Raw genomic sequence first — 288,358 nt, 5'->3', positions numbered from 1 at the left:
CCTTCTGGAATCCTGGCATATCCAAACCACCCCGAACAATATCAACCGCACAAAAGGAAACCTGCCCCCTGTACATGCCCAGAGAGTTCGCTCTTGAATGCAACGAAAAAAAGTCGCCTTTCAGCACCTCCCTGCAGTGTGCCAGCGTGACTAACAGCCTAAACCCCCTCCCCCTCCCCAGCGCCATTCGCGACACAGCTGTTCTTTTCACCCCCCCCCCCCTCACCTTCATACTTAAAAGACGCTAGCTACTGCCCTCAGTCACCCCTGATGAAGGAGCCGAGTCGGCTTCGAAACGTTGAGTTAAAGTTCAAATTTTGGTTGGAGATGTGCAGTTTATTATGCAAATATTTTTAACACCGCTTTCTCATCTGTCTTCACACAGGAAACTGATATGCCACTTTCTATCGCAACTGTCAACCCTAGTTTGCATATGCCTTTAATCATGTTTTTTATGCACGGCATTATATGTATTATTGAAAATATCAAGATGTCTTCTTCTGCGGGTGCTGATGAAATCACCCCCAAGTTCCTCAAAATTACTCGCCATGCTTCCGCAGCGTATATATCCAAACTTTTTGCACAATCACTTTCCACAGGAAGCATACCCAGCGATTGGATGGTGGGGAAGGTTGTTCTGGTCTTCAAATCAGGTAAGAAAGAATCACTTGTTAACTACCGCCCCACCTCTTTAACAAGTGTGCCATGTAAAATTATGGAACATGTCGTTTATTCCCACATAGTGAATTTTCTTTAAAGTGAAGTCGAGAGTTGGACGAAAACTCGTCTGGTCGGGGACGACCATAATAAAACTTAAAAGGAGGACGCCAACCAAAAGTAAAAAACAAAAAACAACAAAATAACGTTTCGGCTCCCGTACGGGAGCCTTGTTCACAATGAGAAGGATTAGAAAGTGCATCAGGATTAAATACGTTTGAAAAGAGGGCGCAGGGAGCGTGCGTATACAGGAGTTAGATTTCCAGTGTTGCGATTGAGGGTGCGATTAGTCGTTTGAATGAATAATGATTCGAGGTGAAGGCGACGGTACAGATTCTTTTCAGTTGCCAGCACGTGTGCCCTACCCCAGTCAATATCGTGGCCAGTTGATACGGAGTGTTCGGCGATAGCATTGGAGTTCACTTTTTTGTTTTTAACGTCATTACAATGTTCTTTTAGGCGTCTATTAAAATCACCAGTCTCGCCGATGTAGACGCTGTCACAATCAGAGCAGGGGACGCTGTAAACAACGCCAGGGTACTTTTCTTTGGGCAGAACGTCTTTGACGTTAACCAGCGCATGCCGAAGTTTCCTTGTGGGGACATGGGCAACGTGAACTTGGAATGTGCGCAGAATACGCGCCAAGGCTTCGCTTATTCCAGGTGTGTAGGGAACAGCGGCACGTTTCAGAGGGGACAACACTGGAGTTTCACGTGTCGGGCAAGATAACTGCTTTTCAGCGGATGCCACAAAAGCAGCTGGGTACTCGTTTCGCGCGAGTTCTTGCCGTACAGTACCAAAGTCGACTGCCCGATCTTCAGGAAAACTGCATATGCGTTCAGCGCGTTTGAACAAGGTTGTGGCAACAAATTTCTTTTGATTAGCCGGGTGCACAGATTTGAAGTTAAGGTATCTTCCGGTGTGGGAGGGTTTCCTGTAGACGCTGAATGATAGCTTTCCACTGTTTCGTTTTACCAATACGTTTAGGAAGGGCAACGCGCCATTAATTTCTTCTTCGACGGTGAAATCAATCGCTTCTTCAATGGAATTTAAATGGGACGAAAAGGCCAGCAAATCATCTTTCCGAATGAGGCAGAAGCAGTCATCTACATATCTAAGAAAGATTCTTGGCGGTGATGGGGATGTTTCAAGGGCACTCAACAAATTCCATAGATTCGCGACAGTCACTGAGATAGAGGCGCCCATTAATGTGGCCTGAAGTTGTCGGTAAAAAGAGCCTTGGAAGACGAAATAAGTGTTGTCCAGGCAGAACTGTAAGAGCCTGCGGAGATCTGGAATGTCAATGGGGGTCCTTTGTGGTAAACAATTGTCAGCTTGAAGGGCAGCAGAATACACTTGTACGGCGAGGTCAACGGGAACGCATGTGAAAAGGGACTTGACGTCAAACGAAACCATGTACTCGTCATCGTCCGGCGATACGTCGCTTACCTTCTTGATGAAGTCAGTCGAGTTGCGTACGTTTGTTGAGACGAGACCGACAAGTGGCCTGAGGATCCGGTGAAGGTAGCTGGATATCCAGCTACCTTCACCGGATCCTCAGGCCACTTGTCGGTCTCGTCTATCCACACGTACGCAACTCGACTGACTTCATCAAGAAGGTAAGCGACGTATCGCCGGACGATGACGAGTACATGGTTTCGTCCAGCTACCTTCACCGGATCCTCAGGCCACTTGTCGGTCTCGTCTCAACACACGTACGCAACTCGACTGACTTCATCAAGAAGGTAAGCGACGTATCGCCGGACGATGACGAGTACATGGTTTCGTCCAGCTACCTTCACCGGATCCTCAGGCCACTTGTCGGTCTCGTCTCAACACACGTACGCAACTCGACTGACTTCATCAAGAAGGTAAGCGACGTATCGCCGGACGATGACGAGTACATGGTTTCGTCCAGCTACCTTCACCGGATCCTCAGGCCACTTGTCGGTCTCGTCTCAACACACGTACGCAACTCGACTGACTTCATCAAGAAGGTAAGCGACGTATCGCCGGACGATGACGAGTACATGGTTTCGTCCAGCTACCTTCACCGGATCCTCAGGCCACTTGTCGGTCTCGTCTCAACACACGTACGCAACTCGACTGACTTCATCAAGAAGGTAAGCGGCGTATCGCCGGACGATGACGAGTACATGGTTTCGTCCAGCTACCTTCACCGGATCCTCAGGCCACTTGTCAGTCTCGTCTCAACACACGTACGCAACTCGACTGACTTCATCAAGAAGGTAAGCGACGTATCGCCGGACGATGACGAGTACATTTTTTTTTTATTCGAGAAGTTTGCCATGAGGCATAATTTGAAAAAGGAAAGGGGGGAAGGAATGCACGGGATTGAAAGTTAAAAGAAGGAGTGAAGAACCGTTGCGCTGAGGTATTCGCAGAGGTTGTTAATGAAACGGTTGTCCATTGTCCACTTCACGAAGTCACTTTCGCGGTTCCACCGCAGGCCAACCTCCCTGAGGAGCCGTTTTCTGATAGCAGCCGTCGCTGGGCACGTCCACAACAAGTGCCGCACATCACATATGTCCGGTGCAGCGCCACAGTGAGGGCACCTGTCAGGTAGTGGCAGATCTTTGGCACGCCACCGATGACGGACAGATGGTGTCAGAGCCGCCCCTGCCCGAATCCGGCGCACGGATACCTCCTCCTGCCGAGTAAGACTACGGGGGAGAGGGTGCGAACACGGAGGAATTAGAGCGCGTGTTCGCTGGCGCAGAACTTCGGAATCGGAAACGTGGGACAGGAACGGATCTGGGGGAAGAGGGGAAGGTGGCGGATCGTCTAATGTATGAAGATGAGTCATAGCATCCGCTTGAATGTTATGTGGATCCTGGGCATGGCCGCGAATCCAGTGTATGCGCACAGGACATGGATACTTTGCGCAGAGCACATGAATAGATTGTGAAATCTGGAACGTTCGTCGAACAGCCTTCAGCTGTTTAAGGGCGGCGCGGGAGTCGGTGTAAATGTGAGCTGTATTGAATGTTGGAACGAGCGGAAGGGAAGCAATGGCATTGTAAATGGCTTGAAGTTCCAATGCCAGGGGAGTGCACGTATCCGCAGTATACGTCGCGCGAGAGTTGAGATGCGGATGAGATGGACTATACACAGCAGTAACTCCCCTCTCTGCAGAATGAGATGCATCCGTGTATAATATGCACCCTTCAGGCAGATACGCTGCTGATACCGACGGGGAAACAGTGGGGCGATTGTCAGTGAGCTGGCAATAGGACCACGGTGGAAGTGTATTTAAACGATGAAGTTTGAGAGACTGTTTTCGAGCTCTATTTGCCACCCGTTGGTCGATGATCTCACTGAGTGTATTAAGTTGGGCGAACTCCTGTAGCACAGGTATGGGTGTTAAACGAGGCAGATATGTTATGACGCGCATAGCCTCACGATTGATAGCTTCAAGGGAGTCCCACTGTCTGCGGGTGAGACGTTGAAATTGAGCCTGATATACTATCCGTGGCTGAAGGATAGAGCGCACAAGCTGGCGGGCCGTATGAGCACGTGCGCCACCAGAGCGCATAGCTATGCGACGAATCAGACCTAGAGTAGCGTGAGCCGATTTACGGGTGGCTGTCAGCCACGGGGTGCCAGTCCCAGATGTATGGAGGAGAAGACCGAGAATACGAACAGTTTCTACCTGAGGAATCAGAGAATTATGTACCGTAAAATTTAAAGGGGGAGCTTTCCGTAAGGCGGCTTTATTTCCAATTCGAATGAAACATGACATGGTTTCGTCCAGCTACCTTCACCGGATCCTCAGGCCACTTGTCGGTCTCGTCTCAACACACGTACGCAACTCGACTGACTTCATCAAGAAGGTAAGCGACGTATCGCCGGACGATGACGAGTACATGGTTTCGTCCAGCTACCTTCACCGGATCCTCAGGCCACTTGTCGGTCTCGTCTCAACACACGTACGCAACTCGACTGACTTCATCAAGAAGGTAAGCGACGTATCGCCGGACGATGACGAGTACATGGTTTCGTCCAGCTACCTTCACCGGATCCTCAGGCCACTTGTCGGTCTCGTCTCAACACACGTACGCAACTCGACTGACTTCATCAAGAAGGTAAGCGACGTATCGCCGGACGATGACGAGTACATGGTTTCGTCCAGCTACCTTCACCGGATCCTCAGGCCACTTGTCGGTCTCGTCTCAACACACGTACGCAACTCGACTGACTTCATCAAGAAGGTAAGCGACGTATCGCCGGACGATGACGAGTACATGGTTTCGTCCAGCTACCTTCACCGGATCCTCAGGCCACTTGTCGGTCTCGTCTCAACACACGTACGCAACTCGACTGACTTCATCAAGAAGGTAAGCGACGTATCGCCGGACGATGACGAGTACATGGTTTCGTCCAGCTACCTTCACCGGATCCTCAGGCCACTTGTCGGTCTCGTCTCAACACACGTACGCAACTCGACTGACTTCATCAAGAAGGTAAGCGACGTATCGCCGGACGATGACGAGTACATGGTTTCGTCCAGCTACCTTCACCGGATCCTCAGGCCACTTGTCGGTCTCGTCTCAACACACGTACGCAACTCGACTGACTTCATCAAGAAGGTAAGCGACGTATCGCCGGACGATGACGAGTACATGGTTTCGTCCAGCTACCTTCACCGGATCCTCAGGCCACTTGTCGGTCTCGTCTCAACACACGTACGCAACTCGACTGACTTCATCAAGAAGGTAAGCGACGTATCGCCGGACGATGACGAGTACATGGTTTCGTCCAGCTACCTTCACCGGATCCTCAGGCCACTTGTCGGTCTCGTCTCAACACACGTACGCAACTCGACTGACTTCATCAAGAAGGTAAGCGACGTATCGCCGGACGATGACGAGTACATGGTTTCGTCCAGCTACCTTCACCGGATCCTCAGGCCACTTGTCGGTCTCGTCTCAACACACGTACGCAACTCGACTGACTTCATCAAGAAGGTAAGCGACGTATCGCCGGACGATGACGAGTACATGGTTTCGTCCAGCTACCTTCACCGGATCCTCAGGCCACTTGTCGGTCTCGTCTCAACACACGTACGCAACTCGACTGACTTCATCAAGAAGGTAAGCGACGTATCGCCGGACGATGACGAGTACATGGTTTCGTCCAGCTACCTTCACCGGATCCTCAGGCCACTTGTCGGTCTCGTCTCAACACACGTACGCAACTCGACTGACTTCATCAAGAAGGTAAGCGACGTATCGCCGGACGATGACGAGTACATGGTTTCGTCCAGCTACCTTCACCGGATCCTCAGGCCACTTGTCGGTCTCGTCTCAACACACGTACGCAACTCGACTGACTTCATCAAGAAGGTAAGCGACGTATCGCCGGACGATGACGAGTACATGGTTTCGTCCAGCTACCTTCACCGGATCCTCAGGCCACTTGTCGGTCTCGTCTCAACACACGTACGCAACTCGACTGACTTCATCAAGAAGGTAAGCGACGTATCGCCGGACGATGACGAGTACATGGTTTCGTCCAGCTACCTTCACCGGATCCTCAGGCCACTTGTCGGTCTCGTCTCAACACACGTACGCAACTCGACTGACTTCATCAAGAAGGTAAGCGACGTATCGCCGGACGATGACGAGTACATGGTTTCGTTTGACGTCAAGTCGCTTTTCACATGCGTTCCCGTTGACCTCGCCGTACAAGTGTGTTCTGCTGCCCTTCAAGCTGACAATTGTTTACCACAAAGGACCCCCATTGACATTCCAGATCTCCGCAGGCTCTTACAGTTCTGCCTGGACAACACTTATTTCGTCTTCCAAGGCTCTTTTTACCGACAACTTCAGGGCACACCAATGGGCGCCTCTATCTCAGTGACTGTCGCGAATCTGACTATGGAATTTGTTGAGTGCCCTTGAAACATCCCCATCACCGCCAAGAATCTTTCTTAGATATGTAGATGACTGCTTCTGCCTCATTCGGAAAGATGTTTTGCTGGCCTTTTCGTCCCATTTAAATTCCATTGAAGAAGCGATTGATTTCACCGTCGAAGAAGAAATTAATGGCGCGTTGCCCTTCCTGGACGTATTGGTAAAACGAAACAGTGGAAAGCTATCATTCAGCGTCTACAGGAAACCCACCCACACCGGAAGATACCTTAACTTCAAATCTGTGCACCCGGCTAATCAAAAAAAATCTGTTGCCACAACCTTGTTCAAACGCGCTGAACGCATATGCAGTTTTCCTGAAGATCGGGCAGTCGACTTTGGTACTGTACGGCAAGAACTCGCACGAAACGAGTACCCAGCTGCTTTTGTGGCATCCGCTGAAAAGCAGTTATCTTGCCCGACACGTGAAACTCCAGTGTTGTCACCTCTGAAACGTGCCGCTGTTCCCTACACACCTGGAATAAGCGAAGCCTTGGCGCGTATTCTGCGCACATTCCAAGTTCACGTTGCCCATGTCCCCACAAGGAAACTTCGGCATGCGCTGGTTAACGTCAAAGACGTTCTGCCCAAAGAAAAGTACCCTGGCGTTGTTTACAGCGTCCCCTGCTCTGATTGTGACAGCGTCTACATCGGCGAGACTGGTGATTTTATTAGACGCCTAAAAGAACGTTGTAATGACGTTAAAAACAAAAAAGTGAACTCTAATGCTATCGCCGAACACTCCGTATCAACTGGCCACGATATTGACTGGGGTAGGGCACACGTGCTGGCAACTGAAAAGAATCTGTACCGTCGCCTTCACCTCGAATCATTATTCATTCTAACGACTAATCGCACCCTCAATCGCAACACTGGAAATCTAACTCCTGTATACGCACGCTCCCTGCGCCCTCTTTTCAAACGTATTTAATCCTGATGCACTTTCTAATCCTTCTCATTGTGAACAAGGCTCCCGTACTGGAGCCGAGACGTCATTTTGTTGTTTTTTGTTTTTTACTTTTGGTCGGCGTCCTCCTTTTAAGTTTTATTATGAATTTTCTTTACTCTATTAATATTTTCATCCTTCTCAACATGGCTTCCGTAAGAACCTATCCTGCGATACTCAATTGGCTATTTTCATCCATGACTTGCATGTGAACCTTGGCTGTGACTTTCAAACTGACGCAATATTCCTGAAATTCGCGAAAGCTTTTGGCAAAGTACCTCACAAACGCTTGCTACTAAAACTTTCATGGTTAAACCTTCAGCCTAACATATTACACTGGATAAGCGAATTCCTGGCTAACCGCACCCAGTATATTACGTTAATAATCAAGCCTCTAGTTCTCTTCCCGTAACATCAGGTGTCCCGTAAGGATCAGTATTTGGCCCGCTAATATATTTAATATATATTATTGACCTACCAACGCATGTCTCTTTTAACGTCCGTATTTTTGCCGATGAGTGTGTCATCTATCACACAATCAATAACGCCTCTGATCAGTTCGCCCTCCAGAATCATCATACAGGACTGGTGTAACCAATGGCTCATGGAACTAAACTCCAATAAATGTAAACTCGTGTCATTTAACCGAAACCGTAATCCTCTCCTATTCCCGTATAATATCTCGCACGTCACGGTAGAATTAACTCAGACTTATAAACACCTCGGCGCTACATTGCCCAACGATCTAACCTGGAACGCGCATGTGACAAAAGTCATATCATCCGCTAACAGAAGCCTTGCATTCTTAAAACGACGTCTACGCCATGCGCCACAAAACGTAGAATTATTTGCCTACAAATCACTTGTCCCTTCTAAATTAGAATACGCCTCTGCTATTTGGAGGCCTAACCAAAATTATCTAACAAATTCCCTAGAATCTGTACAAAGTCTAAACACAAGATTCATATATTCGTGCTATTCATATAATGTTAGTATATCATCGTTAAAAGCAGAGGCAGGCAAATATCTCTAGCTTGTAGACGTCGTATTACTTGTATGTGCTTGTTTCATAAATTTTATTACAGCTCACTTCGTCATCCGCCCTACATCAATCCGCCGGCACGCATTTCCCCCCGCATTGGTCATCCCCTTCAAGTTGCCCGGCGTCGTACGCGCACTACTACATTTGCATCGTCATTCTTTCCACGTTCAGCCACGGACTGGAACAGCCTTCCACAGGGCATCGCTGCAATCACCTGTCCATCAACATTTGTGAATTGTTTAGCGACTATATTTAACAGCAAGTAATTTATGTAAGTACCTTACGCGTTTTCTTTGTTTATTAAATCTGATTTACACATGTAACACACTCCTTATGTAACACCCCCAATCCCGGGGGCCTTTGTGGTAATAAAGTGACGTGAAGTGAAATATTGCTGCTGGCACAAACCATGTGCATAAAAAAATCAAAACTACTACCAATCTTAATACTCTGAGAAATATTTCTATTGTGACAACTTGTCACCACAAAAACCCTATTTCCAATATGAAAGATGTAAAATTCGCCAGAAACAAAGATATCACACGAGTATAGTTCTAAAGAAAATTCTACGAGCTCGTGCGCAGGAAATTTCAAATTTGGAGAGACACAGGTTCGATCCCCACCATGGCAGCAGCATTTCGATGTATGGAATATACAGGAGGCCCTATTGTATAATGCCAGTGCACACTCAAAAACGCCAGGTGGTCTAAATTCAACCAAAGGCCTCCACTGTGGGGTTTTTCATAGCCTGAGTCACTTTGGGACATTAAGCGCCACTATCCACAACTGTAGGAAGCACAGGAGGGTATGACCACTGTGTTCAAAGTACCAGTGCATCATACAAGACTGCAGATCCAAGGAAAAATGTAAAAGAGCACAGGGTCGTGGAAATGAATGCAGTGGTGCCCTAAAGAGCACGGCCACGCCCCTTTTTTGTCTAAGTGTAAAACCTGCCTGTAGACATTATATGAAAGGGTTAAATTACCATCTTTGGTACCCCTGCCTTCTGTACTTACCATCAAACGTTTTATGGCTATACTGCTCACTGCAAAACACCATTAATTAGCATGAAGAAGCACGATACATTTCTAGTGAAAGCAAGTCATGCGCTGCACTTTTCTTACCTAGCACATTTTTTTTATCAAGCTGTTTGCACATCTTTTGCATACAAAATAGCACATCTAGTGCACTTGCTTTTATTGTATGTTGAAACAGTTCAAGAAAATAATTGTGAATTAATTACTTTTATCTTTGTTGTACTAGAAAGTTAGTGATAAATTCAGTTCAGATGTACAGTCTTGGTCAAAAAAGCTAAGGCCGCTGTGAACGGCCGGGGAGCCTATCGCGGCGCTGCCACCACCGGCGCGCGCCGCCGCTCGCTTGCGCCGAGGATAAAGAGGGCGAGGGAAGTATGTCTATAACTCTCAGGCATCCTTAGATAAGAGGGCTTGTGAAAAACTAGTGCGGCGTTCGTTATGCCAGCTGCCAGCTCGTCTTGCGGCCGCCGTGACAGGGCGCTTTGTGCGATTAAATTCGGTTTCCTGGGCGAAGCTACCAGCGCATAACAGTACAAAAGTTGTCCTAATCATCGCAGTTTCCAATTACAATTTTATCTTACAGATTCAAAGAGGAGAGCGTTCGCATTATACTTTTAGGTATACATTTCGAATGTGTTTCGCAGCGCGGTGAAAATAAAAGACAAAATATAAACCTGACTTCTCTGAGTGCTCCTACAGCGCTGTGTCAAGTTGCATATTGTAATATACGGGTAATTCGCTCATTGGTCTTTTAAAAAAGAACAGAAGCAGTAATGTCTACTACACAGGCTGTCTTAGGAAAGGGCCTGTGACTTCCGCCACAATATTTCAAATACGTAGACCACACTTCTTGACTAAGGAATGACCGCACGTGTGTGCTCGACGTTGAAGTTTTTTAAATAAGCCCACATTGAGATTATGAAAACTTTTTGGAACTAGAGGACGTTTGTTTGGCTTGAGTAGCCGTTTGAGTTAGAGCATTCTTCTGCAATTTGGAAAGTGCCCACTGCTTTGCCTCTTTTCATGTCTTAGTGCATGCTGCCTCCTTGTCGTTAGGGCTCACTTTCAAGCACACATGACGACAGCGTAAGTTCATCCCACTTCAATTGGACACCACGCGTACTAGACGTTTGAATCGTGCAAAATATACCACGGCCACGAGAATATAACGTGCTCATCCTGCCTTCCAATAACGAGTGCTGTCCATGCCCATGTCTTATTGATGCAGCCATCCGCAAAATTTTCGTGACGTTCTTCACAAGAAAGTGCGTGAAAGTAGATGAGCAGAATACAAAAATAAAAACGCAAAAAATTGACCCCCCCACCCCACCATTTCATTTCATGCCTTATCCCGTTTGATGAGTTTTCACGGCTGCTCAGAAAGCACCTCGTCCAGGCCACCCACATTTAGCCGCACGAAGCGCCCTGTCACGGCGGCCGCAAGACGAGCTGGCAGCTGGCATAACGAACGCCGCACTAGTTTTTCACGAGCCCTCTTATCTAAGGATGCCTGAGAGTGATAGACATGCTTCCCTCGCCCTCTTTATCCTCGGCGGTGGTGAAAGCGCCGCGATAGCGGAGCGCAGCTGCTCCGCGGCCGTTCACAGCGGCCTTAAGTTTTTGACCAAGACTGTACATTAATGCAATTCTAAGAAATGTTATAATATTGCTGCATAAATGCTATGCTTAGCAGTTATCTGAGTGATATTTGCCAACATTTTATAATATATACAACTCATTCACCTGTGGAAACACAGCATGTCCTCAGGCTGTGTGTACCAGTTGTGAAAGGTGTTTTATATATACTAATAGCAGGAATGGGTATCGTACAAAGCTGTGTGATAACATATTTTGGGCTGTGCATGCAGTCTATGGCAGGTATCATCTCAAATCTTACCTCTGAATTTCTGCTAGTTGAAAAACGTCTTTGCTATACTAACAATAGCAAAAGTATTGAGAGAAATGCTTGATAATATTGGCAATGTTGTTCTTTGGTTTAATTTGAACACTTAAATAACATTTTAAACCCATCATTAGCGCAATGTTCTGTATGAATGTTAAACTAATCTTTACCATTCAACATATAATGTTATTTGTTATTTTTGAAGATTAGTGTAAAATTGCATAATGCAACATGTAATGTTATTGCAACTTGCACAACATTTTTATAACCTTCTTATAATGTATGGTGGCACCTGAGTCGTTAATTTAAATGTACACGAAATAAAACACCATGATCACCAATGGAATAATCCATGCAGCTTCGAGGTCAATCTACCGTTCCAATAAGAATCCTCTAAAACGCCCAAAGCCGTGGTGGAACGAAGACTGTCGTCGGATGAGGAAGGCACAAACTAAGCCAGCACAGATCTTCAAACGATATACAACTGTCACGAATCTCATAACCTTAAAAAAATCTAAAGCAAATGGCTGTATGTTTCGCGGAAGGCAGATGACGGGTGCTGGAACTTTTTTTCCCGGTGCGAATATTCAGACCTTAGATACATTAGTATAAGACAAAATATACAAGGTGGATGGCAAAAATAAGGCATTTACTATTCCTCTTCTTAACACAATGATTCCGAGAGTACGTCCCTTTATGAACAGGCTTGTATCTTAGCTGAAGATTTTTTAAAGTATCGAGTTCTGCAGGACACACGGATAACTACTAGAAACATAATAAGAACGCTTAACGTAAGAAACTTCCACGCCCAAGCGCGAGCCAGGAGTACAACTGCGAGTTTACATTGCATGAATTAGAACGCATACTAGCGAGCTAGAAAGCTACCGCACTTGGTCCAGATGAAATTCATGACAGCATGCTGCAAAATCTTCCTTCTTCCTCTGAATCATTATTTTCCTTTATCGATCGTGTTAGGTTGTAAGGTAAACTTCCTAGAGAATAGAAAACAGCAATAGTGATTCCCACTACTAAGTTGGGAAATAATAGATACTGCGTAGAGAGCCTTGGCCAGTTATCTCTGCAAAAGCCTTGAGCGTCTCTTCAATACACTAATAGTACGCGTGTTACAAATAAATAAGAGCATAGAGCATTTTCAATGCAGGTTCCAACGTCATCGTGTACAGTTGACTTGTTGTTGCGTCTCCCACAAATGACAAATAATCTCTCTCGGTATTTTTTGACCTAGAAAGAGCGTATGACACAACCTGGAGATATGGGATTCTCCAGGACCTTGTCAACAATGAAACTAGTGGCAAGTTGGTTCACTGGTTGACTTTCGTTCCGTACATTTAGAGTCTGACTGGGAAACACTCTGTCTGACGTTTTCGTTCAAGAAAATGGAGTACTCCAGTGCACTGTGCTAAGTATGACTCTGTTTTCCCTCATACGCTCAAAGATTGACTATGGGTGTATTGTCGATAGTTGAGTCCGACCGTCCACTCTGAAGGCCCTAGATTCGGTTCATCATTCTGGCTTAGAGATTACTTTGGGTGCATACAGAACGTCGCCTATTCCGAGCCTGTATGTGGAATGCTATAAACCATCCTTGCAATCGCGAAGAATGTTCTTAACGCTCACATACGCGCAAAAGGTATTTTTATTGTCGAATCACCCCTGTAAGCCTATTCTAGAAAATAAACATACGATGACTCATTTCCGGAATAAGCCAAAATGCACACAGGTCATAGGAAGCTGGGTAAACCAGATTGCAGAATCATGCTAAATTCATCGTTTTGTCGTGTCGAACATCCGCTTTCATATGAAAATATCGTTGCAGCCTGGGTGAAAACGCCCGTCCAATGTAATTTTACATTGACCAAGTACAGTAAGAAGGTTGCACCTTTGAAAATGGTAAAAAGCGAGTTTTTGGAAATTGAAAAAAAAACAACTGATTTTGCATCTTTCTACACAAATGGTTTCAAAACACATGGCTGTGTTAATGCATCTGCTGTGCAGAATTGTTCAACTGTGTGACATTCCTTGTGTGCTACGAGGTACATTCCTTGTGTGTGCTACGAGGTACATTCCTTGTGTGTGCTACGAGGTACATTCCTTGTGTGTGCTACGAGGTTCCACGTTCGACGGCGCGGCGTAGACGGAGACCCAGATGACAGGCATCATCAATTACCCAGCCATGCTCGTTGAGAGTGACAACCAGAACGAAGGGGTCTAAGCCCAACCGGACCCAACCGGACCCGCCGCCGCCGCCGCGGGGAAACAGGCTTTATCCTCCTCAATTGGCGTGGCGGTTCCAGGGGCGGCCCTCCCGGGCACATTCCAGGACAAGGGAACTGTCAGCGGGCCAGAGCGCGCCATACCACAGCCGACGCTATGCGCTACCACGAAGACAACCTTCTTTCCCTCGGACTCAACACGTGAGGGGGGCGAGACAATAAGTGCGGTGGTATGTTTGTGCGCCCAAGTGAAAGCCCTAGCCCCCCCTCCTTCCCCTCCGGCGTGGGCGTCCTCACCCTAGGGAGTGTGGAGAAGAGGATATAAAAATCGAGAAGCAGTACGGAAGAACCACGCTCAGGACGACATCGTTCGCCAAGAGGGCCTTCAGCGCCGAAACCCGTCGGCGTGCAGCTTCTGCCAGCAACCGCTCGAGCCCAACTCCGGAGCCACTCCATCGCCCCCATGAAGTCGTCGGCACGTAAGCTCGGACGCCCCAGCCTCTGAATCTTAATCATGTATAACTATTGAATATATCTGTTTAAACTGAGCCATACGGTGTCTCTTTGCCTCTCCGTCCCGTGTGGACCTGCGCATTATGGGGGTCATCACACTGGTGTCAGAAGTGGGGTCTCAAAAGCAAATGTCCTCTGAATGCTGCGACATTCATGACTTCAAAATTGTAATCAAAAGGGAATCATGGGACTGATTGTGGGACTTTTACCCCCATTTGAGAGGCTTGAGGCACCGGAGGGCTTGAAAAAAAAAAGTCTTTATCTGAGGGAGCTCCCACTCCACAGCCGTCGCTCGGAGCAAGCATGCTGGCATTAGGAAGCGTCATTCCGACGTTTACGGGAGATAAGACAGGGGTTCCAATCTGCGATTTCTTTTCCATGCTAGAAGAGATTGGGAAAATGGGGGGATGGTCCGATGCTCAAATGCTGGGAATGGCGAGGTGTAAGATGGCAGGAGCTGCTCATGATTTTGCATGGCGAGACGAAAAAGTAAAATCCACAAAATCATTTGCGGAATTTAAGAAGCTCGCGTTTGAGCATTTCGACACTGAACCACGTCACGTGCGGGTACAGAGGTTCCGTGACGCCGGACAGATGGTAGGGGAGGACGTGCGAACATTTGCGTCGCGGCTTCAGCGCCTAGCACGCGATACGTTAAGCAGGGAGGAGGAAGGAGACCAGCTAAGGAAGAAATACGCGGAGGATCTACTTAAAGAGGAAATGACCGCTTTGTTCGTGGCTGGTCTGCAAGACCCCGTGCGCCGGTTCGTGCTCTCGCGCAAGCCGAGCAATTTCGACCAAACCGTGGCGGCCGCATTGGATGAGGAACGAAATGAGGCGCTAACGGCAGCCGCAGCGAGAGTACGCGTCATAGAGAGAGCGGTGCTCAACCCTGAGGTTGCTCTCTTGACAGAGCGGTTAGATCGCTTAGAAAAGCTGCTATCTCAGCAGGTGGAACGCCAGGTTGAAGCGCGCGCTCAACAGCGCCCATTCGCTGGAAACCGGAGACCGCCACAAAGCTACAGGCGCGGTATGCGAGATTTTGAAGAAATCGTATGCTTCGCTTGCCAGGGTCGCGGACACATCGCCAGGTTCTGCCAAAACGTGCGCCGTGGGGAGCCACAAAGAGAAGCAGGCGAGACACGCCCTAAGCAAGCCTACAGCGGGGCTCCAGATACCGAGACAAAAAACTAGATAGTCCTCCCCAGCCTGAGGAGCGTGGGGAGGGAGCAGTAGATGATGAGGTGGTGGTAGTTTGTGTGGCCGACGAGGCATGCCCTGTTGTGCGTTGCAAGTTAAATGGTTGTTGTATGGAATTGTTGATAGATACGGGGTCAAAGGTGACACTGCTTAAGGAGAGCAGTTTTAACACGCTTCAAAGGAAGGGGGACCGCGAGGTGTTGGAAGCGTCTGGTGGTATGACAACCAAATTTGTAGGCATAACGGGGGATCCTCTTGGCATAAGTGGACTCTACCGGTTACACTTCTCTCTCGGCGGAATTGCATTGGAGCACCCCGGCTACATATGCCCGGACACGGTGTCTCTGCCAAACGGAGTGTCAGGTATATTAGGGCAGGATTTTTTGAGAAAAGGGAAGGTAGTAGTCTCATTCTCTGACGAAGAGGTTAATGCGGGCGGATCAAAAGTTCCGTTTTTGAACAGGAGAGGGGCTGAGATTCGCATTACCGATATTGACACCCGTCAAACAGTGGGATCATTGGAGAAGGTATATTCGCGGGTTGCCGTCAGGCTGGTCGATGAGGCGGTCGTCCTTCCTTGGTCGGAGCACATTTTGTACGCGTTTGTGCCTTCAGATGTAGAGAGCGGCGCCGTGGGAGTGCTTGAGCCGGTCGACTCTCTCAGCAATGGCCTGAAGGCAGCCGCGTGCCTCGTGACAGTTAATGACGCCCACAGAGTGCCCCTACGGGTGGTTAACTGTAGCCAGCAGCCACTGAGCCTTCCCAAGAACAAAACATTGGCTTTCTTCACCTCTGCGATAGAGAAACGTGAGCCCACCGATACGGTACTTGCAACTGTAGAGCATGCTAGTCCTTCGGCTGCTCCAAAGGTGTCGTTCGATCTTTCTCACGTAAAATCCAGGGAGAGGGAGGCTCTGGCTGGTTTGCTGAACGACTACTCGGAGGTATTCGCCGCGTCCAACCTGGATTTGGGCTGCTGTGGCGTTATAAAGCACAGGATAGAAACCGGCACTTCATCGCCCGTTTACCAGCGTGCGTACAGGATTCCTTACTCCTAACGTGAGGAGATGGAGCGGCAGGTGCAGGACCTGATTGATCGCGGCATTGTCGAACACTCAAAGTCACCCTGGGGAGCACCAGCACTATTGGTGGAAAAGCCAGATGGCTCGTATCGATTGGTAGTGGTCTACCGCAAACTAAATGCCGTAACTCGCATCGATCCATACCCCATCCCCAATATACAGGAGACGCTTTCTCAGCTGGGCTCTGCCAGGTACTTCACGGTAGTGGACATGGCGGCGGGATTCTGGCAGACAGCAATGGATCCGGCAGATGCCGAGAAAACGGCATTCAACACGCCCTCAGGGCACTATGAATGGAAAAGAATGCCGATGGGTCTGGCCAACAGCCCTGCTGTCTGGCAGAGAACCGCTGATGTTATCCTGGCAGGTCTTCTGGGGAGGCTGTGCTTCGTGTATATGGATGACATTATCATATACAGTGACAGTTTTGAGAACCATTTGCGCGATATTGAGCAGGTTTTGGTGCGACTAAGAGGAGCGGGTCTCAAGCTGAAGCCCTCTAAGTGCCAATTCCTCAAAAACGAGGTGAAATACCTCGGGCACGTTGTTTCAGCTGACGGCGTGTGACCGGACCCTGAGAAACTAAGGTGTGTCTCAGATTTTCCATCCCCGACTAGCGTCCGCCAGGTCCGGCAGTTTCTCGGCCTGATCGGTTACTACCGAAGGCACATAGAGGAGTTCGCCAAGCTCGCTAAGCCGCTCACCGCCTTAACAGCCAAAATTGTCGCCTTTCGCTGGGACGAAAACGCGGAGAATGCTTTTGGGGCCCTGAAAAGGAAGCTAATGAGTGCACCGCTGTTGCGCCACCCGGATTTTAATTTGCCCTTCGTTATGGCCACAGATGCGTCAAAGTTCGCAGTTGGTGCCGTGCTCTCTCAGGTTATCGAGGGCAAAGAACATCCCGTTGCTTTTGCTAGCCGACAGCTGAGCCCCACAGAGCAAAAGTACGGAGGTACGGAAAGGGAGTGCCTCGCCGTTGTCTGGGCAGTAAAGCACTTCAGATGCTACCTTTACGGCCGCAAATTCAAGCTAGTCACAGACTGCCATCCTCTGAAATGGGTGATGAGTGTCAGGGACCCTAGTTCGCGACTCGCTAGATGGAATCTACACCTGCAGGAATACTGCTTTGAAGTTGAGCACAAGTCAGGAAAGACGCATCTGAATGCTGATGCACTCAGCCGCACAGCTGCCGTGGCAGCTATAGATGAGTTTGTCCCCGTAGTCGACCCCGCCGAATTACGCACAGAGCAGTGCAAAGATCCTGACCTGAAGCGAATAATCGAAAGCTTAGAGGGCGCACCGTCTCACCCCGAACAGCTAGGTTATTTCATTGGCAAAGACGGCACCCTGTGTCGGCGCACGAGGCCAACCAGGAAAGGGAGACCAGAGAAAACCGCTTGGGAGAGAGTCGTCATACCTCGGTCGTGGACAGAAAGGGTTCTTCGCGCGTTTCACGATGCGCCATGCGCCGGTCATTTTGGCGTAGCGAAGACACGCAGGCGTGTGGAGCGTTTGTACTTTTGGAGTGGCATGCGACAGGATGTTAGAGACTACTGTGCGAAGTGTCATTCCTGTCTCGAAAGAAAAACACCCAAGGGACGAAGACCAGCTCCAATTCAGCCGTTCCCTGAGGTTTCGGCTCCCTTCGAGCGGACAGGTATGGACATAATGGGCCCATTGCCCACGACCACTTCCGGAAACAAGTACATTTTAGTATTTGTCGACCACCTTTCAAAATACGCGGAAGCGGTAGCACTCCCAGATCAGAAGGCAGACACGGTTGCAAGAGCATTTGTCGAACAGATCGTGCTCCGACATGGACCCCCGAGGCAACTCTTGACTGATCGGGGAACGAACTTCGTGTCGCAGCTAATGAGGACAGTTTGCGAGCTGCTTAAGATCGCTAAGAAACAGACAACACCGTACCATCCGGCTTGCAACGGCGCGGTGGAGCGATTGAACCAAACCGTGGCCGGGTTCCTGTCGCATTTTGTTTCGCGCGACCAGCGGGACTGGGACTTGTGGCTCCCGTATGCAATGTTTGCCTACAATTCCGCAGCACACGAGAGCACGGGCGAATCGCCATTCTTTCTTCTCTACGGCCGAGACCCGGACCAGCCTAGTGAAGTGCCAGAGGGCCCCCGTCGTGTCCCATACGCTTCACTGGACGACTATAAGGTGGAGCTAGAATCGCGCTTGCAAGTGGCGAGGGACATAGCAAAGGAGGCCTTAAAGAAAGCGGCGAAGCGCAGGAAGGAGGTGCACGATCGCAGTGCTAGAGACGCGCCGTTTAATGTGGGGGACAGCGTGTACATTGAAAACTGCCAAAGGCAGATTGGGCTAGCTCGCAAGTTCCAGACGAAGTGGAGTTAAACCTTTCTGTCATTAAGTAACACCTTCACAGGAGAGCATGCGGAGCGCATGCAGAACCTGCCCTACTTCCTTTCGTTATCTATATTTTTGTCTGTGCCGTGATCGTGCTAGAAGTGGGAGCTCCTTTGTAACTGTGGTAAATTTATTTCGTCCAGTTTGGACTAGAAAGGAGAGGCTTGGGTGCTGAGTTTCATGTTTATCTGTAAAAGAAGATCAGTGCTGCCCCTGGAGACGCCAGTTATGACAGCGGAGGCATATGGTGTTGTGCAGTGGTGTTGAGTGCAGCGAAAAGTATTTTGTCGGACGCACTGTGCGAGGCGATTCAGAAAGACAAGGGGAGCTGTAGGGACTCAAATGTTCGGAGAACATTCTTCTGGAGGGTGAGCGAGTGTGACATTCCTTGTGTGCTACGAGGTACATTCCTTGTGTGTGCTACGAGGTACATTCCTTGTGTGTGCTACGAGGTACATTCTTTGTGTGTGCTACGAGGTTCCACGTTCGACGGCGCGGCGTAGACGGAGACCCAGATGACAGGCATCATCAATTACCCAGCCATGCTCGTTGAGAGTGACAACCAGAACGAAGGGGTCTAAGCCCAACCGGACCCAACCGGACCCGCCGCCGCCGCCGCGGGGAAACAGGCTTTATCCTCCCCAATTGGCGTGGCGGTTCCAGGGGCGGCCCTCCCGGGCACATTCCAGGACAAGGGAACTGTCAGCGGGCCAGAGCGCGCCGTACCACAGCCGACGCTATGCGCTACCGCGAAGACAACCTTCTTTCCCTCGGACTCAACACGTGAGGGGGGCGAGACAATAAGTGCGGTGGTATGTTTGTGCGCCCAAGTGAAAGCCCTAGCCCCCCCTCCTTCCCCTCCGGCGTGGGCGCCCTCACCCTAGGGAGTGTGGAGAAGAGGATATAAAAATCGAGAAGCAGTACGGAAGAACCACGCTCAGGACGACATCGTTCGCCAAGAGGGCCTTCAGCGCCGAAACCCGTCGGCGTGCAGCTTCTGCCAGCAACCGCTCGAGCCCAACTCCGGAGCCACTCCATCGCCCCCATGAAGTCGTCGGCACGTAAGCTCGGACGCCCCAGCCTCTGAATCTTAATCATGTATAACTATTGAATATATCTGTTTGTTTAAACTGAGCCATACGGTGTCTCTTTGCCTCTCCGTCCCGTGTGGACCTGCGCATTATGGGGGTCATCACAACTGGTCTTGCCAATACCGTTGACCCAAAAGGAAGTTTGTACTCTGCTGAACTATATGGCATATAACGGCGCTAGAAATAACTATTGAAAACAATAAAAAGGCGGTAAAGCTTAATGATCGAAATTATTTCAAAACAAATAAAAATCCTCTTTTACTGCACATCCCCCAACAACCTCAACTTGCGATAAGCGTTTACAGCGTGAACTTATGCTGGGTTCCAAGCCAAGTGGGTATCGCAGGGAACGAGCTTGCTGACTCCGTAGCAGAAAGCGCAACCATGAGCGATACCTGCTAGTTGAAAATTCCCTACCAGGACTATAAAGAAACAATTAAACAAGCGCTGGTGTCCGAATGACAGCTCGAATGGAACATCGAACAGAACAATAAATCGCATCTGGTTACACCAAATATAAATGAACGGAAGAATTGCCATCACAAAAACAGGTTTCACTAAGTCGTACTTTGAAGATTACGAATCGGACGCATACACATGACACACTACTTATTTTGGAGCACAGCTGCTGGAATGTCGGCACTGCAGTAGCCTGCTTTCAGTTGTTCATATTTTTTTAAGATGTCCATTTTATGAAACGGATCGTCGCATTCTGGAAAATTTTGCCAATACAATATACCTTTTCACCCTTCTCTTTTACTAGAGGATGACCTCATTCTTCACTTGACATCACACATTATTTAAATAGAATTGGAAGTTTATTGCGCATATAAATTTTTAATTTTTTGTTTGTGAAAGTAACTTGTTGAAGAGGGTACCCTGGCATTGACAAGAGGCCGCCGTAGCCAAGCACGGTAGGACGGAACTCCTCGCCCTCTTGCTCGTGGCATAGCTCGGCTATTAGTTTCCATTTAAATGTTGTGTTTTATATTTTTTTGGCCAGCTCACAACACCGCATTTTAAATTTTAAGATTCCATCTAGTGATGCCACTAGATTTTCACTCTCGTCTTTAGTACACAGCATGCCATGATTCCATCCCAGTTTAAATAGTATATCATCATCATCACCATCATCATCATCATCATCATCATCATCATCATCATCATCATCATCATCAACCTTACTACGTCCACTGCAAGGCAAAGGCCTCTCCCATGTCTCTCCAATTAACCCTATCCTTTGCCAGCTGCATCCACCCTTTGCCTGCAAACTTCTTAATCTCATCCGCCCACCTAACCTTCTGCCGCCCCCTGCTACGCTTACTTTCTCTTGGAACCCACTCCGTTACCCTTAAGGACGAGCGGTTATCTTGCCTTCGCATTACATGCCCTGCCCAAGCCCATTTCTTTCTCTTGATTTCGACTAGGATGTTATTAACCCATGTTTGTTCCCTCACCCACTGCCCGCTTCCGATATCTTAACGTTACACCTATCATTTTTCTTTCCATGGCTCGCTGCGATGTCCTTAACTTAAGCTGAACTCTTTTCGTTAGCCTCCACGTTTCTTCCCCGTAGGTGAGTACCGGTAAGATTATGCTGTTGGGCACTTTCCTCTTGAGGGAAATTGGTAAACTGCCACTCATGATCTGCGAGAATTTGCCATATGCGCTCCACCCCATTCTTATCCTTCTAGTTATCTCCCTCTCATGATCGAGATCAGCTGTCACTACCTGCCCTAAGTAGACGTATTCCGTCACAATTTCTAGGCTCTCGTTGCGAATTGTGAACTGTTGTTCCCTTGCTAGGCTGTTGAACATTACCTTGGTTTTCTGCATGTTAATTTTTAGACCCATCGATCTGCTCTGCCTGTATAACTCATTGATCATGATTTGCAGTTCACCTCCTGAGTGACTCAGCAAGGCAATGTCATCAGCAAATCGCAGATTATTTAGGTATTCTCCATTTATTCTTATTCCCAACTGTTCCCAATTCAGGCCTCGAAATACCTCCTGTAAACATGCGGTGAACAGCATTGGCGAGATCGTGTCTCCTTGCCTGACGCCCTTTCTTATTGGAATTTTATTGCTGACTTTATGGAGGACTATAGTAGCTGTGCAGTTGCTATATATATCTTCCAGTATTTTGACAGGCTCTTCTACCCCCTGATTACGCAATGCCTGTATGACTGCTGAGGTTTCCACTGAGTCGAATGCTTTCTCGTAATCAATGAAAGCTATATATATAGGTTGCTTATATTCTGCGCATTTCTCTATCACCTCATTGATAGTGTGAATATGATCCATTGTGGAATATCCTTTACGAAAGCCCGCCTGGTCATTTGGTTGATTAAAGTCTAACGTTGCCCTCACTCTATTAACGATTACCTTAGTAAATACTTTGTAGGCAACGGATAGTAAGCTGATCGGCCGGTAATTTTTCAAGTCCTTGGCGTCTCCCTTCTTATGAATTAAGATAATGTTTGCATTCTTCCAAGCTTCTGGTACCGTCGAGGTCATAAGGCTTTGCGTACACAGGGTGGCTAGTTTTTCTAGCACGATGTCCCCTCCATCCTTCAACAGATCTGCTGTTACCTGATCCTCTCCAGCTGGTTTTCCCCTTTTCATTGCTTCTAAGGCTTTCTTTACTTCATCTTTCGTTACTGGCGGGATGACGCATTGCTGTGCACTGCTGTCTTACTCATTAACGCTCTGATTACATTGGCTACTGTACAGGTCTGTGTAGAACTCTTCGGCTACGTTTACTATCTTATCCATATTGCTAATGACATTGCCCTGCTTGTCTCTTAATGCATACATCTGGTTTTTACCTATGCCTAGTTTCCTCTTCACTGTTTTTAGGCTACCTCCGTTCTTTATAGCATGCTCGATTTTCTCCATATTAAACTTCCTTATGTCGGCTACCTTGCGCTTATTTATTAACTTTGATAGCTCCGTTAGTTCTATTCTATCGGCAGCGTTTGATGCCCTCGTGTTTTGGCGCTTCTTAATCAGATCTTTCGTCACCTGAGATAGCTTCCCGGTAACCTTTCGAACTGTCCTACCGCCTACTTCTACTGCGCACTACGTAATTATTGATGTCAGATTATCGTGCATTGAATGAACATCAAGATCATCTTCCTCAGTTAAAGCCGAATATCTGTTTTGCAGCGCTATCCTAAACTCCTGTGCTTTCCCTCTTACGGCTTACTCATTAATGGTCTTCTCCTTCACTAGCTTCTTCCGATCCCTCTTCAAGTCTAAGCTAATTCTAGACCTTACCATTCTGTGGTCGCTACAACGCACTTTTCAGAGGACTGCCACATCCTGAATGATGCCAGATTTAGCGCATAGTGTGAGGTCGATTTCATTTTTAATCTCACCATTGGGGCTCTTCCAGGTCCACTTCCTGTTTTCTCGTTTGCGGAAGAAGGTATTCATGATCCGTAAATTATTTCTATCCGCGAATTCGACTAATAACTCTCCCCTGGTATTTCTAGAGCCTATCCCATAGTCACCTACCGCGTGGTCGTCAGCCTGCTTCTTGCCCACCTTCGCATTGAAGTCGCCCATCAGTACAGTGTACTGCGATTTTACTTTATTCATTGCCGATTCTACATCCTCATAGAAACTTTCAACGGTCTGGTCATCATGGCTGGATGTGGGTGCGTAGGCCTGCACCACTTTCAGCTTGTACCTCCTATTTGGCCTAATTACTATAGCTGCTACCCTCTCGTTAATACTGTAGAACTCTACGTTGCCAGCTATATCCTCATTAATGAGGAATCCCACACCTAGTTCTCGTCTATCCTCTAACCCGCGATAGCACAGTATGTGTCCGTCCTTTAGTACTGTATACGCCTCACCTGTCCTCCTAACTTCGCTAAGCCCTATCACATCCCATTTAATTCCTGCTAGTTCCTCAAACAGCACTGCTAGTGCTAGCCTCACTAGCTAAAATTCTAGCTTTAAACTTTGCCAGGTTCAGATTCCAATGGCGGCCTGTCCGGAGCCAGAGATTCTTAGCACCCTCCGTTGCGTCACAGGTCTGACCGCCGCCCTGGTTAGTTGCTCTGCAGCCGCTGGGGACTGAGGGTCGAGGGTTAATTGGTTTGATCATAAAAGGTTGTGGCCAAGTACTACACCAGGGTGGCCAAATCCTGCTCTGGTGAGAGAGTGCGTTGTCGGTTCTGGTCACCGAAATCTGGCCGCACTCCAGGCCTGGTTATGCAATTCCATCGACACGCGGATTTTTTTAAACCCGGTGGAGAATTGCGCGGTACCAGGATTTGAACCCCGGTCCTCTTGCACGCGAGGCGGATGTTCTACCTCTACGCCATCGCTGCATTGCATAGTATAACACAGAGTTAAATAAACATTGCTCTGGCGCTGTTTGGCCGTAGTCGCCCTTGCGCCAATAAACTCCCCAAATAATAGCAACCATTGTTCTTTGCTTTCTTCTGAAGGCATGTCGTCGGCAGACAGGTAAGACAAGACGGAGCTAGAGGCAGGCGGGAAGGGAACCGACGGGACATCAGGCGGCATCGGCGAGCGGGATGAAGAGTCTGCGTCAGTGTGCTTGCGTCCAGACCAGTAGCCTCCACGGATATTATATTCTTGGAGTCGGAGCGAGCAGCGGGTGATGGGTCCAGAGGGTTCTTTCAGGGAAGATAGCCAGCAAAAGGTGGCGTAGTCTGTAACAACATCGAATAGGCATTCGTACAAGTACGGACAAAATTTCTGAAACATCCAGATTGTGGCCAAGCAGTCATGCTTGGCGAACGTATAATTTTTCTCGACTTTGGTTAAAGTTCGAATACTGTAAGCCACGACGTATTCTTCAATTCCAGAATAGCGTTGCGCCAGGACAGCGCCAAGGCCGGCGTCAGTGGACTTCGGTAGGCGCAGCGTGGTGAAAAGGGCGTAATCTAGGAGGCGATGGGCAAATAGTGCGTTTTTTTGTGAACGTTGTATCGCAAGCTGGCGACCAGGCAGACATTTCGTGGTTGCCGCCGAGAAGTCGTATTAAAGGGGCAGTGATGGTCGAAAAATTGCGTACAAAACGTCAAAAATACGTCCAGAGGCCAATAAAGCTACGTAGGTGCTTAATATAAGTCGGTTTGCGAAGTGCAGTAACCGCTCTGAGCTTAGCCGGTCCAGGAAGGGCGCCATCTTTCGACACCGAATCCTTAATATAGTGAGGTGGAGAGCGGCACAACGACACTTTTTCCAATTGAGCTGCAGTCCGGCATCGGTGAGGCATTGTAAGATAATCTCAAAGCGGATAAAGCGGGTGGCAAAGTTGGAGAATAACACCACAATGTCACCCAAGTAGTAAGTCACGTGTGCAACTCCAAACCACTGAGAATAGTGTCTATCATGCGTTCAAAAGTGGCGAGCGCGTTGCCCAGGCCGAACGGCATGACGTTAAACTCATAGAGTCCACCGATAGTCCGAAAGCTGTCGTGTATATGAAGAAAGCCAGCAGTCACCGAAAGCAATGAGCAAAGGGGAATGTTTCATCTGATTTTATGATTTGTAGGCTTTATCAGTGGGATAATAGTTTAATTATTATTGCTGAAAGGTAACTGATTAGAAAGTAGACGCCGACAGTCATGTCTCGTGTTAAACTGCAACACACACTCTCGCGGTGCATTGCATATCGTCTTCACCTAATAGTGCTATTGGACTAATATACACATTCTAGCACGCCGTGCTTTGCACATCGTCGACTTCATCAACTAATGGTTCTAGCGAACTACTATCGTAGCCACACGTGCTGACGACCGAGCAAAACAAAACAATGTGGCTACACAGACTGAGAGCACTCGCTATCGCCGCAGCCGATCACGCCTCGCGTGTTAAGCTGCAACACACTCTCGCACTGTAAATTGGACATCGTTGTCGTCTTCAACTAATGCTACTATCAAACTAACACCGTCGCCAGACGTGTCGACGATCCTGCAAAACAAAACACCAAACCTACTGAGCCTGAGACGCCGAGAGAGCTGCGCTCGAATTTCGTTTTAGGGAGAATCGTAATCGTCCTGAAATTTTTTTAGATTTCGCATCCGCTTGCTCTATCCATGCAAAAGGTGTCCGAAATGGAAGCAGATGCACAGATCACAAAGGCGTATATCGTGAGCAGAACCACAAAAATATTTTACTGGGACGGGCAACTAGAGACAAGTAATTAACGGACTACTTACAGTTAAAACGATGCCAAAAATAAAACGCAGTGACCAGTGAAACTGATTTGTTCGCGGCGCCGCGGGTTCAAACATCATTCGCGGAATTGTTTATTTTATTTATTTATTTATTTTTCGGTTCAGTTACGCCGACGGGGGCGACACGGCTGAACCCAATAACGGGCGCTTAAGAGCTGCGCTCTAAAACTGTGTCCGTTCCGCAAATGTGGATTTCTCTTTAGTTGTTTCAGAGGTGATCCCGTAAAATGCAAAATATTGTACATTTTCAGTGGTGCTTACCTTATTCTTGACAGTTGGCTTCTTGCGTAACTTTTCTTGACAAGTTCATGGGACCAGGTTTGATATTTGGCAAATGAAAGAGAGTTGTACTTCATAGACACGCCAGTAAGATGCATTAAATTTCATTGCTCTTTGCAGGTTTAATCCCCTCAGTGGAAACGCTATGCGTTATCGACGCATGTACTAGTAAAGAGTCCCACCACCAAGATAAAAAAATATCACCGCGGGTACCTGCATTCCCTGAAGCATTACTGCTATATGCATATCACGCCAACTTTACGATGTGATATTGTCAAGAAGTGGTGACTGCAGTCCGGAGAGTAGAAAGGCTGTGAAAATAGCGTCTAAACCAAACTCTTTATTTGGGTTTACTTGCGCCCACAATGGACGGAATCACTCGGCGGCGGCGTAGCAGCAAGCGTGCTCGGCGGTCGTCGAACAGAATGCCCGCCGCAGCCGCCGCGGTGGCTGAGTGGTTACGGCGCTCGGCTGCTGGCTCGAAAGACGCGGGTTCGATCCCGGCCGCGGCGGTCGAATTTCGATGGAGGCGAAATTCTAGAGGCCCGTGTACTGTGCGATGCAAGTGCACGTTAAAGAACCCCAGGTGGTGGATATTTCTGGAGCCTTTCACTACAGCGTCCCTCATAGCCTTATACCCTTGTCACACGGGCAGCCTAACCGCGGTTAAGTTCGACGGCAGTTAAGGCTAACCGTAGTTACGCACATTCACACGATAAAACTAACCGCAGTTAATCTGCTAACCATGGTTGCCTCAAACTGAGGTTGGCCACCTCAGTCAAGCCTTGTAACTGGCAAAATGGCCTCCCCTATGTCCGACGCCTGCAGTTCGTTTCCCAACAAAACAGCCTCCCAAAAGCGTGTTATCTGGACCGTAGCGACGACAGAGGCGTTAATACGCATCTGGGAAGACAATTTGATGGCTCTGCGCTCAAACACACGCAACGCGCGCATATATCGCGTGATGGTCGAAACGCTGAACCAGGGCCTGCCGGCGGGCGAAGGCCCGTACACCACTAAGCAAGTTCGGCAAAACTTGAAAACCTGAACAAGCACTACCGGTGAGTGGAAGTCTTCATTCCTAGTAATGAAACGGTGAATTCTGGCGGAAGTTTGTGTGATGTTACAGCACTGGCGCGCAAGAGAGGCACGCCGCGCTTTTAGCACTGGTGCAGTTAGGCCTTGTCCGCAGTCGCGGCACCGCGCCGGCGTGTTGTAAACGACAAAAGATACGCAGCGTTTCTGGAATGTGTTGTCATGAGGTGACATCGTTCTTTTCCTTGCGCAATCATATGTCGGCCTTGACTCCGCGTCTGATTCATTGCTTTATCGACCACCTTCATTTAGCTCGCTGAAGTTAGAAGCCGCGCGAGCGCCTCGCGTACAAGTTACTACACCAGTGTACCAGACGAAAACTGTATTTCATGTATCGTAGAGTCCGTTTAAAATTTGTGGCATTTTCTTCCTTAAGTGGCAGGTGGGTGCTCCACTGCTTTCGAGTGCAACTGGTAGCCTGTTCTTTTTATGTTTGTTTGTGCCTACCATAAAGGGAGCAACACTATATTCATATTTTCATGGTGCAGAATTTCATGCATTCAACGAAACTTTCTTTGCAGGAAGCTGAGGCGTTGTGGCACCACAACAGGTGCTAAAGGGATGGAATGGCCATTCTACTGGCAGCTTCATTCTTTCCTTGGATCACTGCCAATCAATGACAAAAGCCTTGTTGAGAAAAGTGTGGAGGTAATCAGCTGTTTTCACCAGGACACTTGAGCTGTTCAGGGCGCAGTTTTTGCTGCAAGCTAGCTTTTTGTGCCTAAGCCTGCATGTTTATCAGATATCTTGTAATGTCCTTAGAGCACTATGCTGAAAGTTGTTGAAACACTACTGAGCCTTCAAGCACACCGTCTCGTTTTCTTTTTTTGTGATTTCTTGTGTGTAACACATCACGGCCTGCAAGATGGCAAGACAGGTTAAGCTGGTTATATTCACTTATACTTCTGCATGACTGCCATATATTTCATTTAAATATAGCCATATTTTTAACAAGGTGTTGTACACTACTTGCGTGTCACGTTTCATCTGATAACCTTTTTCTGAAGGGTTTTTATTTCACATGTCGATGTTGCATTTTTCGTCCACTTCTGCTCAGTGAACTCTTTTAAAATTACATGCCTTTTTTCTTGTCCTGCACAGCTGCCAGAAGTAGATTTCCCGCCAGAGGAAAGTGAAGTTGCCACATATTCAAGCGACATAGACTTTCCGACTGCAAGCGATCCTGCACAAATGGAGAGCCAAGCATCCAATGCAGACGAAGCTTCTTCATCAGTGACGAATCCTTCCAACAGCCCAAGTTCTAGCAACAGCGTTAAGAGAAGGAGCAAGAAGCGCTCTTCCAATTCGGCACTGAGCGACCTGATGGTGCTGCGTCAGCAAGCCGAAGAACGTGCGGCGAAGGCTGCCTGTGACAGCCTTGAATTAAGAAAGGAGCTCTTGCAGCTACCGAGGGAATCCAATGCGATGCAAAAAAAGTTTGCTGGAAGTTACGCAGGCATATTTTGCATCCAAACAGAAAGACAAATAAATTGTTTTTGAGACCACCTTTTGTGGCAAATGGTTTACCACAGCAGGTGGTTTCACAAACTGAATTTATTTGTCTTTATGTTTGGGTGGAAATTATGCAGGCATATTTTCAATCCGAACAGAAAGACAAATAAATTCTGTTTTTGAGATCACCTTTTGTGGTAAATGACACACTAGCAGCTACGGCCCTCAAAATGGTGATCTCAGAACCTCTATTTCACAGCAGGGCACTGAGATGTTATTTTTCCTACAGCGCCACTGTATTATGTGTCACCCTATGTGTACAGGAAATGTAACAGGGGTAGCTACAACGCAAAGTGTAACACAATGAGGACAACATGAGCATTATGTAGTGTCTTCCCACCAACTAGCCCAACCACAAGTTACAGTTAGTTCAGTTACAAATTATTTTAAAGCATACGTCAAACATATCATGTGATAAATACATATATGTAATGTTTCTTATTAAAGCAGAAAGGTGCGAGACACTTCACTTTTTGAACCTAAATGAACTGCAAATTAATTAGCTGTGCCAACAATGCGCTGTGAATGTCTCATGCTGGCAGCCAATGTAACCCTGATGCTTCCTGCATGCTGCAGCGCCGGCCACCGCTACCTGTCACGCACAAAAAGCCATGGTAATATTTGTTTTAAGTTTCTTTAAAATATCATTAGGTGAATACATACATGCAATATCTCTTATTAAAACAGAAAGACATGAGACACTTCACTTTTTGAACCTGAATGAACTGCCGTTTAGATAGCTGTACCAAGAATACACTGTGAATGTCTCGTGCTGGGCTATGAAAACGTACTGGCAGCCAAGGTAACCCTGGTGCTTCCTGCATGCTGCAGTGCCTGCCATCACTGCCTGTCAAAGAAAGAGAAAAACCATGCCAGTGCTGGAATAGACATGTTTACAACAAGGCACCACTAGAGTTTGCAAAGCTTCATCCCTCTCAAGAGGCGAGTAAATGACTGCAATATATGCCTGCTATTCAACATGTACTAGGAGAATTTGTTTTCTTCTTTTATTCTGTACACTTAATAAATTGCAACTCCTCCATGATCTTTGTAAAACAGTACAGAAAGCACAAAAAGACAAGCTGCAAAATATTTCATATGCACAAGAAATGGTGTCATTGTTTACTTTTCTGTACCAACCGTACAAAACGCGGCCAGCACATTTATTACATATGAGATCAAAAGACAGGTTTGACGATATGATTCAACCAAAGATCAGCTTGAGGCAAGGCAACTTGTAAGGGCAATTCGAACTGCAACACTTGATGGCTCAGACCGGTTGCTTGTGCAGGACGGCTGATGCCGCCCCTGGTAAATTGTAAATCACATGTTAAAACTATCATTTTTATTTCTCAAAATGAACACGAGATAAAAGCGCACAAGTATTCTCTCCGATAAGAGCACCACCTAAGCAGCTAAGACTTTTCCAAAAAGCCTGAATTATAACTACAATTATTATACACTCAATAGAGCATGACTCACAGTGAAAATTTGGCAGTGTAAGCACTCAGAGACAAGGAGCAAAATATTTCATAGCAGGGGGAGAAGCGGTAGAAGTGATTATACTGTGCATAGTAAAAATAAGAAGCACTTCCAGTACATTTTACTCAAAGAAAATAGCTGTAGTAAAAGGATTTAGACAATGTTCAGCTTGAGACAAAGTGATTCATTAGGGCATTCCGTACTGCAACACCTGATGGCTCTGCCCGGCTGCTGGTACAAGTTGGCTGAGGTCGGCCAATGTCTCGAGGTCGCGCCTCATCAAACCAACTTGCATCACAGCGGTCGGACATTTAATCACAGATGTTGTGTATCACACAACATGTGCGGATTACACGGTTGACATTGATTATGTCGCACTCAAGTCTTTGAAGTAGGATACGGAAACGAGCCTTTAACCTGCCAAATGCATTTTCAACAATGCGTCTAGCGCTGCATTAGTGGTAATTGAACACTCCAGTAGGTGAACCTAGGGGGCCTGGATTTGGAAACGGCTTCATGATGTGACACTGTAACGGGAACGCTTGATCGGCAAGTAAAAGCGATTCCACTGTCACTCCTGCCACAACATTTCCTTCAGCTTGGAAAAGAGGACTGGCCAGTATATCGGGAAGGCTTGAGCCTTCAAAGACACCGGCGTCGTGGTTTCTTCCTAGAGAACCCACATTTGTATACAAAAATCTGTAGCTGTGATCGGCGATAGCCATAAGAATGATACTGTACCATCCTTGATAGTTAATGTAATCCGCGGCATGCTCTTCTGGCGGGCACACCTCAATATGACAGCCGTCGAGGGCGCCCACACCTTGCAGAAAGCCGGTGACAGCAGTAAACTGGCGTAGGTGTTCTGCCAACTCACTTTGCTTGGGAAAGCTCACCAATTTTGCGCCTAGCTGACGTACAACAACGGCGCAGAACTCGCGAAATATAGTGTTGACAGTCGACCGACCTACGCCAAAATCGTTGGCGATTGTTCGTTCTTCTGCAGAGGACGTGAGACGATACAGGCTTATAGCCACACGCTTGTCCAGGGGGATTGCTCGTCGCATGGTCGTATCTTGCCACGTCATACACTCACACAAACTCAGGAGGTACCAGAAAGTACTGCGGGTCACTCTGAAATGCGCCCTAAACTCACTGTCTGGCAAGTGTGGCACCGCAGTCTCGTACCAAGATTGCCCTCGCGGATAAGCCCATGACCGACGTTCGGAGGAACTGAGCCGCGCCGCTTTCGCCATGATGCGGCGACACATTCTTTCAGCGTGTTTACGCTCCTCTTCTGCTGCGTCGACTACTTCCAGTAAGCGCAACTGCTGGATACGATGCTGATGAAGCGCCGCTTGCTGCATGGTGAACATAGCCATGAAATCGTCCTCATTATGCCCACGCTGTGCCATCGATTTTCACGCAGCTGCCTGCTGAGAGGTGCGGTTGTGCGATCTCACGTAAAGTCCCTTTAATCTCACCAGCTTGATAATCACCAGCGCGCTCTGTAATTTTCGCCGAGGCGCACTACGCTCACTGTGCCATTGACGCAGAACCACAAGGGTAATATCACAAGTGCAGCACGTTGCCTCGAACCACCCGTTCGGCCTACACAAACAACTGACTCCGGCTCTAGGATCTCGGGCTATTTGCGGCTAAAATTATGACTATGAAGCCAACAACTACCACTGTTTAAAGACTGCTTTTATGTTCCTCGCTAAAGTCGGAAAAATCACACTTTGATATATTTCAGACATAAGAAAACTATAGATACATTTATGTTACATCTCCAGCCGAATGCTCATATTTTTTATGTTTACAAGTTTGTAGACGTGAGAAAGAATTGTGAATACGTCAAGACCACGTGATCGTCTTTGCTGCTGTATTTGAGAGCGTGTAGCAGCGCCGCAGTTCAGTTTACGGTAACGGTGGTTAAGTCTGGTAACAGCAGTTAGGTATAACTGCGGGTAAGGTTGCTCGTGTGACAAGGGTATTAGTCGCTTTGGGACGTTAAACCCCCATAAACCAAACCAGAATGCCCGCCGCTATCGGCCATGCTGATTTTAAAGCTGATAGCGAATTTTCGAGATAAAGCGTGCACAATTACTAGAATATTCTGGAGCCACGTAGAATGAGCTTTGCCTGGATGCGATCAGTATACATCTGGCCTCGTCTTGGACCGCAGACAGAGCGATAAAGCGGCGTGGCGAATATTAGAAAGCTACCTGTAAGGCCGCGCTTCATCAACGCGTATATTTTTTATTCCTTTATCTTGCGGTCGCTGCGGGCCTCTGGTCTACGCGGTGAGCTCTCAGCGAAGCTCCGAGCTCCCGCACCCGTGCCCCCCTCCCCAACAGTAACAAAGGCGCAGGAGTCACTGTCCGCTTGACTGTACCGCTGTGACGGCCGAAGGCTCCTGGCGTTGATAAGCCCACCAAGAACGCATGCGAGGAGCACACAACGAGCACGTGGTTCCGCTTGGTCTTAGGCAGCATTCCCACGGCTGCACTTCCCTGTGCTGCGCGTCTGCGCAAATGTGCGAACCGCCTCGCATTCCGCGATGGGCCTTTTCCTTTGCTGCATTCTCGATGGCGCTGAAGCGTCGCGGTCCTCCGCTTTGTGACATTCCTGCGACGAGCCCGTGCGTTAGCGGTCCCGCCAATTAGATGAAAAAAAAACTCATCCTTCGAGAGGCGACGCGCAGGTGCGGCAAGGAAGGGGAAGCATCAAGCGATAAGGGCGAGAACTCCCCGGGAAAGAGGGTTTCCACAATGTTTTCGTTATGTGTTTCTTTTTCTCTTTGGCGAAGCCCTGGGCTCGAAGTTGGACCCAATCTTCATAATGCGATACAGCGCGAATAAAGACGGGGACGAAGCGAGACAAGACACCACAGCGCTGTGGTGTCTTGTCTCGCTTCGTCCCCGTCTTTATTCGCGCTGTATCGCATTATGGAAAATTACCAACTAGCCCGATCTGCCACTCTTCCAACCTTCATGGGCTGTGGCTACATTCATTGGTTGTTGGAGCTTAGGGCGGGCCTCGAAATATGACCGCGCTAACTTTTTTGTTTGAAACAGCTTTAAAATTGCGTGTAAAATCATTCAACAGCAGTCCTGTCTAGTTGAGCTAGAGACTCCGTGCAGTGGCAAGTAATTCTACAGACCTAGACTCTAACCTCGGGTCGATGAGTAAGGTCTTGTCTAGTTTCTCTGTGTGAGATCTTTTCTTTTAAGTTACAGTTAGTTTGACTGTCTGTGCTACTCAACTTGTAACGCAGTTTGCCCTTGTACATCCTGTAAATATATTTACTCTTTGTCTCCATCATCTGGCATCAGTCATCGTCTGCTCCTTCAACACCGTCGAATTCACGTTTGGAGAGGTCCTGTGCACCTCCGAAGAAACGCAAAGAACCATCTTGAATTGTATATACCCATCAAAACTAGCCAACGAGTAATAGGTGTGCTGTGCGATGTCAGTGCACGTTAAAGAATCACAGATGGTCAAAATTACCTGGAGCCCTCCACTACAGCGTCCCTCGTAACCTGATTCGCTTAGGGACGTTAAACCACCGTAAAAGTTAAAACCTACAATCCAAAGAGTTATACACTTAGTACTTGGCACGGCTTTGAATGTCACATGAGATGCAATAGTATCAGTGTACGATTGTACGGAAAGACAATGTGTGCAGTAATAAAGATACCATTTTCACCAGAAGAGTATCTACCCATGCATCAGCACGAGAACATGAAAGGCGCGGCGCGCTTGTACTGCCTTTCAGTGGTCTGAGCAACGCAGCAGCGATGGGCTTCGTTCACATTCATCGCCTCTTTGCCGCGCACGTAACGAAATGCTTCTCGTTATGCAATCCCTGTCCGTAAAGTTTAGAGACTGATTTATTTTCTTCTCTAGAAATGATTCCCTGATACAAATGTTGGTGGGTATGTGTAGCGCCATCTTTTCGGGCTATCCTGCGCTATTTATAATAATTGCTGTGGCAGCCGCTAGATGGCACTACATGTAAAAAAATACGTTGTCAATAGTCATCTAGGCATTCTACTGTGAGTGAATGTCAGAAGATGGGCGTCCACCACGAACAGCGTGTGAACATAAAATTCTGTGTGAAGCTTGGCAAGACAGCCGCACAGACATATAAGCTCCTTCGTGGCGCTTACGGCAACGAGGCATTAGACGTTTTTAGCAGACCGAAGACGTCCTACCGGAGACGTATACCGGTTTACCGGACCCATCTTGCTCATGCGCAGTGGCATTGTTGGGGAGAGGGGGAGCCACTGCGCGTGCGCAAGAGGGGTCCGGTAAACCGGTACACGTCTCCGGTATGCCAAAAACGTAAGTTATCGCGGGCGCGAGTTTTCGAGTGGCACAGGAGGTTCGTTTCTGGGAGAACGTCGCTGGAAGACGGCACAAGGCAGGGGCGCCCTTCAACCTCGCGGAGTGAAAACAACGTGTGGCTCGGATCAAGGAAAACCGTACAGCAGGACCGCACCATTGCAGTCCGCATGCTATCAGATGCTCTGGACATTAGTAAGACAACATGCTACCAAATTTTGCGCGAGAACTTGGGGAAACGAAAGCTGAATGCCAGAATAGTGCAGCCCTCCCTCCCACAGGACCAGAAGGACACGCGGGCATCAGTGAGGGCTCGTATGCTCTCCTAGGAAGAGAAGAATGTCGCCTTCGTCGACAGCATCATTGCTGAAGACGAAACATGGTGTTTTCAATACAATTCTCAAACAAAGAGGCAGAGCGCCGAATGGCGATCCACAAGCTCTTCGGCGTCGAGAAAGGAGCGGCGACAGATGGCCAAAACAAAGACGATGCTGATAGTTTTATTCGAGGCCAGAGGTGTTCTACACGACGAGTTTGTCCCACAAGGGCAGGCGGTGAATTAGGAGCTTTATATCCACGTGCTCCAACACATGCGTGACGCACTGTGACGCCGTCACCCTGACTTATGGGCATCGGGACAATGCAGTCTTCTCCACGATAACGTAAGGCCGCACATTGCTCTCAGCGTGACAGAACTTCTCACCAATCATAACATTATTGTACTTCCCGATCTGCGATACTCGCCTGACCTCTCCCCATGCGATTTTGTTCTGTTTCTTTTTGTGAAGAGAGCCCTAAAAGGTCACTGGATGGGGAGCGTGGAGGTCATTTAAAATGCCATGACAAAGGAGCTAACAGCCCTGCCAAATGAAGCGTTTTCCAGCTGTTTCTAAGACCTCAAGAAGCGTTGGAAGCTGTGTATAGACTGCAAGGGAGACTATTTCGAAGGGGTGCTGTTCAAATAATTTCAATGTTAAGCGCGTTTTGGACTGAGTCTAGGAACTTTACGGACAAAGGTTGTATGCTACCCGTACGCGCTACCGTAAGCTCTTGGCGTTGCCGGGGCCACGCTGTTGCTTTTCTATTGCGTATGACTGTGCCGAAGTTGCTCTATTATTGTTAGTTTTGTCGGGCGATGTCGAGTTAATTCCGGGGTCCTGATCTTCGTTCCACAGAAACTACTGGTGACATACTGTCTGCACTCGAAGAACTGAAATCAGGGCAGTTATCATTACTCAATGAAGTAAAACCAATGAACGCAAAGTTATCACAAAATGACAAAGAATTCAAAGAAGTTTGAAACCGGCTTCTATAAATTGAACAAGCTTGCTCCTCTGTTTTCGCACTGAAAGAAAAGTTGGATGACGTAGAATCTGTCGCTCAAGGAAATGCAGACAAACTTTGCCACCTGTCGTCAAAAGTGGAGGCGTTCGAGGATAGAGCCCATAGGCCAGACCTTGTCTTCTGTGGCATATGAGACAGCCAAGACGAAACTTGGAACGAAGTCGAGGGTTTAGTGATTGAATTCTGCAAAGCAAAGCTTGACACCGATTTACACACTGTCGGCATTCAACGTGCACACAGGATTGGCTCTTTTGCCGTCAATAAAACTAGACCAACAATAGGTAATATCGCACATTTCAAAGTTATAGAGCGTATTTTGGCAAATGCGGGTAAACTAAAAGATACCAATTTATGTTTGTCGCTGGAATATTCACCGAACACTCGGCTTGGCCACAAAACGCTTGTTGAATTTGCAAAATATGAAGGTAAATATTGTAAACTTTGCCAAGACAGGTTGACCATGAAGCGCACTACCTATGTTTATGATTACTCTACAGAGACAGTAGTTGAACGTCTTTCATAGCTAAGAGTTAGGCCTGAAAAGCAGCCACCAAAATGTCCTTTTTCCGTTTTATATACTAACATTAGAAGCATTCTGTCAAAGCTTGACAACGTTGCTAACCTTGTTTTCACTGCAGATAGCAACGTTGTCATTCTAACTGAAACCTAGTTAAATTCTTCCTTCGCCAATCCTGAACTTCAGATTGCTTTACCTAACTTTGATATGTTATAACTTTCGTAACTATGAGCCTGTTTCCGACCCCTAGACGCCGATTCAAGCTTTGTCGCTATTTTCACGAGACGCTTTGCACAGTGACATATTTCTTTCCTAGCACACCAATTCTTTTTTTCGGGGATTTTAACTTTCCAGCAATAGCGTGGTCGGACATAGCACTAACAGTGTTGAAGAACAACACCGAAATGTCAATTTATTAACACGTACTTTAAGTTAGGCTTATCACAGCTTTTATCTACCCAACAAGGCATAATAATCAGTCTTCCAGTCTGCTCGATCTTTTGTTCACCACACAGCCTGATAACCTTTCGGCGCTAACTTTTCTGCACGAGCTCAGCGATCATGCCGTAATTCACGCTACTTATCAATCTCGTATAGCGTACCCGAAAAAAGTGAAGAAGAAAATAACCTTCTACGACAGAGGTGATTACATCGCTTTCACTAAAGAGTTAACCCTGTCTAGTTTCTCTTTTCTTGATACGTTCTCCTCTCGTTCAGTTGAAGATAACTGGCTAATTTTTAAATAAAAATGCGAGCCCATATTTCCAAAGCCCATATTTTTCACAATTACCATAACCGAATGGCCTTCTTCCCTCTGGCTCAAAAACACCTTAAAGCACCTCAACAATAAAAACAACTCTATCGCATGACTAAACAAAGTACCACTTCACGCGCATGGGAAAACTACCGCGGCGCTGATAAAACGTTTCAGTCTCTAGCTGCACAAACTAAGCGACCTTCCTTTTCTACGTCACTTCCTGATATGTTGCGTACTAACCCAAGTCAATTCTGGAAGGTTATAAATCCATTCCCGAAGAAATCCATAACTATACTTGACCAAACGACATTCTTATTTCTGATACTTAAGTTGCAACCACTTTAAACTCTGTGTTTTGATCAGTTTTCACCAAAGAACCCGAGGACAATCTCCCGTGTTTAACTAACCTTCAACATCCTGACATGCCAGACATCACATTTGAAACTCGCGGCATTTGCAAATTAATCGAATCACTGAAGCTAACTTCATATGCTGGAATTGGCGACAGCAACGCCAAAGTACTCAAAAACACAAAAGGAATTACCAGTGTCATCCTGTCGCACATTTTTCAACAGTCTCGTCTGGAGTGGTGCAGCTGGATCGTAGAGCAGGTAAGGTCATTCCAGTTGCTGAAAAAGGATCGACATCAACCCGACCGCGGCGGCTGCGTTTTTATGGAGGAAAAACGCTAGGGCGCCCGTGTGCTGTGCGATGTCAGTGCACGTTAAAGATCCCCAGGTGGTCGAAATTATTCCGGAGCCCTCCACTACGGCACCTATTCCTTCCTTTCTTCTTTCACTCCCTCCCTTATCCCTTCCCATACGGCGCGGTTCAGGTGTCCAACGATATATGAGACAGATACTGCGCCATTTCCTTTCCCCAAAAACCAATTAAAAAAAAATCAACGTGTCTTGCTACCGGCCAATTTCTATTACTAGTGTTTGTTCCAAGTTGATGAAGCGTGCCATCTTTATTCAAATCATCAATTTTCTTATTTGTAACAACTTTTTTCATTCTAGTCAGCATGGATTCCTTAAGAATTTATCCTGCGATACACAGCTTGCATTTTTCACAAACGACATCAGCTCCCACCTCGGCATGATGGTACCTTTAGATTCATTGTTTTTATACAACGAGAAATCATTTGACAAAGGTTGCCCATAATCAACTTTTCTTGAAACTTTCACACAAAAATCTTCATCCCCTAGTCTATAACTGGTTACGTAGTTTTTTGATCGGCCGTCATTAGTTCATATTTGCAAATTACCACTATTCATGCTGTCGCCTGTGATTTTTGGAGTACCTCAGTGGTCCGTTCTGGGTCCACTTCTCTTCTTAATGTACATCAATGGCCTCCCTAATGATATACCTTGTAATGTACGTTTATTTTCTGATGATTGTGTTATATAGCGATTCATTAATGATAGTTCAGGTGTCCTCATTCTTCAGCGCGACATACAAACAGTAGAGAAATAACGTAAATCGTGGTTAATGTTTTTAAATGTCAGTAAAACGTCATTATACTCTTTCCTCCGTCGACGTTGTTACGAAGCAAACACGTATTTTTTAGAAGCTCAGTAATATCTCAGTGAGATCTTATAAATATCGAGGAACTATTTTAAGACACAATCTTTCGTGGTCCTCTCACATAGAGAAAATATCTAAAGAGGCTAACCGCGCTCTCGGCTTTCTCAGGCAAAATACTAAATTCTCCTCCCCTTCCATAAAAAACCATTGCTTACAAAACCCTTATAAGGACCAAGCTAGAATATGCATGCTCAGTTTGGGACCCTCATCAGACTAATCTTTCTAACTCCATTGAACCTATCGCAAACCGCGCAGCTAGATTTATTTTTCATGACTGTTCTTCCTATACTAGCGCCACTGTTCTAAAATCTAATGCTAATCTTCGCAATCTAGAACCTCAACGTAAAATAGCCAGGCTCGTTCTCTACCACAAGTTCTATTGTTTTCCAATTGATAACAGCGCTATATCTCCCGCTCACCGCCATTCATCCCGGACCAGTCATTCCAAGTCTCTATACCCACCACACGCGCGCACATCATCGCACCTTCACTCGTTTTCTCCACAAACAGCGAAAGACTGGAATGATCTGCCTGAAGAAGCGGTTCCCCACTCCAGTTCGACAAATTTCTGGACAGTCATTGAGAATTTCCTATTGTGAAGCCGCCCACCCTCATGTAAAACCCTTGTCCAAGGGGCACTTGAAGACTAAATAAATGATTAAATAAATAAATAAATACCCTTTACGTGAGGTCCGAAGAGTCAGCGGTGCGTTGTGTACTACATGCAGATAACTGATTCCCTGGAGACGGTGGCAAGAAACCTAAAATCAGGAACACATACAGTGTTGGCCGCATGCCGTAAGGGGATCAACGGCACCTTTCTCTTCACTCTACAAGGACGAGATACTTTCCCACGAAAATTATACAATAACGGGTATATAGTACGCCAAAAACAGTACACGCCTAGTCAGGCTCACTTCTACAAATGCTACAGAGAGGAACACCTCCAATCATTTTGTTGGAATGCAGCCAACCAAGTGTGCGTAACGGAAACATAATAATAATAATAATAATAATAATAATAATAATAATAATAATAATAATAATAATAATAATAATAATAATAATAATAATAATAATAATAATAATAATAATTTTAATAATAATAATAATAATAATAATAATAATAATAATAATAATAATAATAATAATTGGTGTTTGGGGAAAGGAAATCGCGCATTATCTGTCTCACATATCGTTGGACACCTGAACCGCGCCGTAATGGAAGGGATAAAGGAGGGAGTGAAAGAAGAAAGGAAAAGAGAGGTACCGTAGTGGAGGGCTACGGAATAATTTCGACCACCTGGGGATCTTTAACATGCACTGACATAACACAGCACACGGGCACCTTGGTGCTTTGCCTCCATAAAAACGCAGCCGCCGCGGTCGGGTTCGAACCCTGGAACTCCGGATCAGTAGCCGAGCGCTCTAACCACTGAGCCACCGCGGCGGGTATAACGGAAACGGGTGAGGCCAAATTCAGACGCGGGCTATGCAGGTCAGTGGGCAGGATATCACTTTTCTGCGTCTGATGACAAAACGAAAGCTGAGCTTAGCACGTGATCTGCAACGGAATCGAACGACTCCGTTAAGAGTTCACTGCTCTGTCGCCAGGGCTGCCGGATGAGACAACTGAAAAAGTTGAGCCGTTCATCGAGTACACGCAGCAAAAGTCATCCTATGCTTCAACCCTTAAAATTGCACGGAACAAGGTGCATGCGGCAGAAGCGCTTCCAATGAGTTCTCAGAACTGGGGAACGGCACTCGATTGGAGGGTGAAATAGACCAACAGATCGCAGTGCTGGCAGCACAGACTGAAAAGTTGCGCTAGCAGAAAGCGCGCACAGCAGAACCGGGCAAGGAAAGATCAAATCGACTGGCAGAGAAGACGGCAGGCAGCACTCCAGCAAGATTAGTGAATGCGGCGAAAGGTAAACCTGCCGCTAATACTACAGTGTGGGAGGCGGTACTAGGAACCCTTGCGCAACTGACACAACTTATTCAAAGCAGCGTACTCAGGGGCTAGACACGGCTGGAAAAAATGGCAACGGATAACGTAGTGGAGCAGTATAGAGAGCTCTCGAATGAAACTGGAGAAATAGAACAAAGTTGTTATGCTGCAAGCTACACTCCTGGTCGTTCCTGATGCAAGAATGCAATAGGTTTCGTGCCTTTATAGTATATATTGTGTAGCAGTGCCCTTCTTTTATAAACGAGAGCGAGTGGAGAGAAGGAAACGCCAGGAAAAGCTACTGTATAAAGATTATTCTTTTATTCAGACAAGTTCCCGGACGCAGGGGCAAAAGACAGACGTGCTGTGCCTGACGGGGCCCATGCACCCGATGCACTGCTAGCATGCAGCACAGGAAATATGAACATCGTACATATCGTCAAATACAGAACTCAGTGTTATACAAAGTCAACAAAAGAGCGAAGTGCATACTTTCCCAATCGTACATTATTGCAATTAATAATTACAAGGGACACGTAGATTGAACAATGCAGAAAAATTAACAGAAATAACATAAGGTAGCCTTTGGTATTCTTTCTGAAAGAGTTCTGGGACACACATTCCTTAACAATTTCTAAAGGACTAAACACCAGTTGATTTCGGCAGGTGGTGCAACAGTCAGCAGGTCTAAATAACAGTCAGCACCCAAATAAAATGCCACTAATACCAATGTCTGTTTACGCTTGACCCACAAAAACTAATCAATCTCGGGTGGGATTGATGCCAACATACTCCGGGACGCCTCCACTAATAGGTGCGGATTTAACTCTCCTAACTCGGCGTAGGGATACGACCGTGGCTCCCAAAGAGGAGATGAAATTCAGCCTATTTTAACAGAAATGGATTTGTTTAAGCTACGTGTATTGCCTCAGTGCATAAAGCTGACATGTCATGATGAAAGGAATAGATGGATGGTCAAAACCGCCGCGGTGGCCAAGGGGTTGAGCATCCGCCTCGCATGCGGAATGTGCGGGGTTCGATCTCCAGTGCCGCCGTGTATACCACCGGTGAAAAAAAATGGGTGCGAGCTTTCCTTTGCCTGGTGCTCGGCTTTTTTAGGGTGAAATGCTTAAGAAATGGGTCTTTGACACCACCCTGAGTAGTCGAAAACCTAGTGCCATGGCCCCCTTTTTGGCCACACATTCTCTTGCGCCATAAAAATTCGTCGTCGTCATCATCATCAAGGATGGTTAAATATATAAAAAAGTTGGCCGAACTGATGAAGTCGAGGAGTGAGCGGTGATGCGGTCCCTGCGTCGAAACCATATATGACGGATTGTTCGGCGCGATATCCGCTACAGCCAGATCTCGCATTCTCGTTGGCTTCGCTGCCGGGAAAACCCACAGCAAGTAGTGGATACTAGCCTCAGTATTCCGGAACTTGTAGACTTGACAGCCGAGGCGGGGACACAAGTCTCGAAATTGACAATTGAACTTGAAATTGAAGTTCGAACCGCCAACTCCACACCATGGTCGCGAGCGCTACGAAGCGCACGCTAACCACTACGGGCTGTGCTGTATGGAAATGACAACAGAAGACGTATCAGCAATTGTATTGCCATTCTTTTGTGCCTTACGTGACCTAACTGTAAACTACACGTCACAGACATCGTTCGGTTGACGAAATCGAAACAGCGATCAGAAGGATTTCAGTTATAAATTATTAAGCGGTCGTAGGCGAATACCCCGCGGTGATCCACGTATTATAATGTCTAGAGCATTGCTGGAAAGGAGTAGCTCTGTAACTGTCCCCCAAATGTTATTTTCAATCACTCCTCTCCCTCCCTCCTTTGCCTACGCCATGTTCTCCACCTAACCCTTCTTACCAGAAAAAAAAATTATCTGCCGTTTAACTACTGCAGAACCTGGTCAGAGAGCGAAAGTTGCGGTGCATCGGGCAAGTAGACGCGGCTTGGCAACTGTAACGTCGAGTGTATTCCGCACACTGGATAGGCAGCGCGCCCACCCTGCCACCCTGGCATGTGCCAGTTAAATTAGTGATTGATTCCAAAATGGTACACACGAGAATGATATGGAGGCAAAAAACAACAGAATAAAGCGTGGGCAGTGTTTCCCTGATACCCAACGCACGACAACATTACTATTTAAAAAAAAAGACCAGAGCACAAGCGCGGGGTATTGGCGCAAGGCCAAGAAAACATAATGGAAAGCTTATGTCTTTTCTATGAACAACCCAACCATACCAAAGAAAAATGTGGGAACAAGTTCGAAAACTAATTGGTAGCTACACACCATTCACAATTCCTCTTTTTACAACATTTGGCACGCAAACAAGTATAGGGGAATACGCGGACATTTTGGGGGGAGCACTTCGCTGCGGTTTAAAGTTATTCACGCTATCCCCAGTCATTTTTAAAATATAATAACATAGCCGAAAAACAAAGATTCCTAACAAGTGGACGTGGAAATGAAAAATACGCTTACACTCCAAGAAATCAATAAAGTACTGTCCGCCGGCAAGCAAAACCGTTCCAGGACCCGACCAAATTTACTATGAAATGCTCGCCCTTCTTTTCAAGCCTGCCGTAGAGGCACTTTTAAGATTCTTTAACACAGTTTGTGTATCAGCGAAAATATCCGAAGACTGAAAAAACACTAATATTGTACCGTTTAAACCTGGGAAACCACCAACCACTCCTACTAGTTATAGACCCATAGTCCTCACCAGTTTCCTCGCCAAATCCTTTGAAAGCTCGTGAATATAAGAATAAGTTTTGTCCTTGAATCCTGTGAACTTCATATAAATCAGTGTGGTTTTAAAAAGGGATGCTCCACTACAGATCATTTAGTTCGTCTTGAAAATACTGTCCGAGAAGCTCTTGTAGACAACATTGTCTTGCTGTTTTTTTTTTTCAATTTAGAGAAGGTGTATGACACTACCTGGAGGCTCGGGATTCGTCAGGACTTATCTGAGCTTGGCCTCAGCGGCCAAGTGTTGAACTTCTTAATAGACTTCTTAACCAACCACTCCTTCCATGTACGTCTAGGTTCAACCCTTCCGGAGAAATTTGTGTAGGAAAATAGAATACATATCTCAAGGGTATATTTTAAGCACAACACTATGTTGTAAAAACGAACCTCCTTAGTAAATAATCGCAAGGTCCGTTATGTAGTCAGTTTATGTAGACGACCTCTAGATATCTTGCACATCCACCAACATATCAACATGTGAAAGGCACATACACTCAAAAATAAATAAACTGACAACATGTGCAGACAGAAATGGTTTCTAATTTTCTCCACAGAAAACAGTGGCCATTCTTTACTCAATCAAACGAGGCGTACAAGCAGATCCCACCCTACACCTGAACGAAATAGAGTTGCTCATGAAAAATAAACAAATTTCTGGGCATAAAATTTGTTATAAAGCTCACTTTCCTGCCTCACGTAAACGCGTCGAAAAAGAAAGCCTCTCGATCCCTGAACATACGGTCGCGAAAATACGGGGGCTGATAGGACTTGTATGCTACAAATTAACTGTTCTGTAGTATGCTCTACCCTGAATTGTGGATGTATAGTGTACGGGTCATCTAGATCATCCTACCTTAAACGACTGGACCGAATACATAATTTATGTTTGTGTCTTTCCACTGGTGCTTACAGAACGTCGGCCATAAACAGTCTATATGAGGAAACGAACGAACCATCACTTAGAGACAGAAGAACGATGCTCACGTGTTCCTACACTCTAAAAATTCGTTCACTACCTAAACACATCTGTCACCAAATAGTCACAAAGTGCTCATTCAGAATACTCTGTAACAATAAACCACACGCTACCCAGCCGCTGCTATTGCGATTTGAAGAGATGTGCCAGCACCTCGGAGTACTAGACATATTGCGAAACATTTCTGGAAGGCGAGGTCCACTGCCGCCGTGGTACAATTTCCTTGAAATATATGATTTCACTCTTACAGAGTTTGGCAAAATAAAAATTCCAGAACAAGCTACAATACAAGAATTTCTTGCTTTCGAAGAAAAATACACTACTTCCATAGCTGGTTATACAGATGGTTCAAAAACAGATGCTAGCGTTGGAAGCGCAGTGGTACAAGGAAATTGGAATAGAATAGTAAGGCTTCTAAAGTGCGCATCAATTTTCACTGCAGATTGCTATGCCGCATGTGTAACCATTGAACAAATGGTAAACGAGAACCTCACAAGCAGTATTATTTACACAGGCTCCTTAAGTTTACTTATTGCTCTCCACTCTAGAAATGCAGTTACTCCTATACTTGGTGATATCATACGCAACATAGTAAGAGCCACAGCTCAAGGACAAAGCATAAAAATCTTTTGGGTATCGAGTCATATCAGAATTAAAACAACTAGAGAGCAGACTTCTGCTCTGCTCAAGCTCATGACAAGCAAATCAAGAAAGTAAATATATTGTTTAAAGATTGCGTTACCTTAGTTCATCGTAAAATAAGGCAGAAATGGCAGTCAGCGTAGAACACCGAAGTAAATAACAAACAACAAATTCACATATAATTCCCTACTGACAAAACAAGATAAACCTGTTTGCGAAGAACGCCGAGATTAACTTACGGTTAACCACATTTTATTCGATTGTGCGAAAGTTGAAAAGTACTTTATTGAATTTTGTAACGAATGCATTCGTTTTCATCCAACTATGCTTTTACGAGATAATGAAATTGTTGATATGCCGTGTGCTTTCAGCTTTTTTTTAGCGAAGCAGGATTCCTCGAGAAACTGTGAGTGTTTTACCCACTGGTCTGCTTGAATATTAATACACCTCACGCACTTTCTCACCCCTGAGAAGGAAGCTGAGGTCTTTAATTGGGTCTTTGGGAGCCTCGTGATCCTTGTCCAGACAAGGGTAGCTACTGAGGTTACCCAACCCCCTTTAAAGCTTTTACTTGTAGCCACATATAAATTTTGTTTTTGTATTCACTAGGTAGTGCTAACTTTCGAGTTCCTCCACACCAGGAATGATTTTTCACAATTCTATAAAATTCAGCAAAAAATTTTCGTGTACCTTGTGCTTGGTGCATGATGGCCTTAGTGGCCTATGTGTCATAAAACACAACACAAAAAAATGCCAGTTTAAATAGTTCGCAGCTTGTGATGGCGAATTGGCTACCAGGAAGCCACCGTCGAACCTTTCTGAGGATTACAACACGCTATAAGCTTTACGGCGCGAACACAGAACAAATCGTACGTACAGAGAGAGCGCGAACTGACAGCCGTTTACTAAGCCACGAAGGTTTTCCAAGAAAAACCTTCGGGGTTTTGTAAACAGGGCTTATTGTTTACTTGGCCAATTACTGTGGCGATTGGCCAAGTCACAGGCGGCAACCGAGAGATGCTCAAAAGCGTTTTTTAAGAAAAGATTTAAGTGGAAGTTGGCTCAGTAAAGCGGCTCCTGTGAGATAGGTGACGTAATATGAGATGTTAGCTTTATGTGCAGAGTATCGGGTGGTTTGATTACGGAGGAATTTTGTGCATGAGGACAAAGAACTACGAATGCGGAATTGCACATTTCTGTTGCTGTGGCCAAGCGTGAAAGCTGTGTGGGGCATCGCGTTCCCCAGATTTATAGAAAACAGGTCGATAGAGAGGGGGAATAAATTTTGTTGAGCGTTCAGCCCCTCATGCGCGGCTTGTTGAAGACACCATGAAACTTTATGAACGGGGGGGGGGGGGGGGGGGAGGCAACTGGCAGCACGTCGGCTCGGCCTGAGTGCTCTAAAACGTTCTACTTTGCGCGTGCCTGGAACCTCTTCTTCTCTTCAAGGGTAGTGTTCAACAAAGGGCTGGTCTGGAGGTCGCGGCTGAGGAGCACAAAACTCTAGCCACTTTTTGTGTGAACTCGGGCACTCAAAGCAACTCGGCGTACACAACGACACGCTAGCAGGTTGCTGTCGATAGGTCAGCATCGGCGAATACTTTCGGCTGCGCGGTGTGTCAAGATTACATAGAACTTTCCTGCTAGAAATTGGGTACAGTGCGCCACACTGAAGCACTTGCCTCACACATCCACGATCACTCGTCTCGTCGCGTTGTATGGGGAAATGTGATAAGACCGCGCGGTCGCCTGCACACGGCGATAAACAGAAAACGTGAAAAAAAAACACGTAGCAAGTATAAAAAAGAAGGAAAGTAGCATATTATACAACACCGGCGTCAAGATCTTGCTAGCTTGTCGCGTTTGCCCTTATTTCTTTCCCATCGCCTACTACGTTCTTTTCTGCAGCCACTCAGTCCTTTTTTTCTTAATTACGTTACGTGTGATATCAGGGCGGTAATTTTGAATGTCAAAGCCGTACACCACGTGGTGGCAGCTGAGTGAACTAGAAGCGATGTCTCAGATTCCTGGGTATGGGGTCGACTTCACGGTATATTCTTCATATAACATAACATTCCTATATCTTCTTGAGATCGGCGATAATCAGCGGACCTGGAGTGATCGGGGAAGCTAGCGCTTCACAGCTGATGGCAGCAACACGGAAGAAGTTGATAGTTTCGCAGTTGAAGGGACAGAATGGTGACAGGCTCCGTATTTCTGGTCTAAGTGGAAAGCCCAAGAGCGTCGTGGTGGAGTAAGAACCCCGTGTCGGAGAAAAACCACTCTCTGCGTTGCCGTCGGCCTGAACGGAAAAACTAGTACTAATCGGCACGTTCGTTACGTCACAACCACACGACCTCGCGCGGGTAATTCAAGCACGCCACTGTGTTCACACTATTCATTCCCGTATATAAAGCGGGTGTTTCAGCAAACACTTTCGAAAATTCCTTAAAATATTGGGTTTAATATAGCAAAAAAATAGGTGTATGATCACACTCTCTGCCCCGGCGGACACAATATGCTACAAAACCCCTCTAATTCTTTAGGTAATTAACACAAACCCGAAAATTAACTTTTTAATTATCGTAGCTGGTGGTTAGTCCCAATTGGGAGTTTGATGCCGTGAACAAGAAGATGTCATATCAGTTTTTTAAAAGAAGATAAACTCAATTTCGAGATCCCTGCAGCGGGAAGAAATCCGGCGCTTTTTCCCGCACGCGACCGAAACTGAGCGCACGAGGAGCGCTGGAAGTATGGCGCAAGCGAAGCGTCCGCTGGTGACGTGTCGTATTGAATGCAGCGCCCAATTCGAAACACGTGTGCTAACTCTGCTCGCTAGAGAACCTCGGCGCTCAGCTTAGACCGCGGCCGGCGTTATATCGACTGCTTCTTCGCTCGGGGTAAGAAAAATTAGAATCATCGTCTGCTACACGGCCGTCGCTTTTGGGAATACAGATAACCACATTTGACTCTCAGTCTGGTTAACTCCAGGAAGAGTTTTTTAATCTTTTTTATTTTCGTCACTAGCTTTCTGAAATCGACAAAGGTACTGTTCTCAGACAGTGTGCAGGTTACTGTTTAACGTTAAATAGTGCCGGTATATAGACATGCATTGCATTATTTGTGCCAAGCGTGTATTTCTTTTATGCAGTATCAACGTAACTGCTACAATAAATGAAAACGACTTCGTAGATGGAAAGATTTTAACTGAAAACATTGCAATTTTAGCACTAAGGTGCTCCATACCGGCTGCCTCAATACAGTTGCCGTGTGCTGGACCATACACGTCCTGTGCAGCATGAAGTGCTAGTACGTAATTAGGAAACCTTGCCCGCAGATATTTAGCACTTTCAAGTTGTATAACAAACAGGAATGAATGAAATTTGTACCTGTTACGAATTTGGTTATTCCAGCCCCACATGGACACTCTAGGGAAGAACTACTATATGGGATGAAAAGAAGCCGTTTCTACATCACGTGTTCAAATTTCTTTCTGTCTATTGCAATGCACACTAGAATGCGGTATTTGATGAAATTCACAAAAAAATGAGCATCCCTCTGGGAATATTTTCAGTCGAAATATCTTGGTACGCTCCTTCAGGTTTTCGAGGTTCGCTGGCTCCGTATTGAAAACTTCGTTCTTAACGTTTCCCCAGAGGAAGGTATCCAGTGGTGACAAATCGGGCGATCTTGGAGGCCACGCTGTTGTCCTCCCCTCCCCCCCCCCCCCTTCGCCCAATCCATTGGTTGGGGAAGGCGCTCGCCAGGCACCGCGGAACGAAAAAAATCTGGCGCGGCTCCGTCATGCTGAAACCACTTTTTTTTTCAACCTGGCCCATGGTAGATCTGAGACAAATTCAGAGACGGCGCCTTTAAGGACGCAGTCTGTGTGCTTTTCCCAGTGAGGTTTGTGTCGATGAAGTAAGGACCAATAATACGGCAGTCAAAAATGCCAAACCAAACATTTGCTGACCATCTTACTTGGTGCTTGTGCTGGCGTAGCCAATGTGTGTTCTTGTCGCACCAATAATGCGCATTGTGCATGTTGACATTGGAGCCCCTGCAAAATTGGGCCTCTCTGTCAAAAGCACTTTGTGCAGGAATTCCGGGTCTGAAACACATTTAATTAGGCACCAGTTGCAAAATTGAGCCCTTTCTGAAAGTCATTTGTTGTCAGTTCTTGGTGAAGACATATATGATAGGGGTGGTAGCTGTGTCTTGATAGTGACTTCTAAACTTATGCCGGACGGGCTCCGTATGTGTTGGCGATTTCCCTGACACTTGTTTCTGGCTTGACAGAAACGTATGTGAGGACATCAATGTCAAAATTGTCGGTTGCGCTCTCTGGTCTCTTCCTTTTCTTAACATGAACTGATCCAGTAGACTTAAATCAATTAAATATCGGTACGAAAGTGGGTTGAATCGGCACACGACCACCAGGATGTTGGCTACAGCATACAGTTTGGATGCCAGCTCCGCGTCCAATTGCGCGCTCACATAAGCGATCATAATGTCCACCTTCTCGCCATTGGAGTATTGGGGTTGCGCTTGCGCGGCCATTCCCACAATTCCCACAATACGCCGTGACGTTTCAATCCTATACGGCACTTCCACACATTCAAGTGATTTGAAACACTGACACTGCAATGACCTTGTCACACGCGCACCTCCAAGACAAGCATCTGAAATGCAAAGGTCTGCGCTCTATTGGAAAACTGTAGCTAGCACACGCTAACACAACCGCAAGAACAACTGCCCGATGCACACAGCCACTGCCGCGCAAACTCTTCTTGCCACGCTGACAAAGCTTTTCTTTTTCGGACGTGGTTCCGATGCGCAGTGATTATAAGAAAACAGGTCATCCTAGTGAGTAAATGAATTCATGATGATTTACAAAAACGAGCCCGTCGGGCAACGATAGCAGAAGTGGCGCGCACGCACGCACGCACGCACGCACGCACGCACGCACTCACACACACACACACACACACACACACACACACACACACACACACACACACACACACACACACACACACACACACACACACACACACACACACACACACACACACACACACACACACACACACACACACACACACACACACACACACACACACACACACACACACACACACACACACACACACACACACACACACACACACACACACACACACACACACACACACACACACACACACACACACACACACACACACACACACACACACACACACACACACACACACACACACACACACACACACACACACACACACACACATATATATATGTTCGAGGGTGGCGCTGGTGAACACTCTCAAGGCTCGCTTACACCCAGTAAACATAAATACCCACGAGAGCAGCAGATTGGACAGCCGTCGCCGTGGCTCAGTTGGTAAGAGCACCGGACGCGATATTCGGAGGTCATGGGTTCGGATCCCACCGGCGGCATGGTTGTTTTTTCTGCTGCTTTATAAGTAATTTTCTTTAAGCGATTTATTAATAGAAGTATTATTATCCCACTGATAAGCATAACACATTAAAAAAAAATTAACGTTCCCCTATGCACCTTGGTTTCGGTGACTGTTGGCTCCCTTCATAAATTTGACAAAAACGGGCCCCTCATTTCCTTTAACTTGTCTGCTAATATATATATATATATATATATATATATATATATATATATATATATATATATATATATATATATATATATATATATATATATATATATACATTGATTGATTGATTACAAACGTCTTTATTTCTTCAATGTTCTCCGAACATGTGGGTGGACCGCCTAGTCCGGTAGTCCACTGGCTGCTGCTGCTGCGCTGGCCCTCCCCACCAGCCAGTGCTGACGGTCAGGATCATACAGGCGCTGTCTGCGCGATATATGCTGCCACACAGCATAACAATGATAGATTGGCTTGCATCACATTCATGTCGAACATGCTTGGACAAAAATTTTCAATATTGGAAAATTGTAAGGTACTGTTATGTAAATATTGAAGGTTATGGCCTTCTGATGTGTAGCAAAATCTTTGTTTTAAAGTATTTCCATCGCTCACATCGAGGAGTTAAGACGGCCGTAGAAAAGCAATAGGGAACGCTTTTGACTCTAGCAAAAACGTGAACGGCAAAAAACGTAAGCCTGCCGACGGGGGATCTGCGTATATATTGAATATAACATTGCAATCTTACAACATATAAAAAAATTGCATTCCTAAACTCTTTCCCATTCTGACATGCTTTAGTCCAGAATTGCTGGGTATGATAGCAAAAATTTGCAATGCCTCTACAAGGTTCACCATGTTTAGGATCTACTTCGTGGTTCATAATTGAGCGGAGTTGGTGCTTTTCTACTGGCTGTTTTATAGCTTAAGAATAATTCAATAAAGCTCACCCTGAGTGTGCTAGCTGTCCTTTCTGCTGAAATTCAGATACTTGTGTTAACGGAATGTGCCACCAAAAATGATATCTGCAGTACGTGACGCAGTTGATATTTATTCCCAAATAGCTCATACACTGAGAAACGGGAGAAAACTAGGGGTCCTTGCAATCTTTGTGCTCTTTGTTATCATTTTATAATGATGAGCACTGAAAATTGAGGAGAACTTTTAATATGGTTTATAATTATAGCTCTTGCGAAGTACATAGGTGCAGGTGCTGGGATTTCCCCTCGAGAGAAGGCTGCGTTGCTGACACTGCAGGTTGCCTCAGCTGTCACGGATGGCGCTTTGCCTGAGGAGTCGACGTTGAATTAGCCACATGCGTGAGCAGGTGCCGCGAATGCTACAGATGAGCAGCAGGGGGCCGCTGCTTTGTTGGGACTGCGTGGCGAGTTGGAAAACGAGCAAACTCTTGTAGTTTCCTCAGCGAAGTATTGACCCTTAAAGAACTCGCGAATTCACAGGAAGGTGTAAATTGCCGAAGGCACGTATCTTCTCCACGTATACTGTCAACCCAGGCTCGTTTATGCTCTACTTTGAGCTGAAGAACAGAATGCACGATGATGTTTTGTATATCCATCTTGAGTGAAACGGTGCTCATATGGTTTATTGGGATTGGACCAAGGCGATCATTTAGTGCATGCAGGGAGCAGAACCGTTTCAAAAAGCGATAAGATGTTTGTAGTGCTGTATAGACAAAAATTGTGTTTTTAAACAAAAGCGGCGCTTCGGTCGGGCGTGACGCAGAATGCAGACATAAAAGTAGGTTGCCTGCACTACACCAGACTATGTCGCATTCGGAACCAACTTGCTTCAGCGCGCGCCGCCGCCGCTTCAGACCGGCCATGCCGGCTTCTACAAATGTTTGAAAACATGCACATTGTTGAGGATAGAAACATTTTTGTCTACGCCTTGGCAGGAGTTCTGCTCTTTTTTTTCTACCTGTTCGCCGGAATGAATTACCATGCAAAGAACAGCAACGTTTTTATTGACCGCTCGTCGCTTACAGCACGGCACGGGTTTGCTAAATTATTGGTCATTACTTATTAGAATCCCCATGAGTGCAGTCACATGGCTACGAAGGAAACCTATACAACTTTCTTACAAGTTTTGTACAAAAAAAATTCTCCCTGGTTCGGGGATCCATTCGGGATCATTGCCAATCTGGGATAGTCTTTCTACCAACGAAGCTAACTAGGACGTCTAGCAGTTGGTAGGGTGTCACCGAATTGATCGCCAGTTCGAAGCGGGAACGATGTTAGTCTAATGTATTAACGCGAGAGCGTTAAGGGCCCCGTGTCGCCGAAAAGCCGGTGTCGCCGGTGTCGGCGGCGTAGGCTGTGAGCGAAAAATCCCACCTCTCTCTCCTCTTCCTTCTCGCAATATACGCCACTGCCCCAACAGATAGCGCGCGACGGCAGCGCCTCCCGACCGTCTCGTTCGGGCGCAGTGGGGCCGTGCGAGCATGCAGGAATCACGTGGTGAGCGGCGAACAGCGCAGCGCACATCCAAAGCGCGTTCACCACGAAGCTTGCGGCTTGCAGCCCGTTCGCTCGGCGCGGAAGCTATGCTGGCGTTCGTGGCAACGGGTTTGTCGAGAACGATGTGCCGACGAACTACGACTGCAACTTGAGTCCCACGCGTTTCGGCACGGCGCTTGGCATCGCTTCTACGTGGTTTGCCGCTCCGCACGACCGTTTCACCGTACGTAGCATAGCGACTTTTCTAACGGGCAAGGCGTCGCGCCGAACGGGCCATGGCGTTCCGTGGACTCCTTGGCAGTGCTGCAACACACTGTCGTGTTCCACTCTTAAAGGCAAAGCTTAAGCGTCCTTCATTTTTTTTGTGGGAAACCCCCAAGGTGGAATAATTTTCAATAAGGAAGTAATTACTGACGGCCCAGGATAGGCGGTGGTCCCGGGTTCGATGTCCGCACTAGGACCAATTTTTCTTCAACTGCGAAGAATCTGCGAATGCTGTATACCTTTCCGGTATTTATGTACATAGGTTTTCTCCTAAATACAGCTGACTAGTTCAATAGACGAAACCGGGAAAGTGAAGTATGCACAGAAACTAGTCACCCACGGTTTTCATCTTTCACAAGACAACCTTGGTGTTGCGCCTCCTGTCTTCTCGCAGCTTCTCTACGCCTGAGTATACGAGGTGAATTACGAGACGCTTGGGTTCTACGATTGATTTGAATAAGACGAATGCGATCTGTCCATTCTTTGTAAATTAGTCGAGTGTGCAGTAAATGTTATGGATAAGAACTTCTGTTATTTTCCTTTCGGAAACAGACGCCTATGGAAAGAGTTTACATCTCGCTTCAGCGGTAATGTATGCAGGTCCACAGGAAGGCGTCCCCTTTTATTTGCTCCCTGATTTTTCGGAAGGTGGCACAAGCATGCATATAACTTTCTTCCAGAGCTTAAAGAGAGAGAAAGAGAATGAAAAGCAAACGCATGGAGGTTAACCAGATGTGAGTCTCCGGTTTGCTACCCTTCACTGGGGATGCGGGATAGGGGTTAGCAAGACGACAGAGAGGAAAACGCAAAAAAAAGGAACGTGCACACATGGAGACACACACACACAAGACGTTCCAGTTAAAATCTTTCACGCAGGCCGGTAGATTGTAAGAAGCGCAAAAGCGCTTGCACGGCCTTCTTCTGCGACGGTAGATCCTTTCGATGTTGTAGAATTCCTGAGCTTAAAGCGAAAATTACGTGCAGTGTGCTGCCTTAAGTACTTCAGGTCAATCCGCTTCTTACTTTGGAATTTGCATGCAAATGATCTTGAGCTTGGCCGCCGCGTTGGAAAAGTTGTTGTGGTGCTCAGCTGCTGACTCGAAAGACGCAGGTTTTATCCCGGCAGCGGCGATCGCATTTAGATGGACGCCAAATGCAAGACGCCCGTGCACTGTGCGATTTCAGAACACGTTAAAGAACCCCATAAGATCAAACTTGTCGGAGCCCTCCGCTTCTGCGTCCCTCATAGCTCGAGTCGCTTTGGAACGTTAAAGCCTGTTTGCTGTATGCGCCATTCAAATTCTGAAATTCTCAAATCTGGGAAATAATATTAATAAGCCCATACACCACAAACCATAAACTGTGTGAAGCTTGATGAAAGCGGCTTTGGTGCGTTGTTTTCTCTGTGCGCCGTGTAGTTCTGAACGACCATCTATGGGAAAGTTCTCAAATAATATTCATAAGCCCATATACCACAATCCATAAAGTGTTTGAGCTTGATGAAAGCGGCTTTGGTGCGTTGTTTGCTCTGTGCGCCGTGTGGGTTCTAACGAGCTTCTATGAGAAAGTTCTGAAGTTTGATCAATAATATTCATAAGCCCATACACCACAAACCATAAAATGTTTGAGCTTGATGAAAGAGGCTTTGGTGCGTTCTTTGCTCTGTGCGCCGTGTCGGTTCTAACGACCATCTATGGGAAAGTTCTCAAATAATATTCATAAGCCCATATACCACAAACCATAAAGTGTTTGAGCTTGATGAAAGCGGCTTTGGTGCGTTGTTTGCTCTGTGCGCCATGTGGGTTCTAACGACCTTCTATGAGAAAGTTCTGAAGTTTGATCAATAATATTCATTAGCCCATACACCACAAACCATAAAATGTTTGAGCTTGATGAAAGAGGCTTTGGTGCGTTCTTTGCTCTGTGCGCCGTGTCGGTTCTAACGACCCTCTATGGGAAATTTCTCAAGTCTGAGAAATAATATTCATAAGTCCATATACCACAAACCATAAAATGTTTGAGCTTGATGAAAGCGGTTTAGTGCGTTGTTTGCTCATTGCGCCGTGGAGGTTCTGAACAACCCTCTATGGGAAAGTTCTCGAGTCTGAGAAATAATATTAATAACCCCATACACCACAAACCATAAATTGTTTTGAGCTTGATGAAAGCGGCTTTGGTGCGTTGTTTGCTCTGTGCGCCGTGTAGGTTCTGAACAACCCTCTATGGGAAAGTTCTCGAGTCTGAGAAATAATATTAATAACCCCATACACCACAAACCATAAATTGTTTTGAGCTTGATGAAAGCGGCTTTGGTGCGTTGTTTGCTCTGTGCGCCGTGTAGTTCTGAACGACCATCTATGGGAAAGTTCTCAAATAATATTCATAAGCCCATATACCACAAACCATAAAGTGTTTGAGCTTGATGAAAGCGGCTTTGGTGCGTTGTTTGCTCTGTGCGCCGTGTGGGTTCTAACGACCTTCTATGAGAAAGTTCTGAAGTTTGATCGATAATATTCATAAGCCCATACACCACAAACCATAAAATGTTTGAGCTTGATGAAAGAGGCTTTGGTGCGTTCTTTGCTCTGTGCGCCGTGTCGGTTCTAACGACCCTCTATGGGAAATTTCTCAAGTCTGAGAAATAATATTCATAAGTCCATATACCACAAACCATAAAATGTTTGAGCTTGATGAAAGCGGTTTAGTGCGTTGTTTGCTCTGTGCGCCGTGGAGGTTCTGAACAACCCTCTATGGGAAAGTTCTCGAGTCTGAGAAATAATATTAATAACCCCATACACCACAAAATATAAATTGTTTTGAGCTTGATGAAAGCGGCTTTGAGGCGTTGTTTGCTCTGTGCGCCGTGGAGGTTCTGAACAACCCTCTATGGGAAAGTTCTCGAGTCTGAGAAATAATATAATAACCCCATACACCACAAACCATAAATTGTTTTGAGCTTGATGAAAGCGGCTTTGGTGCGTTGTTTGCTCTGTGCGCCGTGTAGGTTCTGAACGACCCTCTATGGGAAAGTTCTCAAGTCTGAGAAATAATATTCATAAGCCCATATACCACAAGCCATAAACAGTTTTGAGCTTGATGAAAGCGGCTTTGGTGCGTTGTTTGCTCTGTGCGTTGTGTAGGTTCTGAACGACCCTCTATGGGAAAATTCTCATGTCTGAGAAATAATATTCATAAGCCCATGTACCACAAACCATAAATTGTTTTGAGCTTGATGAAAGCGGCTTTGGTGCGTTGTTTGCTCTGTGCGCCGTGTAGTTCTGAACGACCCTCTACGGGAAAGTTCTCAAGTCTGAGAAATAATATTCATAAGCCATTATACCACAAACCATAAACTGTTTTGAGCTTGACGAAAGCGGCTTTGGTGCGTTGTTTGCTCTGTGCGCCGTGTAGGTTCTGAAAACACTCTATTGAAAATTTCTCAAGTCTGTGAAATAATATTCATAAGCCCATATACCACAAACCATAAACTGTTTTGAGCTCGATGAAAGCGGCTTTGGTGCGTTGTTTTCTCTCTGCGCCGTGTCGGTCCTGAACGACCCTCTATGAGAAAGTTCTCAAGTCTGAGAAATAATAAAAATAAGCCCATACACCGCAAACCATAAAATGTTTTGAGCTTGATGAAAGCGGCTTTGGTGCGTTGTTTGCTCTGTGCGCCGTGTAGGTTCTGAACGGCTCTCTATGGGAAAGTTCACAAGTCTGAGAAATAATATTCATAAGCCCATATACCACAAACCATAAACTGTTTTGAGCTTGATGAAAGCGGCTTTTGGTGCGTTTATTGCTCTGTGCGCCTTGTCGGTTCTGAGCGACCCTCTATGGGAAAGTTCTCAAGTCTGAGAAATAATATTCATAAGCCCATATACCAAAAAGCATAAACTGTTTTGAGCTTGATGAAAGCGGCTTTGGTGCGTTTATTGCTCTGTGCGCCGTGTAGGTTCTGAACGACCCTCTATGGGAAAGTTCTCAAGTCTGAGAAATAATATTCATAAGCCCATATACCACAATTCATAAACTGTTTTGAGCTTGATGAAAGCGGGTTTGGTGCGTTGTTTGCTCTGTGCGCCGTGTCGGGTCTGAACGACCCTCTATGGGAAAGTTCTCAAGTCTGAGAAATAATATTAATAAGCCCATACACCGCAAACCATAAAATGTTTTGAGCTTGATGAAAGCGGCTTTGGTGCGTTGTTTGCTCTGTGCGCCGTGTAGGCTCTGAACGACTCTCTATGGGAAAGTTCTCAAGTCTGAGAAATAATATTCATAGGCCCATATACCACAAACCATAAACTGTTTTGAGCTTGATGAAAGCGGCTTTGGTGCGTTTATTGCTCTGTGCGCCTTGTCGGTTCTGAGCGACCCTCTATGGGAAAGTTCTCAAGTCTGAGAAATAATATTCATAAGCCCATATACCAAAAAGCATAAACTGTTTTGAGCTTGATGAAAGCGGCTTTGGTGCGTTGTTTGCTCTGTGCGCCTTGTCGGGTCTGAACGAACCTCTATGGGAAAGTTCTCAAGTCTGAGAAATAATATTCATAAGCCCATACACCACAAACCATAAACTGTTTTGAGCTTGATGAAAGCGGCTTTGGTGCGTTGTTTGCTCTGTGCGCCTTGTCGGTTCTGAACGAACCTCTATGGGAAAGTTCTCAAGTCTGAGAAATAATATTCATAAGCCCATATACCACAAACCATAAATTGTTTTGAGCTTGATGAAAGCGGCTTTGGTGCGTTGTTTGCTCTGTGCGCCGTGTAGTTCTGAACGACCATCTATGGGAAAGTTCTCAAATAATATTCATAAGCCCATATACCACAAACCATAAAGTGTTTGAGCTTGATGAAAGCGGCTTTGGTGCGTTGTTTGCTCTGTGCGCCGTGTGGGTTCTAACGACCTTCTATGAGAAAGTTCTGAAGTTTGATCAATAATATTCATAAGCCCATACACCACAAACCATAAAATGTTTGAGCTTGATGAAAGAGGCTTTGGTGCGTTCTTTGCTCTGTGCGCCGTGTCGGTTCTAACGACCCTCTATGGGAAATTTCTCAAGTCTGAGAAATAATATTCATAAGTCCATATACCACAAACCATAAAATGTTTGAGCTTGATGAAAGCGGTTTAGTGCGTTGTTTGCTCTGTGCGCCATGGAGGTTCTGAACAACCCTCTATGGGAAAGTTCTCGAGTCTGAGAAATAATATTAATAACCCCATACACCACAAACCATAAATTGTTTTGAGCTTGATGAAAGCGGCTTTGAGGCGTTGTTTGCTCTGTGCGCCGTGTAGGTTCTGAACGACCCTCTATGGGAAAGTTCTCAAGTCTGAGAAATAATATTCATAAGCCCATATACCACAAGCCATAAACAGTTTTGAGCTTGATGAAAGCGGCTTTGGTGCGTTGTTTGCTCTGTGCGTTGTGTAGGTTCTGAACGACCCTCTATGGGAAAATTCTCATGTCTGAGAAATAATATTCATAAGCCCATGTACCACAAACCATAAATTGTTTTCAGCTTGATGAAAGCGGCTTTGGTGCGTTGTTTGCTCTGTGCGCCGTGTAGTTCTGAACGACCCTCTACGGGAAAGTTCTCAAGTCTGAGAAATAATATTCATAAGCCATTATACCACAAACCATAAACTGTTTTGAGCTTGACGAAAGCGGCTTTGGTGCGTTGTTTGCTCTGTGCGCCGTGTAGGTTCTGAAAACACTCTATTGAAAATTTCTCAAGTCTGTGAAATAATATTCATAAGCCCATATACCACAAACCATAAACTGTTTTGAGCTTGATGAAAGCGGCTTTGGTGCGTTGTTTGCTCTGTGCGCCGTGTAGGTTCTGAACGGCTCTCTATGGGAAAGTTCACAAGTCTGAGAAATAATATTCATAAGCCCATATACCACAAACCATAAACTGTTTTGAGCTTGAAGAAAGCGGCGTTGGTGCGTTTATTGCTCTGTGCGCCTTGTCGGTTCTGAGCGACCCTCTATGGGAAAGTTCTCAAGTCTGAGAAATAATATTCATAAGCCCATATACCAAAAAGCATAAACTGTTTTGAGCTTGATGAAAGCGGCTTTGGTGCGTTTATTGCTCTGTGCGCCGTGTAGGTTCTGAACGACCTTCTATGGGAAAGTTCTCAAGTCTGAGAAATAATATTCATAAGCCCATATACCACAATTCATAAACTGTTTTGAGCTTGATGAAAGCGGGTTTGGTGCGTTGTTTGCTCTGTGCGCCGTGTCGGGTCTGAACGACCCTCTATGGGAAAGTTCTCAAGTCTGAGAAATAATAATAATAAGCCCATACACCGCAAACCATAAAATGTTTTGAGCTTGATGAAAGCGGCTTTGGTGCGTTGTTTGCTCTGTGCGCCGTGTAGGCTCTGAACGACCCTCTATGGGAAAGTTCTCAAGTCTGAGAAATAATATTCATAAGCCCATATACCACAAACCATAAACTGTTTTGAGCTTGATGAAAGCGGCTTTGGTGCGTTTATTGCTTTGTGCGCCTTGTCGGTTCTGAGCGACCCTCTATGGGAAAGTTCTCAAGTCTGAGAAATAATATTCATAAGCCCATATACCAAAAAGCATAAACTGTTTTGAGCTTGATGAAAGCGGCTTTGGTGCGTTGTTTGCTCTGTGCGCCTTGTCGGGTCTGAACGAACCTCTATGGGAAAGTTCTCAAGTCTGAGAAATAATATTCATAAGCCCATACACCACAAACCATAAACTGTTTTGAGCTTGATGAAAGCGGCTTTGGTGCGTTGTTTGCTCTGTGCGCCTTGTCGGTTCTGAACGAACCTCTATGGGAAAGTTCTCAAGTCTGAGAAATAATATTCATAAGCCCATATACCACAAACCATAAACTGTTTTGAGCTTGATGGAAGCGGCTTTGGTGCGTTGTTTGCTCTGTGCGCCGTGTCGGTTCTGAACGACCCTCTATGGGAAAGTTCTCAAATCTGGGAAATAATATTAATAAGCCCATATACCACAATTCATAAACTGTTTTGAGCTTGATGAAAGCGGGTTTGGTGCGTTGTTTGCTCTGTGCGCCGTGTCGGGTCTGAACGACCCTCTATGGGAAAGTTCTCAAGTCTGAGAAATAATATTCATAAGCCCATACACCACAAACCATAAACTGTTTTGAGCTTGATGGAAGCGGCTTTGGTGCGTTGTTTGCTCTGTGCGCCTTGTCGGTTCTGAACGAACCTCTATGGGAAAGTTCTCAAGTCTGAGAAATAATATTCATAAGCCCATATACCACAAACCATAAACTGTTTTGAGCTTGATGGAAGCGGCTTTGGTGCGTTGTTTGCTCTGTGCGCCTTGTCGGTTCTGAACGAACCTCTATGGGAAAGTTCTCAAGTCTGAGAAATAATATTCATAAGCCCATACACCACAAACCATAAACTGTTTTGAGCTTGATGGAAGCGGCTTTGGTGCGTTGTTTGCTCTGTGCGCCGTGTAGGTTCTGAACGACCCTCTATGGGAAAGTTCTCAAGTCTGAGAAATAATATTCATAAGCCCATATACCACAATTCATAAACTGTTTTGAGCTTGATGAAAGCGGGTTTGGTGCGTTGTTTGCTCTGTGCGCCGTGTCGGGTCTGAACGACCCTCTATGGGAAAGTTCTCAAGTCTGAGAAATAATATTCATAAGCCCATACACCACAAACCATAAACTGTTTTGAGCTTGATGGAAGCGGCTTTGGTGCGTTCTTTGCTCTGTGCGCCTTGTCGGTTCTGAACGAACCTCTATGGGAAAGTTCTCAAGTCTGAGAAATAATATTCATAAGCCCATATACCACAAACCATAAACTGTTTTTAGCTTGATGGAAGCGGCTTTGGTGCGTTGTTTGCTCTGTGCGCCGTGTCGGTTCTGAACGACCCTCTATGGGAAAGTTCTCAAATCTGGGAAATAATATTAATAAGCCCATACACCACAAACCATAAACTGTTTTGAGCTTGATGGAAGCGGCTTTGGTGCGTTGTTTGCTCTGTGCGCCTTGTCGGTTCTGAACGAACCTCTATGGGAAAGTTCTCAAGTCTGAGAAATAATATAAATAAGCCCATACACCACAAACCATAAACTGTTTTGAGCTTGATGGAAGCGGCTTTGGTGCGTTGTTTGCTCTGTGCGCCGTGTAGGTTCTGAACGACCCTCTATGGGAAAGTTCTCAAGTCTGAGAAATAATATTCATAAGCCCATATACCACAATTCATAAACTGTTTTGAGCTTGATGAAAGCGGGTTTGGTGCGTTGTTTGCTCTGTGCGCCGTGTCGGGTCTGAACGACCCTCTATGGGAAAGTTCTTAAGTCTGAGAAATAATATTCATAAGCCCATACACCACAAACCATAAACTGTTTTGAGCTTGATGGAAGCAGCTTTGGTGCGTTGTTTGCTCTGTGCGCCTTGTCGGTTCTGAACGAACCTCTATGGGAAAGTTCTCAAGTCTGAGAAATAATATTCATAAGCCCATATACCACAAACCATAAACTGTTTTGAGCTTGATGGAAGCGGCTTTGGTGCGTTGTTTGCTCTGTGCGCCGTGTCGGTTCTGAACGACCCTCTATGGGAAAGTTCTCAAGTCTGAGAAATAATATTCATAAGCCCATACACCACAAACCATAAACTGTTTTGAGCTTGATGGAAGCGGCTTTGGTGCGTTGTTTGCTCTGTGCGCCTTGTCGGTTCTGAACGAACCTCTATGGGAAAGTTCTAAAGTCTGAGAAATAATATTCATAAGCCCATATACCACAATTCATAAACTGTTTTGAGCTTGATGAAAGCGGGTTTGGTGCGTTGTTTGCTCTGTGCGCCGTGTCGGGTCTGAACGACCCTCTATGGGAAAGTTCTCAAGTCTGAGAAATAATATTCATAAGCCCATACACCACAATCCATAAACTGTTTTGAGCTTAATGGAAGCGGCTTTGGTGCGTTGTTTGCTCTGTGCGCCTTGTCGGTTCTGAACGAACCTCTATGGGAAAGTTCTCAGGTCTAAGAAATAATATTCATAAGCCCATACACCACAAACCATAAACTGTTTTGAGCTTGATGGAAGCGGCTTTGGTGCGTTGTTTGCTCTGTGCGCCTTGTCGGTTCTGAACGAACCTCTATGGGAAAGTTCTCAAGTCTGAGAAATAATATTCATAAGCCCATACACCACAAACCATAAACTGTTTTGAGCTTGATGGAAGCGGCTTTGGTGCGTTGTTTGCTCTGTGCGCCGTGTAGGTTCTGAACGACCCTCTATGGGAAAGTTCTCAAGTCTGAGAAATAATATTCATAAGCCCATATACCACAATTCATAAACTGTTTTGAGCTTGATGAAAGCGGGTTTGGTGCGTTGTTTGCTCTGTGCGCCGTGTCGGGTCTGAACGACCCTCTATGGGAAAGTTCTCAAGTCTGAGAAATAATATTCATAAGACCATACACCACAAACCATTAACTGTTTTGAGCTTGATGGAAGCGGCTTTGGTGCGTTGTTTGCTCTGTGCGCCTTGTCGGTTCTGAACGAACCTCTATGGGAAAGTTCTCAAGTCTGAGAAATAATATTCATAAGCCCATATACCACAAACCATAAACTGTTTTGAGCTTGATGGAAGCGGCTTTGGTGCGTTGTTTGCTCTGTGCGCCGTGTCGGTTCTGAACGACCCTCTATGGGAAAGTTCTCAAATCTGGGAAATAATATTAATAAGCCCATACACCACAAACCATAAACTGTTTTGAGCTTGATGGAAGCGGCTTTGGTGCGTTGTTTGCTCTGTGCGCCTTGTCGGTTCTGAACGAACCTCTTTGGGAAAGTTCTCAAGTCTGAGAAATAATATTCATAAGCCCATATACCACAAACCATAAACTGTTTTGAGCTTGATGGAAGCGGCTTTGGTGCGTTGTTTGCTCTGTGCGCCTTGTCGGTTCTGAACGAACCTCTATGGGAAAGTTCTCAAGTCTGAGAAATAATATTCATAAGCCCATACACCACAAACCATAAACTGTTTTGAGCTTGATGGAAGCGGCTTTGGTGCGTTGTTTGCTCTGTGCGCCTTGTCGGTTCTGAACGAACCTCTATGGGAAAGTTCTCAAGTCTGAGAAATAATATTCATAAGCCCATACACCACAAACCATACACTGTTTTGAGCTTGATGGAAGCGGATTTGGTGCGTTGTTTGCTCTGTGCGCCGTGTAGGTTCTGAACGACACTCTATGGGAAAGTTCTCAAGTCTGAGAAATAATATTCATAAGCCCATATACCACAATTCATAAACTGTTTTGAGCTTGATGAAAGCGGGTTTGGTGCGTTGTTTGCTCTGTGCGCCGTGTCGGGTCTGAACGACCCTCTATGGGAAAGTTCTCAAGTCTGAGAAATAATATTCATAAGCCCATACACCACAAACCATAAACTGTTTTGAGCTTGATGGAAGCGGCTTTGGTGCGTTGTTTGCTCTGTGCGCCTTGTCGGTTCTGAACGAACATCTATGGGAAAGTTCTCAAGTCTGAGAAATAATATTCATAAGCCCATATACCACAAACCATAAACTGTTTTGAGCTTGATGGAAGCGGCTTTGGTGCGTTGTTTGCTCTGTGCGCCGTGTCGGTTCTGAACGACCCTCTATGGGAAAGTTCTCAAATCTGGGAAATAATATTAATAAGCCCATACACCACAAACCATAAACTGTTTTGAGCTTGATGGAAGCGGCTTTGGTGCGTTGTTTGCTCTGTGCGCCTTGTCGGTTCTGAACGAACCTCTATGGGAAAGTTCTCAAATCTGGGAAATAATATTAATAAGCCCATACACCACAAACCATAAACTGTTTTGAGCTTGATGGAAGCGGCTTTGGTGCGTTGTTTGCTCTGTGCGCCTTGTCGGTTCTGAACGAACCTCTATGGGAAAGTTCTCAAGTCTGAGAAATAATATTCATAAGCCCATATACCACAAGCCATAAACTGTTTTGAGCTTGATGGAAGCGGCTTTGGTGCGTTGTTTGCTCTGTGCGCCTTGTCGGTTCTGAACGAACCTCTATGGGAAAGTTCTCAAGTCTGAGAAATAATATTCATAAGCCCATATACCACAAGCCATAAACTGTTTTGAGCTTGATGGAGGCGGCTTTGGTGCGTTGTTTGCTCTGTGCGCCTTGTCGGTTCTGAACGAACCTCTATGGGAAAGTTCTCAAGTCTGAGAAATAATATTCATAAGCCCATATACCACAATCCATAAACTGTTTTGAGCTTGATGGAAGCGGCTTTGGTGCGTTGTTTGCTCTGTGCGCCTTGTCGGTTCTGAATGAACCTCTATGGGAAAGTTCTCAAGTCTGAGAAATAATATTCATAAGCCCATATACCACAAGCCATAAACTGTTTTGAGCTTGATGGAAGCGGCTTTGGTGCGTTGTTTGCTCTGTGCGCCTTGTCGGTTCTGAACGAACCTCTATGGGAAAGTTCTCAAGTCTGAGAAATAATATTCATAAGCCCATAAACCACAAGCCATAAACTGTTTTGAGCTTGATGGAAGCGGCTTTGGTGCGTTGTTTGCTCTGTGCGCCTTGTCGGTTCTGAACGAACCTCTATGGGAAAGTTCTCAAATCTGGGAAATAATATTAATAAGCCCATACACCACAAACCATAAACTGTTTTGAGCTTGATGGAAGCGGCTTTGGTGCGTTGTTTGCTCTGTGCGCCTGGTCGGTTCTGAACGAACTTCTATGGGAAAGTTCTCAAGTCTGAGAAATAATATTCATAAGCCCATATACCACAAACCATAAACTGTTTTGAGCTTGATGGAAGCGGCTTTGGTGCGTTGTTTGCTCTGTGCGCCGTGTCGGTTCTGAACGACCCTCTATGGGAAAGTTCTCAAATCTGGGAAATAATATTAATAAGCCCATACAACACAAACCATAAACTGTTTTGTGCTTGATGGAAGCGGCTTTGGTGCGTTGTTTGCTCTGTGCGCCTTGGCGGTTCTGAACGAACCTCTATGGGAAAGTTCTCAAATCTGAGAAATAATATTCATAAGCCCATACACCACAAACCATAAACTGTTTTGAGCTTGATGAAAGCGCCTTTGGTGCGTTGTTTGCTCTGTGCGCCGTGTCGGTTCTGAACGACCCTCTATGGGAAAGTTCTCAAGTCTGAAAAATAATATTCATAAGCCCATATACCACAAACCATAAACTGTTTTGAGCTTGATGGAAGCGGCTTTGGTGCGTTGTTTGCTCTGTGCGCCTTGTCGGTTCTCAACGAACCTCTATGGGAAAGTTCTCAAGTGTGAGAAATAATATTCATAAGCCCATATACCACAAGCCATAAACTGTTTTGAGCTTGATGGAAGCGGCTTTGGTGCGTTGTTTGCTCTGTGCGCCGTGTCGGTTCTGAACGACCCTCTATGGGAAAGTTCTCAAGTCTGAGAAATAATATTCATAAGCCCATATACCACAAACCATAAACTGTTTTGAGCTTGATGGAAGCGGCTTTGGTGCGTTGTTTGCTCTGTGCGCCTTGTCGGTTCTGAACGACCCTCTATGGGAAAGTTCTCAAGTCTGAGAAATAATATTCATAAGCCCATATACCACAAACCATAAACTGTTTTGAGCTTGATGGAAGCGGCTTTGGTGCGTTGTTTGCTCTGTGCGCCTTGTCGGTTCTGAACGAACCTCTATGGGAAAGTTCTCAAGTCTGAGAAATAATATTCATAAGCCCATATACCACAAACCATAAACTGTTTTGAGCTTGATGGAAGCGGCTTTGGTGCGTTGTTTGCTCTGTGCGCCTTGTCGGTTCTGAACGAACCTCTATGGGAAAGTTCTCAAGTCTGAGAAATAATATTCATAAGCCCATATACCACAAGCCATAAACTGTTTTGAGCTTGATGGAAGCGGCTTTGGTGCGTTGTTTGCTCTGTGCGCCTTGTCGGTTCTGAACGACCCTCTATGGGAAAGTTCTCAAGTCTGAGAAATAATATTCATAAGCCCATATACCACAAGCCATAAACTGTTTTGAGCTTGATGGAAGCGGCTTTGGAGCGTTGTTTGCTCTGTGCGCCTTGTCGGTTCTGAACGAACCTCTATGGGAAAGTTCTCAAGTCTGAGAAATAATATTCATAAGCCCATACACCACAAACCATAAACTGTTTTGAGCTTGATGGAAGCGGCTTTGGTGCGTTGTTTGCTCTGTGCGCCGTGTAGGTTCTGAACGACCCTCTATGGGAAAGTTCTCAAATCTGGGAAATAATATTAATAAGCCCATACACCACAAACCATAAACTGTTTTGAGCTTGATGGAAGCGGCTTTGGTGCGTTGTTTGCTCTGTGCGCCTTGTCGGTTCTGAACGAACCTCTATGGGAAAGTTCTCAAATCTGGGAAATAATATTAATAAGCCCATACACCACAAACCATAAACTGTTTTGAGCTTGATGGAAGCGGCTTTGGTGCGTTGTTTGCTCTGTGCGCCTGGTCGGTTCTGAACGAACTTCTATGGGAAAGTTCTCAAGTCTGAGAAATAATATTCATAAGCCCATATACCACAAACCATAAACTGTTTTGAGCTTGATGGAAGCGGCTTTGGTGCGTTGTTTGCTCTGTGCGCCGTGTCGGTTCTGAACGACCCTCTATGGGAAAGTTCTCAAATCTGGGAAATAATATTAATAAGCCCATACAACACAAACCATAAACTGTTTTGTGCTTGATGGAAGCGGCTTTGGTGCGTTGTTTGCTCTGTGCGCCTTGGCGGTTCTGAACGAACCTCTATGGGAAAGTTCTCAAATCTGAGAAATAATATTCATAAGCCCATACACCACAAACCATAAACTGTTTTGAGCTTGATGAAAGCGCCTTTGGTGCGTTGTTTGCTCTGTGCGCCGTGTCGGTTCTGAACGACCCTCTATGGGAAAGTTCTCAAGTCTGAAAAATAATATTCATAAGCCCATATACCACAAACCATAAACTGTTTTGAGCTTGATGGAAGCGGCTTTGGTGCGTTGTTTGCTCTGTGCGCCTTGTCGGTTCTCAACGAACCTCTATGGGAAAGTTCTCAAGTGTGAGAAATAATATTCATAAGCCCATATACCACAAGCCATAAACTGTTTTGAGCTTGATGGAAGCGGCTTTGGTGCGTTGTTTGCTCTGTGCGCCGTGTCGGTTCTGAACGACCCTCTATGGGAAAGTTCTCAAGTCTGAGAAATAATATTCATAAGCCCATATACCACAAACCATAAACTGTTTTGAGCTTGATGGAAGCGGCTTTGGTGCGTTGTTTGCTCTGTGCGCCTTGTCGGTTCTGAACGACCCTCTATGGGAAAGTTCTCAAGTCTGAGAAATAATATTCATAAGCCCATATACCACAAACCATAAACTGTTTTGAGCTTGATGGAAGCGGCTTTGGTGCGTTGTTTGCTCTGTGCGCCTTGTCGGTTCTGAACGAACCTCTATGGGAAAGTTCTCAAGTCTGAGAAATAATATTCATAAGCCCATATACCACAAACCATAAACTGTTTTGAGCTTGATGGAAGCGGCTTTGGTGCGTTGTTTGCTCTGTGCGCCTTGTCGGTTCTGAACGAACCTCTATGGGAAAGTTCTCAAGTCTGAGAAATAATATTCATAAGCCCATATACCACAAGCCATAAACTGTTTTGAGCTTGATGGAAGCGGCTTTGGTGCGTTGTTTGCTCTGTGCGCCTTGTCGGTTCTGAACGACCCTCTATGGGAAAGTTCTCAAGTCTGAGAAATAATATACATAAGCCCATATACCACAAGCCATAAACTGTTTTGAGCTTGATGGAAGCGGCTTTGGAGCGTTGTTTGCTCTGTGCGCCTTGTCGGTTCTGAACGAACCTCTATGGGAAAGTTCTCAAGTCTGAGAAATAATATTCATAAGCCCATACACCACAAACCATAAACTGTTTTGAGCTTGATGGAAGCGGCTTTGGTGCGTTGTTTGCTCTGTGCGCCGTGTAGGTTCTGAACGACCCTCTATGGGAAAGTTCTCAAATCTGGGAAATAATATTAATAAGCCCATACACCACAAACCATAAACTGTTTTGAGCTTGATGGAAGCGGCTTTGGTGCGTTGTTTGCTCTGTGCGCCTTGTCGGTTCTGAACGAACCTCTATGGGAAAGTTCTCAAATCTGGGAAATAATATTAATAAGCCCATACACCACAAACCATAAACTGTTTTGAGCTTGATGGAAGCAGCTTTGGTGCGTTGTTTGCTCTGTGCGCCTTGTCGGTTCTGAACGAACCTCTATGGGAAAGTTCTCAAGTCTGAGAAATAATATTCATAAGCCCATATACCACAAGCCATAAACTGTTTTGAGCTTGATGGAAGCGGCTTTGGTGCGTTGTTTGCTCTGTGCGCCTTGTCGGTTCTGAACGAACCTCTATGGGAAAGTTCTCAAGTCTGAGAAATAATATTCATAAGCCCATATACCACAAGCCATAAACTGTTTTGAGCTTGATGGAGGCGGCTTTGGTGCGTTGTTTGCTCTGTGCGCCTTGTCGGTTCTGAACGAACCTCTATGGGAAAGTTCTCAAGTCTGAGAAATAATATTCATAAGCCCATATACCACAAGCCATAAACTGTTTTGAGCTTGATGGAAGCGGCTTTGGTGCGTTGTTTGCTCTGTGCGCCTTGTCGGTTCTGAATGAACCTCTATGGGAAAGTTCTCAAGTCTGAGAAATAATATTCATAAGCCCATATACCACAAGCCATAAACTGTTTTGAGCTTGATGGAAGCGGCTTTGGTGCGTTGTTTGCTCTGTGCGCCTTGTCGGTTCTGAACGAACTTCTATGGGAAAGTTCTCAAGTCTGAGAAATAATATTCATAAGCCCATAAACCACAAGCCATAAACTGTTTTGAGCTTGATGGAAGCGGCTTTGGTGCGTTGTTTGCTCTGTGCGCCTTGTCGGTTCTGAACGAACCTCTATGGGAAAGTTCTCAAATCTGGGAAATAATATTAATAAGCCCATACACCACAAACCATAAACTGTTTTGAGCTTGATGGAAGCGGCTTTGGTGCGTTGTTTGCTCTGTGCGCCTTGTCGGTTCTGAACGAACCTCTATGGGAAAGTTCTCAAGTCTGAGAAATAATATTCATAAGCCCATATACCACAAACCATAAACTGTTTTGAGCTTGATGGAAGCGGCTTTGGTGCGTTGTTTGCTCTGTGCGCCGTGTCGGTTCTGAACGACCCTCTATGGGAAAGTTCTCAAATCTGGGAAATAATATTAATAAGCCCATTCAACACAAACCATAAACTGTTTTGTGCTTCATGGAAGCGGCTTTGGTGCGTTGTTTGCTCTGTGCGCCTTGGCGGTTCTGAACGAACCTCTATGGGAAAGTTCTCAAATCTGAGAAATAATATTCATAAGCCCATACACCACAAACCATAAACTGTTTTGAGCTTGATGAAAGCGCCTTTGGTGCGTTGTTTGCTCTGTGCGCCGTGTCGGTTCTGAACGACCCTCTATGGGAAAGTTCTCAAGTCTGAGAAATAATATTCATAAGCCCATATACCACAAACCATAAACTGTTTTGAGCTTGATGGAAGCGGCTTTGGTGCGTTGTTTGCTCTGTGCGCCTTGTCGGTTCTGAACGAACCTCTATGGGAAAGTTCTCAAGTCTGAGAAATAATATTCATAAGCCCATATACCACAAGCCATAAACTGTTTTGAGCTTGATGGAAGCGGCTTTGGTGCGTTGTTTGCTCTGTGCGCCGTGTCGGTTCTGAACGACCCTCTATGGGAATGTTCTCAAGTCTGAGAAATAATATTCATAAGCCCATATACCACAAACCATAAACTGTTTTGAGCTTGATGGAAGCGGCTTTGGTGCGTTGTTTGCTCTGTGCCCCTTGTCGGTTCTGAACGACCCTCTATGGGAAAGTTCTCAAGTCTGAGAAATAATATTCATAAGCCCATATACCACAAACCATAAACTGTTTTGAGCTTGATGGAAGCGGCTTTGGTGCGTTGTTTGCTCTCTGCGCCTTGTCGGTTCTGAACGAACCTCTATGGGAAAGTTCTCAAGTCTGAGAAATAATATTCATAAGCCCATATACCACAAACCATAAACTGTTTTGAGCTTGATGGAAGCGGCTTTGGTGCGTTGTTTGCTCTGTGCGCCTTGTCGGTTCTGAACGAACCTCAATGGGAAAGTTCTCAAGTCTGAGAAATAATATTCATAAGCCCATATACCACAAGCCATAAACTGTTTTGAGCTTGATGGAAGCGGCTTTGGTGCGTTGTTTGCTCTGTGCGCCTTGTCGGTTCTGAACGACCCTCTATGGGAAAGTTCTCAAGTCTGAGAAATAATATTCATAAGCCCATATACCACAAGCCATAAACTGATTTGAGCTTGATGGAAGCGGCTTTGGTGCGTTGTTTGCTCTGTGCGCCTTGTCGGTTCTGAACGACCCTCTATGGGAAAGTTCTCAAGTCTGAGAAATAATATTCATAAGCCCATATACCACAAACCATAAACTGTTTTGAGCTTGATGGAAGCGGCTTTGGTGCGTTGTTTGCTCTGTGCGCCTTGTCGGTTCTGAACGACCCTCTATGGGAAAGTTCTCAAGTCTGAGAAATAATATTCATAAGCCCATATACCACAAACCATAAACTGTTTTGAGCTTGATGGAAGCGGCTTTGGTGCGTTGTTTGCTCTGTGCGCCTTGTCGGTTCTGAACGACCCTCTATGGGAAAGTTCTGAAGTCTGAGAAATAATATTCATAAGCCCATATACCACAAGCCATAAACTGTTTTGAGCTTGATGGAAGCGGCTTTGGTGCGTTGTTTGCTCTGTGCGCCTTGTCGGTTCTGAACGACCCTCTATGGGAAAGTTCTCAAGTCTGAGAAATAATATTCATAAGCCCATATACCACAAACCATAAACTGTTTTGAGCTTGATGGAAGCGGCTTTGGTGCGTTGTTTGCTCTGTGCGCCTTGTCGGTTCTGAACGAACCTCTATGGGAAAGTTCTCAAGTCTGAGAAATAATATTCATAAGCCCATATACCACAAGCCATAAACTGTTTTGAGCTTGATGGAAGCGGCTTTGGTGCGTTGTTTGCTCTGTGCGCCGTGTCGTTTCTGAACGACCCTCTATGGGAAAGTTCTCAAGTCTGAGATAAAATATTCATAAGCCCATATACCACAAACCATAAACTGTTTTGAGCTTGATGGAAGCGGCTTTGGTGCGTTGTTTGCTCTGTGCGCCTTGTCGGTTCTGAACGAACCTCTATGGGAAAGTTCTCAAGTCTGAGAAATAATATTCATAAGCCCATATACCACAAACCATAAACTGTTTTGAGCTTGATGGAAGCGGCTTTGGTGCGTTGTTTGCTCTGTGCGCCTTGTCGGTTCTGAACGAACCTCTATGGGAAAGTTCTCAAGTCTGAGAAATAATATTCATAAGCCCATATACCACAAGCCATAAACTGTTTTGAGCTTGATGGAAGCGGCTTTGGTGCGTTGTTTGCTCTGTGCGCCGTGTCGGTTCTGAACGACCCTCTATGGGAAAGTTCTCAAATCTTGGAAATAATATTAATAAGCCCATACACCACAAACCATAAAATGTTTTGAGCTTGATGGAAGCGGCTTTGGTGCGTTGTTTGCTCTGTGCGCCTTGTCGGTTCTGAACGAACCTCTATGGGAAAGTTCTCAAGTCTGAGAAATAATATTCATAAGCCCATATACCACAAACCATAAACTGTTTTGAGCTTGATGGAAGCGGCTTTGGTGCGTTGTTTGCTCTGTGCGCCTTGTCGGTTCTGAACGAACCTCTATGGGAAAGTTCTCAAGTCTGAGAAATAATATTCATAAGCCCATATACCACAAACCATAAACTGTTTTGAGCTTGATTTAAGCGGCTTTGGTGCGTTGTTTGCTTTGTGCGCCTTGTCGGTTCTGAACGAACCTCTATGGGAAAGTTCTCAAGTCTGAGAAATAATATTCATAAGCCCATATACCACAAGCCATAAACTGTTTTGAGCTTGATGGAAGCGGCTTTGGTGCGTTGTTTGCTCTGTGCGCCGTGTCGGTTCTGAACGACCCTCTATGGGAAAGTTCTCAAGTCTGAGAAATAATATTCATAAGCCCATATACCACAAACCATAAACTGTTTTGAGCTTGATGGAAGCGGCTTTGGTGCGTTGTTTGCTCTGTGCGCCTTGTCGGTTCTGAACGAACCTCTATGGGAAAGTTCTCAAGTCTGAGAAATAATATTCATAAGCCCATATACCACAAGCCATAAACTGATTTGAGCTTGATGGAAGCGGCTTTGGTGCGTTGTTTGCTCTGTGCGCCTTGTCGGTTCTGAACGAACCTCTATGGAAAAGTTCTCAAGTCTGAGAAATAATATTCATAAGCCCATACACCACAAGCCATAAACTGATTTGAGCTTGATGGAAGCGGCTTTGGTGCGTTGTTTGCTCTGTGCGCCGTGTCGGTTCTGAACGACCCTCTATGGGAAAGTTCTCAAGTCTGAGAAATAATATTCATAAGCCCATATACCACAAACCATAAACTGTTTTGAGCTTGATGGAAGCGGCTTTGGTGCGTTGTTTGCTCTGTGCGCCTTGTCGGTTCTGAACGACCCTCTATGGGAAAGTTCTCAAGTCTGAGAAATAATATTCATAAGCCCATATACCACAAGCCATAAACTGTTTTGAGCTTGATGGAAGCGGCTTTGGTGCGTTGTTTGCTCTGTGCGCCTTGTCGGTTCTGAACGACCCTCTATGGGAAAGTTCTCAAGTCTGAGAAATATTATTCATAAGCCCATATACCACAAACCATAAACTGTTTTGAGCTTGATGGAAGCGGCTTTGGTGCGTTGTTTGCTCTGTGCGCCTTGTCGGTTCTGAACGAACCTCTATGGGAAAGTTCTCAAGTCTGAGAAATAATATTCATAAGCCCATATACCACAAGCCATAAACTGTTTTGAGCTTGATGGAAGCGGCTTTGGTGCGTTGTTTGCTATGTGCGCCGTGTCGTTTCTGAACGACCCTCTATGGGAAAGTTCTCAAGTCTGAGAAATAATATTCATAAGCCCATATACCACAAACCATAAACTGTTTTGAGCTTGATGGAAGCGGCTTTGGTGCGTTGTTTGCTCTGTGCGCCTTGTCGGTTCTGAACGAACCTCTATGGGAAAGTTCTCAAGTGTGAGAAATAATATTCATAAGCCCATATACCACAAACCATAAACTGTTTTGTGCTTGATGGAAGCGGCTTTGGTGCGTTGTTTGCTCTGTGCGCCTTGTCGGTTCTGAACGAACCTCTATGGGAAAGTTCTCAAGTCTGAGAAATAATATTCATAAGCCCATATACCACAAGCCATAAACTGTTTTGAGCTTGATGGAAGCGGCTTTGGTGCGTTGTTTGCTCTGTGCGCCGTGTCGGTTCTGAACGACCCTCTATGGGAAAGTTCTCAAATCTTGGAAATAATATTAATAAGCCCATACACCACAAACCATAAAATGTTTTGAGCTTGATGGAAGCGGCTTTGGTGCGTTGTTTGCTCTGTGCGCCTTGTCGGTTCTGAACGAACCTCTATGGGAAAGTTCTCAAGTCTGAGAAATAATATTCATAAGCCCATATACCACAAACCATAAACTGTTTTGAGCTTGATGGAAGCGGCTTTGGTGCGTTGTTTGCTCTGTGCGCCTTGTCGGTTCTGAACGAACCTCTATGGGAAAGTTCTCAAGTCTGAGAAATAATATTCATAAGCCCATATACCACAAACCATAAACTGTTTTGAGCTTGATGGAAGCGGCTTTGGTGCGTTGTTTGCTCTGTGCGCCTTGTCGGTTCTGAACGAACCTCTATGGGAAAGTTCTCAAGTCTGAGAAATAATATTCATAAGCCCATATACCACAAGCCATAAACTGTTTTGAGCTTGATGGAAGCGGCTTTGGTGCGTTGTTTGCTCTGTGCGCCGTGTCGGTTCTGAACGACCCTCTATGGGAAAGTTCTCAAGTCTGAGAAATAATATTCATAAGCCCATATACCACAAACCATAAACTGTTTTGAGCTTGATGGAAGCGGCTTTGGTGCGTTGTTTGCTCTGTGCGCCTTGTCGGTTCGTAACGAACCTCTATGGGAAAGTTCTCAAGTCTGAGAAATAATATTCATAAGCCCATATACCACAAGCCATAAACTGTTTTGAGCTTGATGGAAGCGGCTTTGGTGCGTTGTTTGCTCTGTGCGCCTTGTCGGTTCTGAACGAACCTCTATGGGAAAGTTCTCAAGTCTGAGAAATAATATTCATAAGCCCATATACCACAAGCCATAAACTGATTTGAGCTTGATGGAAGCGGCTTTGGTGCGTTGTTTGCTCTGTGCGCCGTGTCGGTTCTGAACGACCCTCTATGGGAAAGTTCTCAAGTCTGAGAAATAAAATTCATAAGCCCATATCTCACAAACCATAAACTGTTTTGAGCTTGATGGAAGCGGCTTTGGTGCGTTGTTTGCTCTGTGCGCCTTGTCGGTTCTGAACGACCCTCTATGGGAAAGTTCTCAAGTCTGAGAAATAATATTCATAAGCCCATATACCACAAACCATAAACTGTTTTGAGCTTGATGGAAGCGGCTTTGGTGCGTTGTTTGCTCTGTGCGCCTTGTCGGTTCTGAACGACCCTCTATGGGAAAGTTCTCAAGTCTGAGAAATAATATTCATAAGCCCATATACCACAAACCATAAACTGTTTTGAGCTTGATGGAAGCGGCTTTGGTGCGTTGTTTGCTCTGTGCGCCTTGTCGGTTCTGAACGACCCTCTATGGGAAAGTTCTCAAGTCTGAGAAATAATATTCATAAGCCCATATACCACAAGCCATAAACTGTTTTGAGCTTGATGGAAGCGGCTTTGGTGCGTTGTTTGCTCTGTGCGCCTTGTCGGTTCTGAACGACCCTCTATGGGAAAGTTCTCAAGTCTGAGAAATAATATTCATAAGCCCATATACCACAAACCATAAACTGTTTTGAGCTTGATGGAAGCGGCTTTGGTGCGTTGTTTGCTCTGTGCGCCTTGTCGGTTCTGAACGAACCTCTATGGGAAAGTTCTCAAGTCTGAGAAATAATATTCATAAGCCCATATACCACAAGCCATAAACTGTTTTGAGCTTGATGGAAGCGGCTTTGGTGCGTTGTTTGCTCTGTGCGCCGTGTCGTTTCTGAACGACCCTCTATGGGAAAGTTCTCAAGTCTGAGATAAAATATTCATAAGCCCATATACCACAAACCATAAACTGTTTTGAGCTTGATGGAAGCGGCTTTGGTGCGTTGTTTGCTCTGTGCGCCTTGTCGGTTCTGAACGAACCTCTATGGGAAAGTTCTCAAGTCTGAGAAATAATATTCATAAGCCCATATACCACAAACCATAAACTGTTTTGAGCTTGATGGAAGCGGCTTTGGTGCGTTGTTTGCTCTGTGCGCCTTGTCGGTTCTGAATGAACCTCTATGGGAAAGTTCTCAAGTCTGAGAAATAATATTCATAAGCCCATATACCACAAGCCATAAACTGTTTTGAGCTTGATGGAAGCGGCTTTGGTGCGTTGTTTGCTCTGTGCGCCGTGTCGGTTCTGAACGACCCTCTATGGGAAAGTTCTCAAATCTTGGAAATAATATTAATAAGCCCATACACCACAAACCATAAAATGTTTTGAGCTTGATGGAAGCGGCTTTGGTGCGTTGTTTGCTCTGTGCGCCTTGTCGGTTCTGAACGAACCTCTATGGGAAAGTTCTCAAGTCTGAGAAATAATATTCATAAGCCCATATACCACAAACCATAAACTGTTTTGAGCTTGATGGAAGCGGCTTTGGTGCGTTGTTTGCTCTGTGCGCCTTGTCGGTTCTGAACGACCCTCTATGGGAAAGTTCTCAAGTCTGAGAAATAATATTCATAAGCCCATATACCACAAACCATAAACTGTTTTGAGCTTGATGGAAGCGGCTTTGGTGCGTTGTTTGCTCTGTGCGCCTTGTCGGTTCTGAACGAACCTCTATGGGAAAGTTCTCAAGTCTGAGAAATAATATTCATAAGCCCATATACCACAAGCCATAAACTGTTTTGAGCTTGATGGAAGCGGCTTTGGTGCGTTGTTTGCTCTGTGCGCCGTGTCGGTTCTGAACGACCCTCTATGGGAAAGTTCTCAAATCTTGGAAATAATATTAATAAGCCCATACACCACAAACCATAAACCGTTTTGAGCTTGATGGAAGCGGCTTCGTTGTTTGCTCTGTGCGCCTTGTCGGTTCTGAACGAACCTCTATGGGAAAGTTCTCAAATCTGGGAAATAATATTAATAAGCCCATACACCACAAACCATAAACTGTTTTGAGCTTGATGGAAGCGGCTTTGGTGCGTTGTTTGCTCTGTGCGCCTTGTCGGTTCTGAACGACCCTCTATGGGAAAGTTCTCAAGTCTGAGAAATAATATTCATAAGCCCATATACCACAAACCATAAACTGTTTTGAGCTTGATGGAAGCGGCTTTGGTGCGTTGTTTGCTCTGTGCGCCTTGTCGGTTCTGAACGACCCTCTATGGGAAAGTTCTCAAGTCTGAGAAATAATATTCATAAGCCCATATACCACAAACCATAAACTGTTTTGAGCTTGATGGAAGCGGCTTTGGTGCGTTGTTTGCTCTGTGCGCCTTGTCGGTTCTGAACGACCCTCTATGGGAAAGTTCTCAAGTCTGAGAAATAATATTCATAAGCCCATATACCACAAGCCATAAACTGTTTTGAGCTTGATGGAAGCGGCTTTGGTGCGTTGTTTGCTCTGTGCGCCTTGTCGGTTCTGAACGACCCTCTATGGGAAAGTTCTCAAGTCTGAGAAATATTATTCATAAGCCCATATACCACAAAGCATAAACTGTTTTGAGCTTGATGGAAGCGGCTTTGGTGCGTTGTTTGCTCTGTGCGTCTTGTCGGTTCTGAACGAACCTCTATGGGAAAGTTCTCAAGTCTGAGAAATAATATTCATAAGCCCATATACCACAAGCCATAAACTGTTTTGAGCTTGATGGAAGCGGCTTTGGTGCGTTGTTTGCTATGTGCGCCGTGTCGTTTCTGAACGACCCTCTATGGGAAAGTTCTCAAGTCTGAGAAATAATATTCATAAGCCCATATACCACAAACCATAAACTGTTTTGAGCTTGATGGAAGCGGCTTTGGTGCGTTGTTTGCTCTGTGCGCCTTGTCGGTTCTGAACGAACCTCTATGGGAAAGTTCTCAAGTCTGAGAAATAATATTCATAAGCCCATATACCACAAACCATAAACTGTTTTGAGCTTGATGGAAGCGGCTTTGGTGCGTTGTTTGCTCTGTGCGCCTTGTCGGTTCTGAACGAACCTCTATGGGAAAGTTCTCAAGTCTGAGAAATAATATTCATAAGCCCATATACCACAAGCCATAAACTGTTTTGAGCTTGATGGAAGCGGCTTTGGTGCGTTGTTTGCTCTGTGCGCCGTGTCGGTTCTGAACGACCCTCTATGGGAAAGTTCTCAAATCTTGGAAATAATATTAATAAGCCCATACACCACAAACCATAAAATGTTTTGAGCTTGATGGAAGCGGCTTTGGTGCGTTGTTTGCTCTGTGCGCCTTGTCGGTTCTGAACGAACCTCTATGGGAAAGTTCTCAAGTCTGAGAAATAATATTCATAAGCCCATATACCACAAACCATAAACTGTTTTGAGCTTGATGGAAGCGGCTTTGGTGCGTTGTTTGCTCTGTGCGCCTTGTCGGTTCTGAACGAACCTCTATGGGAAAGTTCTCAAGTCTGAGAAATAATATTCATAAGCCCATATACCACAAACCATAAACTGTTTTGAGCTTGATGGAAGCGGCTTTGGTGCGTTGTTTGCTCTGTGCGCCTTGTCGGTTCTGAACGAACCTCTATGGGAAAGTTCTCAAGTCTGAGAAATAATATTCATAAGCCAATATACCACAAACCATAAACTGTTTTGAGCTTGATGGAAGCGGCTTTGGTGCGTTGTTTGCTCTGTGCGCCTTGTCGGTTCTGAACGAACCTCTATGGGAAAGTTCTCAAGTCTGAGAAATAATATTCATAAGCCCATATACCACAAGCCATAAACTGTTTTGAGCTTGATGGAAGCGGCTTTGGTGCGTTGTTTGCTATGTGCGCCGTGTCAGTTCTGAACGACCCTCTATGGGAAAGTTCTCAAGTCTGAGAAATAATATTCATAAGCCCATATACCACAAGCCATAAACTGTTTTGAGCTTGATGGAAGCGGCTTTGGTGCGTTGTTTGCTCTGTGCGCCGTGTCGGTTCTGAACGAACCTCTATGGGAAAGTTCTCAAGTCTGAGAAATAATATTCATAAGCCCATATACCACAAGCCATAAACTGTTTTGAGCTTGATGGAAGCGGCTTTGGTGCGTTGTTTGCTCTGTGCGCCTTGTCGGTTCTGAACGAACCTCTATGGGAAAGTTCTCAAGTCTGAGAAATAATATTGATAAGCCCATATACCACAAACCATAAACTGTTTTGAGCTTGATGGAAGCGGCTTTGGTGCGTTGTTTGCTCTGTGCGCCTTGTCGGTTCTGAACGAACCTCTATGGGAAAGTTCTCAAGTCTGAGAAATAATATTCATAAGCCCATATACCACAAGCCATAAACTGTTTTGAGCTTGATGGAAGCGGCTTTGGTGCGTTGTTTGCTCTGTGCGCCGTGTCGGTTCTGAACGACCCTCTATGGGAAAGTTCTCAAATCTTGGAAATAATATTAATAAGCCCATACACCACAAACCATAAATAGTTTTGAGCTTGATGGAAGCGGCTTCGTTGTTTGCTCTGTGCGCCTTGTCGGTTCTGAACGAACCTCTATGGGAAAGTTCTCAAATCTGGGAAATAATATTAATAAGCCCATACACCACAAACCATAAACTGTTTTGAGCTTGATGGAAGCGGCTTTGGTGCGTTGTTTGCTCTGTGCGCCGTGTCGGTTCTGAACGACCCTCTATGGGAAAGTTCTCAAATCTTGGAAATAATATTAATAAGCCCATACACCACAAACCATAAATAGTTTTGAGCTTGATGGAAGCGGCTTCGTTGTTTGCTCTGTGCGCCTTGTCGGTTCTGAACGAACCTCTATGGGAAAGTTCTCAAATCTGGGAAATAATATTCATAAGCCCATACACCACAAACCATAAACTGTTTTGAGCTTGATGAAAGCGGCTTTGGTGCGTTGTTTGCTCTGTGCGCCGTGTCGGTTCTGAACGACCCTCTATGGGAAAGTTCTCAAATCTTGGAAATAATATTAATAAGCCCATACACCACAATCCATAAACTGTTTTGAGCTTGATGGAAGCGGCTTTGGTGCGTTGTTTGCTCTGTGCGCCTTGTCGGTTCTGAACGAACCTCTATGGGAGAGTTCTCAAATCTGGGAAATAATATTAATAAGCCCATACACCACAAACCATAAACTGTTTTGAGCTTGATGGAAGCGGCTTTGGTGCGTTGTTTGCTCTGTGCGCCTTGTCGGTTCTGAACGAACCTCTATGGGAAAGTTCTCAAATCTGAGAAATAATATTCATAAGCCCATACACCACAAACCATAAAATGTTTTGAGCTTGATGAAAGCGGCTTTGGTGCGTTGTTTGCTCTGTGCGCCGTGTAGGTTCTGAACGACCCTCTATGGGAAAGTTCTCAAATCTGAGAAATAATATTCATAAGCCCATACACCACAAACCATAAAATGTTTTGAGCTTGATGAAAGCGGCTTTGGTGCGTTGTTTGCTCTGTGCGCCGTGTAGGTTCTGAACGAACCTCTATGGGAAAGTTCTCAAATCTGGGAAATAATATTAATAAGCCCATACACCACAAACCATAAACTGTTTTGAGCTTGATGGAAGCGGCTTTGGTGCGTTGTTTGCTCTGTGCGCCGTGTAGGTTCTGAACGACCCTCTATGGGAAAGTTCTCAAATCTGAGAAATAATATTCATAAGCCCATACACCACAAACCATAAAATGTTTTGAGCTTGATGAAAGCGGCTTTGGTGCGTTGTTTGCTCTGTGCGCCGTGTCGGTTCTAACGACACTCTATGAGAAAGTTCTCAAATCTGAGCAATAATATTCATAAGCCCATACACCACAAACCACAAAATGTTTTGAGCTTGATGAATGCGGCTTTGGTGCGTTGTTTGCTCTGTGCGCCGTGTCGGTTCTGAACGAACCTCTATGGGAAAGTTCTCAAATCTGAGAAATAATATTCATAAGCCCATACACCACAAACCATAAAATGTTTTGAGCTTGATGAAAGCGGCATTGGTGCGTTGTTTTCTCTGTGCGCCGTGTCGGTTGTAACGACACTCTATGAGAAAGTTCTCAAGTCAGAGCAATAATATTTATAAGCCCATATAACACAAACCATAAAATGTTTGAGGTTGACGAAAGCGGCTTTAGGGCGTTGTTTGCTCTGTGCGCCGTGTCGGTTCTAACGACCCTCTATGAGAAAGTTCTTAAGTCTGAGAAATAATACTCATAAGCCCATACACCACAAACCATAAAATGTGTTGAGCTTGATGAATGCGGCTTTGGTGCGTTGTTTGCTCTGTGCGCCGTGTCGGTTCTAACGACCCTCTATGAGAAAGTTCTCAAGTCTGAGCAATAATATTCATAAGCCCATATACCACAAACCATAAAGTGTTTGAGCTTGATGAAAGCGGCTTTAGTGCGTTGTTTGCTCTGTGCGCCGTGTAGGTTCTTAACGACCCTCTATGGGAAAGTTCTCAAGTCTGAGAAATATTATTCATAAGCCCATATACCACAAACCATAAACTGTTTTGAGCTTGATGAAAACGGCTTTGGTGCGTTGTTGGCTCTGTGCGCCGTGTCGGTTCTGAACGACCCTCTATGGGAAAGTTCTCAAGTCTGAGAAATAATATTCATAATCCCATATACCACAAACCATAAACTGTTTTGATCTTGATGAAACCGCATTGGTGCATTGTTTGCTCTCTGCGCCGTGTAGGTTCTGAACGACCCTCTATGGTAAATTTCTCTAGTCTGAGAAATAATATTCATAAGCCCATATACCACAAACCATAAAATGTTTTGAGCTTGATGAAAGCGGCTTTGGTGCGTTGTTTGCTCTGTGCGCCGTGTAGGTTCTAACGACCCTCTATGAGAAAGTTCTCAAGTCTGAGAAATAATATTAATAAGCCCATACACCACAAACCACAAAATGTTTTGAGCTTGATGAAAGCGGCTTTGGTGCGTTGTTTGCTCTGTGCGCCGTGTCGGTTCTAACGACCCACTATGAGAAAGTTCTCAAATCTGAGCAAAAATATTCATAAGCCCATACACCACAAACCACAAAATGTTTTGAGCTTGATGAAAGCGGCTTTGGTGCGTTGTTTTCTCTGTGCGCCGTGTAGGTTCTAACGACCCTCTATGAGAAAGTTCTCAAGTCAGAGCAAAAATATTCATAAGCCCATATAACACAAACCATAAAATGTTTGAGGTTGATGAAAGCGGCTTTAGAGCGTTGTTAGCTCTGTGCGCCGTGTAGGTTCTGAACGACCCTCTATGGGAAGTTCTCAAGTCTGAGAAATAATATTCATAAGCCCATACACCACAAACCATAAACTGTTTTGAGCTTGATGAAAGCGGCTTTGGTGCGTTGTTTGCTCTCTGCGCCGTGTAGGTTCTGAACGACCCTCTATGGGAAGTTCTCAAGTCTGAGAAATAATATTCATAAGCCCATACACCACAAACCATAAACTGTTTTGAGCTTGATGAAAGCGGCTTTGGTGCGTTGTTTGCTCTCTGCGCCGTGTAGGTTCTGAATAACCCTCTATGGGAAAGTTCTCAAGTCTGAGAAATAATATTCATAAGCCCATGTACCACAAACCATAAACTAATTTGAGCTTGATGAAAGCGGCTTTGGTGCGTTGTTTGATCTGTGCGCCGTGTAGGTTCTGAACGACCCTCTATGAGAAAGTTCTCAAGTCTGAGAAATAATATTCATAATCCCATATACCACAAACCATAAACTGTTTTGATCTTGATGAAAGCGCATTGGTGCATTGTTTGCTCTGTGCGGCGTGTCGGTTCTGAATGACCCTCTATGGAAAAGTTCTTGAGTCTGATAAATAATATTCATAAGCCCTTATACCACAAACCATAAACTGTTTTGAGCTTGACAAAAGCGGCTTTGGTGCGTTGTTTGCTCTGTGCGCCGTGTAGGTTCTGAACGGCCCTCTATGGGAAAGTTCTCAAGTCTGAGAAATAATATTCATATGCCCATACACCACAAACCATAAAATGTTTTGAGCTTGATGAAAGCGGCATTGGTGTGTTGTTTGCTCTGTGCGCCGTGTCGCTTCTAACGACGTTCTATGGGAAATGTCTCAAGTCTGAGAAATAATATTCATAAGCCCATATACCACAAACCATAAACTGTTTTGAACTTGATGAAAGCAGCTTTGGTGCGTTGTTTGCTCTGTGCACCGTGTTGGTCCTCAACGACCCTCTATGGGAAAGTTCTCAAATCTGGGAAATAATATTCATAAGCCCATACACCACAAGCCACAAAATGTTTTGAGCTTGATGAAAGCGGCTTTGGTGCGTTGTTTTCTCTGTGCGCCGTGTAGGTTCTAACGACCCTCTATGAGAAAGTTCTCAAGTCAGAGCAATAATATTCATAAGCCCATATAACACAAACCATAAAATGTTTGAGGTTGATGAAAGCGGCTTTAGAGCGTTGTTAGCTCTGTGCGCCGTGTAGGTTCTGAACGACCCTCTATGGGAAGTTCTCAAGTCTGAGAAATAATATTCATAAGCCCATACACCACAAACCATAAAATGTGTTGAGCTTGATGAATGCGGCTTTGGTGCGCTGTTTGCTCTGTGCGCCGTGTCGGTTCTAACGACCCTCTATGAGAAAGTTCTCAAGTCTGAGCAATAATATTCATAAGCCCATATACCACAAACCATAAAATGTTTGAGCTTGATGAAAGCGGCTTTAGTGCGTTGTTTGCTCTGTGCGCCGTGTAGGTTCTTAACGACCTTCTATGAGAAAGTTCTCAAGTCTGAGAAATAATATTAATAAGCCCATACACCGCAAACGATAAACAGTTTTTAGCTTGATGAAAGCGGCTTTGGTGCGTTGTTTGCTCTGTGCGCGGAGCCGGTTCTTAACGACCCTCTATGAGAAAGTTCTCAAGTCTGAGAAATAATATTCATAAGCCCTTATACCACAAACCATAAACTGTTTTGAGCTTGACGAAAGCGGCTTTGGTGCGTTGTTTGCTCGGGGCGCCGTGTAGGTTCTGAACGACCCTCTATGGGAAAGTTCTCAAGTGTGAGAAATAATATTCATAAGCCCATATACCACAAACCATAAACTGTTTTGAGCTTAATGAAAGCGGCTTTGGTGCGTTGTTTGCTCTGTGCGCCTTGTAGGGTCTGGACGACCCTCTATGGGAAAGTTTTCAAGTCTGAGAAATAATATCCATAAGCTCATATACCACAAACCATAAACTGTTTTGAGCTTGATGAAAGCGGCTTTGGTGCTTTGTTTGCTCTGTGCGCCGTGTAGGTTCTGAACGGCCCTCTATAGGAAAGTTCTCAAGTCTTGGAAATAATATTCTTAAGCACATACACCACAAACCATAAAAAGTTTTGAGCTTGATGAAAGCGGCTTTGGTGTGTTGTTTGCTCTGTGCGCCGTGTCGGTTCTAACGACCCTCGATGGGAAATTTCTCAAATCTGGGAAATAATATTAATAACCCCATACACCGCAAACAATAAACTGTTTTGAGCTTGATGAGAGCGGCTTTGGTGCGTTGTTTTCTCTGTGCGCCGTGTAGGTTCTTAACGGCCCTCTATGGGAAAGTTCTCAAGTCTGAGAAATATTATTCATATGCCCATACACCACAAACCATAAAATGTTTTAAACTTGATGAAAGCGGCATTGGTGTGTTGTTTGCTCTGTGCGCCGTGTCGCTTCTAACGACCTTCTATGGGAAATTTCTCAAGTCTGAGAAATAATATTCATAAGCCCATATACCACAAACCATAAACTGTTTTGAACTTGATGAAAGCAGCTTTGGTGCGTTGTTTGCTCTGTGCACCGTGTCGGTTCTCAACGACCCTCTATGGGAAAGTTCTCAAATCTGGGAAATAATATTCATAAGCCCATATACCACAAACCATAAACTGTTTTGAGCTTGACGAAAGCGGCTTTGGTGCGTTGTTTGCTCTGTGCGCCGTGTAGGTTCTGAACGACCCTCTATGGGAAAGTTCTCAAGTCTGAGAAATAATATTCATAAGCCCATAAACCACAAGGCATAAACTGTTTTGAGCTTGATGAAAGCGGCTTTGGTGCGTTGTTTGTTCTGTGCGCCGTGTAGTTCTGAACGACCCTCTACGGGAAAGTTCTCAAGTCTGAGAAATAATATTCATAAGCCATTATACCACAAACCATAAACTGTTTTGAGCTTGACGAAAGCGGCTTTGGTGCGTTGTTTGCTCTGTGCGCCGTGTAGGTTCTGAATTACACTCTATTGAAAATTTCTCAAGTCTGTGAAATAATATTCATAAGCCCATATACCACAAACCATAAACTGTTTTGAGCTTGATGAAAGCGGCTTTGGTGCGTTGTTTGCTCTCTGCGCCGTGTCGGTTCTTAACGACCCTCTATGGGAAAGTTCTCAAGTCTGAGAAATAATATTCATAAGCCCAGACACCACAAACCATAAACTGTTTTGAGCTTGATGAAAGCGGCTTTGGTGCGTTGTTTTCTCTGTGCGCCGTGTAGGTTCTAACGACCCTCTATGAGAAAGTTCTCAAGTCAGAGCAATAATATTCATAAGCCCATATAACACAAACCATAAAATGTTTGAGGTTGATGAAAGCGGCTTTAGAGCGTTGTTAGCTCTGTGCGCCGTGTAGGTTCTGAACGACCCTCTATGGGAAGTTCTCAAGTCTGAGAAATAATATTCATAAGCCCATACACCACAAACCATAAACTGTTTTGAGCTTGATGAAAGCGGCTTTGGTGCGTTGTTTGCTCTCTGCGCCGTGTAGGTTCTGAATAACCCTCTATGGGAAAGTTCTCAAATCTGAGAAATAATATTCATAAGCCCATGTACCACAAACCATAAACTAATTTGAGCTTGATGAAAGCGGCTTTGGTGCGTTGTTTGATCTGTGCGCCGTGTAGGTTCTGAACGACCCTCTATGAGAAAGTTCTCAAGTCTGAGAAATAATATTCATAATCCCATATACCACAAACCATAAACTGTTTTGATCTTGATGAAAGCGCATTGGTGCTTTGTTTGCTCTGTGCGGCGTGTCGGTTCTGAATGACCCTCTATGGAAAAGTTCTTGAGTCTGATAAATAATATTCATAAGCCCTTATACCACAAACCATAAACTGTTTTGAGCTTGACAAAAGCGGCTTTGGTGCGTTGTTTGCTCTGTGCGCCGTGTAGGTTCTGAACGGCCCTCTATGGGAAAGTTCACAAGTCTGAGAAATAATATTCATATGCCCATACACCACAAACCATAAAATGTTTTGAGCTTGATGAAAGCGGCATTGGTGTGTTGTTTGCTCTGTGCGCCGTGTCGCTTCTAACGACGTTCTATGGGAAATGTCTCAAGTCTGAGAAATAATATTCATAAGCCCATATACCACAAACCATAAACTGTTTTGAACTTGATGAAAGCAGCTTTGGTGCGTTGTTTGCTCTGTGCACCGTGTCGGTCCTCAACGACCCTCTATGGGAAAGTTCTCAAATCTGGGAAATAATATTCATAAGCCCATACACCACAAGCCACAAAATGTTTTGAGCTTGATGAAAGCGGCTTTGGTGCGTTGTTTTCTCTGTGCGCCGTGTAGGTTCTAACGACCCTCTATGAGAAAGTTCTCAAGTCAGAGCAATAATATTCATAAGCCCATATAACACAAACCATAAAATGTTTGAGGTTGATGAAAGCGGCTTCAGAGCGTTGTTAGCTCTGTGCGCCGTGTAGGTTCTGAACGACCCTCTATGGGAAGTTCTCAAGTCTGAGAAATAATATTCATAAGCCCATACACCACAAACCATAAAATGTGTTGAGCTTGATGAATGCGGCTTTGGTGCGCTGTTTGCTCTGTGCGCCGTGTCGGTTCTAACGACCCTCTATGAGAAAGTTCTCAAGTCTGAGCAATAATATTCATAAGCCCATATACCACAAACCATAAAATGTTTGAGCTTGATGAAAGCGGCTTTAGTGCGTTGTTTGCTCTGTGCGCCGTGTAGGTTCTTAACGACCTTCTATGAGAAAGTTCTCAAGTCTGAGAAATAATATTAATAAGCCCATACACCGCAAACGATAAACAGTTTTTAGCTTGATGAAAGCGGCTTTGGTGCGTTGTTTGCTCTGTGCGCTTAGCCGGTTCTGAACGACCCTCTATGAGAAAGTTCTCAAGTCTGAGAAATAATATTCATAAGCCCTTATACCACAAACCATAAACTGTTTTGAGCTTGACGAAAGCGGCTTTGGTGCGTTGTTTGCTCGGGGCGCCGTGTAGGTTCTGAACGACCCTCTATGGGAAAGTTCTCAAGTGTGAGAAATAATATTCATAAGCCCATATACCACAAACCATAAACTGTTTTGAGCTTAATGAAAGCGGCTTTGGTGCGTTGTTTGCTCTGTGCGCCTTGTAGGGTCTGGACGACCCTCTATGGGAAAGTTCTCAAGTCTGAGAAATAATATCCATAAGCTCATATACCACAAACCATAAACTGTTTTGAGCTTGATGAAAGCGGCTTTGGTGCTTTGTTTGCTCTGTGCGCCGTGTAGGTTCTGAACGGCCCTCTATAGGAAAGTTCTCAAGTCTTGGAAATAATATTCTTAAGCACATACACCACAAACCATAAAAAGTTTTGAGCTTGATGAAAGCGGCTTTGGTGTGTTGTTTGCTCTGTGCGCCGTGTCGGTTCTAACGACCCTCTATGGGAAATTTCTCAAGTCTGAGAAATATTTTCATAAGTCCATATACCACAAACCATAAAATGTTTGAGCTTGATGAAAGCGGTTTAGCGCGTTGTTTGCTCTGTGCGCCGTGTAGGTTCTGAACGACCCTCTATGAGAAAATTCTCAAGTATGAGAAATAATATTCATAAGCCCATACACCACAAACCATAAAATGTTTTGAGCTTGATGAAAGTGGCTTTGGTGCGTTGTTTGCTCTGTGCACCGTGTAGGCTCTGAACGACCCTCTATGGGAAAATTCTCAAGTCTGAGAAATAATATTCATAAGCCCATACACCACAAACCATAAATTGTTTTGAGCTTGATGAAAGCGGCTTTGGTGCGTTGTTTGCTCTGTGCGCCGTGTCGTTTCTAAAGACCCTCTATGAGAAAGTTCTCAATTCTCAGAAATAATATTCATAAGCCCATATACCACAAACCATAAACTGTTTTGAGCTTGACGAAAGCGGCTTTGTTGCGTTGTTTGCTCTGTGCGCCGTGTAGGTTCTGAACGACCCTCTATGGGAAAGTTCTCAATTCTCAGAAATAGTATTCATAAGCCCATATACCACAAACCATAAACTGTTTTGAGCTTGACGAAAGCGGCTTTGGTGCGTTGTTTGCTCTGTGCGCCGTGTAGGTTCTGAACGACCCTCTATGGGAAAGTTCTCAAGTCTGAGAAATAATATTCATAAGCCCATAAACCACAAGGCATAAACTGTTTTGAGCTTGATGAAAGCGGCTTTGGTGCGTTGTTTGTTCTGTGCGCCGTGTAGTTCTGAACGACCCTCTACGGGAAAGTTCTCAAGTCTGAGAAATAATATTCATAAGCCATTATACCACAAACCATAAACTGTTTTGAGCTTAATGAAAGCGGCTTTGGTGCGTTGTTTGCTCTGTGCGCCTTGTAGGGTCTGGACGACCCTCTATGGGAAAGTTCTCAAGTCTGAGAAATAATATCCATAAGCTCATATACCACAAACCATAAACTGTTTTGAGCTTGATGAAAGCGGCTTTGGTGCTTTGTTTGCTCTGTGCGCCGTGTAGGTTCTGAACGGCCCTCTATAGGAAAGTTCTCAAGTCTTGGAAATAATATTCTTAAGCACATACACCACAAACCATAAAAAGTTTTGAGCTTGATGAAAGCGGCTTTGGTGTGTTGTTTGCTCTGTGCGCCGTGTCGGTTCTAACGACCCTCTATGGGAAATTTCTCAAGTCTGAGAAATATTTTCATAAGTCCATATACCACAAACCATAAAATGTTTGAGCTTGATGAAAGCGGTTTAGCGCGTTGTTTGCTCTGTGCGCCGTGTAGGTTCTGAACGACCCTCTATGAGAAAATTCTCAAGTATGAGAAATAATATTCATAAGCCCATACACCACAAACCATAAAATGTTTTGAGCTTGATGAAAGTGGCTTTGGTGCGTTGTTTGCTCTGTGCACCGTGTAGGCTCTGAACGACCCTCTATGGGAAAATTCTCAAGTCTGAGAAATAATATTCATAAGCCCATACACCACAAACCATAAATTGTTTTGAGCTTGATGAAAGCGGCTTTGGTGCGTTGTTTGCTCTGTGCGCCGTGTCGGTTCTAAAGACCCTCTATGAGAAAGTTCTCAATTCTCAGAAATAATATTCATAAGCCCATATACCACAAACCATAAACTGTTTTGAGCTTGACGAAAGCGGCTTTGTTGCGTTGTTTGCTCTGTGCGCCGTGTAGGTTCTGAACGACCCTCTATGGGAAAGTTCTCAATTCTCAGAAATAGTATTCATAAGCCCATATACCACAAACCATAAACTGTTTTGAGCTTGACGAAAGCGGCTTTGGTGCGTTGTTTGCTCTGTGCGCCGTGTAGGTTCTGAACGACCCTCTATGGGAAAGTTCTCAAGTCTGAGAAATAATATTCATAAGCCCATAAACCACAAGGCATAAACTGTTTTGAGCTTGATGAAAGCGGCTTTGGTGCGTTGTTTGTTCTGTGCGCCGTGTAGTTCTGAACGACCCTCTACGGGAAAGTTCTCAAGTCTGAGAAATAATATTCATAAGCCATTATACCACAAACCATAAACTGTTTTGAGCTTGACGAAAGCGGCTTTGGTGCGTTGTTTGCTCTGTGCGCCGTGTAGGTTCTGAATTACACTCTATTGAAAATTTCTCAAGTCTGTGAAATAATATTCATAAGCCCATATACCACAAACCATAAACTGTTTTGAGCTTGATGAAAGCGGCTTTGGTGCGTTGTTTGCTCTCTGCGCCGTGTCGGTTCTTAACGACCCTCTATGGGAAAGTTCTCAAGTCTGAGAAATAATATTCATAAGCCCATACACCACAAACCATAAACTGTTTTGAGCTTGATGAAAGCGGCTTTGGTGCGTTGTTTGCTCTGTGCGCCGTGTAGGTTCTGAACGACCCTCTATGAGAAAGTTCTCAAGTCAGAGCAATAATATTCATAAGCCCATATAACACAAACCATAAAATGTTTGAGCTTGATGAAAGCGGCTTTAGTGCGTTGTTTGCTCTGTGCGCCGTGTAGGTCCTTAACGACCCTCTATGAGAAAGTTCTCAAGTCTGAGAAATAGTATTCATAAGCCCATATACCACAAACCATAAACTGTTTTGAGCTTGATGAAAGCGGCTTTGGTGCGTTGTTTGCTCTCTGCGCCGTGTCGGTTCTGAACGACCCTCTATGAGAAAGTTCTCAAGTCTGAGCAATAATATTCATAAGCCCATATACCACAAACCATAAAATGTTTGAGCTTGATGAAAGCGGTTTAGCGCGTTGTTTGCTCTGTGCGCCGTGTAAGTTCTGAACAACCCTCTATGGGAAAATTCTCAAGTCTGAGAAATAATATTCATAAGCCCATACACCACAAACCATAAAATGTTTTGAGCTTGATAAAAGCGGCTTTGGTGCGTTGTTTGCTCTGTGCGCCGTGTCGGTTCTAAAGACCCTCTATGAGAAAGTTCTCAATTCTCAGAAATAATATTCATAAGCCCATACATCACAAACCATAAAATGTTTTGAGCTTGATGAAAGCGGCTTTGGTGCGTTGTTTGCTCTCTGCGCCGTGTCGGTTCTGAACCACCCTCTATGAGAAAGTTCGCAAGTCTGAGCAATAATATTCATAAGCCCATATACCACAAACCATAAAATGTTTTGAGCTTGATGAAAGCGGCTTTGGTGCGTTGTTTGCTCTGTGCGCCGTGTAGGCTCTGAACGACCCTCTATGGGAAAATTCTCAAGTCTGAGAAATAATATTCATAAGCCCATACACCACAAACCATAAATTGTTTTGAGCTTGATAAAAGCTGCTTTGGTGCGTTGTTTGCTCTGTGCGCCGTGTCGGTTCTAAAGACCCTCTATGAGAAAGTTCTCAATTCTCAGAAATAGTATTCATAAGCCCATATACCACAAACCATAAACTGTTTTGAGCTTGACGAAAGCGGCTTTGGTGCGTTGTTTGCTCTGTGCGCCGTGTAGGTTCTGAACGACCCTCTATGGGAAAGTTCTCAAGTCTGAGAAATAATATTCATAAGCCCATAAACCACAAGGCATAAACTGTTTTGAGCTTGATGAAAGCGGCTTTGGTGCGTTGTTTGTTCTGTGCGCCGTGTAGTTCTGAACGACCCTCTACGGGAAAGTTCTCAAGTCTGAGAAATAATATTCATAAGCCATTATACCACAAACCATAAACTGTTTTGAGCTTGACGAAAGCGGCTTTGGTGCGTTGTTTGCTCTGTGCGCCGTGTAGGTTCTGAATTACACTCTATTGAAAATTTCTCAAGTCTGTGAAATAATATTCATAAGCCCATATACCACAAACCATAAACTGTTTTGAGCTTGATGAAAGCGGCTTTGGTGCGTTGTTTGCTCTGTGCGCCGTGTAGGTTCTGAACGACCCTCTATGGAAAATTTCTCAAGTCTGAGAAATAATATTCATAAGCCCATACACCACAAACCATAAACTGTTTTGAGCTTGATGAAAGCGGCTTTGGTGCGTTGTTAGGTCTGTGCGCCGTGTAGGTTCTGAGCGACTTTCTATGAGGAAATTCTACAATACGAGAAATAAAATTAATACCATATACCACAAACCATGAACTGTTTTGAGCTGGGAGAAAGCGGCTTTGCTGCGTTGTTTGCTCTGTGAGCCGTGTAGGATCTGAACAACCCTCTATGAGAAATTTCTCAAATCTGAGAAATAATATTAGTAAGACCATATAGAACAAACCATAAAACTGTCTAGGGCGTGAAGAAAGCGGCTTTGGTGCGTTGTTTGCTCTGTGGGCCGTGTAGGTTCTGAGCGACTTTATATGACACAATTCTACAATATGAGAAATAAAATTAAGGTGACCATATGCCACAGACCATAAACTGTTTTGAGCTTGATGAAAGCGGCTTTGGTGCGTTGTTTGCTCTGTGCGCCGTGTAGTTCTGAACGACCCTCTACGGGAAAGTTCTCATGTCTGAGAAATAATATTCATAAGCCATTATACCACAAACCATAAACGGTTTTGAGCTTGATGAAAGCGGCTTTGGTGCGTTGTTTGCTCTGTGCGCCGTGTAGGTTCTGAATTACACTCTATTGAAAATTTCTCAAGTCTGTGAAATAATATTCATAAGCCCATATACCACAAACCATAAACTGTTTTGAGCTTGATGAACGCGGCTTTGGTGCGTTGTTTGCTCTGTGCGCCGTGTAGTTCTGAACGACCCTCTACGGGAAAGTTCTCAAGTCTGAGAAATAATATTCATAAGCCATTATACCACAAACCATAAACGGTTTTGAGCTTGACGAAAGCGGCTTTGGTGCGTTGTTTGCTCTGTGTGCCGTGTAGGTTCTGAATTACACTCTATTGAAAATTTCTCAAGTCTGTGAAATAATATTCATAAGCCCATATACCACAAACCATAAACTGTTTTGAGCTTGATGAAAGCGGCTTTGGTGCGTTGTTTGCTCTGTGCGCCGTGTAGTTCTGAGCGACCCTCTACGGGAAAGTTCTCAAGTCTGTGAAATAATATTCATAAGCCCATATACCACAAACCATAAACGGTTTTGAGCTTGACGAAAGCGGCTTTGGTGCGTTGTTTGCTCTGTGCGCCGTGTAGGTTCTGAATTACACTCTATTGAAAATTTCTCAAGTCTGTGAAATAATATTCATAAGCCCATATACCACAAACCATAAACTGTTTTGAGCTTGATGAAAGCGGCTTTGGTGCGTTGTTTGCTCTGTGCGCCGTGTAGGTTCTGAATTACACTCTATTGAAAATTTCTCAAGTCTGTGAAATAATATTCATAAGCCCATATACCACAAACCATAAACTGTTTTGAGCTTGACGAAAGCGGCTTTGGTGCGTTGTTTGCTCTGTGCGCCGTGTAGGTTCTGAATTACACTCTATTGAAAATTTCTCAAGTCTGTGAAATAATATTCATAAGCCCATATACCACAAACCATAAACTGTTTTGAGCTTGATGAAAGCGGCTTTGGTGCGTTGTTTGCTCTGTGCGCCGTGTAGTTCTGAACGACCCTCTACGGGAAAGTTCTCAAGTCTGAGAAATAATATTCATAAGCCATTATACCACAAACCATAAACGGTTTTGAGCTTGATGAAAGCGGCTTTGGTGCGTTGTTTGCTCTGTGCGCCGTGTAGGTTCTGAATTACACTCTATTGAAAATTTCTCAAGTCTGTGAAATAATATTCATAAGCCCATATACCACAAACCATAAACTGTTTTGAGCTTGATGAAAGCGGCTTTGGTGCGTTGTTTGCTCTGTGCGCCGTGTAGTTCTGAACGACCCTCTACGGGAAAGTTCTCAAGTCTGAGAAATAATATTCATAAGCCATTATACCACAAACCATAAACGGTTTTGAGCTTGACGAAAGCGGCTTTGGTGCGTTGTTTGCTCTGTGCGCCGTGTAGGTTCTGAATTACACTCTATTGAAAATTTCTCAAGTCTGTGAAATAATATTCATAAGCCCATATACCACAAACCATAAACTGTTTTGAGCTTGATGAAAGCGGCTTTGGTGCGTTGTTTGCTCTGTGCGCCTTGTCGGTTCTGATCGAACCTCTATGGGAAAGTTCTCAAGTCTGAGAAATAATATTCATAAGCCATTATACCACAAACCATAAACGGTTTTGAGATTGACGAAAGCGGCTTTGGTGCGTTGTTTGCTCTGTGCGCCGTGTAGTTCTGAACGACCCTCTACGGGAAAGTTCTCAAGTCTGAGAAATAATATTCATAAGCCATTATACCACAAACCATAAACGGTTTTGAGCTTGACGAAAGCGGCTTTGGTGCGTTGTTTGCTCTGTGCGCCGTGTAGGTTCTGAATTACACTCTATTGAAAATTTCTCAAGTCTGTGAAATAATATTCATAAGCCCATATACCACAAACCATAAACTGTTTTGAGCTTGATGAAAGCGGCCTTGGTGCGTTGTTTGCTCTGTGCGCCGTGTAGTTCTGAACGACCCTCTACGGGAAAGTTCTCAAGTCTGAGAAATAATATTCATAAGCCATTATACCACAAACCATAAACGGTTTTGAGCTTGACGAAAGCGGCTTTGGTGCGTTGTTTGCTCTGTGCGCCGTGTAGGTTCTGAATTACACTCTATGGGAAAGTTCTCAAGTCTGAGAAATAATATTCATAAGCCCATATACCACAAACCATAAACTGTTTTGAGCTTGATGGAAGCGGCTTTGGTGCGTTGTTTGCTCTGTGCGCCTTGTCGGTTCTGAACGACCCTCTATGGGAAAGTTCTCAAGTCTGAGAAATAATATTCATAAGCCCATAAACCACAAGGCATAAACTGTTTTGAGCTTGATGAAAGCGGCTTTGGTGCGTTGTTTGTTCTGTGCGCCGTGTAGTTCTGAATGACCCTCTACGGGAAAGTTCTCAAGTCTGAGAAATAATATTCATAAGCCATTATACCACAAACCGTAAACTGTTTTGAGCTTGACGAAAGCGGCTTTGGTGCGTTGTTTGCTCTGTGCGCCGTGTCGGTTCTGAATTACACTCTATTGAAAATTTCTCAAGTCTGTGAAATAATATTCATAAGCCCATATACCACAAACCATAAACTGGTTTGAGCTTGATGAAAGCGGCTTTGGTGCGTTGTTTGCTCTGTGCGCCGTGTAGGTTCTGAACGACCCTCTATGGAAAATTTCTCAAGTCTGAGAAATAATATTCATAAGCCCATACACCACAAACCATAAACTGTTTTGAGCTTGATGAAAGCGGCTTTGGTGCGTTGTTAGGTCTGTGCGCCGTGTAGGTTCTGAGCGACTTTCTATGAGGAAATTCTACAATACGAGAAATAAAATTAATACCATATACCACAAACCATGAACTGTTTTGAGCTGGGAGAAAGCGGCTTTGCTGCGTTGTTTGCTCTGTGAGCCGTGTAGGATCTGAACAACCCTCTATGAGAAATTTCTCAAATCTGAGAAATATTATTAGTAAGACCATATAGAACAAACCATAAAACTGTCTAGGGCGTGAAGAAAGCGGCTTTGGTGCGTTGTTTGCTCTGTGGGCCGTGTAGGTTCTGAGCGACTTTATATGACAAAATTCTACAATATGAGAAATAAAATTAAGGTGACCATATGCCACAGACCATAAACTGTTTTGAGCTTGATGAAAGCGGCTTTGGTGCGTTGTTTGCTCTGTGCGCCGTGTAGTTCTGAACGACCCTCTACGGGAAAGTTCTCAAGTCTGAGAAATAATATTCATAAGCCATTATACCACAAACCATAAACGGTTTTGAGCTTGATGAAAGCGGCTTTGGTGCGTTGTTTGCTCTGTGCGCCGTGTAGGTTCTGAATTACACTCTATTGAAAATTTCTCAAGTCTGTAAAATAATATTCATAAGCCCATATACCACAAACCATAAACTGTTTTGAGCTAGATGAAAGCGGCTTTGGTGCGTTGTTTGCTCTGTGCGCCGTGTAGTTCTGAACGACCCTCTACGGGAAAGTTCTCAAGTCTGAGAAATAATATTCATAAGCCATTATACCACAAACCATAAACGGTTTTGAGCTTGACGAAAGCGGCTTTGCTGCGTTGTTTGCTCTGTGTGCCGTGTAGGTTCTGAATTACACTCTATTGAAAATTTCTCAAGTCTGTGAAATAATATTCATAAGCCCATATACCACAAACCATAAACTGTTTTGAGCTTGATGAAAGCGGCTTTGGTGCGTTGTTTGCTCTGTGCGCCGTGTAGTTCTGAGCGACCCTCTACGGGAAAGTTCTCAAGTCTGTGAAATAATATTCATAAGCCCATATACCACAAACCATAAACTGTTTTGAGCTTGATGAAAGCGGCTTTGGTGCGTTGTTTGCTCTGTGCGCCGTGTAGTTCTGAACGACCCTCTACGGGAAAGTTCTCAAGTCTGAGAAATAATATTCATAAGCCATTATACCACAAACCATAAACGGTTTTGAGCTTGATGAAAGCGGCTTTGGTGCGTTGTTTGCTCTGTGCGCCGTGTAGGTTCTGAATTACACTCTATTGAAAATTTCTCAAGTCTGTGAAATAATATTCATAAGCACATATACCACAAACCATAAACTGTTTTGAGCTTGATGAAAGCGGCTTTGGTGCGTTGTTTTCTCTGTGCGCCGTGTAGGTTCTGAGCGACTTTCTATGAGGAAATTCTACAATACGAGAAATAAAATTAATACCATATACCACAAACCATAAACTGTTTTGAGCTTGGAGAAAGCGGCTTTGCTGCGTTGTTTGCTCTGTGAGCCGTGTAGGATCTGAACAACCCTCTATGAGAAATTTCTCAAATCTGAGAAATAATATTAGTAAGACCATATAGAACAAACCATAAAACTGTCTAGGGCGTGAAGAAAGCGGCTTTGGTGCGTTGTTTGCTCTGTGGGCCGTGTAGGTTCTGAGCGACTTTCTATGACAAAATTCTACAATATGAGAAATAAAATTAAGGTGACCATATGCCACAGACCATAAACTGTTTTGAGCTTGATGAAAGCGGCTTTGGTGCGTTGTTTGCTCTGTGCGCCGTGTAGGTTCTTAACGACACTCTATGGGAAAGTTCTCAAGTCTGAGAAATAATATTCATAAGCCCATACACCACAAACCATAAACTGTTTTGAGCTTGATGAAAGCGGCTTTGGTGCGTTGTTTGCTCTGTGCGCCGTGTAGGTTCTTAACGACCCTCTATGGGAAAGTTCTCAAGTCTGAGAAATAATATTCATAAGCCCATACACCACAAACCATAAACTGTTTTGAGCTTGATGAAAGCGGCTTTGGTGCGTTGTTTGCTCTGTGCGCCGTGTAGGTTCTTAACGACCCTCTATGGGAAAGTTCTCAAGTCTGAGAAATAATATTCATAAGCCCATACACCACAAACCATAAACTGTTTTGAGCTTGATGAAAGCGGCTTTGGTGCGTTGTTTGCTCTGTGCGCCGTGTAGGTTCTTAACGACCCTCTATGGGAAAGTTCTCAAGTCTGAGAAATAATATTCATAAGCCCATACACGACAAACCATAAACTGTTTTGAGCTTGATGAAAGCGGCTTTGGTGCGTTGTTTTCTCTGTGCGCCGTGTAGGTTCTTAACGACCCTCTATGGGAAAGTTCTCAAGTCTGAGAAATAATATTCATAAGCCCATACACCACAAACCATAAACTGTTTTGAGCTTGATGAAAGCGGCTTTGGTGCGTTGTTAGGTCTGTGCGCCGTGTAGGTTCTGAGCGACTTTCTATGAGGAAATTCTACAATACGAGAAATAAAATTAATACCATATACCACAAACCATAAACTGTTTTGAGCTTGGAGAAAGCGGCTTTGCTGCGTTGTTTGCTCTGTGAGCCGTGTAGGATCTGAACAACCCTCTATGAGAAATTTCTCAAATCTGAGAAATAATATTAGTAAGACCATATAGAACAAACCATAAAACTGTCTAGGGCGTGAAGAAAGCGGCTTTGGTGCGTTGTTTGCTCTGTGGGCCGTGTAGGTTCTGAGCGACTTTCTATGACAAAATTCTACAATATGAGAAATAAAATTAAGGTGACCATATGCCACAGACCATAAACTGTTTTGAGCTTGATGAAAGCGGCTTTGGTGCGTTGTTTGCTCTGTGCGCCGTGTAGTTCTGAACGACCCTCTACGGGAAAGTTCTCAAGTCTGTGAAATAATATTCATAAGTCCATATACCACAAACCATAAAATGTTTGAGGTTGATGAAAGCGGCTTTAGAGCGTTGTTAGCTCTGTGCGCCGTGAAGGTTCTGAACGACCCTTTGTGGGAAGTTCTCAAGTCTGAGAAATAATATTCATAAGCCATTATACCACAAACCATAAACGGTTTTGAGCTTGATGAAAGCGGCTTTGGTGCGTTGTTTGCTCTGTGCGCCGTGTAGGTTCTGAATTACACTCTATTGAAAATTTCTCAAGTCTGTGAAATAATATTCATAAGCCCATATACCACAAACCATAAACTGTTTTGAGCTTGATGAAAGCGGCTTTGGTGCGTTGTTTGCTCTGTGCGCCGTGTAGTTCTGAACGACCCTCTACGGGAAAGTTCTCAAGTCTGAGAAATAATATTCATAAGCCATTATACCACAAACCATAAACGGTTTTGAGCTTGACGAAAGCGGCTTTGGTGCGTTGTTTGCTCTGTGCGCCGTGTAGGTTCTGAATTACACTCTATTGAAAATTTCTCAAGTCTGTGAAATAATATTCATAAGCCCATATACCACAAACCATAAACTGTTTTGAGCTTGATGAAAGCGGCCTTGGTGCGTTGTTTGCTCTGTGCGCCGTGTAGTTCTGAACGACCCTCTACGGGAAAGTTCTCAAGTCTGAGAAATAATATTCATAAGCCATTATACCACAAACCATAAACGGTTTTGAGCTTGACGAAAGCGGCTTTGGTGCTTTGTTTGCTCTGTGCGCCGTGTAGGTTCTGAATTACACTCTATTGAAAATTTCTCAAGTCTGTGAAATAATATTCATAAGCCCATATACCACAAACCATAAACTGTTTTGAGCTTGATGAAAGCGGCTTTGGTGCGTTGTTTGCTCTGTGCGCCTTGTCGGTTCTGATCGAACCTCTATGGGAAAGTTCTCAAGTCTGAGAAATAATATTCATAAGCCATTATACCACAAACCATAAACGGTTTTGAGATTGACGAAAGCGGCTTTGGTGCGTTGTTTGCTCTGTGCGCCGTGTAGTTCTGAACGACCCTCTACGGGAAAGTTCTCAAGTCTGAGAAATAATATTCATAAGCCATTATACCACAAACCATAAACGGTTTTGAGCTTGACGAAAGCGGCTTTGGTGCGTTGTTTGCTCTGTGCGCCGTGTAGGTTCTGAATTACACTCTATTGAAAATTTCTCAAGTCTGTGAAATAATATTCATAAGCCCATATACCACAAACCATAAACTGTTTTGAGCTTGATGAAAGCGGCCTTGGTGCGTTGTTTGCTCTGTGCGCCGTGTAGTTCTGAACGACCCTCTACGGGAAAGTTCTCAAGTCTGAGAAATAATATTCATAAGCCATTATACCACAAACCATAAACGGTTTTGAGCTTGACGAAAGCGGCTTTGGTGCGTTGTTTGCTCTGTGCGCCGTGTAGGTTCTGAATTACACTCTATGGGAAAGTTCTCAAGTCTGAGAAATAATATTCATAAGCCCATATACCACAAACCATAAACTGTTTTGAGCTTGATGGAAGCGGCTTTGGTGCGTTGTTTGCTCTGTGCGCCTTGTCGGTTCTGAACGACCCTCTATGGGAAAGTTCTCAAGTCTGAGGAATAATATTCATAAGCCCATAAACCACAAGGCATAAACTGTTTTGAGCTTGATGAAAGCGGCTTTGGTGCGTTGTTTGTTCTGTGCGCCGTGTAGTTCTGAACGACCCTCTACGGGAAAGTTCTCAAGTCTGAGAAATAATATTCATAAGCCATTATACCACAAACCATAAACTGTTTTGAGCTTGACGAAAGCGGCTTTGGTGCGTTGTTTGCTCTGTGCGCCGTGTAGGTTCTGAATTACACTCTATTGAAAATTTCTCAAGTCTGTGAAATAATATTCATAAGCCCATATACCACAAACCATAAACTGTTTTGAGCTTGATGAAAGCGGCTTTGGTGCGTTGTTTGCTCTGTGCGCCGTGTAGGTTCTGAACGACCCTCTATGGAAAATTTCTCAAGTCTGAGAAATAATATTCATAAGCCCATACACCACAAACCATAAACTGTTTTGAGCTTGATGAAAGCGGCTTTGGTGCGTTGTTAGGTCTGTGCGCCGTGTAATTTCTGAGCGACTTTCTATGAGGAAATTCTACAATACGAGAAATAAAATTAATACCATATACCACAAACCATGAACTGTTTTGAGCTGGGAGAAAGCGGCTTTGCTGCGTTGTTTGCTCTGTGAGCCGTGTAGGATCTGAACAACCCTCTATGAGAAATTTCTCAAATCTGAGAAATATTATTAGTAAGACCATATAGAACAAACCATAAAACTGTCTAGGGCGTGAAGAAAGCGGCTTTGGTGCGTTGTTTGCTCTGTGGGCCGTGTAGGTTCTGAGCGACTTTATATGACAAAATTCTACAATATGAGAAATAAAATTAAGGTGACCATATGCCACAGACCATAAACTGTTTTGAGCTTGATGAAAGCGGCTTTGGTGCGTTGTTTGCTCTGTGCGCCGTGTAGTTCTGAACGACCCTCTACGGGAAAGTTCTCAAGTCTGAGAAATAATATTCATAAGCCATTATACCACAAACCATAAACGGTTTTGAGCTTGATGAAAGCGGCTTTGGTGCGTTGTTTGCTCTGTGCGCCGTGTAGGTTCTGAATTACACTCTATTGAAAATTTCTCAAGTCTGTAAAATAATATTCATAAGCCCATATACCACAAACCATAAACTGTTTTGAGCTAGATGAAAGCGGCTTTGGTGCGTTGTTTGCTCTGTGCGCCGTGTAGTTCTGAACGACCCTCTACGGGAAAGTTCTCAAGTCTGAGAAATAATATTCATAAGCCATTATACCACAAACCATAAACGGTTTTGAGCTTGACGAAAGCGGCTTTGCTGCGTTGTTTGCTCTGTGTGCCGTGTAGGTTCTGAATTACACTCTATTGAAAATTTCTCAAGTCTGTGAAATAATATTCATAAGCCCATATACCACAAACCATAAACTGTTTTGAGCTTGATGAAAGCGGCTTTGGTGCGTTGTTTGCTCTGTGCGCCGTGTAGTTCTGAGCGACCCTCTACGGGATAGTTCTCAAGTCTGTGAAATAATATTCATAAGCCCATATACCACAAACCATAAACGGTTTTGAGCTTGACGAAAGCGGCTTTGGTGCGTTGTTTGCTCTGTGCGCCGTGTAGTTCTGAACGACCCTCTACGGGAAAGTTCTCAAGTCTGAGAAATAATATTCATAAGCCATTATACCACAAACCATAAACGGTTTTGAGCTTGATGAAAGCGGCTTTGGTGCGTTGTTTGCTCTGTGCGCCGTGTAGGTTCTGAATTACACTCTATTGAAAATTTCTCAAGTCTGTGAAATAATATTCATAAGCACATATACCACAAACCATAAACTGTTTTGAGCTTGATGAAAGCGGCTTTTGTGCGTTGTTTGCTCTGTGCGCCGTGTAGGTTCTGAGCGACTTTCTATGAGGAAATTCTACAATACGAGCAATAAAATTAATACCATATACCACAAACCATAAACTGTTTTGAGCTTGATGAAAGCGGCTTTGGTGCGTTGTTTGCTCTGTGCGCCGTGTAGGTTCTGAATTACACTCTATTGAAAATTTCTCAAGTCTGTAAAATAATATTCATAAGCCATTATACCACAAACCATAAACGGTTTTGAGCTTGATGAAAGCGGCTTTGGTGCGTTGTTTGCTCTGTGCGCCGTGTAGGTTCTGAAGTACACTCTATTGAAAATTTCTCAAGTCTGTGAAATAATATTCATAAGCCCATATACCACAAACCATAAACTGTTTTGAGCTTGATGAAAGCGGCTTTGGTGCGTTTTTTGCTCTGTGCGCCGTGTAGGTTCTGAATTACACTCTATTGAAAATTTCTCAAGTCTGTGAAATAATATTCATAAGCCCATATACCACAAACCATAAACTGTTTTGAGCTTGATGAAAGCGGCTTTGGTGCGTTGTTTGCTCTGTGCGCCGTGTAGTTCTGAACGACCCTCTACGGGAAAGTTCTCAAGTCTGAGAAATAATATTCATAAGCCATTATACCACAAACCATAAACGGTTTTGAGCTTGATGAAAGCGGCTTTGGTGCGTTGTTTGCTCTGTGCGCCGTGTAGGTTCTGAATTACACTCTATTGAAAATTTCTCAAGTCTGTGAAATAATATTCATAAGCACATATACCACAAACCATAAACTGTTTTGAGCTTGATGAAAGCGGCTTTTGTGCGTTGTTTTCTCTGTGCGCCGTGTAGGTTCTGAGCGACTTTCTATGAGGAAATTCTACAATACGAGAAATAAAATTAATACCATATACCACAAACCATAAACTGTTTTGAGCTTGGAGAAAGCGGCTTTGCTGCGTTGTTTGCTCTGTGAGCCGTGTAGGATCTGAACAACCCTCTATGAGAAATTTCTCAAATCTGAGAAATAATATTAGTAAGACCATATAGAACAAACCATAAAACTGTCTAGGGCGTGAAGAAAGCGGCTTTGGTGCGTTGTTTGCTCTGTGGGCCGTGTAGGTTCTGAGCGACTTTCTATGACAAAATTCTACAATATGAGAAATAAAATTAAGGTGACCATATGCCACAGACCATAAACTGTTTTGAGCTTGATGAAAGCGGCTTTGGTGCGTTGTTTGCTCTGTGCGCCGTGTAGGTTCTTAACGACACTCTATGGGAAAGTTCTCAAGTCTGAGAAATAATATTCATAAGCCCATACACCACAAACCATAAACTGTTTTGAGCTTGATGAAAGCGGCTTTGGTGCGTTGTTTGCTCTGTGCGCCGTGTAGGTTCTTAACGACCCTCTATGGGAAAGTTCTCAAGTCTGAGAAATAATATTCATAAGCCCATACACCACAAACCATAAACTGTTTTGAGCTTGATGAAAGCGGCTTTGGTGCGTTGTTTGCTCTGTGCGCCGTGTAGGTTCTTAACGACCCTCTATGGGAAAGTTCTCAAGTCTGAGAAATAATATTCATAAGCCCATACACCACAAACCATAAACTGTTTTGAGCTTGATGAAAGCGGCTTTGGTGCGTTGTTTGCTCTGTGCGCCGTGTAGGTTCTTAACGACCCTCTATGGGAAAGTTCTCAAGTCTGAGAAATAATATTCATAATCCCATACACCACAAACCATAAACTGTTTTGAGCTTGATGAAAGCGGCTTTGGTGCGTTGTTTTCTCTGTGCGCCGTGTAGGTTCTTAACGACCCTCTATGGGAAAGTTCTCAAGTCTGAGAAATAATATTCATAAGCCCATACACCACAAACCATAAACTGTTTTGAGCTTGATGAAAGCGGCTTTGGTGCGTTGTTAGGTCTGTGCGCCGTGTAGGTTCTGAGCGACTTTCTATGAGGAAATTCTACAATACGAGAAATAAAATTAATACCATATACCACAAACCATAAACTGTTTTGAGCTTGGAGAAAGCGGCTTTGCTGCGTTGTTTGCTCTGTGAGCCGTGTAGGATCTGAACAACCCTCTATGAGAAATTTCTCAAATCTGAGAAATAATATTAGTAAGACCATATAGAACAAACCATAAAACTGTCTAGGGCGTGAAGAAAGCGGCTTTGGTGCGTTGTTTGCTCTGTGGGCCGTGTAGGTTCTGAGCGACTTTCTATGACAAAATTCTACAATATGAGAAATAAAATTAGGGTGACCATATGCCACAGACCATAAACTGTTTTGAGCTTGATGAAAGCGGCTTTGGTGCGTTGTTTGCTCTGTGCGCCGTGTAGTTCTGAACGACCCTCTACGGGAAAGTTCTCAAGTCTGTGAAATAATATTCATAAGTCCATATACCACAAACCATAAAATGTTTGAGGTTGATGAAAGCGGCTTTAGAGCGTTGTTAGCTCTGTGCGCCGTGAAGGTTCTGAACGACCCTTTGTGGGAAGTTCTCAAGTCTGAGAAATAATATTCATAAGCCCATACACCACAAACCATAAAATGTGTTGAGCTTGATGAATGCGGCTTTGGTGCGCTGTTTGCTCTGTGCGCCGTGTAGGGTCTGGACGGCCCTCTATGGGAAAGTTCTCAAGCCCGAGAAATATTATCCATATGCCCATATACCACAAACCATAAAATGTTTTGAGCTTGATGAAAGCGGCATTGGTGTGTTGTTTGCTCTGTGCGCCGTGTCGCTTCTAACGACCTTCTATGGGAAATTTCTCATGTCTGAGAAATAATATTCATAAGCCCATATACCACAAACCATAAAATGTTTGAGGTTGATGAAAGCGGCTTTAGAGCGTTGTTAGCTCTGTGCGCCGTGAAGGTTCTGAACGACCCTTTGTGGGAAGTTCTCAAGTCTGAGAAATAATATTCATAAGCCCATACACCACAAACCATAAAATGTGTTGAGCTTGATGAATGCGGGTTTGGTGCGCTGTTTGCTCTGTGCGCCGTGTCGGTTCTAACGACCCTCTATGAGAAAGTTCTCAAGTCTGAGCAATATTATTCATAAGCCCATATACCACAAACCATAAAATGTTTGAGCTTGATGAAAGCGGCTTTAGTGCGTTGTTTGCTCTGTGCGCCGTGTAGGTTCTTAACGACCTTCTATGAGAAAGTTCTCAAGTCTGAGAAATAATATTAATAAGCCCATACACCGCAAACCATAAAATGTGTTGAGCTTGATGAAAGCGGCTTTGGTGCGTTGTTTGCTCCGTGCGCGGAGTCGGTTCCGAACGACCATCTATGAGAAAGTTCTCAAGTCTGAGAAATAATATTCATAAGCCCTTATACCACAAACCATAACCTGTTTTGAGCTTGACGAAAGCGGCTTTGGTGCGTTGTTTGCTCGGGGCGCCGTGTAGGTTCTGAACGACCCTCTATGGGAATGTTCTCAAGTGTGAGAAATAATATCCATAAGCTCATATACCACAAACCATAAACTGTTTTGAGCTTGATGAAAGCGGCTTTGGTGCTTTGTTTGCTCTGTGCGCCGTGTAGGTTCTGAACGGCCCTCTATGGGAAAGTTCTCAAGTCTGAGAAATGATATTCATAAGCCCATACACCACAAACCATGAAAAGTTTTGAGCTTGATGAAAGCGGCTTTGGTGTGTTGTTTGCTCTGTGCGCCGTGTCGGTTCTATCGACCCTCTATGGGAAATTTCTCAAGTCTGAGAAATAATATTCATAAGTCCATATACCACAAACGATAAAATGTTTGAGCTTGATGAAAGCGGTTTAGCGCGTTGTTTGCTCTGTGCGCCGTGTAGGTTCTGAACGACCCTCTATGGGAAAATTCTCAAGTCTGAGAAATAATATTCATAAGCCCATACACCACAAACCATAAAATGTTTTGAGCTTGATGAAAGCGGCTTTGGTGCGTTGTTTGCTCTCTGCGCCGTGTCGGTTCTTAACGACCCTCTATGGGAAAGTTCTCAAGTCTGAGAAATAATATTCATAAGCCCATACACCACAAACCATAAACTGTTTTGAGCTTGATGAAAGCGGCTTTGGTGCGTTGTTTGCTCTGTGCGCCGTGTAGGTTCTGAACGACCCTCTATGAGAAAGTTCTCAAGTCAGAGCAATAATATTCATAAGCCCATATAACACAAACCATAAAATGTTTGAGCTTGATGAAAGCGGCTTTAGTGCGTTGTTTGCTCTGTGCGCCGTGTAGGTCCTTAACGACCCTCTATGAGAAAGTTCTCAAGTCTGAGAAATATTAATAAGCCCTTTACCACAAACCATAAACTGTTTTGAGCTTGACGAAAGCGACTTTGGTGCGTTGTTTGCTCGGGGCGCCGTGTAGGTTCTGCACGACGTCTATGGGAAAGTTCTCAAGTGTGAGAAATAATATTCATAAGCCCATATACCACAATCCATAAACTGTTTTGAGCTTGACGAAAGCGGCTTTTGTGCGTTGTTTGCTCTGTGCGCCGTGTCGGTTCTAACGACCCTCTATGAGAAAGTTCTCAAGTCTGAGAAATAATATTAATAAGCCCATACACCGCAAACCATAAACTGTCTTGAGCTTGATGAAAGCGGCTTTGGTGCGTTGTTTTCTCTCTGCGCCGTGTAGGTTCTGAATGACCCTCTATGGGAAAGTTCTCAAGTCTGAGAAAAAATATTCATAAGCCCATGTACCACAAACCATAAACTAATTTGAGCTTGATGAAAGCGGCTTTGGTGCGTTGTTTGCTCTGTGCGCCGTGTAGGTTCTTAACGACACTCTATGGGAAAGTTCTCAAGTCTGAGAAATAATATTCATAAGCCCATACACCACAAACCATAAACTGTTTTGAGCTTGATGAAAGCGGCTTTGGTGCGTTGTTTGCTCTGTGCGCCGTGTAGGTTCTTAACGACCCTCTATGGGAAAGTTCTCAAGTCTGAGAAATAATATTCATAAGCCCATACACCACAAACCATAAACTGTTTTGAGCTTGATGAAAGCGGCTTTGGTGCGTTGTTTGCTCTGTGCGCCGTGTAGGTTCTTAACGACCCTCTATGGGAAAGTTCTCAAGTCTGAGAAATAATATTCATAAGCCCATACACCGCAAACCATAAACTGTTTTGAGCTTGATGAAAGCGGCTTTGGTGCGTTGTTTGCTCTGTGCGCCGTGTAGGTTCTTAACGACCCTCTATGGGAAAGTTCTCAAGTCTGAGAAATAATATTCATAAGCCCATACACCACAAACCATAAACTGTTTTGAGCTTGATGAAAGCGGCTTTGGTGCGTTGTTTTCTCTGTGCGCCGTGTAGGTTCTTAACGACCCTCTATGGGAAAGTTCTCAAGTCTGAGAAATAATATTCATAAGCCCATACACCACAAACCATAAACTGTTTTGAGCTTGATGAAAGCGGCTTTGGTGCGTTGTTTGCTCTGTGCGTCGTGTCGGTTCTGAACGACCCTCTATGAGAATGTTCTGAAGTCTGAGCAATAATATTCATAAGCCCATATACCACAAACCATAAAATGTTTGAGGTTGATGAAAGCGGCTTTAGAGCGTTGTTAGCTCTGTGCGCCGTGAAGGTTCTGAACGACCCTTTGTGGGAAGTTCTCAAGTCTGAGAAATAATATTCATAAGCCCATACACCACAAACCATAAAATGTGTTGAGCTTGATGAATGCGGCTTTGGTGCGCTGTTTGCTCTGTGCGCCGTGTAGGGTCTGGACGGCCCTCTATGGGAAAGTTCTCAAGCCTGAGAAATATTATCCATATGCCCATATACCACAAACCATAAAATGTTTTGAGCTTGATGAAAGCGGCATTGGTGTGTTGTTTGCTCTGTGCGCCGTGTCGCTTCTAACGACCTTCTATGGGAAATTTCTCATGTCTGAGAAATAATATTCATAAGCCCATATACCACAAACCATAAAATGTTTGAGATTGATGAAAGCGGCTTTAGAGCGTTGTTAGCTCTGTGCGCCGTGAAGGTTCTGAACGACCCTTTGTGGGAAGTTCTCAAGTCTGAGAAATAATATTCATAAGCCCATACACCACAAACCATAAAATGTGTTGAGCTTGATGAATGCGGCTTTGGTGCGCTGTTTGCTCTGTGCGCCGTGTCGGTTCTAACGACCCTCTATGAGAAAGTTCTCAAGTCTGAGCAATATTATTCATAAGCCCATATACCACAAACCATAAAATGTTTGAGCTTGATGAAAGCGGCTTTAGTGCGTTGTTTGCTCTGTGCGCCGTGTAGGTTCTTAACGACCTTCTATGAGAAAGTTCTCAAGTCTGAGAAATAATATTAATAAGCCCATACACCGCAAACCATAAAATGTGTTGAGCTTGATGAAAGCGGCTTTGGTGCGTTGTTTGCTCTGTGCGCGGAGTCGGTTCCGAACGACCATCTATGAGAAAGTTCTCAAGTCTGAGAAATAATATTCATAAGCCCTTATACCACAAACCATAACCTGTTTTGAGCTTGACGAAAGCGGCTTTGGTGCGTTGTTTGCTCGGGGCGCCGTGTAGGTTCTGAACGACCCTCTATGGGAATGTTCTCAAGTGTGAGAAATAATATCCATAAGCTCATATACCACAAACCATAAACTGTTTTGAGCTTGATGAAAGCGGCTTTGGTGCTTTGTTTGCTCTGTGCGCCGTGTAGGTTCTGAACGGCCCTCTATGGGAAAGTTCTCAAGTCTGAGAAATGATATTCATAAGCCCATACACCACAAACCATGAAAAGTTTTGAGCTTGATGAAAGCGGCTTTGGTGTGTTGTTTGCTCTGTGCGCTGTGTCGGTTCTATCGACCCTCTATGGGAAATTTCTCAAGTCTGAGAAATAATATTCATAAGTCCATATACCACAAACGATAAAATGTTTGAGCTTGATGAAAGCGGTTTAGCGCGTTGTTTGCTCTATGCGCCGTGTAGGTTCTGAACGACCCTCTATGGGAAAATTCTCAAGTCCGAGAAATAATATTCATAAGCCCATACACCACAAACCATAAAATGTTTTGAGCTTGATGAAAGCGGCTTTGGTGCGTTGTTTGCTCTCTGCGCCGTGTCGGTTCTTAACGACCCTCTATGGGAAAGTTCTCAAGTCTGAGAAATAATATTCATAAGCCCATACACCACAAACCATAAACTGTTTTGAGCTTGATGAAAGCGGCTTTGGTGCGTTGTTTGCTCTGTGCGCCGTGTAGGTTCTTAACGACCCTCTATGGGAAAGTTCTCAAGTCTGAGAAATAATATTCATAAGCCCATACACCACAAACCATAAACTGTTTTGAGCTTGATGAAAGCGGCTTTGGTGCGTTGTTTTCTCTGTGCGCCGTGTAGGTTCTTAACGACCCTCTATGGGAAAGTTCTCAAGTCTGAGAAATAATATTCATAAGCCCATACACCACAAACCATAAACTGTTTTGAGCTTGATGAAAGCGGCTTTGGTGCGTTGTTAGGTCTGTGCGCCGTGTAGGTTCTGAGCGACTTTCTATGAGGAAATTCTACAATACGAGAAATAAAATTAATACCATATACCACAAACCATAAACTGTTTTGAGCTTGGAGAAAGCGGCTTTGCTGCGTTGTTTGCTCTGTGAGCCGTGTAGGATCTGAACAACCCTCTATGAGAAATTTCTCAAATCTGAGAAATAATATTAGTAAGATCATATAGAACAAACCATAAAACTGTCTAGGGCGTGAAGAAAGCGGCTTTGGTGCGTTGTTTGCTCTGTGGGCCGTGTAGGTTCTGAGCGACTTTCTATGACAAAATTCTACAATATGAGAAATAAAATTAAGGTGACCATATGCCACAGACCATAAACTGTTTTGAGCTTGATGAAAGCGGCTTTGGTGCGTTGTTTGCTCTGTGCGCCGTGTAGTTCTGAACGACCCTCTACGGGAAAGTTCTCAAGTCTGTGAAATAATATTCATAAGCCATTATACCACAAACCATAAACTGTTTTGAGCTTGATGAAAGCGGCTTTGGTGCGTTGTTTGCTCTGTGCGTCGTGTCGGTTCTGAACGACCCTCTATGAGAAAGTTCTGAAGTCTGAGAAATAATATTCATAATTCCATATACCACAAACCATAAACTGTTTTGAGCTTGATGAAAGCGGCTTTGGTGAGTTGTTTGCTCTGTGCGCCGTGTCGGTTCTTAACGACCCTCTATGGGAAAGCTCTCTAGTCTGAGAAATAATATCCTTAAGCCAATATACCACAAACCATAAACTGTTTTGAGCTTGATGAAAGCGGCTTTGGTGCGTTGTTTGCTCTGTGCGCCGTGTAGGGTCTGGACGGCCCTCTATGGGAAAGTTCTCAAACCTGAGAAATATTATCCATATGCCCATATACCACAAACCATAAACTGTTTTGAGCTTGATGAAAGCGGCTTTGGTGCGTTGTTTGCTCTGTGCGTCGTGTCGGTTCTGAACGACCCTCTATGAGAATGTTCTGAAGTCTGAGCAATAATATTCATAAGCCCATATACCACAAACCATAAAATGTTTGAGGTTGATGAAAGCGGCTTTAGAGCGTTGTTAGCTCTGTGCGCCGTGAAGGTTCTGAACGACCCTTTGTGGGAAGTTCTCAAGTCTGAGAAATAATATTCATAAGCCCATACACCACAAACCATAAAATGTGTTGAGCTTGATGAATGCGGCTTTGGTGCGCTGTTTGCTCTGTGCGCCGTGTAGGGTCTGGACGGCCCTCTATGGGAAAGTTCTCAAGCCTGAGAAATATTATCCATATGCCCATATACCACAAACCATAAAATGTTTTGAGCTTGATGAAAGCGGCATTGGTGTGTTGTTTGCTCTGTGCGCCGTGTCGCTTCTAACGACCTTCTATGGGAAATTTCTCATGTCTGAGAAATAATATTCATAAGCCCATATACCACAAACCATAAAATGTTTGAGATTGATGAAAGCGGCTTTAGAGCGTTGTTAGCTCTGTGCGCCGTGAAGGTTCTGAACGACCCTTTGTGGGAAGTTCTCAAGTCTGAGAAATAATATTCATAAGCCCATACACCACAAACCATAAAATGTGTTGAGCTTGATGAATGCGGCTTTGGTGCGCTGTTTGCTCTGTGCGCCGTGTCGGTTCTAACGACCCTCTATGAGAAAGTTCTCAAGTCTGAGCAATATTATTCATAAGCCCATATACCACAAACCATAAAATGTTTGAGCTTGATGAAAGCGGCTTTAGTGCGTTGTTTGCTCTGTGCGCCGTGTAGGTTCTTAACGACCTTCTATGAGAAAGTTCTCAAGTCTGAGAAATAATATTAATAAGCCCATACACCGCAAACCATAAAATGTGTTGAGCTTGATGAAAGCGGCTTTGGTGCGTTGTTTGCTCTGTGCGCGGAGTCGGTTCCGAACGACCATCTATGAGAAAGTTCTCAAGTCTGAGAAATAATATTCATAAGCCCTTATACCACAAACCATAACCTGTTTTGAGCTTGACGAAAGCGGCTTTGGTGCGTTGTTTGCTCGGGGCGCCGTGTAGGTTCTGAACGACCCTCTATGGGAATGTTCTCAAGTGTGAGAAATAATATCCATAAGCTCATATACCACAAACCATAAACTGTTTTGAGCTTGATGAAAGCGGCTTTGGTGCTTTGTTTGCTCTGTGCGCCGTGTAGGTTCTGAACGGCCCTCTATGGGAAAGTTCTCAAGTCTGAGAAATGATATTCATAAGCCCATACACCACAAACCATGAAAAGTTTTGAGCTTGATGAAAGCGGCTTTGGTGTGTTGTTTGCTCTGTGCGCCGTGTCGGTTCTATCGACCCTCTATGGGAAATTTCTCAAGTCTGAGAAATAATATTCATAAGTCCATATACCACAAACGATAAAATGTTTGAGCTTGATGAAAGCGGTTTAGCGCGTTGTTTGCTCTGTGCGCCGTGTAGGTTCTGAACGACCCTCTATGGGAAAATTCTCAAGTCTGAGAAATAATATTCATAAGCCCATACACCACAAACCATAAAATGTTTTGAGCTTGATGAAAGCGGCTTTGGTGCGTTGTTTGCTCTCTGCGCCGTGTCGGTTCTTAACGACCCTCTATGGGAAAGTTCTCAAGTCTGAGAAATAATATTCATAAGCCCATACACCACAAACCATAAACTGTTTTGAGCTTGATGAAAGCGGCTTTGGTGCGTTGTTTGCTCTGTGCGCCGTGTAGGTTCTGAACGACCCTCTATGAGAAAGTTCTCAAGTCAGAGCAATAATATTCATAAGCCCATATAACACAAACCATAAAATGTTTGAGCTTGATGAAAGCGGCTTTAGTGCGTTGTTTGCTCTGTGCGCCGTGTAGGTCCTTAACGACCCTCTATGAGAAAGTTCTCAAGTCTGAGAAATATTAATAAGCCCTTTACCACAAACCATAAACTGTTTTGAGCTTGACGAAAGCGACTTTGGTGCGTTGTTTGCTCGGGGCGCCGTGTAGGTTCTGCACGACGTCTATGGGAAAGTTCTCAAGTGTGAGAAATAATATTCATAAGCCCATATACCACAATCCATAAACTGTTTTGAGCTTGACGAAAGCGGCTTTTGTGCGTTGTTTGCTCTGTGCGCCGTGTCGGTTCTAACGACCCTCTATGAGAAAGTTCTCAAGTCTGAGAAATAATATTAATAAGCCCATACACCGCAAACCATAAACTGTCTTGAGCTTGATGAAAGCGGCTTTGGTGCGTTGTTTTCTCTCTGCGCCGTGTAGGTTCTGAATGACCCTCTATGGGAAAGTTCTCAAGTCTGAGAAAAAATATTCATAAGCCCATGTACCACAAACCATAAACTAATTTGAGCTTGATGAAAGCGGATTTGGTGCGTTGTTTGATCTGTGCGCCGTGTAGGTTCTGAACGGCCCTCTATGGGAAAGTTCTCAAGTCTGAGAAATAATATTCATATGCCCATACACCACAAACCATAAAATGTTTTAAACTTGATGAAAGCGGCATTGGTGTGTTGTTTGCTCTGTGGGCCGTGTCGCTTCTAACGACCTTCTATGGGAAAGTTCTCAAATCTGGGAAATAATATTCATAAGCCCATACACCACAAGCCACAAAATGTTTTGAGCTTGATGAAAGCGGCTTTGGTGCGTTGTTTTCTCTGTGCGCCGTGTAGGTTCTGAACGACCCTCTATGGAAAGTTCTCAAGTCTGAGAAATATTATTAATAAGCCCATACACCGCAAACAATAAACTGTTTTGAGCTTGATGAGAGCGGCTTTGGTGCGTTGTTTGCTCTGTGCGCCGTGTAGGTTCTTAACGAACCTCTATGGGAAAGCTCTCATGTCTGAGAAATAATATCCATAAGCCAATATACCACAAACCATAAACTGTTTTGAGCATGATGAAAGCGGCTTTGGTGCGTTGTTTGCTCTGTGCGCCGTGTAGGTTCTGAACGACCCTCTATGAGAAAGTTCTCAAGTCTGAGAAATAATATTCATAATCCCATATACCACAAACCATAAACTGTTTTGATCTTGATGAAAGCGCATTGGTGCATTGTTTGCTCTGTGCGGCGTGTCGGTTCTGAACGACCCTCTATGGAAAAGTTCTTGAGTCTGATAAATAATATTCATAAGCCCATATACCACAAACCATAAACTGTTTTGAGCTTGACAAAAGCGGCTTTGGTGCGTTGTTTGCTCTGTGCGCCGTGTAGGGTCTGGACGGCCCTCTATGGGAAAGTTCTCAAGTCTGAGAAATAATATCCATATGCCCATATACCACAAAGCATAAACTGTTTTGAGCTTGATGAAAGCGGCTTTGGTGCGTTGTTTGCTCTGTGCGCCGTCTAGGTTCTGAACGGCCCTCTATGGGAAAGTTCTCAAGTCTGAGAAATAATATTCATATGCCCATACACCACAAACCATAAAATGTTTTGAGCTTGATGAAAGCGGCATTGGTGTGTTGTTTGCTCTGTGCGCCGTGTCGCTTCTAACGACCTTCTATGGGAAATTTCTCAAGTCTGAGAAATAATATTCATAAGCCCATATACCACAAACCACAAAATGTTTTGAGCTTGATGAAAGCGGCTTTGGTGCGTTGTTTTCTCTGTGCGCCGTGTAGGTTCTAACGACCCTCTATAAGAAAGTTCTCAAGTCTGAGAAATAATATTAATAAGCCCATACACCGCAAACCATAAACAATTTTGAGCTTGATGAAAGCGGCTTTGGTGGGTTGTTTGCTCTGTGCGCGGAGTCGGTTCTGAACGACCCTCTATGGAAAAGTTCTCAAATCTGGGAAATAATATTCATAAGCCCATACACCACAAGCCACAAAATGTTTTGATCTTGATGAAAGCGGCTTTGGTGCGTTGTTTTCTCTGTGCGCCGTGTAGGTTCTAACGACCCTCTATGAGAAAGTTCTCAAGTCAGAGCAATAATATTCATAAGCCCATATAACACAAACCATAAAATGTTTGAGGTTGATGAAAGCGGCTTTAGAGCGTTGTTAGCTCTGTGCGCCGTGTAGGTTCTGAACGACCCTCTATGGGAAGTTCTCAAGTCTGAGAAATAATATTCATAAGCCCATACACCACAAACCACAAAATGTTTTGAGCTTGATGAATGCGGCTTTGGTGCGCTGTTTGCTCTGTGCGCCGTGTCGGTTCTAACGACCCTCTATGAGAAAGTTCTCAAGTCTGAGCAATAATATTCATAAGCCCATATACCACAAACCATAAAATGTTTGAGCTTGATGAAAGCGGCTTTAGTGCGTTGTTTCTCTGTGCGCCGTGTAGGTTCTTAACGACCCTCTATGAGAAAGTTCTCAAGTCTGAGAAATAATATTAATAAGCCCATACACCGCAAACCATAAACAATTTTGAGCTTGATGAAAGCGGCATGGTGCGTTGTTTGCTCTGTGCGCGGAGTCGGTTCTGAACGACCCTCTATGAGAAAGTTCTCAAGTCTGAGAAATAATATTCATAAGCCCTTATACCACAAACCATAAACTGTTTTGAGCTTGACGAATGCGGCTTTGGTGCGTTGTTTGCTCGGGGCGCCGTTTAGGTTCTGAACGACCCTCTATGGGAAAGTTCTCAAGTGTGAGAAATAATATTCATAAGCCCATATACCACAAACCATAAACTGTTTTGAGCTTAATGAAAGCGGCTTTGGTGCGTTGTTTGCTCTGTGCGCCGTGTAGGGTCTGGACGACCCTCTATGGGAAAGTTCTCAAGTCTGAGAAATAATATCAGTAAGCTCGTATACCACAAACCATAAACTGTTTTGAGCTTGATGAAAGCGGCTTTGGTGCTTTGTTTGCTCTGTGCGCCGTGTAGGTTCTGAACGGAACTCTATGGGAAAGTTCTCAAGTCTGAGAAATGATATTCATAAGCCCATACACCACAAACCATAAAAAGTTTTGAGCTTGATGAAAGCGGCTTTGGTGTGTTGTTTGCTCTGTGCGCCGTGTCGGTTCTAACGACCCTCTATGGGAAAATTCTCAAGTCTGAGAAATAATATTCATAAGCCCATACACCACAAACCATAAAATGTTTTGAGCTTGATGAAAGCGGCTTTGGTGCGTTGTTTGCTCTGTGCGCCGTGTAGGCTCTGAACGACCCTCTATGGGGAAATTCTCAAGTCTGAGAAATAATATTCATAAGCCCATACACCACAAACCATAAATTGTTTTGAGCTTGATGAAAGCGGCTTTGGTGCGTTGTTTGCTCTGTGCGCCGTGTCGGTTCTAAAGACCCTCTATGAGAAAGTTCTCAATTCTGAGAAATAATATTCATAAGCCCATATACCACAAACCATAAACTGTTTTGAACTTGATGAAAGCAGCTTTGGTGCGTTGTTTGCTCTGTGCGCCGTGTCGGTTCTCAACGACCCTCTATGGGAAAGTTCTCAAATCTGGGAAATAATATTAAGAACCCCATACACCACAAACCATAAACTGTTTTGAGCTTGATGAAAGCGGCTTTGGTGCGTTGATTGCTCTGTGCGCCTTGTCGGTTCTGAGCGACCCTCTACGGGAAAGTTCTCAAGTCTGAGAAATAATATTCATAAGCCATTATACCACAAACCATAAACTGTTTTGAGCTTGACGAAAGCGGCTTTGGTGCGTTGTTTGCTCTGTGCGCCGTGTAGGCTCTGAACGACCCTCTATGAGAAAGTTCTCAAGTCAGAGCAATAATATTCATAAGCCCATATAACACAAACCATAAAATGTTTGAGGTTGATGAAAGCGGCTTTAGAGCGTTGTTAGCTCTGTGCGCCGTGTAGGTTCTGAACGACCCTCTATGGGAAGTTCTCAAGTCTGAGAAATAATATTCATAAGCCCATACACCACAAACCATAAACTGTTTTGAGCTTGATGAAAGCGGCTTTGGTGCGTTGTTTGCTCTCTGCGCCGTGTAGGTTCTGAATAACCCTCTATGGGAAAGTTCTCAAGTCTGAGAAATAATATTCATAAGCCCATGTACCACAAACCATAAACTAATTTGAGCTTGATGAAAGCGGCTTTGGTGCGTTGTTTGATCTGTGCGCCGTGTAGGTTCTGAACGACCCTCTATGAGAAAGTTCTCAAGTCTGAGAAATAATATTCATAATCCCATATACCACAAACCATAAACTGTTTTGATCTTGATGAAAGCGCATTGGTGCATTGTTTGCTCTGTGCGGCGTGTCGGTTCTGAATGACCCTCTATGGAAAAGTTCTTGAGTCTGATAAATAATATTCATAAGCCCTTATACCACAAACCATAAACTGTTTTGAGCTTGACAAAAGCGGCTTTGGTGCGTTGTTTGCTCTGTGCGCCGTGTAGGTTCTGAACGGCCCTCTATGGGAAAGTTCTCAAGTCTGAGAAATAATATTCATATGCCCATACACCACAAACCATAAAATGTTTTGAGCTTGATGAAAGCGGCATTGGTGTGTTGTTTGCTCTGTGCGCCGTGTCGCTTCTAACGACGTTCTATGGGAAATGTCTCAAGTCTGAGAAATAATATTCATAAGCCCATATACCACAAACCATAAACTGTTTTGAACTTGATGAAAGCAGCTTTGGTGCGTTGTTTGCTCTGTGCACCGTGTCGGTCCTCAACGACCCTCTATGGGAAAGTTCTCAAATCTGGGAAATAATATTCATAAGCCCATACACCACAAGCCACAAAATGTTTTGAGCTTGATGAAAGCGGCTTTGGTGCGTTGTTTTCTCTGTGCGCGGTGTAGGTTCTAACGACCCTCTATGAGAAAGTTCTCAAGTCAGAGCAATAATATTCATAAGCCCATATACCACAAACCATAAAATGTTTGAGCTTGATGAAAGCGGCTTTAGTGCGTTGTTTGCTCTGTGCGCCGTGTAGGTTCTTAACGACCTTCTATGAGAAAGTTCTCAAGTCTGAGAAATAATATTAATAAGCCCATACACCGCAAACGATAAACAGTTTTTAGCTTGATGAAAGCGGCTTTGGTGCGTTGTTTGCTCTGTGCGCGGAGCCGGTTCTGAACGACCCTCTATGAGAAAGTTCTCAAGTCTGAGAAATAATATTCATAAGCCCTTATACCACAAACCATAAACTGTTTTGAGCTTGACGAAAGCGGCTTTGGTGCGTTGTTTGCTCGGGGCGCCGTGTAGGTTCTGAACGACCCTCTATGGGAAAGTTCTCAAGTGTGAGAAATAATATTCATAAGCCCATATACCACAAACCATAAACTGTTTTGAGCTTAATGAAAGCGGCTTTGGTGCGTTGTTTGCTCTGTGCGCCTTGTAGGGTCTGGACGACCCTCTATGGGAAAGTTCTCAAGTCTGAGAAATAATATCCATAAGCTCATATACCACAAACCATAAACTGTTTTGAGCTTGATGAAAGCGGCTTTGGTGCTTTGTTTGCTCTGTGCGCCGTGTAGGTTCTGAACGGCCCTCTATAGGAAAGTTCTCAAGTCTTGGAAATAATATTCTTAAGCACATACACCACAAACCATAAAAAGTTTTGAGCTTGATGAAGGCGGCTTTGGTGTGTTGTTTGCTCTGTGCGCCGTGTCGGTTCTAACGACCCTCGATGGGAAATTTCTCAAATCTGGGAAATAATATTAATAACCCCATACACCGCAAACAATAAACTGTTTTGAGCTTGATGAGAGCGGCTTTGGTGCGTTGTTTTCTCTGTGCGCCGTGTAGGTTCTTAACGGCCCTCTATGGGAAAGTTCTCAAGTCTGAGAAATATTATTCATATGCCCATACACCACAAACCATAAAATGTTTTAAACTTGATGAAAGCGGCATTGGTGTGTTGTTTGCTCTGTGCGCCGTGTCGCTTCTAACGACCTTCTATGGGAAATTTCTCAAGTCTGAGAAATAATATTCATAAGCCCATATACCACAAACCATAAACTGTTTTGAACTTGATGAAAGCAGCTTTGGTGCGTTGTTTGCTCTGTGCACCGTGTCGGTTCTCAACGACCCTCTATGGGAAAGTTCTCAAATCTGGGAAATAATATTCATAAGCCCATACACCACAAGCCACAAAAGGTTTTGAGCTTGATGAAAGCGGCTTTGGTGCGTTGTTTTCTCTGTGCGCTGTGTAGGTTCTAACGACCCTCTATGAGAAAGTTCTCAAGTCAGAGCAATAATATTCATAAGCCCATATAACACAAACCATAAAATGTTTGAGCTTGATGAAAGCGGCTTTAGTGCGTTCTTTGCTCTGTGCGCCGTGTAGGTCCTTAACGACCCTCTATGAGAAAGTTCTCAAGTCTGAGAAATATTAATAAGCCCTTTACCACAAACCATAAACTGTTTTGAGCTTGACGAAAGCGACTTTGGTGCGTTGTTTGCTCGGGGCGCCGTGTAGGTTCTGCACGACGTCTATGGGAAAGTTCTCAAGTGTGAGAAATAATATTCATAAGCCCATATACCACAAACCATAAACTGTTTTGAGCTTAATGAAAGCGGCTTTGGTGCGTTGTTTGCTCTGTGCGCCGTGTAGGGTCTGGACGACCCTCTATGGGAAAGTTCTCAAGTCTGAGAAATAATATCCATAAGCTCATATACCACAAACCATAAACTGTTTTGAGCTTGATGAAAGCGACTTTGGTGCTTTGTTTGCTCTGTGCGCCGTGTAGGTTCTGAACGGCCCTCTATGGGAAAGTTCTCAAGTTTGAGAAATGATATTCATAAGCCCATACACCACAAACCATAAAAAGTTTTGAGCTTGATGAAAGTGGCTTTGGTGCGTTGTTTGCTCTGTGCGCCGTGTCGGTTCTGAACGGCCCTCTATGGGAAATTTCTCAAGTCTGAGAAATAATATTCGTAAGTCCATATACCACAAACCATAAAATGTTTGAGCTTGATGAAAGCGGTTTAGCGCGTTGTTTGGTCTGTGCGCCGTGTAGGTTCTGAAGGACCCTCTATGGGAAAATTCTCAGGTCTGAGAAATAATATTCATAAGCCCATACACCACAAACCATAAAATGTTTTGAGCTTGATGAAAGTGGCTTTGGTGTGTTGTTTGCTCTGTGCGCCGTGTCGGTTCTAACGACCCTCTATGGGAAATTTCTCAAGTCTGAGAAATAATATTCATAAGTCCATATACCACAAACCATAAAATGTTTGAGCTTGATGAAAGCGGTTTAGCGCCTTGTTTGCTCTGTGCGCCGTGTAGGTTCTGAAGGACCCTCTATGGGAAAATTCTCAAGTCTGAGAAATAATATTCATAAGCCCATACACCACAAACCATAAAATGTTTTGAGCTTGATGAAAGTGGCTTTGGTGCGTTGTTTGCTCTGTGCACCGTGTAGGCTCTGAACGACCCTCTATGGGAAAAATTCTCAAGTCTGAGAAATAATATTCATAAGCCCATACACCACAAACCATAAATTGTTTTGAGCTTGATGAAAGCGGCTTTGGTGCGTTGTTTGCTCTGTGCGCCGTGTCGGTTCTAAAGACCCTCTATGAGAAAATTCTCAATTCTCAGAAATAATATTCATAAGCCCATATACCACAAACCATAAACTGTTTTGAGCTTGACGAAAGCGGCTTTGTTGCGTTGTTTGCTCTGTGCGCCGTGTAGGTTCTGAACGACCCTCTATGGGAAAGTTCTCAAGTCTGAGAAATAATATTCATAAGCCCATAAACCACAAGGCATAAACTGTTTTGAGCTTGATGAAAGCGGCTTTGGTGCGTTGTTTGCTCTGTGCGCCGTGTAGTTCTGAACGACCCTCTACGGGAAAGTTCTCAAGTCTGAGAAATAATATTCATAAGCCATTATACCACAAACCATAAACTGTTTTGAGCTTGACGAAAGCGCCTTGGTGCGTTGTTTGCTCTGTGCGCCGTGTAGTTCTGAACGACCCTCTACGGGAAAGTTCTCAAGTCTGAGAAATAATATTCATAAGCCATTATACCACAAACCATAAACGGTTTTGAGCTTGACGAAAGCGGCTTTGGTGCGTTGTTTGCTCTGTGCGCCGTGTAGGTTCTGAATTACACTCTATTGAAAATTTCTCAAGTCTGTGAAATAATATTCATAAGCCCATATACCACAAAGCATAAACTGTTTTGAGCTTGATGAAAGCGGCTTTGGTGCGTTGTTTGCTCTCTGCGCCGTGTCGGTTCTGAACGACCCTCTATGAGAAAGTTCTCAAGTCTGAGCAATAATATTCATAAGCCCATATACCACAAACCATAAAATGTTTGAGCTTGATGAAAGCGGTTTAGCGCGTTGTTTGCTCTGTGCGCCGTGTAAGTTCTGAACAACCCTCTATGGGAAAATTCTCAAGTCTGAGAAATAATATTCATAAGCCCATACACCACAAACCATAAAATGTTTTGAGCTTGATAAAAGCGGCTTTGGTGCGTTGTTTGCTCTGCGCCGTGTCGGTTCTAAAGACCCTCTATGAGAAAGTTCTCAATTCTAAGAAATAATATTCATAAGCCCATACATCACAAACCATAAAATGTTTTGAGCTTGATGAAAGCGGCTTTGGTGCGTTGTTTGCTCTCTGCGCCGTGTCGGTTCTGAACGACCCTCTATGAGAAAGTTCTCAAGTCTGAGCAATAATATTCATAAGCCCATATACCACAAACCATAAAATGTTTGAGCTTCATGAAAGCGGTTTAGCGCGTTGTTTGCTCTGTGCGCCGTGTAGGCTCTGAACGACCATCTATGGGAAAATTCTCAAGTCTGAGAAATAATATTCATAAGCCCATACACCACAAACCATAAATTGTTTTGAGCTTGATAAAAGCGGCTTTGGTGCGTTGTTTGCTCTGTGCGCCGTGTCGGTTCTAAAGACCCTCTATGAGAAAGTTCTCAATTCTCAGAAATAGTATTCATAAGCCCATATACCACAAACCATAAACTGTTTTGAGCTTGACGAAAGCGGCTTTGGTGCGTTGTTTGCTCTGTGCGCCGTGTAGGTTTTGAACGACCCTCTATGGGAAAGTTCTCAAGTCTGAGAAATAATATTCATAAGCCCATAAACCACAAGGCATAAACTGTTTTGAGCTTGATGAAAGCGGCTTTGGTGCGTTGTTTGTTCTGTGCGCCGTGTAGTTCTGAACGACCCTCTACGGGAAAGTTCTCAAGTCTGAGAAATAATATTCATAAGCCATTATACCACAAACCATAAACTGTTTTGAGCTTGACGAAAGCGGCTTTGGTGCGTTGTTTGCTCTGTGCGCCGTGTAGGTTCTGAATTACACTCTATTGAAAATTTCTCAAGTCTGTGAAATAATATTCATAAGCCCATATACCACATACCATAAACTGTTTTGAGCTTGATGAAAGCGGCTTTGGTGCGTTGTTTACTCTCTGCGCCGTGTCGGTTCTTAACGACCCTCTATGGGAAAGTTCTCAAGTCTGAGAAATAATATTCATAAGCCCATACACCACAAACCATAAACTGTTTTGAGCTTGATGAAAGCGGCTTTGGTGCGTTGTTTGCTCTGTGCGCCGTGTAGGTTCTGAACGACCCTCTATGAGAAAGTTCTCAAGTCAGAGCATTAATATTCATAAGCCCATATAACACAAACCATAAAATGTTTGAGCTTGATGAAAGCGGCTTTAGTGCGTTGTTTGCTCTGTGCGCCGTGTAGGTCCTTAACGACCCTCTATGAGAAAGTTCTCAAGTCTGAGAAATATTAATAAGCCCTTTACCACAAACCATAAACTGTTTTGAGCTTGACGAAAGCGACTTTGGTGCGTTGTTTGCTCGGGGCGCCGTGTAGGTTCTGCACGACGTCTATGGGAAAGTTCTCAAGTGTTAGAAATAATATTCATAAGCCCATAAACCACAAGGCATAAACTGTTTTGAGCTTGATGAAAGCGGCTTTGGTGCGTTGTTTGCTCTGTGCGCCGTGTAGTTCTGAACGACCCTCTACGGGAAAGTTCTCAAGTCTGAGAAATAATATTCATAAGCCATTATACCACAAACCATAAACTGTTTTGAGCTTGACGAAAGCGCCTTGGTGCGTTGTTTGCTCTGTGCGCCGTGTAGTTCTGAACGACCCTCTACGGGAAAGTTCTCAAGTCTGAGAAATAATATTCATAAGCCATTATACCACAAACCATAAACGGTTTTGAGCTTGACGAAAGCGGCTTTGGTGCGTTGTTTGCTCTGTGCGCCGTGTAGGTTCTGAATTACACTCTATTGAAAATTTCTCAAGTCTGTGAAATAATATTCATAAGCCCATATACCACAAAGCATAAACTGTTTTGAGCTTGATGAAAGCGGCTTTGGTGCGTTGTTTGCTCTCTGCGCCGTGTCGGTTCTGAACGACCCTCTATGAGAAAGTTCTCAAGTCTGGGCAATAATATTCATAAGCCCATATACCACAAACCATAAAATGTTTGAGCTTGATGAAAGCGGTTTAGCGCGTTGTTTGCTCTGTGCGCCGTGTAAGTTCTGAACAACCCTCTATGGGAAAATTCTCAAGTCTGAGAAATAATATTCATAAGCCCATACACCACAAACCATAAAATGTTTTGAGCTTGATAAAAGCGGCTTTGGTGCGTTGTTTGCTCTGCGCCGTGTCGGTTCTAAAGACCCTCTATGAGAAAGTTCTCAATTCTAAGAAATAATATTCATAAGCCCATACATCACAAACCATAAAATGTTTTGAGCTTGATGAAAGCGGCTTTGGTGCGTTGTTTGCTCTCTGCGCCGTGTCGGTTCTGAACGACCCTCTATGAGAAAGTTCTCAAGTCTGAGCAATAATATTCATAAGCCCATATACCACAAACCATAAAATGTTTGAGCTTCATGAAAGCGGTTTAGCGCGTTGTTTGCTCTGTGCGCCGTGTAGGCTCTGAACGACCATCTATGGGAAAATTCTCAAGTCTGAGAAATAATATTCATAAGCCCATACACCACAAACCATAAATTGTTTTGAGCTTGATAAAAGCGGCTTTGGTGCGTTGTTTGCTCTGTGCGCCGTGTCGGTTCTAAAGACCCTCTATGAGAAAGTTCTCAATTCTCAGAAATAGTATTCATAAGCCCATATACCACAAACCATAAACTGTTTTGAGCTTGACGAAAGCGGCTTTGGTGCGTTGTTTGCTCTGTGCGCCGTGTAGGTTTTGAACGACCCTCTATGGGAAAGTTCTCAAGTCTGAGAAATAATATTCATAAGCCCATAAACCACAAGGCATAAACTGTTTTGAGCTTGATGAAAGCGGCTTTGGTGCGTTGTTTGTTCTGTGCGCCGTGTAGTTCTGAACGACCCTCTACGGGAAAGTTCTCAAGTCTGAGAAATAATATTCATAAGCCATTATACCACAAACCATAAACTGTTTTGAGCTTGACGAAAGCGGCTTTGGTGCGTTGTTTGCTCTGTGCGCCGTGTCGGTTCTAAAGACCCTCTATGAGAAAGTTCTCAATTCTGAGAAATAATATTCATAAGCCCATATACCACAAACCATAAACTGTTTTGAACTTGATGAAAGCAGCTTTGGTGCGTTGTTTGCTCTGTGCGCCGTGTCGGTTCTCAACGACCCTCTATGGGAAAGTTCTCAAATCTGGGAAATAATATTAAGAACCCCATACACCACAAACCATAAACTGTTTTGAGCTTGATGAAAGCGGCTTTGGTGCGTTGATTGCTCTGTGCGCCTTGTCGGTTCTGAGCGACCCTCTACGGGAAAGTTCTCAAGTCTGAGAAATAATATTCATAAGCCATTATACCACAAACCATAAACTGTTTTGAGCTTGACGAAAGCGGCTTTGGTGCGTTGTTTGCTCTGTGCGCCGTGTAGGCTCTGAACGACCCTCTATGAGAAAGTTCTCAAGTCAGAGCAATAATATTCATAAGCCCATATAACACAAACCATAAAATGTTTGAGGTTGATGAAAGCGGCTTTAGAGCGTTGTTAGCTCTGTGCGCCGTGTAGGTTCTGAACGACCCTCTATGGGAAGTTCTCAAGTCTGAGAAATAATATTCATAAGCCCATACACCACAAACCATAAACTGTTTTGAGCTTGATGAAAGCGGCTTTGGTGCGTTGTTTGCTCTCTGCGCCGTGTAGGTTCTGAATAACCCTCTATGGGAAAGTTCTCAAGTCTGAGAAATAATATTCATAAGCCCATGTACCACAAACCATAAACTAATTTGAGCTTGATGAAAGCGGCTTTGGTGCGTTGTTTGATCTGTGCGCCGTGTAGGTTCTGAACGACCCTCTATGAGAAAGTTCTCAAGTCTGAGAAATAATATTCATAATCCCATATACCACAAACCATAAACTGTTTTGATCTTGATGAAAGCGCATTGGTGCATTGTTTGCTCTGTGCGGCGTGTCGGTTCTGAATGACCCTCTATGGAAAAGTTCTTGAGTCTGATAAATAATATTCATAAGCCCTTATACCACAAACCATAAACTGTTTTGAGCTTGACAAAAGCGGCTTTGGTGCGTTGTTTGCTCTGTGCGCCGTGTAGGTTCTGAACGGCCCTCTATGGGAAAGTTCTCAAGTCTGAGAAATAATATTCATATGCCCATACACCACAAACCATAAAATGTTTTGAGCTTGATGAAAGCGGCATTGGTGTGTTGTTTGCTCTGTGCGCCGTGTCGCTTCTAACGACGTTCTATGGGAAATGTCTCAAGTCTGAGAAATAATATTCATAAGCCCATATACCACAAACCATAAACTGTTTTGAACTTGATGAAAGCAGCTTTGGTGCGTTGTTTGCTCTGTGCACCGTGTCGGTCCTCAACGACCCTCTATGGGAAAGTTCTCAAATCTGGGAAATAATATTCATAAGCCCATACACCACAAGCCACAAAATGTTTTGAGCTTGATGAAAGCGGCTTTGGTGCGTTGTTTTCTCTGTGCGCGGTGTAGGTTCTAACGACCCTCTATGAGAAAGTTCTCAAGTCAGAGCAATAATATTCATAAGCCCATATACCACAAACCATAAAATGTTTGAGCTTGATGAAAGCGGCTTTAGTGCGTTGTTTGCTCTGTGCGCCGTGTAGGTTCTTAACGACCTTCTATGAGAAAGTTCTCAAGTCTGAGAAATAATATTAATAAGCCCATACACCGCAAACGATAAACAGTTTTTAGCTTGATGAAAGCGGCTTTGGTGCGTTGTTTGCTCTGTGCGCGGAGCCGGTTCTGAACGACCCTCTATGAGAAAGTTCTCAAGTCTGAGAAATAATATTCATAAGCCCTTATACCACAAACCATAAACTGTTTTGAGCTTGACGAAAGCGGCTTTGGTGCGTTGTTTGCTCGGGGCGCCGTGTAGGTTCTGAACGACCCTCTATGGGAAAGTTCTCAAGTGTGAGAAATAATATTCATAAGCCCATATACCACAAACCATAAACTGTTTTGAGCTTAATGAAAGCGGCTTTGGTGCGTTGTTTGCTCTGTGCGCCTTGTAGGGTCTGGACGACCCTCCATGGGAAAGTTCTCAAGTCTGAGAAATAATATCCATAAGCTCATATACCACAAACCATAAACTGTTTTGAGCTTGATGAAAGCGGCTTTGGTGCTTTGTTTGCTCTGTGCGCCGTGTAGGTTCTGAACGGCCCTCTATAGGAAAGTTCTCAAGTCTTGGAAATAATATTCTTAAGCACATACACCACAAACCATAAAAAGTTTTGAGCTTGATGAAAGCGGCTTTGGTGTGTTGTTTGCTCTGTGCGCCGTGTCGGTTCTAACGACCCTCGATGGGAAATTTCTCAAATCTGGGAAATAATATTAATAACCCCATACACCGCAAACAATAAACTGTTTTGAGCTTGATGAGAGCGGCTTTGGTGCGTTGTTTTCTCTGTGCGCCGTGTAGGTTCTTAACGGCCCTCTATGGGAAAGTTCTCAAGTCTGAGAAATATTATTCATATGCCCATACACCACAAACCATAAAATGTTTTAAACTTGATGAAAGCGGCATTGGTGTGTTGTTTGCTCTGTGCGCCGTGCCGCTTCTAACGACCTTCTATGGGAAATTTCTCAAGTCTGAGAAATAATATTCATAAGCCCATATACCACAAACCATAAACTGTTTTGAACTTGATGAAAGCAGCTTTGGTGCGTTGTTTGCTCTGTGCACCGTGTCGGTTCTCAACGACCCTCTATGGGAAAGTTCTCAAATCTGGGAAATAATATTCATAAGCCCATACACCACAAGCCACAAAATGTTTTGAGCTTGATGAAAGCGGCTTTGGTGCGTTGTTTTCTCTGTGCGCTGTGTAGGTTCTAACGACCCTCTATGAGAAAGTTCTCAAGTCAGAGCAATAATATTCATAAGCCCATATAACACAAACCATAAAATGTTTGAGCTTGATGAAAGCGGCTTTAGTGCGTTGTTTGCTCTGTGCGCCGTGTAGGTCCTTAACGACCCTCTATGAGAAAGTTCTCAAGTCTGAGAAATATTAATAAGCCCTTTACCACAAACCATAAACTGTTTTGAGCTTGACGAAAGCGACTTTGGTGCGTTGTTTGCTCGGGGCGCCGTGTAGGTTCTGCACGACGTCTATGGGAAAGTTCTCAAGTGTGAGAAATAATATTCATAAGCCCATATACCACAAACCATAAACTGTTTTGAGCTTAATGAAAGCGGCTTTGGTGCGTTGTTTGCTCTGTGCGCCGTGTAGGGTCTGGACGACCCTCTATGGGAAAGTTCTCAAGTCTGAGAAATAATATCCATAAGCTCATATACCACAAACCATAAACTGTTTTGAGCTTGATGAAAGCGACTTTGGTGCTTTGTTTGCTCTGTGCGCCGTGTAGGTTCTGAACGGCCCTCTATGGGAAAGTTCTCAAGTTTGAGAAATGATATTCATAAGCCCATACACCACAAACCATAAAAAGTTTTGAGCTTGATGAAAGTGGCTTTGGTGCGTTGTTTGCTCTGTGCGCCGTGTCGGTTCTGAACGGCCCTCTATGGGAAATTTCTCAAGTCTGAGAAATAATATTCGTAAGTCCATATACCACAAACCATAAAATGTTTGAGCTTGATGAAAGCGGTTTAGCGCGTTGTTTGGTCTGTGCGCCGTGTAGGTTCTGAAGGACCCTCTATGGGAAAATTCTCAGGTCTGAGAAATAATATTCATAAGCCCATACACCACAAACCATAAAATGTTTTGAGCTTGATGAAAGTGGCTTTGGTGTGTTGTTTGCTCTGTGCGCCGTGTCGGTTCTAACGACCCTCTATGGGAAATTTCTCAAGTCTGAGAAATAATATTCATAAGTCCATATACCACAAACCATAAAATGTTTGAGCTTGATGAAAGCGGTTTAGCGCGTTGTTTGCTCTGTGCGCCGTGTAGGTTCTGAAGGACCCTCTATGGGAAAATTCTCAAGTCTGAGAAATAATATTCATAAGCCCATACACCACAAACCATAAAATGTTTTGAGCTTGATGAAAGTGGCTTTGGTGCGTTGTTTGCTCTGTGCACCGTGTAGGCTCTGAACGACCCTCTATGGGAAAAATTCTCAAGTCTGAGAAATAATATTCATAAGCCCATACACCACAAACCATAAATTGTTTTGAGCTTGATGAAAGCGGCTTTGGTGCGTTGTTTGCTCTGTGCGCCGTGTCGGTTCTAAAGACCCTCTATGAGAAAGTTCTCAATTCTCAGAAATAATATTCATAAGCCCATATACCACAAACCATAAACTGTTTTGAGCTTGACGAAAGCGGCTTTGTTGCGTTGTTTGCTCTGTGCGCCGTGTAGGTTCTGAACGACCCTCTATGGGAAAGTTCTCAAGTCTGAGAAATAATATTCATAAGCCCATAAACCACAAGGCATAAACTGTTTTGAGCTTGATGAAAGCGGCTTTGGTGCGTTGTTTGCTCTGTGCGCCGTGTAGTTCTGAACGACCCTCTACGGGAAAGTTCTCAAGTCTGAGAAATAATATTCATAAGCCATTATACCACAAACCATAAACTGTTTTGAGCTTGACGAAAGCGCCTTGGTGCGTTGTTTGCTCTGTGCGCCGTGTAGTTCTGAACGACCCTCTACGGGAAAGTTCTCAAGTCTGAGAAATAATATTCATAAGCCATTATACCACAAACCATAAACGGTTTTGAGCTTGACGAAAGCGGCTTTGGTGCGTTGTTTGCTCTGTGCGCCGTGTAGGTTCTGAATTACACTCTATTGAAAATTTCTCAAGTCTGTGAAATAATATTCATAAGCCCATATACCACAAAGCATAAACTGTTTTGAGCTTGATGAAAGCGGCTTTGGTGCGTTGTTTGCTCTCTGCGCCGTGTCGGTTCTGAACGACCCTCTATGAGAAAGTTCTCAAGTCTGAGCAATAATATTCATAAGCCCATATACCACAAACCATAAAATGTTTGAGCTTGATGAAAGCGGTTGAGCGCGTTGTTTGCTCTGTGCGCCGTGTAAGTTCTGAACAACCCTCTATGGGAAAATTCTCAAGTCTGAGAAATAATATTCATAAGCCCATACACCACAAACCATAAAATGTTTTGAGCTTGATAAAAGCGGCTTTGGTGCGTTGTTTGCTCTGCGCCGTGTCGGTTCTAAAGACCCTCTATGAGAAAGTTCTCAATTCTAAGAAATAATATTCATAAGCCCATACATCACAAACCATAAAATGTTTTGAGCTTGATGAAAGCGGCTTTGGTGCGTTGTTTGCTCTCTGCGCCGTGTCGGTTCTGAACGACCCTCTATGAGAAAGTTCTCAAGTCTGAGCAATAATATTCATAAGCCCATATACCACAAACCATAAAATGTTTGAGCTTCATGAAAGCGGTTTAGCGCGTTGTTTGCTCTGTGCGCCGTGTAGGCTCTGAACGACCATCTATGGGAAAATTCTCAAGTCTGAGAAATAATATTCATAAGCCCATACACCACAAACCATAAATTGTTTTGAGCTTGATAAAAGCGGCTTTGGTGCGTTGTTTGCTCTGTGCGCCGTGTCGGTTCTAAAGACCCTCTATGAGAAAGTTCTCAATTCTCAGAAATAGTATTCATAAGCCCATATACCACAAACCATAAACTGTTTTGAGCTTGACGAAAGCGGCTTTGGTGCGTTGTTTGCTCTGTGCGCCGTGTAGGTTTTGAACGACCCTCTATGGGAAAGTTCTCAAGTCTGAGAAATAATATTCATAAGCCCATAAACCACAAGGCATAAACTGTTTTGAGCTTGATGAAAGCGGCTTTGGTGCGTTGTTTGTTCTGTGCGCCGTGTAGTTCTGAACGACCCTCTACGGGAAAGTTCTCAAGTCTGAGAAATAATATTCATAAGCCATTATACCACAAACCATAAACTGTTTTGAGCTTGACGAAAGCGGCTTTGGTGCGTTGTTTGCTCTGTGCGCCGTGTAGGTTCTGAATTACACTCTATTGAAAATTTCTCAAGTCTGTGAAATAATATTCATAAGCCCATATACCACATACCATAAACTGTTTTGAGCTTGATGAAAGCGGCTTTGGTGCGTTGTTTACTCTCTGCGCCGTGTCGGTTCTTAACGACCCTCTATGGGAAAGTTCTCAAGTCTGAGAAATAATATTCATAAGCCCATACACCACAAACCATAAACTGTTTTGAGCTTGATGAAAGCGGCTTTGGTGCGTTGTTTGCTCTGTGCGCCGTGTAGGTTCTGAACGACCCTCTATGAGAAAGTTCTCAAGTCAGAGCATTAATATTCATAAGCCCATATAACACAAACCATAAAATGTTTGAGCTTGATGAAAGCGGCTTTAGTGCGTTGTTTGCTCTGTGCGCCGTGTAGGTCCTTAACGACCCTCTATGAGAAAGTTCTCAAGTCTGAGAAATATTAATAAGCCCTTTACCACAAACCATAAACTGTTTTGAGCTTGACGAAAGCGACTTTGGTGCGTTGTTTGCTCGGGGCGCCGTGTAGGTTCTGCACGACGTCTATGGGAAAGTTCTCAAGTGTGAGAAATAATATTCATAAGCCCATAAACCACAAGGCATAAACTGTTTTGAGCTTGATGAAAGCGGCTTTGGTGCGTTGTTTGCTCTGTGCGCCGTGTAGTTCTGAACGACCCTCTACGGGAAAGTTCTCAAGTCTGAGAAATAATATTCATAAGCCATTATACCACAAACCATAAACTGTTTTGAGCTTGACGAAAGCGCCTTGGTGCGTTGTTTGCTCTGTGCGCCGTGTAGTTCTGAACGACCCTCTACGGGAAAGTTCTCAAGTCTGAGAAATAATATTCATAAGCCATTATACCACAAACCATAAACGGTTTTGAGCTTGACGAAAGCGGCTTTGGTGCGTTGTTTGCTCTGTGCGCCGTGTAGGTTCTGAATTACACTCTATTGAAAATTTCTCAAGTCTGTGAAATAATATTCATAAGCCCATATACCACAAAGCATAAACTGTTTTGAGCTTGATGAAAGCGGCTTTGGTGCGTTGTTTGCTCTCTGCGCCGTGTCGGTTCTGAACGACCCTCTATGAGAAAGTTCTCAAGTCTGAGCAATAATATTCATAAGCCCATATACCACAAACCATAAAATGTTTGAGCTTGATGAAAGCGGTTTAGCGCGTTGTTTGCTCTGTGCGCCGTGTAAGTTCTGAACAACCCTCTATGGGAAAATTCTCAAGTCTGAGAAATAATATTCATAAGCCCATACACCACAAACCATAAAATGTTTTGAGCTTGATAAAAGCGGCTTTGGTGCGTTGTTTGCTCTGCGCCGTGTCGGTTCTAAAGACCCTCTATGAGAAAGTTCTCAATTCTAAGAAATAATATTCATAAGCCCATACATCACAAACCATAAAATGTTTTGAGCTTGATGAAAGCGGCTTTGGTGCGTTGTTTGCTCTCTGCGCCGCGTCGGTTCTGAACGACCCTCTATGAGAAAGTTCTCAAGTCTGAGCAATAATATTCATAAGCCCATATACCACAAACCATAAAATGTTTGAGCTTCATGAAAGCGGTTTAGCGCGTTGTTTGCTCTGTGCGCCGTGTAGGCTCTGAACGACCATCTATGGGAAAATTCTCAAGTCTGAGAAATAATATTCATAAGCCCATACACCACAAACCATAAATTGTTTTGAGCTTGATAAAAGCGGCTTTGGTGCGTTGTTTGCTCTGTGCGCCGTGTCGGTTCTAAAGACCCTCTATGAGAAAGTTCTCAATTCTCAGAAATAGTATTCATAAGCCCATATACCACAAACCATAAACTGTTTTGAGCTTGACGAAAGCGGCTTTGGTGCGTTGTTTGCTCTGTGCGCCGTGTAGGTTTTGAACGACCCTCTATGGGAAAGTTCTCAAGTCTGAGAAATAATATTCATAAGCCCATAAACCACAAGGCATAAACTGTTTTGAGCTTGATGAAAGCGGCTTTGGTGCGTTGTTTGTTCTGTGCGCCGTGTAGTTCTGAACGACCCTCTACGGGAAAGTTCTCAAGTCTGAGAAATAATATTCATAAGCCATTATACCACAAACCATAAACTGTTTTGAGCTTGACGAAAGCGGCTTTGGTGCGTTGTTTGCTCTGTGCGCCGTGTAGGTTCTGAATTACACTCTATTGAAAATTTCTCAAGTCTGTGAAATAATATTCATAAGCCCATATACCACATACCATAAACTGTTTTGAGCTTGATGAAAGCGGCTTTGGTGCGTTGTTTCCTCTCTGCGCCGTGTCGGTTCTTAACGACCCTCTATGGGAAAGTTCTCAAGTCTGAGAAATAATATTCATAAGCCCATACACCACAAACCATAAACTGTTTTGAGCTTGATGAAAGCGGCTTTGGTGCGTTGTTTGCTCTGTGCGCCGTGTAGGTTCTGAACGACCCTCTATGAGAAAGTTCTCAAGTCAGAGCATTAATATTCATAAGCCCATATAACACAAACCATAAAATGTTTGAGCTTGATGAAAGCGGCTTTAGTGCGTTGTTTGCTCTGTGCGCCGTGTAGGTCCTTAACGACCCTCTATGAGAAAGTTCTCAAGTCTGAGAAATATTAATAAGCCCTTTACCACAAACCATAAACTGTTTTGAGCTTGACGAAAGCGACTTTGGTGCGTTGTTTGCTCGGGGCGCCGTGTAGGTTCTGCACGACGTCTATGGGAAAGTTCTCAAGTGTGAGAAATAATATTCATAAGCCCATATACCACAAACCATAAACTGTTTTGAGCTTAATGAAAGCGGCTTTGGTGCGTTGTTTGCTCTGTGCGCCGTGTAGGGTCTGGACGACCGTCTATGGGAAAGTTCTCAAGTCTGAGAAATAATATCCATAAGCTCATATACCACAAACCATAAACTGTTTTGAGCTTGATGAAAGCGACTTTGGTGCTTTGTTTGCTCTGTGCGCCGTGTAGGTTCTGAACGGCCCTCTATGGGAAAGTTCTCAAGTCTGAGAAATGATATTCATAAGCCCATACACCACAAACCATAAAAAGTTTTGAGCTTGATGAAAGCGGCTTTGGTGTGTTGTTTGCTCTGTGCGCCGTGTCGGTTCTAACGACCCTCTATGGGAAATTTCTCAAGTCTGAGAAATATTTTCATAAGTCCATATACCACAAACCATAAAATGTTTGAGCTTGATGAAAGCGGTTTAGCGCGTTGTTTGCTCTGTGCGCCGTGTAGGTTCTGAACGACCCTCTATGGGAAAATTCTCAAGTCTGAGAAATAATATTCATAAGCCCATACACCACAAACCATAAATTGTTTTGAGCTTGATGAAAGCGGCTTTGGTGCGTTGTTTGCTCTGTGCGCCGTGTCGGTTCTAAAGACCCTCTATGAGAAAGTTCTCAATTCTCAGAAATAATATTCATAAGCCCATATACCACAAACCATAAACTGTTTTGAGCTTGACGAAAGCGGCTTTGTTGCGTTGTTTGCTCTGTGCGCCGTGTAGGTTCTGAACGACCCTCTATGGGAAAGTTCTCAATTCTCAGAAATAGTATTCATAAGCCCATATACCACAAACCATAAACTGTTTTGAGCTTGACGAAAGCGGCTTTGGTGCGTTGTTTGCTCTGTGCGCCGTGTAGGTTCTGAACGACCCTCTATGGGAAAGTTCTCAAGTCTGAGAAATAATATTCATAAGCCCATAAACCACAAGGCATAAACTGTTTTGAGCTTGATGAAAGCGGTTTAGCGCGTTGTTTGCTCTGTGCGCCGTGTAAGTTCTGAACAACCCTCTATGGGAAAATTCTCAAGTCTGAGAAATAATATTCATAAGCCCATACACCACAAACCATAAAATGTTTTGAGCTTGATAAAAGCGGCTTTGGTGCGTTGTTTGCTCTGCGCCGTGTCGGTTCTAAAGACCCTCTATGAGAAAGTTCTCAATTCTAAGAAATAATATTCATAAGCCCATACATCACAAACCATAAAATGTTTTGAGCTTGATGAAAGCGGCTTTGGTGCGTTGTTTGCTCTCTGCGCCGTGTCGGTTCTGAACGACCCTCTATGAGAAAGTTCTCAAGTCTGAGCAATATTATTCATAAGCCCATATACCACAAACCATAAAATGTTTGAGCTTGATGAAAGCGGCTTTAGTGCGTTGTTTGCTCTGTGCGCCGTGTAGGTTCTTAACGACCTTCTATGAGAAAGTTCTCAAGTCTGAGAAATAATATTTATAAGCCCATACACCGCAAACCATAAAATGTGTTGAGCTTGATGAAAGCGGCTTTGGTGCGTTGTTTGCTCTGTGCGCGGAGTCGGTTCCGAACGACCATCTATGAGAAAGTTCTCAAGTCTGTGAAATAATATTCATAAGCCCTTATACCACAAACCATAAACTGTTTTGAGCTTGACGAAAGCGGCTTTGGTGCGTTGTTTGCTCGGGGCGCCGTGTAGGTTCTGAACGACCCTCTATGGGAATGTTCTCAAGTGTGAGAAATAATATCCATAAGCTCATATACCACAAACCATAAACTGTTTTGAGCTTGATGAAAGCGGCTTTGGTGCTTTGTTTGCTCTGTGCGCCATGTAGGTTCTGAACGGCCCTCTATGGGAAAGTTCTCAAGTCTGAGAAATGATATTCATAAGCCCATACACCACAAACCATGAAAAGTTTTGAGCTTGATGAAAGCGGCTTTGGTGTGTTGTTTGCTCTGTGCGCCGTGTCGGTTCTATCGACCCTCTATGGGAAATTTCTCAAGTCTGAGAAATAATATTCATAAGTCCATATACCACAAACGATAAATTGTTTGAGCTTGATGAAAGCGGTTTAGCGCGTTGTTTGCTCTGTGCGCCGTGTAGGTTCTGAACGACCCTCTATGGGAAAATTCTCAAGTCTGAGAAATAATATTCATAAGCCCATACACCACAAACCATAAAATGTTTTGAGCTTGATGAAAGCGGCTTTGGTGCGTTGTTTGCTCTCTGCGCCGTGTCGGTTCTTAACGACCCTCTATGGGAAAGTTCTCAAGTCTGAGAAATAATATTCATAAGCCCATACACCACAAACCATAAACTGTTTTGAGCTTGATGAAAGCGGCTTTGGTGCGTTGTTTGCTCTGTGCGCCGAGTAGGTTCTGAACGACCCTCTATGAGAAAGTTCTCAAGTCAGAGCAATAATATTCATAAGCCCATATAACACAAACCATAAAATGTTTGAGCTTGATGAAAGCGGCTTTAGTGCGTTGTTTGCTCTGTGCGCCGTGTAGGTCCTTAACGACCCTCTATGAGAAAGTTCTCAAGGCTGAGAAATATTAATAAGCCCTTTACCACAAACCATAAACTGTTTTGAGCTTGACGAAAGCGACTTTGGTGCGTTGTTTGCTCGGGGCGCCGTGTAGGTTCTGCACGACGTCTATGGGAAAGTTCTCAAGTGTGAGAAATAATATTCATAAGCCCATATACCACAAACCATAAACTGTTTTGAGCTTGACGAAAGCGGCTTTTGTGCGTTGTTTGCTCTGTGCGCCGTGTCGGTTCTAACGACCCTCTATGAGAAAGTTCTCAAGTCTGAGAAATAATATTAATAAGCCCATACACCGCAAACCATAAACTGTCTTGAGCTTGATGAAAGCGGCTTTGGTGCGTTGTTTGCTCTCTGCGCCGTGTAGGTTCTGAATGACCCTCTATGGGAAAGTTCTCAAGTCTGAGAAATAATATTCATAAGCCCATGTACCACAAACCATAAACTAATTTGAGCTTGATGAAAGCGGCTTTGGTGCGTTGTTTGATCTGTGCGCCGTGTAGGTTCTGAACGGCCCTCTATGGGAAAGTTCTCAAGTCTGAGAAATAATATTCATATGCCCATACACCACAAACCATAAAATGTTTTAAACTTGATGAAAGCGGCATTGGTGTGTTGTTTGCTCTGTGGGCCGTGTCGCTTCTAACGACCTTCTATGGGAAAGTTCTCAAATCTGGGAAATAATATTCATAAGCCCATACACCACAAGCCACAAAATGTTTTGAGCTTGATGAAAGCGGCTTTGGTGCGTTGTTTTCTCTGTGCGCCGTGTAGGTTCTGAACGACCCTCTATGGAAAGTTCTCAAGTCTGAGAAATAATATTCATAAGCCCATATACCACAAACCATAAACTGTTTTGAGCTTGATGAAAGCGGTTTAGCGCGTTGTTTGCTCTGTGCGCCGTGTCGGTTCTTAACGACCCTCTATGAGAAAGTTCTCAAGTCTGAGAAATATTATTAATAAGCCCATACACCGCAAACAATAAACTGTTTTGAGCTTGATGAGAGCGGCTTTGGTGCGTTGTTTGCTCTGTGCGCCGTGTAGGTTCTTAACGAACCTCTATGGGAAAGCTCTCATGTCTGAGAAATAATATCCATAAGCCAATATACCACAAACCATAAACTGTTTTGAGCATGATGAAAGCGGCTTTGGTGCGTTGTTTGCTCTGTGCGCCGTGTAGGTTCTGAACGACCCTCTATGAGAAAGTTCTCAAGTCTGAGAAATAATATTCATAATCCCATATACCACAAACCATAAACTGTTTTGATCTTGATGAAAGCGCATTGGTGCATTGTTTGCTCTGTGCGGCGTGTCGGTTCTGAACGACCCTCTATGGAAAAGTTCTTGAGTCTGATAAATAATATTCATAAGCCCATATACCACAAAGCATAAACTGTTTTGAGCTTGATGAAAGCGGCTTTGGTGCGTTGTTTGCTCTGTGCGCCGTCTAGGTTCTGAACGGCCCTCTATGGGAAAGTTCTCAAGTCTGAGAAATAATATTCATATGCCCATACACCACAAACCATAAAATGTTTTGAGCTTGATGAAAGCGGCATTGGTGTGTTGTTTGCTCTGTGCGCCGTGTCGCTTCTAACGACCTTCTATGGGAAATTTCTCAAGTCTGAGAAATAATATTAATAAGCCCATACACCGCAAACCATAAACAATTTTGAGCTTGATGAAAGCGGCTTTGGTGGGTTGTTTGCTCTGTGCGCGGAGTCGGTTCTGAACGACCCTCTATGGAAAAGTTCTCAAATCTGGGAAATAATATTCATAAGCCCATACACCACAAGCCACAAAATGTTTTGAGCTTGATGAAAGCGGCTTTGGTGCGTTGTTTTCTCTGTGCGCCGTGTAGGTTCTAACGACCCTCTATGAGAAAGTTCTCAAGTCAGAGCAATAATATTCATAAGCCCATATAACACAAACCATAAAATGTTTGAGGTTGATGAAAGCGGCTTTAGAGCGTTGTTAGCTCTGTGCGCCGTGTAGGTTCTGAACGACCCTCTATGGGAAGTTCTCAAGTCTGAGAAATAATATTCATAAGCCCATACACCACAAACCACAAAATGTTTTGAGCTTGATGAATGCGGCTTTGGTGCGCTGTTTGCTCTGTGCGCCGTGTCGGTTCTAACGACCCTCTATGAGAAAGTTCTCAAGTCTGAGCAATAATATTCATAAGCCCATATACCACAAACCATAAAATGTTTGAGCTTGATGAAAGCGGCTTTAGTGCGTTGTTTCTCTGTGCGCCGTGTAGGTTCTTAACGACCCTCTATGAGAAAGTTCTCAAGTCTGAGAAATAATATTAATAAGCCCATACACCGCAAACCATAAACAATTTTGAGCTTGATGAAAGCGGCATGGTGCGTTGTTTGCTCTGTGCGCGGAGTCGGTTCTGAACGACCCTCTATGAGAAAGTTCTCAAGTCTGAGAAATAATATTCATAAGCCCATATACCACAAACCATAAACTGTTTTGAGCTTAATGAAAGCGGCTTTGGTGCGTTGTTTGCTCTGTGCGCCGTGTAGGGTCTGGACGACCCTCTATGGGAAAGTTCTCAAGTCTGAGAAATAATATCAGTAAGCTCATATACCACAAACCATAAACTGTTTTGAGCTTGATGAAAGCGGCTTTGGTGCTTTGTTTGCTCTGTGCGCCGTGTAGGTTCTGAACGGAACTCTATGGGAAAGTTCTCAAGTCTGAGAAATGATATTCATAAGCCCATACACCACAAACCATAAAAAGTTTTGAGCTTGATGAAAGCGGCTTTGGTGTGTTGTTTGCTCTGTGCGCCGTGTAGGTTCTAACGACCCTCTATGGGATAATTCTCAAGTCTGAGAAATAATATTCATAAGCCCATACACCACAAACCATAAAATGTTTTGAGCTTGATGAAAGCGGCTTTGGTGCGGTGTTTGCTCTGTGCGCCGTGTAGGCTCTGAACGACCCTCTATGGGAAAATTCTCAAGTCTGAGAAATAATATTCATAAGCCCATACACCACAAACCATAAATTGTTTTGAGCTTGATGAAAGCGGCTTTGGTGCGTTGTTTGCTCTGTGCGCCGTGTCGGTTCTAAAGACCCTCTATGAGAAAGTTCTCAATTCTGAGAAATAATATTCATAAGCCCATATACCACAAACCATAAACTGTTTTGAACTTGATGAAAGCAGCTTTGGTGCGTTGTTTGCTCTGTGCGCCGTGTCGGTTCTCAACGACCCTCTATGGGAAAGTTCTCAAATCTGGGAAATAATATTAAGAACCCCATACACCACAAACCATAAACTGTTTTGAGCTTGATGAAAGCGGCTTTGGTGCGTTGATTGCTCTGTGCGCCTTGTCGGTTCTGAGCGACCCTCTACGGGAAAGTTCTCAAGTCTGAGAAATAATATTCATAAGCCATTATACCACAAACCATAAACTGTTTTGAGCTTGACGAAAGCGGCTTTGGTGCGTTGTTTGCTCTGTGCGCCGTGTAGGCTCTGAACGACCCTCTATGGGAAAATTCTCAAGTCTGAGAAATATTATTCATAAGCCCATACACCACAAACCATAAATTGTTTTGAGCTTGATGAAAGCGGCTTTGGTGCGTTGTTTGCTCTTGTGCGCCGTGTCGGTTCTAAAGACCCTCTATGAGAAAGTTGTCAATTCTCAGAAATAATATTCATAAGCCCATATACCCCAAACCATAAACTGTTTTGAGCTTGACGAAAGCGGCTTTGGTGCGTTGTTTGCTCAGTGCGCCGTGTAGGTTCTGAACGACCCTCTATGGGAAAGTTCTCAAGTCTGAGAAATAATATTCATAAGCCCATAAACCACAAGGCATAAACTGTTTTGAGCTTGATGAAAGCGGCTTTGGTGCGTTGTTTGCTCTGTGCGCCGTGTAGTTCTGAACGACCCTCTATGGGAAAGTTCTCAAGTCTGAGAAATAATATTCATAAGCCCATAAACCACAAGGCATAAACTGTTTTGAGCTTGATGAAAGCGGCTTTGGTGCGTTGTTTGCTCAGTGCGCCGTGTAGTTCTGAACGACCCTCTATGGGAAAGTTCTCAAGTCTGAGAAATATTATTCATAAGCCCATACACCACAAACCATAAATTGTTTTGAGCTTGATGAAAGCGGCTTTGGTCCGTTGTTTTCTCTGTGCGCCGTGTAGTTCTGAACGACCCTCTACGGGAAAGTTCTCAAGTCTGAGAAATATTATTCATAAGCCCATACACCACAAACCATAAATTGTTTTGAGCTTGATGAAAGCGGCTTTGGTCCGTTGTTTGCTCTGTGCGCCGTGTAGGTTCTGAACGACCCTCTATGGGAAAGTTCTCAAGTCTGAGAAATAATATTCATAAGCCCATAAACCACAAACCATAAACTGTTTTGAGCTTGATGAAAGCGGCTTTGGTGCGTTGTTTGCTCAGTGCGCCGTGTAGTTCTGAACGACCCTCTATGGGAAAGTTCTCAAGTCTGAGAAATATTATTCATTAGCCCATACACCACAAACCATAAATTGTTTTGAGCTTGATGAAAGCGGCTTTGGTCCGTTGTTTGCTCTGTGCGCCGTGTAGTTCTGAACGACCCTCTACGGGAAAGTTCTCAAGTCTGAGAAATAATATTCATAAGCCATTATACCACAAACCATAAACTGTTTTGAGCTTGACGAAAGCGGCTTTGGTGCGTTGTTTGCTCTGTGCGCCGTGTAGGCTCTGAACGACCCTCTATGGGAAAATTCTCAAGTCTGAGAAATACTATTCATAAGCCCATACACCACAAACCATAAATTGTTTTGAGCTTGATGAAAGCGGCTTTGGTGCGTTGTTTGCTCTTGTGCGCCGTGTCGGTTCTAAAGACCCTCTATGAGAAAGTTCTCAATTCTCAGAAATAATATTCATAAGCCCATATACCCCAAACCATAAACTGTTTTGAGCTTGACGAAAGCGGCTTTGGTGCGTTGTTTGCTCTGTGCGCCGTGTAGGCTCTGAACGACCCTCTATGGGAAAATTCTCAAGTCTGAGAAATACTATTCATAAGCCCATACACCACAAACCATAAATTGTTTTGAGCTTGATGAAAGCGGCTTTGGTGCGTTGTTTGCTCTTGTGCGCCGTGTCGGTTCTAAAGACCCTCTATGAGAAAGTTCTCAATTCTCAGAAATAATATTCATAAGCCCATATACCCCAAACCATAAACTGTTTTGAGCTTGACGAAAGCGGCTTTGGTGCGTTGTTTGCTCAGTGCGCCGTGTAGGTTCTGAACGACCCTCTATGGGAAAGTTCTCAAGTCTGAGAAATAATATTCATGAGCCCATAAACCACAAGGCATAAACTGTTTTGAGCTTGACGAAAGCGGCTTTGGTGCGTTGTTTGCTCTGTGCGCCGTGTAGTTCTGAACGACCCTCTATGGGAAAGTTCTCAAGTCTGAGAAATAATATTCATAAGCCATTATACCACAAACCATAAACTGTTTTGAGCTTGACGAAAGCGGCTTTGGTGCGTTGTTTGCTCTGTGCGCCGTGTAGTTCTGAACGACCCTCTACGGGAAAGTTCTCAAGTCTGAGAAATAATATTCATAAGCCATTATACCACAAACCATAAACGGTTTTGAGCTTGACGAAAGCGGCTTTGGTGCGTTGTTTGCTCTGTGCGCCGTGTAGGTTCTGAATTACACTCTATTGAAAATTTCTCAAGTCTGTGAAATAATATTCATAAGCCCATATACCACAAACCATAAACTGTTTTGAGCTTGATGAAAGCGGCTTTGGTGCGTTGTTTGCTCTCTGCGCCGTGTAGGTTCTGAACAACCCTTTATGGGAAAGTTCTCAAGTCTGAGAAATAATATTCATAAGCCCATATACCACAAACCATAAAATGTTTAGCTTGATGAAAGCGGTTTAGCGCGTTGTTTGCTCTGTGCGCCGTGTAGGTTCTGAACGACCCTCTATGGGAAAATTCTCAAGTCTGAGAAATAATATTCATAAGCCCATACAGCACAAACCATAAAATGTTTTAAGCTTGATGAAAGCGGCTTTGGTGCGTTGTTTGCTCTGTGCGCCGTGTCGGTTCTAAAGACCCTCTATGAGGAAGTTCTCAATTCTCAGAAATAATATTCATAAGCCCATATACCACAAACCATAAACTGTTTTGAGCTTGACGAAAGCGGCTTTGCTGCGTTGTTTGCTCTGTGCGCCGTGTAGGTTCTTAACGACCCTCTATGGGAAAGTTCTCAAGTCTGTGAAATAATATTCATAAGCCCATATACCACAAACCATAAAATGTTTTGCGCTTGATGTAAGCGGTTTTGGTGCGTTGTTTTCTCTGTGCGCCGTGTAGGTTCTTAACGACCCTCTATGGGAAAGTTCTCAAGTCTGAGAAATAATATTCATAAGCCCATACACCACAAACCATAAACTGTTTTGAGCTTGATGAAAGCGGCTTTTGTGCGTTGATTGCTCTGTGCGCCGTGTAGGTTCTTAACGACCCTCTATGGGAAAGTTCTCAAGTCTGAGAAATAATATTCATAAGCCCATACACCACAAACCATAAACTGTTTTGAGCTTGATGAAAGCGGCTTTGGTGCGTTGTTAGGTCTGTGCGCCGTGTAGGTTCTGAGCGACTTTCGATGAGGAAATTCTACAATACGAGAAATAAAATTAATACCATATACCACAAACCATAAACTGTTTTGAGCTTGGAGAAAGCGGCTTTGCTGCGTTGTTTGCTCTGTGAGCCGTGTAGGATCTGAACAACCCTCTATGAGAAATTTCTCAAATCTGAGAAATAATATTAGTAAGACCATATAGAACAAACCATAAAACTGTCTAGGGCGTGAAGAAAGCGGCTTTGGTGCGTTGTTTGCTCTGTGGGCCGTGTAGGTTCTGAGCGACTTTCTATGACAAAATTCTACAATATGAGAAATAAAATTAAGGTGACCATATGCCACAGACCATAAACTGTTTTGAGCTTGATGAAAGCGGCTTTGGTGCGTTGTTTGCTCTGTGCGCCGTGTAGGATCTGAACGACCCTCTATGGAAAGTTCTCAAGTCTGTGAAATAATATTCATAATTCCATATACCACAAACCATAAACTGTTTTGAGCTTATTGAAAGCGGCTTTGGTGAGTTGTTTGCTCTGTGCGCCGTGTCGGTTCTTAACGACCCTCTATGGGAAAGCTCTCAAGTCTGAGAAATAATATCCATAAGCCAATATACCACAAACCATAAACTGTTTTGAGCTTGATGAAAGCGGCTTTGGTGCGTTGTTTGCTCTGTGCGCCGTGTAGGGTCTGGACGGCCCTCTATGGGAAAGTTCTCAAGTCTGAGAAATAATATCCATATGCCCATATACCACAAACCATAAACTGTTTTGAGCTTGATGAAAGCGGCTTTGGTGCGTTGTTTGCTCGGGGCGCCGTGTAGGTTCTGAACGACCCTCTATGGGAATGTTCTCAAGTGTGAGAAATAATATCCATAAGCCAATATACCACAAACCATAAACTGTTTTGAGCTTGATGAAAGCGGCTTTGGTGCGTTGTTTGCTCTGTGCGTCGTGTCGGTTCTGAACGACCCTCTATGAGAAAGTTCTGAAGTCTGAGCAATAATATTCATATGCCCATACACCACAAACCATAAAATGTTTTGAGCTTGATGAAAGCGGCATTGGTGTGTTGTTTGCTCTGTGCGCCGTGTCGCTTCTAACGACCTTCTATGGGAAATTTCTCATGTCTGAGAAATAATATTCATAAGCCCATATACCACAAACCATAAAATGTTTGAGGTTGATGAAAGCGGCTTTAGAGTGTTGTTAGCTCTGTGCGCCGTGTAGGTTCTTAACGACCTTCTATGAGAAAGTTCTCAAGTCTGAGAAATAATATTAATAAGCCCATACACCGCAAACCATAAACAGTTTTGAGCTTGATGAAAGCGGCTTTGGTGCGTTGTTTGCTCTGTGCGCGGAGTCGGTTCCGAACGACCATCTATGAGAAAGTTCTCAAGTCTGAGAAATAATATTCATAAGCCCTTATACCACAAACCATAAACTGTTTTGAGCTTGACGAAAGCGGCTTTGGTGCGTTGTTTGCTCGGGGCGCCGTGTAGGTTCTGAACGACCCTCTATGGGAATGTTCTCAAGTGTGAGAAATAATATCCATAAGCTCATATACCACGAACCATAAACTGTTTTGAGCTTGATGAAAGCGGCTTTGGTGCTTTGTTTGCTCTGTGCGCCGTGTAGGTTCTGAACGGCCCTCTATGGGAAAGTTCTCAAGTCTGAGAAATGATATTCATAAGCCCATACACCACAAACCATAAAAAGTTTTGAGCTTGATGAAAGCGGCTTTGGTGTGTTGTTTGCTCTGTGCGCCGTGTCGGTTCTATCGACCCTCTATGGGAAATTTCTCAAGTCTGAGAAATAATATTCATAAGTCCATATACCACAAACGATAAAATGTTTGAGCTTGATGAAAGCGGTTTAGCGCGTTGTTTGCTTTGTGCGCCGTGTAGGTTCTGAACGACCCTCTATGGGAAAATTCTCAAGTCTGAGAAATAATATTCATAAGCCCATACACCACAAACCATAAAATGTTTTGAGCTTGATGAAAGCGGCTTTGGTGCGTTGTTTGCTCTGTGCGCCGTGTAGGCTCTGAACGACCCTCTATGGGAACATTCTCAAGTCTGAGAAATAATATTCATAAGCCCATACACCACAAACCATAAATTGTTTTGAGCTTGATGAAAGCGGCTTTGGTGCGTTGTTTGCTCTGTGCGCCGTGTCGGTTCTAACGACCCTCTATGAGAAAGTTCTCAAGTCTGAGAAATAATATTAATAAGCCCATACACCGCAAACCATAAACTGTTTTGAGCTTGATGAAAGCGGCTTTGGTGCGTTGTTTGCTCTCTGCGCCGTGTAGGTTCTGAATGACCCTCTATGGGAATGTTCTCAAGTCTGGGAAATAATATTAATAACCCCATACACCACAAACCATAAACTGTTTTGAGCTTGATGAAAGCGGCTTTGGTGCGTTGATTGCTCTGTGCGCCTTGTCGGTTCTGAGCGACCCTCTATGGGAAAGTTCTCACTTCTCAGAAATAATATTCATAAGCCCATATACCACAAACCATAAACTGTTTTGAGCTTGACGGAAGCGGCTTTTGTGCGTTGTTTGCTCTGTGCGCCGTGTCGGTTCTAACGACCCTCTATGAGAAAGTTCTCAAGTCTGAGAAATAATATTAATAAGCCCATACACCGCAAACCATAAACTGTTTTGAGCTTGATGAAAGCGGCTTTGGTGCGTTGTTTGCTCTCTGCGCCGTGTAGGCTCTGAACGACCCTCTATGGGAAAATTCTCAAGTCTGAGAAATACTATTCATAAGCCCATACACCACAAACCATAAATTGTTTTGAGCTTGATGAAAGCGGCTTTGGTGCGTTGTTTGCTCTTGTGCGCCGTGTCGGTTCTAAAGACCCTCTATGAGAAAGTTCTCAATTCTCAGAAATAATATTCATAAGCCCATATACCCCAAACCATAAACTGTTTTGAGCTTGACGAAAGCGGCTTTGGTGCGTTGTTTGCTCAGTGCGCCGTGTAGGTTCTGAACGACCCTCTATGGGAAAGTTCTCAAGTCTGAGAAATAATATTCATGAGCCCATAAACCACAAGGCATAAACTGTTTTGAGCTTGACGAAAGCGGCTTTGGTGCGTTGTTTGCTCTGTGCGCCGTGTAGTTCTGAACGACCCTCTATGGGAAAGTTCTCAAGTCTGAGAAATAATATTCATAAGCCATTATACCACAAACCATAAACTGTTTTGAGCTTGACGAAAGCGGCTTTGGTGCGTTGTTTGCTCTGTGCGCCGTGTAGTTCTGAACGACCCTCTACGGGAAAGTTCTCAAGTCTGAGAAATAATATTCATAAGCCATTATACCACAAACCATAAACGGTTTTGAGCTTGACGAAAGCGGCTTTGGTGCGTTGTTTGCTCTGTGCGCCGTGTAGGTTCTGAATTACACTCTATTGAAAATTTCTCAAGTCTGTGAAATAATATTCATAAGCCCATATACCACAAACCATAAACTGTTTTGAGCTTGATGAAAGCGGCTTTGGTGCGTTGTTTGCTCTCTGCGCCGTGTAGGTTCTGAACAACCCTTTATGGGAAAGTTCTCAAGTCTGAGAAATAATATTCATAAGCCCATATACCACAAACCATAAAATGTTTAGCTTGATGAAAGCGGTTTAGCGCGTTGTTTGCTCTGTGCGCCGTGTAGGTTCTGAACGACCCTCTATGGGAAAATTCTCAAGTCTGAGAAATAATATTCATAAGCCCATACAGCACAAACCATAAAATGTTTTAAGCTTGATGAAAGCGGCTTTGGTGCGTTGTTTGCTCTGTGCGCCGTGTCGGTTCTAAAGACCCTCTATGAGGAAGTTCTCAATTCTCAGAAATAATATTCATAAGCCCATATACCACAAACCATAAACTGTTTTGAGCTTGACGAAAGCGGCTTTGCTGCGTTGTTTGCTCTGTGCGCCGTGTAGGTTCTTAACGACCCTCTATGGGAAAGTTCTCAAGTCTGTGAAATAATATTCATAAGCCCATATACCACAAACCATAAAATGTTTTGCGCTTGATGTAAGCGGTTTTGGTGCGTTGTTTTCTCTGTGCGCCGTGTAGGTTCTTAACGACCCTCTATGGGAAAGTTCTCAAGTCTGAGAAATAATATTCATAAGCCCATACACCACAAACCATAAACTGTTTTGAGCTTGATGAAAGCGGCTTTTGTGCGTTGATTGCTCTGTGCGCCGTGTAGGTTCTTAACGACCCTCTATGGGAAAGTTCTCAAGTCTGAGAAATAATATTCATAAGCCCATACACCACAAACCATAAACTGTTTTGAGCTTGATGAAAGCGGCTTTGGTGCGTTGTTAGGTCTGTGCGCCGTGTAGGTTCTGAGCGACTTTCGATGAGGAAATTCTACAATACGAGAAATAAAATTAATACCATATATCACAAACCATAAACTGTTTTGAGCTTGGAGAAAGCGGCTTTGCTGCGTTGTTTGCTCTGTGAGCCGTGTAGGATCTGAACAACCCTCTATGAGAAATTTCTCAAATCTGAGAAATAATATTAGTAAGACCATATAGAACAAACCATAAAACTGTCTAGGGCGTGAAGAAAGCGGCTTTGGTGCTTTGTTTGCTCTGTGGGCCGTGTAGGTTCTGAGCGACTTTCTATGACAAAATTCTACAATATGAGAAATAAAATTAAGGTGACCATATGCCACAGACCATAAACTGTTTTGAGCTTGATGAAAGCGGCTTTGGTGCGTTGTTTGCTCTGTGCGCCGTGTAGGATCTGAACGACCCTCTATGGAAAGTTCTCAAGTCTGAGAAATAATATTCATAATTTCATATACCACAAACCATACACTGTTTTGAGCTTATTGAAAGCGGCTTTGGTGAGTTGTTTGCTCTGTGCGCCGTGTCGGTTCTTAACGACCCTCTATGGGAAAGCTCTCAAGTCTGAGAAATAATATCCATAAGCCAATATACCACAAACCATAAACTGTTTTGAGCTTGATGAAAGCGGCTTTGGTGCGTTGTTTGCTCTGTGCGCCGTGTAGGGTCTGGACGGCCCTCTATGGGAAAGTTCTCAAGTCTGAGAAATAATATCCATATGCCCATATACCACAAACCATAAACTGTTTTGAGCTTGATGAAAGCGGCTTTGGTGCGTTGTTTGCTCTGTGCGTCGTGTAGGCTCTGAACGACCCTCTATGGGAACATTCTCAAGTCTGAGAAATAATATTCATAAGCCCATACACCACAAACCATAAAATGTGTTGAGCTTGATGAATGCGGCTTTGGTGCGCTGTTTGCTCTGTGCGCCGTGTCGGTTCTAACGACCCTCTATGAGAAAGTTCTCAAGTCTGAGCAATATTATTCATAAGCCCATATACCACAAACCATAAAATGTTTGAGCTTGATGAAAGCGGCTTTAGTGCGTTGTTTGCTCTGTGCGCCGTGTAGGTTCTTAACGACCTTCTATGAGAAAGTTCTCAAGTCTGAGAAATGATATTCATAAGCCCATACACCACAAACCATAAAAAGTTTTGAGCTTGATGAAAGCGGCTTTGGTGTGTTGTTTGCTCTGTGCGCCGTGTCGGTTCTATCGACCCTCTATGGGAAATTTCTCAAGTCTGAGAAATAATATTCATAAGTCCATATACCACAAACGATAAAATGTTTGAGCTTGATGAAAGCGGTTTAGCGCGTTGTTTGCTTTGTGCGCCGTGTAGGTTCTGAACGACCCTCTATGGGAAAATTCTCAAGTCTGAGAAATAATATTCATAAGCCCATACACCACAAACCATAAAATGTTTTGAGCTTGATGAAAGCGGCTTTGGTGCGTTGTTTGCTCTGTGCGCCGTGTAGGCTCTGAACGACCCTCTATGGGAACATTCTCAAGTCTGAGAAATAATATTCATAAGCCCATACACCACAAACCATAAATTGTTTTGAGCTTGATGAAAGCGGCTTTGGTGCGTTGTTTGCTCTGTGCGCCGTGTCGGTTCTAACGACCCTCTATGAGAAAGTTCTCAAGTCTGAGAAATAATATTAATAAGCCCATACACCGCAAACCATAAACTGTTTTGAGCTTGATGAAAGCGGCTTTGGTGCGTTGTTTGCTCTCTGCGCCGTGTAGGTTCTGAATGACCCTCTATGGGAATGTTCTCAAGTCTGGGAAATAATATTAATAACCCCATACACCACAAACCATAAACTGTTTTGAGCTTGATGAAAGCGGCTTTGGTGCGTTGATTGCTCTGTGCGCCTTGTCGGTTCTGAGCGACCCTCTATGGGAAAGTTCTCACTTCTCAGAAATAATATTCATAAGCCCATATACCACAAACCATAAACTGTTTTGAGCTTGACGGAAGCGGCTTTTGTGCGTTGTTTGCTCTGTGCGCCGTGTCGGTTCTAACGACCCTCTATGAGAAAGTTCTCAAGTCTGAGAAATAATATTAATAAGCCCATACACCGCAAACCATAAACTGTTTTGAGCTTGATGAAAGCGGCTTTGGTGCGTTGTTTGCTCTCTGCGCCGTGTAGGCTCTGAACGACCCTCTATGGGAAAATTCTCAAGTCTGAGAAATACTATTCATAAGCCCATACACCACAAACCATAAATTGTTTTGAGCTTGATGAAAGCGGCTTTGGTGCGTTGTTTGCTCTTGTGCGCCGTGTCGGTTCTAAAGACCCTCTATGAGAAAGTTCTCAATTCTCAGAAATAATATTCATAAGCCCATATACCCCAAACCATAAACTGTTTTGAGCTTGACGAAAGCGGCTTTGGTGCGTTGTTTGCTCAGTGCGCCGTGTAGGTTCTGAACGACCCTCTATGGGAAAGTTCTCAAGTCTGAGAAATAATATTCATGAGCCCATAAACCACAAGGCATAAACTGTTTTGAGCTTGACGAAAGCGGCTTTGGTGCGTTGTTTGCTCTGTGCGCCGTGTAGTTCTGAACGACCCTCTATGGGAAAGTTCTCAAGTCTGAGAAATAATATTCATAAGCCATTATACCACAAACCATAAACTGTTTTGAGCTTGACGAAAGCGGCTTTGGTGCGTTGTTTGCTCTGTGCGCCGTGTAGTTCTGAACGACCCTCTACGGGAAAGTTCTCAAGTCTGAGAAATAATATTCATAAGCCATTATACCACAAACCATAAACGGTTTTGAGCTTGACGAAAGCGGCTTTGGTGCGTTGTTTGCTCTGTGCGCCGTGTAGGTTCTGAATTACACTCTATTGAAAATTTCTCAAGTCTGTGAAATAATATTCATAAGCCCATATACCACAAACCATAAACTGTTTTGAGCTTGATGAAAGCGGCATTGGTGCGTTGTTTGCTCTCTGCGCCGTGTAGGTTCTGAACAACCCTTTATGGGAAAGTTCTCAAGTCTGAGAAATAATATTCATAAGCCCATATACCACAAACCATAAAATGTTTAGCTTGATGAAAGCGGTTTAGCGCGTTGTTTGCTCTGTGCGCCGTGTAGGTTCTGAACGACCCTCTATGGGAAAATTCTCAAGTCTGAGAAATAATATTCATAAGCCCATACAGCACAAACCATAAAATGTTTTAAGCTTGATGAAAGCGGCTTTGGTGCGTTGTTTGCTCTGTGCGCCGTGTCGGTTCTAAAGACCCTCTATGAGGAAGTTCTCAATTCTCAGAAATAATATTCATAAGCCCATATACCACAAACCATAAACTGTTTTGAGCTTGACGAAAGCGGCTTTGCTGCGTTGTTTGCTCTGTGCGCCGTGTAGGTTCTTAACGACCCTCTATGGGAAAGTTCTCAAGTCTGTGAAATAATATTCATAAGCCCATATACCACAAACCATAAAATGTTTTGCGCTTGATGTAAGCGGTTTTGGTGCGTTGTTTTCTCTGTGCGCCGTGTAGGTTCTTAACGACCCTCTATGGGAAAGTTCTCAAGTCTGAGAAATAATATTCATAAGCCCATACACCACAAACCATAAACTGTTTTGAGCTTGATGAAAGCGGCTTTTGTGCGTTGATTGCTCTGTGCGCCGTGTAGGTTCTTAACGACCCTCTATGGGAAAGTTCTCAAGTCTGAGAAATAATATTCATAAGCCCATACACCACAAACCATAAACTGTTTTGAGCTTGATGAAAGCGGCTTTGGTGCGTTGTTAGGTCTGTGCGCCGTGTAGGTTCTGAGCGACTTTCGATGAGGAAATTCTACAATACGAGAAATAAAATTAATACCATATATCACAAACCATAAACTGTTTTGAGCTTGGAGAAAGCGGCTTTGCTGCGTTGTTTGCTCTGTGAGCCGTGTAGGATCTGAACAACCCTCTATGAGAAATTTCTCAAATCTGAGAAATAATATTAGTAAGACCATATAGAACAAACCATAAAACTGTCTAGGGCGTGAAGAAAGCGGCTTTGGTGCGTTGTTTGCTCTGTGGGCCGTGTAGGTTCTGAGCGACTTTCTATGACAAAATTCTACAATATGAGAAATAAAATTAAGGTGACCATATGCCACAGACCATAAACTGTTTTGAGCTTGATGAAAGCGGCTTTGGTGCGTTGTTTGCTCTGTGCGCCGTGTAGGATCTGAACGACCCTCTATGGAAAGTTCTCAAGTCTGAGAAATAATATTCATAATTTCATATACCACAAACCATACACTGTTTTGAGCTTATTGAAAGCGGCTTTGGTGAGTTGTTTGCTCTGTGCGCCGTGTCGGTTCTTAACGACCCTCTATGGGAAAGCTCTCAAGTCTGAGAAATAATATCCATAAGCCAATATACCACAAACCATAAACTGTTTTGAGCTTGATGAAAGCGGCTTTGGTGCGTTGTTTGCTCTGTGCGCCGTGTAGGGTCTGGACGGCCCTCTATGGGAAAGTTCTCAAGTCTGAGAAATAATATCCATATGCCCATATACCACAAACCATAAACTGTTTTGAGCTTGATGAAAGCGGCTTTGGTGCGTTGTTTGCTCTGTGCGTCGTGTAGGGTCTGGACGGCCCTCTATGGGAAAGTTCTCAGGTCTGAGAAATAATATTAATAAGCCCATACACCGCAAACCATAAACAGTTTTGAGCTTGATGAAAGCGGCTTTGGTGCGTTGTTTGCTCTGTGCGCGGAGTCGGTTCCGAACGACCATCTATGAGAAAGTTCTCAAGTCTGAGAAATAATATTCATAAGCCCTTATACCACAAACCATAAACTGTTTTGAGCTTGACGAAAGCGGCTTTGGTGCGTTGTTTGCTCGGGGCGCCGTGTAGGTTCTGAACGACCCTCTATGGGAATGTTCTCAAGTGTGAGAAATAATATCCATAAGCTCATATACCACGAACCATAAACTGTTTTGAGCTTGATGAAAGCGGCTTTGGTGCTTTGTTTGCTCTGTGCGCCGTGTAGGTTCTGAACGGCCCTCTATGGGAAAGTTCTCAAGTCTGAGAAATGATATTCATAAGCCCATACACCACAAACCATAAAAAGTTTTGAGCTTGATGAAAGCGGCTTTGGTGTGTTGTTTGCTCTGTGCGCCGTGTCGGTTCTATCGACCCTCTATGGGAAATTTCTCAAGTCTGAGAAATAATATTCATAAGTCCATATACCACAAACGATAAAATGTTTGAGCTTGATGAAAGCGGTTTAGCGCGTTGTTTGCTCTGTGCGCCGTGTAGGTTCTGAACGACCCTCTATGGGAAAATTCTCAAGTCTGAGAAATAATATTCATAAGCCCATACACCACAAACCATAAAATGTTTTGAGCTTGATGAAAGCGGCTTTGGTGCGTTGTTTGCTCTGTGCGTCGTGTAGGGTCTGGACGGCCCTCTATGGGAAAGTTCTCAGGTCTGAGAAATAATATTAATAAGCCCATACACCGCAAACCATAAACAGTTTTGAGCTTGATGAAAGCGGCTTTGGTGCGTTGTTTGCTCTGTGCGCGGAGTCGGTTCCGAACGACCATCTATGAGAAAGTTCTCAAGTCTGAGAAATAATATTCATAAGCCCTTATACCACAAACGATAAAATGTTTGAGCTTGATGAAAGCGGTTTAGCGCGTTGTTTGCTCTGTGCGCCGTGTAGGTTCTGAACGACCCTCTATGGGAAAATTCTCAAGTCTGAGAAATAATATCCATATGCCCATATACCACAAACCATAAACTGTTTTGAGCTTGATGAAAGCGGCTTTGGTGCGTTGTTTGCTCTGTGCGTCGTGTAGGGTCTGGACGGCCCTCTATGGGAAAGTTCTCAGGTCTGAGAAATAATATTAATAAGCCCATACACCGCAAACCATAAACAGTTTTGAGCTTGATGAAAGCGGCTTTGGTGCGTTGTTTGCTCTGTGCGCGGAGTCGGTTCCGAACGACCATCTATGAGAAAGTTCTCAAGTCTGAGAAATAATATTCATAAGCCCTTATACCACAAACCATAAACTGTTTTGAGCTTGACGAAAGCGGCTTTGGTGCGTTGTTTGCTCGGGGCGCCGTGTAGGTTCTGAACGACCCTCTATGGGAATGTTCTCAAGTGTGAGAAATAATATCCATAAGCTCATATACCACGAACCATAAACTGTTTTGAGCTTGATGAAAGCGGCTTTGGTGCTTTGTTTGCTCTGTGCGCCGTGTAGGTTCTGAACGGCCCTCTATGGGAAAGTTCTCAAGTCTGAGAAATGATATTCATAAGCCCATACACCACAAACCATAAAAAGTTTTGAGCTTGATGAAAGCGGCTTTGGTGTGTTGTTTGCTCTGTGCGCCGTGTCGGTTCTATCGACCCTCTATGGGAAATTTCTCAAGTCTGAGAAATAATATTCATAAGTCCATATACCACAAACGATAAAATGTTTGAGCTTGATGAAAGCGGTTTAGCGCGTTGTTTGCTCTGTGCGCCGTGTAGGTTCTGAACGACCCTCTATGGGAAAATTCTCAAGTCTGAGAAATAATATTCATAAGCCCATACACCACAAACCATAAAATGTTTTGAGCTTGATGAAAGCGGCTTTGGTGCGTTGTTTGCTCTGTGCGCCGTGTAGGCTCTGAACGACCCTCTATGGGAACATTCTCAAGTCTGAGAAATAATATTCATAAGCCCATACACCACAAACCATAAATTGTTTTGAGCTTGATGAAAGCGGCTTTGGTGCGTTGTTTGCTCTGTGCGCCGTGTCGGTTCTAACGACCCTCTATGAGAAAGTTCTCAAGTCTGAGAAATAATATTAATAAGCCCATACACCGCAAACCATAAACTGTTTTGAGCTTGATGAAAGCGGCTTTGGTGCGTTGTTTGCTCTCTGCGCCGTGTAGGTTCTGAATGACCCTCTATGGGAATGTTCTCAAGTCTGGGAAATAATATTAATAACCCCATACACCACAAACCATAAACTGTTTTGAGCTTGATGAAAGCGGCTTTGGTGCGTTGATTGCTCTGTGCGCCTTGTCGGTTCTGAGCGACCCTCTATGGGAAAGTTCTCACTTCTCAGAAATAATATTCATAAGCCCATATACCACAAACCATAAACTGTTTTGAGCTTGACGGAAGCGGCTTTTGTGCGTTGTTTGCTCTGTGCGCCGTGTCGGTTCTAACGACCCTCTATGAGAAAGTTCTCAAGTCTGAGAAATAATATTAATAAGCCCATACACCGCAAACCATAAACTGTTTTGAGCTTGATGAAAGCGGCTTTGGTGCGTTGTTTGCTCTCTGCGCCGTGTAGGTTCTGAATGACCCTCTATGGGAAAGTTCTCAAGTCTGAGAAATAATATTCATAAGCCCATGTACCACAAACCATAAACTAATTTGAGCTTGATGAAAGCGGCTTTGGTGCGTTGTTTGATCTGTGCGCCGTGTAGGTTCTGAACGGCCCTCTATGGGAAAGTTCTCAAGTCTGAGAAATAATATTCATATGCCCATACACCACAAACCATAAAATGTTTTAAACTTGATGAAAGCGGCATTGGTGTGTTGTTTGCTCTGTGGGCCGTGTCGCTTCTAACGACCTTCTATGGGAAATTTCTCAAGTCTGAGAAACAATATTCATAAGCCCATATACCACAAACCATAAACTGTTTTGAACTTGATGAAAGCAGCTTTGGTGCGTTGTTTGCTCTGTGCACCGTGTCGGTTCTCAACGACCCTCTATGGGAAAGTTCTCAAATCTGGGAAATAATATTCATAAGCCCATACACCACAAGCCACAAAATGTTTTGAGCTTGATGAAAGCGGCTTTGGTGCGTTGTTTTCTCTGTGCGCCGTGTAGGTTCTGAACGACCCTCTATGGAAAGTTCTCAAGTCTGAGAAATAATATTCATAAGCCCATATACCACAAACCATAAACTGTTTTGAGCTTGATGAAAGCGGTTTAGCGCGTTGTTTGCTCTGTGCGCCGTGTCGGTTCTTAACGACCCTCTATGAGAAAGTTCTCAAGTCTGAGAAATATTATTAATAAGCCCATACACCGCAAACAATAAACTGTTTTGAGCTTGATGAGAGCGGCTTTGGTGCGTTGTTTGCTCTGTGCGCCGTGTAGGTTCTTAACGACCCTCTATGGGAAAGCTCTCATGTCTGAGAAATAATATCCATAAGCCAATATACCACAAACCATAAACTGTTTTGAGCTTGATGAAAGCGGCTTTGGTGCGTTGTTTGCTCTGTGCGCCGTTTAGGTTCTGAACGACCCTCTATGAGAAAGTTCTCAACTCTGATAAATAATATTCATAATCCCATATACCACAAACCATAAACTGTTTTGATCTTGATGAAAGCGCATTGGTGCATTGTTTGCTCTGTGCGGCGTGTCGGTTCTGAACGACCCTCTATGGAAAAGTTCTTGAGTCTGATAAATAATATTCATAAGCCCATATACCACAAACCATACACTGTTTTGAGCTTGACAAAAGCGGCTTTGGTGCTTTGTTTGCTCTGTGCGCCGTGTAGGGTCTGGACGGCCCTCTATGGGAAAGTTCTCAAGTCTGAGAAATAATATCCATATGCCCATATACCACAAAGCATAAACTGTTTTGAGCTTGATTAAAGCGGCTTTGGTGCGTTGTTTGCTCTGTGCGCCGTCTATGTTCTGAACGGCACTCTATGGGAAAGTTCTCAAGTCTGAGAAATAATATTCATATGCCCATATACCACAAACCACAAAATGTTTTGAGCTTGATGAAAACGGCTTTGGTGCGTTGTTTTCTCTGTGCGCCGTGCAGGTTCTAACGACCATCTATGAGAAAGTTCTCAAGTCTGAGAAATAATATTAATAAGCCCATACACCGCAAACCATAAACAATTTTGAGCTTGATGAAAGCGGCTTTGGTGCGTTGTTTGCTCTGTGCGCGGAGTCGGTTCTGAACGACCCTCTATGGAAAAGTTCTCAAATCTGGGAAATAATATTCATAAGCCCATACACCACAAGCCACAAAATGTTTTGAGCTTGATGAAAGCGGCTTTGGTGCGTTGTTTTCTCTGTGCGCCGTGTAGGTTCTAACGACCCTCTATGAGAAAGTTCTCAAGTCAGAGCAATAATATTCATAAGCCCATATAACACAAACCATAAAATGTTTGAGGTTGATGAAAGCGGCTTTAGAGCGTTGTTAGCTCTGTGCGCCGTGTAGGTTCTGAACGACCCTCTATGGGAAGTTCTCAAGTCTGAGAAATAATATTCATAAGCCCATACACCACAAACCACAAAATGTTTTGAGCTTGATGAATGCGGCTTTGGTGCGCTGTTTGCTCTGTGCGCCGTGTCGGTTCTAACGACCCTCTATGAGAAAGTTCTCAAGTCTGAGCAATAATATTCATAAGCCCATATACCACAAACCATAAAATGTTTGAGCTTGATGAAAGCGGCTTTAGTGCGTTGTTTGCTCTGTGCGCCGTGTAGGTTCTTAACGACCCTCTATGAGAAAGTTCTCAAGTCTGAGAAATAATATTAATAAGCCCATACACCGCAAACCATAAACAATTTTGAGCTTGATGAAAGCGGCTTTGGTGCGTTGTTTGCTCTGTGCGCGGAGTCGGTTCTGAACGACCCTCTATGAGAAAGTTCTCAAGTCTGAGAAATAATATTCATAAGCCCTTATACCACAAACCATAAACTGTTTTGAGCTTGACGAATGCGGCTTTGGTGCGTTGTTTGCTCGGGGCGCCGTGTAGGTTCTGAACGACCCTCTATGGGAAAGTTCTCAAGTGTGAGAAATAATATTCATAAGCCCATATACCACAAACCATAAACTGTTTTGAGCTTAATGAAAGCGGCTTTGGTGCGTTGTTTGCTCTGTGCGCCGTGTAGGGTCTGGACGACCCTCTATGGGAAAGTTCTCAAGTCTGAGAAATAATATCCGTAAGCTCATATACCACAAACCATAAACTGTTTTGAGCTTGATGAAAGCGGCTTTGGTGCTTTGTTTGCTCTGTGCGCCGTGTAGGTTCTGAACGGAACTCTATGGGAAAGTTCTCAAGTCTGAGAAATGATATTCATAAGCCCATACACCACAAACCATAAAAAGTTTTGAGCTTGATGAAAGCGGCTTTGGTGTGTTGTTTGCTCTGTGCGCCGTGTCGGTTCTAACGACCCTCTATGGGAAAATTCTCAAGTCTGAGAAATAATATTCATAAGCCCATACACCACAAACCATAAAATGTTTTGAGCTTGATGAAAGCGGCTTTGGTGCGTTGTTTGCTCTGTGCGCCGTGTAGGCTCTGAACGACCCTCTATGGGAAAATTCTCAAGTCTGAGAAATAATATTCATAAGCCCATACACCACAAACCATAAATTGTTTTGAGCTTGATGAAAGCGGCTTTGGTGCGTTGTTTGCTCTGTGCGCCGTGTCGGTTCTAAAGACCCTCTATGAGAAAGTTCTCAATTCTGAGAAATAATATTCATAAGCCCATATACCACAAACCATAAACTGTTTTGAACTTGATGAAAGCAGCTTTGGTGCGTTGTTTGCTCTGTGCGCCGTGTCGGTTCTCAACGACCCTCTATGGGAAAGTTCTCAAATCTGGGAAATAATATTAAGAACCCCATACACCACAAACCATAAACTGTTTTGAGCTTGATGAAAGCGGCTTTGGTGCGTTGATTGCTCTGTGCGCCTTGTCGGTTCTGAGCGACCCTCTACGGGAAAGTTCTCAAGTCTGAGAAATAATATTCATAAGCCATTATACCACAAACCATAAATTGTTTTGAGCTTGACGAAAGCGGCTTTGGTGCGTTGTTTGCTCTGTGCGCCGTGTCGGTTCTAAAGACCCTCTATGAGAAAGTTGTCAATTCTCAGAAATAATATTCATAAACCCATATACCCCAAACCATAAACTGTTTTGAGCTTGACGAAAGCGGCTTTGGTGCGTTGTTTGCTCAGTGCGCCGTGTAGGTTCTGAACGACCCTCTATGGGAAAGTTCTCAAGTCTGAGAAATAATATTCATAAGCCCATAAACCACAAGGCATAAACTGTTTTGAGCTTGATGAAAGCGGCTTTGGTGCGTTGTTTGCTCTGTGCGCCGTGTAGTTCTGAACGACCCTCTATGGGAAAGTTCTCAAGTCTGAGAAATAATATTCATAAGCCCATAAACCACAAGGCATAAACTGTTTTGAGCTTGATGAAAGCGGCTTTGGTGCGTTGTTTGCTCAGTGCGCCGTGTAGTTCTGAACGACCCTCTATGGGAAAGTTCTCAAGTCTGAGAAATATTATTCATAAGCCCATACACCACAAACCATAAATTGTTTTGAGCTTGATGAAAGCGGCTTTGGTCCGTTGTTTGCTCTGTGCGCCGTGTAGTTCTGAACGACCCTCTACGGGAAAGTTCTCAAGTCTGAGAAATATTATTCATAAGCCCATACACCACAAACCATAAATTGTTTTGAGCTTGATGAAAGCGGCTTTGGTCCGTTGTTTGCTCTGTGCGCCGTGTAGGTTCTGAACGACCCTCTATGGGAAAGTTCTCAAGTCTGAGAAATAATATTCATGAGCCCATAAACCACAAACCATAAACTGTTTTGAGCTTGATGAAAGCGGCTTTGGTGTGTTGTTTGCTCAGTGCGCCGTGTAGTTCTGAACGACCCTCTATGGGAAAGTTCTCAAGTCTGAGAAATATTATTCATAAGCCCATACACCACAAACCATAAATTGTTTTGAGCTTGATGAAAGCGGCTTTGGTCCGTTGTTTGCTCTGTGCGCCGTGTAGTTCTGAACGACCCTCTACGGGAAAGTTCTCAAGTCTGAGAAATAATATTCATAAGCCATTATACCACAAACCATAAACTGTTTTGAGCTTGACGAAAGCGGCTTTGGTGCGTTGTTTGCTCTGTGCGCCGTGTAGGCTCTGAACGACCCTCTATGGGAAATTTCTCAAGTCTGAGAAATATTATTCATAAGCCCATACACCACAAACCATAAATTGTTTTGAGCTTGATGAAAGCGGCTTTGGTGCGTTGTTTGCTCTTGTGCGCCTTGTCGGTTCTAAAGACCCTCTATGAGAAAGTTCTCAATTCTCAGAAATAATATTCATAAGCCCATATACCCCAAACCATAAACTGTTTTGAGCTTGACGAAAGCGGCTTTGGTGCGTTGTTTGCTCAGTGCGCCGTGTAGGTTCTGAACGACCCTCTATGGGAAAGTTCTCAAGTCTGAGAAATAATATTCATAAGCCCATAAACCACAAGGCATAAACTGTTTTGAGCTTGACGAAAGCGGCTTTGGTGCGTTGTTTGCTCTGTGCGCCGTGTAGTTCTGAACGACCCTCTACGGGAAAGTTCTCAAGTCTGAGAAATAATATTCATAAGCCATTATACCACAAACCATAAACGGTTTTGAGCTTGACGAAAGCGGCTTTGGTGCGTTGTTTGCTCTGTGCGCCGTGTAGGTTCTGAATTACACTCTATTGAAAATTTCTCAAGTCTGTGAAATAATATTCATAAGCCCATATACCACAAACCATAAACTGTTTTGAGCTTGATGAAAGCGGCTTTGGTGCGTTGTTTGCTCTCTGCGCCGTGTAGGTTCTGAACAACCCTTTATGGGAAATTTCTCAAGTCTGAGAAATAATATTCATAAGCCCATATACCACAAACCATAAAATGTTTGAGCTTGATGAAAGCGGTTTAGCGCGTTGTTTGCTCTGTGCGCCGTGTAGGTTCTGAACGACCCTCTATGGGAAAATTCTCAAGTATGAGAAATAATATTCATAAGCCCATACAGCACAAACCATAAAATGTTTTAAGCTTGATGAAAGCGGCTTTGGTGCGTTGTTTGCTCTGTGCGCCGTGTCGGTTCTAAAGACCCTCTATGAGAAAGTTCTCAATTCTCAGAAATAATATTCATAAGCCCATATACCACAAACCATAAACTGTTTTGAGCTTGACGAAAGCGGCTTTGCTGCGTTGTTTGCTCTGTGCGCCGTGTAGGTTCTTAACGACCCTCTATGGGAAAGTTCTCAAGTCTGTGAAATAATATTCATAAACCCATATACCACAAACCATAAAATGTTTTGCGCTTGATGTAAGCGGCTTTGGTGCGTTGTTTGCTTTGTGCGCCGTGTAGGTTCTTAACGACCCTCTATGGGAAAGTTCTCAAGTCTGAGAAATAATATTCATAAGCCCATACACCACAAACCATAAACTGTTTTAAGCTTGATGAAAGCGGCTTTGGTGCGTTGTTTGCTCTGTGCGCCGTGTCGGTTCTAAAGACCCTCTATGAGAAAGTTCTCAATTCTCAGAAATAATATTCATAAGCCCATATACCACAAACCATAAACTGTTTTGAGCTTGACGAAAGCGGCTTTGCTGCGTTGTTTTCTCTGTGCGCCGTGTAGGTTCTTAACGACCCTCTATGGGAAAGTTCTCAAGTCTGAGAAATAATATTCATAAGCCCATACACCACAAACCATAAACTGTTTTGAGCTTGATGAAAGCGGCTTTGGTGCGTTGTTTGCTTTGTGCGCCGTGTAGGTTCTTAACGACCCTCTATGGGAAAGTTCTCAAGTCTGAGAAATAATATTCATAAGCCCATACACCACAAACCATAAACTGTTTTGAGCTTGATGAAAGCGGCTTTGGTGCGTTGTTAGGTCTGTGCGCCGTGTAGGTTCTGAGCGACTTTCTATGAGGAAATTCTACAATACGAGAAATAAAATTAAGGTGACCATATGCCACAGACCATAAACTGTTTTGAGCTTGATGAAAGCGGCTTTGGTGCGTTGTTTGCTCTGTGCGCCGTGTAGGTTCTGAACGACACTGTATGGAAAGTTCTCAAGTCTGAGAAATAATATTCATAATTCCATATACCACAAACCATAAACTGTTTTGAGCTTGATGAAAGCGGCTTTGGTTAGTTGTTTGCTCTGTGCGCCGTGTCGGTTCTTAACGACCCTCTATGGGAAAGCTCTCAAGTCTGAGAAATAATATCCATAAGCCAATATACCACAAACCATAAACTGTTTTGAGCTTGATGAAAGCGGCTTTGGTGCGTTGTTTGCTCTGTGCGCCGTGTAGGGTCTGGACGGCCCTCTATGGGAAAGTTCTCAAGTCTGAGAAATAATATCCATATGCCCATACACCACAAACCATAAAATGTTTTGAGCTTGATGAAAGCGGCATTGGTGTGTTGTTTGCTCTGTGCGCCGTGTCGCTTCTAACGACCTTCTATGGGAAATTTCTCATGTCTGAGAAATAATATTCATAAGCCCATATACCACAAACCATAAAATGTTTGAGGTTGATGAAAGCGGCTTTAGAGCGTTGTTAGCTCTGTGCGCCGTGTAGGTTCTGAACGACCCTTTGTGGGAAGTTCTCAAGTCTGAGAAACAATATTCATAAGCCCATACACCACAAACCATAAAATGTGTTGAGCTTGATGAATGCGGCTTTGGTGCGCTGTTTGCTCTGTGCGCCGTGTCGGTTCTAACGACCCTCTATGAGAAAGTTTACAAGTCTGAGCGATATTATTCATAAGCCCATATACCACAAACCATAAAATGTTTGAGCTTGATGAAAGCGGCTTTAGTGCGTTGTTTGCTCTGTGCGCCGTGTAGGTTCTTAACGACCTTCTATGAGAAAGTTCTCAAGTCTGAGAAATTATATTAATAAGCCCATACACCGCAAACCATAAACAGTTTTGAGCTTGATGAAAGCGGCTTTGGTGCGTTGTTTGCTCTGTGCGCGGAGTCAGTTCCGAACGACCATCTATGAGAAAGTTCTCAAGTCTGAGAAATAATATTCATAAGCCCTTATACTACAAACCATAAACTGTTTTGAGCTTGACGAAAGCGGCTTTGGTGCGTTGTTTGCTCGGGGCGCCGTGTAGGTTCTGAACGACCCTCTATGGGAATGTTCTCAAGTGTGAGAAATAATATCCATAAGCTCATATACCACGAACCATAAACTGTTTTGAGCTTGATGAAAGCGGCTTTGGTGCTTTGTTTGCTCTGTGCGCCGTGTAGGTTCTGAACGGCCCTCTATGGGAAAGTTCTCAAGTCTGAGAAATGATATTCATAAGCCCATACACCACAAACCATAAAAAGTTTTGAGCTTGATGAAAGCGGCTTTGGTGTGTTGTTTGCTCTGTGCGCCGTGTCGGTTCTATCGACCCTCTATGGGAAATTTCTCAAGTCTGAGAAATAATATTCATAAGTCCATATACCACAAACGATAAAATGTTTGAGCTTGATGAAAGCGGTTTAGCGCGTTGTTTGCTCTGTGCGCCGTGTAGGTTCTGAACGACCCTCTATGGGAAAATTCTCAAGTCTGAGAAATATTATTCATAAGCCCATACACCACAAACCATAAATTGTTTTGAGCTTGATGAAAGCGGCTTTGGTGCGTTGTTTGCTCTGTGCGCCGTGTCGGTTCTAACGACCCTCTATGAGAAAGTTCTCAAGTCTGAGAAATAATATTAATAAGCCCATACACCGCAAACCATAAACTGTTTTGAGCTTGATGAAAGCGGCTTTGGTGCGTTGTTTGCTCTCTGCGCCGTGTAGGTTCTGAATGACCCTCTATGGGAAAGTTCTCAAGTCTGGGAAATATTATTAATAACCCCATACACCACAAACCACAAACTGTTTTGAGCTTGATGAAAGCGGCTTTGGTGCGTTGATTGCTCTGTGCGCCTTGTCGGTTCTGAGCGACCCTCTATGGGAAAGTTCTCACTTCTCAGAAATAATATTCATAAGCCCATATACCACAAACCATAAACTGTTTTGAGCTTGACGGAAGCGGCTTTTGTGCGTTGTTTGCTCTGTGCGCCGTGTCGGTTCTAACGACCCTCTATGAGAAAGTTCTCAAGTCTGAGAAATAATATTATAGGCCCATACACCGCAAACCATAAACTGTTTTGAGCTTGATGAAAGCGGCTTTGGTGCGTTGTTTGCTCTCTGCGCCGTGTAGGTTCTGAATGTCCCTCTATGGGAAAGTTCTCAAGTCTGAGAAATAATATTCATAAGCCCATGTACCACAAACCATAAACTAATTTGAGCTTGATGAAAGCGGCTTTGGTGCGTTGTTTGATCTGTGCGCCGTGTAGGTTCTGAACGGCCCTCTATGGGAAAGTTCTCAAGTCTGAGAAATAATATTCATATGCCCATACACCACAAACCATAAAATGTTTTAAACTTGATGAAAGCGGCATTGGTGTGTTGTTTGCTCTGTGGGCCGTGTCGCTTCTAACGACCTTCTATGGGAAATTTCTCAAGTCTGAGAAACAATATTCATAGGCCCATATACCACAAACCATAAACTGTTTTGAACTTGATGAAAGCAGCTTTGGTGCGTTGTTTGCTCTGTGCACCGTGTCGGTTCTCAACGACCCTCTATGGGAAAGTTCTCAAGTCTGAGAAATAATATTCATAAGCCCATATACCACAAACCATAAACTGTTTTGAGCTTGATGAAAGCGGTTTAGCGCGTTGTTTGCTCTCTGCGCCGTGTAGGTTCTGAATGACCCTCTATGGGAAAGTTCTCAAGTCTGAGAAATAATATTCATAAGCCCATGTACCACAAACCATAAACTAATTTGAGCTTGATGAAAGCGGCTTTGGTGCGTTGTTTGATCTGTGCGCCGTGTAGGTTCTGAACGGCCCTCTATGGGAAAGTTCTCAAGTCTGAGAAATAATATTCATATGCCCATACACCACAAACCATAAAATGTTTTAAACTTGATGAAAGCGGCATTGGTGTGTTGTTTGCTCTGTGGGCCGTGTCGCTTCTAACGACCTTCTATGGGAAATTTCTCAAGTCTGAGAAACAATATTCATAGGCCCATATACCACAAACCATAAACTGTTTTGAACTTGATGAAAGCACCTTTGGTGCGTTGTTTGCTCTGTGCACCGTGTCGGTTCTCAACGACCCTCTATGGGAAAGTTCTCAAGTCTGAGAAATAATATTCATAAGCCCATATACCACAAACCATAAACTGTTTTGAGCTTGATGAAAGCGGTTTAGCGCGTTGTTTGCTCTGTGCGCCGTGTCGGTTCTTAACGACCCTCTATGAGAAAGTTCTCAAGTCTGAGAAATATTATTATTAAGCCCATACACCGCAAACAATAAACTGTTTTGAGCTTGATGAGAGCGGCTTTGGTGCGTTGTTTGCTCTGTGCGCCGTGTAGGTTCTGAACGACCCTCTATGAGAAAGTTCTCAACTCTGATAAATAATATTCATAATCCCATATACCAGAAACCATAAACTGTTTTGATCTTGATGAAAGCGCATTGGTGCATTGTTTGCTCTGTGCGGCGTGTCGGTTCTGAACGACCCTCTATGGAAAACTTCTTGAGTCTGATAAATAATATTCATAAGCCCATATACCACAAACCATAAACTGTTTTGAGCTTGACAAAAGCGGCTTTGGTGCGTTGTTTGCTCTGTGCGCCGTGTAGGGTCTGGACGGCCCTCTATGGGAAAGTTCTCAAGTCTGAGAAATATTATCCATATGCCCATATACCACAAAGCATAAACTGTTTTGAGCTTGATGAAAGCGGCTTTGGTGCGTTGTTTGCTCTGTGCGCCGTCTAGGTTCTGAACGGCCCTCTATGGGAAAGTTCTCAAGTCTGAGAAATAATATTCATATGCCCATATAACACAAACCACAAAATGTTTTGAGCTTGATGAAAACGGCTTTGGTGCGTTGTTTTCTCTGTGCGCCGTGTAGGTTCTAACGACCCTCTATGAGAAAGTTCTCAAGTCTGAGAAATATTATTAATAATCCCATACACCGCAAACCATAAACAATTTTGAGCTTGATGAAAGCGGCTTTGGTGCGTTGTTTGCTCTGTGCGCGGAGTCGGTTCTGAACGACCCTCTATGGAAAAGTTCTCAAATCTGGGAAATAATATTCATAAGCCCATACACCACAAGCCACAAAATGTTTTGAGCTTGATGAAAGCGGCTTTGGTGCGTTGTTTTCTCTGTGCGCCGTGTAGGTTCTAACGACCCTCTATGAGAAAGTTCTCAAGTCAGAGCAATAATATTCATAAGCCCATATAACACAAACCATAAAATGTTTGAGGTTGATGAAAGCGGCTTTAGAGCGTTGTTAGCTCTGTGCGCCGTGTAGGTTCTTAACGAACCTCTATGAGAAAGTTCTCAAGTCTGAGAAATATTATTAATAAGCCCATACACCGCAAACCATAAACAATTTTGAGCTTGATGAAAGCGGCTTTGGTGCGTTGTTTGCTCTGTGCGCGGAGTCGGTTCTGAACGACCCTCTATGAGAAAGTTCTCAAGTCTGAGAAATAATATTCGTAAGCCCTTATACCACAAACCATAAAATGTTTTGAGCTTGATGAAAGCGGCTTTGGTGCGTCGTTTGCTCTGTTCGCTGTGTAGGCTCTGAACGACCCTCTATGGGAAAATTCTCAAGTCTGAGAAATAATATTCATAAGCCCATACACCACAAACCATAAATTGTTTTGAGCTTGATGAAAGCGGCTTTGGTGCGTTGTTTGCTCTGTGCGCCGTGCAGGTTCTTAACGAACCTCTATGAGAAAGTTCTCAAGTCTGAGAAATAATATTAATAATCCCATACACCGCAAACCATAAACAATTTTGAGCTTGATGAAAGCGGCTTTGGTGCGTTGTTTGCTCTGTGCGCGGAGTCGGTTCTGAACGACCCTCTATGGAAAAGTTCTCAAGTCTGAGAAATAATATTCATAAGCCCATACACCACAAACCACAAAATGTTTTGAGCTTGATGAATGCGGCTTTGGTGCGCTGTTTGCTCTGTGCGCCGTGTCGGTTCTAACGACCCTCTATGAGAAAGTTCTCAAGTCTGAGCAATAATATTCATAAGCCCATATACCACAAACCATAAAATGTTTGAGCTTGATGAAAGCGGCTTTAGTGCGTTGTTTGCTCTGTGCGCCGTGTAGGTTCTTAACGAACCTCTATGAGAAAGTTCTCAAGTCTGAGAAATATTATTAATAAGCCCATACACCGCAAACCATAAACAATTTTGAGCTTGATGAAAGCGGCTTTGGTGCGTTGTTTGCTCTGTGCGCGGAGTCGGTTCTGAACGACCCTCTATGAGAAAGTTCTCAAGTCTGAGAAATAATATTCGTAAGCCCTTATACCACAAACCATAAAATGTTTTGAGCTTGATGAAAGCGGCTTTGGTGCGTCGTTTGCTCTGTGCGCTGTGTAGGCTCTGAACGACCCTCTATGGGAAAATTCTCAAGTCTGAGAAATAATATTCATAAGCCCATACACCACAAACCATAAATTGTTTTGAGCTTGATGAAAGCGGCTTTGGTGCGTTGTTTGCTCTGTGCGCCGTGTCGGTTCTAAATACCCTCTATGAGAAAGTTCTCAATTCTGAGAAATAATATTCATAAGCCCATATACCACAAACCAAAAACTGTTTTGAACTTGATGAATGCAGCTTTGGTGCGTTGTTTGCTCTGTGCGCCGTGTCGGTTCTCAACGACCCTCTATGGGAAAGTTCTCAAATCTGGGAAATAATATTAAGAACCCCATACACCACAAACCATAAACTGTTTTGAGCTTGATGAAAGCGGCTTTGGTGCGTTGATTGCTCTGTGCGCCTTGTCGGTTCTGAGCGACCCTCTACGGGAAAGTTCTCAAGTCTGAGAAATAATATTCATAAGCCATTATACCACAAACCATAAACTGTTTTGAGCTTGACGAAAGCGGCTTTGGTGCGTTGTTTGCTCTGTGCGCCGTGTAGGTTCTGAACGACCCTCTATGAGAAAGTTCTCAATTCTGAGAAATAATATTCATAAGCCCATAAACCACAAGGCATAAACTGTTTTGAGCTTGATGAAAGCGGCTTTGGTGCGTTGATTGCTCTGTGCGCCTTGTCGGTTCTGAGCGACCCTCTACGGGAAAGTTCTCAAGTCTGAGAAATAATATTCATAAGCCATTATACCACAAACCATAAACTGTTTTGAGCTTGACGAAAGCGGCTTTGGTGCGTTGTTTGCTCAGTGCGCCGTGTAGGTTCTGAACGACCCTCTATGGGAAAGTTCTCAAGTCTGAGAAATAATATTCATAAGCCCATAAACCACAAGGCATAAACTGTTTTGAGCTTGATGAAAGCGGCTTTGGTGCGTTGTTTGCTCTGTGCGCCGTGTAGTTCTGAACGACCCTCTATGGGAAAGTTCTCAAGTCTGAGAAATAATATTCATAAGCCCATAAACCACAAGGCATAAACTGTTTTGAGCTTGATGAAAGCGGCTTTGGTGCGTTGTTTGCTCAGTGCGCCGTGTAGGTTCTGAACGACCCTCTATGGGAAAGTTCTCAAGTCTGAGAAATATTATTCATAAGACCATACACCACAAACCATAAATTGTTTTGAGCTTGATGAAAGCGGCTTTGGTCCGTTGTTTGCTCTGTGCGCCGTGTAGTTCTGAACGACCCTCTACGGGAAAGTTCTCAAGTCTGAGAAATATTATTCATAAGCCATTATACCACAAACCATAAACTGTTTTGAGCTTGACGAAAGCGGCTTTGGTGCGTTGTTTGCTCTGTGCGCCGTGTAGGCTCTGAACGACCCTCTATGGGAAAATTCTCAAGTCTGAGAAATATTATTCATAAGCCCATACACCACAAACCATAAATTGTTTTGAGCTTGATGAAAGCGGCTTTGGTGCGTTGTTTGCTCTTGTGCGCCGTGTCGGTTCTAAAGACCCTCTATGAGAAAGTTCTCAATTCTCAGAAATAATATTCATAAGCCCATATACCACAAACCATAAACTGTTTTGAACTTGACGAAAGCGGCTTTGGTGCGTTGTTTGCTCAGTGCGCCGTGTAGGTTCTGAACGACCCTCTATGGGAAAGTTCTCAAGTCTGAGAAATAATATTCATAAGCCCATAAACCACAAGGGATAAACTGTTTTGAGCTTGACGAAAGCGGCTTTGGTGCGTTGTTTGCTCTGTGCGCCGTGTAGTTCTGAACGACATTCTACGGGAAAGTTCTCAAGTCTGAGAAATAATATTCATAAGCCATTATACCACAAACCATAAACTGTTTTGAGCTTGACGAAAGCGGCTTTGGTGCGTTGTTTGCTCTGTGCGCCGTGTAGTTCTGAACGACCCTCTACGGGAAAGTTCTCAAGTCTGAGAAATAATATTCATAAGCCATTATACCACAAACCATAAACTGTTTTGAGCTTGACGAAAGCGGCTTTGGTGCGTTGTTTGCTCTGTGCGCCGTGTAGTTCTGAACGACCCTCTACGGGAAAGTTCTCAAGTCTGAGAAATAATATTCATAAGCCATTATACCACAAACCATAAACGGTTTTGAGCTTGACGAAGGCGGCTTTGGTGCGTTGTTTGCTCTGTGCGCCGTGTAGTTCTGAACGACCCTCTACGGGAAAGTTCTCAAGTCTGAGAAATAATATTCATAAGCCCATAAACCACAAGGCATAAACTGTTTTGAGCTTGACGAAAGCGGCTTTGGTGCGTTGTTTGCTCTGTGCGCCGTGTAGTTCTGAACGACCCTCTATGGGAAAGTTCTCAAGTCTGAGAAATAATATTCATAAGCCATTATACCACAAACCATAAACTGTTTTGAGCTTGACGAAAGCGGCTTTGGTGCGTTGTTTGCTCTGTGCGCCGTGTAGTTCTGAACGACCCTCTACGAGAAAGTTCTCAAGTCTGAGAAATAATATTCATAAGCCATTATACCACAAACCATAAACGGTTTTGAGCTTGACGAAAGCGGCTTTGGTGCGTTGTTTGCTCTGTGCGCCGAGTAGGTTCTGAATTACACTCTATTGAAAATTTCTCAAGTCTGTGAAATAATATTCATAAGCCCATATACCACAAACCATAAACTGTTTTGAGCTTGATGAAAGCGGCTTTGGTGCGTTGTTTGCTCTGTGCGCCGTGTAGGTTCTGAACGACCCTCTATGGGAAAACTCTCAAGTCTGAGAAATAATATTCATAAGCCCATACAGCACAAACCATAAAATGTTTTAAGCTTGATGAAAGCGGCTTTGGTGCGTTGTTTGCTCTGTGCGCCGTGTCGGTTCTAAAGACCCTCTATGAGAAAGTTCTCAATTCTCAGAAATAATATTCATAAGCCCATATACCACAAACCATAAACTGTTTTGAGCTTGACGAAAGCGGCTTTGCTGCGTTGTTTGCTCTGTGCGCCGTGTAGGTTCTTAACGACCCTCTATGGGAAAGTTCTCAAGTCTGTGAAATAATATTCATAAGCCCATATACCACAAACTATAAAATGTTTTGCGCTTGATGTAAGCGGTTTTGGTGCGTTGTTTTCTCTGTGCGCCGTGTAGGTTCTTAACGACCCTCTATGGGAAAGTTCTCAAGTCTGTGAAATAATATTCATAAGCCCATATACCACAAACCATAAAATGTTTTGCGCTTGATGTAAGCGGTTTTGGTGCGTTGTTTTCTCTGTGCGCCGTGTAGGTTCTTAACGACCCTCTATGGGAAAGTTCTCAAGTCTGAGAAATACTGTTCATAAGCCCATACAGCACAAACCATAAACTGTTTTGAGCTTGATGAAAGCGGCTTTGGTGCGTTGTTAGGTCTGTGCGCCGTGTAGGTTCTGAGCGACTTTCTATGAGGAAATTCTACAATACGAGAAATAAAATTAATACCATATACCACAAACCATAAACTGTTTTGAGCTTGGAGAAAGCGGCTTTGCTGCGTTGTTTGCTCTGTGAGCCGTGTAGGATCTGAACAACCCTCTATGAGAAATTTCTCAAATCTGAGAAATAATATTAGTAAGACCATATAGAACAAACCATAAAACTGTCTAGGGCGTGAAGAAAGCGGCTTTGGTGCGTTGTTTGCTCTGTGGGCCGTGTAGGTTGCGAGCGACTTTCTATGACAAAATTCTACAATATGAGAAATAAAATTAAGGTGACCATATGCCACAGACCATAAACTGTTTTGAGCTTGATGAAAGCGGCTTTGGTGCGTTGTTTGCTCTGTGCGCCGTGTAGGGTCTGGACGGCCCTCTATGGGAAAGTTCTCAAGTCTGAGAAATAATATCCATATGCCCATATACCACAAACCATAAACTGTTTTGAGCTTGATGAAAGCGGCTTTGGTGCGTTGTTTGCTCTGTGCGTCGTGTCGGTTCTGAACGACCCTCTATGAGAAAGTTCTGAAGTCTGAGCAATAATATTCATATGCCCATACACCACAAACCATAAAATGTTTTGAGCTTGATGAAAGCGGCATTGGTGTGTTGTTTGCTCTGTGCGCCGTGTCGCTTCTAACGACCTTCTATGGGAAATTTCTCATGTCTGAGAAATAATATTCATAAGCCCATATACCACAAACCATAAAATGTTTGAGGTTGATGAAAGCGGCTTTAGAGCGTTGTTAGCTCTGTGCGCCGTGTAGGTTCTGAACGACCCTTTGTGGGAAGTTCTCAAGTCTGAGAAATAATATTCATAAGCCCATACACCACAAACCATAAAATGTGTTGAGCTTGATGAATGCGGCTTTGGTGCGCTGTTTGCTCTGTGCGCCGTGTCGGTTCTAACGACCCTCTATGAGAAAGTTCTCAAGTCTGAGAAATATTAATAAGCCCTTTACCACAAACCATAAACTGTTTTGAGCTTGATGAAAGCGGCTTTAGTGCGTTGTTTGCTCTGTGCGCCGTGTAGGTTCTTAACGACCTTCTATGAGAAAGTTCTCAAGTCTGAGAAATAATATTAATAAGCCCATACACCGCAAACCATAAACAGTTTTGAGCTTGATGAAAGCGGCTTTGGTGCGTTGTTTGCTCTGTGCGCGGAGTCGGTTCCGAACGACCATCTATGAGAAAGTTCTCAAGTCTGAGAAATAATATTCATAAGCCCTTATACCACAAACCATAAACTGTTTTGAGCTTGACGAAAGCGGCTTTGGTGCGTTGTTTGCTCGGGGCGCCGTGTAGGTTCTGAACGACCCTCTATGGGAATGTTCTCAAGTGTGAGAAATAATATCCATAAGCTCATATACCACGAACCATAAACTGTTTTGAGCTTGATGAAAGCGGCTTTGGTGCTTTGTTTGCTCTGTGCGCCGTGTAGGTTCTGAACGGCCCTCTATGGGAAAGTTCTCAAGTCTGAGAAATGATATTCATAAGCCCATACACCACAAACCATAAAAAGTTTTGAGCTTGATGAAAGCGGCTTTTTTATTGTGTTGTTTGCTCTGTGCGCCGTGTCGGTTCTATCGACCCTCTATGGGAAAGTTCTCAAGTCTGAGAAATAATATTCATAAGCCCATAAACCACAAGGCATAAACTGTTTTGAGCTTGATGAAAGCGGCTTTGGTGCGTTGTTTGCTCAGTGCGCCGTGTAGGTTCTGAACGACCCTCTATGGGAAAGTTCTCAAGTCTGAGAAATATTATTCATAAGACCATACACCACAAACTATAAATTGTTTTGAGCTTGATGAAAGCGGCTTTGGTCCGTTGTTTGCTCTGTGCGCCGTGTAGTTCTGAACGACCCTCTACGGGAAAGTTCTCAAGTCTGAGAAATATTATTCATAAGCCATTATACCACAAACCATAAACTGTTTTGAGCTTGACGAAAGCGGCTTTGGTGCGTTGTTTGCTCTGTGCGCCGTGTAGGCTCTGAACGACCCTCTATGGGAAAATTCTCAAGTCTGAGAAATATTATTCATAAGCCCATACACCACAAACCATAAATTGTTTTGAGCTTGATGAAAGCGGCTTTGGTGCGTTGTTTGCTCTTGTGCGCCGTGTCGGTTCTAAAGACCCTCTATGAGAAAGTTCTCAATTCTCAGAAATAATATTCATAAGCCCATATACCACAAACCATAAACTGTTTTGAACTTGACGAAAGCGGCTTTGGTGCGTTGTTTGCTCAGTGCGCCGTGTAGGTTCTGAACGACCCTCTATGGGAAAGTTCTCAAGTCTGAGAAATAATATTCATAAGCCCATAAACCACAAGGGATAAACTGTTTTGAGCTTGACGAAAGCGGCTTTGGTGCGTTGTTTGCTCTGTGCGCCGTGTAGTTCTGAACGACATTCTACGGGAAAGTTCTCAAGTCTGAGAAATAATATTCATAAGCCATTATACCACAAACCATAAACTGTTTTGAGCTTGACGAAAGCGGCTTTGGTGCGTTGTTTGCTCTGTGCGCCGTGTAGTTCTGAACGACCCTCTACGGGAAAGTTCTCAAGTCTGAGAAATAATATTCATAAGCCCATAAACCACAAGGCATAAACTGTTTTGAGCTTGACGAAAGCGGCTTTGGTGCGTTGTTTGCTCTGTGCGCCGTTTAGTTCTGAACGACCCTCTACGGGAAAGTTCTCAAGTCTGAGAAATAATATTCATAAGCCATTATACCACAAACCATAAACGGTTTTGAGCGTGACGAAGGCGGCTTTGGTGCGTTGTTTGCTCTGTGCGCCGTGTAGTTCTGAACGACCCTCTACGGGAAAGTTCTCAAGTCTGAGAAATAATATTCATAAGCCCATAAACCACAAGGCATAAACTGTTTTGACCTTGACGAAAGCGGCTTTGGTGCGTTGTTTGCTCTGTGCGCCGTGTAGTTCTGAACGACCCTCTATGGGAAAGTTCTCAAGTCTGAGAAATAATATTCATAAGCCATTATACCACAAACCATAAACGGTTTTGAGCTTGACGAAAGCGGCTTTGGTGCGTTGTTTGCTCTGTGCGCCGAGTAGGTTCTGAATTACACTCTATTGAAAATTTCTCAAGTCTGTGAAATAATATTCATAAGCCCATATACCACAAACCATAAACTGTTTTGAGCTTGATGAAAGCGGCTTTGGTGCGTTGTTTGCTCTGTGCGCCGTGTAGGTTCTGAACGACCCTCTATGGGAAAACTCTCAAGTCTGAGAAATAATATTCATAAGCCCATACAGCACAAACCATAAAATGTTTTAAGCTTGATGAAAGCGGCTTTGGTGCGTTGTTTGCTCTGTGCGCCGTGTCGGTTCTAAAGACCCTCTATGAGAAAGTTCTCAATTCTCAGAAATAATATTCATAAGCCCATATACCACAAACCATAAACTGTTTTGAGCTTGACGAAAGCGGCTTTGCTGCGTTGTTTGCTCTGTGCGCCGTGTAGGTTCTTAACGACCCTCTATGGGAAAGTTCTCAAGTCTGTGAAATAATATTCATAAGCCCATATACCACAAACCATAAAATGTTTTGCGCTTGATGTAAGCGGTTTTGGTGCGTTGTTTTCTCTGTGCGCCGTGTAGGTTCTTAACGACCCTCTATGGGAAAGTTCTCAAGTCTGTGAAATAATATTCATAAGCCCATATACCACAAACCATAAAATGTTTTGCGCTTGATGTAAGCGGTTTTGGTGCGTTGTTTTCTCTGTGCGCCGTGTAGGTTCTTAACGACCCTCTATGGGAAAGTTCTCAAGTCTGAGAAATAATATTCATAAGCCCATACACCACAAACCATAAACTGTTTTGAGCTTGATGAAAGCGGCTTTGGTGCGTTGTTTGCTCTGTGCGCCGTGTAGGTTCTTAACGACCCTCTATGGGAAAGTTCTCAAGTCTGAGAAATACTGTTCATAAGCCCATACACCACAAACCATAAACTGTTTTGAGCTTGATGAAAGCGGCTTTGGTGCGTTGTTAGGTCTGTGCGCCGTGTAGGTTCTGAGCGACTTTCTATGAGGAAATTATACAATACGAGAAATAAAATTAATACCATATACCACAAACCATAAACTGTTTTGAGCTTGGAGAAAGCGGCTTTGCTGCGTTGTTTGCTCTGTGAGCCGTGTAGGATCTGAACAACCCTCTATGAGAAATTTCTCAAATCTGAGAAATAATATTAGTAAGACCATATAGAACAAACCATAAAACTGTCTAGGGCGTGAAGAAAGCGGCTTTGGTGCGTTGTTTGCTCTGTGGGCCGTGTAGGTTGTGAGCGACTTTCTATGACAAAATTCTACAATATGAGAAATAAAATTAAGGTGACCATATGCCACAGACCATAAACTGTTTTGAGCTTGATGAAAGCGGCTTTGGTGCGTTGTTTGCTCTGTGCGCCGTGTAGGTTCTGAACGACCCTCTATGGAAAGTTCTCAAGTCTGAGAAATAATATTCATAATTCCATATACCACAAACCATAAACTGTTTTGAGCTTGATGAAAGCGGCTTTGGTGAGTTGTTTGCTCTGTGCGCCGTGTCGGTTCTTAACGACCGTCTATGGGAAAGCTCTCAAGTCTGAGAAATAATATCCATAAGCCAATATACCACAAACCATAAACTGTTTTGAGCTTGATGAAAGCGGCTTTGGTGCGTTGTTTGCTCTGTGCGCCGTGTAGGGTCTGGACGGCCCTCTATGGGAAAGTTCTCAAGTCTGAGAAATAATATCCATATGCCCATATACCACAAACCATAAACTGTTTTGAGCTTGATGAAAGCGGCTTTGGTGCGTTGTTTGCTCTGTGCGTCGTGTCGGTTCTGAACGACCCTCTATGAGAAAGTTCTGAAGTCTGAGCAATAATATTCATATGCCCATACACCACAAACCATAAAATGTTTTGAGCTTGATGAAAGCGGCATTGGTGTGTTGTTTGCTCTGTGCGCCGTGTCGCTTCTAACGACCTTCTATGGGAAATTTCTCATGTCTGAGAAATAATATTCATAAGCCCATATACCACAAACCATAAAATGTTTGAGGTTGATGAAAGCGGCTTTAGAGCGTTGTTAGCTCTGTGCGCCGTGTAGGTTCTGAACGACCCTTTGTGGGAAGTTCTCAAGTCTGAGATATAATATTCATAAGCCCATACACCACAAACCATAAAATGTGTTGAGCTTGATGAATGCGGCTTTGGTGCGCTGTTTGCTCTGTGCGCCGTGTCGGTTCTAACGACCCTCTATGAGAAAGTTCTCAAGTCTGAGAAATATTAATAAGCCCTTTACCACAAACCATAAACTGTTTTGAGCTTGATGAAAGCGGCTTTAGTGCGTTGTTTGCTCTGTGCGCCGTGTAGGTTCTTAACGACCTTCTATGAGAAAGTTCTCAAGTCTGAGAAATAATATTAATAAGCCCATACACCGCAAACCATAAACAGTTTTGAGCTTGATGAAAGCGGCTTTGGTGCGTTGTTTGCTCTGTGCGCGGAGTCGGTTCCGAACGACCATCTATGAGAAAGTTCTCAAGTCTGAGAAATAATATTCATAAGCCCTTATACCACAAACCATAAACTGTTTTGAGCTTGACGAAAGCGGCTTTGGTGCGTTGTTTGCTCGGGGCGCCGTGTAGGTTCTGAACGACCCTCTATGGGAAAGTTCTCAAGTGTGAGAAATAATATCCATAAGCTCATATACCACGAACCATAAACTGTTTTGAGCTTGATGAAAGCGGCTTTGGTGCTTTGTTTGCTCTGTGCGCCGTGTAGGTTCTGAACGGCCCTCTATGGGAAAGTTCTCAAGTCTGAGAAATGATATTCATAAGCCCATACACCACAAACCATAAAAAGTTTTGAGCTTGATGAAAGCGGCTTTTTTATTGTGTTGTTTGCTCTGTGCGCCGTGTCGGTTCTATCGACCCTCTATGGGAAATTTCTCAAGTCTGAGAAATAATATTCATAAGTCCATATACCACAAACGATAAAATGTTTGAGCTTTATGAAAGCGGTTTAGCGCGTTGTTTGCTCTGTGCGCCGTGTAGGTTCTGAACGACCCTCTATGGAAAAATTCTCAAGTCTGAGAAATAATATTCATAAGCCCATACACCACAAACCATAAAATGTTTTGAGCTTGATGAAAGCGGCTTTGGTGCGTTGTTTGCTCTGTGCGCCGTGTAGGCTCTGAACGACCCTCTATGGGAAAATTCTCAAGTCTGAGAAATATTATTCATAAGCCCATACACCACAAACCATAAATTGTTTTGAGCTTGATGAAAGCGGCTTTGGTGCGTTGTTTGCTCTGTGCGCCGTGTCGGTTCTAACGACCCTCTATGAGAAAGTTCTCAAGTCTGAGAAATAATATTAATAAGCCCATACACCGCAAACCATAAACTGTTTTGAGCTTGATGAAAGCGGCTTTGGTGGGTTGTCTGCTCTCTGCGCCGTGTAGGTTCTGAATGACCCTCTATGGGAAAGTTCTCAAGTCTGGGAAATAATATTAATAACCCCATACACCACAAACCATAAACTGTTTTGAGCTTGATGAAAGCGGCATTGGTGTGTTGTTTGCTCTGTGCGCCGTGTCGCTTCTAACGACCTTCTATGGGAAATTTCTCATGTCTGAGAAATAATATTCATAAGCCCATATACCACAAACCATAAAATGTTTGAGGTTGATGAAAGCGGCTTTAGAGCGTTGTTAGCTCTGTGCGCCGTGTAGGTTCTGAACGACCCTTTGTGGGAAGTTCTCAAGTCTGAGATATAATATTCATAAGCCCATACACCACAAACCATAAAATGTGTTGAGCTTGATGAATGCGGCTTTGGTGCGCTGTTTGCTCTGTGCGCCGTGTCGGTTCTAACGACCCTCTATGAGAAAGTTCTCAAGTCTGAGAAATATTAATAAGCCCTTTACCACAAACCATAAACTGTTTTGAGCTTGATGAAAGCGGCTTTAGTGCGTTGTTTGCTCTGTGCGCCGTGTAGGTTCTTAACGACCTTCTATGAGAAAGTTCTCAAGTCTGAGAAATAATATTATTAAGCCCATACACCGCAAACCATAAACAGTTTTGAGCTTGATGAAAGCGGCTTTGGTGCGTTGTTTGCTCTGTGCGCGGAGTCGGTTCCGAACGACCATCTATGAGAAAGTTCTCAAGTCTGAGAAATAATATTCATAAGCCCTTATACCACAAACCATAAACTGTTTTGAGCTTGACGAAAGCGGCTTTGGTGCGTTGTTTGCTCGGGGCGCCGTGTAGGTTCTGAACGACCCTCTATGGGAAAGTTCTCAAGTGTGAGAAATAATATCCATAAGCTCATATACCACGAACCATAAACTGTTTTGAGCTTGATGAAAGCGGCTTTGGTGCTTTGTTTGCTCTGTGCGCCGTGTAGGTTCTGAACGGCCCTCTATGGGAAAGTTCTCAAGTCTGAGAAATGATATTCATAAGCCCATACACCACAAACCATAAAAAGTTTTGAGCTTGATGAAAGCGGCTTTATTATTGTGTTGTTTGCTCTGTGCGCCGTGTCGGTTCTATCGACCCTCTATGGGAAATTTCTCAAGTCTGAGAAATAATATTCATAAGTCCATATACCACAAACGATAAAATGTTTGAGCTTTATGAAAGCGGTTTAGCGCGTTGTTTGCTCTGTGCGCCGTGTAGGTTCTGAACGACCCTCTATGGAAAAATTCTCAAGTCTGAGAAATAATATTCATAAGCCCATACACCACAAACCATAAAATGTTTTGAGCTTGATGAAAGCGGCTTTGGTGCGTTGTTTGCTCTGTGCGCCGTGTAGGCTCTGAACGACCCTCTATGGGAAAATTCTCAAGTCTGAGAAATATTATTCATAAGCCCATACACCACAAACCATAAATTGTTTTGAGCTTGATGAAAGCGGCTTTGGTGCGTTGTTTGCTCTGTGCGCCGTGTCGGTTCTAACGACCCTCTATGAGAAAGTTCTCAAGTCTGAGAAATAATATTAATAAGCCCATACACCGCAAACCATAAACTGTTTTGAGCTTGATGAAAGCGGCTTTGGTGGGTTGTTTGCTCTCTGCGCCGTGTAGGTTCTGAATGACCCTCTATGGGAAAGTTCTCAAGTCTGGGAAATAATATTAATAACCCCATACACCACAAACCATAAACTGTTTTGAGCTTGATGAAAGCGGCTTTGGCGCGTTGATTGCTCTGTGCGCCTTGTCGGTTCTGAGCGACCCTCTATGGGAAAGTTCTCACTTCTCAGAAATAATATTCATAAGCCCATATACCACAAACCATAAACTGTTTTGAGCTTGACGGAAGCGGCTTTTGTGCGTTGTTTGCTCTGTGCGCCGTGTCGGTTCTGAATGACCCTCTATGGGAAAGTTCTCAAGTCTGAGAAATAATATTCATAAGCCCTTGTACCACAAACCATAAACTAATTTGAGCTTGATGAAAGCGGCTTTGGTGCGTTGTTTGATCTGTGCGCCGTGTAGGTTCTGAACGGCCCTCTATGGGAAAGTTCTCAAGTCTGAGAAATAATATTCATATGCCCATACACCACAAACCATAAAATGTTTTAAACTTGATGAAAGCGGCATTGGTGTGTTGTTTGCTCTGTGGGCCGTGTCGCTTCTAACGACCTTCTATGGGAAATTTCTCAAGTCTGAGAAACAATATTCATAAGCCCATATACCACAAACCATAAACTGTTTTGAACTTGATGAAAGCAGCTTTGGTGCGTTGTTTGCTCTGTGCACCGTGTCGGTTCTCAACGACCCTCTATGGGAAAGTTCTCAAATCTGGGAAATAATATTCATAAGCCCATACACCACAAGCCATAAAATGTTTTGAGCTTGATGAAAGCGGCTTTGGTGCGTTGTTTTCTCTGTGCGCCGTGTAGGTTCTGAACGACCCTCTATGGAAAGTTCTCAAGTCTGAGAAATAATATTCATAATTCCATATACCACAAACCATAAACTGTTTTGAGCTTGATGAAAGCGGTTTAGCGCGTTGTTTGCTCTGTGCGCCGTGTCGGTTCTTAACGACCCTCTATGAGAAAGTTCTCAAGTCTGAGAAATATTATTAATAAGCCCCTACACCGCAAACAATAAACTGTTTTGAGCTTGATGAGAGCGGCTTTGGTGCGTTGTTTGCTCTGTGCGCCGTGTAGGTTCTTAACGACCCTCTATGGGAAAGCTCTCATGTCTGAGAAATAATATCCATAAGCCAATATACCACAAACCATAAACTGTTTTGAGCTTGATGAAAGCGGCTTTGGTGCGTTGTTTGCTCTGTGCGCCGTGTAGGTTCTGAACGACCCTCTATGAGAAAGTTCTCAACTCTGATAAATAATATTCATAATCCCATATACCACAAACCATAAACTGTTTTGATCTTGATGAAAGCGCATTGGTGCATTGTTTGCTCTGTGCGGCGTGTCGGTTCTGAACGACCCTTCATGAAAAAGTTCTTGAGTCTGATAAATAATATTCATAAGCCCATATACCACAAACCATAAACTGTTTTGAGCTTGACAAAAACGGCTTTGGTGCGTTGTTTTCTCTGTGCGCCGTGTAGGTTCTAACGACCCTCTATGAGAAAGTTCTCAAGTCTGAGAAATAATATTAATAAGCCCATACACCGCAAACCATAAACAATTTTGAGCTTGATGAAAGCGGCTTTGGTGCGTTGTTTGCTCTGTGCGCGGAGTCGGTTCTGAACGACCCTCTATGGAAAAGTTCTCAAATCTGGGAAATAATATTCATAAGCCCATACACCACAAGCCACAAAATGTTTTGAGCTTGATGAAAGCGGCTTTGGTGCGTTGTTTTCTCTGTGCGCCGTGTAGGTTCTAACGACCCTCTATGAGAAAGTTCTCAAGTCAGAGCAATAATATTCATAAGCCCATATAACACAAACCATAAAATGTTTGAGGTTGATGAAAGCGGCTTTAGAGCGTTGTTAGCTCTGTGCGCCGTGTAGGTTCTGAACGACCCTCTATGGGAAGTTCTCAAGTCTGAGAAATAATATTCATAAGCCCATACACCACAAACCACAAAATGTTTTGAGCTTGATGAATGCGGCTTTGGTGCGCTGTTTGCTCTGTGCGCCGTGTCGGTTCTAACGACCCTCTATGAGAAAGTTCTCAAGTCTGAGCAATAATATTCATAAGCCCATATACCACAAACCATAAAATGTTTGAGCTTGATGAAAGCGGCTTTAGTGCGTTGTTTGCTCTGTGCGCCGTGTAGGTTCTTAACGACCCTCTATGAGAAAGTTCTCAAGTCTGAGAAATAATATTAATAAGCCCATACACCGCAAACCATAAACAATTTTGAGCTTGATGAAAGCGGCTTTGGTGCGTTGTTTGCTCTGTGCGCCGTCTAGGTTCTGAACGGCCCTCTATGGGAAAGTTCTCAAGTCTGAGAAATAATATTCATATGCCCATATACCACAAACCACAAAATGTTTTCAGCTTGATGAAAACGGCTTTGGTGCGTTGTTTTCTCTGTGCGCCGTGTAGGTTCTAACGACCCTCTATGAGAAAGTTCTCAAGTCTGAGAAATAATATTAATAAGCCCATACACCGCAAACCATGAACAATTTTGAGCTTGATGAAAGCGGCTTTGGTGCGTTGTTTGCTCTGTGCGCGGAGTCGGTTCTGAACGACCCTCTATGAGAAAGTTCTCAAGTCTGAGAAATAATATTCATAAGCCTTTATACCACAAACCATAAACTGTTTTGAGCTTGACGAATGCGGCTTTGGTGCGTTGTTTGCTCGGGGCGCCGTGTAGGTTCTGAACGACCCTCTATGGGAAAGTTCTCAAGTGTGAGAAATAATATTCATAAGCCCATATACCACAAACCATAAACTGTTTTGAGCCTAATGAAAGCGGCTTTGGTGCGTTGTTTTGCTCTGTGCGCCGTGTAGGGTCTGGACGACCCTCTATGGGAAAGTTCTCATGTCTGAGAAATAATATCCATAAGCCAATATACCACAAACCATAAACTGTTTTGAGCTTGATGAAAGCGGCTTTGGTGCGTTGTTTGCTCTGTGCGCCGTGTAGGTTCTGAACGACCCTTTATGAGAAAGTTGTCAACTCTGATAAATAATATTCATAATCCCATATACCACAAACCATAAACTGTTTTGATCTTGATGAAAGCGCATTGGTGCATTGTTTGCTCTGTGCGGCGTGTCGGTTCTGAACGACCCTCTATGGAAAAGTTCTTGAGTGTGATAAATAATATTCATAAGCCCATATACCACAAACCATAAACTGTTTTGAGCTTGACAAAAGCGTCTTTGGTGCGTTGTTTGCTCTGTGCGCCGTGTAGGGTCTGGACGGCCCTCTATGGGAAAGTTCTCAAGTCTGAGAAATAATATCCATATGCCCATATACCACAAAGCATAAACTGTTTTGAGCTTGATGAAAGCGGCTTTGGTGCGTTGTTTGCTCTGTGCGCCGTCTAGGTTCTGAACGGCCCTCTATGGGAAAGTTCTCAAGTCTGAGAAATAATATTCATATGCCCATATACCACAAACCACAAAATGTTTTCAGCTTGATGAAAACGGCTTTGGTGCGTTGTTTTCTCTGTGCGCCGTGTAGGTTCTAACGACCCTCTATGAGAAAGTTCTCAAGTCTGAGAAATAATATTAATAAGCCCACACACCGCAAACCATGAACAATTTTGAGCTTGATGAAAGCGGCTTTGGTGCGTTGTTTGCTCTGTGCGCGGAGTCGGTTCTGAACGACCCTCTATGGAAAAGTTCTCAAATCTGGGAAATAATATTCATAAGCCCATACACCACAAGCCACAAAATGTTTTGAGCTTGATGAAAGCGGCTTTGGTGCGTTGTTTTCTCTGTGCGCCGTGTAGGTTCTAACGACCCTCTATGAGAAAGTTCTCAAGTCAGAGCAATAATATTCATAAGCCCATATAACACAAACCATAAAATGTTTGAGGTTGATGAAAGCGGCTTTAGAGCGTTGTTAGCTCTGTGCGCCGTGTAGGTTCTGAACGACCCTCTATGGGAAGTTCTCAAGTCTGAGAAATAATATTCATAAGCCCATACACCACAAACCACAAAATGTTTTGAGCTTGATGAATGCGGCTTTGGTGCGCTGTTTGCTCTGTGCGCCGTGTCGGTTCTAACGACCCTCTATGAGAAAGTTCTCAAGTCTGAGCAATAATATTCATAAGCCCATATACCACAAACCATAAAATGTTTGAGCTTGATGAAAGCGGCTTTAGTGCGTTGTTTGCTCTGTGCGCCGTGTAGGTTCTTAACGACCCTCTATGAGAAAGTTCTCAAGTCTGAGAAATAATATTAATAAGCCCATACACCGCAAACCATAAACAATTTTGAGCTTGATGAAAGCGGCTTTGGTGCGTTGTTTGCTCTGTGCGCGGAGTCGGTTCTGAACGACCCTCTATGAGAAAGTTCTCAAGTCTGAGAAATAATATTCATAAGCCCTTATACCACAAACCATAAACTGTTTTGAGCTTGACGAATGCTGCTTTGGTGCGTTGTTTGCTCGGGGCGCCGTGTAGGTTCTGAACGACCCTCTATGGGAAAGTTCTCAAGTGTGAGAAATAATATTCATAAGCCCATATACCACAAACCATAAACTGTTTTGAGCTTAATGAAAGCGGCTTTGGTGCGTTGTTTTGCTCTGTGCGCCGTGTAGGGTCTGGACGACCCTCTATGGGAAAGTTCTCAAGTCTGAGAAATAATATCCGTAAGCTCATATACCACAAACCATAAACTGTTTTGAGCTTGATGAAAGCGGCTTTGGTGCTTTGTTTGCTCTGTGCGCCGTGTAGGTTCTGAAAGGAACTCTATGGGAAAGTTCTCAAGTCTGAGAAATGATATTCATAAGCCCATACACCACAAACCATAAAAAGTTTTGAGCTTGATGAAAGCGGCTTTGGTGTGTTGTTTGCTCTGTGCGCCGTGTCGGTTCTAACGACCCTCTATGGGAAAATTCTCAAGTCTGAGAAATAATATTCATAAGCCCATACACCACAAACCATAAAATGTTTTGAGCTTGATGAAAGCGGCTTTGGTGCGTTGTTTGCTCTGTGCGCCGTGTAGGCTCTGAACGACCCTCTATGGGAAAATTCTCAAGTCTGAGAAATAATATTCATAAGCCCATACACCACAAACCATAAATTGTTTTGAGCTTGATGAAAGCGGCTTTGGTGCGTTGTTTGCTCTGTGCGCCGTGTCGGTTCTAAAGACCCTCTATGAGAAAGTTCTCAATTCTGAGAAATAATATTCATAAGCCCATATACCCCAAACCATAAACTGTTTTGAACTTGATGAAAGCAGCTTTGGTGCGTTGTTTGCTCTGTGCGCCGTGTCGGTTCTCAACGACCCTCTATGGGAAAGTTCTCAAATCTGGGAAATAATATTAAGAACCCCATACACCACAAACCATAAACTGTTTTGAGGTTGATGAAAGCGGCTTTGGTGCGTTGATTGCTCTGTGCGCCTTGTCGGTTCTGAGCGACCCTCTACGGGAAAGTTCTCAAGTCTGAGAAATAATATTCATAAGCCATTATACCACAAACCATAAACTGGTTTGAGCTTGACGAAAGCGGCTTTGGTGCGTTGTTTGCTCTGTGCGCCGTGTAGGTTCTGAACGACCCTCTATGGGAAAGTTCTCAAGTCTGAGAAATAATATTCATAAGCCCATAAACCACAAGGCATAAATTGTTTTGAGCTTGATGAAAGCGGCTTTGGTCCGTTGTTTGCTCTGTGCGCCGTGTAGTTCTGAACGACCCTCTACGGGAAAGTTCTCAAGTCTGAGAAATAATATTCATAAGCCATTATACCACAAACCATAAACTGTTTTGAGCTTGACGAAAGCGGCTTTGGTGCGTTGTTTGCTCTGTGCGCCGTGTCGGTTCTAAAGACCCTCTATGAGAAAGTTCTCAATTCTCAGAAATAATATTCATAAGCCCATATACCACAAACCATAAACTGTTTTGAACTTGACGAAAGCGGCTTTGGTGCGTTGTTTGCTCAGTGCGCCGTGTAGGTTCTGAACGACCCTCTATGGGAAAGTTCTCAAGTCTGAGAAATAATATTCATAAGCCCATAAACCACAAGGCATAAACTGTTTTGAGCTTGACGAAAGCGGCTTTGGTGCGTTGTTTGCTCTGTGCGCCGTGTAGTTCTGTACGACCCTCTACGGGAAAGTTCTCAAGGCTGAGAAATAATATTCATAAGCCATTATACCACAAACCATAAACTGTTTTGAGCTTGACGAAAGCGGCTTTGGTGCGTTGTTTGCTCTGTGCGCCGTGTAGTTCTGAACGACCCTCTACGGGAAAGTTCTCAAGTCTGAGAAATAATATTCATAAGCCCATAAACCACAAACCATAAACTGTTTTGAACTTGATGAAAGCAGCTTTGGTGCGTTGTTTGCTCTGTGCGCCGTGTCGGTTCTCAACGACCCTCTATGGGAAAGTTCTCAAATCTGGGAAATAATATTAAGAACCCCAAACACCACAAACCATAAACTGTTTTGAGCTTGATGAAAGCGGCTTTGGTGCGTTGATTGCTCTGTGCGCCTTGTCGGTTCTGAGCGACCCTCTACGGGAAAGTTCTCAAGTCTGAGAAATAATATTCATAAGCCATTATACCACAAACCATAAACTGTTTTGAGCTTGACGAAAGCGGCTTTGGTGCGTTGTTTGCTCTGTGCGCCGCGTAGGTTCTGAACGACCCTCTATGGGAAAGTTCTCAAGTCTGAGAAATAATATTCATAAGCCCATAAACCACAAGGCATAAATTGTTTTGAGCTTGATGAAAGCGGCTTTGGTCCGTTGTTTGCTCTGTGCGCCGTGTAGTTCTGAACGACCCTCTACGGGAAAGTTCTCAAGTCTGAGAAATAATATTCATAAGCCATTATACCACAAACCATAAACTGTTTTGAGCTTGACGAAAGCGGCTTTGGTGCGTTGTTTGCTCTGTGCGCCGTGTAGGCTCTGAACGACCCTCTATGGGAAAATTCTCAAGTCTGAGAAATATTATTCATAAGCCCATACACCACAAACCATAAATTGTTTTGAGCTTGATGAAAGCGGCTTTGGTGCGTTGTTTGCTCTTGTGCGCCGTGTCGGTTCTAAAGACCCTCTATGAGAAAGTTGTCAATTCTCAGAAATAATATTCATAAGCCCATATACCCCAAACCATAAACTGTTTTGAGCTTGACGAAAGCGGCTTTGGTGCGTTGTTTGCTCAGAGCGCCGTGTAGGTTCTGAACGACCCTCTATGGGAAAGTTCTCAAGTCTGAGAAATAATATTCATAAGCCCATAAACCACAAGGCATAAACTGTTTTGAGCTTGATGAAAGCGGCTTTGGTGCGTTGTTTGCTCTGTGCGCCGTGTAGTTCTGAACGACCCTCTATGGGAAAGTTCTCAAGTCTGAGAAATAATATTCATAAGCCCATAAACCACAAGGCATAAACTGTTTTGAGCTTGATGAAAGCGGCTTTGGTGCGTTGTTTGCTCAGTGCGCCGTGTAGGTTCTGAACGACCCTCTATGGGAAAGTTCTCAAGTCTGAGAAATAATATTCATAAGCCCATAAACCACAAGGCATAAATTGTTTTGAGCTTGATGAAAGCGGCTTTGGTCCGTTGTTTGCTCTGTGCGCCGTGTAGTTCTGAACGACCCTCTACGGGAAAGTTCTCAAGTCTGAGAAATAATATTCATAAGCCATTATACCACAAACCATAAACTGTTTTGAGCTTGACGAAAGCGGCTTTGGTGCGTTGTTTGCTCTGTGCGCCGTGTAGGCTCTGAACGACCCTCTATGGGAAAATTCTCAAGTCTGAGAAATATTATTCATAAGCCCATACACCACAAACCATAAATTGTTTTGAGCTTGATGAAAGCGGCTTTGGTGCGTTGTTTGCTCTTGTGCGCCGTGTCGGTTCTAAAGACCCTCTATGAGAAAGTTGTCAATTCTCAGAAATAATATTCATAAGCCCATATACCCCAAACCATAAACTGTTTTGAGCTTGACGAAAGCGGCTTTGGTGCGTTGTTTGCTCAGAGCGCCGTGTAGGTTCTGAACGACCCTCTATGGGAAAGTTCTCAAGTCTGAGAAATAATATTCATAAGCCCATAAACCACAAGGCATAAACTGTTTTGAGCTTGATGAAAGCGGCTTTGGTGCGTTGTTTGCTCTGTGCGCCGTGTAGTTCTGAACGACCCTCTATGGGAAAGTTCTCAAGTCTGAGAAATAATATTCATAAGCCCATAAACCACAAGGCATAAACTGTTTTGAGCTTGATGAAAGCGGCTTTGGTGCGTTGTTTGCTCAGTGCGCCGTGTAGGTTCTGAACGACCCTCTATGGGAAAGTTCTCAAGTCTGAGAAATATTATTCATAAGACCATACACCACAAACCATAAATTGTTTTGAGCTTGATGAAAGCGGCTTTGGTCCGTTGTTTGCTCTGTGCGCCGTGTAGTTCTGAACGACCCTCTACGGGAAAGTTCTCAAGTCTGAGAAATAATATTCATAAGCCCATATACCACAAACCATAAAATGTTTGAGCTTGATGAAAGCGGTTTAGCGCGTTGTTTGCTGTGTGCGCCGTGTAGGTTCTGAACGACCCTCTATGGGAAAATTCTCAAGTCTGAGAAATAATATTCATTAGCCCATACAGCACAAACCATAAAATGTTTTAAGCTTGATGAAAGCGGCTTTGGTGCGTTGTTTGCTCTGTGCGCCGTGTCGGTTCTAAAGACCCTCTATGAGAAAGTTCTCAATTCTCAGAAATAATATTCATAAGCCCATATACCACAAACCATAAACTGTTTTGAGCTTGACGAAAGCGGCTTTGCTGCGTTGTTTGCTCTGTGCGCCGTGTAGTTCTGAACGACCCTCTACGGGAAAGTTGTGAAGTCTGAGAAATAATATTCATAAGCCATTATACCACAAACCATAAAATGTTTTGGGCTTGATGTAAGCGGTTTTGGTGCGTTGTTTGCTCTGTGCGCCGTGTAGGTTCTGAACAACCCTTTATGGGAAAGTTCTCAAGTCTGAGAAATAATATTCATAAGCCCATAAACCACAAGGCATAAACTGTTTTGAGCTTGATGAAAGCGGCTTTGGTGCGTTGTTTGCTCTGTGCGCCGTGTAGTTCTGAACGACCCTCTACGGGAAAGTTGTGAAGTCTGAGAAATAATATTCATAAGCCATTATACCACAAACCATAAAATGTTTTGGGCTTGATGTAAGCGGTTTTGGTGCGTTGTTTGCTCTGTGCGCCGTGTAGGTTCTGAACAACCCTTTATGGGAAAGTTCTCAAGTCTGAGAAATAATATTCATAAGCCCATATACCACAAACCATAAACTATTTTGAGCTTGATGAAAGCGGCTTTGGTGTGTTGTATGCTCTGTGCGCCATGTCGCTTCTGAACGACCGTCTATGAGAAAGTTCTCAAGTCTGAGAAATATTAATAATAAGCCCATACACCGCAAACAATAAACTGTTTTGAGCTTGATGAGAGCGGCTTTGGTGCGTTGTTTTCTCTGTGCGCCGTGTAGGTTCTTAACGACCCTCTATGAGAAAGTTCTCAAGTCTGAGAAATAATATTCATAAGCCCATACGCCACAAACCATAAACTGTTTTGAGCTTTGATGAAAGCGGCTTTGGTGCGTTGTTAGCTCTGTGCGCCGTGTAGGTTCTGAGCGACTTTCTATGAGAAAATTCTACAATACGAGAAATAAAATTAATACCATATACCACAAACCATAAACTGTTTTGAGCTTGGAGAAAGCGGCTTTGCTGCGTTGTTTGCTTTGTGAGCCGTGTAGGATCTGAACAACCCTCTATGAGAAATTTCTCAAATCTGAGAAATAATATTAGTAAGACCATTTAGAACAAACCATAAAACTGTCTAGGGCGCGAAGAAAGCGGCTTTGGTGCGTTGTTTGCTCTGTGGGCCGTGTAGTTCTGAACGACCCTCTACAGGAAAGTTCTCAAGTCTGTGAAATAATATTCATAAGCCATTATACCACAAACCATAAACTGTTTTGAGCTTGATGAAAGCGGCTTTGGTGCGTTGTTTGCTCTGTGCGTCGTGTCGGTTCTGAACGACCCTCTATGAGAAAGTTCTGAAGTCTGAGCAATAATATTCATAAGCCCATATACCACAAACCATAAAATGTTTTGCGCTTGATGTAAGCTGTTTTGGTGCGTTGTTTGCTCTGTGCGCCGTGTAGGTTCTGAACGACCCTCTATGGCAAGTTCTCAAGTCTGACAAATAATATTCATAATTCCATATACCACAAACCATAAACTGTTTTGAGCTTGATGAAAGCGGCTTTGGTGAGTTGTTTGCTCTGTGCGCCGTGTCGGTTCTTAACGACCCTCTATGAGAAAGTTCTCAAGTCTGAGAAATATTATTAATAAGCCCATATACCGCAAACAATAAACTGTTTTGAGCTTGACAAAAGCGGCTATGGTGCGTTGTTTGCTCTGTGCGCCGTGTAGAGTCTGGACGGCCCTCTATGGGAAAGTTCTCAAGTCTGAGAAATAATATCCATATGCCCATATACCACAAACCATAAACTGTTTTGAGCTTGATGGAAGCGGCTTTGGTGCGTTGTTTGCTCTGTGCGCCTTGTCGGTTCTAAAAACTACTATAGCTATTACTAACGATCAGCTACAAATATGTAATTGCAACTAGGCGCCTGACTCTAGTAGTTACAGAGTTTATTACTAAAAATTAGTTAACCAGCTTACTATTTAAAACGGTTCATCGGCTGTTTGGCGCGCTCCAACGCGGGTAATCGTATGGTGAAAAAGCCATATTTTTGCCTCAAAAAAACAATTTTCCCAATTAGTTTCCCTGAAGTTTCCCTGAGGGACGGCCGACATCATTTGAAGTTCTCGGTCTTGTTCCCTGCTCCACTGTAAGTAACCAACTTTGACTGCATGTTTGCTACTTAAACATTCTGGCCTTGTGCAGTCGAATTCCGCCAAAGTTCGCAGCAAGTGAAGAAATAACGATATCGGGTTGCTCATGAAGAAGAGTACTGTCGCTATCCGTGCGGAATCCAAGACTGCTGCTGCGACAACACAGGCTGAGTGGCACCGGAGCGATCGACAACTGATAATGCGGCGACATATATACGACGCTTTTTGAAACATATGAAGGTGAGTTGCGTGCAGCACGCAAAAGATATACGCAGTTTCATTTCGTAGCTGTAAGCGATGTCATGAGCAATATGAGCAGGAACTAAGGAGCGCGTGCCAGATAGCCTCAACCACTGCTTGCAGCGATAGGTGGCGGCCGCTTTCGGAAACAAAGTGGGAAGAGAGGTGCGTTCGCGTGTTTCTCAGAAGCTGGCAATTCAGGAGAACCCTTCCCATAGTGTTGCGAAAAGCGGTCGCCGTGCATCGCCACAAGGAGGGTTTGAGGCTATCTGCCAAGCGCTCCCGTGTCCGTGCTGATATTGCTCATGATAGTGCATGGCTTTAGACTGTCTGGCAGTGCACCGGTGCACTCAAGTGCCAAACGGCTAGTCGCCGTCGCGGCACGGTTCACTATACGCCGCTCGGCGCAATAGCAGTATCACTGTGCTCCGCGGCAACACCCAGACCATGTACTCGAAGCGGCGGCGAAGAAAAGACGGCGCCGGAAGACAAGTGAACGCAGTGGCGATCACGGTAGCGCCGGCTGCGTAGCACGCTGCGTCCGTGCCCACACGGCTCAATCACATTTTTTCTGACGAAGAACACTCTCACGAACGTGTCGTTTATGCTTTAATATTTATCATTGTCTGCTGTGGAATCGTATGACAACAAAACAGCCACTCACTGCACGAATAATAGCAATATATTCGAGAAATCGCGACTGGGCAACACTTGCCTATTTTCTATGATTCATGTACTATAATTCACGTATTCAGAAGGCAGAATTGATTGCAGCGGTGGTCTTCAACTCTTCGAACCCCAGTGGCATCAACCCTTGGTGATGTGCTAAGCCTTGCCTCCGATCTAGTGCTTTGTTGTCTGGGCGTGTCTTCTTTTGAATTGCATTTAATTTTGCTTACTAAAAATTTGTGCATGGTTCAGTTCTTGCTAGTTCTAGAGCTTTGTTCCCTGGATATGTCTGGTTTTGAGCTGGGTTTTATACTGCTTCCTAAAGCCGGTGAGCATAGAATTTTTTTTCTCTTGAGCTTTTCTCTTTGGATAAACTGTTGCACCTACAAGTCGCTCCTTTTGAACTCAGAGTTATTCCACACGGTCAACTAACGGTTAGACTAAACGTTAATCCTTTCTAAATTTAGCCTCGAGAAGGACTAACGGTTCTCGCAACGCTGTTCGTCTCCGAAGGGGCGCACTTTTCCTACAGCAGGACGAAAAATCGCTTAGATTGTAGCATAACGCTGTAACAAAATTCGGCGCATCTTCGAAAAACTCGGCGCTGCGCGTAAGCAATCGCGCCCGCGTGCGGTAAAATAAAACAAAAAACATAGGGGAAGGAACCCCGGGGGTTGCGTAAGTTTTTACTCAGCTCGCCGGCGCGGCGCCACGGGGGCATGGCCGCGCGAGGCATCCATTTTTATTGAATGTTGGAGAAGTTTTTGCTTGTTGTCGACGGAAAGGGGGTATCCTCGTGCGCGCCAAAGTGGTACCCTCCCCCCTTAGTTCCGGTGCCGATGACACAGCGTGCCGAGAATGACTTAGGTTGTTCTAGAAGGTGGTTTCTGCGCTCGATATCGCGTGATATTCGGAGGTCATGGGTTCTGATCCCACCGGCGGCATGGTTGTTTTTTCTGCTGCTTTATAAATAATTTTCTTTAAAACCAATTGATTGGCACTAGAAATTTAATAATAAATAAATAAATAAATAAATTGTAATGGGACCGACAGGCGCAGCGCAGCGAAGAAGCGGACGAGTTCAAGCGGGACAACGAAGAAGCAGACGAAGTGCAGCTGGGTTTTTTGAACGACGCCTGTGAGTGTGCCCGTCGTGTCGCCGGTCAACCAAGACCAACCGACCTGTGCTTCAAATAAACGCCTTGACACTTGGTGGAGGTGCCTCGGTTCCCGTCCTGGTCCTCATCCTGGAACTTCGAAGTGGAACGCTCCTCGTCTCCGCCACCATGCCGGAAGGTCCGAGTGAACCATCGCAGCCAATCCCTGCCACCGTACTCTGTCACGGGGTGCAGCGCCAGCGTGACCCTTCTCCATTTAGTGGCACCGATGACCAAGACGTCGACGATTGGCTGGCCTCCTATGAGCGCATCAGCACTTACAATCGGTGGGACGATTCCGTGAAACTTAGCAACGTCCTCTTCTACCTAACGGACGTTGCCAACCTATGGTTTCGCAACCATGAGGCCGATCTTCCCACCTGGTCGTCCTTTAAAACGAGCTTCGCCGACGTTTTCGGCCGCCCCGCCGTCCGGAAGCTTCGCGCCGAGCAACGTCTTCGTGCTCGATCTCACCTCCCTTCCGAGACGTTCACAAGCTACATCGACGACATCGTTGACCTGTGCAAGCGTGTCAACCCCTCCATGTCCGAAGGGGATAAAGTCAACCACATACTTAAAGGCATAGCCGATGACGCTTTCCAGATGCTGCTGGCGAAGTACCCCACCTCCGTCGCTACGTCATCCAGCTGTGCCAAAGCTTCGACGAACTCCGCAAGCAACGCGCATCTACGCGGCAGTCCGGCGCGCCTGCGGGGGGTCTTGCTGGCTTGGCCCTTGGTGGCTCGTCTGCTGAGCACTCCCTGTTCATGCAGCAGGTTAAAGACTTCATCCGCGAAGAGATCGCTCGCCAGCTTTCTCTGCTGCATCACCTTCCCGACCCCGTCTGCCCTCCGCACGACCTGGCGCCATCTCTCACGCCCACTATCCGTCTTGCTATTCAGGAGCAGGTCGCTGCAGTTCTGCCATCCAGTCCCCCACCTCCTCCTGTGGCAGCGCCGCTCACCTATGCTGAAGCAGTCACCGGTACACGGCTCTCGCCCACCTCTGCCGCCTACCCTATGTTACGTTTCGCCTACGACGCGCGGTATAGCCGGCGCGGATGCAACGGACGCCGGGGCTTCGTTCAAAGTGGCGGTCATTTTGGGCCCGTTCAGTGCTGCCGTAACGCCTCCCGCCAAGCGCGTCCAGGCAGGTTTCAATGCCACGTGTCGTCGTGCGTGCGTGTGTGTGTGTGCATGTTGGTGCCCACGCTTGTCAAAGCGCGGCAGCCGGGGAGAGGAGCTCCCCAACTGGGAGGCGAGGAGGTCTGACCGGCGCCGGCCCGGCGGACGCGCACGTCACGTCTGAACATGTCCAAGCGTCGCCGTATCGGGCGCCTCATCCCAAGCCGTTCCTTCTTGCCCTCGACTCCGAGGCTATAAAAAGCAGCTGCCCCGGACGCCAGAGAGAACTTCGATTTCTTCCTTCGAGTAACGTGGTCGCCCTGACCGGCTGCTCTTTTGCGATGCCAGAATAAACAAGTTGTTCTGTTGCCAGTCGACTCATCCTTTACCGGGACCTTCGGATGTTTCCAGCTTTGCCCCAGGCCGCCAGGCCAACGCTACCCTTGGGGCTTGCAACCCATTTGCAACAACTGGTTGCCAGCGGTGAGATCCCGACAACGGAGGCCAGCAGCGAAGATATGCCGTCAACTGTATGCTGAGCAGCACAACGACCATCCGGGAGCAGTGCAACGAGCCCTGTGTGATGACTGGTTGCCTGCAGCGGAACGACTGCGCTGAATTCTTGGCTGCGAGGTTTGGTGAGTGCGGGACTTTCTTCTTCTGAGTTTTGCCAGGCTTTTGTTAGTGTCAGAAACAGAGCTGGTAATTGTGTTGTCGTTGCTGCCGGGTTAGTTTGCGGCAAGACAATTGTAGGCAGTAGAGAAAGCAGCATTCGGAGCAGCCATGGATTTGAAGTCGTTGCGCAAACCGAAATTGCTGGAGCTTGCAAGAGAGTTGGGTCTGGATGTCTCAGACAAACTCAGAAAACCAGAACTGCTAAGGGCTATTCTTGAGTTGGAGGCTGAGGATGACGAGCTGTCGGAATGCCTTGAGACCATTGAGGAGAGGGAGAAAAAAGAAAAAGAGGAGCGCGAACGTAAAGAGCAAAAAGAGAAAGACGAGCGCGAACATAAAGAAGAGCGCGACCGTCAACACGCTTTGGAAATGAAGCGTCTCGAGGTAGAGATGGAACGCGCTCGTAATGGAAGTCAGGCACACGGTGCAGGAGAACGAGTATCGTTCAAAATGACTGACCTGATGCGGCCGTTTAAGCTTGGAGAGGACATTGGTTTGTTTCTGGTTAACTTTGAGCGAACGTGCGAGAAGCAGGGGTTCTCTCGGGAAACGTGGCCACAGCGCTTGCTCACTTTGTTACCCGGCGAGGCGGCCGACGTAGTCGCTCGCTTGAAGAGAGAGGAGGCAGAGGATTTCGACCAAGTGAAATCGAGTCTGCTAAAAAAGTACAGGCTGTCAGCGGAGGCGTTCCGTCGGAAGTTTCGGGAAAATGAAAAAAGCAGAAGCGAGTCATATACAGAGTTTGCCTACAGGCTTATGTCAAATATGCAGGAGTGGCTCAAAGAAGAGAAAGCGTTTGGTGACCACGAGAAAATTCTGCAGTGTTTCGGGCTAGAACAGTTTTATAGTCGGTTACCTGAGAACGTGCGGTACTGGGTCTTGGATAGGCCAGACGTTAGTACAGTGGCTAAAGCCGCCGAGCTAGCCGAGGAGTTTGTGACGCGTCGGGCTCGCGGAGCTAAGGACGGTCAAAAGGGTGAATTTGGCTCCAAGTCTGAGAGGCCGAAGTTCACACCCATGAGAGCAAGGGGGGACACACGTAGTGCGGATGCGAGTGAAAGCAGTCCGACCGAACGTAAGGAGACGGCGGCGGCAGAAGCTGAACGCAGAAAGCGCTTCGAGAGGAGGCAAGCGCGCGTGTGTTATACGTGCCAGAAGCCGGGTCACTTCGGCGCAGTGTCCAGAAACAAAAAGAAAAGTCGTGTGTTTGTCATTATGTAGCACTGACGAGAACATGAAGCTTCTCGAGCCTTACATGCGAGACTTCCTCGTGAACGGGAAAGAGTGCCGAGTGCTTCGTGATTCCGCAGCTACAATGGATGTAGTTCACCCCTCTTACGTAGAACCCGATATGTTCACGGGCGAGTGCGCATGGATCAAGCAAGCCTTGGAAGCTCATAGCGTGTGTCTGCCCGTAGCAAAAGTGCTTATTGAAGGACCTTTCGGAGCAATTGAGACGGAGGCCGTAGTGTCATCTATGCTGTCCCCCCAGTACCCGTACCTATTTTTGAACAGGTCCGATCACCTCCTGCGCGAGAAGGGGCTTTTGTTTGGTGAGGCTAGCGTTCAGGCCTTAACCAGATCGAGAGTTCGGGAGCTCGCTGCAAAGGCGGTAGTTGCGGGGCCGACGTTGTCGAACAATGAGAAAGGGTCGGAGGCGCAGCAAGCTGATATTCAGAGCACGTCCGAACTGAATAAAATTGAGCCTGTAGCGTTGAAGGCACCAGGTACTGGAGAGGAAATGCCCGACACGGGAAAGTTAGAAGAGCTATCTGCAGATTTGCTCATCGCGCCTACGTCCGATGGACTTAATAGGTTACTAAAAGTCAGCCGGTCGGCTTTGATAGCCGAGCAAAAAAAGGATGGCAGCCTAGAAAACATGCGCTGCAATGTCAAGGAAGGTATCGCCAAGAAAAATGCTCGTTTTGTGGAAAGAGGTGGGGTCCTGTACCGGAAGTATCTAGACCGCAGAGGAGTGGAGTTCGATCAGCTGATCGTGCCTCAGTGTTACCGTCAGGATCTGTTGCGTTTGTCGCATGGCGGTTCGTGGTCCGGACACCTAGGAGTTAAGAAGACTAAGGACCGTCTCTTGCAAGAGTACTATTGGCCAGGGTGTTTTCGTGACGTAGAACACTTTGTGAGGACATGTGACACCTGTCAGCGGGTGGGCAAACCAGGGGACAAATCGAGGGCGCCGTTGAAGTTGGTACCTATCATTACGGAGCCTTTTAGACGGCTCGTTATTGATACAGTGGGACCTCTGCCGGTAACAGCCATGGGGTACAGACACATTTTGACTGTGATCTGCCCAGCGACAAAGTTCCCTGAAGCAGTGCCGCTTAAAGAACTCAGCTCAGTTGAGATAGTCAATGCACTACTGTCCATATTTGCGCGAGTTGGTTTTCCTGCGGAAATCCAGTCAGATCAGGGCACAGTGTTTACTAGCGCTTTGACGACAGCCTTTCTCGAAAGGTGTGGGTAAAGCTGTTACACAGCTCAGTGTACCACCCACAGTCGAATTCCGTTGAGAAGCTCCACTCCGTCATGAAGCGCGTGTTGAGAGCATTGTGTTTTCAACAACAAAGTTATTGGGAGCTGTGTCTGCCTGGGGTGATGTTTGCATTAAGGACCGCGCCGCATGCGGCTACGGGGTTTTCGCCAGCTGAGCTGGTGTACGGTCGCTCGCTGCGGTCTCCGCTTCGCATGCTTCGAGACTCGTGGGAAGGCAGGGGCGACGATCCAGTCGTGGTCGAGTACGTGCTTAGTCTCCTCGAACGCTTAAGAAGGGCACAGGAGTTGTCAGGTGAAGCAATGGCAAAGGCCCAGCAGAGGGCCAAGGTTTATTATGATCGGACAGCCAGGGCCCGTCGTTTTGAGGTGGGCGATGAGGTAATGATATTGCGCACATCGCTAAAAAACAAACTCGACGTGCAGTGGGAGGGCCCAGCACGGATTGTTCAAAAACTGTCGGACGTTAACTACGTGGTGAGTCTGCCAGGAAAACGGAAAGCACAGCAAGTTTACCACTGTAATCTGCTCAAACCCTATAGACAACGGGAAGCAGTGGTGTGTATGATGGTAAACGTTCCCGAAGAGCTTCCGGTCGAGCTTCCGAGACTAGGCTCAGTGACGAACAGGGAAGACACTGATCAGGTCATTAGTGACTTAATCATTAAAGCACCGCTGTCGGCTGAGCAGAAAACCGAACTACACCAACTCTTACAAGAGTTTCAAGGTCAGGTCTCTGAGAGGCCTGGTAGGACTTCTGTCCTTACTCATGATATAGAACTTACCTCCCCAGAGCCAGTACGATCCAAGGCGTACCGGGTGTCACCCCGCCAGCGCGATATTATGGAGGCTGAGGTAAAGAAAATGCTACAGCTGGGTGTTATTGAGGCGGGTGAGAGTGATTATACCTCCCCTTTGATTTTAGTTGAGGTACCGGGCAAGGAACCTCGTCCTTGCGTCGACTACCGCAGGCTTAATTCCATCACTAAGGATCAAATTTATCCGATCCCTAACATCGAGGAGCGCCTTGAGAAAGTTAGTAGCGCTCAGTTTATTTCCACCCTAGATCTTGTCAGGGGTTATTGGCAGGTTCCACTTACAGAAGAGGCTAGCCGGTATGCGGCGTTCATTTCACCAATGGGAACATTCCGTCCTAAAGTTTCGAGTTTTGGTTTGAAGAACGCGCCATACTGCTTTTCAAGCCTCATGGACAAAGTGTTGCGGGGACAGGAAGAATTCGCTTTACCGTATTTAGACGACGTAGCGATATTCTCCGCATCCTGGTCTGAGCATATGGCACACTTGCGGGCAGTGCTAACCCGCCTGCGCGAAGCGGGCTTGACAGTCAAGGCTCCCAAGTGCCAATTAGCACAGGCCGAGGTTGTCTACCTCGGTCACTTGATTGGACAGGGTCGTCGCCGCCCCTCTGAAATAAAGGTGGCCGCTGTGCGAGACTTCCCGCAACCGCGCACGAAGACCGATATTCGGTCGTTCTTAGGTGTCGCCGGCTACTATCAGAGGTACATCCCCAGGTACTCCGATATCGCGGCTCCCCTGACGGATGCTTTAAGAAAAACAGAGCCCCAAACAGTCGTCTGGGGCGAGACAAAGGAAAGAGCTTTTAGCGCCCTAAAGAGCGCCCTAACAAGCCAGCCTGTGCTACGATCGCCAGACTACACAAAAGGGTTCGTTGTTCAGTGCGATGCTAGTGAGCGAGGCATGGGCGTTGTACTGTGCCAAAGGGACAATGGAGAAGTGGAACACCCCGTCCTGTATGCTAGTCGTAAGCTGACCTGTCGTGAGCAGGCGTACAGCGCCACCGAGAAAGAGTGCGTGTCTCGTGTGGGCCGTTCAGAAATTTTCATGCTACCTAGCCGGCTCGAGGTTTATCATTGAGACGGATCACTGCCCTCTCCAATGGCTGCAGACCATCTCTCCCAAAAATGGCCGCCTCCTGCGCTGGAGCCTCGCTTTGCAACAATATTCCTTTGAGGTGCGTTACAAAAAGGGGAGTCTCAACGGTAACGCCGATGGCTTAAGTCGAAGCCCCTAACGTAGGAATCCGCCTCAAAGTTGTTTGTTACTGATGTTTTCTTCCTGAGGCAGGATTTTTAACATAATGCTTTTGTTTAGTGTTTCAAAGTGATTATGTGCTTTCTAGTGCAATTTTCCAATTTGTGGACGCGTTCTGAGTGCTGCTTGGCTACTGTAAGGAACTAGGCAGTAGTAAAAAGGGGAAAGAGCCTGGCAGAGCTTAGTGAGGGTTGTCTCGTACTTGCTAACTGAGCGGTTGCGTTTCGGCGTAGTTCTAACGCTTGCTGGGAACGAGCACAAAAATGGCAACTCTCCCGAAGTGACTTTGCAGTGTCCTGTGTGATCCTGAACCTGAGAACGAGGCCTTCTCTGTGCGCTGCGCTCAAGCAACGCCGAGGGACGACCGGTTTCGATTACGAGCATCATCGAGCGACATCCCTCTGGACAGCGGATGCAGTCCCCTGACCATCGGGATCTCCTTCCCCCGGCGGGGCGGTCTGTTACGTTTCGCCTACGACGCGCGGTATAGCCGGCGCGGATGCAACGGACGCCGGGGCTTCGTTCAAAGTGGCGGTCATTTTGGGCCCGTTCAGTGCTGCCGTAACGCCTCCCGCCAAGCGCGTCCAGGCAGGTTTCAATGCCACGTGTCGTCGTGTGTGCGTGTGTGTGTGTGCATGTTGGTGCCCACGCTTGTCAAAGCGCGGCAGCCGGGGAGAGGAGCTCCCCAACTGGGAGGCGAGGAGGTCTGACCGGCGCCGGCCCGGCGGACGCGCACGTCACGTCTGAACATGTCCAAGCGTCGCCGTATCGGGCGCCTCATCCCAAGCCGTTCCTTCTTGCCCTCGACTCCGAGGCTATAAAAAGCAGCTGCCCCGGACGCCAGAGAGAGACTTCGATTTCTTCCTTCGAGTAACGTGGTCGCCCTGACCGGCTGCTCTTTTGCGATGTCAGAATAAACAAGTTGTTCTGTTGCCAGTCGACTCATCCTTTGCCGGGACCTTCGGATGTTTCCAGCTTTGCCCCAGGCCGCCAGGCCAACGCTACCCTTGGGGCTTGCAACCGATTTGCAACACCTAGCAGCCCGGCCTTTTATGCTCCACCGCCGTCTATACCCCCGAAGCAGGTCCCGGTTCGTCGACCCCGCCGAAACCCTACGAACCCCTGGCGTACCGAGGACAATCGACCGATATGCTATTCCTGCGGTCTTCCGGGCCATGTCGCACGCTTTTGCCGTCAGCGATCTCCTCGTTCTGGCGATTTCATGCGCAATTTCCGCTACGATTCCGGGCCGCCCTTGCCTAATGTCTCTTCTGCCTCCTCTACACATCGCTCCCAGTACCCTTCTCGCCGCTCGCCTTCCCGATCGACGTTCCATTTCTCCAATGCTCCGCCGCCCGGACCCTCTCCCAGAGGAAAATTGACTGCCGCAGTTCAGGAGGCAAGAACTGCGTGTTTTGCCAACTTTTTAAGTCCTCCGTGTTCTCCTGCTAACGTGATTGAGGTGTCTGTTGAAGGCGTCCCCGTTCTCGCGCTCGTCGACACGGGTGCTGCAGTGTCAGTAATTAGTGATGCTCTTCGCCGCAAACTTCGTAAGGTGACAACGCCGCTGTCTGACTTTTCACTACGTACGGCCACCTCTCAGAGCATCCACCCCATCGCAGCCTGCACGGTCCGCGTTTCTATCAACGACGTCGCCTATACCATCGAGTTTGTTGTGCTGACCGCCTGCTCTCACGATGTCATCCTCGGCTGCGATTTCCTCTCGACCCACCGTGCCCCACCGTAAATAAATAAATAAGAACATTCCCCTATGCACCTTGGTTTCGGCGACTGTTGGCTTCCTTAATATGTTTGTCAAACGAGCCCCTCATTTCATTTGCCTTGTCTGCTAATTTCTTAATGGGGTTCTCAGTTCTGGCAGTCTTGATGCCATAGGTAGCATAAGAGGGCTCTCTCACAGTTTCCGCCCTCGCCGTTAGATGACGTTCTACATCACACTTGCGGTATTACAGGACGTGCTACGTCCACCGCTATGGACAAGGGTGGCGCTGGTGAACACTGTCAAGGTTCGCTTACACACAAAACAAACACCCACGAAAGCAGCAGATTGGACAGCCGTCGCCATAGCTCAGTTGGTAACAGCACCGGACGCGATATTCGGGGGTCGTGGGTTCGGATCCCACCGGGGGCATGGTTGTTTTTTCTGCTGCTTTATAATTTTCTTTAAAACCAATTGATTGGCACTAGAAATTTAATAAATAAATAAGAACATTCTCCTATGCACCTTGGTTTCAGTGACTGTTGGCTTCCTTAATATATATATATATATATATATATATATATATATATATATATATATATATATATATATATATATATATATATATATATATATATATATATATATATATACTGTAAGACGGGGATTTATTTAAAAGAGCTGGGAGGAAGGAAGCAGCGGCAAGAACAATCCGAGGAGAACCAGGTCGGGCACAGACACACGTGGCGATAGCAATACGGCTGACGGGCAGGGCCATCTTCGTTTTCACGAGTCATCTGCTTTGTCCGGGTCATCATCTTCACAATCACCCCCGGGGCGAGGAGGAGCCATCCTGGCGACTTACGGCGACTGCAATATGGAGGGGTTGTAGTAAGGCTTGAGACGCTGGATGTGAACTGTCTCGCGGCCGCGGCGGCGGAGATCGGGAGAAGGCGTGAGGGGTTCGACGACATAATTAACTGGAGATGCGCACTCCAGGACACGGTAGGGGTCGTGATACTTGGCGAGAAATTTCGACGAGAGTCCAGGAGTACTTGATGGTATCCAGAGCCACACAAGCGCACCAGGAGAGAAGAGCGATGTGGTGTGAGCCTTGTCGTGGCGGAATTTCCGGCGATACTGGACGTCAGTTGTGAGTGACCGGGCGATTTGGCGACAATCTTCTGCGCGTTGCGCGGCTTCGGAAACTGGGGTATATTCGGAGGCGTCAGGTTTGTAAGGCAGAGTGGAGTCTATTGCAGCAGATGGATGACGGCCGTAAAGAAGAAAGAAGGAAGAGAAGCCAGTAGTGGAGTGCTTGACGGTGTTGTAGGCGAAAGTCACATAAGGGAGGATGAGATCGCAATTCGAGTGGTTGGATGCGACATACATAGAGAGCACGTCCCCGAAGGTGCGGTTAAATCGCTCTGTGAGACCATTGGTCTGCGGATGATAGGTGGAGGTGGTACGATGGACTATGTTGCACTGGCGGAGCAGGGCGGTGACGACATCGGGCAAAAAGGCGCGTCAGCGGTCGCTAAGCAGTTCACGAGGTTCCGAGTGACGAAGGACAAAACGTTGCAAAAGGAAGGAGGCAACGTCTGTCGCTGTGGCAGACGGAAGGGCGGCGGTTTCGGCATATCTCGTGAGATGATTAACCGCAACAATAGCCCAACGGTTGCCGGCCGCAGTGTACGGAAGCGGGCCGTAGAAGTCAATGCCGATACTGTCGAAAGGGCGTGGTGGGCAAGGGAGTGGCTGAAACTCTCCAGCAGAACGATGAGGAGATGACTTGCGGCGTTGACAGGCGAGACAGGCGCGTACGTATTTAAGTAGGAAGGTGTACATGCCGCGCCAGTAATAGCGCAGCCGGATGCGGGTGTATGTCTTGAAAACTCCCACGTGACCGGATTGTGGGTCAGCGTGGAAATAGGCGCATATGTTCGTGCGCAGGTGGCGATGAATAACGAGCAACCACTTGCGGCCGTCGGTGCTGTAGTTCCGGCGATAGAGGAGGTTATTGTGAATCACGAAGTGGGAAGCATGGCGGCGGAGAGCACGGGGCGGAGAAGCAGCCGTGGGGTTGGAGAGAACGTCGAGAAGAGAAGCGATCCAGGGGTCAGTGCGTTGCGCTGCGGGCATGTCGCTGATGTGAAGGGACGACGGGGAGACGTCAGAGGTGGAAAGGCTGGCGATCTCGGCTGGAAGTGGGCAGCGGGACAGGGCATCAGCGTCTTGATGCTTGCGACCGGAACGATAGACCACGCGGATGTCATATGCTTGAAGACGAAGAGCCCACCTGGCAATTTGGCCGGATGGGTCTTTCAAGGAAGAAAGCCAACAAAGCGCATGATGGTCCATTACAACGTCAAAATTGTGAAGAAGATGATGACCCAGACAAAGCAGATGACTCGTGGAAACGAAGATGGCCCTGTGCGTCAGTCGTATTTCTAAACCCGCGTGTGTCTGTGCCCGACCTGGTTGCCCTCGGATTGTTCTCACGGAGCCGGCTGAAGAGAAGGAGTCACCGCTCGCGCAGGTGTTGGAGGCAAAGCATAGGTATGCGATCGAGGTCTGGCGACGACGTCCGCGTATGTCAACGGAGGGGCCATAGGGGGCGGCGTCTGGGCGACAACGTCGGCATATGTCAGTGGAGCGGTGACAGGTGGTGGCGAATGGGCGGGTGGAAGAGCCTCGGCAACCTGCTCTTGAATGGCGTGTCGAAGGGCCGGAGCGAAATCTGGAGCTTGCCCTGTAGGGTTCGGCAGAAGAGAAAGCTGACGCGCCACTTCTCCCCGACAAATTCTTTGATTTGTTGCAGCAGCGATGAGGTGTCAGGTGCTGGTGTCAGTCCAGCAAGCGACTCAACCTGTCGAGGGTGCTGTCGAGTCAGGGGCCTCTGCTTCCGCAGCTCCTCGAAGCTTTGGCAGAGAGTGACGACTTCAGCAACGGTGCGCAAGTCGCGCGCTACCAGCATCTGAAAGGCGTCGTCGTCAACACCCTTTAAAATGTGTTTAACCTTGTCAGCTTCTGACATGTTGAGGTTGACACGCTTGCATAGGTCAGTGACGTCTTCTATGTAACTGGTAAAGCTTTCGCCGACCTGCTGAGCGTTCACGCAAGCGTTGTTCGGCGCGGGGTTTCCGAACAGCAGGATGACCAAACACTTAGGAAAAGGTTGTCTTGAAAGCAGACCAGGTGCGGATGTCCACCTCGTGGTTCCGATACCACAGGTTAGCCACGCCGGTGAAATAAAAAATTACGTTATTTAGTTTGGTAGCATCATCCCATCTGTTGTAAAGGCTCACCCTCTCGTAAGACGTGAGCCAATATTCGACATCCTGCTCATCAGTTCCACTCAAGATGGCCGGGTCCCGTTGGCGAAGGGAGCCGGCGCAGGTAACAGCTGGTCCCACTTGCACGGCTTGATGTTGAACGTCGTGAGGCATCGCAGGTGGCGGGAGAGCACGGTTGCGCAATTCCAGGGCTGTCACGCAGCACCTCCACCAAATGTAAGGCGGGGGTTTATTTAAAAGAGCTGGGAGGAAGGGAGCAGCGGCGAGAACAATCCGAGGGCAACCAGGGCGGGCACAGACACACGTGGCGATAGGAATACGGCTGACGCGCAGGGCCATCTCGTTTTCACGAGTCATCTGCTTTGTCTGGGTCATCATCTTCTTCACAATATATATATATCAAAGGTGATTTCTTGGGAACGGATTGATCAATGCAAGAAAATATCAGCAGAAATTGTAAACATAGCAGAATTTAATTCACGACATTTTCGTAGAAGCAGCCTTTTTCGAGTGTACTACAGCATTTGAAACAAAAGCTGTGTGCTTCGAAAGCCATCGTACACTTGAAAAAGGCTGGTCCTCCAGTAGAGATGTCATGGATTAAATCCTGTTATTTTTTCTTACATACGAGGTGTTTCAGGGAACACTTAGCAATTCTCAAAACAATACGTTTTTGGAGGTAAAAATATGGCTTTTTCAACAAAGTATTACCAGTATTGGCAGGAACCAGAAAACTGGCGCATCGTCCGTCTTGAGTTGTAAGCTGGTTAACGAATTTTTAATAGAGTGATTCCATAAGAGATGTCTCTATTTGAATTTTTAAATATTCTGATTATGTTCTGCACTGTGCACACATTATTCAGCAGGCCAAGAGTGATTTTATTTTCGTGGAAATGCAAATATTTTAGAAGAAAAACTGCAAATGACGTTATGGCAGAGGCAGCGTTTTTACATAGAGCTCAATTTCGCGAATTTGCTTGATGCAGGAAAAGTACAGGTAAGGAGGAGTGTGTGAGGCTTATTTCCACCATTGTGAAGTAGTTGTCGCTTACTAGAAAAAATTTTGAAAAGACAAGTCTCGAATGAGCCAATTTTCAAGATTTTTTTCCACTGCAAATATAAAGCAGATCTTTAAATTTGCACAATGGATAAACATCAGGTGCTAAAGAAGTGTGCTGAGTTTCATTTTGGTATAATAGAGAAGTGCAAGAAGTATTGCCCTAAATGCGGCCTTTTTGAAATAGTGCTTCAAAAACTTCTCCAATTTTTCTTTTAACTGCTGAAAGCAGTCTCTCGAAGGAGGCAAAAAATAATATTAAAGAACATTTTTCATTATTTTGCTTCTAATAATGACATCCAAGCTAAAACTTGCAGCTTTTCGCCTAACTCCAAGTTGTTACCTGCACTCGGTGATAGCGGTGCTACCGAATCCTGGTTACGTCACAGATCAGTGTTTGTAAACAAAAAGTGATTAGGTATGCTCTCTCTTGATGGAAAATGTTTCATCCTTGGGATTTGGGGGAAATTTAGAACAGTGGGGGGCGTGTTTGCTGCCTCCGCGCCCTCAATTAAGCACTCCTGCCGATGCTCAAAATGCTACAAGTTTCAGCTAGGATATCATTGTTAGAAACAGAATAATGCAATACGTTCTTTCGTGTTCTTTTTCACCTCCTCCTAGAGACTTGTTTCAGGAGTTTTCAAAAAAATTGAAGATGGTTTTTTTTCTTTGATTTGTAAAAACACTACTATAGTAAAAAATGTCAGATTTAAGGCAATACCTCGTGCACTTCTCTGTATTACATAAAAACGAAAGTCGGTACAATTTTTAGCCCCTCAATGCTTATTCAATATGCAAATTTGAAGATGGACTTGATACCTGCAGAGAAAAAACGCTTGAAAATAGCCTCGCCTGAGACTTGTTGTTTTCAAATTTTTTCCAGCAAGCGAAAACTTCCTCAAAATGTAGGAAATAAGCCCAGCATATTCTTTCTCACCCGTAAAAAGCACGAAAAATACATCATGGTTTTCTTATTTAGATGCTTAAATCATTGCAACTTTGTGAAATTCAACTGTGCTTGAAAACGCTGCCTTCGCCACGACGTCATTTATTTCATTTTATACTTTTTTCTGAAATATTAGCATTTTCACAAAACGTAATTCACTGTTAGGCTATTGAACAATGCGTGCATAATATATAAAATACTCAAAAAAATTAAAAATTTGAAATATATAGACAGTTTGATCTTTCGTGGAATCACCAAATAACAAACGTTTTAACTATTGAAGTTAGTTGTCTAGTTGCAATTAGAAAATTTGCATTCAATCATTAGTAATAGCCATATCAGTTTTTAGAATTTTAAAAACGCGATTAACCTTTGTGCTGCAGCTTGACAAATTTTGGCTTTTTCGTCTGGTATAGTGCACTGGAGCAGTTGCTTTGCCTGCATGCTTTCAAAAGCGCATGTATTTTTGCATGATGCGGTCAAATTTTGATGAGCCACAGTGGCGAGGGTAATCGCATTTTGTAAATTCTAAAAACTGATATGGGTACTACTAACGACAAGCTACAAATTATAATTGCCACCAGTTACATATCTGTGAAAGTTAAAAGTTTCTTATCAGAAATTTGTTAACCAGCTTAATAAATACAGTTCACTGGCTTTCCAGTGTCTGCCAGCACTGGTAAAACTATGCTGCAAAAGCCATATTTTGAACCCAAAAAGGATAATTTTGAAAATTGCTTCGTTCTCTCTGAAACACGTGGTGTGTATACTATTACTGCTCACTTTCCTATACAACAGAGAAGCGAAATAATTTCTTCTGTAACATGAAGGTTCCATTACCCACATAACAAACATTTGGAAAAACTCTGCATGCACGCACATACACACACTGTGAAGCACTGTTGCTTAAACAGTAAGAAACCTAGGCTTGTAGCTCCGTGAAATTCCAGTCAATTCAGAACAGTCGAGGCAGCCAAATAAACTCGTGACAAAATGAAAGATGTGAAGCACCCTGTAGCGAGCTTGAAGTACAGCAACTTAGAACTGCAGACATGAGATTAGCTCCATGTAACTAGATGTTGACTTTTACCTTTGACAGGCATCAAAGCTACATGCTTTTTTCAACACTTGACAGCACTACAATGTGCACATTTAGACTCATATTTCTAAGGATGTGATTGTTTACCTCTCTAAATAGCTAAAAAATTTCTTAGAATGAAACAGTACTTACAGTGTCTAAGACTGACATTCTAGGCTGCAAACACTAGCGAATAAAAGTCCTGCTAAATATATGCTAAAAGTTCACAACGATGTAGATATCAAGCTTTGAGGTGATTTTAAAAAACATACATTAGCACGAGGATACTGAAGTGACCTGGTTAGTCCGCTATTTGGTGTGCCATCCTGTCGCTGTCCGCAATATCAGCCAGCCCCCTTGTCGTTACTTGTCTGCATTAGCAGCACGAAGAGGTAGCGTCCTAGCCATGAGATGTGCGCATCAACAGTACCAATAGGTAGCTTCCTCCATGGCGGAATGTAGTGGCAAGAGAACTGCATAAGAAAAAAGATTCGAGGTATACAGTTATAGTGAATTCGTTAATAATCAAACCTTGGAGAGGCAACAATCAGTTAAATATGCACTCAAACGTAGCACTCAGAGTGGGTTTTATAAAGTGTTTGAGCAATGAGCATGAAAACGCAGCACTCAGAGTAGGTTTGATAAGGCTGCTTAGTAACGTTACAGCACAAGCAGTAGACACAACAATAGAAATAAATGCAATGCTTCCTTGAGCAAAAAAAAGCCATAACATGCTGTTGTGCTCAATTCTGCTCCCACATTTGAAGACTGATATACACAGGAACTGACATTAACATGTTGTGCCTAATTTGGCTACTCTAAAAAGATATTAAGTCATTCCAGTCATTGAAGATAACTTGCACACCACCAAATGTGAAAATTATTTCATGTTTCTTGACTTGTATATACCAAACTTCAGGCAGCTTTTGCTCTCATAAGCGGTACCTGAAACACACTGCAATGTAACTTGTACACCTTTGTGTCCCTGAGTAGCTAGGAGAAAGTAACTAAACTTTACTTGCTGTTCAGTTTATTTACCTGTCTTTAGATAATGTATCTCCATTTGGAGCTATAGAAGATGAACAAATAGTGCGCAGGTGAGCAAGGTTGTCGGAGTGCCAGAGTGGCCCTTTCTAAAGCAAATAAATTAAAAACATTCAGGCACACACTGTGTCAGATACAATGCTTGTAAGTAAAGCCACACAGACCTATGAGCGTGAAAAGCCTCAGCAACGTGCCCCTAAGAGAGCAGCTGGATTGACATTTCTTTACTTGTCCCGCAGCACATCACTCCAGTGCTGGGGCATGCTCAATTCAAGGGAAACAAGTAAACAAAAAATGTGTTCCAAAGAAAATAAAAACGAGTACCCAGATAATAAGGCAATTACATGCCACTAATTGCAGCAAGGTCTCTTTAAAATCAATGAAATAATTTTCACAGCTTATAGCGAAACTTGATGGCTCCGGAGGGGGGCAACGACAAATGCGTCGGTTCAAGTAAAACAAGGGGCATGGTTAAGGTGATGGAAATAATTGTTGACGTAAGCTCAGCTAGTGTAGTGCAACCAGTAATTGAATGTCGGTATGAATAAAAACAAGAATGAACAAATATTCAAAATATTTCATATGCATTTGAACTGTACAGAGCAATCAGTTGTGACAAAGGGAGTGTGAAAGAACAACAACCTCAGCAACACTCATGAGAGACAACGTGCGCCAGTCTACGGATCGGCCTAGTCGTGCTCCTCGAGTCGTCGGACTGTCGCAGTGCCCGGTGAACAAATTGTGTTTTGTTTATTTGTCTCTCTGTGTGTTAGTGCACTTTAGGTGCAAAGAGTTTGTTGAATTTTTATCTCTCTCAAGTGTTACTTTGCACGTGTTGCATGGAATTTGTGAATCACTTTGTATGCGCTCGTACGAGTAATAGTGAAATCCTTTGTATCGTCTCTTCGCTGTATAAAGTTCGTTTTGTTTTGTGAACCTTTGGCTCCAACCCATTCTCTGGCTTGCGACCGGCGAAAGCTGGGCACCAAACGACCAACCACTTGTCACTTGGTAGCTGGTCTCCGGCTGAGTTTGCCACGCCGAATCGAGGACATCTCCTCTGTGACCGAGGCCGCTACACCCACACGCTCTAAGGTTGTCTGGGAGCGCACGCAAAAGTGCGCGAAGTAGTGACAAACACAAAGGTCGCTTCTCAGGCATGGACATATTTTTCTGTTTTCAAATGATATATTAAAAAGCGGTTCTAATGTGGCGCGTTCAGCAGCGCTGTTCTCATCGTCCATTACTGGCAATTATGAAATTTTTGCCCCAACGTCGTCGCATCCGCCGGACGCGATGAACCAATTATGCCAATGTTTTAGAGGACAGACTTGTGTTTCACTTGGCGAATAGGCAGTTTTTCCTGCAAGGGAGTAAAATCCTAATTCTTGGACGTCTCAGCATGACGATGGCGTAACCTGACAGCGCGCATTAGCAAGAGAGGACACAGCATGGAAGTCGCCCTGTGTACTGCGCTTTGAATGCACGTGCTTGCTCTCCAGCTTTTTATCTTTCCAATGCCGCGCAGCAACTTGCCACTAGCAAGTTTTGGTAAACTGGTTATCGAAAGCATTTTCTAGAAGACCATGGGCATTTAGATGCACGCCCGGCAGAAGGTACTCTCGTCGCGTAAACAATTAAACTGACTGCACATTTGTCGTACGGGCATTCGTATTAATATTAGACACCTCAATTGGATAGAGTAATATTAAAAAGCACATTTCCCGGTCCTGGTGACCAGCATAGAGGCCATTGCAAGGTTTCTGGACTCATGTACTAAGTCTACATTACTTGATCTGTTTGATCGCTGTGAGCGAACCGCAATTAGAGCCGAAGTTCGAGCCCAACACGCATCATCTTTGGGCTTTGTCTGCACTGTCCCGATCGCGTAGAATGTTTGCCCTCCCGCACGCTGTGCTACTTGCCGTCGGCTCCAACAAATGCGGGATCCAGGGCAACTGTAGTCAAAAAACCTTGAGTAAACGTGTGCGTGGCAAAAAAAAGAAAAAGGAGTAAGAAATGGCGACCGCAGTAGGTCAGATGCACTTTTAGGCGGGAACCGTAATTCATCTGCTTTTGCCAAACTGGTACCTTCGTTATGTTTTTATTTCGCTGCAACATACATCATTTCAAACGAGACAGTTTAGAGAGCGGGCTCGAAACGGGTGATGTATCACGGATAGCCCATATGTGATAAAAACACTAGAAAAGACGCAGATAAAAGGGGGGACAGCTGCATGCAGTGCGAATGGCTGGTGTACCGCTAATGAAACCAAGCCTCCTACAAGGTCTCATTCTGTAGATATGTAGGTAGACACCCGATCATATTTTTCTAGAGGACTGGAGCGATGTGCTGCGATCCAAATGAAGTTAAATGTTAACGTAACCGCTGTGCTAGGGGTAAGGTGCTTGTGACTGTGCGGCTCTTGTATATATTCGGCTGCATTGTTTTTTTTAGTATTAGAGAGAGCATAGCGAGATGAGTGATCTATTACCGTGAGCCGCTTTCGTGGGCACCATAGAGAGTACGCGCTGATTGGCCCCAGATGTGAATGTGGTCCACATTTATTGGATGTCCCGGTAGCCCCGGCTGGTGAGCCGGCGGAGCGGGCTGTCGACTTTGCCGGCCAGGCCGGTTGCCCAAACTTTCTGTGTTTCGCGAGCAAGATCTTCTTCATCAGCGCCACTACGGTGAGACGCTTCCGTGGGTACCACACAGTACGCGCGGATTGGCCCCAGATGTGGAAGGTGATCCACATTTATTGGATGTCCCGGTAGCCGCGGCTGGTAAGACGTATGTCCCAATAGCCGCGGCTGGTGAGCGGGCGGAGCGGGCTGTCGTAATTGCTGGCCAGGCCGGTTGGCCAAAGCGTTCTGTGTTGCGCGAGCAAGATCTTCTCCTTCATCAGCGCCGCTACTGTGCGCCGCTTCCGTGGGCACCCCAGAGTATGCGTTGATTGGCCCCGACGCGGCAGGCACGTACGCAGCTAATGGAAACGTGGGGTCATCTAGAGCCCTCAGGGCGTTCTGCGCACGGGAAGTGGCACCTCGCGGAAGCGGTTCACGGGAGCGGATCGCGCTAAGCTATAACTCACTATTAGGCACCTTTAGCACACCATGAACCGCGTTACCGTTGCCGGCACCAGAGTATCGGGAGTCCACGCGCAGCCAATGATCATGCGCAAATGTTCTTGACGGCGCCAGGTGGAGCAAGGTAGCCGGCAGCTTTGCGCGCGTCTGCAGCATCGGGACAAATCAGCGCGTACTCACCGGTGGTGGGCGGGCTTCTGCTACTCCGGTAACGGTAACGGTAACACGCTAGACGGAATACTAAAGGTGTCTATTAACTCGCTATCATTAAGGGTCCCGTTCAGCGAAAAACCTTGCGTCATTGTCGTCACCGGCGCCGGCGTCAGCGAATAATCCCAACAGAAGAAAGTGGCCACTTATGTCGCGTCAGTCTGTGACGTCATCACAACCTGCCCACCGTGGCAGCTGGCATTCCAATTAATGATTGCTCGTAAGAACTTGCTCAGGAAGAGCAACTTGGATCTCACGAGCCCCATCGGTGGCAGCACCTGCCATCGCAGGGCAGTGGTGCATCGCTTACTCGCTCCACCACTATGCTGGGAGATGTGTGAGGACTACCAGGGATATGTCAGTGCCAAGTAGAGAATGACCCATTCCGCAATTTGGGCACTTACACATTAAAGCTAACGGGGTCTACCCTTAGAGCGGAGGTTAAGTGTCTCCTCAAGATCTTATCACTGATTGTTAATATTTGCTTTATAATTTCACTTTATTTTCTCCGCGCACCTCCGCTCCAGCACTCGAGACAAGTGTGCAGTGCTTGCAAAAAATGAAAAGCGTTTCTAAATTGACCGCTTACAATTTCTCTACAGTCTATAGCCCTTCAAGAGAAACTTAAATTTTATTGTCCTCGTTCATTACACATCAAAGCGTGGTTTACTGATCCGAGTCAACAGGAAGCCAATTACCTACAAGTTAATTGAGTCCGGTTTGAATTCCAATCAAGAAGCCGAATGCCGACGAGTCAATAAATCAGTTCATTTCACGCGGAAGTAATTTGCATAGAGCTTAAATCTCATAGTACCCTCAATAAAAGCCTCATTATTTGGGTTAGAAGTAGAACGTTTAAGCAATACTTATGATATATTAATTTGAAGCATTATTTAATTGCTGTTGTGCAAAAAGAAAACGTTCCAAACAAGCAGACGTTTACATCATGATGATCATGGATTTTTACGGCCCAAAGGCATGTATGGTCAAAGCGTGCCATGGCAAAAAGGTATTTTTGACTTCCACCAAGCATCGATTTCAAGAATTGAGTTATGCTCTTTTTCCGTTGTTAGTCCGGTAAAGACCGACTTCAACTAGCACAACTTTGCAGTTAAATCTATTGGTTCGTGCCAACGACAAATTACGTCATTGGCGCGGATATTCTTTCCGAAATGTGTGCTTATTAACAACTCACCACTAATACTAAACGGTCCGCCCTTCGTAGCTTGTATACAATCATGAGCATGGAGGTTCAGGCAAGTGAATGCATGAGTGTAGCATGTTCGCGTTGCCGTATTCAGGGCCTTTTAATTTACTCCTACCAGAGTACGGCAGAAAGTGTTTGATTTCAGATATGATCGTTCTTGCCATTACACGTTATTTCAACACTTCAACGAAATTTGCGCAAACGATGTTGGTTTCGCGGGTGCTAGGAAAATATGCGAAATGCTGCAGAAGGCTGAGAATATGTTGCATAAAATCTACTTTTACACAACCCAACTTTATAACTTTTGGTAAGATTTTTTAACCACGCTGAACTAGTGCGGGTAAATTCAATTTCAGTTAGAACGCGGCGGCCAATTTGTTATGGAAACTGATTTCAGTCACATAGAAATCAAATGGTTCTGCTTATATAGGCCCTATTGTACAAAGTCAAAAGCCCCTTAATTTAAATACAATGCCCATTTTGTGTGTGCGATCTGGTCTGTACACATCACGACCCAAGATGCTTACAAGGTGCATGGCGGTTATAACAGACTTATGGCCTGGATATAGCTAGTCGCTATTGTAATATTTTGCCTTTTTCCTCCCTTCGGCTGTGGTCAGAAAATTCGTACCTCAGTAGTACGAGAAAAAAAAAAACGCGAGTGCATATACTTTCTACTTTACGCAGTCAGTGACCAACAGCAAAACTAGAGAATATACCATCAAAGACAGCCTGGACCATCCGTAATAAGTATAAGCACGTTGGCTTCCCATCTAACCTTCCAACTTTCTGTGGTCTTGAAACGCTTTCAAATGGAGCAAAGGACGCACTATTAAACTTTTTGTGGTAGTGTATGGTGTGTATGGTTTGACGACCTGAAGCGACACGATTAAACTTTTTGTGGTAGTGTATGGTGTGTATGGATTGACGACCTGAAGCGACACATTGGCTATAATGGATGCCGTAGTGCGCTGCTCCGGAATAATTCAGACCACCTGGGATTCTTTAACATGCGCTGACATCGCACGGCACATGACTTTGCAGCATTTCATCTTTATCGAAATGCCACAGTGCATTGATCCCGCGACCTTGGGATTATCTGCAGCCGAACGCCAAATCCACTGAGCTGCCACGGCGTATAAAATTTCTGTGTAAACTGTTTCGAAGCCATTACGGCATTACGCCGTGAAAACATCTATTCCTTAGTCTCGACCAACACCGCACAAACATCTGTACAAAATAACTCAATATGTTTTTCTTGTTGCCCGAAAAACGATGGCACATACCCACGGTGGGGGATTGGCCAGTGTGGGTTTGGTGCAGAACTAAACAGGAAGAAACTCATCCAGGTTTATTTAAAGCGGCCCATAAATTTAGTGGAATCTGGGAGAAAAAGAAAATCACTAATTTTGAGAGATCCTGGGAAATGGGAATGAAAATCGAGGAAACAAAGCGGTGTGGGTTGAATAAGTAAATTTAAAAGAAAAAAAATCACAAAGAAAATAATTTTCAGAGCCAAGTAAAGGCTTCGAGAAGAGAACACAAAAATTTCCCGGTTTCAATAATATCCTTGTGTAGAAGCTGGCACACCTGCCTAATGGCATGCACTTTGACGGCTTTGCCGAAGTATAGGAGGACGGGAAGAGTAAAGGGCAGCCCTAATTGAACGAGAAAATTTTGCGAAAACTTAATTCTCTGCTGTGGAAACCGCCGACAGTAGAGCAAGAAAGGATCTATCGTTTCAACGTCTCCGCATGACGCACATAGATTCGACGGTGGGAACCCAGAACGGCACAATTATAGATTAATGCGAAGAATCCTGGAGCGCAACAGCATCATGGAAACCTTAAATTCATTTGATGCGCAAGAACGTATATTCCATTGGAATTTTAAATGTTCGAAATCCGCTGTACCAAGGATGAGCTCATGGCTCAGGTAATGGTGTATTTGCAACGTTCATAAAGGGACGTGGTCAGCAGGGTGTTGAAGGTGGGACTCGGGGTCGCTTCTCGACACAACCTTGGTCAAGATGACGCCCGCTCCGTCCAGGACAGGAGTGCCGCTGAGTGAAGGATTCGTTAGTGGAGGAAGAAGACGGTTTATTTTACATATTTACAAGCTTCTGAGTTCAGAAGTGAGCTGCTTCAACTGCATCTGCAGTCCAGTTTTATACACTGCGTCTTCCCTAGATTCCCCAGGTAGGGGACGCCCTCGCCGTGGTGGGTGTGGGCAAAACTTGCGCTATCACACACAAACAGACACCTCCGCACACATGGACACGCCCCCGGCATAAGTTGAGCCCGAGTGAGAGGGGTGTGCGGTCAGGACCCCGTCAAGCTGGCAGGCGACGTCAGGTGGTCGGCCCGCTGTCCGCCGGTCGGTGAACTTCGAAGAAACCGAGACGCAGCCCCGTCGGGAGATAATCCCCAGTGGTTCTGCCATTAGGCATGGACAGCGAAGCCTGCAGACAAGCCACTGTGGCGATCTGTTCCCACGCTGGTGCTGTGCCCGGGAGGTCAGGAGTAGTCGGGTCGGTGGAGACGTCGGGGAAAATCGGAAGACAGCCCGAACAACTTCGCGGCCCGGGACAGCTACTCCTTAAAGGGATTTTCGCAGAACCCTGCTCTCACTTGTCCCACGCAGCAACGACCGGGCGAGCGCGGTAAATGCATACCGCAGACGCATGGCGAGAGATTCTGTCTTGGTGGCAATCTTGGAGACATGCTGGCGCCAATCCTAATACCACCTGGCGGCCATTCCTAATAACTCCTCCGCGGCCAGGAAAATCTCGTTCGGCCAGTGGTAGCAATCCCTTGCCGATGAGAGATGGGCTGGTCTTGGGAATGTGATGACCGGTTATCTTCTGCGAGCACCAAAACAACCCCCAAACCTCCCACAATGGCAAACAGCGGCCGGTTCGGCCCCAGCAACAAGGCTCCACACGACGCGAAAGGACCCAGTCTGTGCCCCTGATCCACCAGGCTTATCCCAACAGATAAGGTAATAACATAACAAATTCCTGCTCCGAGTGGTGCCGCCATCTAAGTCAACGTATCATGGATATTTGGCCCACAACAAAGTTAGAGCCGTGCATGAAATGGATCGAAGTAAATAACTAAACTTGAAAAAATACTTAGGTCCGCTAGTAACACACACACACACACACACACACACACACACACACACACACACACACACACACACACACACACACACACACACACACACACACACACACACACACACACACACACACACACACACACACACACACACACACACACACACACACACACACACACACACACACACACACACACACACACACACACACACACACACACACACACACACACACACACACACACACACACACACACACACACACACACACACACACACACACACACACACACACACACACACACACACACACACACACACACACACACACACACACACACACACACACACACAAAAGCTGGAGGACCCTTTTCACCTTAAGCACTTCAGAATAGCCTGCTTAAACCAACGGCATTGCCATTCATTTTCCCTTTCTTATACCTCACAGAGAAGTTGTACTCCTGAAGGATGAGGCTCCACCGCAGCAAGCGTCCGTTCTTTTGAGACATCTGCTTCAGCCACGTGAGTGGGCAGTGATCCGTCTCAAAAACGAATTTTGATCCGTATAGGTAGCATGACAGTTTTTGTGCTGCCCAGACTAAGCATGCGCATTCTTTTTCTGAGGCGCTGTAAGCTTGCTCCCTTAGCGTCAGTTTCCGGCTTGCGTACAGGATGGGATGCTCTTCGTTGTATTTTCCGACCTGACTCAATACAACGCCCATCCCCCTATCACTCGCATCGCACTGAACTACAAACTCTTTTGTGTAGTCAGGCGTCCGCAATACGGGCCGTGAAATGAGTACTTTCTTGAGCTCTTGAAAGGCGCTCTCCTTTGGTTCATTCCAAAAAACCCTTTCGGGCTCTCCCTTTCGTAGCGGATCTGTCAATGGACTCGCTCGTTGAGAATAGCGAGAAATGTACCTCTGAGAATACCCAACAAGCCCCAGAAAAGAGCGGATGTCTTTCTTTGTTCGAGGCGTTGGAAAGTCCGCTATGGGCTTAAAATTTTAAGTTCCGAAGTCTGCCTAGTTCCACTACCTACAATGTGTCCCAGGTAGGTCACTTGTGAACAACAAAAGTTACACTTTTCAGACTTCAGTGTCACCCAGCGTCCCGCAACCTTGCCAACACGCTTCTCAGATGCGCGATATGCTCCTCCCAGCTTTTCGAAAAAATGGCTATGTCATCCAAGTAGGGGACTGCCTAGCTCTGCATGTCTTTAAGTACAATATCCATTAATTTGGAGAAACATACGGTGTGTTCTTGAGGCCGAAGCTTAAAACTAGAGGTCTGAATGACCCAATGGGTGAAATGAAGGCGGCATAGCGGCTCGAGGTGTCTGAGAGAGGAACCTGCCAATATCCCCTCACCAGATCTAACGCAGAGATGAACTGTGCCCCACTTACCCGCTCCACTCTCTCTTCAATATTGGGAATCGGATAGAGCTGGTCTCTGGTGATTGCATTGAGTTTTCGATAGTCCACGCATGGACGAGGCTCTTTACCTGGCACTTCGACGAGAATCATAGGGGAAGTGTAATCACTTTCAGTTGGTTCGATTACCCCGATTTCGAGCATTCGCTTAATCTCTGTCTCCAAGATCTGCCGTTGACGTGGTGACACTCGATAAGCTTTTGACCTGATTGGTTCGGAGGAGGCCAGCTAAATCTCGTGAGTGATCAGGTCAGTTTTCCCTGGCCGACTGCTAAACATCGCTTTGAATTCCCCCAAAAGACCCTTAAGTTCATCTACCTGTTCTTCTTTCAGAAGATCAGCACTCGCAGAGCGCTCAAGAATGTCCTGGACGCTGTAATCCGCATCGCGGTCTGTTGCTAACTCAGGTAGATCAACCTGTACTTCCTCGGGTGCGTTTAACATCATATTTACCACCTCCTCCTTGCCTACATAAGGTTTCATCAAATTGCTGTGGTATATGGTAACCTCATTTCTCTTGCCGGGATTTTTTCAGGACGTAGTTTGTTTCTGACAGCCTGTGCTGAACTTCCACCGGACCCTCCCACTGCACTTCTATTTTGTTTTTCCTGAATGGTTGCAAAATCATAACCTTATCGCCCGTCTGAAATGTTCGTTGCCTTGCGTTTCGATCGTAATAGACTTTTGCCCCCCGATGTGCCGCTTTCAAGTTTTCTTCTACTAGGGTACGCGTAGAACTTAGTCGGTCGAGCAATTCTAACACGTAACTCACGACAGTTTGGCTTTCTCCTGTTCCCTCCCAGAATTCTCGCAAAATCCTTAGAGGAGAACGTAGGGCTCTCTCATACACAAGTTCAGCCGGGGTGAATCCGGTCGCTTCATGGGGAACTGTTCTGAGCGCAGCGTTGCCGGCAAACAACTCTCCCAGTCATTTTTCCGTTCATAGCACAACGCGCGCAGAACCCTTTTGAGCACGGAGTGCATTTTCTCGACACTGTTCGACTGGGGATGATATACCGAACTGTGTATTAACTTTATACCGCACCTCTTCAAAAAGGTGGTGGTTAAGGCGCTGGTGAACACGGTTCCCAGATCCGCCTGAATCTCCGCGGGAAAACCGATTCGTGCAAAGGTGCTGAGCAAAGCGTCCACTATCTCTGTAGAGCTTAGTTCTTTGAGGGGGACGGCTTCGGGGAATTTCGTTGCTGGACACAGCATGGTAAGGAGATATTTGTATCCCGATTTAGACTGCGGTAGGGGTCCTACCGTGTCAATCACTAACCACCGAAAAGGCTCTGTGATCAGTGGAACCAATTTCAGGGGAGCCTTCCATTTGTCTCCTGGTTTCCCGACTCGTTGACATGCGTCACACGACTTCACGTACCACTCCACGTCTTTGAAGCACCCTGGCCAGTAGTACTCCATTAAAAGTCGCTCCTTCGTTTTGTTGATCCCCAAGTGTCCCGACCAGCTGTTCCCATGACACAATCTCAGAAGCTCCGCCCGGTATTTTTCCGGAATCACCAGCTGATCAAACGTCTTGCCTTTGCGATCTCTGTAGTGCCTGTACAGCAGTCCGCCTTTTTCGAGTATCGTGATGTTACGCCTCGCTATGCCCTTTTCCGCGGTAGCATGCAGGCGCCTCAAACTAGGGTCATTCTTTTGCTCTGCTTTCAGCATATCCCTGTCTATTTCTAATGGCCGCTCAAAACTACGCGAAGTCGGGGCCAATATTGACGCTCCGACGGGCTCTATTTCCTGCGGTTCGCTTAGCGCCGCAGCTGCGTCGATGTCCCCTGATCTAGCGACAACCTCGACCCCTTGTTCAGCCACTAGGTTTGGCTCCATGATTTCAGGTTCTGCTTCGATTTCCGCTTCTCCCTGTCCCAGGTCCTGTGTTAACTGAGCGGTGAGCTGGCGGGGTTAGAGCGCGTTAGTGCCTGCACTTTTCCTTCTCCAAAGATCTGCCCTTGCTCACGCAACAGCTGGTCAGAACGATTTGAGATCAGATAAGGATATTCCAGCGGAACTGTTTTCGAGACGGCTGCCTCCGTCACCAGTTTTCCAAACGGACCTGAAATTTCAACCCTTGCCATAGGTAAGCAAACACTGTGCTCCTCCAACACCTGTATAATCCACGTTACTCCTCCCGTGAAATCCTCAGACGTAACATAGGATGGGTGCACTACATCCATCATAGCCGCACTGTCCCTGAGCACCTTACAAGGCATGCCATTTACCTCTAACTCATGAAGGTAGGGGCGAAGCAGTTCTAGGTTTTCATCACTACCGTTTACACACGAGAACACCAATCGCTGGTTTCTACATCTTGCAGCGATGTGCCCTGTTTCTTGGCAGTTATAACACCGCAACGGTTGCCTTGCCTCGAACTCCTTTTTCCTCGCCTTTTCTACCCCTTTGTCCTTCGTTTGACTGCCGCTCTTCTCTGGAGCCTTTTCGGTGACTTTTTTTGTGTTGCACTCTGCCCCACGTTTCCTTTTAGAGCCGGCCGTCTAGAAGAAAAATACTTTCTTGAGGTAGTTCCTCTTTTTGACTGGCCTTCCTCCGCAGTCGCCTTTCTCCGTGTCGAGAATTCGTCTGCGAGTTGAGCTGGTCACTCTACTGTCTCTACCTTTTCTCTGTCCTGCACCCATAGTTTTATGGACGGTGGAATGCTGTGGAAAAACTGCTCCAGGCAGACGCACTCAACTACCTTGTTCCTGCTTTCGTACACGCCTGCCCCCTTAAGCCACTCTACAAGGTTGCTTTTCAATGTGTACGCAAACTCCGCATAATCCTCATTGCTTTTTTTTTTGCTGCCTCCCTAAAACGCTGCCGAAATGCCTCATCTGAAAGGCGGTATTTCTTCATTAGAGCATATTTTACCTTTTCAAAATTTTCCGCATCCTGTTCGCTTAGCCTGGCGATCAAATTAGCCGCCTCGCACGGTAAAAGACCTAGCAGGCGTTGTGACCACCAATTTTCTGCGATTTTGCTTTTTTGACACGCCCTTTCATAGTTGATTAGATACAGACCGATGTCTTCGCCCATCTTGTAGGGATACATCCAATTGTCTGTACGGTGAGACTCTACCCTGTTTAATCTGTCACTAATGCTTGCTCACCCGTTTCGGGCTGCCAGACGCTGGATTTCGAGTTGGAGCTGCATCATTTTCAGTTGTTTCTGAGCTGCCGCTTGCTTTTCTTTTCTTTCATCCTCTGCTTTCTTTTTTTCATCCTCTGCTTTCTTTCTTCGCCGTTCTAGCTCTTTCTTTGCCATTTCCCACGCAATTTGCATCGCTTCTTCGTCCGCATCGCTATTATTGATTGCTTTCATGATTGCCCCTTTCCTCATTCCTTCCTCCACTTCCACATGGAACTCATCACACAACAGCAACAACTCTTCCCTATCAACCTTCTTGATGTCCATGATCGTTGCCGCAAATGGTGGCTTTGCCCACTCGCTAATGTTCTATGGTTCTGTGCAAACTACACTGTGCTACAGACCCTCGATTACCAGCAGTTCAAACTTTTTACCCAGAGTTTAAAGCCTGGTGAATCACAGAACAAAGACAAAGCGCTCACCCGTATATGCAGAACGATCTCACCTGGTCCATCCCAAGCGCTGCCAACCAGTTGTTGAAGGTGGGGATCGGGGTCGCTTCTCGACACAACCTTGGTCAAGATGACGCCCGCTCCGTCCAGGACAGGAGTGCCGCTGAGTGAAGGATTCGTTAGTGGAGGAAGAAGACTTGGTTAATTTTACATATTTACAAGCTTTTGATTTCAGAAGTGAGCTGCTTCAACTGCATCTGCAGTCTAGTTTTACACACTGCGTCTTCCCTAGATTCCCCAGGTAGGGGACGCCCTCGCCGTGGTGGGTGTGGACAAAACTTGCGCTATCACACACAGACACCTCCGCACACATGGACACGCCCCTGGCATAAGTTGAGCCCGAGGGAGAGGGGTGTGCGGCCAGGACCCCGTCAGGCTGGCAGACGAAGTCAGGTGGTCGGCCCGCTCTCCGCCGGTCGGTGAACTTCGAAGAAACCGAGGCGCAGCCCCGTCGGGAGATAATCCCCAGTGGTTCTGCCATTAGGCATGGCCGGCGAAGCCTGCAGACAAGACACTGTGGCGATCTGTTCCCACGCTGGTGCTGTGCCCGGGAGGTCAGGAGTAGTCGGGTCGGTGGAGACGTCGGAGAAAATCGGAAGACAGCCCGAACAACTTCGCTGCCCGGGACAGCTACTCCTTAAAGGGATTTTCGCAGAACCCTGCTCCCGCTTGTCCCACGCAGCAACGACCGGGCGAGCGCGGTAAATGCATACCGCAGACACATGGCGAGAGATTCTGTCTTGGTGGCAATCTTCGAGACATGCTGGCGCCAATCTTAATACCAGCTGGCGGACATTCCTAATAAGGGTGAAGTTCGGAACGACATAGGAAACAGGCCCATTGACGGTTAATTTCGCTAAGAAATCGGTCATCGAATTTGAAGTAATGCCTGCAAGGCCTGTGATCCACTGAAAACGCACCTCTTGGACATCACGTGGTACAAAGTATATTTAGGATCGGTACAAGAGACTAACTGCCGAACTTTCAAGCGCTGCCAAGACTGAGAGACAGTCCTAGACAATGATAACTTGAGAAATATTGCGGGGAACTTCTTGAAGGACCAAACCAAAAGCGATAAATTCAGCAGCGAAAATTGGTGTATAATAAGGGACTCAGATAGAATAACTACAATCTAGTGTGTGGCAATAAACACATACGGCTACTTTTTCGCCTTGCAGAGAGGCATCTGTGAAAATTGAAGCATTGCTCGAATACTGGAACAGATATTCCTCCAGGAGACAACTTAGCACATTGGAATATAAGTACTTTGCTTATAGCGGCAACGACGCATTTACGCATACTTTTTTTCCTCACGCTATCTGAGAAGGAACTTACCTAGACGTCTCAATGCTGTTAGTCATGCACAATGATGTCCTTATCTTTCGCAATGAATAGATGGCTTTTAATTATAACTTGCTTTATCATTCTTTCTTTTTTGTGGGCGGGGGGCGGGAGGCGGGAGACAAAGAGTACTTGTGCGTCCGCTTCGTTTATTTCTTGCCTCTTTATCCTTGTTATGCTTTATGCATTTGATTATCTAAGTCAGCATGCAATTTTGTATTTCGTTTGCATCGTTAGTAACGATGCACTCCCAACTTGCGTTGCGTAAATTACCACATTAACGTCAACTACTTGTTTTCTACATTTTCCAGTGTTTGTTTCTTTTTTAGTTATTCAAAAGGCATTTATAATTTTTATGGAATAGAGACATTTTTACTTTTTATGCGACCAGTTATGTATGTCAACTCCACTACCGTGTATTTCTTTAATCAGGCACTTGTATTTGTCCCCATGTACCTTTCCTTGGGCTTGCTCGCATGACGAAGCTTCCAATGTGCAAAGTGCGCACGTCCATCTGCTAGTGTGTCTTAAAGAGATCTACAGTATCCAAAATAAATAAATAAAATAAATAGTGCCGCAGGCGTATGTGGGAAGGAAATTTTGGGGCCATATTTATGAAAGACATAATGCTGTGCTAGCCAAAGAGGTTTCATTTGAAGCGTCGTCTCCAGCCATAGAAGTTGCAAGATTTAACCATTTGCAGCGTCATCTACTTCGCATGCTTTCATGTGCACGAATTTTTTTTTAACGCAAATTTGTTGCGTCTTTTTGGAAATGAAGATGTTTGGGAGCAAAGCTAAGGAGATTTGCCGTCATTAAAAGCCAAGGCGCTACAGCAGATAAAAGTGGACAGAAGATGAGAAAAACTTCGACACTGAACGCTTTCTTAATATGTCTGACGGCCACCCGTCTTGTATATTCCGGTCTAGGGCTCAAAAACAAACAAAATGCTGATCAAAAAAAGCACTCAGACAAGACGGAATAAAGAGAGGCGTGGAAAGCTCATGACCAAGGAAGTTACCAAGAAATATGACCTCAAACTGAACCGACACAAAACAAATTGCGAGACAGCCTGATCGTCGTATTGAATTCGCGACAATCAGCAAAAAATCAACACTGTACGGCAGAAAAATTACATATAATAGCTATAATCAGCACAGGAAGCTGTGAAAAACACATGCCATCTACAGAAGTGTGCTGCGAATGTCAGGGATAATAAATGACAGTTCAACCTGACATGAACTAGAACACCGGACCGAAGCAAAGTCAGAAAGCCAACGGTAAGACGCCGGTTGGAACCTAATGCAGCCAAAAACTTAAATAATTCAAAAAGTTACACAGATGCAAACGGCCAACAATAACACGGTTGAATGAAGGCAAAATAACCAAAACATGAAAATTAGAAGACATAACCTTCACATGGAAAGGCAATAATAATTAGCAATCATAAGAATCAACAATAAATCAACAATGACTACCATGTGGACGACAAGAAACCAGTCCTGCATTTTTAACTGTTCTGTACGCATAAAAGGCTCCCAAATAAACACGCAGATATGAACAAGCTTAAAGCTCTTTTGTAATTTATCCGGTGCATATATGTTGAGGTTCGCGGCTTTGCTCCTTCGCATGTTTTGACACAACGGTCGCTGCAGCTTTCACAGCCTGCATATCTAAGTACACGCCTCTATACCTGCGCCATTCGTGTTCGTGTTAAGTGTGATAATGGATGCGCAGCATGGTCTCGCTCTGACTGATTGCGTGTGTACCACTACGTTTGCAGGGCTGTTGCTCGCGGCTTTCAGTAGCATACGTTGCCTTTTCACGCCGTCTGCTGTGCTAGCATACCCAGAGGGAGGAGAGTCCGGGCTCTATACAATGCTACGTGTAATCTGTGACGACGGGCTCTACAAGGAGAGGAATCAAGCGTCCCACCGGTTCAAGTGCTGATTCCTCCTTTATGTCACGACTCTAGCAGTCATCTCCAGCAGTTTTTTGCGGCGCATTCGAACAGCCTCAACGCGATTTGTGAAGCGCACCTCCCTGACAGCATGTAAAATTGATTTATTCGTAAAGCCGTTCTTAAAAACGTCTCGTGGAAGTGTCCTTCTGCCGTTGAGTCAGTGTGTACTTGCATCTTCCACAACCGTCAGGTGGATCTGATTTCAAGTTCTAATTGACAGTACGCCTTTCCCTAGTAGTGCGTGTACTTCTGGCTTCAAGCATCGCCTCTGGTTAACGTTAAACCGTATTAAGAAGAAAGGACAGTACTAAGTGGCAAAAAAAGTACCCTTTGATGCTGCGCTAAAGCGCAAAATCAATTCACTGAAACACACCTCTGTTGCTGCATGAACAGAAAAGCTGTGGAGAATTGATGATCCAGCCTTTGTAATCCTAAAGCATAATAAAACAAACAGCGATTACTGACCGAAACTAACGCGTGCTTTTTATCCCTAATATAAATGGTCTAGACATTTCTGATAGAGCAATTTGACTCATTCGCCAGTCCGTGGCGGCTTACGGGTGAGCGCTTACAAAGCAACGCCGAATAAAGCGTGTGAAAATTAGAGGTCTGAAGGTAGAATAAAGACCACGGCTATCGAGAGTAAAGACCACGGCTATTAGCTCTCGAAAAAAGGCAAGAAAGGGATGTTATCGCCATATCCTGCTCCGAGATATGCCGTGACATGCTTTCTTTTCGACTACTTACGGAGACGTTATACTGCTTAGTAAATCCTAAGAAAGTTTTTTCTGCACTCCACAACCACCCCCTTTCCGTGCATGCGTAATCTGGAGTGTTATTATTGCAGTACAAGGGCTGCCGCGCTCCTTCAGTTCAAGCTGGCTTAACTACTGCAGCACTGTTTTCATTTCTGGCCTGACTTTAGTGCTTTCGATCAGGTAAAAAGCTTCTATCGTTCTTGCACATACCATAATCGCCTTTATTCCCAACCAAATTACATGCTTCTGCTGGAATTAAAATTTCAGAGCTGAAGCTCTCATGACCACGGTAATCTGTCCCTGTGGCCAGTCTAGTTCTAGACTTTCCGGTGAAGCTGGAGCCGGCTCTAAGCAGTGGTTTTGGTCCTCCACCCTTGGTCCGTTCACGTCAGGAGGGGTTTTGTTTCTGGTCGGGGTCTGGTCACCCCGCGCCGGCAGCACACGTTTCGTGGCGCACTAAGAGATGCCGCCGAGGCTTCTGCAGTGGGTGATAAAGACCAATGCTGTTTTTAACAAGACATTTATGCTGCCCGCCAGAAAATGACGTAGTTTTTCTGCGTGAAGCACGCACGCAATGTGGGAACAAAGTGATGTTGAGAAGCGGGCGTTAAAATCTAAATAAAGAAAGGGATTGGTTGGTTTGGATAATAGGATTTGACGACCCAATGCGACTTACACTATGATGGATGCCGTAGTGGAGGGATCCGAATAATGTCGACCAGATCCGATTCTTTAACGTACCCTGATATCCTACTGCACATGGACTCTCAAACAACTCGCATACATCTAAATGCGACTGCCGTGGCCGCGATCGAACCCATGCGTTTCGGGTCAGAAGCTTACCACCTCAATTATTCAGCCACCTCAGCTGCTTTAAATAAAACGAGCAGTTCTTGCAACCGTTGTGTTGTATGGCCAGCCGCCTCCGCGCTGCAATCACGCACCCCTCCGTCTCGAGAGAAGCCCGCCCTCTCTGTGTCCAGTTAGCGAAGAGCTCTCACTCTAAAAAAAGTGTTTGCAGTGACTAAAGGCGTCTGTCCGTTAATTGCGTGCAAAGCAGAGAAATTCATATAAAACACGCTTAAGCGTAACGATGCCGTTATATGGTGGGACATAATCCGCAACGTTTTGCGAAACGCTGCGCTTTGCGTGAATATTCCCTGAAACTGCGCTACTTTCGATACCCGCGCCCAACGTTTTACAACGTTCTACATGGTGAAGGGGACGTTTTGGACAGACGCGCACTGCGCAGGGCAATCAATGTAATAGGCCAACATGCAATAACTTTGTTGGGAATAACTTCTTTCTTCACTCTTTTCGGCAGTTTTTCTTCCTCTTTATAGGCAATCTTACTTCCAGCTTGCCAAGGTGAAGCAAGTGGTAGCTGAAGCGAGAAACCTAGATGACGTGGTCTATACCTGTTCCCTATCTCACAAATCTTTATTTCTTGTGGGTACGTTAGTGACACGGCGCTTCAGAGATGCTAATAACATTAGTTGGTTGATCGTCGTAAGGGAGGAAATGTAAATTGTTTCAATCGTCGAAATTCATAAATATTCTCAATACGAAGTAATTCAAATAATCTAAGGTACTTTCTGTAGTGGCCCTTGGTTCCATATTCGCAATATGACGAAATATGCGCTTCTGTATTGTTAGAAGCCTGTTTAAATTTCTCTTAGTTGTCGTGCCCCATACTAAAGTACAATAATTGAGATGAGAATGAAGTGTGCTACAGCTCCTGTAACTGAAGACTGTTTTCTGCACAGATAATTGATATGAGTATCCCAACCTAAGCTAGAAGAGAAGTATACGCCAAAAATTTTCTGGTCGTCAACAACTTCTATTTCTAGAGTTTCGAACTTAATTGTAAGGTTCGTTTTAACTTCTTTATTCCTGGCGCGAAAAATTTTTGCTTTTGTTTTGACAGCATTTATCTACAGTAGGTGGTTTGCTTTGGACTAAACAGACAGTTTTTCAAGTACTCCGTTACATTTCAGTATTAAATTATCTATGTTTGCTCCAGATATAAGTAGAGGGCTGTCGTCAGCATAGATGATAAAAATCTGTTGAATTATCAATGTCTACAATGCCATTTATATAGGCGTTGAATAATAACGGACCAAATACGCTGCCTTGCGGAACTCCATGTCTAATAGGTAGAATCACTGAATTGTGGTTGTTTAAGTTGCACAAACTGGAGCTCTGTTTTCAAGGTATGTTTTCAGTAAATCTAGGCACTTTCCCCGGATTGCATAAGATTGGAGTGTGCTGATTAAAATGTGGTCGTTCAGGCAGTCAAATGCTTTGCTAAAATCAACAAAAAGTGCAGGTGTGAACATGTTGTTTTCTATGTTTTGCAAAACACGTTCTTTTATTGTTAATAGGGCCATTTTTGTCGACCTGTTTTTTTCTAAAGCCAAATTGCGCGTCAATCATAACGTTATGTCTATCAAAGAACCCAGTTATTCTAACAGAGATTATTTTTTCCAGTGCTTTGGAGAAGACTGAGGTAATAGATATTGGTCGATAATTTGTTGGCAAGTTGCGATCTCTGCCTTTAAACACAACTTACATTCTAGCTATTTTCATTGCATCTGGAAATTTTCCGGACTCTATTACTAAGTTAAATATATGTACAAGTACAGGCGTTATTACGCTCAAAACGCATTTGACGGGTTTATCTGAAGATTTTCGGTGTCCATCGCCTTGCTGTTTGGTAAAGCCATAACTGTACTGTAGACTTCAGACTCATCGGTTGGTTGTAAAAATATGCTGTCAATGATGGTGTCTCGGTGATTTCTGTTTTCGGCGGGCTCAATTTTCTTTTGAATTGATACAGCGATATTAACGAAGAAATAATTTAAGTAGTCAGGTACTTCCTTGCCGCCAAGTTCTCGGCCATTTATTATTTAAGTGTCTGGAGGTGAATTTTTGCTTCCACGGCCTAGAACACTATTCATTACTTTCCAGGCAGCGTTGGTGCGCTGTTCTGTGATGTTATCAAAGATTTGTTCGTAATATGTAAACATTGCGCGCCGAAACTCCGCATTGAGTTTATTCCGAAGGGCTTTAAACTCTTTCAAAGTCGCGTCCAATCGTGTACGTAAAAAGGATTGATAAAGGCGGTTTTTACTTTTTATCTTTTTTAGACGCTCTTTTGTCACCCATGTTCTCCTCGATTTTTAGTGCGTTTAAGGGTTTTAATGGAAAATATTTTTCATACACAAGCAGAAAAGCTTAATAAATTCATTGTAACCTTCATCCGCGTTACCTTTTATTTTTACTATTGGTCAGTCTTGGCATAATGTTTCTTGTTTGAACAGCTCTAAACTGTTTTCAGCGACGCAGTGAGTAGTGAAACATTTCATTTGCCTTTTTTGGTATTGTCTCTACGCAGTGCGCAAAGAAAATTGGGCAAAGGTCACTGATGTCGGATGAAATTGTGTCTGCACTGTGTTGTTGTATCAATGTTCGTAATCAAAAGATCAAGTACTGAAGATGTGGAACACGTAATGCGTGTTGGTGTTACAATTACATTTGCGAAACCAAACGGAAGCAATAGCATATTAAATTCACGTGCAGGATGGCTATCTTCTAAAACGTTGATGTTTAATTCCGCCCCACCAATTAATGCCAGGTTATTTTTTGAGACGAAGTTTAAAAACGGTTCATATAAATCAAGAAAGCGCATAACGTTACCGTTTGGTGGGCGGTAAACAACAGAAATTACTTGGCTTTTATTTTGAATTGTCAGCATTTCAAAGTCGTCAGTCACCATACTGAAATCTCAGAATTTCACTTTTCAATTGAGCCGCAACAAGTATCGCCACACCGCCACACCGCGATTAAGAAAAAAGGTCTCGTACCCATCAATTTCCAACATAGGGCAATCGTTTGAATACCAAGTATCTGACATTATTATCATATGAAACTTAAAAGAAAATTGCTGCAAAAGAAGGATGATATCATCCTCTTTATGTTTAGCCGAGAGTGCGTTAATATGCAAGACCGATTCACATAAGGGGGGCCGGCAGCGGCGCCTGGAGGACGGCGAAGGACCGAAGATGATCAGCAGTTACAAGGACGCCGCGGTTATGTGCATGTACGCGCGGGCGATCCGGCGCGCCCAAGAAACGGCCGCGTGAACTGGCCGAGGAGGCGGCACTGTTGGCGCCGGGCACACGGCTGACGGCCGGGGCGAGATGCTGGCCCCTGCGAAATACTCCGGAGAAGGGCGTCGCCCGATAAGACCAAGGTCTGCGCCTGGGAGAGGCGGCGCTACCGTAATGGCCGTCGAATTCCGAGAACCAGTGAAGATGCCTTCACAAGGAGCCGACCGAAGGGAACGTCGGGGGAGCAAGGACGAGAGAGGGCAAGCTGGAAAGGAGGACCGGAAAGAGAGGAACGAGACGAACGGGACAGACGGGTGGTGGATGCCGAGACGAGAGGCCGCATCCCGACGGCAGAGTGGTGTCACCGCAATTGTGAATAGATGTGAATAAATTAGCCACTGTGTAATCGGAATGTTTGGTGTGGTCTGGCTGAATCGGGAGGAGAGAAAAATAAAATAGAGGAGGGAGGAAGGAACCTGCATTACTCAAGTGCTTGCCAGCGATCGCTTAAGCATGACAGTCGCGCGCTCATCTCAATGCCTGCTGTCGCTTGGGAGTGTCGGCGCTTGTCGAAAGTGCTTCTAGGAAGCCAGAACCGACGGTTGTGAGGAAATGCTGGCTAGAGTCGTTAGCATTACCGGCAACTACTCACGCGCTCCGTTCAAAAGTACAGAGTTTGGCGCCCTCCGACAAGCGAAGCGGAAATGTGTCGCGCGCTGCAATCCACATTTTTCGCCAGAATGCAAAGCGCTGGCTGGCATTTCCCCTGGGGTCTGGGGAGGTGTCGGTAAGCGCACATTCGTGAAAGCAGGAAAAACAGCAAAACGAAGCAGCGCGAGAATGCCGAGAGGAAGAAAAAACAAGCAAACAAGCAAACACAGCGCCTACGCCTAAAAAGTTGTTATGGTTCCGAACATTTTTCTTTCCCTATATTCAAGAGCGTTAGAAGTGTGACGGGGTTCCCAAAAGGCCCTTCTTAGAACCCACCTTCTTTCGGCGTGACGATCGTCTCCCACCTCAAACTCTCTGTGAGGGAGTGGAAAGTGGACGGGTGTCCCCAGTGCATCAACACTTGCCATCGATGGCGGCGAAAGGGGCAGATGTCGTGAGCGCGGGCTGCAGGTTACCGAAACATTCTTTACCGTTCATGCCCAGCGAAGCCGGTGGTGGAACGATGAAGCGCAGACGTATATTACACACACCTCCCCCCCCCTCCCCCCAAATGGCACCTGGCATCCGACACCAATAGCCCCTGCCGTTACTACGACAATGGGACGTCGCTCGGTTAAGTAGGCAACAAGCAACCGTCAATGGTAAGCAAAACATACGCGGCCCGGAAGTGATATTCTCACTATCGCGACGGTTAATGAAGGCACGGAGGCGGCACCATTAGTGATAACAAACGACGGTGCTTCGAAATCTTTTTGCGGGTCACAACTGACTTCTGTGGCTGCCTCGCAGTGTAACCAAGTTAGTTAAGCTCAGGAGAGTGAAAGCACTAGAAGAACCGGTATAATATCAATCGATTAATCAGTCACATTTAATAAACATGCATGCAGTAAATAATAAGTAAAGGAATTTAGTAATATAAGGTACCAAATCAGATTTTATTTTCATTTCTCCAATTAATGTACAAGGATAGAGCAGAAGAAAAAAGCAACTGTTACCAGAAGATTGACCAGGTGACTGCCCCAACTCTTAATGACAGCAAAAGCAAAATTTGAAAGGACTCATTCACAAACAAATAAAACAATAGCATGAATGACACGGTCGAAAATTGTCGAGCAGACCGCTTAAAGGAAGTCATAAAGCTTAATATTATATCAGCGGTTATCAGATGATGCTAGATATATAAAGAAGTCTGAAATGAAAATAAGGACGCCGAAAATAAGCCTCAAATAGCAACATTGCATAAAGTATAACAAAGGGTGACATCGACAAAACACAAAAGAAAAGAAAAATAATTTTTCAGTGGACTTTTAAAAAGAATAAGAACAAGGTTCGCTAAAGTTAACCAATGAATTTCAAGATTAAACTGCTTTAACAAGCCAACAAAATCACAATGTGTTGTTCAATGATATAACTCATTTTGGCATCAAATTGCAAAATGATACCCCACTGAAAAATACGAACATTCCGTCATTAGTTCCTGCCTATTCAAGAAGACATTGAGGAAAACAAGTTATTTCAGCGTTGTTGAAAGAATGGGAGGCATAACTTTAGGTGTGCGTTAGAGAAAATAATTTGAATAATATAAAATGTTACTTTGAAATTAAAGATTTGGCGCATTCGGAGAGTAAAATTGTATGCAATGGCAACAACACGGTCTAAATATCATGAGTGTAAGGAATTCTTTTTAAAAGTCACACACGATACTGCTTAAGGAAATCTGGACTGCCCCAGAAATGAACACATTAGGAATTATATCATAGCTTAGAATATTTGCATGGTAGAGTTAGCAAGGAATGCGGGGCGGAAATTATGACCGAGTTTGGTTATAAATCAATACCAAATGAGACTCTTAGGAGAATAAACTTCACTTAAAGGTTAAATTAACGATTCTTATCTGCATGTATACGCGGCAAGTTAACACTTTCTAAAACAGCTATTAAAAGATTGTGTACTTTTATTCTTAAAGATGTAGGCATAATCCCCCTCTCCGGCACTCACCTTCTCCAAGTCGCCACTGCCTTTCTCCCATGCGTCGGCGTCCGAATCTTTCCTAAGAGGAAATCTAGACGCCGCAGTTCCTGAGGCAAGAACTGCGCCATTAGCGAAATGTCCAAGGCCTCAATTATCTCCCGCAAATCTGTTCGCCGTTTCTGTAGAGGGTGTTTCTGTTCTGGCGCTTATCGACACTGGTGCTGCTGTTTCTGCCATGGCCGCCACCTTTTTCCGCTCCTTGCGAAAAGTGACGACCCCGCATTCTGGATTCTCGCTGCGCACAGCAAGCGCGCCGTCTGTTGCGCCGTTAGCTACGTGCACGGCTCGCGTCGTTACTCGGGAGATCCTCTACGTCATTGAATTCATCTTTTTGCCAGGGGCCGCTGCGGTGGCTCAGTGGTTACGGCACTCGGTTGCTGACGCAAAAGACGCGGGTTCGATCCCGGCCGCTGCGGTCGAATTTCGACGGAGGCGAAATTCTAGAGGCCCCTGTACTGTGCGATGTCAGTGCACGTTAAAGAACCCCAGGTGGTCGAAATTTCCGGAGCCCTTCACTACGGCGTCCCTCATAGCCTGAGTCGCTTTGGGACGTTAAACCCCCCAAACCCACGCATCTTTTTGCCAACCTGTTCTCATGAAATTATCGTGGGTTGGGGCTTCCCGTCGCGCCATAGCGCAGTCATCGATTGTGCTCGTGCTGAACACGAGTTATTTGCCCTCAGCGGTTCCTCGTCGCCCGGTGCCCCTCCTCCCTTCTTCTGCTCCTGCCAAAGCCGTCGTTGCCGAATGCACTAAACAGCCTGCCTGTTCTTTTATTCTTGGGTCCATCACTTCTTACCTTGTTCGTGACGGCAACATACTTTTTACACCATCGCCCCTCATTTCTGTTCCCCCAAGTACCTGCCCATACTTTACGCCGTCCTCACCCTGCCAGCTGGCCATAGCACGTTGTTCGCGACCAATCCGTTTACATATGCTTACGCTGTGCGTCGCGGTGAGTGTCTCGGTACCGTCTATTTCATTGATTTTATTCTATATCGCGATGAGACTGACGATTCGCCGTCTCTAGACGTAGCTGCCCTCAGCCCGCCGGGTCCTGCACACGACACTTCGCCTCCAGACGTTATCCTGCCTGTCCTGCCAACGCCGCAAGCAACTGCCTCATCACTCGCTAGAGATTTTCAGCCACTACGTTGTCCGCCTCGCCCCTTTGACCGTGCTGGCATAGATTTATACGGCCCTCTGCCGTACACAGCTGCTGGCAACTACTGGGCCATTGTTGCGATTGATCACCTGACCCTGTATGCAGAAACCGCCGCGCTCCCGGCTGCTATATCTCGTGAATTGGCGTCCTTTATTTTGCAGCGCTTTATACTTCGCCACAGTGTTCCTTGTGAACTCCTCAGTGACACAGGACGTGTCTTCTTGTTTGACGTCATTAAAGCTCTACTCGCCGAGTGCAGCCTACAATCCACAAACAACTGGTTTAACTGAACGATTTAACCGCAATCTGGGCGACCTGCTGACAATGCTGCCAGCATGACTGCTGCTGCAGGTGATGAAGGTTCGAGCCACGTTGGCCGTCACACCACCTTTAGCAGGAACTGAGCTCTTCCGCTGGGGCTTCGTTCGCCCGCGAGGGGCGCAGCGGGGTTTACGGAGCCTCTCCCAAGCGGACACCCCTAAAGAAAGCCGGGCGCCAGGCCGGGGGACGCTTGTACCCATTTTTACCGGTGGGTGTCCGGCGGTGGGTTTCGAACCGACCACCTCCCGCAGCCGAGACGGGCGCCCAAACCACTAGGCCACGGCTGCGGTCAACCACACGTACTGCGACCAAGTTCTACCCTATATTACGTACACCTGCAACACTGCTACCTCGTCCACGCCCGGTTTCTCCCCATTTTTTACTGCTCTCCGGCCGGCATCGATCCGCTCCCACCGACACAGTTCTCCCATACCGCCCTGTCTCATATGAGTGTACAACTGTTTCTTAAGGTGCCCAGCACGCAGAAGACTGCCGCCAGATTGCGCGGTCGCTCACGGCAGGCACTCAGGGACGCCAAAAACACCGCCATGACAAAGGTCAGCTTGATCGGCATTTCCCACCCGGTTCACTCGTCTGGCTGTGGATCCCTTCCACTGCTCGCGGCCTCTCAAAGAAACATCTTTCTAAATACCTTGGCCCCTACCGTGTCCTTGAGCGCGCATCCTCAGTCAACTACATTATTAAGCCCCTAACGCCATCTTCCGATCTCCGCCGACGTGGTCGCGAGACTTTGCATGTCCAACGACTCAAGCCGTACTACTACCCGGTTGTGTTGTGGGCACCATGAGTCGCCAGGATGGCTCCTTTTCTCTCTGGTGCCACTGTGAAGAAAAAGGGCTTTATCTCCGCCGCACTGCCATCTTCTCAGAGCGAGAGCCTGCTGACCTGGACAGACCAGAGACTCTGTCGCCGCCGTGGTTTAGCCGCCGCCTGAGCGCTGACCTAAGCTTGCGTTACAAACTTAATAATGCTTAGCAGGTTATTTATGCACCCTATTTGAATACTAAATAGATTGCCATCAAGGTGGTGCTGGCGTTTAGTTGTTTTAGGTGATGTAAATAAAGCATTCCCATTCATATGTAAAAGGCACTGTCTCGTGCTCATCAACGCGACGACAGCGCTAGCACCTGAAATGACCTCGAGTGCCTCCCCTCGTAATTATAGGTTTAGGCGGTGCGAAGGTAAACAATGGTCACCGACGGTCAAGTCAGACCTTCAGCTCTCCAGCAAGGGATGCCACGTCGCGCGCGTCGGTGGCAGTGACGGGAGCGAAAAATAACGAGACCCCATTATTTCTAGAATCCGGGAGTCAGATGTGGCTCACTGCAGCACGGGCGACCGGCCTCGCTATTTGGCAGTTTTAGGGTGTGTGTGGCGACCGCTCAGTGTGCGAGTCGTGACGCGATTGACGGCCCGATACAGGAGAGAGGAAAAACACAGACGGGTGACCGTACCTTCTGCCCTAGAACGCGAAGATAGATTTGGTTTAGGGGAGTTTAACACCCAAAAGCTGCTCAGTAACTCAGGCTAGGACGCGAAGTTTGAGTATGATTGGTAAACATTGTTTTCAAATGCGATTTAATGTAGTGTTGTAAGGAGCGACAGAAGGACCTGATATAATAAACATGCGTACGATCTCCTCTCCCGGAGTACCAGCACCCCTTCGAAGAGCAACGGCCCAAAAGATCATCACCCTTCCGAGCGGGCAAGGCGGGTGAGGGCCAGGCAGTGGTTTAAAGTCGAATTCGCTAAGTGATGAAATAAAATCTGCATATGTCACTGATAAAGAACAAAAAATGCAGTCATCATCATCATGAGCCTAACTGAATACACCACAGGACAGTTAGGCTTATACCTCCTTATTACTCCTTATCTTCCTTATCTCTCGAAGTATCCCTGTCCTGTGCCAGCCCTGGATACATTATCCCCACGCACTACCTAATCTCTTCAGCCACCTGACTCTTTTCCTCCCCCCTGCTGCACTTGCATTGCTTGTAATCCATTCCGTTACATTAAGGAACCTTAAAGTTTCCTACCTTCATTTCGCATTACATGTCCTTCCCATCCGCATTTATTTTTGATCTTAATTTAGATATTCTTAACGCGCGTTCGTTGCCTGCCTCGTTCAGCCTTCTCCCTCCCCGTTAACTTTACGCCTACCCTCTTCCTTTCCATAGCTTCCTGCGCAATCCTCTACCTAGTTTCAGTCCTATTCATTCATCTCCACTTTTCCATTACATAGGTCAGCACTGTCAAGATGCAACTGTCCTGTATTTTTTTCTTGACAGGTACTGGTAAGCTGCTATCCATGACCTGGGAGTGCCTACCAAACCACTCATCAGCGATAAGCGATTACTAAGCTATTTTTCATTTAGGTTAATCCCCAACTCTTTCCACTCCACTTCACTGGATACCTCCTGTAAATATATCGGAAATAGTACCGGAAGCATTGTGTCCCCCTCCATGACAACCTTCCTACTTCAGGTTTTATCACTTTCCCCATAAGGAATCATGGTGGCTCTACAGCCACTTTCGATATTTCCCAGTACATTTCTTGTTGTTAATGTTGTTGTAATTTGTTAATCCGCTTTATAGAAGAGCTATTTCGGCATTCGGTCTCAAATGGGAAAAATAGGAGAGGCTTCTAGCGCCGAAGTGCTATAAGGTTCCCGACTGCCTGAAGGGGCACTGCTATCCCCATTATTGTTCAATCTCAAAGTGAAAGATTTATCAAACAATGTTCCCCAATGCTAAATATTTCAATATGCTGACGACACTACCTTTTTTTCCTGCTTACTCATGTGTTACAACAGCCTTTTTGTTTATGGACTGGTGCCTAAAAAACTCGGTCTCCTTTAACAAACGAAAACAAAACTAGTAACTTTCCGCAACCCTCACAAAAGAGTTGTTCCCACACAATTTTTTTCGCCATAAACCTAATTGCCATAATTATTCTTGTGCTCCTATCCCGTACTGGGATAGTGTGAAGTATTTGGGAGTAAGCTTTTATAGTAATGGGACTTGGAATAGCCACTTAAGTTTCCTCTGTGCTAACTTCGTGGTATCTTTTGTATGATCTTTAATTGTCGATTTCTGCTGCCGTCTTCTATCCGGAAGATAATTATTCATTTTCTTGCTTTCATTGTTCTTCGGCATGGAATTACTTTATTCTACCATTGTACGCTAGTGTGGCGTTCTTAGGTGATTTCCATTTTAAAAGAAATCCTACGAAATTTGTTGTACAGTATAAAAACACCAGATGATACATTTTCCTCTAGCTTCCATAAGTTACCTATTTTTCATGCCCTTTTTTCAGACAATTGTACCTACTCACTTCTGGAATTTTGGGTTATTGATTCTTCATACACCAATAAGTTCACTCAGGTCTAAGCTCAGGTTTAAAACTCGCAGTTGTTACACGCGCTAGGTCGTTTTGCGAGAAATTTCTTAATTCCCAGTGTTTTAACTGTTTGCTTGATGATACCTTCACTATGTCATCAAAACACGATTTGAGAAATTGTTCTCAAGGGAATTTTTTGGTTATTAACTAATTTTATACTGAAGTCAGTGATCTTTTCAATAACTTCTCTTTCTCGTCCAGTCACGCATTCAAAAAGTGTCTGCGATTGAAGATTGCGAGTTTTATAAACTTTGCGCCGAAGTCAGACATTTTTCCTATTGTACACTTTATTGCTGTTAATGTGGCCTGTCAGGATTGCCGAGTGCAGCTCAAGTCTCCTTGGCTTGAGACTATCCACCTTCTACGTACGCAATGCTTCGGCGGTGTAAATATAGGCATTTTTTTACTATTAATATTATTATGCCATTTAATACACGGTAGGCCTTCGAACATGGCCTGTAGGCATGCCGCACTGGATAAGGTTCAAGTGTTAAACTTTGCCAGGTTAAGTTTCTAACAACGAACAGAAACGGAAACGCCGCAGACTAGTTTATTCCGTCTTTCAAAGCATTCGTTTGAGGTCTTTATGTAGCGCCTACGAAACTAAACTTTGGCAATTACATTAGCAACTTGACTTTGCTACATGTACCTTTGCATATCATTATTAACAAACAACCAGCACCGTTTTCTGCATGCACGCTCTTGCCTTGGACCCTTAGTATCTGCCAGAGGTTATATTATATCGCGAGAACCAACAAATAACCAGGATTTTTTGCACTGAGGCGCTCATATATCTTACCAAGAACACAGCGACGTGAAAGAGAGCGAAAAAGCACTCGGCAGCGTCACAGTGTGCGGTGGCCGTCAATCACGCGTGTTATCCAATACGACAACGTCTGGGCCGGCTACACAATGATGCAATTAGGGAGCGAAGCACTACGCTTACCGCTGCGCGCGCTCCGGTCTGCAGTGAAAGAGTGAACGGGATGCGGATACGAATTTTGTGCCACCATTCGTCGGCGATGGCCTGCTATAGGTTCAGGTACAGTAATAGAAGTAAGCTAAGCGCGCCCCTGCAGTGAAACCTGGCCCACCTCAAAGGCAGTCCTGACGACGACCGTGTGGGTTCCCCGAATTCCTGCTGGAAAAACACGCAATCAATCGCTTCGTTCTAACTGAGATGATACAAATTTTGCCCGAAATTAAGCAGTCATGGTCGGACGCTGCGCTACGCTCGTTTAGTGCGCAAATTTTCAGCGACGTATGTAGTATATGCAGTTTGGGTAATTTGTGAAAAAACATTTTGCGAGAAAAAAAAACAGGATAACCGCATACAAATAAAGGTGTACTGAAAACAGCTTCATCGAGATATCGTCACAAGCTATCGTCTTTTCGAATGGGAGGGATGACTAAAAAAACTCGTGTTTGTTTCTTCACATCCAGAGTACAGAATACACCGCGCAAAAGACGGCACAGAAAAGAACAATTAAGACACACTAGCGTTGACTTTCATGTAATTAATTAGAGTGCCAAGCACCTTTTTACTCAGTACATAAACAAACAAATAAAGCCTTGCGGTGAACCAGACCAGCTGAATAAACCAAGCATTTCTGCTACAATATAGACAGACGCCACACAAAAAAGGGAGGATCAAGCAGCAAAAAGTAGAACACCTGTATTTCTAAAGGCGCCAATTAGAAAGTGCAGGTCCAGCCTATTTCTCCCGTTTTTGTTGGCATCTTTGCAAATACGCGTTTGCTGCATTTGCTGCGTTTGCTGCTTGGTGCCTTCTTCCTAATGTGGCGTAGAGCCTGTCTCTCCTGTGAGCGGAAATGCCCGCTTTGTTCCGCTGGTTTGCGTCCCCCGTAGACTTTAGAGCACTTATGTATTTGTTCCTTTATCCACTGGGTATAAAACGTGCTTGACTTTTAAAAAAAAATATTGGTAATCAGCACTAGTGTGTCTCAAGGGGTCCTTTTTATCCAGTGTTTGGCGCTGTGCATTCTGTACTCTTGGGGTTACTAGACTAAGGCGGGCCCTAGGCATTGCGCTCACAGGATTCTCCCGCTTTCTTTCCTGAAATCTTCCTTCATTTGAGTCTGATCTCATCGCACGTCTCGCACCGACGTTTAGCAAGGCTCACCCCACCGGAACACTGTGGCCAGTAATGGGCGCATTTCTGAGGTGCAAATGGACAGAGGCGGCTCTGCAGCGTCAGTGGCTAGCCTTGAAGGGCCTGCGCTGCTGCTTAACTCTCGGCATGCTAGTGAGAGCTCGCAACAGGTGCTTTTTCAGGCGGCCGCACTTAATAAGGCGGAAGAAAATTTGAAACGATAATAACGCCCAAAGTCAACAACCACGTTGCCACACGCCGCTTTTCGTTTTTAAGGGACATGTCTACAATTTGAAAAAGCTTCGGGTTTCTCGGGCACACTCTTGAGACCAGATAAGCTTGAAACCAGATAAGATAAAGCAGCTAGCAAAAAAGCGGCTAGGTGGAAGAAAAAAAAAGTAACCCAAGTGCGGAGATGTGGCGCTGATAGGATGTGCAAGCATGAACGTCGCTTTCGCAGAGCTGGCAAAGGCTCCTGCCAATGTGACAGCCGCGTGGAGGAGCTGGAACACAGGCAGACCAGCTCCAAGCTGTCTGCGCTTACAAACAGGAGGGAACAATCGCTCCAAGTGCCTCCGGTCGAGCGAAGCAGCTGCTCTTCCATTCTATTGATTGGGTCGACCGCGAATGCGCTATGTATACATGGTTGCCGCACCGCCAGCGAGACTCGCAGCTAAGCCGCTCTCGTGGAGGAGGCACCGGAAAGGATCCCAAGCTATTTGCCTCTCCTGCGAGGGAATAGAGACACCGTTCACTCGCCCGAATAGCTTCCTCTGCACCCCCCCTCCTCCATCTCCCTCCTCCCTGCCTACAATCAAAGTGGCTCTCTCCACAGAAAAGTCAACCCGATGTAAAAAAGAAATGAGAAGAGGGGGGGGGGGAGGGCCCGCGTGAGGGACGACATAGAGGAAGAAAAGATGTCTGAATGCTGCTCCAAAGCTTGCATTTGTTAAGGAGCTTGCTCTCCGGATGAGGTGTACACCATAATTTTGGCAATGTCCCGGGCTCAACATTTAGGACAGGCCGCTCCTTCGTGTTTGCGATTCTCTCTCATGAGTGCGTGGCTTGTTTTCGCCATGCAATTGCCGCTGAGACCAAGTTACAGTGCCCGCCATGGCGTTTTTACTGGGCGAGCAAAGTTGTGGCACCTTATATTGATTAGAGCTGCGTCGCAACCGGAAATTGCATTCGCTGGGCGGTGCTCGAGTATTTTAATTATTTCTATTTATTTTACAAAGAACTGGCCACTAAAAAGGCTGCAGGAGATTTTTGCAGGCGAAAAGGACACGATAATCAATAGTACACGGATACATTAACCAAAGTTCAGCTAAATGTTGAACGCGAAAGAAAAAATAGAAAATATTTAAACTGGTCGGCACAAAACCCAATGTGTGGTGTTGCTCAGTACACAGCATAAAAAACACCGGAACAAAAACAAAGGAATAAGTTACTCGCAAAAATTCAACAGCATTCATCACTCACACGAGGGTTCAAATCTTATGGGGCATTATATGTGTTCATAAACGTTGGTAGAGCTGTTTTAGAAAAGGGTAAATCAGAACGGCTCACGATGTGTCATGGTAATTCGTTCCATTCATTTAGAGTCAACACAAGGGATGAATTTTGAGCGGGCGGAAAAACAGCCGGACTTCGTGTTCATGATCTAGACGAGGTGGACAATAAGGCGCAAGGTAGCTCATCTCGGGAGAATGGCTAGACGCTACAGTTCAAGGTATGAAAGAGTGACAACGCGTGAAATTTTCTACGCGTGGCAACAGGTTGAAGATTCGGCTGTGGTTCACTGCTGATACGCTTTGATAACGTAAGTAGCTGACCGTATCAATCTGGCTGCTTTATTTTGCACTGCATCGAGAGCATTTGTAAGACGTGCATGTGAATGGTGCCATACAATGGAGGCAAGTTCAAGGAATGACCTCATCATCGCGATGTAAGCGCTGCGCCTTGTTTCACCTTTAGACACCAGTTAAAAGCGTTCCAAAAGAACAGTTTTCAAATCCTGTCTAGTTATGCGTTTTGTGTGAGTATCCTGAGCAGGTTAGATCTGAAAAATACTCCAAGATAATTCATGTCTCCGACAAATTTAGGTACGCTGTTATTCTGTGATTATTTTGCGACTTTTTTGGTACGGAGACGAATCTTACATGATTACAGTTCCTCTCGTTGATGTCCATCTACGTCGTTGAACATCATTCTCTTAGTTTATCTACGTCGATATGTAGCACCACTACATCCGCCGGTTTACCTGCTTGTAAATTATGCAGTCATCTGCGGAAAGGAGTATAGGTACAGTGATCTCATAGGTTATGTTATTGATATAATTTAAACAAAGGACACAGTGAAAACACAGGTCGCGGTTATATCCCAATCATAGCCACATATCTTTATCCCTACTAGGACTCGCGAGGGATGAAGTGGCGATGTCCTTGTTCTATATGTCCTGATAGGTTAGCCAATGGATATCCCGTTCGGCCTTATTAGGGGAACTTACATGTCATATACTTTTATTCTACTTCTGCTTATATAGGCGTTATATTGGCTTCTCAAGTAACTTTTATAGTTAAAAACGTTGATATTTTGAGTTGCCCGTTGCTATAGAATGCGCTTCTCAAAAAGCTATACAACTATGCTCACAATCTCAGGTGGAAAAGAGTGCACATGGCCTTAGGACGCACTTTTGGACCCAAGCACAGAATCTTTATCACCATTTTATCGAAAAGTGTCCCCAGGATGATGCAGCGGCTACATTCACCACTGTTGCCAAGCTCTGCCCTAGTAGACACTCCACAGTTTCAAATTTCCCGTGGCCCGGTGGTCCATGCTTGGCATTGTTGAAAAGAAACAGAAATCAAAACGCTTATTTAGACTACTTAAAAAAATCGGTTCAAAAGAGAAGGCATTTTTTGATATATACCTCCACTCCTGGAGAGAAAATTTAAGTTTCATATTGGTGTGTGTTTGTACTGTATGTATGTATCTACCGGGCCCTCACACACTGCTCTGTGTTCCGTGGTGTGCCGTTCTGTCGCCATGTGTTGTTCGCGGCGTTATTTTTTGTGCCCTTGGATGCATTTCCCGCCTTTTTCTCGCACATACGTCGCTTCTTCTCCATCATGACGAGCGTCAAGTTTACTAACGTCGATGACGCCGTCTACGAATGTTTCTGCGCTGTCGTGGAATGCAGATGGCGGCAGCAAAAGTTGAAGCGCGACCATGAGTGCATCATTAGTTAAGCATTTCTACACACCTTGTACAGACGCCCAAACAGGGTCCCTTTACAAGACGTCTTACATTTCTGGCTGTTAATATGCTGGGTACGATGTCAAGGCACGGGGCTCATCAGTGTTGGCGCTCCATGGGTGGTCATTTCTTCGAAGCCTTCGTTCACACGAGCTCTCGTGTATGTTGGGCCAGAGACTGATGTGATCTCCCGGGAAGAAATGATGAAGATTCGTCGCCAATGCATTTTGGACGCTTCGTCACCGTTAGTGCACGTTTTCCCATCGTGGGCGCAGCGCAGGCTTCACAGCCGGTACACATCAACGCATGGACTGTGTGCGCCACGGTCATTGACGTAGTACGTTCTAGCGCAAATAAACAACAAAGAGTGGCAAGAAAGCAGAGGACGCACGCTGTCACGTGTTTTCTTCTTAGGGTTCATTGTTTGCGCTGGAACGTATTATGCCGGAGAAAGGATGCTTATTCAAGTGTTTGAAATGTGTGCCAAATGTTTTGCGACCTTTCCATTTTTAAACGCGCTGGTCTTATTGCAGAGGGCTGTAGGAGGTGTGATTTTTAAAGATGTTCAATAAAATTTAAGTGTCATAGGGATTCCGTCCATTTTGTCCTGCCCTGTGCTATTTTAGTACTAAGAAATGCCTGTAAAAAGCAAAAAGAACCATGGCCTTCACATCTGTTTATGGTCCCTTGTACATCTACAATGACATGCCACGGACCTCCGTGGAATACAGAAACCCAGGCCAGAGTGATACGAAGGGGATGTCCCCAAATGATTTCGTGATCTTCTGGGATATCTGCTTGTCCAGTCAAAATATAGCATGGATGTCCTTTGAACGTCAGTGTTCTCACCGGGAAAGGGCCGTAGCACTTTAACCTGCGGGGTAACTGATATCACGCGGATGTGTTTAGAAATGTAGTCTTTAATTTAAAGTTGCTGCTAGTTATCGGTTAGAAGCTGCTCGATCCATGTAGTTGTTTTGTCATCAACTTCAAAGCCGCAGGATATTATTAACAAACGTTTGAGAGCAACACGATCAAAATATATTTAAAAGTCAATGAAAATGACGTCTGTTTAGAACTTGTGAGGCTAACAGGGAGGTCAGTTATTAGTTCGGAAAGTTGCTATTGGTGAGTTCGATTATGCTGTGGTTCGCGTGATTTCTTGAGAAGTAATTATTAGGTTTGAAATGGTCCATAGAACGAGAAACCAAGATATGCTGGTGCAGTTTGCAGCATGTAGAAGTAGGCGAAATAGGTCTGTAGGTGTTCGAATCAGTGTTGCTACCCGATTTAAGTGTACTAATATGTGGTAATTTCCAGTCGCCCGGAAGGCATTACGTATTAAATGATTGCAGTGATATCAGTGCAGGCAGAGCAACTTATTCATGATTTAAGATTATCTTCCTGCTGATCCAGTCTCGGTCCTCGGGTTTTTTAAAGTACTAACCCGTCAGTTGTGAAGGCAGCACAGTATATTTGTAAAAACAAATACGTGCAGACTGAGACCGGATAGCCGCGGTCGAAAGAGATGGTAAGGTACTAAGAGAGAACTAATGTGCGAATGTGTTGCTGAAAGACTAATGAAAGAGCTTGACGCACTCATGCAATGGTAGAGGCCTGCCGTCTCGGATTTACAGTGCGCCGAGCTTTTTTAGGATTAGTTTGTAAGAGATTTAGAAGCCTGCCACTGCAATATTATATTTTTCTTTCGCTTCTTACATTTTATTAGCCGCAAGCGTGTCTTGTATTTATTCTAATGGAGTGGCGTATACTTACCGAAGCTTTTCTGTTTGCTCTCTTTTTCTGCTGAAATATATTTTGTAGTCGTTAGTAACCCATGAATCATTTGTTCGGGCCGTGGTTGTTAGTTTCGGAACGCAGGTTCCCTCAATTTATTTTATTTTGGTGCAAAAAATGGAATTCATCTGCAGTGCGAATTCATGAAGTCACGACTGAAATAGACTGAGGGGGGGGGGGAGGAGGCTGCAAACTTGATTCGAATGCTATTTATTTTAGCTAAGTCTGCGCATGCGTTCTCTAAATCTATTTGCTAACAAACCATATGAAAGCAAGGCAAGCGGAAGCAGCAGTGAATAACCAACTTTGTCGTGGTTGATTTCCTCCAGCATATGGGATGCGGTTGGTGAGAACGTGGTCTAAAGAACTGGCTGTGGTTTAGCTCTGGTTAACCCAACTTGAATCGCGAAAGCCTCGCTTCCTCGGCACGTCCATGCAGCGTCTCATTCCGACGCTCTCGAGAACTCAAACCTGTCTCTTCCGTAGTTGAAGAGTCACTCCGAGACGTGGCACAACTTCTTCTAGCCGCATCTTCGTTACGACGCTTCTCGAGTCGTGCGGCGCATCCTTCTGGCGTCTATTGAGCGCGTTGCCTCTTCCATGCTTCGTTCTGTCGTTGTTGCGTCTCTTTCGCGCACTCCACAATGACTACAATACACTGAGGCGAAGAGCATATATATATATATATATATATATATATATATATATATATATATATATATATATATATATATATATACCTCCTCTCCTTCTACCCCAGCGCAGCACATCTGGTGGAGCGGACGGCGACGGCAGCGGCGTCGACGGCGGCGCCATCTGTTGGAGCGCGGCTGCAGCGTTGGTAGGCAACGGCGGCACAAGGTCGTTCGTGGGACACAGAATACGGCTGAAGTGCGACCACGCGACGAGCCGAGCTGGATGGGTGGCTGCCGTAGTGTTGCTTTCGCAACAATATTATCGCCACTTGTTTGCTCATAAACAATTTGGGTTAGTCAAAAAAGTTGCAGTGAGTAAAGCAGGTCGGTTATTCCGAGGGGTGCTAGAAGTCAACCAGTTGATAAAAGCATAGTAAAAATCTCCTTTATCTGGGAGATCAAAGTGCAATGTGTGTCTAACGCCTGATTTCAACAGTCACTAAAATTTGACGTAGTATCTGGCGGCCCGAAACATATCAGTTTCCTATTTGCAAGACGTTCCGACACCCAAATAATTTTCAGCGGTATGCCAATATGTTTAGAAGTCCTTCAGTATTCCTGCTTTATTATAAAAGTTACTCCTCCCCTGCGAGAACCAACCCTGACTTTGGGAAAAATTTGAAATTTTGCCGGAATAAAAGCTCACAGTTTGGGATGTCGTCCGAAAGCCAAGTTTCGGTGCCGACAATTACATCTGTTGAACCTGTGTAGTGTTGTCGGATTTATGGAACAGTACGATCAAGCGTGTGACAGATAACCTGAAATCCTGAAGTCCCTTTCGACCCTACTGCGAAAAGCCGCCGCCCCGTAATGCCACAAGTAGGGTTCGAGGCAATCTGTCAGGCACTCCTCACACGTTCCCTTTCAAAAACCTAATGAGAGGAAGATTTTATAGTGTGAAGCTTGATAAGTCATGTCCAGCTTTCTCGGGCAAAAGCTTTGAACTTGAAATATTGTAAGGTACTGTTACTGAAATATTGGAGATAACAGTTTATTCTTCCCATGCGCAGAAAAATCTTTCGTTTAAAGTTTTTCTATCACTCGCATCGCGCAGTTAAGGCTGGCCTAGAAAACCAATGGGAAACGTTTTTGACGATTTCAAAAACGTTATCTGCAAAATAATAGGAGATATGTGGACATAATCATTTTTATTGTGAGATCTTCTAATATAAGAGAAAATTGCTTTCGTAAACTGTTTCCCGTTTAAAAATGCTTTTGTCGAGATTTTCTTCGTACGATGGTGCGAAAATTTGGCAAGAGGACCGGAACGTTATTGGAATAAAAGAACTTGCTCTTCTCTGATAGCGTAAGTCAAACTGGAGGCTCAGCCTTGTGTTGGATGGTTTCGACTACAGTGCTAATAACCGTATCGTACAAAAAGATGCCTCCGGGCAAGTGTACTTTGCTGAAGCGTAGGCTGAAGTGCCCATCTTCTTCGGGGTTATTGTCGGCATACTCATGCAACTCCCTGCGTGCTAGCTGAATTCTTAAGCCTTGTTAACACTTGCACGTGCCCTTGTAATTTTGATTTTTAAAAAGCCATTCTTCCGGCCAAATAGTTTAGCAGCGCAAAGCACCAACACAACTTTCTAAGACATGTGGAAAAATCGTCTTAAGTGCCGTTATAGCTGAGAATTTTCGAGCTGAAATGCAGAAATTGTCCAATAACCACCCGAGGGTTCCTGAAATATCTTCCTGCTTCAAAGATGCACGGGAGGCTAGAGATTAAGAAAAAATAAAGTTTGACATTAATAATCGTATAACAATATCTCAGAAAAAAAGACGCAGGACGTGGTATAAAGCTCCATATTTTCTTTAATATTATTTACTGCGTTCTCTTCACGCCAGAATAAAAGCCACAGAAAGCTACTCTTTTTGCGACATGAAGGATGTGAACTGCATCTGGAGGAACACAAAACAACTGTGGGTTAACGAGTACTTAATGCGAATGACCCAGCCTTAGCTGGACTGTCGGGACGAAGAAATGAATACATATTAAAGTAAATTTTTTCAGAGTGGATACTCTATTATAGCATTGCAGCATGGGTATATTCGTTAGCGCACCCCCTGGTATTCGGGAGTTACTGGTAGGCGCGCAGATGGCGCTTGGTGAAAGGAGCTGAGCTCGTGTGTCGGAGCTGCACTTCTAATCGTTGCCAGTGTGCCCGAAGGCGGAGTTTCACTTGTGGGGGCTAGGCTCGTAGGTGGGAAATGCATTTTCACCATTGTGCTATGCGCACAGACTCCTACCAGGCATTCCTGCAGTGCCATGACATCATTTAAGCTCACCTCCATCTTCTTCGATCATGAGAGGTCATCTTCTACATAGTCTTACCTTTGGTCGCCAAGAAATAATGGAGACATATTAGAGTTAACCTATAAGCGTGGCTGCTTTAATCACTCAGCCGCCATAGCGGAGGCTTCGCAGAATTCGCCTCGCATTGTAGAGCTGCTCAGGGGTGAGGGATGTGCTGAGAGCGGGTGGGCAGCCCCGGTTTGTGTAGCTGGTACGTTGCTTTGCGGTGGCACACCGTAGCTGCCGATGCCAAATTGTTTGGCTAATAACAGAGAACGCTGAAAGTTACTGCTAGGTGTAGCGCGCTCTAAGCAACGGATGAGAGTTCGCTTTGTGCGCAAATGGGCACAAACACGATAAAGGGTTAACTACTCCGAGCTTTCACCGCAGGTGTTGTGCAGGTCAACAACGTGCCATCGATGACCATTTAACGCAGGCAGAGTTGCACTACAAAACCAAGTTGGCGGGCAGCCGTGCTTTAAATTATATGTCCTCTAAGATGGGGCGATCCAGCTGGAATTAGGAGTAGGAGCTTTATGGTTTGTGCGTTGCTAATGTCGTCCCTTGTTTGGCCCAGACATGGCCAGGAATTCACATTTGCAACCTTTCAAAAAATCGCACACTTTGTGTACTCCCTTTCTCTCTTTCCCTTTTTAAAAAGCTCCCAAGGCGGAAGAAGAACTTTTGTTTTTTTAGTGACAAATATTACCACGTTGGCAAAGACGGCATTAGCTATTAACGCGAAGTTTTGTTATTTCTTGCTCCAGTTTCCATTTGCTTATCGCCGCCGGCACGAGGCCTTATCCCATTCTGTGTACCACGCGACACGCGGTATTGTTTTCATGAGCACCCTATAATACATCCATGCCGAACAAAAAATTTGGGATGTGATGTTTCCCTAGATAACCTTCACCTACAACACTGCAGCGCAAGAAAGAACAGAGATCAGCTCATTCGGACTCTTCCGCGACAGAGAAGTAACTGCCACGTACGTTGATGCTGCCGAACGTCACAACTGAAGAAAACTTCGACGTCGTCGCCTATTTCCCGCGTGTAGAAACCAAAGAACACGTCGGCTACGAATAAAAGGGCAATGACGCACAGATGCCCAAAGCGGCCGCCGGAACAAGCCGAGTGTTTGCGTGTGGAAGGGGGCAAATATCCGATACCATTAAATAAGAAACACCCCCAATGGTGTTATTATGGACTGTCGGTCCTCGACTGGAGATGGCGTAAATTGCAGTAGCAGAGAGTAAAACGGCAAGCACCAAATGGTAAAGGTAGAGACATATCTGACATGGTATTTCGGGTAGTTGCAAGGTTCCATTTCCTATACTTACGCTCAGCTGCTCGCAGTGGAAAAATAACTTTTATAGGACATTTTAGGCATCAAATGTGAAATGCGGAGGTGAGATTGTGCTAGAAAAATTAGCCACCCTGTATACGCGATGCCTTACGACCTCGAGCGTCGCTGAAGCTCGGAAGAACGCTAACATTATCTTAATTCTTAATTCATAATAAAGTAGACGTCAAGGATTGAAAAGTTACAGACAGATTAGCTTACTGTCCGGTGCCTCTAAGGTATTTACTAATGTAATCGCTAATATCATCAGCACAACCTTCGACTTCAATGAACCAAATGATCAGGCGGGAGGTGCGGGGTTCGATCCCTAGTGCCGCCGGGTACCCACTGGTGATACAATAGGTACAAGCTTTCCGCTGCCTGGTGCTCGGCTTCCTTAGGGTGAAATGCTTGGAGAATGGGTCTTTGACCCCACCTTGAGAAAAAGAAGCACCTTGTGCCATATCGCTCTTTGACCACAGAGGCCCTTGCGCCATAAAAAATTCAACTTCATCATCATCAAATGATCAGGCATGCTTTCGTAAAGGATGCTCAACATTAGACCATATTCACTTCATCAATCAGGTGTAAGAAAAATGCGCAGAATATGACCAACCCCTATATATAGCCATCTTTCATTGAGAGAAAGCATTTGACTCAGTGAAATCTTCAGCGCTCATGCAGGCACTGCAGATAAAGGGTGCAGAAGATCCTGATGTGAAAATACTGGAAGATATCTATAACGACTTCACAGCTACCATAGTCCTCCATAAAGTCAGCAACAAAATTACAATAAAACAGGGCGTCAGGAAGGGAGACACGATCTCGCCAATGCTATTGGGGATGAGTTGTGGATGAGAGTTAATAGAAAATACCTAAATAACCTGCGATTCGCTGATGACATTGACTTTATGAGTCACTCAGAAGGTGAACTGCAAATCATGATCAATCAGTTAGACAGGAAGAGCGGAAGAGTGGGAATAAAAATTAACATGCAGAAAACTAAAGTACTGTTCAACGGTCTATATAGAGAACAGCAGTTTACAATTGGCAGCGAGGTGTTGGAAGTGGTAAAGGAATACGTGTACTTAGGGCAGGTAGTGACATCTGATCCGGATCATGAGAAGGATATAACTAGAAGACTAAGAATGGGGTGGTGCGCATATGGCAGGTACTCTCAGATCATGAATGACAGTTTACCAATATCCCTCAAGAGGAAAGTGTATAACAGCTGTACCTTACCGATACTCATCTACGGGGCAGAAACGTGGAGGCTAATGAAAATAGTTCAGCTTAAGTTAAGGACAGCGCAGCGAGCTATGGAAAGAAAAATTATAGCTGTAACGGTGAGTGACAGAAACAGGGCAGAGCGGGTGAGGGAATAAACGCGGGTAAGTGAGATCCTAGTCGAAATTAAGAGGAAGAAATGGGCTTGGGCAGGGCATTGTTTCACCAGGACAACCAGCCCGGATTCCAAATCTACAAAATGCAAAATCTCTCCTGCGAACGCCCTTGGGCAAGCCCGGTGCTTCGCCGCAAGACACGCCCTAACGCTCCCTTGACAAGCTAGGATGCTGCGCCGCCGGGCTGCAGCGCCCTATGAAGAAGCATCGGCGACGACTTCTCCGAACGGACAGCTAATTGCTAGACAGCCAGGCGCCGGTTCCCATTTCCCCCTGGAATTCACCGCGCGCGACAAACTTGAAGCGGGTGGCCAGCGCGGTCGCTGGTTGGACATTTCGGACGGCCGTCCAATGCTGGCTTTGTATTGGACCGTCTGAGGGACAACTGTCTCTCGGGGCTTTATAAGCCCCAACGCTGCCGCCTGGAGAGCACCTCCGATCCACCGAGCCCGATCTACAGAGAGACCGACCCACCGTGAGCCGAGTGCCGCTCACGAGGGGAGTGAGATGTGTGGCGCGTTGGAGCCTCGCCGGACGTCGCCGTGTGAGAACAGTCGCGTTTGCTGTTAGCGATCTGCCTCCGAGCCGATCTTGTCGTGTATAATGGCCTGTACATAGTGTATAACACGCCTTTTGTTATTCTCACCGACGCCTGACTCGTAGTCTTTGCTACCGACTTGAGAGCTGGCAACGCTCTGTCACAAAAGGGCTGGCGAGCGCAACGGGACCACCTCAAAGTCACAACATTGGTGGCAGCGGTAGGATCCCCAAGCACAACAGCATTTAAAGCGAAGGCAAGATAACCGCTGTTCCTTAAGGGTAACGGAGTGGATTCCAAGAGAAGCAAGCGTAGCAGAATGCGGCAGAAAGTTAGGTGGGCGGATGAGATTAAGAAGTTTGGTGGCATAGGGCGGCCGAAGCTGGCAAATGAGAGGGTTTATTGGAGGGACATGGGAGAGGCATTAGCCTTGCAGGTGGCGTAGTCAGGCTGATGATGATGATGATGACGCTGGGTTTAAATCAAAATCTGTGTTAACTCAAGTGACCATTGCTCGAAAATTGCGGCAAACTGATCACGAAAAAATGCATTCATAGCCAGTTTTCCCGTATAAATCTTATACAGCAGAAAAAAAAGAATTCACTACTGCTTCAAGCGGCGACTTCAATTAACACTGACGTATACGCAGCAGCAACGCAAGCTGATACACTGGTGACAATGGCTTTGATATACATCGTTAAACTGCGTCCCGTCTTGTCTGATTAATTAACGAACTGCCATTGCCTTTTTGCTAAGTGTATAAGCTAGCATTGTTTATTCGTGCTTTCGGTCCGACGGTGCAGATGTTTCATCATGGTTCAATGTAGTACGTGGATCTTATTGAAGCTACTGTAATTATCTGGTGGTGTTGAGACTAGCTTTGAAGCCTCTAGTTAATGGACTGTTCTTTTTTAATTAGTTATTTGAGGAAAATAAATTCTCTCACAAATCTCTGTGGTAACCCGAACCGCACCGGAAGAAAACCGAGGAAGGTGACAGTGAAAGAAGAAAGAGAGAATGAGGTGCCGTAGCGGAGGGCTCAGGAATAGTTTCGACCCTCTGGGGGGGATCTTTAACGTGCAGGGATAAGGCTCAGCACAAGGACGCCTTTACGTTTCGCGTTTTGCCGAATTCCTGAGAGGAATCCGTGAAGTTCAGTCCGGAGAGGCAGCTATGCTTAGTGAGCTAAAATCTCTCCGCTCCTCTTTAGCCGATGTTGAGCGGACGTTCAACAAAGGGTCATTCCACTCCAAACAACTACGACGTTTCGGTCGACCACCTTCGATTTGTTAAAGAAATTCATGAAAACTTACCGCAACGTTGATAACTTAACCCTACAATATTTTTGCTGAAAACGATTTATTCTTACGATGATTGCAATTTTAACATTTAGAAATAGCTTGAAGCAAGGCACCGCTCCTGAACTGTTAAAAATCTAAAATTTTAGAAAGCACGTACTGAACAAATTTAATGGCATTTGTGCATATTCTGGCCTTCAATGTGATGCGGATCATGTAACGGTACAGATACGTATAGCACAAATTCTAACGGCATAAATACCGCATAGATATTAATCATTTACTCTATAAATATTATCTACATTTTAAATTAAATAAAAATTATACATTTTATTCATTTTTTTCAGAAATATCAACTTTTTCGCGGGAATTCGAGTATAGCCGTTCTCTTCATCAGATATCCGTCACCTATAAATTTATTACAGTAGACGAAACTGAATACCTTGAAAGATAATAAAATACTGAAACTGCAGAATAGTTCGTTTTGAACCATAAACACACATTTATGTCACCCTAATGGGGTCCCAGTAACAATACAAGTTATAGCTGGTTTAGAGCAACACGTTTTGCTTTCATTTCAGGAGTTTTAAAAATTTCATTCTCTTTAATGCGAGATAAAGATTATATATTGAGCTCTCGCGCCGCAAATCTCTTAGCGCTTCTTCACCTCAGAGCGCCGCACCTGGCATGGCACGATATTTTATTGCCAAATAACCACTTCAATTTCTTTATTCTATTCCTTCTGTCATTATTGCTTTCCATCACAAATAGTTTAGGAGGCCGATATAAAAGCTCCTGGTACCCAGCATGAAGGGCCCTCGACCACCTTTACATGCAGCATCTGTTGGCGTTAAAAAAACTGAATTATTGTTTCTATGTGCTGTGACATCATTGGTCACACGAAAATTCGGGTCAAAGTCTCCCCTTACAAAGTATCGGTAAATTGCATGAGCAAGTTTCTGATCTCTCACTAGATGAACTTTTAATCGTATTTCCTTAGGTGATTTTTCCTTTTTTTTCCGTCCCGTCAGAGCGTCTACCTTGTTCTATAGTCTACCATTTTTCCCGGTCAGATTAGAAACTACCGCATAGAATACGCATCTCTAGCTTTTAATTTTTCGGCTAACTTGTTTCTAAACAGAATTTGAACAATTTGATATCTAAAGGTTCTCCGTCGCTCGCTGTCGTGTTTCTCTAGGGCTGGAGCTAACGCAGCCCCAGATATTGCCTGACATTCGGCAGAAATATCATCTGAACAGAACCTGTGTCTAATGGATAACTGCGATAATCGAGGTCGTTCTCTCTTTTCAAGTTCGAGCGAACCCGCTTTTGGCGCCAGGGAGCCAAGGGCAGAAAAACGAGGGCATTTAACGTGCCCTCTCGCATGGGCCGGTCACGAAGAGGCGTCGACCTGCCGGCATGGCAACCCTAACTCAAGTGCTTTATTCATGTCCGAATAAGACCGCGGACAGCGCGCGCCTGCGCTTCGGAGCGCATGTGACGGAGCGAATACCTAACCACTCCCGAGGGTAACGCGAGACATGCTGGCAGTGAGCGCGACCTGGTTTAGTTTTCGTTTCATGAATGAACGCGATCCCTGTCTAGAAGTAAGGTGTTCTGCGCTCCCTGTGGATGCAGGTGTAGGTGTGTATGGAAGCCTTATTTCGTTTTTCTAAACTAGCTCACTATTGCGCGTTCTGCGCCCGGTAACAGTAAGAAAATCTTTTCCCACGAATATCTTTTCGACTACACAATGTTCTGATGTCTGCCTCCAGCAGAACCCTCCCTTACGAATGAGAACTGTACATTTTGTCTGGTCACAGTGCCGACGGTGCTGTGCTCTGCGGTGAAGAAGAGCTAAGAGACGACGCAACTTACGTCTCGAGAGCTCAACTTAAAGATTCTTTCTCTCTTGAAACAAAAATAATTTTTAATAAATCTTCAATATAAAGCAAAAATGTGTTGTAATAAACCAGCAATCACTTGTATTTTTACTTGGACCCCCTCACGGTGAAAAAGAACCCCTCATGGCGAAAAAAAAAAAGAGTTTAAAACGCACTTTTCTCCAACTTTAGTATTCTCTTTCACGGCAACGCATTCAGTTTCAACTAATTTTTTTTCTAGGTGAGAAACATCTATGGAAGCAAAATGGCGATTGGCTATCTCTAGTGGAAGTTGATATGTTGAAAAAATAATAAAATGTGAAAAAGTGTCAATTTTTATATTTTATTTTAATTCGAAAAAAACTTTTACCATATAAAAATACAGGCTCCGAATTACATAGAAAGCCAGAATATGTGCAAATGTCATTAAAATTTTTGGAGTCGTTTCAGAAAATATGCATTTGTATAACTTATCGAGCGGTGACTCGTTTCACGCGTTTAGAAGTGTTAAAACTGAGCTCACCTCAAGAATAAGTTTTTTTTTTTTTTGGGGGGGGGGGGGGGGTAGCATATCCATGGCGTGCTCGCAGTAACGCCAGACCAAGGAAGCAGCTGCGTAGTCAGTAAAACCAAATATGAACATTTATTCATAGGTATAGGGCGTATTTATAAGTAGCCTAGTGACAGGAAGATAGGAAGGAGGACGTGTTAGTGGTGATAGTCCGAAGCTCTGAAGGATCGCCAGATAACGCGATAAAAGGTGCGCGCACGCGCACTTTGAAAACACATGAAGTTGTAACAGGGGGGGGGGGGGGATAATAATTGAGGCTTAGATTACCAATGTTGTGGTAAGTTTTCATTATTTTTTTCAAAAAATCTCAAATAATCGAGCATAACGTCAGGAATATTTCGCGCGGAATGACCACTGAAGATGTGTGTGACGTGAATTGCAACGAATTGTGGTTACTTCTGTGAAATAAATGCGAAGTAGAAGGTATAACTGCCGCGACTAGTGACTGAGTTTCGTCTCGAAGCTGGTTACTATGACTGACGAGTCCAAAAAAGATCAGCAGTTGCAGTTTCATATTTTATGGCGTGAAAGGTAGAAGAAATGAATCCTGAGATAAGCCTGAGAAACTTGTCATCTATCATTGCTATCAGCACGTGAATGAGATCCTCGAGTCTAGGGCTATTGAGCTCGCTCATCGCCTGGGTTGTTTTCTTAACAATATGTGTAAATCTACACATTAAAACGTTAAGCAGCGCGGCGACGACGGAAAAATAGTTTGAGTGGGTGAGGGCTGAAGCAAAGTTCCTTTTTGTCGTTTCGCACTGTTTGTATATAATTTTTTTTCAGACATTGCTATACCAGTTCTGTCGGAGAGAGGACACTATCCTCGCGGGTTCATATTTTTTTCTTTTTACAGCGTCTTGTCCGAAAATTTATGACGTCTGCTTACGAAAAATTATTGTATTACGCGGTGCTCTTATTTCCTAGGTGCTCCTATTTCCATCAACAAAGAACATTACAGAATTGTTTTTGAGCAAACATTTGCTAGCAAATTCACAGGTCTACATATTCAGTGAGTGTATATGTTGTTCACGATGTGCAAAAACTACCCTGCCATACAGGTACCAGTTCGCGCCGTAACGCCTGCTCTCTCAGAGCAGAATCCGCTCCTATACAAAGCGCTGTTTGTTTGTGTTTGTTGTGGGCACAAGGCATTCCCCAGAAATAGGTAATCCGTTGGTGGGCATTGGTTTTATGCCGGTAAAATATTCAACGGAAATGGCACCTTTTTTAAACACTGCCATCAGCTGTTGACATATGAATGATGACAGAGGACCGGGACGCGTGTGACGCGCCTGACGAACTTTATCGCAGCTTTTATAGTTGCAGCAAAGAAAACAGGAGTCGGCGTGGTCCGCGTTACTCAGCCACAAAGATGAGCAGACATGGGTGGCTGGTGCCAGTGGCGCAACCAGGCGGGCCATAAGTGCACAGTATTGGCCGTTTGCTTCATCATCTGTTGTTGTTTCGTCAGAATTGTCGCCACGGCCTAAAAAATCGAAAATCTTTCCAATCAAGAGAAATACGCCCCCAGTTTCTGCACGCAAGTTGCGGCCAGCTGGACACAATTTCAGTGGGTAGTTATCGTCTTCAACCTCCTAATGAACGAAACTTATTTATTTTTGTACCACTTCCGCCTTCATGGAGGTTTGAAACTTAACCCTTTTATATCCCAGTTGCAACAAACGTGGCAATTTTCTTTCATTTCTTTAAGTAGAAATTATGCTAAGGAAACCTCATGATCCTAGCTGCCACAGATGTGGCAGTTGGCGCTTGTACTCGCTGTCAATAGATGACGCCACGGGTACCACAGACCATTTTGAGCGTCGAAACCTTGGACTCCGCAAGCAGGCGGCCAAGGCGGTAACGGGGCGTCGTTTTTCTCATTTGCTCTTCCCAAAACGCGCAGTGCATTGTTAAGAACATTAGAGCGGTTTTCTGGAAGCTTTGCGAACATATTTGTGCAGTTTCATGTTTCCAGGACTGCTCCTTTCCAAGCATTTAAGCTCATTCGTCTTACATACACGTTCGTGGCACACAGGAACTTGACATCCGGCCTTCCAGAGAACTGCATGAAAAAGTACGATTTCTTTAAGCGCTTATGTCAGAGTAAGAGAGGCACCTAATTTCTTTGCATCAAATGAAACTTCATACACAGGTTGTCCAGATGCGACTTCACTGGATATAGTGATATCAATAAAAGTTTTGTATATATGCTGGCAGCGCCTGACTGAGAAGAAAATGCACGCAAATTTTTCCAGTACCTAAGTGGAAGCAAGGAAGAAAGCTTGTATGGTTCGGAATGGGACGATGACTACACGCTGCCGGAGAGGATAGAGCATAGCTAGAACAAACGCTTTGCATTTCTACCTCGTTAGTTCTGTGTGCAACCATTGTGGCACAATAAAAATTCCTATGAAAAGCGATGGTATCTTGCTAACTTTCTTCGTTGCATTTCCTATAAGCCATAGCTGTCTTAGATTATCAATTTCAACTGTCTTTATCATTTGCGAGGGGTTTGGGGTTTAAAGGGATAAAGGCGGACGCATTCCTAGTCAATTTCGTTTGGTAGAATCCCCGTAACACACGCGTGTTTCGAGGTATTGTCCTCCAAGGTTTCAGCTCGGTCCCATTAATTGCGTATTCAAGGCGGTGGCCCATTAATTGCGTATTCAAGGCGGTGGGAGTCGATGTGACACCCTTGTCGAGTGCGACGAAGCAGTTTCGTAGTGATTTTCTTTCACTTCGACATCGAAAGTGAAAGGCAAACCGTTATCAGCTTCACCTGTCGCTCTGTGGCGTTGGCACACATAAAGCCTTACGAACAGCCGAACCAAGCCGGGAGGACTTTAGCGCCTTTCGTCACAGCCCTGTCGATGAAGTTTTACTGCAGCCTTTTATGCGCAATTAAGCGGATTAGAATAAACTTTCAACACGAATATTTCGGAATACTTGTATATTCCGCGAATTATGCCAACCGAATCAGTGTAAGAATACGACCACCGCTAAGCTTCCAATATAAATTTGCACGGTACCCGCAGTGGCTAAATGGCTTATTAATTTGTTTCAGTTATATAGGAAGTTCGCAGCGCCAATTATTCTCACTGTCCACCTGGTAGCATAATCTGAGCACGAATGCAGCTTTCGTCTGCTCTTCTGCTGCTCATCAACTTTTTAAAAAGAAAAATAGGGAAATATAACGTTGAATACCCCTCGACTTTACTTCCAACTCCCGGCTGTTTGCCGAGAACTGCGCCATCTACCCTATATTAATGAGATGCTACCACACTAAAAACATGGCCAGAGGGAGGCGGATAATCACTAGAGCAAGCTCACTTTATTCCCACGCGTAGGATTGGCAGCCTTATACAAAGGCCAAGACGATCGATGATGGTAAATATTCAAAGATGGAGATGAGGTTCTCTTCCCCCCCCCCCCCCCCCCCCCCCTTATTGCCCGCAGAAAAAAGCGACCATCCTGCTCTCAAGTTACAGAGATGAAGGGCAAAGGGCTTCAATTGTGACACGTGCGGATTTTCTGTGCGACGACAGCTGCGGTCAAGAACAGACGAGGCCGGGGCGCAATGATAGTTCGCCGCGAATGTTTCTTTCAGAACTGTACATGAAGCATCAACTACCCGAGAAACTTTCCTCAAAAGCCCAGGATGCGAACTGCCGTCCATAGTAAAACTTCGTCGCCAGGGCGGAAAGACACTGCTCGGTGGGAAAAGTCGTACCAGCTTTAGCGGGAGGCCTAGCTGGCTTCGATATTGAGGCGAGCAAGCGCGCAGTGAACAAAACTACAAGCAAATTGTTCGAAGGAGGCGCTGCAGGGGCTTTGGGAGCAGAGAAGAAATATGCTTGTAGAGCCAATATAGGATGGTGGCCGTCCACAAGAAAAATAAATCGAGAGTAACTGCCTATTTCTTCATCATTAACACCATCATCGTCAGCCTTATTACGTCCACTGCGGGGCAAAGGCCTGTCTCATATCGTTATATTAACCGGATTTTTTACCGACTGAGGCCAATTTTGACTGCAGAAGTGAAGAACAGATATTCGGCTTTAACTGAGGACGACGACCTTAATGCTGAAGCAAGGAAAGATAGGCTCAGAGATATCCTGGCCAGCTTTAGCGTATCTTCTTCTCGCATGCCCGAGCGTTTATGGGAGACGCGCGTGATCATGGGGGCGACTTGCAGGGTGGAAGCTTGGAGTAGAGCAAGTGCATGTGTACACCGTTGGTTTGATTGTATCCACATGCCCAAGATTCTTATGGGTATGGGTTTTCCCTCTAGGTAGACGTTGAGCCTAGGCTCGTCGCTGTTCGGGACTGTGCGGTTTTGTTTCCCTCTCCAGACTCTGAGCAGTTCTGATTTTTCGGTGCAGCATGCTAGCCCTCTCGCGTTTACGTAGTTCTCTACGCAGGTGCGGCCTCCTGTAGTCTTTCTTCCTTTTCTTTTAATGAGCCCGTATTTGTCCAGATGGTGATGCCGTCGGCATACATGGCATGGTGTATTCTTTCGACTTCCTTAAGTTGTTTTGCAAGGCTGATCATTGCAACGTTAAAAAACGTAGGTGAGATGACCGAGCCCTGGGGAGTTCCCTTGTTAGGGGTGTGGAACTTCTCCGAGCGGAGTTCTCCCAGCCCTATCGTTGCTGTTCTGTCTGAGAGGAAAGCTTTGGCGTAACCAAAGACCTTCATCGAACCCGTTGCCTTACAATGAGCAGCCAAACACCAAGGGCCCCAGCGACTGGAAGAACTGCATAGATGCAGACAACTCCCTATCAAGGCGCGTTTTCCTTAATGAAACTCTAACTGCGGTCCTTCAACTTAACATATTCACGGAACCTGGATAAAATAAAAGGAAAACGCGAATAAAATAATTTCACCATCATTATCACCAGCCTGACTACACCCACTGCAGGGCAAAGGCCTCTCGCATGTCTCTCCATTTAACCCTGTCCTTTGCCAGTGCGAATACCCTATGTCTGCAAACTTCTTAGTCTCATCCGTCAACCTAACCTTCTGACGCCCCCTGCTATGCTTGCCTTCTCTTGGAATCCACTCCGCTGCCCTTAAGGACCAGCAGTTATCTTGCCTTCGCATTACATGGCCTGTGCAAGCCCATTTTTTTCCTTTTGATTTCGACTAGGATGTCATTAACCCGCGCTTTTTCCCTCATCCACTCTGCTTGCTTGCCGTCTCTTAACGTTACACCTATCATACTTTTTTCCATGGCTCGCTGAGCTGTCCTTAACTTAAGCTGAACCCTTCTCGTTAGCCTCCACGTTTCTGCCCCGTAGGTGCATATCGGTAAGATACAGAGGTTTTACACTTTCCTATTGAGGGATATTGGTAAACTGCCATTAATGATCTGAGAGAACCTGCCATATGAACACCACCCATTCTTATTCTTCTAGTTAATTCTGTGTCATGATCCGGATCAGCTGTCACTACCTGCCCTAAGTAGACGTATTATTTTACCACTTTCAGCACCTCACTGCCAATTGTGAACTTCTGTTCCCTTGCTAGACTGTTGAACATTACTTTGGTTTTCTGCACGTTAATTTTTAGTCCTACCTTTCTGCTCTGGCTGTCTAACTCATGATCATGATTTGCAGTTCACCCCCTGAGTGACTCATCAAGGTAATGTCATCAGCGAATCGCAGATTATTTAGGTATTCTTCATTAACTCATCCTCAGCTGTTCCCAATTCAGACCTCGGAATACCTCCTGTAAACAGGCGGTGAATAGCATTGGCGAGATAGTGTCCCCTGCCTGACGCCCATCCTTATTGCAATTTCATTGCACACTTTATGTATGACTATGGTGGCTGTGCAGTTCACCAAGAAACCAAGAAGCGCTTAAACTTTTTTCTGCTTGGTCAAAGTAGTTGCAATTGACTTTGCCAGATGACGCTACATGCCATAAAGCCTGCGGATATATGTACTGTCGGCACAGTTTCCTAAAATATGCTCGATGCCCCGCCGCTAATATTCTCCTGAGGGGTCAGCGTAAGCGAAGCGGGTCGTCTGTACTGTTTGCTAAACCGGCTATTCCCAAGTGCCGCTAGGGTTTTGTATACAATACCTGCGGGAACCGATTTGCCAGCTGGCGGTGGTTTTGCGCTCCTAAACTGCAGACAGCAGTCAAGCAAGCCACGACACTTGCAAGCAGGATCATGCTTGGAGCTGCAGCGAGAGCCACTGTTCGCTCAATTAACTTGTCTTCGGCTGTCAAACTAGCTTTACCTCACACAGAAATGCAATCTGAGTGAGTGAGACTCGTTTTTGCAGAACGCCGCTGGCACCAAGGCCAATGTCAACAAACCGTCACCAAAATTTTCGCTTTCTGGAAGGGTGGCGCCAACTCTTGAGAAAGCGGCAAATCACAGAGGCCCTCTTTTCGGCAGTAAGAGAAAACTTGCCACACAACTCTGTGTTCTCGGCAGAAAAACAACTTCGATGAAAATATGCACTCGGACATAAATAAAACCTCCAAACCACGGGGACAGTGCCTGGGTGCCCAAATGAATATCCGGCAGATGCGGGTACTAAACGGTGCATTAGTGTTCGCTGCTCTGCAATGCAGGGATCCTTAGGAGCCACGTGATACACTTAAGCCAATGTGGCGCGAGCGGAACGTGGAAATGAAAAGTGAAACTCTGGCTGCGTTTAGAGCCTATACAAAAAGTATGGTGGGGCAGCCTAAAAAGAATGTAAACAATTAAGCCCCTGCCTGTGCCAGTAGAGCCTTGTAGCTGGTACCCACAGCCATTGCTACTGCTTACAGCGACCACGCGACTGCATATGCGCATATCGTCTGGACGTGGCAGGTGAGAAGTGAGCTGAAGGCCATCTGCGCAGTCCTCAATGATGGCGTTCGGTACACGGCAGCAGCTTCGGTACGCGCTGCGCTAAATCTCTCCTTTCTCGAATACAAATAATTAAAAGCTTCAAATCGCCCGACATCAATGACAATCTATCGACTTCATTGGCTGAGTAGCACAGGAGGCTGTTCAGGCAGTGGCGTCGACCGATTTTCATGTCGTCATGGTTAATCTTGCAGCTGCCAGCATGACATCGCAGGGGGCTGGCAGGTGTAAGAGGACTAGCCGGGAATTAACCGGGATGTCATGAGAACGGGTCGACACCATTGGCTGGAGGACATTCTCTGAGGGACATTCACCGCTTCTTTCTTGAGCTGACCAATAGCTGCCTGTAGCGAACGCTTGCTTGCGCGCGCAGCCGCTCTCCCATGCGCAGCCACGTGTGCTTTCTCCTCCGCGTCTTTTCTTTCTCCTTTCTGGCGCCGTCCGCTTAGTCCACCTCCGCTCCTCATCTTTCCTTCCCCCTGCCTGTCTGGGTGTGGAAAGATGGAGAGCAGCTTTTGGAAATATTTGCGCCCACACAAGACAAGACATGAAAGGACAAACGTACCTGTGTGTGTTCCCTTTTATGTCCTGACTTGAGCGTGCGCAAATATTTTCAAAAGCACGAAGAAGCAAGTCGCCCAACACGTAACACTTCTGAGGAGAGGAGGGCAAGTGGTCAGGACGACGACATCTATGTTAAACCGGGTATTTCGTGTGTGTGCGCAGCGTCAAGAACTTATACGTGTATGTGCCGCGCGCGCGAAATATGCAGTGCGCGCACACCCGCGCGCAGAGTGGCTCCGGGTGCGTTTGTTTACGCGCGTAAAAAAGGGCAGCAAAGTCGACCGAACGCGTCCCAAAGCCCCCTCCCTCATTTACCCCTCTACCAAATAAAAAAAGGGCTGAAACTGCGACGCCTCAAGAAGCAAGGGTTGACAAGCGCGCTACCCAGCAGGAAGATGAAAAGACGATGGTGGCGCCAAAGGAACAGAACCAATGCATCGAGTGCACTGCCGCCCAGCTTGAAGACGCAAGAGGGCAAAGGCAGCGGCAAGTCAAAGTCAAAGGATGAGCAGTTTATGTTTTTCTCTCTCTGTTCCCAGCTTGAAAGACGAAAGCGGCACGTCGAAGCCAAAAACCTGGCCAAGTTTAAAGCATAGGATTAGGAACATCTCTGACAGCGCTAGAACATGCTTTGCCGATCCAGGAAAGCATATCAGGCTTAACATACTCTCAACGGCAATACAGACTGAGTATAAACACGATCTTTATATGATTTGCTTGTAACATAAAAAGGGCCAAAACAGCCCGTACTTCTGTCTAAGCATCTTGAGCGAACAACTAAAAATAAATCATAAATATTAGGCGCGTGATATCAGCTGAGTAATGTAAAATGTTGCATTGCGCATCCCATGCCATTTCTTGTTTCCTAATTAATAACGTCATTCAGATTGGTTAATTTTATTTGAAAAATTAGACCCAAAGTTTGATTTGCTGCTCGTAAGTTGGAAAGCTCCGTCAGAATCTCCCATGCTGCATTACTCCTAAGAAGTTGACCGTTCCGTGCAATAATTTTCAGACCTTTAAGGAAATCCCGCGAAATTAAAGAAGTTGAAGAGCGTCCATGGCCGAATTGCGCCCAGCAATCGTAGTCGTCTAAACCTGGGCCTGAATGAAGGAAATATATATCTGGACGACTTCGTGGCACTGTTGAAACTCTAAGCGGTCACTGTGGTGGTCGCATTGTTCGCGCCAGCAACTTTGCGCTCGTGACGCAGTGGTGCAGTGAGAATGGGTCACTGGCAGTTGAGATCGTGAAAATTGTAAATTGTGTGGATTAACATCACAAAGCTGTGCATTTGCGGTGAGTGGCACCGTATTTGACGGCTCCGGAATAATTAGGATCACCTGGGGATCTTTATGTGCGCTGACATCGGAGCAGATAGGCGAATTTCGAGTTTCGCCGCCACCGTAATAAGGGTGCCGTGGAGAGGATAGAGCCCACAACGTCGAAATCATTGGCCGAACTCCAAATACACTAAGCCACCGCGGCGGCTTCTCACTCGCAATTACTGAGATTCAATAGCGTAATCACCTCTCATGCAAGTATTGTTGAATTCATGTCAGGAGGTTTTGAACTCACGAGGTTTAATTCCACCTCACTGTAACGACAACCTCACGAGCTGGGTGATGTTGAGTTGAGGTTGCCTACGGGTTGAAAATTTGTGATATCACAAAATGTGACCTCAGCCTCACGAGTGAGCTTGTATTCAATGCGACCCTCATTCAATGAACTCGGAGTTGTGAGGCCAAGGCATTTTGAAGTGGCAGCGGCTTACTCTGATGAGCGCCTCTTGCGATGCGGAGGTCAAGCGCGACAGCGCGGAGCGCATGCACTGACGCTTGGTGTTCGGTTAACCCCGTTTCCGAGATATCGGATACACCGCCGCGCACCCTCATCTTTCGGCACTCCACCGCAATGTCCGTTCAACCCAAGCCTACATGTGGATGCTCTCCAGGGGTTGCTGGATGGCAAAAAGCAAGACTTCCTTGTCGCCTTTATGGCAGTTCCCGGTGCCGACCTCACAGTTGTTGCCCTACAGTCGAGCAAAAGAGATCCCGCTGTACGTTACACGGCTTCCCAACAGAAAGTGACTTAATAGACATTGGCGAGGCAACGTGATTCAGGCAGCTTGTAACAGAAACGTCTGGAGGCCCGAAGAAGCCAGTAACACTTGTCTAATGCCGTCGGAGCTTTAAATATGGGTATTCCCCTTCATATCGTGCACTACTTTGGTATGTTTCCGTTTCGTAGTTGTGAGAATATCGCCTACGGAATAATCTATCTTATGACTACTCTTCCTCGTTCCTACATCGGAAACCCACACGTGGTCTGGAACAACGTCATCTACGCCAACGCCGAAGCATAGCGTTACGGGATGGATGTACCAGCGCATGCGTAACAAAAACAGCGGTAAAACTGCAAAGATATAGTTAAGGCATGATGGGATGGTAGCTGATATGATGCGGCTGGCATATGTGCCTAATTAACAGGCGCTGACTGATTTGATGACTTTATTAATAGTCTCATTTTTCTTGATGGCCTTCTTGGATGGCGACTCTTATTTTGGCGCACAAAGAATGTCACTACCGAGATGCTGTATCAATCATGCTTTTGTAAGCTGAAAATTATTATTGACATGCAATTTTTCCATTATGTTTTGCATCTAAACAGACTGATCATGGGTAGACAATTTTTGAGGTCAAATGCTGCACAAATATCTTCAAATATTCATTTCCTTATAATTGTGGCCTATTACAAAGTGGTGTTGTAGAATGAAGAGCTGAGTCGCGGTTTCAAGCTTCCTTATTTGACGCTTAATGGGGCGCGCAATGGATTTCTTAAGATTTTAGTGCGCGCTTTTCGTTGGTAGGTTCGTCATCATTCACTTTTTCCCCCTTTTCTTGTATGGCATCACTTAGGATGGCGGTGACTTGCTTTGCCGAGGACCGGCCACCGTTAGCCAGGGACCGCTACCCAAGTTTTTCTTTAGCTCTTTCACAAAGGCCCATCCTCCGACGCATTGTGTGAGTGTGTGTGTGGGGGCGCTTTGAGCACCTGTTAGCCTAGGCCTTGAGAAGGTTGGGTTCTTCGCTGTGAGATTGACCGGCGCACCGACGTCACTGCTTTAAGAACATAAACTGTGACAGTTCGGCAGCGCACCGCCAAAGCAAAAAGCCTCACACACGGACTGCGAAGGGGGGAGTACATCAATAGGAGGGCGCGTGGTCCATTTGGCTCTGTGGCACCCTTTCTGAATTGTCGCTGTCTTTTTTGAGGTTCTGCGCTGTAAATACCACCCTAAAGACGTAAATTCCTTCGCGCAATGCACGCTCGCTGCTTCGCGCGTCCAATCTGCATGGGGGCGCCGGAGTACCGTTTTTTATTTCAAATTTTCAGGAAAACAAGTTATCGGCTTAAAGAAGATCGTATCAAAATCGTTGACGAAATCATGCCCAGAGTTATTTGGAGATATGTGCGTATTAAGCGTTATTCTTTTGGTGTCTTCTTTATTTTCCACTGCGGCAAACAAACTGCAAATGCTGTCCTTATTTTTATTGATGAGTGACTGCTCTTGAGTTTGCATGCATTTCACACAGTTGGAAAAACCACTGGCCATAAGACCCTCTTTGTGTAATAGGCTAGATAGTGCTGTTTCCTAGAGTGAACGTTTTTATTTCTTTTCTTTTCAATTTTCTCGTCGTACGTGTTCACCATCGTTCTGTTCATTCAGCAGTGACGGCGCCGAGAGGAGGCCAGATGAGGCGTCCATTGCCCCAAATTCCCCCCAGAGTCCTTGTCGCATCGAAAAATTGCACAGAGCTCTCTTGAGACCCGAAGTACAGAAGGACGTCTCCTAATAATGCACCATGTGAATAGCTCCCTCGCTGCTAAGCGACTTTGTTAAGGTCTTGCCGCCCGATTTTGTTCCTAGGAGAATTACCAAAAAAACAGCATGCCTGTTCACAATTCCGCCCTGTGACGATATGTGGCGTCCTCTAGGAAATGTGCAAAATTAGTCTGCTACCCAGAAAACTGTTTGAAAACACACGCACAAGGTCGACGTAGGCGCGGTCCGGTTACTCGAGGCATGCGATGTGTCAAGTGTGTGCTTGCCAGATGCAGCAACATGCCGATTGCACCTATATGTAAAATATTATTCTGCTTACGTTAAAATGTACTATGCATTGAAATTTTTATTATTGTGGTACAAGGATATACATTCTGTTCTTTTGCCTGGAAATGTGCCGTTGCCTTTATATTTTCTCACGCTGTCTTTGTACTGAAGGTTCCTAGAGTTTTACTGATCATTGTGCTTTACGGGAGGAACGAACGTTTAGCGAATCGAGTAAAATAACATCGTTGTCAAGCTCAATCCGTTTGTTATAGTTTTAGGAAAGAAAGGGTACTTGAAAAAGTTATTGCAAATGGAACAGAAAGTGTTCAGGCGTGCTACAGCCATGTCGCGTACCCTTTCGTTAACGAACTATTGACCTTTCAATAAGAGCCAGCTCTTTGGGCATCGTCACATTAATCGCTGGGCTGATGTGTTCAACTAGCGATAGCGCGGTGGAAGGAGCAGAAGAACCGGCATGCAATTAAAAGCCCACACAGGGGACGTTTAAGCATCCTCCTCGCCCGTTGGACAGATCTATACATGAAATCTATATTTTGTGATGACCTTTGATTACGAAAGCAGAAAATAAGCGCGAGAGTCTATTTTTATTGGTAAAGGTGGGAGCTTACACGGTCGGTAAAAGTTTTGCTATAGCAGTGTGCTTAATGCTGGTATGAATAAACGAATATAATTTTTGGTATGTCTTCAGCGTGAATAATATATCTTAGAGTGCAGAGTTACCAGATGAAAATGAGGAGAATTTCAGGTTTCAGAGCTTCAACGCTTGTCTGATAAAAAAGCTTTTGATTCGCTGAGCTCGTTGCGAAAGTGATATGTTTGGTCCATCCTAGATGTAAAAATATTCATAAAACAAGAAACATAAAGTGCTAAACGTTCGACAGAGAAACATTGCGTGCTATATACCTTAAATGAAGCGGATTTTCCTCGGCAGTAATTAACATAAGCGCATTTTTTTTTCAAACTGCACAGACATTCTGACAATAACCACTTGTTACACTAGTTAACTCTTTGAAAACTTTTGTTTAACGTAAGTGATTACTGATGTCGAGTTATAAGTGCATAATGCAGTAGTCAGCTCTCAACTTCATCTTTATAGCAACGTTACCAAAATTTTCATGAATGAATAAAAAGAATGAAAGTGGTGAGGACACAGTACTTTGGAGAACGCCACAGTATAACCAAAACGTCGCCTTCCCGTTCCTCGCAAGTGACTTTCGTATTCTCGTTCTCCACTCTCCACCCTTCACCTCCTCTCTGGGAATGGAACTCTGCGCTTTGTTCTCGGTAGTTTGCCGGAACAATAGGTGTCGCTGCAAAGAAGAAAGGCAGATGTCAGTGTTTTTGTGTGAAGTGAAAGAAGCCAGGTGACTGTCCTTAACGTCTAATCGTTTTCTTTCTTTTCCTCGCCCCCGTTGCCGGCACAGGTACAACGTAGCATTTCTGGTGCTGACCTACGGCGTTCCAGTGGCCATGCTGGAGCTCACCTACTGGCGCATGAGCCTGGTTCTATGGGGCGATTGATGCATCGGCGAGTACACTCGGCAACAACAGAACGCACACCGCAACAAGCAGAAGGTGGGGAATGCTGCACCGCATGCGTTTAAGCCTTTCTATACGCCTGTGCTTTTACGCGGCGTTAAACTTGATATGCATTGAAAAGTCTGCGATCAGCTGTGGATGCACCGATTTCTGTGTTTAATGAGCACATCAAAGCTATCACGCTTCGACCAGATGTTTAAATAATGTCCATTAGAACTAATTGTCCAATCATTATCATGCATGCTGCGTTAAAAGAAGAAGGTCTCTTTTTTTTGCTTAGTTAGGTGGATTGTCCTGCCCTGGCTACATCCTCCCTGTTCCGACAGATTTAATGACGCCCACATCCCACCTGATCCTGCCGCTACTGCTAAGTTTCTTCGCTTTCAGAATTGAATCTGCCACCCTAACATGCTTTCTGCAGAACAAACCCTTGTTTTTAATTTAGTCCTCTGTGAATTTTTTTGCACGGTCCTGAAATTTTTATATTAGCTTATTTATATTTCTTATAAGGCAAGCAACCGGTAAACTTTCCTTATATCGTGCACAGGTGCTGAGTAATGGGACCGCGTCCTCGTATGAGGTCACCAGTGCTCAGGGGCAGCAATATACATGAAGTCGGCTCGTGATGTTTTACCCATGCCCCTCCCTCGGTGCACAGATACTTTTGTGGGACAAAATGACGTCTGAAATTTATCCTAACTAAAGCGTATGGCACAAATTATGACGCATAATGACACGAAGTTTGTTTCCACTGTCGCTCAAGCACTGCTCTGCATATCGTTTCTCCAAATTGATCCTTAGTGCCTCGGCACAACCTTCTAGCTTGAATTGTTCCTGCCTCTTGGCCGCGCATAAGCAATGGCCGATTCGGCTGCAGCAAACGTCCTTACTGTTCACCGCACAGGAAACCTTGTTCTTTTCCGTGGGTGCATTGGGGAAGGAACATGGTCGCCTTCCGCCACCTCTACATTGGCTGATACTACTTTTGCTTCAGTGCGTGCACTACTTTTGGCACGAATGCGAGCCCAAGCTCAGTTTTATACTTCTATATCTACTTCAACTTCTACTAGCGAATCTTTGTCTTCGTTTACACCGGCTACTTTTACTATCTGTACGTATTCTACTGATTCGACGTGTTCTCGAACTTCTGCTTCCGGAAACTCGCAACAGGAAGTTCTCACATAAGAGAGATGAGGTGCAGTTTCACTGCACCAAATAAAACACTAGAGCAACATGTAGCGTAGGAGGCGAGCTAGTAATGCGTACGGACAGAGAGGAACAGCTCAAAAAAGGATGGAAGACGTAAAGAAAGGAACAGACAGGCTCTGAACCTAAAATTGGCTTTTTAATTCACAAATGCCCACTTAAGTACCATACCACCTCACTGATACTCTCCTGTCACCGCTAATAATAAATAAATGCAGCATATTTCAATTCGACCGCTGTGAAACTGCTACGGTCTTGTATCTTTCTCCAAATAATCTATCTCATGTTCAGTAGATGTCACCAATGCCTTACTCACACACGTGTCTGTTTCCCGGTAGGCATTGAATGCATCTATGATTTACTGCACAAGTTGACATTTGTGTTAATACAACACAACTTTATTGACCAAATAGTGCAATCGCAGGTTTTACGGTGTGGTACGAAATTTGACGAAGCTGAGCCTTCCAACGTCTTATCACGTTCCGACAAGCGTTCATTCAGGCACCTGCCTTTTTGGCCCACCTATACATCGGCACATGAGAGTGGAATCGACGCACACCAAACGCTTGCGTGGCTGTGCCGTTTTGTTTTTCAAATAAGCCGGGATCTCGCACAGTTTGAGCGGTAAATACTACCTTGGCACCGAATATATGTGCCACCTTATTCCATCCGTGCGATGCCATGGAAACAATACTGCCACTTTTTTTCCTTATTTGAGGGGGGTCGCGCGGTTTCCAACTCCTTTCTTCTTTCTGACTTCATTCACTGGTGCAGCCTGTTGCCGGTAGATACCAGCACATTCTAGAGGTGGCGAAAGCAACAAGCGTGCTTGGCGGATGTCGAACAGAATGCCTGCAGTTGTTGGCCGTGATCAATTTAAAACTGGCAAGTAACCTTAGAGATAAGGAACCAAAAGCAACCACAACAATCTGGAAAAATGTGAGAGCAGTTTCCCGTGACCACGGTGAAAGCAGATAATTTTGCTCTCATCTTGCGTCACTAAAGAAATTATAAAGGCGCTTGCCGGCGGCTTTGAGCGTAAACGATCAAACTGTACAAAGATGCGCGGCAATATCAATGACAACGAATTAGCCCCAACAAACTATGCTATCGTGCGTAAAGACACGTTAACACGCGAGGGGGTGTGCCTAACAAATGAATAAAAAAGTCCCTTCGCAGCAATACCATAAGTTGATGGCATTGAGGCGTTCTTTTCCAAACTGATATTTAGGGCGAACGCTATCACAGCCGGTTGTGTTTAACACAGCCTTTCGGCTGATGAATGCGCTATGTTCTCGCTGCATAAATATGTGCAGTAACATGTACAGAGAGCAAAATGCTTGTCTGTAACGACCGCACTGTGTGTTCCTCAGCTCCCGAAGCCGCTGCGACCAGAATGGAAAAAATGGCTATTAAGTCCTACGAATTTAAATGCACATGCTTACATCCAAACCGTTTACAACCAACTGTTAATGCAAGATATCGCGTGTTCAGCTCGAAGCACACCCAGAACTTGTTCTACACAAGCAGTTTGGCATCCGAACAAAACATTAAGAGGTGCACTTAGGTCTCCTTACGTGCGGGAATGCGAAAGCTATGCGCTGTCCGCCACCTGCGCCATCTTCTGGGTCAGCGCTGTACATTGCCAAGGAGGTTTTTCATTGGGTGCTGCATGATGGCGCTACAACTGCACGCCAAGCATGGAGGATATTTGTAACTGGCTTGAATGCGACATCTGTAATTAGGGTGCTCATAATTATTCATGTAGGCCTCAGTACATGTATCCACGGTACATTTTTTTAAGAACTGTGCATTCACCAGAAGCGCCTTTACGCAGCTTGAACCGTCGAATGGTCGTGGTAGAGTGGCAGCGTCCACGTCTCGCATAATGGCGGCCGGGGTTCGTTCCTATCTGGGCTCCAATTTTCTATCTTTATTATTTCTGTTGCCATAAAAGTGCAGGCACTTTTGCGGACAGCCTTTGAATACAACTTCCGTTCTCGCCACTGCGGACATCCTCTGTCTACAACTTGCGTCCACGCCACTCATGAGCAAAGAAAGGCTTTCGCCTTAAAAAGCCAGACTGATCCTTCTTTAGAACTTCAACCTTTCTAATTATAAACTGGCCAACCATGTCTTATCGGTCTCATTGTTCTGAAGTTGTTTTTGATACTGCACTTAGTTCTGACTTGTTTGAAGTTGTCAGTGAGCCCATACGTGTTCGAGGTAAAGCATCTACCTTTCTTGAGCTCATCTTCTTTAGCAATCATTTTGCTATTGAGAAACTAACTTAGCAGTAAAAGATGGCATATCAGTCCATAAACTAAGAAAAAGCACTACTCCCATTTAAACAACAGCAGTTCATCCTATATCTAAAAACTCTAACCCAGACTTCAATAACACTGATCATTGAAGAATGCGTAATTATCTTATTTTGGAGTACGAATATCTCGAAGAACTTTTTCATTATTCATGCACAGATAGAGATGCCGTAAGGGAAGGTTCTAAGGCCATTGTATCGCAGTGTATCAAAATCTTTGTATCATTGAAAACCAAACGTACACGTAGAAATAATCACTTTATAATACGCGATATTAGTCATACGAAACGCAATGTAAACGGCTAAAGAAATCAGTAAAATTAAATTTACTCTGAAAAAAAAACAAGCTCATGAATGAGATCCGTGAAATGGAACCAAGCAATAAGATAGCTAAAGTAAATTATTTTCAGTTGTGCTGCGTAATTTTTAAAAAAATGTCCCCTGGAAAATTTTGGAGTACCTCAGCCCCTAAAGCAAAACAAAGAAACAGTTTCAATCCACAAGGCGCCAATTCCTTACATACTTACAATCTGTGTTCACAGTTAAGATGATATCCGGATATCGGAGATTGACCACTTCAATAAGAGACCACTAAACATGCCAACAATAACTGATACAGAGGTGCACAACCTACTGCCATAATAGATAGAAAAAAAATAAAACCACCCTGATAATATTTCTAAGAATTTTCTGCAAATACAAGCCGAATTAAACGCGAAATATTTATATCTAATGTTTAATAAATCCTACAAATGGATACTGGTAGTCTTCCTAAGGAATGAAAAATTGGGAATTTTGTTCCTGTGCGAAAAATAGGAAGCAAACATGATAATTCGAATAAAAGACCAATATTCTTAACATGCACCGTAGGAAAATTATAGAACAAAATATGCTATAACATATCTTAAGCAAGAGCGCACGTTTTCGCCTGTATAATATGGGTTCCGGAGGGGACTTTGAACGAATTACTTGAATTACCACATTAATTATCCCAAAGCACTGATAACAAAAAAATAAGTTGACTTGATTGCATTAGATTTTTTTAAGACGTTTGATAGAGTAAGCCATACAAAACCAATTATAAAACAGAAAAACTTTAGGTAACGGCTGTATTATCAATTGGTTTACGGGGGTTTAACGTCGCAAAGTGACTCAGGGACCGCCACCACCTGGGATCGAACCCGCATCTTCCGGGTGAGCATCAAGTTTCATAAACCACGGAGCCACCGCGGCGGCTTATAATGTCGACTGGATCGAGGACTACGTAACCAACCGATCTCAGTACGTTCTAGTTACCAACGAAATTTTTTCCATTACTCTCGTTACGTTGTGAGTACCTCAAGGATGTGTCCTTACTCCAGTTTTATTCCTTATATTCATTAATGATCTGGTCTCTATCATACACGCGAAAATAAAACGTTTGGCCGAGGAATGCATCCTTTATAACGAAATTCACTCGTCGCGGCAGCTCGCTTACTTATGACAAATACGGTACCTATTCCATCCACGCAATCCGCGGACCGCAACAGGACCGGTCTTTCTTGTTTGCTTGACGGAAACTTGCTCCTGTGAGGGATACTTTTCCAGGCAAACAAGCAAGCTAAGCCCAAGGCCTAAATAAATCTTTGCTCCAAGTCTTAGCAGGTACTCCTTTTTTGCTTAGTCCGGCACCCCCAAAAATAGCGCGTCTCTTTCTTTGGCAAGGTTGGTACTGTTAATTTTGAAATGTATTCAGTGAGTTAGTCAACCCATAGCGCTCCACTAGCACACGCACTTGGCTACACACTTGGCGCACGCACTTGGGTACACTTGGCTACGCACTTGGATGCACACGCACTTAGCCGCTATTTCTGCTCCTGAGGCCGCAGTGTACTCAAAGGCTACCTCTGAGAAGCCTATCTTGTCACCAGCACTCGAAAGACACAATTTGCATATGCGCCTGATGTGTCCTGGAGATGGCTTGAGCAGCCCGCACACTGCCTTGATATCGCTGGGGCACCGCGATCTTCGTCCAAACCCGTACACCCTCCTGGTTCTGCAGGCACACACGGCGATAAGCAGAATCAATGCGGAAGGGTTAGAAAGATCAAGGTTACGACGTGGAGAATAGCCTTTTGTGCTAGAAATTAACCGTATCAACACAGCGTAGTAGGCGAGTTGGTAATTCGTATAGAAAGGTGTGAGCGGAGGAAAAAACGAAGGACAGGGTAAAAAAAAAGATGCAACCGCTGAACTTACAACTGTTTTTTTTTCATTATTCAGAAATGCACACCGAAATACCATACCACCACTGTGATACGCTCATGTCATCGTAACAAGAATTAAATGTATCTGAATTCGGGCACTGTGAAACTGCTGCAGGCGAGATAAATAACGACACAATACAGCACAATATAGCAATATAGCATAATTAAACAACCGCTCAAGGACGTGGTGTGCGTCACAGCACACAATACGCCAGAGAAAAAGGCCCGAGTGATACGCCGAATTCTATTCTTGTGTGCCCATATGTTCGTGGGCCAAACAAGCAGGTTCATGAATGAATGATTGTCGGAGCATATTAAGGAGTTGGAAGGCTCACCTTTGTCAGATTTTGTGACAAATCGTAAAACCTTCCATTGCACTCCATATGTAGGCAATAGAGTTGTGCTGTGTAACCACAGAGATCAACTTGTGTGGGAAATCATAGAGACATTCCATGCCTACCACGAAGCAGACCCGTGTGTGAGCATGACATCCGTGGCTTTTACAAAACATGAGATAGTTTTTTTTTTATTTTCAGAAACCCGTAAAGAACCTCGGGCACTATGAGGGTATTACGTAGGAGGTTGGCAAAAATGCAAACTTGGCAGAGAATATCAATCATGACAAACTGGGCAGTAAACAAAACGAAGAAAGCAGAATAAGTCAAGAGGCAACGCGTATCAATATGTGGCGGAACTACAAGCAAAATTAACATATTGCCAAAGGTAAAACACAGTGCGAAATATAAAAACTTTAACACATTACGGCGAACAGAACAGAACTAGAAAAATTGCAGATCACTTTCATTTTTTTTAGACGTTCCTGAAACGATGCCGTATTGATTTCAGTTGAGATAGCAGGAGAGCCAGTTCCACTCAATAATAGTTTCTGGAATGCAGATTTAGCAAAAGTTGAACTGTGGCATGCGATGTGTTTTATTTTGAGGGGATAGTCGCAGCGTCGGAAGTCTGCTGAGGGTTAGTGACACAAATCGTAGTGAATCAACGGATGATGCAAGTTTTGTTAAAAAGTGTTAAGCGAGCAAGTTGCGACGATGGGAAAGATTATCAAGCTCGAGTTTTAACTCCATGAATCTAGCTAAACATGAGTAATCAGAAAAAAAATGAAACCAGCAGCACAGTTTTGCAGGGATTCTATGTTATTTGTGACGTAGTCTTGAACCGGCTCACATATGGCTGAAGCATACTAGGGTTTAGGTGGAATTAAGGTAGCATAAGGAAGGTTTTGCAGCTGCACAAGAGCATGTTGAACGTTACATTTTAGGAGGTCAAGAGAACGGCTAGAGCTGGTAGAATCATATTGGTCTCGTACATGGGGTTTAACGTCCCAAAGCGACTCCGGCTATTAGGGACGCCGTATTGAAGGGCTCCGGAAATTTCGAATACCTGTGGTTTTTTAACGTGCACTGACATCGCACAGTACAAGTGCCTCTAGCATTTCGCCTCTATCGAAGTGCGACCGAATCGGCCGGGATCAAACCCACATATTTCCGGTCAGTAGTTTGGAGCCATAACGTCTAAGCCACAGCGGGACTTCTAGAATAAAATTAATGAAGTAGTTTTTAAGTTAAGTCGGACTGAAGGTGTCCTCCAAAAGACTTGTAAGTTGAAGCTGTCTCCACTGTTATGTCATTAGGAGGGTTTGTGGTTGGGATGCGGCAAGAATTTCGCATAAAGGAGGGGAGCTTTGTCTTAGGGTGTCTTAGAGTCATTTGCCAAGCTGACAACCAAGTGCTATTTGGATCGAGGTCAGTATGCAAAGATTGGCGGTCAGTGTCAATTTTAATGGCACGGTACACAACGCAGTCGTCAGCAGATAGTCTAATTTGGGAAGAAGCGTAATGATGTAACTCAATATTAAATATCAGAAAAAGAAGGGAGCCAAGCCCACATCCCTGTGGTACACTGTAAAGAAAAATGCTCCGAAGTACAGAGAAACCCGCTGGTAATGCGTTGCCGGAGGGTTTTCCGCAACATGAGGTACGGACTAAATGTCAGAAACAGAGACTCCGTATGACGACTGTCACATTCTTGGTAACGGAAAGTTACGCCATGCTATGCACGAGACCGAAATTGTTTTCTCACAACGAATGCTTATGTTTTGTTCTTATTGAAGTTTCCGCAATGTGTATGCATACGTCCTCCGTTCACTCGGAAGTCATTTCATCTAGAGTGGAAATTATCTGTATTGTAATTATGTACTTTCTGTAGTACATGAACATGCGTCTTTGTATAGCTTCTGCCCGCAATGTTCACTGCAGATATAGCCGTCCAGGTGTCGAAGGAATAAGTATTATGTACAAGGCTTTCCTTTACGCATATTATGTAGTGCATACGTACAAAGAATGCAGCTTAGAATGAAAGAGTGGTAAGTGTTTGGGTGAGTACAAGTACATACGTTTTATTTTCATGCAAACTACACACATTGTACATGTGCACATTGCTGTCGGATCCATCTGAAAAGCATAAAAAAAATCCTCATTTAGTGGTCACACAACACCAAATATAAATTTCACAAATACATTTCAACCATCCGCTATTGAACAATCGGCTTTCGTAGAAGCTTTCAAAAGCCATTCACCGAGAACCAACCCGTTATAATTTATTGCCCAAAATTCATTTCTCATAACAGTAAACAGTAAAAACCACAGGTCCAGAAAGAAGCAGACAAAATGCGCTTTCCCGGGCGGCACTGTGCGCATGAAAGTCTTTACAGTTGCTTATCATATTGTGCAAATAGAAAGTAGCTCAGGATGGGGGCCAGATGCAATTCAATGCAGGTGCCTTTCTGTACATAGTACTAAATGCACAACTTAGCGAGCAAGGAACATTGGTAACATCTGAAAAAGGTGGGAGACGCTTGCCGAATTTATCGTCCATCCAATTTGTTATAGGCAAGACAAGACGAAGCGAAAGTCCCGCACTGAGTTTATATCCAGTTCCCGGGCATGCCCGTTGCGGAAGATTATAACGCTTTTTATTATGACACAAACTTGGAATACGGCCCCAGGAAGCACACTTCCCCAAAACCGCATGTTTTCACACATAGCTTCCATTATCTCAGCATGTGCACGAAAATGTACTAATATCTGATGTCAGTGAAAATGCAGTCACACGTACCGGAAGCAGCTCACTAAGGCATTCCAATATCTCTGCAGTGTGCCTCACAAGGAACGGATGCTCAAGTTTCAAAAAAGGGCTCTTGGCAGAAATTTAACCAAAGGCCATTGCCATGTGTACCTTTTCAAAATGATGACCCAGAAAGACGAAGTGTCCTCATGTGTCTGATGCAAAAGAAGGATGAAGGCATGAGTCTTTCTGCTTTTTGAGCAGCTGTGATAAGTTTTTTACTGGTACTGCTTGGTGCAGCTTCAGTCTCCTTCTTGACATTTTGTGAAATAATTATATATCTGCGAAAGATCTCGCTAGCAAACATTTTGGCACTAATGGAGAAGCAAAAAGACCCATGTCCTAGGCCTTTTTTTGTGACACTAAAGGAAGGCTTGCCTTTTAGAGTCATTGATTACGAAGAGGTCCATGTGGCAACAAACTTTGAGAGAATTCTTTCAAGGGCTCTTTTTTCTCATGAGGTGCCCTGTAGATATATCACAACACCTCAGTGAGCTGTTACCAGCCCTGTGAGTTCACTGTCACCTGACATCAAGGGTATGTACTTTTCCTCGCCACATGCAGCAATGATGTATATGTCAAGAGAAAGCATAAAAGATTTCTAAGTGCAATTCCAAATTGCTTGCGGAGGAAAGCACAAGAGTGGCCATGCTCAGCTGTTACCTTTGCTTCTTGCTCGAGTTCTACAGTGAGTACTACGTAATGACAGGTGTCTGCATCAACTCCTATTTAACACCCGTCCTGTGCGACCTCCATCTTGCACTACATGACAGGCAACTTTATAACACCCTTCATGCAAAGAGTGTCATCAGGGTCGGTGTGTTCTGTCAGTTTCCTGGTCCTGTGGTTTGTGCTGTGTTTTCTACTCTTAAATTATTTACTGCCTTCATTCTCCACTCCATGAAGCCTGAATGTGCTAGACTGGGCTGCTCGACGCGTCGTGGAGCAGCCCAGTGGCCATTTTTTTCATACTACGGAGGCACTAAGCTCGAAAGCCATGCTTAATATATTCAGCAGACAAGGGTACATGTGAGACACATCATTAATAACTAATTCTCACAGTGGTATCTGGTACAAGAATATCTAAATACTACTCAATTTTTGCTTAAGTTTTCAGATACACTCTTAGATTAAAAACATAATTTGGCTACATTAGCAGAAGCACAGCACCAAGGTGCTCACCAGTTACCTGAAGCACTGTACGCAAGTTCTCGTGCCATCATGAATACAGCACACTGTCCACGTCTTCATAATGCCATGTCACTCCAGCACTTCGGTAGCAAAATTTTCCTTTAAAAAGTAGTTTTGTTTATGTTAGACTGGTCATATTTAATATTACTATATACTATGTACTTCTCATTGTACTGCCCCAGACTAAAAAATACCAATGATCACGCTTTGAATTATGTCATATGTGATCACCAAATTATGTGATCACCATTATGTGATCACCAATATGTTCTTAGAAATTCTGATTGAAATAAATCTGACAAAATATTATTTCAGAAAATGTGGCACAAGGAAGGACGCTAGCTCGATAACCTGGACGAATGTTTTCAGTTGCATGCAGCCACCAGCACCATTGCACACAAAATGTACAATGAAGTAGGCTTTACCTTTCCGAATAGAATTTAATGCTGCAAACATTTAAGTAAAAAAATTTCAACCTTCCATTCCGCATAAAGGAAAGAAAATTCCTCACGTTTTTTCACAAGCCTCTGCAAGTACACAATTCAGTGAATCTACTCTACAAGTACTTGAATCTATCAGCACGAGACAGGGACGAGAAAAGAAACAAAACAGGCACTGACTCGCAACTGAAGTTTATTGAAGTGAACAGAGAGTATACAGAAAAGCCACACGCCACAAACTACACAATTACACATAAGCTACATCACAACATAAGTAAAAGATTCCCCTTAACATTCCTCTCATCTAGAAAGTCCAACCCGCTGCATGTTAACGCTATCGGCAGCACACTCACACATTCGTCACCGAGTCATAAGATGTGTCTAGCCTCAATCATTTTCTGGTTAATCTGCTGTGAACGTAGTGCCAAAATGCGTGTTGCCGAAAGGAATGGCTAGCAGCCTTCACATCCGTTGTAATATGCAGATAAGTTACAACCCCTACCAATATCCAAATACCTCTCATGCTCCTGTAGTCTTACATTGATACACATTCCAGTTTCACCAACATAAACCCAACCACATGATAATGGTATGCAATGCATGCAATGGTTGCAATGCACATATATGTTGCCACGTTTCACTCGACACATGTTCTTTTTCCTAACGAAATTCACAAAATTATTAACAATTTTACAGATTGTAGACAACTTATTAGGGGCCGAACACACCATTTTTACGTCATACCTTCTGGCCACAGCTTTCAAATTTTGCAACAATCTATGTATGTACAGTAACACAGTCAGTCTTTTGGCATCTCACTGGCTGGCCCCAGCCTGATCAGGCCAGTCCCTGCGAAGGGGTTTCAGCTTTTAACATGCTAAAGGGAAGAATGGCACAGCATCAAGTAACGAGGAAAGCAGGACAGCACACCCACGCACAAGTGCCAACCCTGGAGCAGATACAAAATCCAAGAGCGCGTGCTTGACATTCAGCGTTGACAGTCAAGGAAACGAGGAAACACGGATTTGAACGCTAAAGATTGAACGAGCCCGATCCTTGGCTGCCAACGCTGAATGTCAAGTACACGCTCTTAGATTCTGCATCCGCTCCAAGGATGGCACTTGTGCGTGGATGTGCTCTCCTGTTGTCCTTGTTACTTGATGCTGCGCCATTCTTATCTTTAGCATGTCAGACCAACTTGCCCAATCTTATATGCTCAGCTTTAACAATTTATCGTACGCTTCTGCAATAGCATGGTTGGGAAATCATGCTTTCATTAGCCTTAAAATCTTCTCTTGGAAACCAGTTGTCACGCTGTAAAAGCATGGCTTCACCAATACCGAGCCTAGACTTGACGACGCAATGCTATCTTTCACTAGCTTAGAATCGTTCGACCAACAGTCAAGTAGCTGCTTAACACTCCTGGGTGAATATCGCTAGCACACATGGCGTGTGCAGAACATCAAGGTAAGGTTCAGAAACCGCAGCTCTTTTTGTTGGGACATTTTCTCCAAGGTAAACTTAAGACAAAGGCCTTGCTCCTTAAACAAGTTCACAATATGTACAGGTCCCACACTATCACAACCTTTGTAAAAGACCAGAAAATCATAGACGTAGCGAAAGATTTCCCCCAGTCCATGCAATTTCTTGGCAATCATTCCTTCCACCCTGCTTAAGAGAATATTGCTTAGCACAGGGGCAACCTTCGAATCGATACATTTAGCAGACTTTTGAACATATGCCGCACTGCCATACTCCACAAACATGCTCTTCACTTCAAATAAAAGGAGGCAAGTGCCAAAAAAGACATGTTACACACCCGTTCCTAAACACGAGCTCATCGTTGTGCTCCGATATACACATTCATAAGCTTTTCACAAGATCTTCATACGGGATAGAATAAAATAGTTCTACATCGACACTTACACAAGACAATCCGCTGGATTGTCATTCTTAAGATACTCAACCACACTGCGAATTGAGTACAAGAAATGGATCTTCAAGATGCGAAGTAGACAGATGCTTTTGCAAATAACCAGAGATAATTTTGCATGAATCCTTTTCTGAAATTTATCTGAAGAGCATGTTATTGAATAGCATTTATTTGAAGAGCATGTTTGTAGAGTAGCGCAGTGCGGTATGTGTTCTAAAGTCTCGAATATGTAGTGGTTCAAAGGTTGACCTTGTGCTAAGCAATATTTTCTTGAGTAGGGTGGATAGAATAATTGTCCAGAATGTGCATGGGCTGGGGTAAAAATCTTTTGCTATGTCGATGATTTTCTGGTCTTTTACAAAGGTTGTGATAGTTCGGGACCTGTACATCTTCTCAAGTTGTTTAAGGAGCAAGGCCTTTATCTCAGATTTACCTTGGAGCAAATGTCCCAAGAAAAAGAGCTGTGGTTTCTGGACCTTACCTTGATGTTCAGCACACTTCATGTGCGCTGGCGAGTGTTAAGCTGCTACCTGGCTACATGTCGACCATTCCAAGCTAGTGAAAGATAGCATTGCACTTTCTAGCGCGGGCTCAGAATTGATGAAATTATGCTTTCACAGCATGACGACTAGTTTCCAAGAGCAGATTTTAAGGTTAACGAACGCAGGATTTCCAAACCTTGTTACTGCAAGAGCATATGATAAATTGTTAAAGAAGCTGAGACAGTTTTGCGGTGACCGGCACAATCAGGCTGAGGCCAGCCAGCGAGATGCCAAAAGACCAGTTGTGTTACCGTATGTACATAAATTGTCGCACAATTTGAAAAATGTGGCCAGAAGGTATGATGTAAAAGTGGCTTTCTCGGCCCCTAATACGTTGTCTAAAGCATGTAAAATTTTAAGAATAATTCTGTGAATGTGGCTCGAGAAAAGTACACGTGTAGAGTGAAATGTATATGTACCTTGTAAAATGAATGTGGTATCAAATATTATTATCTTGTAGTCTGGTTTACGTAGGTGCAACTGGAAGGTGTATGAATGTAAGACTACAGGAACACAAGAGGGTAGGGGCTTGGCTAGGTGGTTGGGGTAACTCTGCTGTACACTGCACGGGATGTGAAGTCTGCTACCCTTTCCTTTTGGCAACACGCATTTTGGCAGTGAATTCAGAGAGATTAAATGGGAGATTATCGAGGCTAGACACATCTTATGACTCCGTGAAGAATGTGTGTTTTGTCTATCGTGTTAACACACAATGAGTTGGACTACCTCGATCAGGGAAATGTTGAGGGCGATTTTTGACTCATGTTGTCCTGTATGCTTATCTGTAACTACATGGTTTATGGTATTGCTTGGCTTTTTATATATTCCCTGTTCACGCCAACTTTAGTCGCAAGTCAGCACCTGTCTTGCCTCCTTTCTCATCCTTGTCTTTCGCGCTGGTGGATTCACCGCAATGGCTCACCTCTGCAGAAATCCAAGGCATGACATTTTCCTCTTCACACTCGTGGTTCAGCGCATAATATGGCAAAGGCTTTTCAATTCCAAGGAAAGTTCATGGCTCCATTGAACACTGCCTCCTGCTTACAAGACACAGAGCAGCAATCATTGTAGATTCTACCTGTGACACAAAGAGCAAAGTTTTAGTTTGAGTGGACTAAACTAGGAAAGCAGCACAATATATCTATGCCAAATAACTGAACTGAAAGAAATAGAGGGTAGTGTAATAGTGAACACACTGATATATTGCAAGTGAGATATATGCATAATATATTGCAATATCCAACACAGCTACCATTGCCTTAGCCAACTACTTCATAAATAACAATAAATGCAGTATCACAAAAATACTGATAACGTACTATTAGTGTTAATAGTAGCAGTGCAGGTTCCATGAACAAAAAAGGGCACAGTGCTGACTGTCGTTCCCACAGCAGCCTTGTGACCAATGGCTGGTGTAAAGGAAAGAGGAGGAATGACTGAAAAGAGAAAGAGCCAGGGGGAAGGAAAATAGGTATAGAAGGGCTTAGGATATCATAGGCAAATAAGGTTGTTTAGACAGTGAGCACAAAATAAACATTACCACACAAGTAAAGACATACAAGACCAAACATATATATCATTGTGCAGAGTGGCAAACTTGATGCCATTTAGCCTAAAATATGTTTTCAATAAAGTGATTATAATTATTAATAGAACAACTGACCGAGTGAAACTGTAACAGGGATGAACAAGGAAGTTGTTAATATTCTGGCAGAAATTAAAAGAAGAAAATGGATCTGGCCAGGGCATACAATGCAGAGAATGAATCACCAATGGTATCTTAGGGCAACAGAATGAATTTGATGGATTGTAATGGCACAAGGGCATCTGTGGCCAAAGAGTGCCTTAGCACAAGTTAATTTCGTCTAATCAAGGTGAAATCAGAGACCCATTTCCCAAGCATTTCATTCCAGATAAGCTGAGCACCAGGCCAGGAAACAGCTTGTGCATTGTATCACAACAAAATGAATTTTACCCTAAGGAAAATATAGCAGGAGATAGCTGATTATAAGCTCACTAGATAAGATTAGGTGATTTCTGATAGTGTGGCATGTAGCTGGTGCAAGACACAGATAATTAAACTGGAAAAGGCCATTGTCCTGAGGTGAATGTAAACTAAGCAATGAGGATAATGAAATTCGTTACACTAGAGCTGTTAAGAATCAGCTAGAGTTCCATGCTTCAAGATGATGCAAGTTTGCTCAGTGAAAAAAAATTATAAGTTCACCCAAGAATTGATATCTTGGTGGTATCAGGCTGCAGGTGCAGATGAATTAATCCTGCCTCAGAGAAGAGCTACATAGAGCACAAAACATTTTAGGCCAGTCCTACACTGACAGCTGTTAATAACTATTTTAAAACTGTTTTTCATTGCACAAACAATAATACCGAGTTTGTGTTGGTCATGTGATTATGTTACTGAGGCTCTCCTAAAAATTCTAGCCAGAGCTAAAATACAAGCTTTCTCAACTAAGTTTTTATACCAACAATGAGAACATAAACACATGCAGATTATTCAAGTAGAAGTTTTATTCTTCATGACGTGCCCTACACATTTTAAATTATACTGAAAAGTAATAGAGTGGAGTGCTTGTGCCAAAAATACTAAACCTCAACAACAAAGAGAACACAAGATAAAGGCAACAACATATTGCCCAAAATATAAATGTTTGACAGAACAAATATGAAAAGAAAACCTGTCCACAACTGGAACAAAACAGCGTGTTACCGAGCACACATTTGAAAATTGTTTCATCCAAATCCCCAGTCTGGTGCTCCAGCACTCTTCAGCTAGCATGTCATGAAATGTACCATAGTTCTGGTAGCTGTGAAGAGTATACAGCTGATCCGGCATTTTGATATGTGAACAGTAACCCTCAATGACCACCAGGCTGAATACTTTCAAGAGGCTGTTCTAGTAACAAGACTGCAGTGAAACACTTAGCAAGTTACGCTGGCATAATAATGCAAACCGTTAATCTGAGAGTTTGCTACCGCGCAACTCTGTAGTAACTCCTAAAGTGTTTTAATCGAATGAAAAAAAGGACTGCCTATTATATAAACAAAAGTCAAGACGCTGCAATGCAAGGCCACGACAGAAGTGCTGCAATACAGCAATAGCGATACAATGTACACTTTAAGCAACACAATGAAACATGATCTTTTATCCTTAATTATCAGAATTTAAATATTTGTTTTCCTTGCTCTCTTGCAAAATTAAGTTTAGATCGTGAAAGCGCTCAAAAAGACAAGGATACAGAAAGAGATTTCCACACAGTGCGCTTACTTCCAGTGTCTTTTTGAGCACATCCACTATCTAAACATGGTAACCCAACTAGTCTAAACGCTGTCGTTATTCCAAAATTAAGCCTTTCACAAAGTGGGAGCCCCTTTTCCCATACAAGGTGCACCATAACTAATCCAACACTTTTTTCATGATATGTTTTCTCTGAGAATAAACACTGTTTGAAGATTTTGCAATAGTACTTGTCTTTTCGATTCTACGAATGTATCATGCAAGTGTTCAATGAAATGACCATCTGCCTATCTTGATCATTGCTCAAAATCAGGGTATAATGCACCATGAAGGGCAGGCTCTGCTTGATTTTGGTTTTCCTAACGAAGCATGTACGTGCAACCCTTCTGCTGGCTTGTATGCAGCAGGTTTGTCTAGCTAGGCGAACTGTGGTTTTGCTATAAAGATGAAATGGTACTTTGGAAGTGAATGGTTTTCTAAAATGCATTTAACATACATACCGGGGCTTTAACAGCACCTGGTGTAAGCAACATCAGTGGGGGGACCGCAGGAGTGGCCTAGTGGTCCGAGCATCTGCCTCGCAAGCAGGAGGTGCGGAGTTCGATCCCCAGTGCCACCGGGTAACCAGCAGTGATACAATGGGTCGTTTCAATGGCCAGTTTAAAACTTGAAATAACCATGCTGCAATATATACAAAAAATGATTTGTGGGCTCTCTCTTACATGACATAGTTAATCATATCATAGTGTTGGTAGTACACAAAATGCATGTGTGGAACATATACATGCACTGTTTTTGTTCACATCTTACCTGCTATGTGTTGTTATGGCATGTTATGTGCTGGGAAAGCAACAGGTAGTGAGCAATGTTGTGTTGCAGCCTTTCTTCTGGTGGAATTTGAATCATGTGAGGTGCAGCTGAAAGAAATTGTTTCATACATAAGTATATTTCATGTAACACAACAAAAAGTGCACAGCCCCATCATGAGTTGTGGTTTAAACTAACACCGAGCTTTTTACTACTCTTTTTAACATATGATGCAAGTCAGTGATGCTGGAGGCACAAAACTAAATACTGTGAGGTAACAAGAGCTAATATGGACAATCATGCCTTTAAGAGATATTGTCAATATATATTTTCCTGAATGAACTAAAGTTATCCTTAGAAGCATTCAGAGGAAGATAATTTTGCTAAATGCCTTTTGCCAGAATAGGCCTTCTATGAACCAGTTTCAAATGAAAAGAATAACTTTAAGACCATGCTATGCATGCTCTAACGCAAAGTACTTGTATACAAGCAGTATACTATGCCCCTAGTTTTATGGTGGGCCTGTACTGCACAATTTTCATGCAAGGTAGTGGAAAGTATGTGCCATGAAACAGACCTCTGCTTGCTGAAACTGGCAAATAAGTACTGGGATTTTAAGGCAGGAAAGAAGTTACATAGTTCCTTCTGCAGGTTTTGAATTGCAGGTTAGTTATTTGAAAAATATCAATCCCTGAACTGCAATGATTGAAGTTTTTAGCAAATAACATTTCCATTGTAACAGTGGAAACGCTCTTTTATTTGAGGAACGACTTTTCAAAAGCCTGCGTTTCATGGTGGCTGTCAAGTAGCCCTGATAAAGAGAAACCAGTCACGACACACAACCAAGCCCCCGTAGCACATTTTCAACTATACCCTCATGATATAGCTTTAAAGTAAGTGTTAAGCAATACAAATACAAATCCCTTGATTTCCTTCATGATTTATCACTGGTGTATACATACAAAAATAACCGTACAAGATGTGGAGTGCATGGTACAGAGAGAGTAGGCAGATGGTTTCTTGACACTCAAAAAGTGAACAAGGGAAGGAAAAATCTCAGGGTGCTTGCCGTTTCGACAAGACAACTTGTTTTCGTCTGGGGTCAACATATACAGAGGAAACTTAGAATCAAGTACAGGGTTGTCCACTCTTAGTGCGAACACGCGAGCACATGGCTGTGCTCTTTGGGCCACTGTGTCTGACATTGCCACACATCGAAGTGTAACATGACACGAAGCACCCCATCCAGGTGCATCTCCTCTTGCGCCATTTTGCAGCGATGAGTGGCTGCGCCGCACACAGTGGACTTCTAAAGAGTGCGGCCATGCGCTCACATGTTTGCACTAAATGTGGCCAGCTCTGTACATTCCGGAATTGGCATAATTATTTGAAAAGGCCTTGCACATGGTCAGAGTTTTCCCAACCCTTAATTTCCCCCTCCTTTCCTGCTTTCTTTAATTTATTGTTATACTTTAACCTTATGCCCTGCACCTCCTGACATCACTTCTCGGAACCTTGGCTGCCATGCTCCTCCCCCTCCCCCTTCTTTTTGCCTTTTCTCCGAACGTGCCCTCATTTTCTCTTTTTCCTTCAAATTATTTTGCCCCCCCCCCTGGTATTTTATTCTGCCATGCTGCCTAATTCCTTTATCCTAGTTTTTCAGGAAAAGGCAGCCAGCCATACCAAGCCACCTGTTGCGGCTGGACATAAAGCCATTCAAGCCCACTATCCACACTCCATACCCCGAGATTCGTTTCTACTGAATTGGGCTTTTTTGTTTTCACAGTTTTGCAGGTCAACCGGTTAATCTTCTTTAGCAGCTATCATGCCTGGTCAAGGTTCACGTTCCCCATCTTAACGCCCTTCCCATATCGCACCCTCGTCCCACACAACAGGCCTTTCGCCTCGAAGTGAAAACCTTATTTAAACCCCACCAATGATGAACACTTTGCCAGACAAAGACAAGTCCTCTTGTCGAAACGTCGGCAAGCACCCTGAGGCTTTTCCCTTCCTTATTCAGTTTGTGAGATACCAGGGACAAATGTTCAAGCAGCCATACCACACTAATACCCCTGTCACACGGGCACCGCAAAGGCCTTTGAGAATCATATCCAAAGGCGTAAGGAGTGCAGCTACCCGGTACAAATGTTGCGCCTTTGTCGCTAAGGGCCTTGGAGGCGAAGGCGCTCAACCGAGACCTTCGGAGCCCGAAGACGCTGCATTCGAGAAGCTGTGATCGCAGTTCTATCCAAAGTCAAAAAGTAAAAGAAATAAAAAATAGATAAGCTAATAATGTTTGAAAACATTTTTTTCAAATACGAAAGGTGTGTCTGGCTTTGGTTTTTGTACGGGTGTTTATGTTTTATGGTCAAATTTCAAGACAGTGAAAGTGTTGCGGCAACACCAAGCGCCTTTGGTGGCCAAGGCAATACACGTACAAAACCTGCTCCTGCTGATGAGAGTAGCTGTTGCAGTACTTTTAAGGAAGCAATCAGAATAAAAAAATTGTCAAAGCTCAATGAATGAACAGAATACACCACTTTAATTTTAGAACACTCACTTCAGCCACCTCGAGTATACCAGCGGGCGCTAAGCCTGAACGACTTTCACCTTTGGGCTGCACCGTGTAGCTGCATCGCTGCTCCTTTAAGCTTTCGCTCCTTTGGTGAAAAATGGTGCCTTTGCTGGAAAGGCCTTCGAGGAATGCCATGTGACAGGGGTATAAAGCACATTTTTTACTGACACGAAAGACTCAGTGCCTTTAGTTCTGACAACATTCTGAATCATGCTTTGGTGGCTTAGCATATCAAAATACTGGACATGACAAAATCAGCTAATTAGTGAAGGCTATTATTTGCTATAGGTAAAGTTAGAACATTCTACTAAAATAATGAAAAGAAACCACCAGCACTGACATCAATGTACAATTGGGCTGTAACATACTGACATGACAATGTAGTTACACGTAAATTCCCTTTTCGCACTTCAAAACTTCATGCATTATTTCTAGAAAGTGCGAGAACAGAAGCTCATACATAGTGCCAAAGAAAAGAGTGCATAATAGTACCACTTATGAGGTGTTTATCGGCAACTGCAATGAGCAAGGCTATGTGTCTTACGAGCGCATGCACTTGGGAGGTGATAGCAGCTGTGGACGCAGCTGTCCATCGCAGTTTTGAGTCTGTCGAGATAACACATGAGGTAAGGTATTCCCTGTTTTGCTGCCGAAGGCAAAACCATCAGCGAGTGGAGTTGACTTGCTATTCACTGTCAATATCTACTGCTCAAACTAAAGGAAACTAGGGCATAAAACATACAGCATTTCATATTATGCTTTGGCCAAATGCAGTGAGAATGAAACAGACTAGAGACTTGTCTTATGACGTTTGCACTCTTTACTTTGCACCAGAGGAAAATAAATTTATGTACAGTTGACCTACTGCTTGCCACAGTCCTAGAAGAAATGAATCCAGGTCTCAGAAATTCTACCGAGAGAATACTGATGCTGCATGTGCATTTCTCTTAACTGTTCTGAAATATGCAGAAGGTACCAATTTTTTTACTACCTGATTACATACTGTAATCTTTGCAAGGAATATGAGGTTAACGGACTGGGAAAAAATGTCAGGAATGGTACCTTTGGTACTGGGCACTTAGACAAACAAATGACCCACTGGGCGTGCCCAGGAGCTCTGCTACCAGGCACCCCTAGCAACAGTAGTCAATTTTCCAGATCCAAAGGAGCCATGCGAATGATTGCCGAAAAGTCAAGTTTAAGGACAGCAGATGCATCAACACAAAACAGTTTTCCAACTTTGTTTCAGTGTGATAAATGGTTTCAAATCTCTAGACTATATCTGGTAGTACACAAATTATCAGAACACCCTCTCCCGCTCAGAATCATCTCAAAACACATTCGACACGCAGTACCAACATGGACAGCTCGTGCTTAATTGAATCCAAAAGTTTACGCTGATCGACCAATATTACTCTAAATAGAGACAGAAAGCGCATGCACGTTGTACTGATGTTATCGTGAACATAACATGCGACGAGACGCAGGGTTACAATACAAACAAAAAACCGCTTTCAAAATTTGAGAACAAAAGGCTCACCTTCTCACAAGTTCGCCAAACCGGAGACGTTGCCGAGTGGCTGCCGCCAAAGTCACTCGCAATGCACAGAAACAATAAAAATGCAGTGCCGCTGACTTTCCTTGAGCAATTCCAGTCGATTGAACTTCCAACTGTTCGCACCGACTACCTCTGCAAGCATGTCTAAAGGTTAGCAGCGCAGCCACGCCATTTGCAATTTACGGAGATACACGGGAAATTCATAGCGCCATTCGCGTATTCGCGCTCAAGTTCACGTCGCTGATGTCGCAAAGGCGCACAACGGCAAAAACATATAAGATGTATTTAATTTTACGGTAGCTTTTTTAGCTGACAACCTGAATCGTTTGATATATTGTTTTTTTCTTTTCGTTGCATGAAAGTTATTACCATCAGCGGCAGCGCAGCTTGGCCATGGCTAGCCATGGCGAAGTCGAAGCGCTAGCCGAGCCCGCAGTCGGAAACATGTGCGCAGTTAGCGCAGTGTGGAGTTGAATGAACAGGCGCTATGGAATGGGTTTTTGTTCTTCCGTGTTCGCTGCGTGCGTCCTGCGCGTTGTGTGTCTTTAGTATGTGTGTGTGTATGTGTGTGGCCGGAACGCTGCATTGGAGTGTACATACAACAGCTCGCTGTCCCGTGCGGCATTGGTGCGTAGTAAAACGATCATGCAGAATGTGCGTTACAATGCCAGTGGCCCTGCACGAAAGAGGAGACTTGAAGCCGACGGAAAAGCTGCTCTCCCTCGTGGGACTGCAAGAATCTGGCGAGTAACAGTCGACGCGCGTTTCGGTGGATGATTCCGTTTACCACGCCAAAAAATTCAGCACTGGCCAACAGCAATGATGAACTGCTGCTGCATCATCACCTGTGTGATGTTTGTGACAAGCTTGTTGGATGTGAACGTGGACATGAATGGTATTCGCCGAGCAGTGGCCCTCAGGGCGTGGCACCAGTGGATACCTGAAGACGATTACTGTTTGCCCGCGCCCAGGCGCCTCGCATTCAACCGAATGCTTTGGCGTTAATTATTTATATCTGAATTTCACACGTAGTTGGACTCGCAAATATTACAGCGTACAAACGTACCGTCGGAAGAGCACCCTTTTTCATTTTTTTTAGGGAGGGGGTGGGGAATTACCGTCTGCTCAAATTTAATGTCACTAATATTTTGAGCTTATTTTCTAAACGGGTGCTGTGGTGGCACTGTAAGCAATGCATTTACTGGGCAGAAGTTTATTTTATGTTGTGTTGGCACAAGGTTAATGATTGTCATTGTACTGTGGTGCCATGTTCAAACAAAACACATAATTGTACACTCTCTTTGAAGAATGTTTAATGAGGTAATAAATTACTGAGCAGCGAGTATGCACTGTGGTAAATGCGACGAACGTTACTGAATTACTTCACACTTGTCATGTTCTGTTGTCGTTAGTGATTACGTATGCCTTGGTGTCTGCTGCTTTCCAGTGTAGGGGTCGAGAGGCATGTCGAGCTCCGCTTAGCAGCTTTTTTTCCTTCCACTCTCTACTGGCCAACGTGGTAAAATAAACTCAACATAATGCGTGATTGCTCAGACCTAGATTAGACTACCATTTCACTTATTTACTCTCAGGGCCAATTGGCATCGAAGAGAGGAGAGCGACTAACATAAATACATGTGTAGGCAGATTAATTAAAATGATTATACACAGCAGACTTGAAGACATTGGATGCAGTGGTGGACATGACGAAGGCAGAGAAGATGTGACAGCTGGAAACGTAGAAAAGTGGAGATATGCGCGAGTTTGTACGCGACTTAAGGTGAACGCTAGCAAAAAATTAAGAAGGCGCAGAAGACTGAGGCCAGAGTTAAAACTCTAGTTTAACAGAGGAAAGCACCTCCCAGCAAGCCAAAATGTGCACATGCAAGCAGTTATGTGAACACAGAACATAGAAAATGAAACTCCTTTTTGCACAGAAGGAAAGCTAAGGCACATTGCTTATTATGATGTTGCTTAAAAAGTAGGTGTCTAGTTGTTGCCCTTCATATCTGGTCCTTCCACACCCAGCAACTGAAATGCTATCAAAAAGGAGCATCTCCAAGCACTCTAATTACATGGGAGGTACACATCGCCAGATGTCAGAGGCTTGGCGTCTCATCTTGCAGACTAGCTAGTTTGGCAGATATAAACTTTACCGCATGTAAGAGGCATGCGGTAGCCTTGAAGGGGAGTATTTCATAAGTGTTACAGCATATTGTACAGTGCTGGCATGCTTCATTATTTACATCACAGTAATATGCTAGCACAGGCTGGAAAGTTTGTAAGTGAACAGAAAAAAACAATGTTCATGCCATATCTTAGCCACATTCTTAGTATTGTATAAAAAGTGCAAATAAGGAATTCCTCATTTTTTTGTCAGCTTTTTCTTTCTGTGCATTGATTTTTTGCAAGTTAGCAAGGTTCTACAGTCTTGTGTGCCTATCGGCTGGCCCCTTGTTTGTCAAAGGTATCGAGTACACAATGGGTCGTGTCAGTGCAAGCTAAGTAAACGATGGATAGAAAATTCGTGCTTTCAGAGTATTTCCAGAAAAAACTGCTATTATTTCCTACTCAGGATGGGGGAGCAGCATCGATGGCGCACATCCTCCTTGTCACTGCAGCAATTATGGCTGCTCGCTGCTTTTTGGTGGCGTTTCATTTATCTGCAGGAAGAGCAGGCATGAATGGGCGGCAATAGGTACCTACTAAATTAAACATTGCATTGAGCAATATGTTGTTGTGTCGGTGCTTTTGTTATACATGAAGGAGTTGGTGTTTTTGATTAATGGTTGTGTTGCAAAGATGTAACTGCTACATTGCACTGCATTCACAGATTTGTTTGCCCATGCTTTTGGTTTACTCAGTTGTTTATTTCCTTACCAAATGGCAGATGGAAATTCGGCTTTCAACTTGTGCACTTTCATCATGTTTGCAATGTACTTTCAGCTGGTGTTCAGTTTCACTTTGGAGAAGTTGTCCAACCATTGTCTCTGTCTAAATGTTTTCTAACAGTTGACCTCATTACGCAGCATTTCTCACAGAAAGCAAATGTTGCAGTAACATTTTTATTAAATGTTACTCTATCATGTGGCTAGCAATGTAGCGAAAAATATTTTCATCAAGTCAGCTTTTAACATTATAGCAAATTAAGGCCTTTGTTATTTAACGTTGCTCACAATTTGTACCAATCACTCAACCTTGAAGCAACGTAATGCGTTATCACCCTTCCTCGGCTCTTCATTGTGTTCATCACATTAGACATGCTCACGGTCGTTCGCCATGCTAGTTTGCGGACATTGTTGGCTAAGAGTAAACCAGACAAATAAAAATCAGACGTCATGTGATGCCTATAGTCCGCGGGCCAGCAGTTCATCGTGTAAAAGTGGCGTCACATCATAAGCATCTTCTGTTTTTGCTGCCTTTAAGCAAGTTATTAGTGCGGTTGGTGCAACACATAGTCGATGGGGTCAACCGTCCTGTCGTGTTAAGTTTTGATCCCTTAAATTGAATGTTTAGTATTTTTTCTTGCAACGACTACAGAGGAACACGGACGTTTCCTTCAATACTGGACTGAATATACGGTCATTCCCTACGTTTCATTGAAAGCAGAAGTGGTTCTGTATTTAAAGAGGGGGTCACGGCGGAGGAGCTACCGCATCATTTAAAGATCCATGGTGGCTTCGTTCTAGTGGTTGTGCCCGGTAGGGCACCTGTTTGTCTCCGGTGTCGCAGACGCGGTCATATCCGCCGCGACTGCCAGACGCCTCGCTGCACTAAGTGCCGCGCCTTTGGTAAT

General features: G+C 44.6%; 1 long non-coding RNA gene and 1 pseudogene across 2 annotated transcripts; both read right to left on the bottom strand.

The window, feature by feature from the left end:
* Window positions 1-47,648: 47,648 nt before the first annotated feature.
* LOC144125706 (uncharacterized) lies at window positions 47,649-215,828 on the bottom strand (annotated as a pseudogene).
* Window positions 215,829-273,443: 57,615 nt separating this feature from the next.
* LOC144104280 (uncharacterized) lies at window positions 273,444-280,286 on the bottom strand. 2 transcript variants are annotated; one of them, XR_013308487.1, is made up of 4 exons: window positions 280,123-280,286; window positions 277,686-277,802; window positions 277,289-277,444; window positions 273,444-273,550 (listed from the first exon to the last, which is right to left on the bottom strand). It is a non-coding gene; the product is annotated as an uncharacterized LOC144104280 (long non-coding RNA). The 2 variants fall into 2 exon arrangements; XR_013308490.1 differs by lacking the exon at window positions 277,686-277,802.
* Between the last annotated feature and the right edge of the window lie 8,072 nt (window positions 280,287-288,358).

This window comes from Amblyomma americanum, chromosome 1 (assembly GCF_052857255.1).
Source record: "Amblyomma americanum isolate KBUSLIRL-KWMA chromosome 1, ASM5285725v1, whole genome shotgun sequence".
In the NCBI taxonomy this organism is placed as follows: Eukaryota; Metazoa; Arthropoda; class Arachnida; order Ixodida; family Ixodidae; genus Amblyomma; species Amblyomma americanum.
This window is presented reverse-complemented; position numbering and strand designations above follow the sequence as displayed.